The sequence below is a fragment of the Sceloporus occidentalis genome, unplaced genomic scaffold, assembly GCF_023333645.1.
Source record: "Sceloporus occidentalis isolate IW3139 unplaced genomic scaffold, rSceOcc1.0.p SCAF_22, whole genome shotgun sequence".
Lineage (NCBI taxonomy): Eukaryota > Metazoa > Chordata > Lepidosauria > Squamata > Phrynosomatidae > Sceloporus > Sceloporus occidentalis.
Window position 1 is genome coordinate 8588234 of NW_028317002.1, and position 276767 is coordinate 8865000.

At 40.3% G+C, this 276767-nt stretch overlaps 5 protein-coding genes across 5 annotated transcripts; 3 read left to right on the plus strand and 2 right to left on the minus strand.

The window, feature by feature from the left end:
* Nucleotides 1-6282: 6282 nt before the first annotated feature.
* On the plus strand, nucleotides 6283-9821 carry LOC149300963 (SKA complex subunit 2-like). Its single transcript, XM_089484495.1, has 4 exons — nucleotides 6283-6312; nucleotides 7746-7835; nucleotides 8768-8944; nucleotides 9738-9821. The coding sequence occupies exons 1-4, from the start codon at nucleotides 6283-6285 to the stop codon at nucleotides 9819-9821; spliced, it is 381 nt and encodes a 126-aa protein (XP_089340621.1).
* A 4092-nt stretch (nucleotides 9822-13913) lies between these two features.
* LOC149300964 (E3 ubiquitin-protein ligase TRIM37-like) lies at nucleotides 13914-62874 on the plus strand. Its single transcript, XM_089484545.1, has 24 exons — nucleotides 13914-13934; nucleotides 17790-17891; nucleotides 18587-18627; nucleotides 18816-18932; nucleotides 21302-21389; nucleotides 23539-23661; nucleotides 24542-24665; nucleotides 25478-25545; nucleotides 32215-32339; nucleotides 33872-33922; nucleotides 36631-36712; nucleotides 37526-37602; nucleotides 43732-43911; nucleotides 44763-44877; nucleotides 46104-46298; nucleotides 46945-47078; nucleotides 50009-50100; nucleotides 51442-51636; nucleotides 55020-55325; nucleotides 58233-58367; nucleotides 58841-59012; nucleotides 59121-59242; nucleotides 60763-60912; nucleotides 62795-62874. Exons 1-24 carry the CDS (start codon nucleotides 13914-13916, stop codon nucleotides 62872-62874), a joined length of 2895 nt encoding a protein of 964 aa, XP_089340671.1.
* Nucleotides 62875-70965: 8091 nt separating this feature from the next.
* LOC149300965 (protein phosphatase 1E-like) lies at nucleotides 70966-162808 on the minus strand. Its single transcript, XM_089484496.1, has 8 exons — nucleotides 162627-162808; nucleotides 100076-100194; nucleotides 85181-85380; nucleotides 79685-79873; nucleotides 73804-73947; nucleotides 73625-73718; nucleotides 71153-71974; nucleotides 70966-70976 (listed from the first exon to the last, which is right to left on the minus strand). Exons 1-8 carry the CDS (start codon nucleotides 162806-162808, stop codon nucleotides 70966-70968), a joined length of 1761 nt encoding a protein of 586 aa, XP_089340622.1.
* Nucleotides 162809-187357: 24549 nt separating this feature from the next.
* LOC149300966 (DNA repair protein RAD51 homolog 3-like) lies at nucleotides 187358-216159 on the minus strand. Its single transcript, XM_089484497.1, has 9 exons — nucleotides 216042-216159; nucleotides 213170-213410; nucleotides 212184-212350; nucleotides 211077-211210; nucleotides 205465-205596; nucleotides 200743-200809; nucleotides 193704-193764; nucleotides 188368-188428; nucleotides 187358-187477 (listed from the first exon to the last, which is right to left on the minus strand). The coding sequence occupies exons 1-9, from the start codon at nucleotides 216157-216159 to the stop codon at nucleotides 187358-187360; spliced, it is 1101 nt and encodes a 366-aa protein (XP_089340623.1).
* An 11426-nt stretch (nucleotides 216160-227585) lies between these two features.
* Nucleotides 227586-253144, plus strand: LOC149300967 (inactive serine/threonine-protein kinase TEX14-like). The gene is made up of 12 exons (XM_089484498.1): nucleotides 227586-228081; nucleotides 233922-234036; nucleotides 234228-234393; nucleotides 235987-236123; nucleotides 237088-237169; nucleotides 240428-240558; nucleotides 242918-243031; nucleotides 246177-246300; nucleotides 246915-247093; nucleotides 248402-248553; nucleotides 252026-252216; nucleotides 253049-253144. The coding sequence occupies exons 1-12, from the start codon at nucleotides 227586-227588 to the stop codon at nucleotides 253142-253144; spliced, it is 1983 nt and encodes a 660-aa protein (XP_089340624.1).
* The last annotated feature ends 23623 nt before the right edge of the window (nucleotides 253145-276767 follow it).

A 276767-nucleotide genomic window follows, 5' to 3' on the forward strand; every position in this document is an offset into this window, starting at 1 on the left:
AGGGAGATTTTTAAAGCACATCTTGCAGACGTGCCGGCAGCGGAGGTTGTTTATGCTCGCATCGCTGCTGCCGGTGAACGTCTGCGTCAACAATCTTCCTTGCCGGTACTTCCCACGGCGGAAGTGCCGGCACCGGAAGTTGAAGTGTAATGTGTAGATGTCCCCCGCCAGCCCTGTGGAGTCTGCACCGGTAAGTCTGGTGGGGGGGGGGGGGGGACATCTTGGGGATAGAGTGGCAGTATATCTGGGGGGGGGGGCAGAAACCTTTTTCATTAAAAAAAGCACCTAACTTTTAGGGTGCGGCCTATATGCGGTTGCGGCCTATATCCGAGCCAATACGGTATTTAGCTGCTAAATTCAGGTGCATTGTGGGTCGTGCACAATGCATTTTGAATATGCAAGCAATATATTGCTTACAGGAACGCTGCAGCCCTATTCGTCTTTGGAAGTCGATTCTTCCTGTCCCTCTTTTCTAAAAGCTCAGAAGCTTTGCTGGATACTAGCGGTCTACAACGATGCATATAAACCATGTCCGTCGCTTACATTATCCTTATTACTCTTATCCTTATTACTCTTAACGTCTTGATCTATTGTATAGTTAATACAAAGCACGCCAAGCCATACCTCTACCCCCATGTACAGTGTCACTTATTAGCTGTATATAATGCTTTGGAATGTGCACCTTTATCTACAGCAATAACCATTACATCGTTACACGCCATCGGTTCAGGTACTTGTGCCCGCGGAGATAGAATGTGTGAACATACAATGGGCTGTATTACCAAAACGTGTTATATTTGCGGAAGATACCACCAAAACGGCAAAAATATATTATTTATACTGGATTTATTTTTCCAGCCATGCACGGGGAAACGTTTGTTAACTCGGACTGTCCAGATCTCATGCCCATTGTGTTTTATCTTGCCAAACAGGAAATTACAAAAGTAACGGCGTTCCGATGGTTGGTAGCAGTGCTGTAACAGGGTGGAGTACATGAGATAATGGTGACATTCTGTTGCCTGGGCAACACAAACATTTTATTCATAACATCCCATTAAGACAATAGATGAAAAGCTGGCACATGGCATTTTCTGGATATACATATAGGGGGCGGAATGGAGTACAATGTTTCTGAAATGTAAAGCTGTACCAACATGTTATAGTACATATATATGTGTATGCATACATGTGTGTGTGATATAAATATATATATATAATATAATTCAAAGTAAAAGATGGTTTTTACATAGCGCCAACAGATGCTGCCGCGCAGTATGTGGATGTTGTGCTGGTTACCATTGAGATGCTCAGCATTTATGTGACTGCAAACTCACTGATGGATAAATCCACGATACAGAAGAGTGGGGGTTGGGAGGCTGCTGCCAGTTCTTGAAATGTAAGTCAAACCGAGGCACTGCATGTTAGATTTTTTTGGACCTTTTCATACAGGCTAATAGTAAAGACAACGCATAGAATACGAGCCCGCCCCCCTATAGATTATACGGAAGAAGGGGCGCTTGCTTTATGGCCGTATGGATGACCAGCATAAGGAAAGAGACTCGCACTCACCGTCTGTCAGATGGATCCCACAGCAAGCAGCCGAGGCACTGAATGGAATCACAACCAAATTCAAAATCACACCGCGACGGGTTCCGCCAATCAGAGAGCTGTGTGGACTATCCCGCCCCTTCACGCCATAGCGCTCAATGATTGAGTCAGTGACATCTTAGCACCGCCTCTTGCAACTCCCCCGTATGGGTTGTTGCCTCTTCATCTTCCAATCATCGTGGTTCTTTTTCTATATTGTTTTGCTGGGTCTAAAAAGAAGGGTTAAATTCGCGGAACTCTCTCGACCAATAGAGTGTTGCGCGAGTACGTATTTCCTCCAATGAAACTGTGCGATTCGGTGATGGACCAATCATAATTGGGGTTTTATAGAACGGTTTACATTGAGGTTCGTCCTATGGGCGCTGCGGCCATAATGGCGACTGGCCAATTAATGCTCGACCCAGAGTGACAGCTAGCCAATCGGAGGCGCTAGTTATTTGCACCTTATTTAGTCTTTCTAGAGGCAGAACTCCTCCTCCACCCCCTCCCCCGCTCGTATTCTCGGGTCCGCCTGAGGAATGTAAACTATTCAACATGGAGACAGCGGTCAATAAGCTGGAGGCTTTGGTAAGACGGCGGTGTATAGAGCTCCCGCGTATAAATCACGGAGCTCGCCATCTCCACGGGAGGACGCAGCGTCTGCCATCGCCGGCGGGTGGGCGGTAGAGGTTTGCAGGGAGCGCCGAGCTCCAGTCACCTGCTCTAGCGTGCATAGTAGTCCTAATGATGCCGTGTAGTCTTGTGACACGGAGCGGTTGATGGTGACTGTCAGTGCCGTTGGGGTGGGAGTGGGTGAGCCGTTGCACTCCTCATTGCGTGGTGACTTGCAAAAAGCTATGGCGGGTATACTGTATGTAATGGGGTGCCGGGCTGGCAAATGGCGGTTGGGAGCCCCCGAATGAAGCCCAGCGTACGTTGTACCAAGCCAAGGGCTCCCCGCCATCCTCATCTCAAACCTGCCATAGCCAACCGCTTAACTGCTCTTACCTTCCCTCAACACCCACACTGTGTGCCCGTCTCCCTGCTCCACCACCTCTGCCTATACCCCTCCTTTACCGTGCAACTTCCCATTCCCTTCATGCTTTCTCATTAGAATAGAAAGTATTATCTTTTATTTATATAGCGCCAAGTTATGCAGTGCTTCTTACAGTCCATATGTTCATGGGGTCTGACAAAACTAGACAGAGTGACAGAGTAAGACAAACCGATAGATCAGGTAAAGATGGCCCTAGGGACCCCATAAGAAGGTCTTACATGAGTGTGAAAATCACTAGTTGTATTTAGTCTTACCCGGGTTAGATTCTATCTCTTTGCTCCGGATCTACACTGGATTATTAGAACACTCAAGTCACTTATCTATTATTTTTGACATTCCCACTTTCATTGTTGCCCCCGACCCGATTTAGCCATGTTTATTTTTGGTAGGATTTCAAGTCATAGTTCATTGTGTGCTAGGGGACAACACCTGACAAAATGGTCTTCAAGATGGACAGCGCTAACCTGGCATTGTGCACAGCTCAGTCAAGGTGTCTTACTGGCTCTCGCTGATTTAAATAGGCTTTATACAGGGCCGCTTGGGTTAACCCTTCATAATGTAAAGTGAAGTTGGTGATGTAAAACTCCCATCTTCTTGCCAACTCCATCTTTAGTGAATAAACCCTGCTGCAGTTAGCGGATATACACTGAACCTGTCTCATTGTATAATGTGGTCAGGCCCTTCTCTAGTGTGATTCTCCCTCCCCGTCGCGTTAGCCGTAGAAGTGATAACGCTGGAGTTGTGAGCTACAACGGAAAGAATATCCATCGGCAAGCTGGTACGGGGTAATGCATCATCTGCATTGTAACGGTAGAAGATACAGGGGCTATAGCAACTATATAGTAACCCTGACATTGGGAGATTACTTGCAGTGAAACTTTAATAAAAGGATATAGGAAATACCTTTTCTTCCCCAGCTCCCACACTCCACATATAGCATGCTGGGCACCTCCACATTGCAGAAAACATGCGTGTCCCCATCTGTATGTGTTGGTTCACACGTGTGCGCACGTCGTACCATCCCAGATGGGAATGCATACCTTCGGTCAGATCAGACTGATGTTTTCTGTGATGTGGATATATGCCCAGCATGCTATACGGGGAGTGTGAGTATTCCCTGTATCCTTGCATTAAACTTTTACCCCAGTTATGTTATTAGCGTTTGAGAAATTTAAAGAAACCCTTTTCTTCTTTCTCACTGCAGTTGTCCTTGTATTTTAACTTTAAAACCGTTCTTTACCAGAATTATGTTGAGTTTATCTGTAAAAGTCATAATCAGTGTTTGTTGCTCAATTATATTGCTTGCCATATTCTGTTTTGGTTGTTCATCCCCTTCTTCACTTTATTATTATTATTTATGGCTCATCTCCACGCTTTCTCTCGATGTCATTTGTTGGAACTAATTCCATACGTATTTGAAGTTACCGTTCCACTTATTCTAACGAAACGTAATACTTTCTAACTAAAGCCGTTTTAGGAACATTGTTCCGAGCAATGCAGAATGCCTCTATTCCCTAGGAAATATCTAATTATCACATGACACACAAAGCAGGCACTGATAGGCTGTTGCTGTGGAAACGGAAAAAGCTTCTTAAAAGTCTCTGGATTGTTCCATGTGACTAAGCTTTGGGGGGAAAGGATAAAATGACAGTTCTGCTATGGGTTAAGTGGTACGCGCCTCTCGTACATTCCTTGTGTGTACCTAATATGTATGCTGCTTATCGATGGCTTGTTGGCGTAGATGCGTTTTTTTTATTCTGTGAGTTAACTCGTATGTTTTAATCCACGGGCAGGACTGATTTTCCAATAATAAACACCTGTATCAAGGAGTAGGAAACTTGAATTAGCTTGCTTTGCTTGCCGAGATTGATTAACAGGCATGAAATGAAAGTCGACACTAGGAGTACTTGCTGTCTTTAATCTGCGCATGTGGATCTGTGCAGCATGGATCCACGGTGGGATTTTAAACTATACTCAGGAGCCATAGGTAGTTCAAAAGAATGTATTTTACAATAGGGCTTCATAGAGTAATTGGCCCTGCTTTATTATAGCCATGCTGGTAACCTGTATTTTCTTTTATTGGTTTTGCTTCAGGTAAATCTGATCTTTACAGCCCTGTTTATCTTAATATTAACTGTATACTAAGGTCCTCTTTGACCTTCAACGTTGACCTTGACTGCACAGTTGCTGATGCATCTGGTGGTATATCGTGCATAAGATCTGTGCCACAAAAATCTCACCAAATCGTGTTGGGAGTCACAGAAATGTTAATTCTTTTATTACAAATGCATTGCAGCTCTCGTGTACCTATGAATGATGCCAGGAAGACACATTTCTAATCTCGTTAAAAAATGGAGTTCTACAAAGTATTAAACCTGGATATTGCTCGGCTACGGCTGGTTGAGCGCATTTTTCAGGGATCAAGGGAACATTTGTATGGAATGCCTTTTTCGCAAAGACTGATAGCAAAAAGCAAACTCAGTATAATGTAAAAACAAAACCGAAATTTGAGTGTTTGGTGGTAGTGCTGGGATCAGCCTCAGATTTATGACAGATCTTCTTTGCAACTTGCAATGATAATTTGGATAATAGCAATTCTGTAATGGCTTCCAAAAGTTGGTGCTATAAGTTGTGGTTATCTGTTACCCCCAAAAGGTCTATAGAGTGCCACCTACATTTAAAGATTTCTGTAGCACAGGGGACGCTCCTGAGACTTCTTTGAATAGATGCTATGTAGGGGAGTTAAAGTGCAAGTATCCTCTCAGCTGGTCTATTACTACCATGTATGAATCGGGGGGGGATTGTGATGTCATAAGTGTTCACCCCAAAACCTGTTCCACCTCATTAAAAATAGAGGATTTTTTTATTTATTTTTTTTTGTTAACAAACGATATGTGCTGTGAGCTATTGTCCATGTCAATGCACATGAGTCTTAGAATACCGGTGAGAACTGTATATTTCTCAGAGGCATAGAAAAATCTTCCGAGCATATGTATATTCCGCCTAGAGTTTGCACATGTGTACAACCACATCTATTATTATTACATATTGTTTTACGTAGCGTCGTCCTATTCCGCAGGGGGTAAGGAGGGCCCGGGTCAAATGACCTTCTATCTGTTGGATACGTTTGCTTAGGGGGCTTTTCAGTGACTTTTTTCACCGTTACAGCATGTGATGCACAATTTTCCCTAAACTAGGTTTCTGTGAATAGCTTAATGATACATAGGTTTCCCTGATTAAAGACTGTGCTGTGTATAAAGCTGTCACTTAAAGGGAAATTGTCAGCATTTGTATTTTCGTAGCTGCTTGATCTGTTGTGCAGCCAGTCTTTAGTTTAAATAAAGATTAAATCCAAATGTTCTTGAGAGTGACTGGAGTGTATGGTTTGGGGGCCGGAGGGAGTCCGTTACATTCACAAGAAGTCCCTCTCACTGTGGTGTTCCATTTTCCATGGAATTTACAGGAAATATTTTGTGAATTAAACACTTTATTGCAAAGGTTTTGGGAAGCCTCTTCTTGTGCACTTCAGGTATAACGTTGGACGTCAGACGTCCTTTCTGCTCGGCAGGGAAGGTAATCTCCGATATTTCTAATCGCACTGCCTAGTTTCGGCCTGTAGAAGTCTTGTAGCGCCGAGGATGCAGCCGTACCGGATGTCTCTGCGAGAGGTTACTATTAGGAATACTGCCCCGTAGGAAGACCTTATATTTTGTGGCAATTCACTTTCTGTTGTGCATTATGTATGATTTTGTGTTTTAGTTTACATTTTTGGTAGCAAATATTGTAGAAAGGCTATGTGTGGAAAACATAAGGCTGTTTCTAAATTCATGATTAATCCTCATCATGCAGAGTCCTTTTTATCCTGTGTTGTCTTCTTTCTTTTGGATCTTGTGCAATTTCTCTTCTGCCTCTGCAAGTTCTATTATTATCTTCCTTTCTCTGTTTCCTTTCATTCAGCCTCTGCTCCTCACCCCTTTTTTATATTAAATAACGGTATAAAATTCTCAGTCGCTTGCCGTTTTCTCGCCTTATGCAGGCTTCCTCTTCTCCTCTCTCTCTTCATTGATGCCTGTTACTTGACTAATAGAAGTCACTTTGTTATGAGGAGCAGATGTATCGCACCTGTTTAACTTCGCATCTATTGGGGTATCATAGATCTGGAGCGTGTTCATTTGTCCGATCAATCACCAAATACTATTTGGGATTTATTCACTAAACCACAAGCTTAGCCTTTGACGTAAATGTGGATTTATTGCTCTGAAATGCATTAGACGTTAGAGTTTCTATGGCAGCGATTGATGAATACCTGCTTTTGTGTCATAAGGCAAATGAAGTGCCCATAGCAAAAATAAATTGTGAATGAAGAATTTGACTTGATTTAAAATAAAATTCCAGTACGGATTTTGGCATTAAACAGTATTAGGAATATATATATATATATATATATATATATATATATATATATATATATATATATATATATATATATTTATTTTTTTTAATATACCCAAATATTTATGCTAAATATGTTCATGTGTATAACTTTTGCATCATGAGTGACGCAGACCCATCCAGTGCCCTTTTTATGTTGTACTACTAGTGGCCAGACACAAAAAGCAGTGCAATGTTAAAAGGGCATCGGCTGGTGAAGTGAGCGGCGATATGTACTAAACATCGGCAAACATTTCTGGAATAGAGACTGCATTCTGACCCTTATTGCTTAAACCGTGCCATCGATTTCTGCTAATAAGTGCTCTGACTTTATTGCACTACTGTATTATACAGCTAGCAGTGCAATAGTATTGTCAAAGCATCTGGACGCAGAGGACACATCTTTGCACGCCGGGCAGATACCTGCGTGGGAATGTAATCTCGGCTTTTAGTATCGTAGCAGACGGCTTCGTAACTGCTGGATTCTTGGTGTGAAGAACTACTTCGGGAGTCCTGTGCATTGTAAGCCGCTGACGACCAAATTCTGCCACTGCTAAAGCAATTTTGATTTCTGTTCTTAAACCAGAGTGATATTATGTTGCTTCGTGGCTATAGAATGATTACCCTTTTATACAATGTTGACATTTTCAAATCCTTTTTATAATTCTAGTTTCAAAAAGCAGAGTCTGACTTGGATTACATTGAGCAGAAGCTGGAATTTGAAATCAGAAAGAGTTTTCCTGAAGACGCTTTGGTACAGGTAATCCTGATTTGTCCAGATCGGTATAGTGCAACCCTATGCGAGTTAGTGTCAATTGTAATAAAATATGGTTCAAACACGTACAGAAAAAGAAACTAAAGTCATATGACTAAAATTTGAAGAAAAAATATATAAATAAATATACACCTAGTATAAAAGGGAGAAATATACCAAGAATATATTCAGTATCATGCCCTAATTTGGAAACCACCCTAATTCCTATATCATTTTGAAAGTTTTCAAATTTTTTTTTTTTTTTTACTAAAAAAAGTGAAAATGTATTTTAAACTTGGGTCTCTGCCTCTCTCCAGTTCATGACCATCTGACTGTATTTGTGCATGTTGTTGGCTGCAGACTGGCCACTACCATCATGGGGCTGTTTTTTTGTTCTTATGACGTACCAGGTACATAGTCGGTCCTCCAGGGGCATCTTTTCATGATGTACCTAGTACATCGTTGGTCGTGAAGGGGTTAACACACATTAAAACATACTGGTACAGGAGAATAGGGCCCTGCTCCTGCAAGCTTACACTCTATTGGGCAAGTAACCCTACGCAAGTCATTAAAATGCTTTGTATAATACAAGCAATATGTCAAGTAAGTCATGTCTGACATCACCATGTAAATTCCCGTGTGGAAAACTAAGAAACATGCAAAGCTTTATGCAAGTTTTCCTGCCCTTTGGCTTCAAATAACAAAAACCCACTTAGCACATAATTAACATTGCTTGTTCTCTAGGCAGTGTGAATTATGGGGTATACTATTTGAGATGTTGCCCCTCTACTGTTACCCCCAAATCCATCATTTTATTGCTTTCTATTTTGGAGGACTTGATGGCGTTGACATCTCGCATTCTGTGACATTTTAGCGCATCATTGGATAGTTTAACGTGTTTGAGAAAGGTTGGAATACATAATTCTTTTGCTTTCCAGGAAAATCCTGCCAAACTGCTAGAACAGTTGGGAACAATAAAAGCACAATTCAAAAGCTTATCGTCGCAGCTGGATAAAATTGCCACTGAGCAGCAGAAATCGGTAGAGAGTATTCAGGATACCATCACAAACACAATGCAAATTGTGCAGCACTTACAGCAACAAACCGACTTGCAGGTACAGCTTTGTGTGCATTCGTTTTCACTGCTTCGTGCATTTCCAAGCTTGGTTCTACAAAGCTACAAGTTGACTTTCCCAGCGCAGATTCCATCAAGTGTTAAATCTTCTAAATCTCGATGCATTAAGGGCCATCTTGCAGCCCATGAGTCAAGTTAATGTTTTATGTATAGGACCAAGAGAGCTTGGGAAACTTTGGGTGGTTCAGTGACTTGCTGGTGCCTGAACATGTGAGACACCTCTAAGTTTTGTTCAAGCCTTAAAACTTGTGTTTTAAAGCTAATGAGTACTTGTTTTGCATTCTTACTTAACATATAATGTATGGGTTAAAAGTCTATTTAAAAGTAGCCCAAATCAATGAGAATGGATTCTAGGGATCACATTTTTAGCCTGTGATTTCTAGACCTGTGGTCTAATACCAGGTACCAGTTTGGAAACCACCTGACACTGCTGTGTAATTTTCAGATAAAAAGTGTGAGAATTTTCTTGAAACATTTTTTGTCTGCATTATCTTTGTATGACGCTTAAATTATACAAAAACCCCCCAAATCCTTGCCTTACTGCAACATCCTATACAAAAGGATACATAGCATGGAACTTGCCTTTACACCGAAAAGGGTGATTATTCAAATTCCAATTCAATTGAAACGATGTAGAAGTTTAAATGAGGCCGCTGCAGATTCTATGTGTTATATGAACTAAGAATTTTTAGTGTCCTTGAACAGACACTCCCATTTCTATTCTAGTGGTCCTTTTGCTAAAATGATTTGTTTCTGGCATTGTATATCCCTAGGTTTCTCCATTATCAGAAGAAGAACTTGAAGCACTCAAATCTTTTAAAAACCTGCCGTTGAAGGGAGTGGAGTTTCAATCATAAAGGTAGTGTACAGTGTCAGATAATGTGTGTGTGTGTGTGTGTGTGTGTACATATATTACCATTCAAAAGTTTGGGATCACTTCCCTAGTTTTTGAAAGAAAATGTTATTAAATTATTTAAAGTAACATAAAACAGATCTGAAATACAATGTAGACAAATGCGAACTGACTCCTGGTATTTGTTGAGCCCTGTCATAAGCATATTAAGAGGTCTCCTTGAGTGTGAATCATAGGTACTTCATAACGAATAATGTATTTAATGACAATGTTAATTTCCAAAGTAATTAGAAACATTTTTATTTTACATTACATAATCTGAAATATAAAAAATGCTTTGTATTCCAGTGCTTTGGAACGTCGCAAACTAACCCGAAAGTTTCAAGTATGGTGGATCAGCTCTTGTCTCATCAAGTGGATTATCTGCAGGAAATCTGATTTTTCTTTTTGTTATATTTATATTTTTATAATAATAATGTGTGGTCTTTTCTGGAGATGCTTTTGAAACCTGCAGCAAATATTCTACTCCTACATTTCCTAAATCTAAAACATGTGGGAATTTGACAATAGCCAACCTTGCTTTTCAGAGCTACAATTCCAAAATGTTCTGTGGTCATGTAACTATTGTGGCTACAATTTACTGTATTTAGCTGTGTTAATTCATAAAAGCAGTGGAAAAGATGACTGGTCCGTATGCAAGAATATGTTACATAGTCAACTCAGTACATCAACTAAAACCCTTTCATCTGTTAAAATGGTTAGCGTTGTAATCTTTGTTTTGATCATGGACACACAACCTTAGAGTAATATTTAATACTTTTGCTAACTCAACCACCCACCAACACAGTAATGTTTCATGCGAGCGTTCATCTACTCCTGATCCTGTTGTACTGGTGAAGCACTCCCAGGGCATGGAAACCTTTTTGAGATCGGAACAGTCCACGAATTATTGTTATAAGTAAAATAGTATGCAACATAAATATGGATGCCGCAAATGGTCTTCTGCATCCTATACATCAGCCACACACTGCCTCAAAATGTGGCTTTCATGCGTGAGGCATCTGAAGTCAGAGGCTTTTGAAGTCAGAGCTGTCTAGTACCATACCATGAAGGTTTTTCTCAAGTGTAGAAAAGACTGTATGTACTGCTTGTGCACATGCACAGAACCATAAGCTAAGGACACCCATGCAAAACCTTTAAGTAGTTTTAGTTAGCTCTTCTGCTTCAACTAGTAACTACTAAGCACACCTTACCTTATGTGAATAAATATATTGATTTATAAAGATTCTCCTGTTTGACCTTTTAATGCTGGTCTAATGTATGGAACCAATCAACTGCATACCCCAACTGTCCATAAACCAGAACGGGAAAGTAATAATACATTATATATAATACAGCTGACTAGGTATTTTAACCCCTTAACAACCAATGTTGTGCCTGGCACAGTGTAGCTGTAATTCCTCGATGTAGAGTCATTACGCAACACCACAATCTGCTGAGGGACCCAGTGTGATTCCTCCCCAGAGTGTCCACGTGATGGGTATGTGTGCAAAAAAAAAAATAAAAAAAAAAATACATGGTTTGATGGGGGTAAATGTAATTGTTGAGTTTTAAAGAGGCCCCTAATAGGACATGGGGGCAAGATTAAAAGGTTTGGGGAAAAATAGTTTTGATGTAGCAAAACGCTACTTGTACTTTCCTTATAGCTTGCAAAAGAAACCGAACACTAGGTATTTCTAAGCTCAGAACAAATTGAATCTATTTAGGAGGTTTTGCATTAGCTTTCTTAGATGAGTAAAATATTTTTCAAATAAATGTCAGAAAAGTTTTTTAAAAAAAATGTCACCATGTTCTATTATATAATAGTACATTTAGATAAGATGAATGGTATTTAAAGAAAGTTTCCAAAAAAAAAAAAGCAATATATAACATGTAGGCACACTGAGAGACGAATTACAGCAGCATTGCAAAAAATAATGTTTAAACAGCCTCGTCACAAAGGGTACAAAAAAAATAAAAAGCAGCTTCGTCCTTATGCGGTTAAAGTACAACTACACTGTTTCCTTCGAGGCAGAGTGCATGCATGTGCATGTTTCTTTTAGTATATCAAGCCAGAATATCGATTTTCTGTTTGAAGTGCTTTTAGAGTATAGACAAGGGCTCCAAAAGACTAAGATTGATAACTGGAGAAGGCATCTTGCAGCAGGAACCCCTATGGAATAAGACAGATGAGTCGTATTTTTATGTATCAGATACCTTCACTAGAATATCTAACACCACTGCCCCCAAACAGCATTTGTAGTCAGTCAGGCCTTCCAAGGGGACATACCTAGAAGAAAAACAAGACTGATGGAATACAATGCCTGTAATAGGAAATAACATTTTAAAATGAAACCACAACACATACAACTTTGGCACAAGTACTCCAAGAACAGCATAACATCATAAAGTTGGTAACAATGGGGATTATAAATGGAAGAAAAGATACCAGTACACAGCTATAATTCCAGTTAATCTCACTTTTAAAATGCAGATGTACTTGGTTATTACCGGTACATATTGTGCCTGTGTGTGTATGTATGCGTATATTTATATATACGGTATATATATATATGTGTGTGTGTGCGGGTTGTTGTATGTATGTATAAGTGTTGCAGTGGTGTGTGTACGTAAACGTAAGTGTTTTACGTTCATATACGCCAGCAGATTCCGTTTACAATCAGAGTTGGTAGGATGTGTTTAATTAAAATCAAACCATAATAAACTGGTACAAAAGGAGAAGAGGGCCCTGCTCTTGCGACCTCACAATCTAGTATGATGTAAGACTGACGGTGTATTTTTGTGAAATGCGTGTGCATACAGCTCAGAGGGAAAATTGCTCGGCAATAGACTTTCTTTTCTGTTCCATGGGTATTTACTGTAATAGTTGTCCTTTGGCAGTTCATTAAAAAGCTCTGATTAAACTGAATGTTGCTCTTACAACCTGCAGCTGTACTCGGTTGGTACTCCAGCCTAATATCCATGTGATGCGCACCAGGGAAAGGTCTGGGATCACTTATTTTCCTTCCCGTTATGATTCATGGACAATCTCAGTATACGGTGATTCTATACAACACAGCTTTATTATAACCACTTGCGGTGGCAAAATCCTATCTGTTAGATCTAAAGGTCTAGTGGGTTTTTCCTCTTAATTTCCGCTATGATCTATTGGCCCTTACACTGTATGATCATTCTCCCTTTCTCAGCTTTAATCTCTGTATTTTGCACACAGCATGCAAACTGGTATGACCCCTTATAACTCCAGTCAACATGATTTAACTCCATACCATATCCTGCTCCAACCTAACCCCGTGCGCATTCTCTAGGAGCAGGGATCCGGAGTAGTACTCCACCTGACTATTGACCCCAAAACCTGATGATATCATACAGGGCAGCCATTGCGTCATCGCGTTCTGGCCGCAACATAAGACAGCTTTGCGACGATGCAAAGCAATCACTGCCTGTATACAGGGATTCGGCCTGCAGCTCTTTGTTCTACTTTACGCTGGTGCAAATGATTGATTGATCGGGTCGCAAATCACTAACACAGCCTCTACACTGTACCGTAAACTGGACTGACGCCTATTGTGCTCTCCCTTATTTATAATTGCATTTAAGTGGGCGGGGCTACCTCGTCGGCGCACTGCTTGCGGAATAGGGGGTGGCGAGGCGCCCTTACGTCACAGGTCCCGCCCACTGTGGTTTGTTGGGTCTTAGCGTCGCTCGTCTCTGAGTAACTAGAGCCCGGTCAAAGATGGCGGCTGGAGGTTCACTGTTATAAACGGCTGTGGCTCCTCGGCTCCCCCCTTTCCCTTCTCCCGAGCCTACCCTTTACGTTATAAGAGCAACCGTTACTGACAGTTAGCCTACCGTGTACCCCGCTATCCCCGTGTCCCTCACCCTCTGCACCGGCTGCTGTATGTCTGCAGCTGAAAGGGGGCGTTTTACTGATCATTTTCTCACCTGTCTGTGCAGCACCGTCAAGTATCTGTCCTATTTCAGGTCCTGGAAGAAATCCCTGCATTACTGCAACGTTAAGGACTGCAAGCTGGAGGAGATGGATGAGCAAAGCGTGGAGGTGAGCCGGCCGTCTGACAGGTGTCTGCCGTACCACCGGTAACGTGTAACATGGCTGTGCCATGACATTGTGTCACCCTGGCACGTCACATGTCCGTTGGCAGATATGTGACATGTTACCGGATGGCCACGTTTTCAGATTAAATTTAGGTTTTAATTATTTGCCTAGTCTGCAGCTTTCTAACATTTTACCATAGTCCATTCCGAGCATGTGTAATTGTATAAAAAAAATCCAAAAAATTTATTAGTAAATTTGGGAGGAGCTCCATATATCATGCCAAGAAGGCATCACCTTCAAATAAATTGGGGCATCTTAGCGTTTTCGGATAGAGGCCCACGTATCATTGTGAGGCATCCATTGGGGAGATAGTTGCCTGTAAACGAGCGATAGATGTGGTGTATCTTTAGGGGATGGGGGAAAGTACAAAAACCGTTGTCGAGGGACACTTTTATAATGCCGAGTAGCGTTTTTCCTTCGTCAAATGGTTTCATGGCAACCAAGTATACTTTCTGCTGTATTTCTATGCGTTTTTATGGTAAGTGACTCCTGGAGGACAAAGAAGAATGCGTTGCGTACCCTAATGACATGCTACACAATAAATGTTGGCAACCACTGAAGAAATCCGAGTGCCTTTGTACTTAATACATTCATAATTCTATGTTTCACGTATATTTATCGGTCAAATTGCTTTAGTGTACCATGTTGTTCTGCAGATATAGGTTCCCTCTCTGTGTTTTTATGATGTCCGCCTGGGACATATATATATTTTTTTGGTAGAGGAGGTAAGATGGCTCACCTATTGGCATGCCACCCTGCGACATGTCATACCATTCCCACCAAACACTGCCTCTGAACTAACTCCAGTATCTTAAAGTATGACCCATGAAGACTTCTTAAGGTCATGGTTCTGCACACAAGATTGAAGAATGTACCATTTTTTTTTTCTTTAAAGATCTCCATGACCTCTACTTAGGACCAAAAGTTTTCATCACATTGGATCTGCTATATTGCATTCAGATCAGACTATTGCTATATATTTAGTCCTTCACTCTTGAAGTTTACATATTAAAACTAAAAATATTTTTACTCCGTGATAGATTATATACTTTCCCTACTCCCATTGTGAGGACACAGATGTCATAAAATGAAAGCACATTCACAAAGGTTTTCCAAAGTTGTTGGCATTTTAAGAGCCCATGTTTCTTTGAGTCTAGTTGTGAAGTGAACCATATGTGTTTCATTAGCGAGTTAAAGTTGCCCACTTCTTAGGCTTGCTAATCTTTTTGTTCAGGAGACATCTCAGTGTGCTATGTGGTCCATGTAAAGGTCCATATGGTACAGGAGGAGTCACGTTCTTAACAACCCAACTTGTAGCTGGCCTCGTCAGAGTGGAAATGCTCCCTTTGAGTACTTTGGAGGGAAGTTGAATAGCATTAATGTAATAAATGTAGATCAACGCACTTTGTCCAAATCCCCAATTTAGGAAGAGCCAGTGAAAGGCTTATGTTGATGGCCCTTCTGATTAAGAGCTAGGGCCAATTCTCTCTAGGTCCAAAGAAACCAATGCCGGTTTAATTTGTTAGCTACGGGGTGAGTCTAGCATAGCAACCTTTTATAGTGTGAAAGTTTTATTTACAGTTTATTGTTACAAAAACAAAACCTGTCACTAGAGAACTGACACCCTTTGTCACGGAGTGTGCTTTGTGTGTGTACCACCCGATACAGTGTTTACTGTGTTACTATCGCCAAGGGCACTGCAACTAGCTAAATATTCTTCTTGGAAGGTACTTCAAAATAAACAAATCGATTCTTACGAATTAGAGATCTTATGTGGGTAATCATATTTTGGGAACTTGATTAAAGGTGCTTTTTAGTACAATAGTTCACTGCTTCCTTTGCTTTTTCAGTTGTCATCGGATGAGAAGCATATCTTGGCACATTTCTAAGATGCAAAATCTTCTTTGTGTGCTCTGTAAACTGCAGGGATCATGTGCCATTTATTCCAAACTGATATTGTAGCTCCAACGTCTTCCCCTTACGCTTTACTCAACCTTAGAGTTAGGATGCTCTTTCTCTGACCTAGATATGTAGCATTTTGTTTTTTCAATTTTTCCATCCAACCTCCTTTTAGCTTCCTCCTCGGTGGGATTTTTTTTTCTTTCTTGCCCAAAACAAAAGATCCATGTCTGGTGAGAGGTTACAATGGCTGAGTATAGGGTTTAGGTTTTATCCACTGATGTGTTCCTCCAGGAGCGAGTCCACTGCAGTTTTATTGCTTGTATTAAACTAATGTATTACTGAAATCAAACAGCCACCCCAGCTGCTAAATCTGTTTTATGCTTAGTTTCTAAGCATTCTGCCTTTGGTGTCATGCTGCTAGTAGTAGTATTTTTCCTCCTGGCAGGCTTCAGTGATCAGGCTGGTATCGTTTGGCACATGTCATTTCTCTGAACGTTCCTTGCTGTGCAGGGATACTCTGCCTTTCATGTATTGCCAGGCAGACCTTCAAAGCATTGCATTAGTGTCCTCACACTCCAATGTCCAATGAAACGTACCGGTATATTCTATAACATTACGTTCTAACGTACAGTTTACAGGAGTATGGTTTTTAAAGTATTGAATTATCTTTGGTTTGTAGGCTTCATGTGAACCAAACATCTATAGGTAAATCACCTCTGCCTTTTTGTAGTAGTATTCTTCTTCTTGTGGTATTATAAAACTGCTTACATCACATGTGGGCCAAGTACAAAACCCTCTAAAAAGAAAACATTTTCTCTTTTTTTTTTTTTTTTTCTTCGTCAAAGTACTGACGGGTATTTTGGCACAACAGCCAAAGCTGAAAAATGTGTTAAAAAGTATAAATCAAAAAATTGATGAAATAGTGTTAAAGGGACAGTATGCGTCCAAGATATCCTCCCAAAAGTAATGAATGTTAAAGCAATGTGCATTGGTTAACAAATAAAGTTGCAGCTGCCCTCTTTGTGTACCAATTTCTCGGCCCTGATTGGCTACTTCAAGTTGCCAATCCATATTGGGAAAGCACTCCCAGTGAAGTCTGAGCAGACCCCTTGCCGTAACACTCACCAAGCCCGCTCTGGGGTTGACTTGTATTGGTATGTATGTCATGTGCCAGTACATGTGCTCCACCGAATACATCTTCTGCGTATAAGATAGCTAGGATTACATACATTTTGCAAGGGGGACGCTACAGAAACTTAAACGAACTTCACAGCTGCCATATCCGGAGTGTCGATTTTAATAGGATATCCAACGAGCTCTGCTGTAAACACACTTTTAGCATAAGTTTGGTCTTCCCATTCTTGAAATACTTGTACGTTTTGTACAAGATAGGTCATTGCAGCTTTCATGATGGCAGGCACAAGTGCAAAAATGTTTTTACATATAATATTTTCCTCGGATGCTTCACATGGCAGTGGCACCCCCTCCACAGTCTGCATCCTGAATGCATTAAAAGGTGCAGCGTGTCTTAAAAACCGCATGCATCTTTTAATGCAGTCTATGGAAGCTGTGCTGAGCCGGCACACCTAACCATATCGCAAGTAGGTCAGTTTGGGAGATCAAAGATCTCCCCTGTAACCAGGGGGCTTGATCGCCAAAGAGGACCACTCCCCGGTTTTGTATCAGTGGCACTCCCGCCCAGTGTCTTGGTACGTCACTGCTCTTGGGTATCATATGCAGTAGAGGGAATGGGAAAGAGAGCAAATGAGAATCCCTCCCAGAGCTGTCATATGCGTTAAGAGTTCATGTGATGGCTGGTGTTTGAATTAAGTCCTTGGCTTAAGTATCTGCCATGCTCCACTTAACAAAATATTGCAATATGTCTTCTTTACACAGAGCATAGCGGAGGTCTTCAGATGTTTCATATGCATGGAGAAGTTGCGAGACGCCCGTCTCTGCCCACATTGTTCTAAACTCTGCTGCTTCAGTTGTATAAGAGTAAGTGGCTTAAACTTGACTGTCGAATTCTGTAAATGTGACTAAACACATGCACTTAATATACATAAGGGGCATGCACAAAGACAGCACAATTGAATGTATACACAGCATGCCACACATTTAGTCTTGTGACTTGGAATAAGTATTACTTCACACTTTCTCCCCTCCCACATCCGTGTTTTGTGGAGTCTAATCTGTGTGATCCTGTTTATAGTTAAATTTGTGTTAGGTTTTCATATAAACCTATGCGAACTTACACAACATCTATACATCTGTGCTGTTATGGCAGAACATAATTATTTTTAAACTAAGGCATATAATTGGAATCATTGTCTTATTCATATAACACCAACAATTTTTCCAATGCATCTAACGGTGTATTTTTGAAGGGTATGACAAAACTAGACTTGACGGATCACTGCGATACATTGGGGGAAAAGATGGACCTGCTCACAAGCTATAGATAAAAAGCAGAGCTGTGTTGAGTTTCCTCTTTGAACAGTACTTAAGGTCTTTGGTCTTTATATCCGAAAACCTAAACATAATTAAATGAATTAGGTCCTCATTTTTGAAAAATGGACAAAGATGCAGCTTTAATTAAAAATATTCAGTTTAGTTTCGGTCTATGCAAAATAACACTTGGCTAACCTAGACTGTATGCCAACCGTTTTAACATTCTTTCTTTTTTTTTGTAGAGATGGCTAACAGAACAAAGAGCTCAGTGCCCTCATTGCCGGTAAGACTCTTGGTCCAATATTTGCACCCTTTTGCCACCTGTAGTAGATCACACGTATGAGGGTTATTTTATGCCGTTCTGGCGCCATATTGAATTTTCTTGTGTGGGTATGTTATGTGGTGATCTATAAGATGTTGGGGCACAAACTGTCCAAAACTTTGAAAAGTAATAATTGTCTTGCCTTGCAGAGCCCCCCTACAGCTACGGGAGCTGGTTAATTGCCGATGGGCAGAGGAGGTTACTCAACAGCTTGACACGCTACAGCTGTGCAGTCTGAACAAGCATGAAGAAAATGAGAAGGACAAGTATGTTATTCAGTTCTCCCTACTTCTAAGGTCTTCTAGTCCTCTCTACTTTTAGTCTACCTTTTTTTTTTCCCCCTTTCTTTCTTAAATTACCGCATGGGTGCAGGTAGCAGGAGATGTGTTTTGGCTGAACACATCTCCTGCAAGTTATGAAGCAAGGGTCAGGTAAAGAGGGACATTCTGTAGACTTCCTTCGTGCAATTGCACGTGCGAACAAATTAACATTTAAAGGGACCTCTCAGCTATCATATGCAGTAAAGCAAGTTTGATAACTTGCCTGCTCCTTTTAAATTTAAAATATGTGATATGTCACACTAGACTCCTATGCAGTTTGGTTGGCTAATACAGAAAGAGTAAAGAAGCATGATACAACTTCATATACAGCCGATACACCTCCAATATAGACTGGAGACTTAGCTGATGGCTAAGTACTTGGAATGCCATGGAGGTTAAGTGAGGGGGTGGGAGTGGTAGACAAATTTATAGTGCTGTATTCTGTTATGATTTACCGTATTTGTTCAATTATAAGACAATTTTTTTTTTCTTCAGAGCAAATTCTCTGAAAAATACCCCTAGTCTTATATTCAAGGCCAACTTATAATCAGACCTCGAATATAGGTCCGACTACAAGACTAACATCCAGATCCCCTGCAGCGCTGCAGGGGACCTGGATCCTCCTCTCTGGTAACCTCTGCTGCTTCCGGCACTTCCTCTGGGGGGCTTCTATGACTGAGCCCTGGCGTGACTTGACCTTCCGGTGCTCCATCATAGAAGCGGCAGCGGAGATTGCCTGCACGATACTCAGACAACCTCCGCTGCCGCGGGCACTTCCACCGGGGCTTCTATGACTGAGCACCGGAAGGTCACGCCACGCCAGTGCTCCGTCATAGAAGCCCGGGCGGAACTAACAGGCAGCAGAGGTTGTCTACGCGCATTGCACAGAAGTCCACCGGCTGCCCCCACTAGACACCAGGGAGTCTGAAGTATGAGGAACGAGTCTTGGGAAGCCCCCCAGAATAATGGGGGATAAAAGGCATATCATGGAGGCAGAGTGGCATATAGGGGTGTATAAGGCATATCTGGGGGGCAGAGTAGCATATAGGGTTATATAAGACATATCTGGGGGGCAGAGTAGCAAGCCGTGGGGCAGATGTGCATAATGGGGGGGCAGCTTGGCAAATAAAAGGAAATAAAAACAAATCATTTTTCTTAATCATAGTTTTTATTAAATATGAAAAATGTTTTACTAGTAAATATTTCACATGTAAACTATTTTTCTTATCAGGCTTTCTCGTTTTTCCTAAAATAATACCGTATTTGCTCGATTAGAAGACGAGTTTTTTTCAGAGCAAATGCTCTGGAAAAATACCCCTCGTCTTATAATCAGACCTCAAATAGGTCTGACTATGATCCAGATCCCCCTCAGCACTGCAGGGGACCTGGATCCTTCTGTCTCCCCCCTCCCCCCCCAAATTACCGGTGCTTCTGAGTCCCTGGTGTGTAGCCGGGGCAGCGTGTAGAGCTTTATGCGATTCGCGTAGGCAACTTCCGCTGCAGCGCGCAGACCTTACCCGGCTGTCAATGATTAGAGTTCCCCCTCACCGGGGAATTATCTCTGACAGCCGGGGAAGGTCTGCCCGATGGACGCAGACAACCCCCGCTGCTAACCGCACCTCCTTCCGGCTGCAGCGGAAGTTGCCTACGCGAATCGCGTAGACGTCTACACGCTGCCCGGACAACACACCAGGAGTCAGAAGCACCGGTAAGTTGTTTTTTTTTTTTTGGTTTGTTTGGTTTTTTTTGGGGGGGGTGTTGAATGGGGGGCATAAGGCATTTCTGTAGGCAGAGTACTCTATGATATGCCTTTAAACCCCCTTAATGCCACTCTGCCTCCAGAAAGGCCTTTTAACCCTCTATACTCCAGAGTGGCATATAGAGGGTTAAAAGGCATATGGGGCACAGTAGCATATAGGGGGTTTAAGGCATTTATGGGGCAGGGTGACGAGCCTGGGGGCAGATGTGCATAACTGGGGGGGCAGGTTGGAAAATAAAAGGAATTAAAAGCAAAATATTTTTCTCAATCATAGCTTTTATTAAAAAAATTGTTCACATAGTTTACATGAATTAACATTTACTGGTAACTTTTTTCCCTATAGGGTCGTCTTATATTCAGGCTTTTTCTTTTTTTGTCCTAAATGAATATTCAGATTTTGGGGGGTCGTCTTATAATCGAGCAAATATGGTATTCCAATTCTGGGGGTCGTCTTATAATCGGGCAAATATGGGTATTTAAGTTGAAATCTTAGATTCAAAACCCTTTTGCAACCTTGTGTGTCATTCAGACAATACATTACATTTTATTTCCTCAGATGTGAAAATCACCATGAAAAACTCAGTGTTTTTTGTTGGACATGTAAGATTTGTATCTGTCATCAGTGTGCTCTTTGGGGAGGAATGGTAAGTAGACACAACTCACCACAGTGAGGCATTGTTTGAGCCAGAATTGTCTTTGATGTTGATGGTGCTGTACCATCCGAAGCATAGGCTTTGGCCTCTAAATACAACATTGAACCTGTGTGAACTTGTTTTTATTATTTACTTATATCATGCATGGTATATGGTAGTTAAATTCTCTGAAGAGGTAGTTTATATCCAAGCAAATGATCCAATCCATAACTAGGATCTGGGAGATTGCAGAATATCTGATTGTAATTTGTATACCTCTTGGTATGTAATAATAAGTTCCTTTTCCATCGCTTACTGTTAAAATTAAGAATACCTTTATCTTCTGCTGTAATGTGTGTTTTTGTATCGAAAAATAATTATGAATAACCTAACCTAGAAATGATAATGTATATTCAGTACGCATACTTAAAGGAGCGCTCTAGCCTGATTCTGACATCCGCTTGGGCTAGTACCCCTCAGTGTCTAAAGTCTGCCTGGGAAAGGCTACACATAACTAAGGCTAGCAATGCATTTGTAAATCACACTGGGACAAACGGGAACACCCGTGCAACTTTAATCTAAGTTTTGGAACTCTTCTGCATCAAGTAACCAAAAAAAAATAAACCCTAGGTAATTTCCAGATGTCACATTACAAAAACAGTTGGAATCCCCTTTAAATGCATATTAGAGTCAATTTTGCATGGAGGTAAATTTATTTTTCTGCATGCTGTACAATTCAGACATTCTTGGTGGTCTGTTTAATCCCATGAATATCCCTATCAAGTTAGAAAATTAGATCCCCCTCCCCTGAGATGCCTCTGCTGAAAGCAGGTAGCATCGTTAGCGTATCTATAGGACGGGCAGCAGTGAGGCTGCCCCGGGCCCTCAAAGCATGGGGCACCAGAGCCGGATTGGTCTACCTGAATACTGAGACTTCACGGTAGATCGTCTCTGTGACGGGCCTCAGGTATACCAGTTGGGTACACCCGTCAGTTCTTTGTTGCTTCCTCCCGGAACCGCAAGGGTTAACGGCTCCCAGCGTCAGGCAATACTGCGAGGAAAGGGATCAGGAGCTGGCTTGGTGTCCTTGATACAATGGCACCGTAGCCCACCAAGACCTAGCCGAATACGGTGCTGTAATTGTCCTGAAAAAGACAATGAGTGATGCAGCGAGCCCCTGAAGCATTAGACGAGACTAATGTCCAGGGAAGTAACAAACGGTTTATTGGGAAGATACATGGGTTTATATACAGTTCAACAGGGGAAAAAGGCCATGAATCACATCCACATATCCCCGCCCTGCCCAGACAGTCCAGCACCATACTCGGGCCGCCAACCCCTGCAATGTCCGCATACCCTTGCGCCGACGTTCTCGGGGGTGAACCCGAAGGAGGTGTAGTGATCCCGGAGTACCGATGGATAGCACGGGGTCCGGAGGGTATCCTGTCCAAAAAGCGACGCGATCGGCCATGGGCAGCAGTTCAAAGTTTCTGGTGTGGTCGATGGTGTCCGGGATACAAAGAGTTAAAGTCCGTTAAACAGGACATGTGAAACATGGACAGGGGCGGCACGTGAGGGAGAGAGGCACAAACACAATCACACACGTATAATGAATATAATATATGAATGATATCACAACCAATGATTATTACAATGGCACTTAACCCAGGGTTGTGACAGTCTGCCCTTGGACAGGTCTTCTTGGCGATGTTTGGGCCGTGAGGGGTGGGCTGCTCCCAGGCACCATGAACGCTGCTCTGGGTGGGGGTCGCCCACTGCTCCGTGAGCGGGAGATCACAAGCTCCCTCTAACCGACCCAACGTTAAGGGAACGAGTGGTCTGTCACCAGTCCTATCCCGGTGATCTGCGACAATAGCGGAGCGTAGTGATGAGGGAACACCGAAGAAGAGGTGACAGACCTCATGTTCTGCGACAAGATGGAAGACAGAAATTTAATTTGTGTGTTTGTGTCTGGATAGCCAGATATTCTTAAATTTACATGTATATTAAAAGTAAAGAAATGCCTGATGTTTCCGTTAGTGATGTGTGTTTTACATGTTGGATTGTTTTATTTTTGTAGTCTCAAGGTACTTTTCTATTCAGTTTTCTTTGTTTTTTGCAAAGCATAATGCGATTTAGTTTGTATCTATTTTTATTTTAGCACGGGGGACACACTTTCAAACCTCTGGCTGAAATTTACGAGCAGCATGTTACAAAAGTAAATGAAGAAGTGGCAAAACTGAGGCGAAGACTAATGGAACTCATAAGTCTTGTCCAAGAAGTGGTAAGGCACTATCCGAAACTTTGGTAAATGCACCAACCAATGTAATACAAGATATATGATCCATATACTTTACCATTTTTTACTTTTAACCTGCATAATGTTGGCTAAGAGTTGTAAGGATTTTGTACAGCGCTACAGAATTTGATGACGCTATATAAAACAATAAATAATAATTTTCCTACCTTAACAAAGAATTAATATAACTTGATTGCTAGATCTGCCTGATTTTTTGTTTCCTGAATTCCTGCAGTTATGAGTGTATGCATGTAATATATTTGTTTCTTTATGTTTAATACTAGCAGAGTGTGTGTATATATATGTTTCAATACTGCATGTATTAAACATACAGAAACAAATACGTTCATGGTCATGTGACATGGGGTAAATGTGGTTGATTGTTTATGCCAATCACTCAACGTAATGTGGAATCCATGAATTTATTTTGCTGCGTGTGCTATCTAATGGCGATAGTGAGGAAACTCTGCCACAGCCTCCCTTTTTGGTATCGGTATTGGAAACAATATTTAACGATTACTGTGTTCGTTAGTGGCCTATGTTAGTGTTTGACTTACTACAGTTCTATTTTGGACAGCTTGTAATGTCTCCCGACAAGTGCTTTGACACTTTGAAACCAAATAGAAGCCATGAGCATTTTAATCCTTAGCCTTTCCATAAATATATCTGACAACTTGACGTAATCAAACTTTGTAAGATATATCGCGGTTGTGTTACGAGGCTCCTTATAAATAGTTTTTACACTATTAGAATTGTATGCTTTATTTTCAGAGCAAGTGTTTTACTTGAGAATGGTAACTCATTACAAGATGTTGTAGAAATCTGGTAAGAATGAGTAAATTTAAACACAAACTGTGCTCTCTAGGAAAGGAACGTTGAAGCTGTCCGTGGTGCAAAGGATGAACGCGTCCGGGAGATTCGCAATGCGGTGGAGATGATGATTGCGCGACTTGACACACAGCTCAAAAACAAGCTTATCACTCTCATGGGTACGCAGGGTCTTTCCTTCATATCATTGTGTTGCAAACGTTCTTCTAAAATTGCCATTGACCATGTACAAAAAAAAATGCAAGTTATAATCTAATCGTCTAAAACCGTGAAAACATCCAACATTGGGCATCAGTGCTTAGATGTATTATATTTTGCAACTCGTGACATCTAGTGGCTAAACACCAAGTTACATTTTCATTATATTGTGATTAAACACAAGTTTACTGATATAGATTTATTTACTTATTTTGTTACATTGATCTAACTATTGTCAGGATTTTATAATACAAAATAGCAAGGAACTCGGCGAACATTAATTATTATAGCTTCAAAGGGAGGACCAACTACATATTGAAGTCTGGTTGGTGTAATGGTCTGGTGTCCCAATACCGTTTTGTCTATAAAACGTATGTATAATGCCAGTCGGTGTGTGTGTTGTTGGATAGTGTGTGGTGGTGTTGTGTATGTCAGCATATAGTGTGTGTGATTGTAACTAACATACACTTACACACGCTAACAATGAATATATAGCAGTTAGTAACTAATGTAGATTTGATCAGTGTATTAAATGGATTGATGTTCGCTAATTTTATTAAATGGATACACATTTAGCATCTGTTTATCACGTCATTTTTGAAAGCTCTAATATCTTTACAATGAGACATTTCTTAATTATGACATAGATGCGTGTATATACCGGTATTTATATGCTAAGGGGACATTTGGTGGAGCATCACCTTAGAATGGAGAGGGGAAATATGACAGAAACTTTAACTATATGAAAATAAAGTTTTTGTTTTGTTTTTTTCAGGCCAGAAAACATCACTTACTCAAGAAACTGAGTTGCTGGAGTCACTGCTGCAAGAAGTTGAACATCAGGTAAGAGCATGGTCCTTCTGTTTAGTCACTAAGTAAACCATTTTAGTGCTGCAAGTTCAGTATGCAACTAAAACTGTATTTGTGATTAAAGTTTAAATTTCACCCTTCTCTATGTAAATGGTAGGGAAAAACAGAACAGAAAAAAAATCTCTAGATTCCCAGAACTAATACTTCTCTTAGCTTTTCTTTTAAATCAAAGATTTTATTATTGTGTGTTTGTTATAACATAACAAGGGAGAAAAAAAAGGGGGGGGACAGGGAAGAACAGAAAGAAAAAAGGGGGGGGGCAGCGAGCAGTCACAGAAACACAATGAGTCCCTGACGCAGCAGGGGAAGCACAAGGTCATGTCAGCAAACAGTAAAACAGCCCCATATCACTGCAGAGGCGCCCATCCAACACCCAGGGCCATCAGGCCGGTACGATTGGAGTAGAGGGGTTCAACACATATTGTGACCAGTAAAACCACGTCCGCCTATGCCTTTCACCCAACCGGTCAGAACTGGCCACCAACTCCTCCAAAGCCCAAATGCTTTCAACCCTCAACACCCAATCCCTAAACGATGGAGGGGAAACAGAACCCCAATGTAAGGGAATCAAGGCCTTGGCCGCATCCAGCAAATGTCTGACCACCGACTTCTTATACACAGAAACAGGAAGGGAGGGAGTGATGAAGCAGATAACAGGCAGGCTCAAAAGGGGGCGGGGAATAAGTGAAATTTGGGAGAACGCTCTGGATAGCCCTCCAAAAAGGGACAACAAGGGGACAGTCCCACCAAATATGAAGGACCGACGCACCACACCGCCAACAAACATCTGAAAGATCAGGAAACATGGCGCGCAGGCGCGAGGGGGTCCGGTACCACCTCGTGAGCAACTTTTATAGGATAATTCCTGAGATCTAGTGCTTAGGGAATAACCATGTGTCAATGTGAAAATTTTTTCCCATTGCGCTCTAGTAAGCGAAACATCAAGTTCTGATTCCCACCTCCCCACATAAGTCGGCAAGGTAGGTACCCCCGCATTCAGAAGCAGACTATACAGCAGAGAGATCCCATGAGAGGGCAAAGCATCCTTCAAATATAACGCCTCAAAAGGGGTGGGATCCCTGTCGAGATTGTGCTTTTGCGGGATGGATATCCACGAAGTTGCAAATATTGCAGAGCATGAAGCGCAGTCGGGACAGCACCCCGCAGAAGGTCGGACAAGGGCCGGATCGTACGACAGTGCATATAAGACCACAGCGTTGGGTCCTCGTCCAGAGCTGACAACAAGAAAGGCCCACCGGACAGGCCAGGGGGAAAATCAGGATTGTGGCGCAATGGAGTCAGAGGCGAAGGATATGGTAAGATCCCGAACTTACGGGAAGCAGAATGGAGAACCCGCAGGGACGCCAAAATAAAAGGATTCCCTCCCGCCTGCCTCAGAGCCACAGATGGCTCAATCCAGGGGAGCGCTCTCAGAGGCACCAACACAGAGTCAGCCTCCAGGGACACCCACAGCTTGTGGGCCGGACCAAAACTCCACTCCAGGGTACGTAATAAATGGCAGGCAGAGTAGTAACGGTGCAAACTGGGAAGACCCAGGCCCCCTGCTCCCTTAGGTCTCTGCAGTAGTGTCAACGCGAGCCTCGGAGACCTCCCAGCCCAGATAAAGGAAAGGAACATAGATCATAGCGAGGAGAAGAATGCACTAGGTAAAGTTATCGGCAACGCCTGGAGGAAGTACAGCACCCTGGGGAGTATGTTAATTTTAAGAGCGTTAACCCTACCCATCCAGGAGATGAACAGGGAACCCCACGAGTGAAGGTCCTTCCGAATCGAGTCGAGGAGGGGAGGGAGCCTATACAGGAGGGAAACATCATCCGTCAACCAAATACCTAAATGTTTCATCTTATGTAAACACCAGCGGAACGGGAAGGAGGGGGCCAACGAATCCACCTCCACCCTAGGAAGGGACACATTCAAAATCTCAGACTTCGAGAGATTGAGTTTCAAGTTAGAAAGACTGCCATAACTATGAAACTCGTCGAGTAACACAGGGAGGGATACACGGGGATTCGTAAGCACGAATAACATATCGTCTGCAAAGGCAATGGTTTTATGATGGCCACCACAAACACCTGTTATATCCAGATTAACCCGGATGGCTTCCAGAAAGGGCTCCAAGGAAAGGACAAAGAGCATGGGAGACGGGGGACAACCCTGCCTGGTACCATTGGAAATGGGAAAGGCGGCCGATAGCGCACCATTAATGCGGATCCTGGCCGACGGGGAAGCATACAAAGCAGACACCCATCCCAGCATATGCGGGCCGAGCCCCAACGCAGCCAGGAGTTCCAGCATAAACGTCCAATCAAGCCGATCAAACGCCTCTTCAGTGGAGAGCAAGATAGCCTTAGTACCGGAGCGCTTAATCAGATGGATCAGGTTGACCGCCCGAAGGGTCCCGTCTCTACACTCCCTACCAGGCACAAACCCCGACTGGTCAGGATGCACCAAGCCCGGGAGACACCTCCCAAGCGCAAAGCCAGAATCTTAGAGAAAAGTTTGAGATCGACGTTCAACAGGGAGATAGGCCTATAGTTGCCACATACCTCAGCATCTCTACCCTCCTTAGGAATAACAGAGATCGTAGCCGCCAATGCGTGAGGGTGAAAGCTTGCGCCCTCCAGGATAGAGTTAAACACCTTAATCAACTGAGGCCCGAGAATCCTGAGGAAAGCCCTATAGTAACCCAGAGAGAAACCGTCTGGTCCCGGACACTTCCCAGGCTTAGTGAGCTTAAGTGCAATAGTCAATTCCTCCAGAGAAATCGGAGCCTCCAGTTGTGCAGAGTCAGCTGGGGACAAATGGCGTGACAAGTACCGCGATAGGTACCGGCGAATAACTAACCTACGATTCTCAACCTCTCCAGGATTGTCATGCGTGGGAGATCGATTATAGAGGGAGGAGTAAAAAGCCACAAACTCATTAGCTGACCGTGAGCGTATTTTGGGTATGTAGGACATCTGACGTTGGCGACGGAGGGCACGGGCCAGGTATTTCCCTGGCTTATCCCCGTGTTCGTAAAACAGGGCTTTAAGTTTACCATAGTGCCGCTGAGCCTGACTGTGAAGGATAGAGGCTAGATCCGCCCTAAGTTCAAGAAGGCGCCCAAAGTCCCCATCCTGCAGAGTATCTTTATGAACCTTTTCAAGATCTGCCATCTGCCTATAAAGATCACTAAGCTTCTGCGTATAAGCCTTCTTTCTTTCCGCACCCAACTGAACGAATCTACCACGAACCACACATTTATGCGCCTCCCAAATCGTAGGGAGAGGCACATCAGGAGTCACATTAGTGAGAAAGTAGTCGCTAAGAGTCGTAGACACCGAGTCCAAAGCGTCCACATTGGACAGCAGGGACTCGTTCAACCTCCACGAAGTCTGAGTGGGTCGTGTCAATGGGGACGCAAGGGTCAATGTCAAAGGGGCGTGGTCAGACCACGTTATCGAGCCATACCTGGCCGCCTTCAAAAGAGACAGGTGATAAAGGGCAAGAAAAAGGCAATCTATACGCGAATACCGTTTATGCGGGACAGAGTAAAAACTATAATCCCTACCCGTCGGGTAAAGGGCCCTCCAGCAGTCTACCAATTGGTCAGCTGTGAACAATGCATGAATACGCTTCAAAACCGAAGGGGGTGTCCGGGAGGCACCCGTGGACGAGTCCATTCTCGGGTGGAGAGCGACATTAAGGTCACCCCCGAAGAGCAATAAACCATCTTGAAAACTATGCAGCACCCTCAACGTCTTAGAGAGCCACACATGTTGTTTGAAATTAGGGACATATACATTAGCAAACGTATAGATTTGACCAGCGACGCTCCCCTTAACAAAAAGAAAGCGCCCCTCCAGATCAGCCAAATGAACCACATCCGTAAACGGAAAGTGTCGAGAAAACAGGATCGCTACCCCTTTAGATTTAGATTGGGAGGAATTGCTCAAGAACGTAACAGGGTAGTCCCGAGAAGTGAGACTAGGGTGGGAGGAGTCCCGAAAGTGAGTTTCCTGGATAAATGCCACGGAGATCCGCTGGCGCTTCAAATCACGTAACAGGGCCGATCGTTTCTCCGGCAAATTAAGCCCTTTAGTATTAATCGACAACACCGTAAGATCGGCAGGCTGATAAGCCGTCTTGCTAAAAGTAGTAAGTGACACGAACTAATACCCCAACCACCAGATTGGAGGCTAGCCCCCTGAGGAAAGAAGAGAGAGAGAGGAAAAAAAAAGGGGGGGGGAGAAAGACAAGGGCAAAGAAAGAGAAGAAACAAACAAACAAATGAACAGGGAGGGGGGAGAAAGTCCAGAGGAAAAAACCCCCACCCTCCCAAAAGAAAAATACCAAGGGCGTCAGCCGGAAAGGAACACACCGCAGAGCCCAAGAACAGGACTGCGGCGATCCACCAGCCCTTCGCGACGCCTACGGTAAGGAGCGGAGTCCCAGCCGGAAAAACAAGAATGGAACAGAAGAACCAAAACTAAATGGGACCAACCGTCTGACCCCGGTACAGAAGTAACCCATCATGGCAATAACCTATATCCCTCCCACCACCCACACGTGACCCCCCCCCCCCGAGAACAACTGTCTGGTGAACAACCCCGGATACAGGGCTAAGAGGAGGCATCGCACCCAGAGAAAGGAGCCGAATGCTCCACGACCGCCCACACGACAGCCCTCGCCACCGTACAATGTCAAAGCATGCCTCCAAGTGCGGAGCAAGCAGAGCAAAATAAGCATGAAAGAAAACCCTCCCCCCCAACAAAAGTGCCGAAACCCACCCCCACCCAGACACGGCTAACTGAGCCCAGCGGAACCTAACCCCCACCACCAGCAGTACAAAGCTCAGAGCCTCAGCGAGCTCAACTACAAGAGCAAAACCTCAACAATAGTGGAGGGGGCTAAACGGTCAGCAAGTACTATACAGGCTACAGGGACAGGAATCACACAAGTCCCACATCCCACTGGAAAAAAAAAAACCCAACGAACAGGAAATAACAGCCATAGAGCAACCAGTCCCGGCACCGTGGTAGTCAATGGGTGAGTCAAGTAGCCCCGGGCACAGAGCCACCAGACGGGGGGGGAACGATGCCCGCAGAGAGGAATCCAATGCATGGCCCGGAGGCCAAATGCTCGAGGGCCGGAGCCACCACCGCAGGTTCCAAGGTCTCCAGAGAGCGCAACGGAAAGGCGCTCACTCCTCCGGGGCCGCCGCCTCTGGGATCCTTGCCGTCATCCTCCCTCGATGCAAGGCACGACCAGCCACCAGTTCCTCACCACGAGAAGGTCTCGGGCCCCCACGGACAGCCCCACGATCCACCTGAAGATCAGGCAGGCTCCAATCGGGAAGCTGAATAGCAGGTAAGTTTAAGCCATGGAGGAATGCAGGCAACTCCCGATGATTGCGGAGCGTAAAAAATCGAGCCCCTAAACCTCGCATTCAGGCTAAAAGGATAGCCCCAGAAGTATGGAACGTCCCGACGCGCCTTTCAGCCGTGAGAGCCCGCAGCACCCTCCGGGTGTAAAGTGTGATGTCAGACAGGTCCTGATATAGAGTGACATCTGCGCCGTTGTAGGACCAGGAACCCACCTCCCGTGCGCGACGCATGATCTGCTCCTTCAGCTGGAAGCTGGTGACACAGCAAATGATATCTCTCGGCGTGGAAGCCGGGGGACCCAGAGGCCGCAGAGCACGGTGAGCGCGGTCCAGGGACAACACAGCTTCGTCGCCCCAAGAGGCTAATGAAGAAGTGTGCCACAAGACCCCCAACATCCTCAGGGTCACGAGAGTCAGACTCAGGAAGGCCACGGAGACGGATATTGTGCCGGCGACCCCTATTGTCGAGGTCCTCCAGACGCCTTCGATATTCAGCCAGGTAATAGGCATGATGGACAGAAGAAGCTTCCAGTTCCGCGGTCCTCTGGCCTTGCTGAGTGGAGTCTGCTTCTCTGGCTGTGAGCCGACGATCGACCCGATCCAGGTCTGCCTGAAGGCCAGCAACTGCGTCGGCAACGGTTTGCTTGAGCTCTGAGAGCAGGGTACTGAAATCCTCCCGCCAGGGAGCGGAAGAGAAGAGCCGCCGGACCTCTGCAGAGCAGGTAGGTGCACTCGGGCCTCCCGCCACAGCTTCCTCCATTCTGTCACCAGAATCGCGGGAACTCGAGGGCGAAGCGGCCTCGTGGTCCTCTGGCGCCCGAGAGGCCAACACCGCTGGGGTGCGAAAAAACTCCCGGAGGGATGGCGCTGACGAGCTGGTGCCCTCCCCAGGTAGCGACTGGGTCGAGGACTGTCTCTTGTTTCTCACCATGGTTGCTAATTATGGCGTGAAAGCGCTAATACAACCGGGGGACCGACGGAGCCCAAGCTTCAAGCAGCCATGTTCTCCAACGGCCGGACACGCCCCCTCTCTTAGCTTTTCAGCATGACATGCAATAATAAAAATGCTCTCTGTATATACCGGTAATTTGGAGGTCTTTATAGACAGGTTCAACAAATTATATGTGATATTTAGGAACACATCACTTTTTATTTTGTTCCATCATGGGATCTATATGTCGGCCCTGAGAAGTGCCAGCAGACTTTGGTTCTTTGGTTAAGGGATAATTCTTTTTTCTTGTCTCTGTTCACAGCTTCGATCCTGCACAAAGAGTGAACTGATCTCAAAAAGCCCTGAGATTCTAATGATGTTCCAGCAGGTTCACAGAAAACCTATGGCATCCTTTGTAACCACCCCAGTGCCACCAGATTTCACAAGGTAACACATAGTTGTGTGTGCTATTCTTCACTGGCACGTAATGCTTTTAAATTAAAATGTATGTATGAAACTTGATTAGAAGACCTGTCGCCTACTCAATGGGTGTTTCTATAATCAATTATAGGGCTGCAACTAACTATTATTTTAATAATCGATTAGTTGGCAGATTATTTTTTCGATTAATCGGATAAAAAAATGCAATTTTTTTTCAATTTAAAATAATGTAATAAAAAACGTACAATTTACACTTTCATCTCTTTATTGCAATGGCCTCTCTCTATTCACCTTCTTATTTTACTGACATAATAAAAGCTACAAGAACCCAAACACTGTTTCTCAAACTAGGTTTTAATGCAAAGTTATTAGTAAATATTAATTCATATGTTAACTATTTTTCATATTTAATAAAAACTGAGAAGAAAGCCTTGTTTACATTTTATTTTTATTTACCAAACTGCCCCCGGTTATGCATATCTGACCCCCAGCTTGCCACTCTGCCCCCATGTATGCCTTATACCTCTTATATGCCAGATTCCACTGTGCCCCCTGATATGCCACTGTGCCCCTGATATGCCTTATACTCCTGATATGCCAGTGATATGCAACTGAGCCCCCTGATATACCTTTTACCCCCAGATGTTTTATGCCCCCCCGATATGCCTTATACCCCCTATAAGCCACTGACCCCCTAACTCACCCATAGACCACTCTGGCTCCTCCCCCTCCCATAGACCACTCTGGCTCCTCCCCCTCCCATACATCACTTTGCCTCCTCCCCCTCCCATACACCGCTCTGCCTCCTCCCCCCTGCCATACACCGCTCTGCTTCTCTACCCGGCTCCGTTACTGACAGGCACTTTCACTGCAGCTTCATAGAAGCCTCAGCGTAAGTGAAGGTGAGTGCCGGTGGGGGTCTGCACGATGCGCACAGCCAGCCTCCGTTACTGCCCTTCACTTACGCTGAGGCTGCAGTGAAAGTGCCTGTCGGTAACGAGTCGGGAGAGAGGCAGAGTGATGTATGGGAGGGGGGAGGAGTCAGAGGGGTGTATGGGAGGGGGGGGGAGAGACGGAAGTGAGAGACCGGCCGACAGTGAGGGGAATCCAGGTCCCCTGCAGCGTTGCGGGGAATCTGGATTCTAGTGTTTTATATTCCGATCTCTGAGGTCGGATTATATAAGGAGAGGAGTTTTTCAGATCATTTGCTCTGGAAAAAAAACCTCTCTTTATAATCGCTAAAAATCGATTCAATTAATCGATAATGAAAATCGTTGACAACGATTATCGATTAGTTGTTTCAGCCCTAATCAATTATACCATGTAATAGCTTCTACAGATTTAATATAAAAAGAATTGCGATCTCAAACGTGAGGACAAATGGTTCAGGATTTCCAGAAGACCATTTGCACAGTGAGGTATACGTAACATCGTCATAGCTTCTGAAGAGCCCAGCACACAGGATTTTATGGATATCTCGTTATTCTTTACTCCAAGTGGAAATTAAACCCAATTCTTGATGTCTGTTTTTTCCTCAGCGAATTAGTCCCTTCCTATGACTCGGCAACCTTTGTCCTGGAAAACTTCAGGTAAGCCTGGAAGAAATATCCTGGTTTCCTACTGTCAATGAAAATATAATATTGAGTGACATTTTTTCCAGTGTCCATGTTTGGTCGGTCGTTTTTGCAAATTCTTATTGATGCTCATTAGTTATCTATTGGACCTTTTGTAAATTTCAGTAGCAGAATACAGTATAGGGCTATAGTAGCAATTCTAAAAATGGTGACATTAGTGCCAAAACTCCACATTGTGTCTTTCGACCGCAGCTATGCACAGTCACACATAATGGTTAACTGGAAGTCAGCAGCCACGATCCGGTCCTTTCATTGATGGACTTTTTTTATTTTTTTTCCCCTCCATCTGCCACTGGTTATTGTCATGTAAAATAAGCAGACATTTTGGCTTTGCCTATCCCCATTGGAATGATATTGTTGCCAAGAGGCAGAGATCCCCCATCATTGTGCATTTAAGGTCACAAATCCCTTTGATTTGCTGTCTTGACCACCTTCATATCATGTCCTTCTCCTTCTGGGGATGCTGGCCTTGGTTTTCCCGAGGACAGCGCTCAAGAAGTATATCAATAAGACTTAAGTGCACCATCCTGACTCATGCCATCAAATGTTTCAGGGATCAAAGTATGATGGAGAAGGAGGTACTTCTCCCTTCATTCATGCTTCATTCATATTTAAATTATAAAAATGTAAAAAAAAAAAAGCCAAATAAAAACTGACGTATATACATACAAGAATAATTTCCACAGGGTTATATGCTTTCATTAGTTTTTTTGCTACTCTTTAACATTGTGTGTTGACCAACTCAGGAATTTGCCATAGGCAGGCTTAAAGGATTAAATGTAGTAAAATATTATTTTAATAAAAATAATGTACAAAAAAATTGCAGCTACCTAAACATTTGGAGTCAGTCCCTTCATTTGGTTGGTTGCTATGGTTACTACACCACCTACCACTTTGCATCCAGACTGACATTTTCTTGTAACCCCTAATGCTTTCTCCACCTTTTTGTTTTTCTGTACATACATCATTTCTGAATGTGTCTCGAGCCTAGGGGCTTTACGTTGGCCGATGCGTTATTGTCCTGATAAAAGATGACATTGTAATTGCAGAGATTTTTCAGTTTCACAGAGGAAACTGCAGTTTGATTGCACGAAGACTCATTTGTCTTCTGATAAAAGTACATTTTGTTCTGGGAACTGGTCTATAATAACTCAGTTCTTCCGCCTTGGACACTTTCCCCAGCACCTGTCATTTATGCCCCCAAATTAAACAGAGCTGATCTATATACTTTCCTAGACATAGCAGTAATGAATGGGTTGGCAGTAGTAATGGTGTGACAGTGGTAGTATTGCTATGTGGGCCTGAGAAGTTAGATGTAATTTAAGTCAACTCAATTCCCCCCATCATTTTAGATAGCAAAGCGTTTAATGCCCATTTAAAATTTTCACAAAATCAGCACAGCCAGTGGGGTACGGATTATCCTCCTTTCTGTCCAGGTAGCTGAATTTAAAGTTCTTATCGCCACTCTTTATTTTTGCAGTACGATGGTGTGACTAACCTGCAGTTTAAATGGCATTTTGGGGCCTCTTTGCTAAAGGAGTGTTGCAGTTTCAGCTCTGATCTCCCTATGCTTTATGCAGGGTTGTGCCTGGCATGTTTCTCCTGCAAAAGGGATGAGCTAGCCCTGCATAAAGCATAGTTGAGGTGAATTTAAAGACGATTTATTGATTTATCTATGCATTACCCAAGATAATACAAGTTGCAGGAGAAGCTCACTGGGTTTGACCTTCGTCGTGCTATTAGGGAGTTGAAATAAATTGTCCAAGTACCGCTTTAGTGAGTTTTGATGTCCCAGTGACACCCAGTTATTGGGACATTAATGATCAGTGATTTATTCACCTTGGATGCTGCCCTAGGAATAATCCAGAGCAGCACCGCCTGCTGCTCCCTCTGCGCCAGCTGTGGCTACCTCTGGGAGACCAGAATAACTAAAACGGATTCACGAAATAAGAGAAGCGTTTCTGCACCTCTTTCTCCGACGCTCTGTCTTCATCATTCTGGTCTCTGGGAGTACTTCCGCGGTAGGGCGGAGACACAGGGACTGCTTCTAAGGAGTGGTTGACAGAGAAGGTAGGGAGACATTGAAAGAGAGGGAATTGCTAGGAGACTTGTGATCTTTGTGTGGCACCCTCCCAATGTGTAGCAGGCAGGGTGAGTCGCCCCAACCTAAGTACGCCGCTGATGTCACTGCATGCAATGAAATGTTCTTGTGAATAAAGGTATAACTCTTGATGTCAGATCCTACAAACAGTATTCCCTATTTAAGATTCAGCCTTTTGTTTTTGTGCTTATGTATTTACAGCGGTTCTATATTGAATAGATGATTGGGTTGTTTAGCATTGATCGTCGAGGAGCAGATGCTGCCTGAACCATCCGTCTCATCTGTTTTAGTCAATAATTAAAGGGCACTCCCTCTTTAACAATGAGTGCTTTGTAAGCACATTCATATGTATTCATTAAACCTGCAGAAACAATATTAATTACCTTGTGCACAAATTGCACCTCCGCGTCCTGATGTTTGTCTTTTCTCTGGATCATAAAAATGTTCTTTTGGAGATAGTTTTGAGCTATAAAGTGAATCGGTCATATGTTCTTAGTTTTAATTTGTTTATTCATTTTTTGACGTGTTCACAATTTTTTTTTTTTAATTTCTTTTTTCTCAGCACTCTACGCCAGCGAGCTGACCCTGTTTACAGCGCACCTCTGCAAGTATCTGGGCTGTGCTGGAGACTAAAAGTATATCCAGTAAGTCGTCGTCTGCTTGATTTTATAATTATTTAAAGTCCATTACATTGTAATTGTCAGTCAGACTTTAAACGTTGCTGGCAAATTGAGAGCCAGACAAACTCCTGCCAACCAGGAAAAAATGAAGCTGCCTCGGTGTAACTTAGGGGGTTTGTGTCATCTCGGTTACTGAAATTTGTGTACTCCTAGAAAGCAAAGAGATTCAGTTACGACCAATTTTTTGTTTCTTCTGACTTCTCATAAATCACAATACAAATAAAACACGCTTTGTACACGCCTTGGGATTACAGGTTGGTTGAATGTTGATCTAGTATAAATGTAAATCTCTGAATTATACATTCATTGTGCAGGGCTGGCACACATTTCTCGCTTTAGTGAATAAACCCATTGATATGCTGCAGAATGATCTGTTACGAGGGAAGTGTGCAGTGCGTTCGAATAATTACATGTAAAGATCTGCATACTAAAGCACAAAACCAAAATGGTGTTAGGAGTCATGAACATTGTGATGGAGGCGATTTTAGATCTGTGTATTGGTAAAGAATATGTTCTTAAAGGTGTTAGTGTAGCGGTGCTGCTGTGCACTAAAGAATGCATCAGTTTACTCGGTTACATTCATGAAGTGGTGCAAATGAACAAGTCAAATGGGAAACAAAGACTAATTATATGCCGGGAAATAGGGACCAAGTTTTAAAAAAAAAAAGCTGGAGTTGGGCAGCTTATGGTTTTCACAGCTCTCTTTATTCACACTTCGGAAATTACTGATGTTTTAAACACGCATGCCTTTTTTTAAAAATTATCTTATTTTTAAAGGATGGAAATGGCGTGGTCAGAGGCTACTACTTGTCTGTTTTTCTCGAACTTTCTGCTGGACTACCAGAAACTTCAAAGTATGTATACGTAATAAGCAATTATTATTATCCTTTATTTATATAGCGCCAACAGTTTACGCAGCGCTTAATACAATACATAAATTCAAGGGATATGACAAGACAAGAATTGACAGACTAAGACAAACCGATACATTTGGTGGAGAGAGCCCTGCTCGCAAGCTTACAATCTAGAGGGAAATGGGGTGACAAACATAAGGCATAGAGAAAGGGTGAGAGGTATTGTGGGGGTTGTATCGATGACAAGGAAGTTCTAGCAGCTAAGATGGTATGCTTCTCTGAAGAAGTGGGTTTTTAGATGTTTCTTGAAAGTTGAGAGGGAGGGAGAATGCTGAAGGTTCCTTGGGAGTAGATTCCAGAGATATGGGGCAGCTCGAGTGAAATCTTGTAGACGGGAAAAGGAAGAGGTGATGAGTGAGGAGGAGAGCCTTAGCCCATGGGAGGAACGTAGGGATCGAGTAGGAGAGTATTTGCTAATGAGGTCAGAAATGTACGGAGGAGCAGTATTATGGATGGCCTTATATGTCAGTACCAGGATCTTAAACTTCATTCTAAAGGTAATTGGGAGCCAGTGGAGGGTTTCCCAGAGGGGTGAAGCAGAAGAGGAGCCTAGCAGCGGCATTTAGGATAGACTGTAGAGGAGAGAGTCGAGACAGTGGAGTGCCAACCAGAAGAGTGTTGCAGTAGTCAAGACGGGAAATAAGGGAATGAACCAGGGTTTTTGTGGATTCTTGGGTGAGGAATGGGCGGATACGAGAGATGTTTTTTAGGTGCAAGCGGCAGGATTTGGCGAGGGACTGAATGTGAGGGATGCAGGAGAGGTTTGAGTCAAGGATGACCCCAAGGCATCGGGCCTGGTTAGTAGGAGAGATAGTCGTGTTGTTTAATGGTGATAGAGAATTCAGGTAGTGGAGTGGAGATGGAGGGAGGGAAGATAATGAGTTCAGTTTTAGAAAGATTAAGTTTCAGGTAGTGTTGTGACATCCATGAAGAAATAGCAGACAAGCAATTGGTAATACGGAACAGGAGAGATGGAGAGAGATCAGGAGAAGACAGGTAGATTTGGGTATCATCTGCATATAGGTGATACTGGAGGCCAAATGAGTTGATGAGTTTCCCAAGAGATGAAGTATAAAGAGAGAACAGCAGAGGGCCAAGGACTGAACCTTGGGGGACACCAACCGAAAGTGGAAGGGGTGATGATGTCTTGACAGAGAAGTTGACAGAGAAGGCACGGTTAGACAGATATGAGGAGATCCAGGAGAGAGCTGTATCTCGAATGCCTATAGAAGCAAGTGAGTCTAGAAGAAGGTGGTGATCAACAGCATCGAAAGCAGCAGAGAGATCCAGTAGTATTAGAATAGAGAAGTGACCTTTTGCTTTGGCAGAGAGCAAGTCATTGGAGACTTTTGTTAGAGCTGTTTCAGTAGAGTGAAGGGGTTTGAAACCAGACTGTAGAGCAGGGGTGGGCAATTAATTTTCCCATGGGGCCACATGAGAAATTGGAATGGTTTTAGAGGGCCAGACCTCTACAAACTACAAACTCCGAAGCCTTGTCCATTTTGTTAACTTATGTGCTGTTTAATAAAGTTATTCAAGCCTACGTCATTGGTAGAGGTGCTTGAATAAGTAAGGCCTGAATAACTATTAGCACAGCACAGAAGTGAACAAAATGAACAAGGCTTCGGAGTGCATACCGTATTTTTCGCTCTATAAGACGCACCTGCTGATAAGACGCACCTAGATTTTAGAGGAGAAAAAAAAGGAAAAAATATTTTGAGCTAAAAAATGGGCTAAAATATTTATTACAATAACTGAATAAGCTATGAACACAGTAAGACACACGCAGTAAGACACACACAGACACAGTAAGACACACACAGACACAGTGAGACACACACAGACACAGTAAGACACACACAGACACAGTGAGACACACACAGACACAGTGAGACACACACAGACACAGTGAGACACACACAGACACAGTAAGACACACACAGACACAGTGAGACACACACAGACACAGTAAGACACACACAGACAGTGAGACACAGACACAGTAAGACACACACAGACACAGTGAGACACACACAGACACAGTGAGACACACACAGACACAGTGAGACACACACAGACACAGTGAGACACACACAGACACAGTGAGACACACACAGACACAGTAAGACACACACAGACAGTGAGACACAGACACAGTAAGACACACACAGACACAGTGAGACACACACAGACACAGTGAGACACACACAGACACAGTGAGACACACACAGACACAGTGAGACACACACAGACACAGTGAGACACACACAGACACAGTGAGACACACACAGACACAGTGAGACACACACAGACACAGTGAGACACACACAGACACAGTGAGACACAGTAAGACACACACAGACACAGTAAGACACACACAGACACAGTAAGACACACACAGACACAGTGAGACACACACAGACACAGTAAGATACACACACACACAGTAAGACACACACACACAAACACAGTAAGACACACACACACAGTAAGACCTCCCTCCCTAACCCCCCTTCTCAGTATCTCCCCTCTAACTCCCTAACCCCCCCTTCTCACGTCATATGCCGGCGCCCAGCGTAAAGCGCCGGCACCCGAGACAAACGCTTCCAACACAGGAGTTTAAGGTAAGTGACCGGGGCGGGGGGGGACACCGGACTCATTGGTGAGTCACCAGGACACTCTTTGCGGGCCGGTCTGAGCTATTTAGCGGGCCGGATGTGGCCCGCGGGCCGTGCTTTGCCCAGGTCTGCTGTAGAGGGTCGAGGAGAGGAAGTTAATGAGGCGATTGTACACAATCTGTTCAAGCAGCTTAGAGGTAAAAGGAAGCAGAGAGATAGGGCGGTAGTTAGTCAAACAGACGGGATCTGGGTAAGTGATGGACCAAGGGATGGATATAGAGACTTTGTGAGGTGTGAAGGGATGGGGTCGAGGGGACAGGTTGTTGGGTGAGAGGAAGAAAGAAGAGTGGCTATCTCTTTGGTTGTAGGGGAAAAGGCAGTTAGTATAGTAGGAGTGGTGTTGAGTGGTTTAGGAGGGAGTTGTAAGGAAGAGAGGTCTTTTCTAATAGTCTCGATCTTCTCTTTGAAGTGGGTAGCAAGATCTTGGGCAGTGAGAGAGGTTTGTGGTGTGGGTGTGGAGGGACAGAGAAGGGAGTTGAAAGTAGAAAAAAGGCGTCGTGGGTTGGAAGAAAGAGAGGATATGAGAATGGAGAAGTAGAGCTGTTTGGTGAGAGAGAGGGCAGAGTTGTAGGTGTGGAGCATGAATTTATAGTGATTAAAGTCTTCGCTGGATTTGGATTTTCTGAAGTAACGCTCAGCCGTGCGGCAGCACTTCTGAAGAAACCGTGTGGTTTTGGTATGCCATGGTTGGCGTTTAAATTGTCGGGTGTAACTTGTAGTAATTGGAGCTATGGTGTCGAGGGATGAAGCAAGTGTGTTATAAAAAGAGGCTGCTGTGTCTGGGCAGGAAAGGGTTAACATGGAAGGTAAGAGAGGTTCAAGTGAGGCTGACAGTTGGGTAATGGTATTGTCTGGTAATGGCCTACAAGTATGAGGTGAGCGCTGTAAGTTTGTCTTGTTAGGGGTTAGCACTGGAGAAAAGGATAGAAGGTGGTGGTCAGACAGAGGGAACGGGTAGATGGAGAAGTCTGAAAGGGAGCATGATCTGGAGAAAACCAGATCAAGTGAGTGTCCGTCGGTGTGCGTAGGGGAATTAGTCCATTGAGAGAGACCAGAGGAGGATGTCAGGGAGAGGAGTTTGGAGCTAGCAGAGTTGTTGGATATATCTAAAGGAATGTTAGTCACCCAGAATAAGACAGGGGATATTAGGAGAGAGGAAGAAAGGGAGCCAGGCAGAAAGGTGGTCAAAGAACTGCGAGGTAGGACCTGGAGGGCGATATATGACAGCAATTTGAAGAGAGAGTGGAGAGAAAAGACGGATTGTGTGAGCTTCAAAGGAACAGAATGAGAGGGAGGGAGGGAGGGCTTGGTATATTCTGGAAGGTGCAGTGAGGTGAGAGAAGGATGCCTACACCACCACCCTTTCTGCCATCACGCCTAGGAGTGTGGCTGAAGTGTAGTCCTCCGAAGGAGAGTGCAGCAGAAGCAGTAGTGTCATGGGAGGGGGATCCAGGTTTCAGTAAGAGCTAGGAGGTTAAAAGCATGGGATAGAAAAAGGTCATGTATACAAGCAAGTTTGTTGCATACCGAGTGGGCATTCCATAGGGCACAGTTAAAGACGGGAGGTAGCTTAAGGTCGGAGATGATAGGAATAAGATTGGTTAGGTTGCGCATGTTGATTGTTTGCTGGTTTAGAGTGATAGGAATAGGGAAGACTATGTGGGGGACAGGAGTAGTAGAGCAAGTATAGGTAGGTTTCACATATAAAGGTTTAGTGTAGAGGTACTGGGATAGCTTTGACAGCAGAGAGATGGGGAGGGATAGGATCTGGAATGCTTTAATGGGGAGTAGTGGGTAGTAAAGGGATCTACAGTTTGGTGCCCTCTACTGGCGTGTTCCAATAGAGCTGGTACTTAACTGCCTATATATTAGAACACCACTGGGGCGGGTGGGAGAGGGGCAGGGAGGGCTGGCGAAAAACCCCAGTTGATTGTGGGGAACATGAAGGTGGGTATTGCAGGTTGTGAGGGCTGTAATAGAGAGTGTTAAATAGTGTTAAAGTGGATGGAGGCAGTAAGAGGGCAGATATAGGAGATAAGGGGTTAGTGGAGCAGAAAGATAGAAAGTAAAATATAACACACTTAAGTAGTGACAGGCATGACATAAATTTTACCAAATAAAAACAAATAAAACAATCAGTGGAAAAATGCTGCAACTCCCAGTAAGGGCATTCCTAGGCCATAAAGCATAGATAGACAGAAAAAAAGTTGATTGACAATTCAGGAACAGAAACAGGAAAATGATAATAACAATACAGAAAACAATAACAGATAATAAAGGAGATCTCTTGGTCCACTCTGTATACCTTGTAGCAAAGTATGCAGGTTTGCTTGGGCTTCAGTTGATTGTGGGGAACATGAAGGTGGGTATTGCAGGTTGTGAGGGCTTGTAGCAAAGTATGCAGGTTTGCTTGGGCTTCAGTTCTGGCGTTAAATGAGATTTTCTTAAGTGTAAAAACTTCCATCGTATCTTTTTGAATAATTGGGATGGCTTCTACATCGGTCTGCTCTACCAGACATACCAAAGAGTACAATACACAGGAGACAATAGCTTGTGGAAGTATCATTTTAAAACAAAAATATTAAATAACACCCACAGGCAGAGAAAATGTTGCTACTCTTTTGCCCAGCTGGCAATGACCTGAAAAAGTAATGACCCTGAAAACCTGGTTCTACCATCTTCAAAATCCTTTAAGTAGGGATTGGTGCATAGCAACATATGACAACCAATGTTCCATCTAATTTTTCTTAATTGGCGTGCGCAGAAAATTTCTCTTGTGCAAAAATTTTCACAGAGCAAAAATTTTGTGCGCACAATATACGTGCCGCATAAAGTTTCACAAAATTTTTTTTTTCTTTTTTGGGGAAAAACTGTTGTGCGCACAATTTTTGGACGTGTGCTCTCTAAAAAAGCTATGTGCGCGCGCACAAGCGCACATCTTAGAGGGAACACTGATGGCAACCCATTACCATGGCAACAGCAGTTTAAAAAACAAATATGGCAGCATGCTGACAGCAGATCTGTTGAATAGCAAACATATTGCCAGCATGCAGGAATAATTTAATGTTTGTAACATCACAGGGTTCCCACTCCACACCGGTCAGCGCCCATAGACAAATAGAACAAATGTAATGTGTGTAGTCAACACACTCATCAAATCAATTTACTGAGGGCCGTCGGGGCTTAGAAGAGGATGATTTACCATTTATATGGATAAGGTGGCAAAATGTCCCCCCTTCCACCATGAGCCCAACAAAATCCTGCACCTGTTGCACATCCATGTCCATGGAAGGGATGGCCCTGCTTTAGTGTACTGTGTAAATGTAATTGTATTGTGCTGTTTCTGTGTTATATTGTCTGTTTTGCAGTCAAGCATTTCTTCTCGTTGCAGGTATGAGTACAGAGTTGAAATGGTCTACCAGTCTTCTAATGATCCTGCAAAGAATATAATCCGAGAGTTTGCATCTGATTTTGAAGTTGGCGAATGCTGGGGTTATAACCGCTTTTTTCGGCTTGACCTGCTTGCCAACGAAGGCTACTTAAATCGCTCAAATGACACGGTCATTTTAAGGTATCCATATAAGGCTATACCTGGTATGTTTTGCGCATACTATTGTTTAATGTCGTGTAAATGGCCATTAAAGCCACACAGCAAGTTTACAAACCTACAATAGCATTCCATTGAAGATATATGAAAACTTGCTTCTGATTGTGCTTTTGTGAGAGCTGGAAAGTATGTATCTTGACTTTTAAATCTTAGGTCACACTTGGTCTCCCTCAGGCTGCATTTAATGCACGCGAACTACCTAACGCCAAATTGTGTGTGTTGAGTCCTGTTAAACTCAAAATGTGCACGTATGATCCCCTTAATGTCCACTGACGGGTCAGGCAGGTCACGAAAAACGGTCACTTAAAGACCTATGACGTGCCTGACACGTCATTTTATTAAACAAGCATAGAAAGTGATCTACGATCACTTTCTTCGCTTAACTGTGTTGCTGTAATGTCTCTATGAGCACCGCAGCCTGGTTCTTAAGGGGTTAACTACGTGTTGAGACATTACATTTAATCATAAAGATAGATAAAGGCTCCAGGCACTCAAGGGTTCCAGCATCAGGCAGATTTATTCAAGGAAGAAAAAGACAACGTTTCAACCTCACAGTGAGGTCTTTTTCAAGTTGACGACGTTTAATCATGACATATCAAATATTCATAATCTAAGGCATTTTTAAACACGCCTAGGAAAGGTTTAGACATTCTGCAATACTAATAATAGTAATTCTGTTAAGTAAAATTTTGCTTTATTTGGGGTGTTTGCCACTTACAGAAATTGAAAACGCATTTTCAAAGCTTGTTTTTATGTGATTAAACATTTTAATTGTATGATTGAACTTAAGTGTATTATCTGTCTTTTACATATAGGTTTCAGGTCCGCTCTCCAACATTCTTCCAGAAATGTAGAGATCAGCAGTGGTACATCTCTCAACTTGAAGCTACTCAGACAACTTATCTACAACAGATAAACAATTTGAAAGAAGTAAGAAGCTCATTATGGCTATTACACTGTTTGAGCAAATGCAAGCCTGTAGACAAGCTTAGGATAGGAGATTAGCCTCTCACAAGAGTGGTTCTCAAGTGTGAAGCATCAAGGTTTTACAATCCAATAAGAATTTATAAGTGTGAAATTTATTGGCATTCCACAAAGCATCAAGTACAAGTGACAAAAGTCGGAATCCCATGGCTGCCTATCCTTTGCTCATTGTGTATTAAAAGACCAAAGACTTTTGTGATGATAAATGTATATGAAGACTAATATATATATATATATATATATATATATATATATATATATATATATATAATTTTATATTTTTATTTTTTACTGTTTCACCTGCTCTACTGAACACTTGTAAGTAAATGCAGGATTAGAGGCATTGCTAGTAGTGTGGAATACCCAACCCTTCCGAGGAGTAATTTATTTAATCAAGTCATGTTTTGCCTGTTTCATTATTTAGGCCAGGACCATTTAAATGTGATGTCTCAAAAGCAGACACTGTTCGAAACGGAAGAATCTTGAAAGTTTTTGTGTAGTGTGATTAAATCTTCAGAGCAAGGAAAATCTGCCAAGGTTGATTTGCTTAACATGACACTCCAGCCATCATATGTAGTTTAATGGGTTTGGCGTTCAAATGTATGTATTTGCCCCCTTCCCCAATATCCCAGACGAGTTGCTGTGCAGGAGATATGTTCAGCTGAATGTGACACTTACAACCTATAACATACTAGAGAGTGCAATTAATGTTTGTTTTTCTGAGTGGAACAGCTCCTTTAACCGTCATCGGGGTGCAGGGCATAGTAGAGCATGTAGATGTAAACTCTCATTCCAGCTGAGGTCCTGAAATGTTACATCATTTTCTGTGTTGGCACAATAAAAGCTATCAATTCTTGACTTACAACTTCTTGAAACGGAACAATTTTTGGTGAAATAATGCCTCACGCATAAAAACAGAACAATTGCTCAATGTCTGACTTCATTGCTAACACGTCCTCTTGAGATTTATTGCTCTTGCTCAAACTGAATTTTTCAAGATGGAATAGTGGTTAAAATGTTCGCACCACTGAATATGTAAAGAATTGTGTAAACCGTTACCCCTTAAGAAGGCTCCTTTACATTTAAGGAAACAAGTAATCTCGGCATTTTTGCTATGTCTATGTTTAACCACAATTTTTTTTTTTTTTTTTTTTTTTTTTAATGATGGGCAGAGGCTTGCTATTGAACTGTCGAGGAACCAGAAGCCACATGGTATGTCTCCACCAGACACACATCTTAGTCCCCAGAATGATGAAAGTCCTGAATCCCGGCCCAAGAAGCCAGATATTAATCTGGAGAACATCCCTTTACCCGCTCCCAGAGAGGCAGAGGAAGAGGAGGATAAAACCCTCCATGATGTGTTTACTGTAAGTCGTTCAGCTCTGTTTTCTAATGGCCTAACATTGTCCGTCCATACCAGCTTTTATCTTTTATATTTTTTTTTCTGCTGATTGTTTTTGGTCCATTCATTTTCAGACACGGAATATCATTTCCTGCTCTATCAGTTCACTCTCTTTCGATGTTTCCCTACCTTCTCTGCCGACAGTTTCCGTGTCCACGTCTCCTCCTTTTCTGCAGGTCTGCATCTTCTTGCCTCTTCTTATTCTACCTTCTTTGTTCATCCGCTTCTCCCTGGTACTTTAGCAAAAGGGTGGAGCCTCTGCTTTACATCCTCTCCCCAAGTTGGAGGAATGAGATAGAGAAGCATTCCTGCACCTTTCCTCTAATCGGTCTGCAATATATGACCTCTTGGCGTACTTCTGTAGAGGCACGGCACTCACCACATGAACAGCCTCTCTCCTGATCCTCAAATTGGTGGAGACAGGGGCACAGAAGCAGTCAGCGGAGAAGTTAGGGAAGACGTTGTGTGAGAGCAATGAAATTTAAATTTGGAGCTCTCTACTTTGTCCCTCCTTGTTTTTGAACTTTCTTATGAATTAATGAAATGGGCACATTCCGGTTAACTTCCAATACAAAAGCATGTGTTTCCCTTTTGGTTTATCAAAATATCAGGATCTTTCTGATGGAGATCTGGATGTGGACCTTGCTGGAGATGATGACGGAAACAATCTAGAAGGCAGCTGTTCCTCTGCCAGCTCTACAGCCACTAGTAATACAGAAGAAAATGATATAGATGAAGAAACCATGTAAGTGTTGACCAGTGTCCTCTCCTTGGATGACAGAATAAATTGGTGACGTGTTTTCTGTTTGTTCAGCTTTCTCATTCTCTATGGTTGGCGTAATCATGATATTATCTGATTTCTGGGAGCAGAACTTAACTAATTTTTTGATCTGCTTCATTTATATTCATCAATGTGTGTTTTTGGCGTTAGTTAGCTAATGAGCTGTTATCGGTTATGAGGTTTTTTTTAATTATTATTTCTTACCAGTTTCGTATGCCAAACAGCACTGCTCTGGCAGTCGGCTAAATGGAAAGGCTTAAAATGTAACTTTACCGTTGTGCACTCATAAGCACACGCACACACTTTGTGTGCATTCAGCACCTCTCACCTTGTAAACTGAAGCCCATTGATGTCAATGGATATTGAACGTGTGACTTGAAAGGTTGCCAACGGAGCACTTGTTGCATGCTGAGATTTGACTTCAGTGTAATATGCTAACTGTCCATTGCAACATTTCATGTTGTGGTTGGGATAGGCAGGTTCTTAAGGAAAGCCAGACTAGTTCCATTTCCTCGTACCTGCGCTCGTACCTGCGCTCGTACCTGCGCTCGTACCTGCGCTCGTACCTGCGCTCGTACCTGCGCTCGTACCTGCGCTCGTACCTGCGCTCGTACCTGCGCTCGTACCTGCGCTCGTACCTGCGCTCGTACCTGCGCTCGTACCTGCGCTCGTACCTGCGCTCACTGTAACATACCCAAACACACACAAGCAACTCCCTTATCCTGTCTTCAGCTTGTCTTCCATGCAGCTTGCGCACACGCGGTGTGATCTTAAAATTAGGAGCATAAAGAGGTAGCTACGGCACTCTACTTACATCTTTACCCCCACTCATTGAGCATGCGGCCATCTTTGTCAAATCTGCCCTTGCTTCAACTAGTCATACCACTGTTGAACACTGATGTCAAAAGGGCACGAGGAAGACACTGCAGTAGCAAACCAGTTACTCAAGACTCAACTTTATTACCATAATCGGGATCTGTTTATATGATTGATCCTTGAAAGATGTAGGGCTGCAACTAACGATTTTTTTAATAATCGATTAGTTGGCCGATAATTTTTTCGATTAATCGGATAAATTTTTTTTTAAAATGTAATAAAAAACGTACAATTTACACTTTCATCTCTTTATCACAATGGCCTCTCTCTATTCACCTTCTTATTTTACTGACATAATAATAAAAGCTACAAGAACCCAAACACAGTGTTTCTCAAACTAGGTTTTAATACAAAGTTATTAGTAAATATTAATTCATATGTTAACTATTTTTCATATTTAATAAAAACTATGAGAAAAAAGCCTTGTTTAAATATTTTTTATTTACCAAACTGCCCCCAGTTATGCACATCTGACCCCCAGCTTGCCACTCTGCCCCCATATATGCCTTATACCTCTTATATGCCAGTGATATGCAACTGAGCCCCCTGATATGTTTTATGCCCCCCTGATATGTCTTATACCCCCTATATGCCACTGAGCCCCCTGATATGCCTTTTACCCCCAGATATGTTTTATGCCCCCTGATATTCCTAATATCGATATGCCTTATACCCCCTATATGCCCTGAAATTCATAATACCCCCCATACACCACTATAACTCACCCATACACCACTCTGTCTCCTCCCCCTCCCATACACCACTCAGGCTCCTCCCCCTCCCATACATCACTTTGGCCCCTCCCCCTCCCATACTCCACTCTGCCTCCTCCCCCCTCCCATACACCACTCTGCCTCCCCCCCCTCCCATATACCACTTTGCCCCCTCCCATACTCCACTCTGGCTCCTCCCCCTCCCATACACCACTTTGCCTCCTCCCCCCTCCCATACTCCACTCTGCCTCCTGTCAGCCACGGAGGTTCAGAAGACACCAGGGAGCCGGGTGGAGAGGCAGAGTGCCGTATGGGAGGGGGAGGAGCCAGAGTGGTGTATGGGAGGGTGGCTCCCATACACCCCTCTGACTCCTCCCCCCTCCCATACACCGCTCTGCCTCTCTACCCGGCTCCGTTACTGACAGGAACCTTCACTGCAGCTTCACAGAAGCCTCAGCGTAAGTGAAGGCGAGTAACGGAGGCTCTCTGTGCGCATCGTTTAGGATGATCCTCTGTCAGCCGGTGGGGGTCTAAACGATGCGCACAGAGAGCCTCCGTTACTCACCTTCACTTACGCTGAGGCTTCTATGAAGTCAGTAACGGAGTCGGGAGAGAGGCAGAGTGATGTATGGGAGGGGGGAGGAGTCAGAGGGGTGTATGGGAGGGGGAGAGAGACGGAAGTGAGAGACCGGCCGACAGTGAGGGGAATCCAGGTCCCCTGCAGCGTTGCGGGGGATCTGGATTCTAGTGTTATAATCCGATCTCTGTTTGAGGTCGGATTATAATTTTTATAATCGATAAAAATCGATTCGATTAATCGATAATGAAAATCGTTGACAACGATTTTCCTTATCGATTATTATCTATTTTATCGATTAGTTGTTTCAGCCCTAGAAAGATGAAAACCTCCCATCAATTGCGTGTGTGTTTTATAATCAAGATTTTACAGTTCATGTTGAGTGCTAACCCCTTCTTCCCTTAACTTTTAATGTAAGCAGGATGCAATTTAATGGGCAAATTTAGTCGGGTATACTGTCAAGTTCATTGTAGAATATTGATTTCATAATTCAGTTAAATTAGACACAGCCCTTTCCAGTGGTGTCTGGCCTTGGGACATTTGGCCCAAAGTACCCACAAGCAAAACCCCGTATTTCCTGTGCCGAGCTAATGACTAAACTTAGTAAATGGGGAGCTACATTTTGCTTTGAGTAATTGCTGAAAAAATGTATTGCTGTATCTGCAATGGGCTCGGGGGGAAAAAGGTTTTGTTCGTCTGGTGGTAATGTGCTTCCCATGTGTGATCAGGTCAGGTGAAAACGATGTTGAGTATGGCAGCAATATGGATTTAGAAGAAGGGGAATTAATGGAAGATGCAGCTGCCACCACTGGAGCTTCAGGTAGGACTAATGACAAATAAATGTAACATTTGAGGCTTGTAACAATAGGGAGTCCCATCTTCCAACGCATGTTACAGACTGTTCGTGTTTTTAGTGGCTCCAGCAGGTGCCTTTTCAACACCCAAGAGTACCGTACCGATCAATTGGATGCCAGCAGAGCTGGTGCTTCTGTACACTGCGTCACACAGAGATCTGTGTTTCTTATATTGTGTAGTTAGTGAACTATAAATAGGACCCTAGGACGTGCCTGCTTCTTTTCCAAGTATTGTTTGCCAAACAAAAGCCTGAATCAATAGGCAGCCATTTCTTGGCTTCTTTTCTGCTTTATATACGGTTTCATTTTTTTTTTCCTTTTAACATGCTCCGTTTTCGTTTGCATGGACTCTTTAAGATTTAACATGTACGTTTATCAAACTTGACTTTAACAACCAACTGGAACATTTTTAACCCCTTAAGGACAATGCCTAAACCCATTGAAAACAATGCATTTTGAGCCCGTACATGTACGGGCTTTGTCATTAAGGGTATAACACTTTGACATACAAAGCAAACCCGTTTGAGTAATGAAACCTTTACCTAACTTGAGAACTTGCTTTCTGTCTAAGCTATCTTACATCAGTCTGTTCCCGAGTTTTTATCTAGAGAAATGGATTTTACTTTGCCCATTGGTAATTTTTTTTCACATTAAGTTTTGCTTTTATATATTATTGAGTTTGGGTTTTCCTAAACAGTGGCATCTCTGTATTTGATTATTCAGACTTCTAGCTTGAACTTTAGTCCTACTACTTTTGTGAATATCTTGATGTGTTTGTAGTGTGGGACATCTAACATCTAATATTATACAGACAATCAATTTCTCTGATAGAACCCCATGGTCCCTAGAATGCCATAACTCAAACAGTGAGAAGTAAAACTGTCTAACCATTGTTCATGAATTTGTATGTCATCGTTGACATCTTGTTGAGACTCGAACTCAAACAATTTCCTTAATCCCATTTTCCCGATCCGTTGAGTGCCTTTACGCTATCATAATTTTTATTGGGTTTTTTTTGTTGTCTTTATTTGAGTTGTTCCTCTTGATTATTTGTTGTTTATCTGGCCCATGGGCCTTTTACATTCCTCTGGCATTTTTGACTTTAGAGTGTATATAAGCATCAACGTAAGTGTCTTCACGCTGTTGGTGATTCTCTATTGATGAAACGTATTACCTCCAATGTGAAATAATTTTTTTTACCTGTTACCCACAATTAATTTTGTTCCCTCTTTCTGTTTCACGAATGCAAATCCTTCCAGTTATTGGCTAGGTTGATGGGTCAATTTTTTTTTTCCCCCCATTTTCAGCTAGTAGCCACAGTTATAGCAGTGGAAGGAGCTCAAGACGCTCAGGAAGCAACATCAAAACCTCCAGCAGTAGCAGTCTTTTGGGACTGGATCCTCTACTTCTCATTCACTTACTTGACCTGAAAGACAAAAACAGCGTAGAAAATCTGTGGAGCCTACAGCCCAGGCCACCTACATCAATCCTGCAGTCTTCAGGTACCTTACAGTATATTTGGAGCTTTTAAACAGAATCAAGAGCAAAAAGCAATTCTTCTGCAAAGCCTTAAATAAGGTTCTATCTCCACGAACACAATGGAATGGTGTCACTAATGACTTCATTGGTGTTTGTGGTCACACAACCACATTTTAGGCTTTGCACCATAATTGCTTTATATAAAACCAAAGGCAGAAAATCAAACACTCTGAAGTCAGAAAATGGACTGCTGGTATGTTACGTACCATGATTTCTCTTTTATGGTCTTACTCGGGTTTTGTCAGCTTGCCGGGACTCAGACATGGAAATTAACCTGACCTTTGCCATTTTAATCTTTCTCTCCTTATTGCAGTGCGGTGTTAGATGGTATTCAAAACCTAAAAGTATAGAAATCTGAAAAAGGGATAGAGGTCTATTAAAATAGATTGAACCTATAACCGTTTAGTGTAATTATCTTTGCCGCAGTGTCAGTAGCACAAGTATAAAAATCTGAAAAAGGGATAGACGTTTATCGAAATAGATTTGACCTATGACCATTTAGTGGAATTATCTTTGCCACTTTGTAACTAGCATTATTAAAATTTTAATAAGACTATTTCTGAAGCACTTGGAAATAATGAATCTGTTCAATAGAGGACAATGTGGTTAGAACAATTTGTGTGTTCCTGACAAAGATGCATTGAATTGAAACAGAATAAATCTGTTATAAGTACAAAACATACTCCAAAAAAGTCTATTAAACAGTCTCCCCTCCTCCTCTGAATGCCGACTAATCCCAAACCTTGTTTCTTTTTGTGACAGCTGTCTGTCACGGAATGACCCATCTGTCACTACGGGTATATCCTACCATAGTGCCAGCCGTGTCAAAGGTGAAAGTATCCGTCCAACGCTTTTCTGGAAGCATTAAGGTGATAGTACAGTACTGCTGAATAGAATGTCTTAGCACGATCTATTCAACTGTTTAATTCTCAAAAGCTGCTGTCATTTTTGGAAGTTCATACTAAAGAAGTGAAAATGTTTAATATACCGCTGTATAGTGGTACCCTTTAAGGACACCCTTTAAGGACTGCAGCGTTGGCACAGAGAGAGCTTGGCGCTCTGCAGCAGACGTGCAAAGACATGCAAGTCTGCGGCACAGTGGCAGGACTGGAGGTCACCACACGGCCCCCAACTTTACCAAGCAACATCCCCGCCTGTGCCATCCTTGTCCCGGAGTGGTGTCTGTGCGTGTGTCTCTCTCTCTGTGCGGTGTGCAGACTGATTCAACATGCAAGAAGTGGATGTGATGTCACTTCCTGCCCACTGAATCAATCACACACTATATGCTGTAAGAGTGTGAGAGCATCCAATCAGATCACGAATCGTTTTGGGTCGGTTCTCTCATAGTGAGCCTTTCACTCACAAAGGACAACTAATGTGTCACAAAGCAGGTTTTTTTAAACACAAAATAGGAATTATGTTCCCCAAAATAAAAAGGTGAAAGTCCTTATACTGTGGTATAGTTAAGTAAGAATAAATTAGACGGTCTAAATCAGAAATGATTTGACTGGTGTTGGTGACACAGGGAGTAATTTCAATTTCGAAGGTCTTTGACAGGTGTAATTTCTTTGTTTGAATTGGTTTCAGTGAATGCAATGCTGGTTGGGACCACTTGAGGTACGGTAAGCGGACCAAAGACAAGGTCCACTTCTGTAGACCATCTACTAGAGTGCCTTCTGCTGCTAAGTCCACTTCTTGCAGTTGTCGGCTGTGGCGATGAGAATTCCACATCGTTTGATTTTGTAGCTGGGGTAGCGAACGGATAATCCACCCTAACACAATATCTAATGTCTAATACAAGATAGAATGAGCTGAGGAACGGCAATCTACCAAACCTAGTAATTGTTTTACTGCCTCAAGGTCAGCTGTTGGCTAGATTGTAGACACAATGACTGTATTTTAGAATAAATCATGCATGCACTGCTTAAGTACAAGGTCATGCCGTTTATTGTATCACTTGTCAGAAATAATAAAGTCTAATGGTTGTTTTATGTCTTTCAATCCTGATTGCTGCTATACACAATGTGATATTCCCATAACCTCTCCGCTCTCATTTTAGAAGTCTGCAATGCCTGTAGTTTCACATAAGACAGGGCTTGACAAATTTGTTATAAATCTAGGAGCCAGCTAAAAAAGTTAGGAGCCAGGACTTTTTTTTGCCCAGCACTTAGTCTCGCACTTTGCCCCCAGCACCCGCACTTTGCCCCCAGTCTCGAGTTATTGATTGTTAACACCAATCACAGTCCTGCCCAGACAAACCCAGGTTTCAGCATGTACTGGCTGACTTGGCATGATAGGAGTACATGCTGAAACCTGGCTTGCTGCCCCCCCCCTTGTGTATTGATGCTGCACATCACTTAGAGCCCCATGTGCCATGCCCCTCCCCCCACTTACACAACCATGCTATCACACACACACTCATTCATACACCCTCCTTCACCCCCTTACCTGCACTGCAGATCTCTCACACGCAGACTTCCATAGGGGCCCTGCTGCTTCTATCTCTGTCTCTCTGCACGAACTTCTCTTGTCCCGCCCACTGGGAGGAGGAACAGAGCAGTCATGTGCTGCTTCCTGTGGCCACTCCAGCACAAGAGACGCTCCTTGCATATTAAGAGTAACGCACAGCTAAGCAGTGTGGCCCCCGCGGGGATTATTTTCGGCCGTTTTTGTTTTTTTTTATTTCGGCATTTTGCCGAATATGTGTTTCGGCCACCGGTTTGGCTCACAAACACCTAGGCGCCAGGACAAAATTATCAGTCGGCATGGCGACCTGGCGCCTGGGATTTGTCGAGCCCTGACATAAGAGATTGGATTTTCTTTTGGTTCCGATGAGAATTTTCTTTAAAAGCCTCTATAGCTTGTGTGTGTGTTGGGGGGGATATAATGTATAGTGTGTGTATGGATGTGTGTGTGTATATATATATATATATATATATATATATATATGTATAGATATATATATCTATTAATTAGTGCTGTGCAGTGTTTTAGACGTGTGGAAAAAATGCTGTAACGTAAGAATCACATGGCAGCAACTCAATGCATTTAGGCATGTGGACGTAGTCGAGACAACTTGCTGAAGCTCAAACCGAGCATCAGAATGGGGAAGAAAGGGGATTTAAGTGACCTTGAACTTGGCATGGTTGTTGGTGCCAGACTTGCTGGTCTGAGTATTTTGGAAACTGCTGATCTAATGGGATTTTCACGCACAACCATCTCTAGGGTTTACAGAGAATGGTCTGAAAAAGAGAGAGTATCCAGTGAGCGGCAGTTGTGTGTGTGTGTGTGTATATTCCTTGTTCACACCATTTGGTTTTGGCTTTTTCACTCTTTCTTTATTTAGCCTCGTGTTCCCGTAAAGAAAGAGACCAACGAAGACAGCAGACCTCTTGGCGAGTTTCCCCAGACCTAAAGATGCTTAAGCGCTATAAGTGTCAAGTGTTAGAAGTTCGCAGCAAGCTGTCTGCTGTCAAAAGCCAGTTGTGTGAAGTCCGAAGCAGTGGCACCGGGGTCAGTGAAGGCCAAAGCGGTGGCTCCGTGGATGCTGACCTCATGACTGCGGGAAGCGCAGATGGATGTAGCAAGTTGCAGGAGCTGGGCATGGAGCTGCTCAGGAAGTCTTCTATTGCAAGCTGCTATGTTCGAAATTGTAAGTATCTGTCCACTTATGAGGCGGAAACCTAACTACAATGAAAGATTTGAAGTATAATGCTTGATGTGTATGCTTTGAAATATTTTGTATTACTTTGATGCGTTTTAGTCTTCGCTGTAATCATGTGTGTTTTATGATCCTAAGCTGTATTTCACAATGCACACTGGTTTTGCCGTTTAAAGGTCTTTAAATCCCACAACACATAGTGCCGCAGCGTTAATTCAGCTGAATACTATAGTGAAGTGCCATAGATTGCAGCTGTGATATAGGTCAACAATGCACTCAACTATACTTTCATTTGTGCCTGCACAGAAATGCAGCATTTGTGTGAGACCAGTCTGGTCTTTTAATGCTGAGTAAACTTGTTTGCCATCTCTTACTCTTGGAGGACAGGGTAGTTTGCTTTATTGATCCCTGAATGACAAATTAGACAAGCACCCATATCTCTTCTAAGATATTTCTGTCCAATTGTTATAAATTGATTCATTCTCTACCCTTTTACCAGCATACCTGAGAACTTGCCCGTTCAGGCTACCTGCTGCACTCTTTGTGGCTGGCATAAAGAGATGTGGCTAGCAGCTCATAAGGTGGGGCAAGTGACCTGAAGGCCGTAGGATCATTTATTCCAGCTGGTAGGATAGTAATATTACTCCAGGTTTGCCATTTTTGTTTATCGCTTTAGGATGAGAATTTCCTTCAAGCGGAGGTCTTGCCTTTCCTGCCACCCCTTCTGGTTCCTAAGTCTTACTAGGCTAGGTTAATCTTGCTCCTGGTTTTATTGGTTTATTTGTTCCAATGTACGTAAGTCATTCGGACTGCTTTAAACATAGGATGTAGTGGTATAAATTGCAAATTGTATTTAGTTTTCTATGTATACCCTCCATGGTACACTGTTGAAAAACAGGGGCTTCTCTGTACCCTGTAAAAAGCGCAGATAGGTAGGGGTTAAACGTTTGTGCAAGCTTGTGTATTTAATGCCTAATCATCAGTTGTCAGCATATTCTGTCTGCGTTGTTTCAACATTTACCTTAAATACAGAATGTATGCTTTTTTTTTTTTCTACAACAGTTTAATAAATGGTAGGTCAGCTAATCGTGTTTATCTTTTAACATGTATACTCTATTAAATATTCCCAATGGAATATTCAGGGAAAAGGCTTTCATAGGCTCTAAGTGTTGCATGCTTATGATCTGGGGCGGTGGCTGCCTAATTAAATATCTTGCGTTTCAGCTAAAATAGGGTTTTTATGCCTGCGGATATTTAGACCATGTTATTGCCAGGGTCAGCCGTGGACCACTACCGAGGCATTCATGCCCTAGGTGCAATTTCACTTTCTAGGCATCGTTAGTATCCTTTATTATGATTTCCCCAATGCTTCTTTCAGTACATACATTCAAAGGGTATGGCAAAACTAGAAGAGGGCCCTGCTCACAACTTTACAATCTAGAGGATTTGTGTTGCACCCTTCGTCGCAACAGACTGCTGCAGAACTGAGTAAACCTAAATATTTGCAGACATGTTATATTTTGTATATGTAAATGTTTGGTTCACTGGTGCTTGTTTTCTGCCAACTGCTTCAGTGTCCCTGTCTCCATATCAAGACTTGCGTATTTGGGTTAATACAAATTATAGTTTCCCGCTCTCCCTTTCTGTAGCTCTGTCCTCTTACCTCTTCTTGTTACTCCGTTAACCAGGCCTCTCAGAGCCCTTCTGCAAAAGGGGTAGCCTGGTTAACGGAGCAAATACCGGGGAGAAGCAAAAAAAGAAGCAGAAATGGAGACGGGGACACTAAAGCATTTGGGAGAAAAGGTAGCGAGAAATTGTGTGACAAACTTTATTTCCAAATGTGGAAAAAGCCCTCCGAATTTAAACCGAACCAAAAGGACAGGGAACTAAATGAGTTGCCCGAAAATGGACTCAAATTTTGTCCGAGACAAGGATATTTTGTCTCTTGTGAGTGCATGCCTAGATGAAGGCTTAGGCTGAGGGCTTTCAGTATATCTGCTCTTCCCATTAAAGAAAAACTACACATTTCACGTCTAATGACGGCAATGAGAGAGAACGTCCAAAACTTTGCTTCTCTTTCTATCCCCAGGAAAAAAATTACGCTCTAACAGAGGTAGGATTTTAGCCTCGGCTGTGGTGTTTTTTTCCCTCCATTTCTCTAAACCGCATGAGGCAATTGTGTGCTTCCGTCCAGGAAAGGCATAACTCTTCAAAGTTCAGATGATAAAGCTCCCGAGGCTTCTATGGCCTCAATTATTGGATTATGTAATGGAATGGCAATGGTTTATCTGGCTGTTTGTGGACGCTACCAGTCCCGCCAAGCGCATTTCACAAAAGGCTCACAGCTGGACGTGTTCATAAAGCAGCTGCGTGGCCGGATATATGCACCTTTACTACGTACTAAATATAAGCTTGACGTTCTGAAATCGAGAGATGCACCCGTTGGTCAGGAGCTTCTTCAGCTGGTCCTAACCAAATGCTTTGCTACCGTTTATTTGCCCTCCTCATTGAATATTGTCGGTTGCGATGCATCCCATCATGGCTGGCAACAAAAGCCAAAGACGTACATTTGTTTTTCTTTAGGCAATGCAGCCGTTGGTGTTTCCCTCCCGAATGCATTTTTGATGTATAATAGACTTCTGAGCATCATATTTTGTGTAGTATCTTTTCTTATTTATAGGGAAAGCAAAAGACTAGTAGGTAGGCGCTCCTCAGTTTGATGGCTATTGCCCCCCCGTAAAAACATAAGAGCGACTACCATTTGTAGACTGCCATATTTCCTTAAAGAAAATGTCAGATCCTCTGGATAAAGAGATTATTAATCACCGTGTACTTGTCCTGTCTTTTATTCTCCCTTACCTCTGTTGGTTTTTGTTAATGTGAGTAATGTCTCTGCAGCTACTGGAAAGAGAAGTAACTCGCCCAAGCACTCTCGCTCGGGTGACAGGGCAGGAAGTCTGTCTCTCAGGAGGGCTGTGGACTGTAATGATGGGAGTCATCGTGCCAAAGGAGAATGTCAGACTGCGTCAGAAGGTACCGTTACATCTCAGTAGATTATTTAAAAGAAGCTTCATTAAAGTACTAACCTTAATGTTTAACGCCTCTCTGGCACACAGAGATTGTTTTGGTTTTTTCAGTACATTTTAAGTCAAGGACATCTCAAAATATACTGTGTGGTGTATGTATGTATATATATATGTATGTATGTGTGTGTGTATATATATATATATATATATATATATATATATATATATATATATATATATGTATGCAGTATTGTCCATATTGTGAATTACCTCTTCTGTGGCTTTGCTTGACTTTTTTTTATTATTATTTATTTGTATGCTTTAGTTTGTGTTTCTGGTACACAGCTGTGTTTTATCTTCAGGGAAAAACCACTTTAGATAACCCATATATTGCCAAAAAGCAAAATGCCATATGCAGGTATTGAAAAACTGCTAATTTTCTTTTCCGTTACTCTTGGATATTCTATGTCTGTTTTAAAGGTTGTAGTGGTGGCTCAAAGAATAGCAGTAGGCATGGATCACCAAGATCTCTTACTGGTGGCAGCCCAGAAATACCATGTAGCTCAAAGACAGATGACAGACAGTCTGACCTACTGAGCTCTAAAATACAAGCAATGTGTATGGAGAAGTCCAGGAGAGTCGACAACTTGGGGTATGTGGTTTGTTGGCTGGTTTTTTGGTGACGGATGAGAGAATATTGTGTGGGCTATGAAAAAATGTGCTGGGTTTTCCACCTATGTTCAGGCATGTTTTCTCCTAGGTCAAATTCAAAAAGCTGGAATGGGAATGATATGGCACAGCTGGGAAGCCTGGACAGTGATCCTGAAGCTGGAGAGATTAACCCAATTTTATCTGATGGGGCTTCGTCCTATCCTGATGAAGGTAGTCTTATAAGGGCCTTAATAAAGATTTAAGCTTATTTACCTTATAATATTTACTTTAAATTAAAATCAAATAACTTTGATCTGATAAAACGCTGGCAGAATTTTAGGTTATACACCCACATGTTAATGAGAACATTTAACCTATACAAGCTTTACTATTTTGTGAATGCAAAATCATTGAATCGTTCAAATGAAGGCAATAAACTATATTACTGTGTTTGGATATGACCATTCATTTTCTTTTTAATGTGGGCAGCTGCCATTTGGAATTCTGATGCAGGTCTCAACAGACTGTAAACACTACACCTTATTGTTTCTTTTTCTCCACTCATTAAAGAGAGTTGGATTCATTTTCTGTGTTGAACAGGACACGGAAGTTACTGAGGCTTCTTTGTACACCAATAAACGTATATAAACTCTTGGTGCCTTGACACACATGTTCTAGTCGAGTCTTACTGCTTGAATAAGTATTCTATACTGCACTTCACAGCCAGGAGGAGGAAAAAGTGTTTAAATCTCCCTTTATCAGTGGGTTCAAAGTGCGGTGTCATAGCACACAGCATGTTCCACCTGTACAACCGCACCCCGGTTGGACAGTGTCAGAAGTCTTACCTTTTTATATACGTGGCATAAGATTTTTGGTTTAAGAGGCTAGTGTATACCCCCTCTTCAGTGAGCCATTTGCCAATAAGGCTAGGCTGTTATTGATTTGCATGTAGTTAAATACACTGGGTTCGAAGCAAAATGTTTTATTATTGTGACTGCAGCGTTGCGTTATGTAAAATGTTTGTCATATTGAATTACAATGGTAACTGAAGTCCTTCTTGCCATCCCTGTGTTTAATGTTCAGCTACTGCAGTCGTTATTCAGACCCAGGGCTTTGATTACATTATCCAAGTGATATGGCTCCATATTAAAGCAGCAAATTTACAGGCAAAACTCGCTAAATCCTGTCCGTAGCTGACTATAGGCAACCTATACACTGCACTGTGAAATGGGAAGAATTTGCTTCCTGCAGGGGAAATCATTTATAATGATGCATAATAATAAAGTAATAGACTGAGATGCACAAGGGGCCGCATCGTGCATCTTCCGGCATACTCAGGTGGCCCTTTCCCAACTATTGTTTCCGAGCATTGTTCATTTCGAGTCTTGGTTTTTGTAAGTGATACTGAAGTGTTTGTCTTGCTAAATCTGTGCTCCTCCACCCATGTGCTCATTTAAATTTCAGTGACTGTAGTGCGAGCAGAGCTTATATTACGGTGCCAGCATCCATCCCCAAATGCAGTGTGAAATAGTGTGTAGGCGTTGGCATTTACAGGTCTTTCGGTGACACAGTAGAAGAGACATTTTCACGCTTAGTCATTGGTGCGTGATGTGATGCTGATCACTGGATTAACCGTTTCATTCCTGAAGTGAATCTATAGCCTCTAATGAAGTCTGCTATAGTTGTGCTAGTACTACTGATGTATGTTGTTGTTTTATGTTCTAATGACTCCTGGTTTTGCATTGTGACAGCTGCTGTGTGTTCAAAGCACGTCCTTCACATTTTGCCGGGAATGAGCAGTGATAGTGACATTGAGTGTGACACTGAGAATGAAGAGCAGGAGGAAAACATCACGTGTGCTGGCTTTAATGACACTTACACGGCACAGCCTCCAGGTGAAGGTATGACGCTCCTCCAAAGTCTGATCTCATAATAGTGTCAATCAGACCTTTGTAGTACTACGTCCTATCGCCTTACAGTACTGTCTGCGGTTTCTTGCTTCACGCACGGCTGAATTTTGCAGTACGTATGATTAAATCCTTTTTTTATATGCTTTAATGAGCTTTACATGCATTCCATTTCTTTTGCTGTCTTTTGAATAGGACAGGATAATATCCACTGTGCCAGATGTGTTTTGGGCTGCCTCAATGTTGTCACTTGCCTGGCCTTATTTCTTTGCTGGTACAATGTATAATACCGAGCTGCCATTCCTAAGTCCATATATAACTAGAAGGATTCAAAGAAACATACACTTCATGCCTTCATTACAATGCACTCATGTCACCCATATTTAAGATCCGAAAGCATTACCCAAATGTTTTGAGGTCTACTACACTTAGCCACCCCAAGTGCACCCATCCACCTAACACTATGCTTTAAATAGAATGAATATTCCAATCAGGATAAGTGTCTATCGATGAAATTAACTTCTAGCACAAAGCAAACTACTGATATCAGTGGCTTTGGTAGATATCAGTCATTGGAGTTTAACCTTTTGGAACCCACCGCTCAAATATTTAAATTCTTCAAAAGGATTGCTTACAACTTTGCCAGCCCTCTCGTTATATTCAAACCCTGCCATGTTGTAATATTTGAAGGTAAGATAAAGTTTCACATTTGGCCAATATGTATAGTGAAATACGTTTCTGAAACGATTGTGCAAATCAGGACAACACATTGACTATAATTTTAATATTTGCGGCTAGCCATTCGTTGCTGTGGTGTCTGAGTTTGAAGTCCGGTTCCAGTGGTATTGACGGAGACATGCACTATATGGACAAAAGTATTGGAACACGCATCTTTAATTATTGAATTCAGGTGTTTCAATCAGACCCGTTGTCACAGGTGTATAAAATCAAGCACCTTGCCGAGCAGTCTGCATTTACCAACATTTGTGAAACTAATGGGTCATTCTGAAGAGCTCAGTGAAAGGAAAGACCATGTAAAGTCGCAGAGCCGGGTCACCAAGTGCTGAGGGGCATGGTGCGTAAAAAATCGCCAACACTTTGCCAATTCCATAGCTGAAGCGTTCCAAACTTCCATTGGCATTAATATCCACACAAAAACTGTGGGACGGGAGCCTCATGGAATGGGGTTCTGTGGCCCAGCAGATGAGTGCAAGTGTCGGATTGAGTGGTATAAGGCACTGGACTGTGGCGCAGTGGAAACGTGTTCTGTGGAGTGACGGATCGCGATTCTCTGTTTGGCAATCTGAAGGGCGAGTCTGGGTTTGGCGGATGCCAGAAGAACATTATCTGCCTGACTGCATTGTGCTAACTGTGACGTTTGGTGGAGGAGGGATAATGGTATGAGGCTGGTTTTCAGGGGTTGGGCTGGGCCCATAAAGACATGGTTGGATGAGTTTGGTGTTGAAGAACTTGACTGGCCGCCCTGACCTCAATCCCATCAAACACCTTTTGGATGAACCGGAACGGAGACTGCGAGCCAGGCCTTCTCTTCCAACATCAGCGCGTGACCTCACAAATGCTCGACTGGATGAATGGGCGCAAAGTCCCACAGAAACGCTCCAAAATCTTGTGGAAAGCCCAGAAGAGTGGAAGCTGTTATAGCTTCGAAGGGGGGGACCAACTTAATATCTATGTGTTTAGATTGCAATGTTATAAAAGTCCCTGTTGGTGTGATGGCCAGGTATCCTAATACTTTTGTCCATATAGTGTATATAGAACTCAAGATGTACAAAAGGTGATACTTTTATAAAAGACACACTATCAGGTTGTGTCAAAGGAATTGTTCTGTTTTCCTTACTGAAATTTTCATTGACAGATCAAAGCCTTACATTTCCAGATGACAGTATAAGCTCGGAAGACCTTCGCTATGCAGCTGGAGATGACACTGGAAGGTAATTTTAGTGCTAGAACATAATGCTCCTGTTTACTCAGTGACCAAAGTTAAAGAAATAACAAATGTTTTGATGCCGCTGCTGTAAGCATCTGGTTATACGGTGTCTGTACAAAATGTAGCCATCATTCAGCGGTTTTGAATAAACCATGGAAACCCTCCAAAGAGTTTAAACAATGGTACTACTATCTGGGGAAAATGACATTGGCAGCTTGTCTTCTTGGTTCTTCTGTATGTTGTAAACATAATTTAAAGCCTAAAATAACAGCCGTGGTGCAATGACTGACACAAGTTCACAATGATTCCACATTTTTCAACACCTTTTTTTCTTTTTGTATTTGCTGCAGGTAATTTTACAAAGAATGGCGACTTCTCCTTGGTCATTCTGAAGACGGGGAAGCAGAAACACTACACTACATAGAAAGTGCCCCTTTCTAGATGCACATTAAGTGTAACTCATTTATTCCATCTGCATGGCTATCGCATTGTATGGTAGAGAGATGTTACCATTTTTATTGTAGCTGTGAGAAGCAACAGAGTATAATGGCAATGTACACGGCTCATACAGAGAGAAATAACACCGATGCCTTTACTGCACACGACAAAACTAGCTAGGTGCGAGACTACCGGAAATAAATGTACACACAATGGGGGCAAGAACCATACTGCCAGTATTAAGTGTAATAGTGTTCTAGTAACTTTTTAGTTTAGGCCATGATTTCACTAAAGCCTTAATTCCGTGCTGATCAAATGTAAGGCAATTTTGTTAATAATAATATTTTCAGCTAGTCCGCATCCTGTATCATGCAAACTAGGTGCCTTCACCTGTGCGCAAATAATGAAATAGTATTTTTTCCAAACATACTGCTGTATCTTGTTGAGGTGAGCTCTTGAAAATTAGATTTATAAATTGATAGTCCTCATGGAAGAACAGAGGTTGGTGATTTTTACTTCTCATCTCATAGCAGCGATGAAGGAAAATGCCAGACTACTCAAACGTTTTAAAAGGAAGCAGAATAGTAAAACACTGGAATCTTTTGGTTTTAATAAACTGCCCCTTCATGTTTTATTTCCCATCAAGCCAAGCTTACATTGTCTTGCTACTTTTTACTAAGGAACATTATCTGTTGTACTTAAACAACCAATACATTCAACTGCCCTACTTTTTCTGTAGGGTACTAGAAGGCTAATTTTAGCCAACACTAAGCATTTGCCCATTATGCTTTGAGATGGCAGCAACATGACTTGGTATGTACTGATAACACACCATTTTCTTTTATATAGTTATATAGTGAAAACAAACATATTTTCCCACTTAAAGCAAGGTGCTGGTTTGTTTTAATTCAGCTCTACTAACTAGTTATGTGCTTGCAATAGAACAAGTGGAGCTAGGGTATGAAACCATATATCGTCTGATGTTTCTGATCTGCAGCTTTAGGACTTGTTTTGTTTAAGGGATCTGCATATTTTGTTCCCATGGTTCCATCTTCACATCTTGTAGGCCCCCTTCAATTAAATTTGGCCAAGTTTTCTGGCCATACCATTTAAGCTGCTGTGTAGGGTTGCATTGGTACATGATTGCTGTAGATCAAAACCCTTCTTTCTGTTTGGTCATTCTCACGTTCTCTAGCGTCTTCATTTTATATGTATAATTTATAGTTTGTTTTGTATGTTCATTGTTAGTTTATGTTGCACTTTTTATTGTTAATAAAATTTAACATGGAAACAATTATTTTTTTGTCTTCCACATTTGTTTTACAGACACTGACAGAACTACGCAACTTATATCTAGATATCGATGAACGCGAGCAGGCATAAACAGGGTCATACCATGATAAACAGACTTAACAGATTCAGCCCTAATTACTTTGGACCAGCATATAATGTATGGTATACAGTGCAGTGGGAAAGTGGTTTTTCTCCTTCCCAATTTCTTCTGTTTGTCTAATATTAATTGTGACAAATATTTCAAAAGGTAACCTAAGTAAACAGAAAATGCATTTTTTAAATTATGATTTTATGTATAGAAGGGTAAAAGATATCCAACCCTACCTGGCCATATGTGAAAAAGTTATTGCCCTCTTAGTTACTAAATATGATTTGGGGGATAATGGGGGTTCAATTTGAATCTAAACATCAATTAAATAGAATCGGCCTTGCAAAGTGAAGTCCAGGAGGCCACATAAGACTAACATGTAAAGAACTGCAGGCCTCAGTTGTGGAATCGTGAACATGGACTTTAATGCATAAATGGCATCCATGGGAGATTTGCAAGGCAAAACCCACTGCTTACCAAAAACACAAAGGCTTATCTCACATTTTGATTACCCCAAGACTTTTTGTATAATACTCCTGTGGACGTGTGAGTCAAAAGTGGAACTTCTTGGAAGACCTGGGTCCTGCTATATCTAGCATAAAGGTAACACAGCAGTCCACAATGAGAACATCATACCAACAGTCAAACACGGTGGTGATAGTGTGATGGTCAGGGGCTGCTTTGTCGCCAAGGCCATGTAAGTGAAACTGATAAAATATAAAGAAATAATCAACATGAGCTGCACGTTGTTACGCTACAGTGTTCCATGTAATAATTATCCATTGAATAATAGAACAAATAATAGTTCCTAACATCTGCTACAAACTTTGGTGTCATTTGGAGAACCTTTTTCATAACGTTGTCCAATGCATTCTACCGTGAGTTATCTAGTATTTCGGACTAGTTATATATATATATATATATATATATATATATATATATATTATAAAAAAAAAAGGCAAGAGAAAATACTTGTTACACGTTTTTCTTTATTACTATACTGGTCAAATCCCAACAATGTGTTATCCGATAGAACAGTTTGCATTTTATTTAAATACAGAGGAGAAGCCTTCTCTTTTTATACAAGACTACTTCCCCATCTGACATGATGTGCATAGTCTTGTTTATAAAAAGCCTCGGTAAAGATGCTTTGAACCCAATCACGTCTTTAAAATAAAGAGATATGTAATGACAAGAAAAATACTTGAAGCACCCCATAGTCAAACAATTGAAAATACCTGTGAATAGTGAAAACACGATACTGTAATATGAACAAGGCTTTGTATACGCCTAAATTTAATACAGAATGAAGTGTATATTTTGTATTCTTGTCAAACGTAGTAGTGCTAGCAGAAAATTGCATGTACAGAGCAGAAGCTTTGTGGGAAAAGCACGATAAAAAATAAATATTAGGAGTTAATTCATTTTTCCTCTATATATTTGCTGTTTGTGCTTATTTCGGATATGCAATGCAAACAAAGACTGGTTGAATTCATATTAAAATTAAAACATTACCCACTTAAATTAATATCATTACAGTGCAACTAACTCTATTTCTGTTGTAGTTAATGTAACTTTTTACATGAAAATGTAGAGAAAACCTAGGAAAATAGCATTTTAGAAGTGTAAAGACTGATGTTAGTCATTAGTGCCACAAAAATTTCTTACTGGCAGTTCCAAGGTGGAGAAAAAAAATAGAATATGTACATGAATGTGCGCCATTTGTAAAACCAGGACATTTAATTGATGTCCTCCTTGGAAGAGAAGAATTAAGCCTGTTACTAATTTTAGAATATTGAACTTGGGTTATTAGGATGTTAAAATGTTTAGGTGCTTTGTGGCTTGATGTGTGTATTTGCAGTGACACGGGATGGCACTTCTAGGCAAACAGCAAAGTATTTACATATGTATAATGGTCTCCAACAAGCATCAAGTGCAAAACACTGGTGGGGGCGCAGCTCTGTTACATGGATGAGCCACCACCTTAGAAACAAACATGTTAAGGTGTATACAAGCAAACCAACAGGGCACTTTGAAACTCACAGTGAATAGCTGACTAGCGAGTTCTTAAAACAGTGTTAGGTTGATGGCTTGAGTTCTCGCAAAACCAACACCATACTATTATATCCATATGTATCAACAGCTGAATACATTAGCAGTAAAAGGGATACTCCAGTTGTAACGTATATTATAATATATAGGTGTGCATGTGTATATATACTGTGTGTATATATATATTATAATATACATTTTAGGATTTTTACACTTTTTTTTTGTTTTAATATTTTTTGCACACATTACCAGCACTATCAGGAACACACTACATTTACAAAACATAGATGCGAAGTCATAAACCTCAGCTCTAACAATTAATAAATAGTGTTATATAGATTATGTTAATATCAGTCTAATATTTTTCTTCTGTTTACATTATCACCAAGTTATACTGTCATAAGTTACAAGATACAGCGATGTTAAATACCAGTAGTTATAGGGGTGTTTATTGCTTACATGGGCAAGCAGCAGATACGAGCACAGCTTTCTAATCACCAGAGGATGGAGAGGGAGAGAGGACACTGTATTTCACAAGCACTGCTAGAATGTGGACTCCAGAACTGTATATAATACATATACACACATATATATATATATATATATATATCAGACAGGTGAATCCACTACTTGTAAGTATGATCATATAGAGGAAGGTATTGGGAATATATGCATTATATATACTGACACTTTATTTTTAAGACATGAGACATAATACGATTGTTTCGCAGTGCCACTGCTGAGAAATACTCTCGTTAACTTGAAGTCTTTTGTTTGCTTTTCTGGCACTGAAGTTGTGTGTTGGTCAATGTAAGATTCGGCCTAATACCACGTGACATTGGCTTCCAGAATTGTCAAAATTAAATCAGGACATACTTTACACATAAGGATCAGGACGTCTATTGGCAATGCATTGTCAAACTTGCATTTAACTTACCTTCTTATACCTCACGTCACATCTGCAGTCATACTGTGCAGGGAACACATCACAAACAACACAAGGTCTGTCCTTTCAATTTTTGGGGACTTCGTAACCCAGCCTTATTGCTTTGCGTTTACCTTGAAAAGCCACTTCATATACGGCAACGAGGAAAAAACCCACTTTTGCTCTGAATTAAATGGTTGGCTTATGAAAATGTGCATAATTTTCATAATGGGGGGGGGTGGGAATATGTTGATATTTTTTACAATACTGTCCTGAAAGTCCCGGCGGTGGCCTGCTGGCTGAGTGAAACACTTTTGGCTCCTGCGCCTCTCCCTTTGGTCCCCTGAGCCATGATAGTAAGCTGCTCAGTTCATTAACGGGCCTGGTTTCATCATTTTAGGAAAATAAATATATCTCGTTTCTTGGTCACCAATATTATCTCTGGGGTTTTTTGCCCTCCGCTCACACATTATTTTTGCTAATGGCTCATCGCAAGCAAAGAGCTTGAGAAGCGATAGCTGAATTTATCAACGCAACTCATTTACTTTCTGGTCTGGTGGCTCATTCGTAATGGCTGGGATAGTGCTTTTGTGAAAGGATTGTGAAAATCTGTAAGCGCAATCACTTTGGTATTATTGTCAGCATTGCTGCTAAAGCGTGAGTAATCAATGTTTTCCAAACCAAAGCTAAATGCGGCCATTATTCCGGAAGGTTGCTTTAGTGGTACTGAGTACCTCAATGTTGCATGAGTAAATCTTACTATTTATTTTGGGTCTCATCAGAGTGTGGAATGTGGTTATACTCCCCGTAAATGAGTTTTGTGGAAGTCAAAGGGTTTATTAACTAAATGCTGTTTTAACTCACCAATGTTCCTGTTCTGTTATGAGCCAACCCTAGCAATTGCCACCTTGAACTGAACAATAATTAATAGTTCAATCAGTGAAGTGGCTTTCAAGAAATCTCATGATTTCACCAAACATATACAAGGCTGACCAAGCGCTTCTTACAGCAGGATCATTGAATTGGAACTCCAACATTAGTGAATACACCCCAAAATGTTTCTGTTACGTGTGGCAAGGATATGGATATGTCCGTGTACAGAACAGTGATAACCATGTCAATTTTGTTTTTTTTTCTCATCAATCAATGTAAGCAATATTTTGATAGCATGGCCAACATCTTCATAATGGCGTGGAACTTAATTTCACACTTTTGCACGTGATTAAAGAGTGCGTGTTTGCAAATACGTTAAGATTTACATTACATGAGTGGGGGAACAAATGGATACACCCCACACACCCCATCTGGAGAAATGGGCATGGTCCTGGGGGCCGGAAATCTCATACCTAAATGAGGATAATCTGCATTTGCTTGATTAACAGGGAAATCATGTGCCTCACACTTTTTAATTCCTAAATAGCATACAAAGTAAATTTTAATGAGAAATATGTGCATTGGATATTAATCACCATGTCTAAGCGCTCAAGGACAGAGACTGGGATTTTAGTTTGTCAAGGTGATCATAAGATTTCACTTTTATTTTATATCCGTTTACCATTGATCGCTATATATTACACTAAAATGGTCACAGGAATTTATGAATCAGATCGTAAAGTTACAGGACATTAAAGTGATGCCAATTAGTGCAAGGTGCACACTCAGAGCATCTTGATTAGTTTTTGTTCTACATGATGAACTCCTATTTAACAAAAATATAATTTTTGTAATTAAAATTTGCCTATGATAACATGAGTCCCAGCATTTGTTACCTTTTTAATTTTATTGGAAAACTTTAGTTTGCAGTTTCAAGAAAACCTGTGATTCTCTTCTGTTAATCATATCCAATTGTAATTTGGTTAATTCAACTCTTTCCCTCTAAAAAAAACTTTAAAAAAAATCCAGTCCAATTTTATTTTTTCCCGTTTTCATTAATTTTTTTTTTATTATTATTTGGGAGGCATTTTTAACCTTATACTGCTTTTTTTTCCCCTAAAACTTTGATAAGAATAATACTTGGCTTACCCACTAACACTGTTTTGTTTTGCAGAATTGAGCACTATAGGATATATTGGCACCTTACAAATAAAAAAGATACCAATTGGCCTTATTAAATCAGCACCTTCATTACACAATATGGCCAGGTAAAATTCAAATGCTTTCTTGGGAGAGATGGCAGAATAAACATGATGCATTAAATTAAGGCAGTTATTGTCTGAAGTACAACAAGTCCACATGGATATGATCATTCGGTGCTGAAAACTGAATATAATTCAAATGATAAGAGCCTAACAACCCACTGCAAGGTACTTACTGCCACATATGTGTGCTTAATGGGGTTAAAATGTAGGGGGTCATCAGGATTCATGGAGTGCATGATGTCATTTAATTGTATGGGTTCTTAATGTAATTCTGTATATTGTGTTTTTTTAAAGAGGGGCAGACACTATCACAGTGAGATCTGCATTTTATGGCAACTTGATGAAAATCTGTTAATAAGGATCTACTGAAAATGCACGGTGATGTGACTACTGATTTGACACTGTCATACCTGAGTTTCCATGCACCGCAGAAGTTAACTCGTCAGCAGTTTTCATTCTATTCTAACAGTGCCTTATTGCCATAATAAAGTGTGACATCGAACACTATAAAAATAACTGGTATTAATATATAGATATATAATCTTATTTCTAAAGTACACTATAAAATTGTACCTGCAGTGGACACTTGGGCAGAAAAATGCAGTAGGTCCCTTTTAACTTTTGTTTAAACCTCACTTCAGGGATATGAATAAAAACGTGTGTGTGTATATATATATATATATATATATATATATATATATATATATATATATATATGGGAAGGAGGGGCAGCTGTCGCTTTCACTTTCATGCCACTGATATGGAATAAGTGGTCTCTAGGGTGTTAATGAACTTACTACTATCAGCAGTGCAAAAAGTGCCACATTTTTGATGCTGACCACAGTGTGCAGTAAATATGAAGACTGCAGATTTTGGTCAAGTAGGATTAACTGCATTTATAAGAAACGTTATTTAATAATCTCTGGCTCCAAGGATATTTAATGTTTCTGTGATTTGTTTGTGCCACATTGAATGTCATCCTTGGCCTATTTTGACAAGATTTGTCAACTGGCAAGTGGCTAGTGGTATGTCAAGCTGACACTTGTCAAATTTCCTACAGAGATGTCAGTTTATAAGTAGACAGAGTACCATACTGTGCACTACTTGGGGTGTGATCAATACACTAAGATAGCAAAATATGCCATTAGAGTCTATCTAACCTAATTCACTGGAACACTACAAGTAAAGAATACACAAGGGAGGTTAAGGTTTCTTTTACATATTATAGCATCTATGTAGATCTACCACTGCTATGCAGTTGCTCTCTCTTAACAATGCTCTATTCATCAAACTACCTTTATGACTAGTTTTCCTAGAAATTAGAGAGCTATGAAGTGATACCCTATGTTTACCAATGCTTTGCCCTGGCACTGATAAAGTAGACAGTGCTTTGTGAGAAGGCTTTATCAAAGAAAGAAACTTTGGTTTGACCTTAGTCCCTCCTGTCCTCTTCCTGAACCGTACAGGAGATGCATGTGAGGGATCATTCTCTACAACTTTCAAACATTCATCCTTTAGCTCCTGAGAAGGACAGAGTGAACTTTCTCGATAAGCTGAAGGACTTCCTGCAGACTCTTTCTTCATATTGGCTCTTTTTGGTGAGATGTTGCTTGACACTTGGGAGCATGGCATGCATTTGGCACTACGTGGTTTGCTGCCTTCCCCTTGTAGGTCTACATAGCCTTGTTTTTCTATAATCTGTATATAAGGGCCAAGGTTCAAGCTAGTTCTATCTGTGAAGGACTCTTGTCCATCATAACCTCCTAAGTCAGCAGGCGCTGAGCACTGGTGAAGTGGCCATGATCCTTTGCCATCTCCCTGGTTTTCTTTGTCATCTCCATTGCCTTCTTGACTACCATCGAAAGAGTTTTCTGCTTGGTTGTTATCCTGCTCAGTGTTGGTAGATGGGTTTAAGTCCCTGAGAAACACAACAATGACTGTGATGTTGTCACTGGAACCTGCATCACGAGCAGAAGCCACAAGCTTGTGGGCAACCATACTGCTGTCCCCATTGTTCTCTTTTAGATGGTCAGACACCACTTTCACTGCCTCATCAGGGTTTACTGTGTCGTAAAAGCCATCACATGCCAGAATGAGGTAATCTTCAGAGCCATCAAGGACAACAGAGGCAGAGTCTGCATCTCCGCAGATATATGGCTTGTGCTCAGCATCCCCTGTTCACCGCAGGAAATAAAATATGGAGGTTATTAATCAAAGTTGCAGTACTTATTTTGCTGTCAACAGATAATTTATTCTTGAGAATACTGTTAATGAGGTACTTTTTATAAGGAAACAGAAAAGGTCAGTTACCGTTTTGTGGAATCGGCGATGTAGTATGTACTGACACTGCTATAGTTTTCTTGCAGAGGTGGTGCAGTAATTAGTGATAAGAACATAAGACTACATGTGGTGGTAATGGCCTTAGTTACATAGTTTTTGGACTCAAGTAGTACATTTGGCCTGTATAGTACTATATAAACAAATTTCCTTGAATCCTTTGACACTTTTATTGTCCAGACCAATTGAATCCCTTAATAGCCATGAGCACAAGCTCATGGCTCGATATGCCTTGGCAAAAGCATGGCTACAGATAGCGTCTGACAAAAGTTTATGGATTATATGGCCATAGATAAGCTGGCCACCAGAACCCAGAAACCTACTAGGGTCCTAGCTTCCTCTAAGTGCCCTCTCCTTTCTCATTTTATATATTTAGCGTTAATCTCATTTTGCTAGATTGATTGAAGTGCGCTATTTAGAAGTGTATGTTAAACATTTAGCATAGTCCAGCTATTAACCTCAGTCCCCGCCATGTGTTATGTTGGAGGAATTGAAGCACAGACTACTGCAAAGGAGGAGAAGTGAGTCATAGAAACACAGAATTTGATAAGAACCATTTGGTCCATCTAGTCTGCCCATTTTTCTTGCTGTAAACATTCATTCCATAGTCTTGTCTTAGATTCAAATGCATGTTTGAATCCCATCACTGTATTAGCCCCTGCAACTTCTAATGGGAGGATGTTCCATTTATCTGCCACCTTTTGTCTAAAGTAAAATATTACATCCTAACTTCTCACATTCTAGTTTTAGATTATGACCCCTTGTTCAAGTATTTCTCCTCCTTTGAAATAAACCTTCCTCCCTTAAAGCATTTAAATGTTTCTATCACACCCCCTCTCTCTTTTTTTCTCCAAACTATACATATTGAGTTTGCTTATTGTTATTGAGTAGCCTTTTTGAACTCTCTCCAATATGTCAATATCCTTCTGGACATGGGTCTCCAGAACTGTACCTAAGACTCTGTTGAGGTCAGACCAGAGATCTGTAACGTGTGAGAATCACCTTCCTCTTTAAGCTACTACTTTCTAAATGACTCTGTGCTAAATTTGTTCTTGAACAACATTTTCTGATAAAATATTTAACTTTATTGTTATCTGTTTTCCATTTCCAAGTACAACCTCTCTCACAGACAGAAGAGACTATTATATCTCAATAAAGTGGAGTCTGGTATGTTTTGATCTGCGCTGTAATATATCAGAAGAATCAATTTGCAAATAGCAAATAGGTGGTGCAAGGATCACCTCTTGTCATTATACATAAAGATTTGCATTATTAGGAATTTGGTGTCAGACTAGCTTTACTGATTAGTACATTTGAGTTCCTTGTTTTAATTGCATCTTAGGTGAGATAGCTCGGGAATTTTCTGTGTAAGCTGTCTTTTTTGAGGTACTTCACAAGCTGTTTGTATGTCGGAGATCTTCAAGCACTTAATTAAAATGAATAACACAAGAAAACCAGGATAGGAAGAGAATTAAACTGCTCCTTACCGATAGCTCTGGAGACAGACAGGCTACCATTAACTCTCCATGCTCCAAACCAGACCACACAGCCCCCCAAGGCCTCAATACGATGCTTCTCATCCTAGACACACAAGAGAAAAATATATTGGAGCCAATGTCTGTAGCCCAGGACACGTTTAGCAGTATGACTAAATGTAATCACTCACCTCTCTGTCTGGTTTATGGGGCTTCATAAGTTCTACAGGTTGTCCCCGCCGTACCAACATCACTTGGGAGTCTCCCAGCCAAGCCACATACAGCATGCCACCACGGAGAAATGCCACCACTCCAGTAGTTCCACACCGAAGGTTCTGTAGAAAACAAAAAACACAACATTTTTTCCCCCAGTTCCCTTGCTTCAATACATTGTGAAGAGTGGACCCCAGTGAGCTCCTCCAGCAAGAAGGGCTTTGTTGGCCTTCTATAACAGCTGGTTAAACTAGTGAGTACATAGATTAATGGGCGTCTTTCCACCCATTGATCTATGAATTCTGTAGGTCTAGCTTACTCTTTTTGTTCAACAGAAACATGCTGGGGTTGACTTTCATTATGTGTGCAATGCAATTAGGTCAGTAAGTTAAAACTATAACTGTGCTGCAAACTCATGCTTTAGTGACCAGACCACAACAGTTTGTAGTCTACATATATGAAAAAAATGCATCAAAAATTCTCACACAAGCATTAAAAAAACTTAGATTTGTGCTCCGGATTCACATACATTTACATGTTTCCACATGGTGCTAACAAAGCACACTATACACGGTTAGAAATCATTTCTGGTACTAAAGATACCTAACGTATGCATTGTCAATAAATAGTGATTAGTACCGGAATCCCACTTGCTAGCAATAAAGATATCTAATCGCTAATAAATGGCGATTGTTGCCTGCAAGTGGGACTGTTTAAGAGAAGAAGATTGTATTACACAATATCAGAAGAAGACATCTGTAATTTAAATCAGTACGTCAGTTTTTCATGTTGCAGTTACAGGGTGAACAAAGCAAGGATTGTAATCAGACATGGTTAATGCTGATACATACTAATGTAAAACAGGTCAGTACTTTACTTTAAATACTATTATTTTTGTATTCTGTGTCTGTTTACACTACATTCATTACCATATACTTGTTTATTTTTGTCCCCCTTGTTACATATTTATTCTTCCATTATTTTTCAGATAGCATCAAAAGCTCATTGTGTATGTAGGGCAGGATATATCATCACAGAAAGCAGACAACTGCCTAAAGGCAAACCATCTGCCATGGAGAAGAGTTATAATGGAATCATTTTTAATCTAATTACTAAATTGTTGGACATTATTTTTGGGGTGAATTTTATTTGCATAATAAAATGGCCATGGTGGTATTTGTCCTGAATGATAAATCTATTGATTGTAGAACAATCAACATTCCGAAAGGGATATTTCATTACTGCTTTTAGCAGAATAGTCCTGCCTATTTTGTTGTTATTTTTAATGAAAATATTTCCAATCCATAGTGTTTTCTAATAAAAACAAATTTGGATTATGAAAAAGGAAGACTTAAACAGAAAGCATATTTGGGGTTATATTAAAAAAAAAATTCAGTTGCAGTAATCTTATCGGCACATTGTGGAGAGGTGAGAGGTATGTGGCACAGGTGGCAGGAGGTATTTATGTGGGCATAATAGTTTAAGTGTGTGAGCGAGCATGTATGTGTAAGTGGTGTGAGATCGCATGAGCGATGTGAGAGAGCATGGGTAATTTGTGTAAGTGTGTTTGCATGTGTGCCAAAGTGTTTGCATGTGTGCCAAAGTGTTTGAGAGGGGAAGAGGCAAAGAACCACAGGCAAGTTGTTTGAGGGCAATGATGGCACAGATAACCTGATAGAACAGGTAGGGTGTTTGGGAGTTAGAATGGCACTGATAAGCTCCTTGGTGGCAAAAGTGGCATTGTGTTGCTTGGTGAAGTTGGGGGCCCCAGGGCCCTGTGGTTTCTAGTTATGCCCCTAAGAACAATAGTAATACAATAAAACATGGTCTCCAATCTTTCGTTAGATAAGAGTTACTTAATGAAACACTTCAAAATTAGCAACTTCATACATTGTACATTGTAGGCATCTTCTTATTTCTTGAAGTTTAATTGTATTTCTCTCCGATGGTTATTTACATAGACTCACTCCTCATCCTGACATATCTTATGCTGCTCTATCTGAGAAGGAGATGCTGGAACAAAGTGAGCTCCACAGCGGCATTACAAGCTACTGTACCTGTTGGAGACCTCTGTCCTAAAGTAGCAATACAATTTTATGAACTCTGAGAGCATAATCTGCATTTCAGTGATGTCGAGAAGAACCAACATGGCATCTGCAAGAAAGTCAGACACTATGAGTCAAGGGAATCTGGCTTGGTTACATGCCATGAGAAAGCCATAAATTGGGTTATGCTTTATGTACAGGAACATCTTACAAATGATTCTTCAAATAGCTCCTCATCTTCTGAATAGCACTCAATCCATACAAGATTTCCTGGCATCATCAAAACATGTTCCTCTCAATTTTATTTGATTCTCTGTATCATTCTTTATATAGTCAGATTATGTTGCTTCCCTTTTATATATCTCAAGGAACGCAGCAACGTTCAGTTTGCCCTTTACACAAATAACCATTTAGAGATTTATTGATTACGTAAATAGTACCAACTCTAAATTACACAATCTCTAGCCAGGTCAGTCTCATGTGTAAAGGAGATGTTCTAGGCTGATATTTCTCACTGAGTAGTGGACACTATCCTTCCCTGAGCAATTCATCTGGATGCAGTCTGCAGAGAACATGGTACATCATGTCTGTGCGGTGACAGCTTGTTTCTGATTTCTTATTTTTGCAATGTCACCTTGAGCTTTGTGTCACCATGATAGATTGTAGCTCGTCACATGTACATCTGCTTCAGTCTGACTGAAGACAAATCACGCACAGAATTTCCCCACCATCTTACCAGGTATATTGCTTCATAAAGACAAAGTACTTTTCCTAAGCAGGAAATGATTAAGTCATTTAACTTTGTGTGAGCAAATATAATGTGTTCAGTGACTGCATGATAAATGCGGTGCATTTTCATTCGTATTCACTATTACTTGACTCGTCTTTCGTTAATGCAAACCATGGCTTTGTCAAGGGCAAACAAAGACCATATCTAGCGTTTACATTGAGTTAATCTACTTCATCCACATTCCCAATCCTTTTACCTCAGTTTGCATCCAAGGACCTTCATTACTGCAGGTGTTTTTGCTCCTTTGCCTATTACTGTCCTAGTAAATCTAAACCTAATAAAGGACAATTAGTGAATGTTATTCACCTGATTATCACATTGCTTTTCTTATGTCAGCCTCTATCATTATTGTCAACCAAATTAAATCTTTAAAAAGCTGTGGGACAGTGAATACTACTTAAGGGATTGAAGCGGACATCCTGTTTTACATACAACAGACTCTTCCTTTCACAATATGTACTGTGTCTGCATTTGTTTCCGAAATATTCTGAAGATACAGCAGGCATGCTTAAATATATATATATATAGCGTATTCTGGCTTACTAGGGCGGCAGGTCCGGGAGCCCTTCTGAAGCTTAATAGGGAGGCTGAGCGTGCCACCTCTAGAGGACGCATTTCACTGGGTAGAGGATACTATACAGACTCTCCTAACTAGGTACAGTCCTCCAAAGTGTAAACAGTGGATGGGGAAATCAAAGATCTACTTGTAACTGCTCCATTAAGCAGCGGCACACTGAGGAGCTGGATATTCATAGACATTATGTAGTCATCTACTCAATCTACCATGACTGGTATCCTCGCATGGTACACGAACCTCATCTGGCTTTCATTATAATCAATTTATTTACATAGGACACTTACAAAAAGAAGGGAGGTCCTGCTCAGGTGAGCTTACATTTAATATCACTTGTTGGGAAGAAGGCACAGCAGGAAGATATAACAGATGACAGATCTATGGTGCTCTGTAGGACTGCTGACAGTACCTCAATGTAAACCAGGCAAACTCTTACATGAGTAAAGAATGATTTCTGGGAAGGTTTTGAACTAGGAATGAGGGTTCTAACTTTTTGGTTGCAAATGTTTTAAATTCCACGAAATTGAACATTACATTTAAATGTCCAGAGAACATGATTTTATTAGGGATCTGCTTAGCTGAACTATTATTACTTATAGCTGATCTGTCACTTTTCCCAATGTCGTTCTTCAGTATCCCAAATAAAAACATGAAATAGCACTTACAGATTAAAATAATTCTCTTCTAATCAGAGCGCTCTTCTAATCAAAACCCTCCTAATCAGTCCTACTCTGTACTTCTTCATGTGTGGGAAAGTTAAGCAGTTCATTTAATTGCAGATAGTAGGTGAGTTAAGGTAAACCCTCCAAAAAATCTTTGCCAGATGTTAGCCAAGCACCAAAGGGAAAAGGAATCTTGGCATTTGTCATCCAAAAAAATGAAAAGGATGGTTTTGTAATAATGACAGAAAAAAATAATAATTATGCAATAATTAATCACTCTTGACATCTGAGATCTAATTAACTGTTCACAGGGAGAAAGAAAGGACAACCAAGGGCTCTTTAAAGAAAATGATGAATGAAAGAATTAGGACCCGTCTGAATTCCTGCTCTTTTTCTAATTGTGCACTCAAAATTGAGACACACTATTAATATCCGCACTCTTTTATTCATCACGAGAACTGAAAATGTGATGCCAAGATGTCAACTAAAATAAAGCGACGGCTGGCAATTCTAAATAAGGCTATGAGAGCTCTGAAAGCTTAACAATTTGTTGATGTCAATGGCAAGGTGGATATTGAATGGGTCTGAGCTGTGGGTTAATGTGAATAATAATATGTACATCCTGTAAAATGCAATAAGTAACTCTGATGAAAAATAGTAGAAAGTTAACAGTGATACCACATCACTCGCCATGCGCATGGGGTCTGAACAGACCCCTACCAGCAGCGTTCCCTGAGTCATGGCTGGAGTTGACTGGAGGTGAGTATATCATGTGCAGGAAAACTTTGCGGGTCTTATACCCAACAGTATAGCCAGGACATCCCCTGCCACAGTAGGCTAAATTAAAAAGGAATATCTTGAGTTAAGTTTCTGATTCTCTGTAATGCAGACTAGGCAAGTGCTTCCGGTGCTGTTATTCAAGGGCTCAAAACAAAAAGGAGTATCCTTACCAACCCCCATTACAGATTAATTTTTCAAGCATATCTCACATTTTTTTAATCTTATATTTCACATAATTTCACAATGTCTCCCACAGTGGGAGAAACCACCAGTTTTAGTGCCTAGGTGCACATGATTTTTTAACTGTAGGTCATATGTATACTTTTTCTGTAGTTCATATAGCTTCCAGGGTTAAAAACTACTTCCATCACTACTCTAGTTATATACCAATGGAAGCTGAGCTTATAACTCTAGTTATAAGCCGATGGCTGCTAATATGGCTAACTTGGAGCTCATGGATGATCTTGCCAATGCCAGAATAAAAGGAATCCGAGTAGAATCTGACTTATACAACAAACATGATGTTTAATATAGCAGAAGGCATGTTGCTGCTGCTGTAAATTTGAGGACAGAAACACAGTCGACAGTGTCACTGAGTAAGGTAATATGTAACACATCGGAAACCCCTCTTCAATAACACAACTTGTCTTTCTCTATGGGGCAGACTAGGAGGTAGACCAAATTACCATTAGGTATTAAACACAAAATTACAAGTAGTGAATGAAAGGTGAGTCCAAAATATTTTTTTTTTTAAACAAATACCAATGTTGATATATAAAATGTGTGCTTTGTATTATTCTCACAATTACTTTTGGACTACAATACTATATTAAACAAAAAGATTGATGAATGGTTTAAATGGCAAGCCTAATTTGGAAAGGGTACCAAAAAGTAACAGCATTTAAATTGTACTTTGTCAAGTAAATTTAAATTATGGATACCGTAGAGCTGTAGAGTTGCATAAGACACTTATGTTTACGAGCTCGTATGTCCAAACATAGAACTGACCTCCCTAGCGGCCTTCTTAACAAAGCCCTCATCTGTGGTGCGGAAAGCTCTGCACAGTGCCTCTGCAGGATCCTGTGGGAATATCTCTTGCTTCACCAAGTTCACATGAAGATGTATAGCAGCATACACCGCAGCATCTACTCCTCCATGCCCGTCAAACACAGCAAAGTAAGCTTGCTCTTCCTGATCCTGTGGATACAAAGAATACATTAAGTACAGGTGTTGTAGATTGTGGAACTGACCATTTGGCACACCACTATGTTCATGATGTATGGGTACTCTGGAAATGCTGTGTCCCCACTCCCTGCCAAGTTTGCAAGAAACACTAAAGTAGCTCTATGGGGAAAGGGGTTTTACCACCATAGCAACTAATGGAATGGGCCTATAAGTATTAATGATTTTTTTGGTTGATATGGTGATAACACCACTTTTCAACTGTAACAGATATATACACTCACTGGCCACTTTCTTAGGTAGACCTGTTCAACTGCCACAAATAGCTAATCACCCAATCACATGGCAGCAACTCAATGTATTTAGGCATATAGATGTGGTCAAGTCAACTTGCTGAAGTTCAAATCGAGCATCAGAATGGGAAAGAAATGAGATTTAAGTGACTTTGAACGTGGCATGGTTGTTTGTGCCAGACTGGCTGGTCTGAGTATTTCAGAAACTGCTGATCTACTGGGCAGACTGGTTTGAGATGACAGAAAGGCAACTGTAACTCAAATAACCACTCGTTACAACCAAGGTATGCAGAATACCATTTCTGAATGCAAAACACGTCGAACCTTGAAGCAGAAGGGCTACAGCAGCAGAAGGCCACGCCGGGTGCCATACCTGTCAGCTAAGAACAGGAAACTGAGGCTACAATTCGCACAGGCTCACCAAAATTGTATGATGGAAGACTGCAAGAACGTTGCCTGGTCTGATGAGTCTCGATTCCAGCTGCAACATTCAGATTGCAGGGTCAGACTTTGGCATAAACAACATGAAGGCAATAGATCCATCCATGGTGTACTGGTGTGGGGGACATTTTCTTGACATACTTTTGGCCCCCGAGCAGGGCTTGAATGCGACAGCTGACCATGTCCATCGCTTTATGACCACAGTGTACCCATTTTCTGATGGCTACTTCCAGCAGGATAATGCACAATGCCACAAAGCTCACATCACTTCAAACTGGTTCCTTGAACATGACACTGTACTCCAATGGCCTCCACAGGTGATCTCAATCCAATAGAGCACCCTTGGGATGTGGTAGAACGGGAGATTTGCATCATGGATGTGCTGAGGTTAAATCTGCAGCAACTGCGTGATGCCATCATGTCTATATGGACCAAAATCTCTGATGAACATTTTAAGCACCTTGAAAGTATGCCACAAAGAATGAAGGCAGTTCTGAAAGAAAAAGGGTGTCCAACCCGGTAATAGCAGGGTGTATCAGTGAGTGTATATTTATCCTTATGTTCCATAATCTCCCCTTTACAACATACATAACATACCATGGAAGAAAAGGGTAGCACCTGCAGATTGTTTAGGAACATTTAAGTAATGTTTTTCTCCATAGTGGTATCTTTTGTTATTCTATATTTTGAAAACATGGTGAAGGTTATTATTATTTCTGAGATCTATCAATTGTCTTCCAAAACTGTCTGCATTTAATGTGCTGATTATATCTCGTTTGAAACGTGCATGATGGGTGCATGACTCTGAAAAAATGTAAATCATTGAAATGAGTAAATGCAAAACCTGTAAAATGTAATGCAAAGCAAATAAAATCTAATATAAAAGCAGCCAACCAAGCAATATCGCATTAATGTATGTATTAAAGACTCAAAGAGCAAGTGCTTTGGTGCTTAATATTATTTATTCTGGCCCTGGGAATACAACAGCGAAAGTGGACGTATAAAAAACAATGTATGCTCTAATTGTATTTAATCCCAAGTGGCGGGGAGTCAAGTTGTTTTCACATTCATGCCTACCCACATTAAATTTGGCATTTTAATCTAGTGTACTCCAGGAATAATAAAGTCATAAATGTTACCTTTTAAGGGCATGTTTTGAAATATAAAAAAATCCCAATAAATTTCATCCAAGACAGTAAACAAATAAGATTTAATTTTTTTTATTCTAGTAAAACATACTGACTAATACCAGTATTTAAGAAGGGAATGAGTACTCAAGATAAGGTGGTATTTTATGTGTACATACCTTTACTGGTTGTTGTTGCTAATCTAGCTCAACAAATATAAACCTTTTCTGCGTGTCAGCTTCCTGAATGATAAAGAGCTAGAGGTATTTTTGTGCTTTTTATATCTGACAAAATACTGCAGAAATGCTTTTCCTGTCCCAGTAAGGCAATATGTAACTGTGTGACCCCTCTCTATGGTTTTTTATGTCGGAACTCAGCTCAACCTTCCATGGTCCAGCTATTCACAAGACAGGAAGCAGTAACGCAAGAAGGGTTTTAATCTGCTCACCCGTAGAAGTAAAGAAAAGTAAGATAAGGTATGTGAACATAAAATAGCATGGCCATTTGTATTCATTTAAAAAAAATATATCCTTTTTACTCATATAATCATGACCTTTTGTTAGTCAATGACTTATTTTTATTAATATTTATTGTTTTATATAGTGCCATCAAATTCTGTAGCGCTTTACAATGGGTGGACAGGACAACAGGTGAGGAGGGCCCTGCTCAAAAGAGTTTACAGTCTAGAGGGATTTAGGGTATATTACACAATAGGTAAAAGTGCCGTTGTTAGGGATGGAGCAGCCACACTAGTAAATGTATTGCAGGAGAGGGACTAGGAAAGGTGAGCTAAAGGAATATGGGAGGGCATAAATGTGCAGTGTTGTAAGCATCCTTAAAGAAGTGGGTCTTGAGGGATTTTTTGAAGGAATAAAGCCACGGAGAAAGACGGATAGGCCAGGGGAGAGCTTTCCAGAGGATAGGGGCAGCCCTTGAGAAATCTTGTAGGTGCGCATGAGAGCTAGGAATCAGAGGAGAAGATAGAAGGAGATCATTGGATGATCAGAGAGACCGGTTAGGAGTGTATTTAGAGATGAGTGAGGAGATCTGAAAGTAAGAGTCCGGATTTTGAAATGAATCCTGAAGCGCACAGGCATCCAGTGAAGAGACTGACAGAGGGGAGAGGTGTTAGTGAAGCGAACAAGAGGAAGATAAGTCTGACAACAGCATTCATGGTGGATTATAGAGGGGTGAGACAGTTAAGAGGGAGACCAGCTAAGACAGAGTTACAATAATCAAAATAATCAAGGCAGGAGATAATAAGGGCTTGGACGAGAGCCTTAGTGGGGGGGTGAATGAAAGGTCAGAGTCAAGGGTGACACCAAGACAGCGGGCATGAAGAGACGGCAAGATGATAGCACCATTAACATTGAGCGAAACTGATTGGGGAATCTCAGCGTTGGAGAGAGAGAAGATGAGAAGTTCGGTTTTGGAGAGATTGAGTTTCAGGAAACGTTTAGACATCCAGGTAGAGATGGAAGCGGGACAGTTAGTTACACGATCTAAGACAGAAGGAGAGAGATCAGGAGAGGGTATATAGATCAGGGTGTCATCAGCATTCAGGTGGTATTGAAAGCCAAAGGATGTGATTAGTTTGCCAAGTGAGCAAGTGTAGAGAGAGAGAACAGAAGGGGTCCTAGAACTGAGCCTTGGGGTACCCCCACTGAGAGGGGAAGGGGAAGAGTTACCGGAGACAGAGACGCTGAAGGTACGATCAGAGAGGTAGTAAGTGAACCAGGAGAGAGCAGTGTCACTGAGACCAAGAGCATGAAGAGTTTGAACGAGAAGAGGGTGGTGCACAGAGTCAAAAGCAGCAGAAAGGTCCAGTAAGATTAGCATGGAGTAGTGGCCCTTGGACTTGGCAGTTAGTAGGTCATTTGTAACTTTAGTAAGGGCGGTCTCAGTAGAGTGTCGAGGGTGAAAACCAGATTGAAGAGGGTGAAGTAGCGAGTTGGAATCAAGAAACTTAGCTAATTTTGTATAAACAGTTCTTTCAAGAAGATCAGTCGGGTCAAGGGAGGGCTTTTTCAAGATTGGAGCAATGGTAGCATGCTTGAAGGAGGATGGGACAGATCCACTACTGAGGGAGAGGTTGAAGATGTGAGCTAGAGTAGGGACAAGAGTAGTATCAACACACCTCACATCCAGACACACAATTAACTTACATACCCATCACCCTTGTATGCATTCTAACACAATTGTTACTAATGGCCATTATCACATTATCACCCAGTGGATCTGTGACATCATAGGCTAACCAGAAATGATTTCTCATGGAAGGTAAAATAAATCTTGAATATGTTCATCATGCTCCCTAAAAAAAAGTGCGTATTGTTACTTTAAAACCACTTGATTCAAACAATGATGCCAGACTTATCATTTAATTTAAGGCCCTGATGACAGAACATAAATAAAAACCTGACAGTCCGTGAATTATCTAAACCATTTCATGACCACATTAAACATCCCGCGGGACAGTCCCAATTTGTGCATACTGTCCCACTGTTAAGATGAGCTTCCCCTTTTGTGGGCACTGGGGATCATTACTGTTAGGGGAAATCCTTTGATGGAGGTCTCTGCTGTTGTCATACAACACAAGCACGGAGCTGTGCTGTTGGTGCAAAGCACAAGTAAAGGGAAAGCAGTATTGAGTGGGCTACTTTTACTATGTTATTTATGCACAGACACCTTAGCAGAGTTGTCATTTTATTTATTTCCTGTGAATGTTTAATCACACATAAAAATACAGACACTTGATGAGCATCTTCAGTTCTGCATCAGCAACCTATCACTATACCTGGGAAATTGTTGGCTCCGGCTCCTGGAGCCTACCCTTGCAGGAATGGGCTATGACTGCCCACGGATGTCAGTGGGCGGTCCCACTGCGGTCAGTGAGTGTTCCTTCCTGCTGACATCACGGGAAACACCCACACTTAGGGAAAGGGTGGGGAAAAAGGACGGGGAGCAGGTGTGTCAAGACTCCGCTCCCACAACCCGGTAGGATTTGGGGGTTGTCCTGGAAAACCTGAGAAGGGGCTTTTCTCCCAGAGTTCTTCGGGTCACAGCCAGAGAGTTCCTAAGTATGCCTGTCAGTCTCTGTTTCTGTGTCCCATGCCAGTTATGTGGCCCTGACAAGTATTATGAATTAAGGATATTTCTTTTACATCATTTTAGAATTACATCTGAGAAGAATTTAACAGCATAAGGGATTTTGTTTGTAATGCTGCATTTTGTTACAAAAAGTGTTACATTCAGCACAGTATATGGAACAGCACATTAAATGCATTTCTCAAGTCCCCATCCCACAAAAAAAGACATATAGTCTGTATATCACTACATTGTTGTACTTGCTGTCCATTCTCTAACCACATAATGTGTACATTCCTGGAGACTGTCCTAGTAGGACAGCTTTTTCCTTACAAAAGTAAGTCTCAGTATAACTTAACACTATTTGCAGTCACCTCCAGATTGAAGAGGATGTTGAAGTCCGGGATACAGACATGCTTGTCCTCCATCTTACGACGCATGTTCTTGATGGCGTGGATAGAGGTTTCAAAATACAGGTGTGGCTTGCGCCGCATGGGAAAGTCCTTCACCCAGCTACAGCAGATCTCATGTAATTTGCTGAATACTGCATGTGCTAATTTCACTGTATCAATCTCTACAAAGAAAATAGAAAGTAAAAAACAGATATTGGCATGACAATGAAATGTTTTTTTGAAGTCACTATACCCATCCTTAAATAAATAGCAATAATAAGTTAAAGATAATAATCATGGTGCAATTACATCTCTTGTCCTTGGGAAATTCCATTGGCATGAAAAGTTTTGGTATATATATCCAGATATTGGATTGATATTGTTGCACTGTTTCCAGAGAACATAATGTAGTAGAACATGATGTTGTCTCATTCATTTTACAACCTCTAAGGTCTGCTTGTCAGAGGTAATGATTATTAGTGAAATTAACTCTCTATAGAGACCATCTAAAAGGCCCAAAATCTAAGAAATGGGAAACAATACGAATAATCCTATAACAGCCCAAGCTGGAAGTTGTAGAAGTCTCCTTATACTAAATTATATGTAAATTATTTTATCAAACTGCACAATAAATTATTTACATTAATTGGATTCCGTGTATGGAACCATATCAGCCATTTATCTCCAGATGTCCCAAAAGTATTGAGACATCCCTCCTAATTATTACGTTTAGGTGTTTCAGCCACACCATTGCTAAAGTGTATAAAATCAAGCACATAGGCAGCCATCTCCTTGGACAAACATGGCAGTGTCATAGGATGCCACCTTTGCCACAAGCCAGTTTGTGAAATTTCTGCACTGGTAGATCTGCTGCAGTCCGCTGCAAGTGCTATTATTGTGAAGTGGAAATGTCTAGTAGTAGCACCAGCTCATTCATAAAGCAGTAGACCACACACTCAGAGCAAGACTGCCAAGTGCCGAAGAGCATAAAAATGATCTGTCCTCTGTAGCATCACTCACTACAAAGATCCAAACTGCCTCTGAAAGCAACATCAGTGCAAGCATTGTATGTCAGAAATTAGTTTTTATGGCTGAGTAGCTGCACAGAAGCCAAAGATCACTATGAGCAATACCTAGCATTGTCTGGTGTAAAGCACATCGCCACTGCACTCTGGAGCAACGGAAATGTGTCCCCTGGAGTGATCAATTAAATTTCACCATCTGGAAGTCTGATGGATAATTCAGGGTTTGGTGGATGCCAGGAGAACACTACCTAATGGAATACATAGTGCCTACTGAAAACTTTGGTGGACGAAAGGGGATTTGGCCTGGGGCTGTTTTTCAGAGTTTAGGCTAGCTCCCTTAGTTACAGTAAGGGGTAATGTTAATGCTACAACATTCAAAGACATTTTGGACAATGCTATGCTTCCAACTTTGGGGGGATAGTTTGGGGAAGGCCCTTTTCTATTACAGTCTGTGCCCCAGTGCACTCAGCAAGGTCCATAAAGACATGGTTGCACAGAGCCCTGACCTCAACCCCATTAAAAACTTTGGGATGAACTGGAACGAAGATTTCCACAGAAACACTCCAAATTTGTGTGGAAAGCCTTCCCAAAAGAGTGGAAACTGTTATAGCTGCAAAGAAGGGAACTACTTCATATTAATGTCTATGTATTTAGAGTGCAATGTCATAAGAGCCCCCTCTTTCCATATGCTGGTCAGCACTATGAGAAAATTTTGTCTCATAAGACAGTGCCAGATCAGTGACTGAAAACATTAAATGTGTCAACATGATGGCATTTTCCACACAAATGAACTGAAAATAACAGAGGAGAGTTATGGAGAATAACTAGGAGAATTTGGCCCATCTGGTTTGTCCATTATTGTTGGAATAAAGACTCAAAGCTTAATTGGTCCTTGGTCTTTTTTCTTACATTAAGGAAAATCACCTTCTAATAATAGTAATAAAGTGAAAACGAATAAATCCATGATAAAATATCTTATATATAATTGTAAAAAATAACATTGAGAATAATATGAAATATCACAGTATTAGGTATTCTGTAGGTTCCTTGTATTATTTCTCACTTAATGGCTATCCAGCCAAGAAATCAATGCACTTATATATTGGTCTGTCCAGCATGAGGTATGTAATTAATCAATGAACACATACTAGGATGCATAACACTGTTTAGTTCATTAAAACCATGATAAGTGTTGATAGCAGTAGCCACCAGGATATCTAGAGTAAGAAGTCCACGATGACTGGTCCTTCTATGTACCTTTTATGGGTTTTATATACATTCTCTTTTTGTAAAATAGTTTTTAGACAGAAATCAATTATGCACACAGAATATGTTCTCTGCCACGTGGAATTTCCCCCTGGCCTAAAATGTTGCCACTTGCCAACCCTTCACCAGATAAAGCATGTATGTGCCATTGGTACATAATGAATTCTTTAATTAATTAATTAATTAACTAAAATCTTTAATTAATTAATTGTCTTAAAAATATTTTTAAGGGATAGTGAAGAAGAGACTGGCATTTAGAGATTGCTGACATTTTTACTTCGTGTATTGTCTGTCTCTTTCTGAACTTCAGTAATCATATTCCAACTCTCAGTACCTTTGTCAATAAGTCAAACTCTAGAGACACCCTACTTTGCCCTTAAAGTAAAATACCCCTTTACTTAGCTGAGCTACTTCATTGTGCAATAATGAGAAGCATGGCTATATTTGCCTTCCCTGCCAATCCACGTGTCTGGTGTTGCTGCCAGCTGTCCTGTGTTCTGTTCTGTGAGCTTAGAATAAGGTCTGTGGGATAAATAACACTAGTACTCATGTGTATCTTTTTCCATTTAAATAGAACCTTTAAAAAAGAAGTATACAGCAGAGTCTGTGCATGATCAAATCCCCAGACCAAGGTCATGCTTATTTACTGCTGAGTTTTTCACAACTTTCAGAGTGGGCTGTAATGCATTAAAGATTTTTCATTTGTAGAATCCTGTACATAGGGGTTGAAAGTCTAATGTCAACCCATTCTCTGCCTGTAACAAATATTTACAGTATACTGCAGAAAGCAGTAGTGACATCATAAACCAAATACACATGAGATGAACACAGGATGTTAACAGACAGAAAAGTAGCAAATTGTGAACAGAAAACCAAATTTCCCTATCCATGGTACTGAACAAAATATACATTCTAATGATTTCCTTTATTTTCTAATTACCATGAAGACTGTGTGATAGACATAACTAAAAAAATAGTGTGCTTCAGGTAAAAAAACTCCCTGGAGGCCCAGTGCAAGCTTCCATGTTCCATGTTTCATAGAGAGTCATTAGTCTATTTGCAAAAGACTAGTTTAAATAAGAGCAAGTCACACTGAAGAGCTTGCAGTTCCCTACATGATAGCATCAAAAGTTACTGTAAGTGTGCGATTACACAGAGAAAATCTCCATATGCATATCAGACTGTCAAGGGGAGCAAGGGTAGTTCAGACAAAATGTGAAACGTTTTCTATACACGAGAGAACCAACAACTCCAAATGTATGTCTCATCATCTAGGCATACCAATTCCAAGCCCAAATGCTCAGTTGGCCACTAGGTCCTGGCCTATTTTTCAACTGCAGAGGCCGCATCTGCTGGTGTGCGTTATATGCCAAGTTACGTTTTTGTTCTAGTCTGGTTATATAAGCTGGACAGTGCTTTACATCATAACTGCAACATGGGTCAAGTAGATGCACTTTAGAATGACAACCTAATTTATTTTATATAATCTGCATTGTACGTTTCAATAAACGTGTTTAATCCATGCTCACAACATGTTTGGTTAAATGAGCTACCACTTTTGGGTCCAACAAGGGAGTGTATCAAGATAACCCTTGTACCTTAAAAGTGGAAACCAACTACTGCCCACCACTTTGCTATAACAGTGACTGCATATTCATGTGCTACCACCTCTCCAAAGCATCCAATAAACTGATTCAGTTTAAAGGGTTCTAATAGAAACTACTAGACATTTCGTAAAAAGGTTACTCTAAGTGACTCTGTCAAATGATGACAAAGGATGGCAGAACAGGTTGAGGACACCCAGGAAGCCTTCTTCTGGATCTTCTTCAACGAGGTAGTTATGCATACCTCTTTATTAGTTAATAATAAAGTTAACCCTTAATTCGGTTGACCACTTGATTTAGTCAATAGACCCAAATGAATGATTATGATTCTGTAAGGCATGATAAATTAGGTTCAATATGGCAGCCAAAAGGAGAGCTGTATAGGCTACAGGACAACACAGGGGCTTTTATACTTTATGAGTGAACATACAGTTGTAAGAGGATGTAATGGACTTTCATGGGGCTTTTCCAGCTGTTAACAAACTTGTGCTTGGCTGCATTTTCCCCACAAATATTAGCAAAGAAATAAGATTTACATCTCAGAATCCCCTTTTTCTTGTTCTATAAAATTTTATTTTAGAACTAACTAACTTTGGTGTTTTCGTTATGAATTTTAAAGTCCCTCTCTTTGTTGATAACAGGCTGTAGATGAAGAATTTGAATACAAATAAAAAGCACTCTCTAAGCTGTAGCTGGAACCCGCTCAGGAATCTGTCTAATCTTAGTTTATTTTTTTATTTAAATTAATATCCAAAGGAACAATGAAGCCTATTCTTTGTGAGATATATCATTACATCTATGAGAGCAGGAACATTGGATAAATTATGGGGACAGATCCTCCACTCAGCCCGCAGTATCAGTAGTATAGGACCGATAGAAATGTTCTGTAATTTATGCAATCAACTGTGACAGCATTGCTAAACAAGATAAACCCTATAACCTTATATACAGGGGAGGCCTTAATACGTGGCAAAAGCCACACTATAAAAATACTTGCATTGCTGGAATAGTAAGGGCCTATTTTAAGCCTCTTCTACATGTAGGTTACCTAGAACCAACCTCATACCTCATGGCTGAAAAACCTCTAATGGACAACATATTACAGATAATAAACAACCTCCAATCTGTGATCTTACAGATGCAAGGTGCAGACACTAGACGGTGGGTGAGGGAAGGTGTCAAAGCTGCTCTCCTGCCCTAGTATGGGTTGGGAGTATATGTACAGACCTTGGCACTGACACCAAGCACAAGCAAACAAACTGATAAAATAAATGTATTTAGTGACTGTTCAATAGTCAGTACCTGGAAAATGTATATTATTGACAATGTATAAAATGCTCTACAATTGTCTGGTCACCATAGCTGTTCCACACACATACCAATCACAATGATCAGTTTGATTACATTGAACATTGGTTAATACTTGGTTCATACTATATGTAACTTAATTTCCCATATGTTATGGTAACCAGCAGTAACACATAAAATTAACATTACAACCTTCTGCATCTAGGAGTTGAACCCAAGGTACTATGCAGCTGCTAGTCAAAATACAAAAGCATACACAGAATCAGATGCTATGGGATCAGGGCAGACACGTGGAATTTGTGTGATATAATTAGTTTCAGGTCACTACTCAAGGAGTAATCCAAAGGTTATTGATTAAGAGTTTTGCGGCTATTAATAGTACTCTGTGTGGGTATAGTCTATTTTGTGTGTTGCATCACTGGAAGTGTGTGATGTCATGCTGGTATGTGTTTCGACTGAATGGCAAAATGTTTTAATGATATTTAAAATGACATGATCTCTAAACGTCTGTGTTTTCAGCCTATTAATGATGCTGTTTGAGAGCCCATCCGGCATTTACTGGCATCCCTTAGACTGTGATTTCTCAGTAGCATATAATATTGAGTGGTTTAATCAGCGGCTGGTTTAATCCTTTTATGCAAGGCATCTGCTCCCAGGTTGCCTTCCAACCCCTGCACTCAGACACATCAGGATAAAAACTCTGGGATTAACAGAATTATTGTGCTTCCCTGTTAACCACTTTGGGGGTGATTAATTGCTGCCTGACAATGTCTTGTATGTACAGGTTATTACTAGAGGGTACTAGGTTATCAGTCTAGACTACAAGGAGTAAAACAACTGAAAAGTAAAGTTGGTCTTGGCTAAAAGAGAGAATAACATTGTTTCCTTACATTAGTGCTAAACAACATTATTTCCCAGTGGATTTCTTAGTTGGAGATTGCAAGTAATACTCGTGCTATTGAATTTTAGCAGAATACCACATTTAAATCGTTTTTGCCCATCAACCAGATCCCCAAACTTGGACTTCTGTGGGGATATCCTAAAATCGCGTTGTATAAGCATATAATTACTGCTAGGAGGGTGATAATCATTAGACTTGTGCATTCGTCTTCGGGCGAACATGAAAACGAACACGAAGAGTGCGTTTTCGTTTTCGTTCCGAAGACATGAAGAAGAGAAGGCAGTGCCGGCAAAACGTAGGCGAAGACGAAGACTCACACACGAAGAATCTTCGCCTTCGTCTACTATTCTCCCCGGTCCCTTCCCCATCTAACTTACCTTATCTTCACAGCATCGCGGGAGTTGACTGAAGTGGAAATCCGCAGGTTCGCCGTCAGGGGTTACAGGGCAGTGTGAGTGAGCCTATTGGTTACCTGCAGGGTCTTCCTCTGGCATCAACCAATTGGTTGATGCCAGAGGAAGACCCTGCAGGTGACCAATAGGGCTCACTCGCACGGCCTTTTTAACTCTTGATTTCCGCTCCCGTTAACCCCTGCGATGCTGCGTTGGATAACGGGAGCAGAAATCCGTAGGGTAAAGGGCTGTCCAAGCGACCAATAGGCTCACTCGCACGGCCCCTTACCACTAGTTGCTAGGCAGAAAAAAAAAATAAAGCAACCTGGGACCCTGCTGCAACAGTTAAAAGTCTGTGCCAGCGACCAACAAAGTCACCGGTACGGACATTTAACTGACACAGCAGGGACACCAGTGGTCTCCCCGCTGTGTCAGTTAAATGTCAGTGCCAGCGACCAACAAAGTCGCCGGTACGGACATTTAACTTAGCATAAATAACTTACTATAACTGAAATCCAGTTATTATGCTACTTAATGTAAAACCAACAGAGGGCAGCATTCTGTCCGAACATATATTAGCCATATGTGTTCGGACAGAATGCTGCCCTCTGTTGGTTTTACATTAAGTAGCATAATAAATAACTGGATTTCAAGCATATGGAACAATGCTACTTAATGTAAAACCAACAGAGGGCAGCATTCTGTCCGACCATATATTAGCCATATGTGGCAGTGTGCTCATTTGCATTTATTCAAATAAAATATATTCCCATGATCCTTTCGTGTAATGATTTAATACAAAAAAACCCCAAAATAAATAGAAAAAAAGAGTTTGCAAGTTCGACAGAATTAATGTCTGCGAGTGCGGACATTTAACTGTTGCAGCGGGGAGACCAGCGGATCATGGGGACTATATTTTATTTAAATAATTAATAAATGAAAATGAACACACTGCCACATATGGCTAATATATCTTCGGACAGAATGCTGCCCTCTGTTGGTTTTACACTGAGTAGCATAATATTCTGCCCGAGAATATATTAGCTATATATATGGTAGTGAGCTCATTGGTCCCCAGCAGGAGGCCCCCTGCTGGTGACCAATAGAGTTGCTGATACGCACATTTAAACTACTCGCCAGAGCTGCTGTGGTACGCGTTAACCCCGTATTAACTAGACTTGGGCACCAGGGGGCTCTTCGTGTTCGTCTTCGTACTCGTCTTCGGGGGGGAAAAAAACCTTCGTATTCCGCGAATATTCGCCCGTTCCTGTCTTCTCTTCGGGCGAATATTCGCGGACATTCTTCGTGCTCGTTTAATCTTCGTTTCCTTCCCGGTTGCCTTGCAGGGGTTAATACGGGGTTAACAACACATCGGAGCAGCAGCAGCTGCCGTGAAGGAACGTGTGTGCAACTCTATTGGTCGTTTCGGCAGGGGGCTGGTCTGGCATCAACTAGTGAATTGCAGAACGCACTTCATTCGTTGATGGCAGGCCAGCCCCCTGCCAAAACGACCAATAGAGTTGCACACACGTACTGAGGTGTACTGTACACAAAATGACCTAGAGACAAATGCTCCAAGGAACTTGGCCTCCGTTTATCATACACAATCACACATCCATAGATGTTTAATAAAAGAATAGGGATTATTTTACATTTTTAAATTGATTTTGGACCACTTGTAATACATGCCTAACATTTGCTACCTATTTACAATGGCATACTTTGCAACAACCCAACTTTTACTGGACAGGACTGGAAAAAAGCAGGACTGTCCACCAAAATCTTGGGTGTGTTGGCAGGTATGCGGATGAAAAAATGTTGGACAAGAACTAAAAAATAGCTTAGGGTTAATGTACGGTTATGTTTAAGATTAGTAGCAGTGCTGCTCCACTCAGCTGTGTTGTGCTGCTTGTGGAACTGCTGCTGATGCTGCTGCTAGGAGTAGCAGACCACATCATCTCTTCCTCCTCCTGCACCTCTCCCTCCTCGGACAGCATTCCCATTTTACGCTGCCAGTCACGCACCTTGTTGACCAATTGCTCCCGGTAGCTACTGAGAACATTAAATTTCAAAGCTAGCTTTCCCTTAATTCTTGGATCGCAAAGGCACGCTAGCATCATTTCGGGACTCTCTTCCATTCGTTTGCGAAGGTGTACTTTTAGCAGATCCTTCAGCTTCCTGACTATGGCTGCTATGTCAGGATGTAGAGTGCCACCTTGAACAGCCTCACGGTTTCCAAGGAACACATCCATCTTGCTGCCTAGATGGGAGAACACTGGGATTACCTGGGCCAGACTGGCAGTGTTTGAGCTTAAATTTTCTGTGGCATCCCTGAATGGTTTAAGGACTGCCACTAGCTGGGCGATCACTGTCCAATCCTCCCTATTCAATGGAGAGGTAATCCCAATATTGTGCTCTGAGGCAAGATTATGGATTGCCCTCTGCTGCTCCAAAATCCTCTCGAGCATGTCTAACGTGGAGTTCCACCGTGTACTGACATCCTGACGTAGGCAGTGTACGGGAAGACCTGACCTCTCTTGCTCTTCCCTCAAAAGTTGGCTAGCCTTAACACTATGGTGAAAGTGCCCAGCGATCTTTCTGCAGCGGGACAGAACTACTGCTGCCACATTAGTTCCTTCTGACATTGCTGCCTTCACTACAAGATGGATGATGTGGGCTGCACAGCGCACACCAACAATATGACCATCTCGCAGCGCTTTCACCATATTGGCACCTCCGTCAGTTACCACAAAACCAACTTCAACATTGGTGCCCGCCTCTGCTCCCACCCAAAGGCTAAACATTTTCCTCATCGCATGCAGAATGTTTTGGGAAGTGTGCTTTTCATCCATCACTTCTGCATGGAGAAGGAAAGATCGGTAGCCTGCTGCAGCACCTTCCTTAGACACACCGGGCTGCCACCAGTGTGCTGTCAAAGAAAGAAAGGCATGCTGGCCGCTAGGTGCACTCCACAAATCTGTAGTGAAATGAACAGACTGACCAGCAGCCTTGGAAAGCTCCTCTTTCACTGCTGCAACACAGGACCGATACAATGAGGGGACAATGTTCCTGCTGAAAGTGGAACGTGACGGAACTGTATATTGTGGAGCCACAGCCGCCATCAATTGTTTGAAAGGCTCCCCTTCGATCATAGAGAAGGATGCCCCTCCAACAGCAATGAACTGACCAATCAGTCGCGTTACTTTATTGGCCTGCTGTTTGGGAATTGACCTTTTGGATTGGAATGCCACAAATTGTTCCAGGGTGGGCTGGACATGCAGTGCTCCAACCTGCCTTGGTCTCTGGCTGCCAGCACTAGTTGCTGCTGCTGCTGCTGCTGCTATTGGCTCAGAAGAAGAAGCTGTTGGGGTTTTTCCACGGCCACCAGCTATGCTGCCTGCACTAAGTTTTCCCTCTGCATCTTTCCCCAATAGCACAGCGTTGTGTTGAGTGCTGAGGTGATGCTTCATGCTAGCACTGGTAAAATGGCCAGACACTTTCCCTCTGCTTATTAGCTTCCCACAATGTTTGCACTTTCCATAGCGCCCTTCTTCAACATTTTCAAAGTGCTCCCAAATTGGGGCGCGCATAGCCTTGGAGTGTGCCTTGGGTGCTGCTCCTACTGCTCGGGGTGGATGAACAGAGGCAGAACTAGTGGTGGTGGGACTGGTGGTAACAGTACTGGCCATAGTGGGACTGCTAATTGCTTTAGATTTGCTAGGTTTTGCTGCTGCTGCTGGTGGTGGTGGTGGTGGTGATGATCGTAGCGGAGAAGGTGCAGGCTCAGGGGAAAATTGTGCACTAGTCATTTGGACACTGCTCCCTGAGGAATCTGATTCCTGACCACTCATCTCCTCTACTTCCTCTGGCTCATAGTCTAGCTCTTCATTAGCCAGATCGAATGGAATTCCTGCTAGGCTGGAGCTAAGACTGATATCGTCGTGAGACTCGTGACTAGTAGTAGTGCGAGCAGGAAGAATAGACTCTGCACTTGGCCTCTCAGTCTCAGGCTCCTCTGCTACCTCGCTAGGTGGAGTCCCACTATGTGTAGCCCTCTCTCTAACTGTCTTTACAAAAATTTTGTAAGGACTTGGTGGCTTGCTAGAGGTACTAGGAGGACATGGCGTGGCGGTACCAGTGGGAACAGTAGGCGCAGCACTAGTGGTGGTAGAGGCGGTAGAGGTGGGGGTGGTGGTGGTTTTCCCTACAAAGGAATGAGATCGCTTTGGTTTGGGACCCCTCTGAGTCTTGCTGCTAATTTGGCTCTGCTTGGTACCTTGCATGCTGCTGGTGGATGGGGAAGATGCTGCTTGGGGCAAAAGGCACTTCTTTTTAGTCACTGGGCTGGTACTACTTGTGCTACCCTTTAACTTTGAACGTGCTTCTGGTGCTTTAGGCTTTCCGTAAAAAACCATAGAGCTTGTGGGCCTAGCCGCACTACTACTGCCTGCTTTTGGTGCCTTTCCTTTACTTGATGATCCTTCAAGCAATGCTTCCCCAAATGATAAGCGAGAGCTTGGCCTACTTGGCCGACTAGACTGACGCAAAGGCAGCATCTTAGAACTGGTGGTGGTGCTGGTGGTGGTGGTGGTAGATGGAGCTTGTCCCTCCTTAGTCCCAAAAGGAGGATCCATTTCAAATTTTGTGTTGTGTGTGTAGTGTAGTGTAGTGTAGTGTTTAAAAAACTATAAAAAAAATAAAAAAAAATAAAAATAAAAAAAAAGGAAAAACGAATTAAAGACAAAAAATTAGAGGAAGTTCTCTTCAGCGCTACTGCTTAAAAAGTAAAACTATGCACTACTGCACTGTGCTGTGTGCAATCTGCCAAAGTGCTAAAGTTATTTAAATTATTAACTCAAGATTAACTATTTAATAACTAGCAGTATTTTATTTTTAATTTGAATTTACACGGGCCTAAGAGCTTAGCCTACTACTATGCTAGCCTAAAGCTATATTTCCTTACTATAAGTCTACCTCTAGGCAGACGCTCTCAAACCCACTAAGCTAAAGTGAGGTTAAATCAGATTCAGTATATGATTTATTAATTAATATTAAGTTATATAATATTAATAGATTAGAAATAATTTACTTATATATTATGTATTATAGATAGAAGAATATAGATTATGAATTAGAATTTAGAATTAGAATTACTTATATTATAGATTATGAATTAGAATTTATATTGTTATATATTATTTATAATATATTATAGATTAAGATTAAAGAAGATTAGAATTATTTTAGTACTACAGCTAGTAGCTTGAAGCTTTGCTTAGTACAGCTCGTCACAGTCAATTTTTCTTGAAAAGAATTAGAAATAAAATAAAATGTCACAGCAAAACAGTTAGCTTCACTGCTGGCTGCACTCACTAGCCCAACAAGTTCACTTCACTGATGGACTGAGGTGAGCAAAACACTAAGGGTACTTTTAATAAAATTGAAATAAAATGTAAAATAAATTAGAAAATCTTTGCAAAACAGTTAACGTCACTGCTTGCTGATCAAAAAAAAACACAGCACTTATGCGGCTGCACTCACTAGCCCAACAAGTTCACTTCACTGATGGACTGAGGTGAGCAAAACAAATGAAATAAAATGAAAGATTAATTAAGAAAAATTGACTTGGTCTCTTGCTGTTGCTAAAACAAAGCACAAACTATAGAGCTGCAGCACCAGTACTAATAAGATTAGCTGAACTATACGCTAGTAGTAATTATTTAATATTATTACTTTTATTTATAGCTAATTTAATTAACTATTAAGACAAGAAAGAATTATAGAATTATTGATATTACTGATTTTAGATTAGACACTAGTAGATGTCTTGAATGTCTACAGTACACTCTACACTAGTATACTATTACTAACTATAACTGACAAATATATATATAATTTTATAATGAATTCAATTATTAATTATATTAATTAATATTACTGATTTTAAATTAGACACTAGTAGATGAATGTCTACAGTACACTCTACACTAGTATACTATAGAATATATATATATATATGACTGACAAATATATATATATATAATAATGAACTATTAAATTATAGATTCTATTAAATTATTATTTATAAATTCTATTTAATTTATTTAAGCAGGACAGGCAATAGGCACTAGTGCCAGCCCAGGGCAAGGGCACCCCAGTGCCACTGAGGCACTGGGTGCACTGTCAACTCAACAGCACTTACACTACAGTTGATGACAAATTAAATAAAAAAAATTAAATTAATCAAATTATTATTATTAATTATATTAAGTAGCACTGAAGTGAGGATGAAGTACACTGTGAGAAATGGCAGGCTAAGGCTTACCAGTCTCACACAGAACAGAACAATCTCTCTCTGTAACGCTCGGATGCAGCACAGCAGTGTTGCCAAAGCAGTCACAGCGAAAAATGAATGGATCTCTCAGGCAAGCTCTGGTCTTATAAAGGCGCCTTCAGAATTCAAAAAACAGCAGCACAGGCATTGGACGAGACCCTTAGCGTGACGTCACAAGAGTGAGCTGATTGGACAGACGAGATCAGCTCACTCCTGTTTGAAATTTTGGTGGCTGCGCGGCAAAAACGAAGACGATCACGAAGAATCTTCGATTCTTCGTGGTTGTGAGTCTTCGTCTTCTCCTACGTTTTGCCGGCACTGTATTCTCTTCGGCGTGTCTTCGGAACGAACAAAAAAACGGCCTCTTCGTGCTCGTTTTCATGTTCGCCCGAAGACGAATGCGCAAGTCTAGTATTAACCCCTTAACCGGAAAAAACGAAGAAAAAACGAATAGTCGCCTGAAGAGAAGACAGGAACGGGCGAATATACGCGGAATACGAAGATTTTTTTTTTTACGAAGACGAAGAGCCCCCTGGTGCCCAAGTCTAATAATCATTAGTAGAGTGAATAATTGGTTCCAAAAGTAAATACGGTACAAAAACAAGAAAAGTGCTCAAGGAAGCTTTAAATTACTTATTAGGCAAACATTTTCAGCGCTTATTCTTCCAAATCCAAGTAAGGTCCCCAGGCTCCCACCATCTCACACAAGGGAGAAAGAACAGAACTGATGGGGAGATACTAATAAAAAACACAATATACAACCTGAAGAAACTCCCAAAGCAGACTCACAGACCAATCCCCTCCATGAAACAAGAGGTCGAAAGGGATAAGCTGTTGTCCAAGTTGTAAAGTGAGCTCTAACTCTCTGTCATCCAGCTTAACCACCAAAAACTTGGCTGCTGCTTTGACACCCAAGTGTCCGCTCAAAGAGAGATGGGAAAGGAAAAAATGGAAGCCACAACCTCCAGAGCAAAAAAAACCCACCTTGTTGATAGAATCCATTTTTGTAAGCGCTTACCAAAATATAGATAGTTTCCATTAAGAACAAATACATTTTAATACATAATACAAAGGTACAATAATAAAATGTATATAACATAAAAACATTGAATGTGCAATTAAGCATACAGAGTGCTTTCAATTTGACAAACTGTTCACCGATAAGGCTTCATCAGAGGTAAGCACACAAATCATTTCTACAAATAAAGAAGGAAAGGGAATATTAAGAAGACTATTTATAAAAAATATAAATAGTGTTCTTAGTATAAACACCTGTACATAAACTTGAAATAAAAATACTTAGAAACATGACATTGCCAAGTGGACAATGCCTGTCGTTGATTTTAGGCATGCTATGATATTACATGCTTGTAGTGCTTGTGTACTGGAAATGAACGGACATAGGTTAGGGTACATCCATTTATACATTTTACCGGCAATATTTTATAAACAGACCCTTGTGGATTAATTTGAATACTATATGTGCAGATTTAGATGTTCTATACAACAGGACATAGGTTGAATGCCAGGAACATGTATCACTAATAAATCTGACATGCATTAGGATACAGCGTAAACACACAAGGTGTGAATAACTTTGGGTAAGTTAATATAAGAAGGAAGCATTCTACTTACTGATGTAACAACAATGGAGAAACACTTGTGTTTAAGGTTGGAAAAAACTGATGGTGAGACCTCTTTTAAAGAGGTCAATGTGGTGATAAAACCTCACTACAAAGAATCATTACTGGCAGAGCCCTGTTTTTTACCCTGAATGGTGAGGAGCACACATTCAGACTCGTTTGTGGGCTGCTGTAGAAGTCTATTCTTTATTTTGAGTTCCTCTGTTCTTTGTTTTTAACCTGCCCCAGCATGTTCCTCTGTGTTTTGGGTTTATTTTCCTACCTGCTACACGCATATGAGTGTTTTCACAGATAAACATATCCTAGGGTGCAGCAGAGAAGACTCATCAATTACATACCTATGGTTCTATGCTTAAAAGACCTCTAAATGCTAAGACCTTTGCTTTCTTATGATGAAGACTTACGTATGATGCCTTCTGTTCCATCCACATGCTTTGGTAAGTAGTACACGGATAAGTCACTTTGCAATATCTCATCTGCAGTTGCCCTTGCCAGTCCAGCAGCCAAGAACGACAGGCAATTACTAATGGAAGAAGACAGAAGAAGAAGTTAGTCACATTGTCCTAAGCAAGATGCCTATACCTAGAGGGAAAAGAGTTCCCCAGTTATATGCCATTATAAATTATACTACTGGTTTGTAGGTTGCTTGTTATTTAAACATTATCATGTAAATCTAATTGTGAAGGAAATATCCTGCCAATGAGATCACTCTCCGTTGTTGGTCTATTTGTTAGAGGTGACAAAGCTAGATTGTTCACAATGTTTATGAGTCAAGCTGCTTTAATAACATAAAGCCTTTAATGAGTTTCTAACACCTCATTTGTTTGCTGGTACTTAAGTCATCTTAGGGAAAGGTTTCACAAAACCACTAAATACACCAAGTAAGGTTCTATTGAAAACTAATATGGAAAAAATCTTTGAACCTAAGCTATATTTTAAGAAATATATGTATGCATGCTGATTGGAACATTTTTTCACATTGCTTAAAAGGAATATTCAGCTCTTGTCGAAAAATCACAGGGAAGGAATGTACTATGGTGAAGGCTCAATAGATTCCACTAATGTGCCATAAATTCTAGCATTATTATATTTTTAGGAGACTCATATATACAGTAAGAAAGAACTATAGTGGAATTGTGGGCAAAAAAGCCTTTTTTTACGCTATTCAACATATAATGATCTATACAATCTATGTATAGATGTGCACAGATGTCCCCAAGAAACTCTTTAGTAGTCCAATAACAATTAGTTGTGCCATAACTCACACCCTTGTGTAGAATTAATGGATTAGGTACTGGTGAATATACCTATATACTGTATGTTAATGTATTTTGTAACTGTACAGAATATTACTGTGAAAACAAGTAAAGAATTGTAATTATTTGTTTAATGGCTTAATATATATATAACATTATGACATTATGATCACTGACAGGTGAAGTAAATAACATTGATAATCTTGTTTTCATGACCCCTGTTAGTGAGTGGGATATATTAGGCAACAAGTGAACATTTCATCCTCAAAATTGATGTGTTAGAAGCAGGGAAAATGGGCAAGTGTAAGGATCTGAGTGACTTTGACAAGGGACAAATTGTGATGGCTAGATCAGAGCATCTCCAAAACTGGGGGTTCCCTGTCCGCAGTGGTCAGTACCTATCAAAAGTGGTGGCAGGAAGAAAAAGCAGTAAACTGGCAACAGGGTCATGGTGACCAAGGCTCATTAATGCATGTAGGGGGAGAAGGCTGGCACGTGTGGTCAAATCCAACAGAATAGCTACTGTAACTCAAATTGCTGAAAAAGTTAATGCTGTGCATCGCAGTTTGCGGCGTATGGGGCTGTGTAGCTGGAGAACCCATGGCACCAGGATGAATCCATGGAGGCCCAGCCTGGAAACCTACAGAACCTAAAGGATCTGCTGCTAATGTCTTGGTGCCAGATAACACAGCACAACTTTAGAGGTCTAGTGGAGTTCATACGTCGATGGGGGCTGTTTTGCAGTCAAAAAAGGAACTACACAATATTAGGCAGGTGGTCATAATGGTATGGCTGATTGGTATATATATATATATATATATATATATATATATATATACATATATATATATATATACACAAATATTATACATGCAATGTGCCAATCTACATGAATTTGTGCATTTTCTAAAACATTATTATCTGACATCTTAATGCCATAGTAGCCATGCAAGTTTAATTTGCCTGATGAAGGCTTTTTATTTATAATTAGCCACTGTCAATATGTACTAGTCAAATAAAAGCACCTTAATTTAGCTAAATCCTGTCCTCAGGGCCAACTAGTGCAACTGTATAATTCCCCCTGAGAAATCAATACACACCTTTGAAAGCTTGCACTTTCATTTCTCAAGCATTTGGTAACAGCTCGACAAGGTATTTCTCCTAATGTAATTGCTTACTTAGGTTTTCTCCAGGGAGCATTATGTAATTGTGTAGTGTCGAAGATAAAAATAAAACATGGCAACTAAAGCCCATAGTCAGTAGTTTGCATAATTGTGCTAATGTGCATTTCATATGCAAACAAGACTTTATGGCTATAGACAAGTAAAGGTCAGATTGGAGGCGTACCATTGTATAAAAGATTACTGTACTTAGGGCATAACTTTCTGAATTCTGCTATCCCTGTGCCTTTGCAGCTTTGGTAAACTGGTGAGGTTTAAACAAATCTCTGTTGCTCATACCTACTTCACTAAACCCCATTAAAATAATAAATAAATAAACTCCTTAAAAACCATCTAAACGGTGGACATTTACTGCCATCTGTGGTGGACAATTTAATGATGTTCTATGGACCTCACAAACCTCACCACGGACACTGGTGTCCTTGTACGGACACTTTGCCTATCCCTGATCTAAAAATGAGGGCAAATGATTGTGGCCACCTACTGTCTTGTCCTACTACTCTTTCCTGTTGATGTTTCCTGGATGTACTATATGCTGGTAGTGCATTATAATAATTCTGAAAATGCTTTAGATGACATTGCTGACATTATAGAGCAGAACCACCTGTCTCATGGACGGTAGGTCTGTACGTATTTCAGATTACACCGCCAAAACAAGCCAGTGGCGCTCCTGCAAACGTGCTTGTAATAAAAAATTATGTTAATCATTACCAACAGCATGCTCTTTTGTGAAAGACAAAGCCTGGGAATTCCCCTTCACTTTTATCCATTGACTTGATTGTTAAGAGTGAGAAAGCAAGAAGAACTCTTATCCAGCCTCTTTAGTCTTTTATTAGCACCTGGAGATTCAGCGTAGGGAAATTAATTCAAACTCAGCCACTAGAGGTTTCAGTATCATAGCACATCCCCTCTTTAGGGAGCACCCACACAAAATTATGCAAGTAGTATATGTAAATCACAGATATGACCCCAATATCTGAAGTGCTGACGATAGCTGAATGATGATAAAACCAGATTCAAGTTCCAAAAATTAGCATTACAGCAAACATTACAAATGTTAAAAACATAGAACAAGAATACACATGTGGCACTATAAATAGAAGCACAGTTAAGCATGGTTGTCTTGTTGTAGTGTCAGTGGTGTCCTTGTTTCATTATTTCTGTCTCATTACTTCAACATCCCAGCTTCTCTTCTTTTAATCTCCTGTTATCTGACTCAACTGGGTCTATTCACTAAAGAGACTATTGACGGGAGAGTTGTGGCTTTCCTCACTTTACTGTACTTTATGAAGAGCCAACACTGGTTAGCTTCTCCTGCAGGATGAGTTTGGCTGGCCTTGTATAATGTATAGTTAAATCAGTGAGAGTTCTCCAAAGTTTCCAAATGTTTGCCAAACATATTTTATAATCACATGTGCTGTTTTCGCAAAAAAGAAATCCTCAGATTGTCACTACCACAGCAGAAGCCCATTAAGGCAAACATTATGATTACTTTTATAGTTTTTACATTGTTTGTTTATTATGATGTCTCATTGCTCATGTTTTTTAGAATATGTTTTGCTTCTGCACCTAATAATATGATAAAGCTATATTCGGAAACATACTTACAATTTTGTTTGCCACAGTTCATATGTTGGCATGTCAGCAAGCTTTATTTCACATTCAATTATATGTGATATGCAGTACAGTATAAATGGTGGCTACAAATTATTTCTACACGTACAGTGAGATTGGGAAGGTAAGCGTATATTAAGTAGGAATTTAACTAAAGCCTTCATTTTATGTAAGGAACTCTCAGATTAGATGTGTGGAATGGTTACTATCAGTTCCCATACAATAATATTGTAGTTAGAATTAATATTCTGTACTTGCTCAAACTACACCAGATGTCTTGTAGGAATACAAGATCGGGTACCTCAGCAATCATTTAGATAATATGACTGAGTTGATGAGTTCCCATTTGCACACAATAATAATGGCAATTAGTTTATAACAAGTCACTTGGGGATATATTTCAGGTAGCCCATACATGGTTTCACTAATGCTGAACACATTATAAAAGGAGATAGAAGGTGGTTATTAAGAGACTAAAAATACTAACAGAAAAATACAGCATAACTTAACAGTTGGGATTGCCAACCCTGCCATGAGTAGGTGGTCGAATCGTGTTAAAAAAAGCAAGCAATAGTAAATTCTGTAATCTGGATGCATGATGCCACAGCACAAAATAAAAATAAGCATCTATTATCCCTATAATTAGAAACATTTCTGCCATAAAGGCAGGATGCATCTTAAACCCTTGGCATCATGCCTCCACTCTTCCCCCTAGCCTTGCATTTTCCCTGCCATACCCAAACCTACACACTGTCACTAAAGACCTCATTACAGAAACCAAGGGGTTCGCAAGTGCAAATCCTTTCTGATTGTACTGGCAGAGTGGGTGTAATGCCTTTTCTATCACATATACAGCTGCATTTTGAACCGTCTGGGAGTATACCATTATGACAAAGAAAGTCAAAAGAATATAGTAAAAATCAGAGGATTATGACCAAGCCAGAGCGACAGAGGTTACCGTATTATGTGCATCCGTACACCCTCATTTCCATGATGTTGTTTGATGTAGTTTGGATCTCTATATACAATATGTAATGTTGTGTTTCGTGCACAGTGACAAGGGATGGAGATTGTTTGCTCAATGTCAGGATTTTATTCAGAGTAATATGTATGTTGTATGTCTCCAGTCAATAGGGGAAGTATTATTATATATTTTTTTAACTTATTGGTAGTGGATGATGCACTGGAAGTCACTATTACACTGATCTAAGCACTTTATGGTTTGAACTGGTACGCTTGTCACTTAACCCTATACACATTTACTGTCTCCAGTCAAGGACACCTCCTGCCTATTGTCGACTCACCCGCCATAAGCTCCAGCCACATCTGTAAAAGAGGAATACTCTAAAAAAAATGTTTTAAAGAATTAACTACAATTATAGTTTATTCCCTGCCTCTTCTTAATGGTGTAAGGCAGGGCCCTACCTATATAGGCATATAAGGTTTGCAAAACACTTTAAATATATATATATATATATATGACACTTAACTCTCATACGGAATAAAGAACATATGAGAGCTGTAGTGTTCCTGTAACAAGTGTTCTGTTTTTTAGTGCTGATATTTTTTGTTAGAGACTTTGTAAAGGCAAATATGGATGTGGAAAAACAAAAATCTAATACAATAGGTAACTACGCGTGCCTTTATTCTATTCAAATTTATAATCCGGCATGAATACTTCTCTCAGGATAATGCTAGCTGTATGACTCATTTTTAACAATGCTTGGAAGACATTTGGAGCAGAAGGCGAATCTCCCATTAAGCCCTCTTGAGACTGAGAAATGATAATTGGGTAATTATTTGGGGCCAGTACACGGTTGAAGGTTTTATTTTAAACTTCTCTTCCAATCAAAAAAAAATAGCTCCCTTTTGCAAAAGATTACAATTATTCAGCCTTACCAAATGCCTGTTAAAATATTTTTCTCTCTGGTGCAAATATGTTAAATGCCTACGTTCCCCTAGTTTTACATGGGAGAAGTCTGCTCATATTGTATATTGTAATAATAATAACTATATGCAAAACAATTTGGTGTGTAATAACCTAGACAAATATTACTAATTAATTGCTATTTCTGCCATTTCTCGATGTTGGACAATTTGGAAAATTCAATTACAAAATTGAATTCTATTACAAGATCTCCGTGTATTTTCTGTCAGTAAAATAAGATTAAACAATGACACTATACCAAAAAACACAATAATTACAAATTCCCCATCCCTGTGGTAACACGTAGCGATGTATTCAAGTTGGACAGGCATTTATTTTAAGAAATATATGTATCAGCAAAAGGGGTGGCCGAAGCAAACAAGGAAAAGCTTTTCATCAGAAACCCAATCTGGGCCAAGTCCTTTAGTGAAAAGACTTCTCAGTGGAGGAAATAATGTTGAGAAAGTTGTGGCAATTTTAATGGAGTCTTTTATACTCTTTGGAAGTGATGAGCTCTGCTAAGAACAACTTTGTCATCGTAATGGTAAAGAAAACATGATTTCCTATGTGTTATCCAGCTCCTCACTGTTCTGACCAGAGGCCTTTAAGAAAATGTCTTACTGGGAACAGGGTGATAGGGTTAAAATATATGGCTAGCGTTTCCTGCAAGGTACATTAAGATTCAAAGGGCAGGAAAAATCACTTGAAGTAAAGGCCTTCCTTGAGTGCTACATGGGTACATGTGATGCTTGTACCACCGATTCGGGTATTTATTTGGTAAAGATTAGCTTTATTGGCTAACAGACATATTATGCCATACATGGAAATGTACCATATATATTTTAAAGCTCAGCACACTTAATAAATATATGTAACTGTGCTTGCAGATTGCATTAGAAACCTAAGTTATGTCTATACAAGGGAAGCAGTGATGTTGGAAAGCTGTTCTCACAGGAGCTGATTGGCTCTGACAGATTTTGTAATAGTGAGGAAAGGAGAATAGAGTAACTGCTATGTAACTCATCCCAACTTTCCTTTTTTCAACAAATCCCAGTTCCCCAAAGTAAGAGCCCAGATAGTGTCCCGAGAAACATGCTTTAGAACTGTAGGGAAAAAAATCAGTAAAGAAGATGGAGTAGATGTGTAATCTTCTTCAAACATTTCCATGGTAGGCTTCCTTAAAGTTATGTTACAAGCTATTGGTAAAACATAATAGAGATTGTTCCTAAGAAATAAAACAATTGTAGCACAACATGTAGTTCTGCATAAGTGCTATGAATTAACGTTTGGCAAGGTAACACATTCATCTTTTTTGCACAGCCCTCTGTTTGGAAGCACAGGGCATGTCGCCCTTAATACAACCATGTATTTTCTCATCTGCAGCTTCACTATCTGTCCTCTTCTAGCGAAAACGATTAAAAGTCATTTTGTTTTCCTTTTTTGCAGAAGCAGACTGTAAATCTCCTAGGTCTGAACTGACTGGCTTATCAGGAAAGGTCATGGTACACAAAACATCTTTTGTTTTTCACTTGTTTTGCAAGCCTACAAAGGAAGAAAAATGTTTCTTAACAGAGCGACCCACACATAAAACATCACATTGTATTAGCTAGTGTGGATTTGCATGGATGAGCAGGGTTTTCTTTTTATCATTCCGCATGTAGCCACTGAGGCGCAAGATAGCCTCAAAGTTTACACTGATTACTTAAAAGGAAAAACTATCCACAGAGAGCGAACGCTTCCACCTAGCATCACCTTTTGTACTCCTACCTTCTGCTTTTTACCTACACAAAACTGTTTATTTCCTGGTTTTTATGCACTGACACTGAGAAAACATTCTGAACTCCTGGAAAAAAGGGAAAGAGTGGGTTGGGAATTGGGTTTACAAAGACAGACTGACCTCCTTAAAGAAAAGACTCTTGGGAAGTATGAGGAGGAGGATCAGATACATCTGTTTTATATGATGGAGCCACAGAGAGTTAGCACAGATAATGAAAAGCATCTCTGGCCAAAGAAAAGATTAGAGATGGTATAATAGTTCATAACTAGTCAAGAGGTCTCTTGTTTCCAGTAGAACAGAAGGTTGCTGGTGAGCTAACCATCAGTGAGGTCATTAACATCACTATAAACAATGATGGAGGACCAAGCCATTGAGCTTCTCTTGAATGATAAATGGTGATCGCCACTAATCACTTCCTGCCAAATATGAAAAGGAATGATAAGGAACAATGAAACATATGACCAAACCTAATAGTAGCATGCATGAAGATTATACCGGTAATTAAAATAATTGATAAACTTTGAAAAATGCTTTTGTGAAAATCATCCAGACTACAGGGGGTGATGGCACTGGGGTTTAGGGGCTTGAGCACAAGCATAGTTTCATAGACGTGGAATGCCTTGATCTCATACAGAAGAAATGTGGCAACCAGTTCAAAAGACAACTATACTTTTGGTCCTGTCAGATTTGTTTTATAGATTCCTTATAGCACAATTATGGAAGACCGGATTTATATGGTGGAATATGCAGTGAAAATTGATTTTATTTGATCCATTTAAAATAGGTCAGAAGGTAGAGCTATTCTGCTATTGTATATAGCTATTTGTAGGCCATTCTCCCTGGATTTTGATGTCAGAACCATCTGTTTTAAGTATATAACTAAGGTATACATAAATGAAATACAGCGCTCATAAAAGAAGGGAGGGAGAAAGGAAAGGGAAGGGGGGAGACGAGTTACAAACCAAATACTCAAGGTGGTCTCCCTTAAAAACACCCAGAATTGAAGAATTGGTTCACAGCTCACCTACTTTAATTTTTGTATTCTATGTTTTAAGAACATACCTGTACATCAAAATATTTTTTTTCCTCTGTGTCACTCTGCAAATACATTTGCCCCTTTCCACACCCCTAGCTAAATGCTGTGCAGGGGATGTATTCGGAACACATCTCCCTGCACGTGATACGCTCACCTGCAGTCGGACCATCGGCAAGAAGATGTACCAGCAGCTGTAAAAACCAAATGATGCACAGGTACCTCCTAAGGATAGTCTTGTCACAACTTTGGTGGATGTACCTGCATGTCTATAGGGTAGTTAAGAGGTTGACCTACTCACAGTGGATTTTAATATGCATCCTTCTTTGTCAGAGACATTATACTGTTCCCTTAATGGGATACATGTGGGCTGGAAGGATAGTTGGGCTAGGAAGTGACAGCTGAGAATAAGTTAGAAGCACAATAGGCAAGATCTAAGCAGTTGTATTTGGCAGAAAGCACCTTCAGAACCATCAGAACAGGATGCTGGGCTGTGGATAATATCAAGTGATGGCTGGCAAGGGGAAAGTAGATATATGTATAGAGTGATTATACTTCAGAAAACTTTGTTTCTCATATGTATTACACTGCATATACAGCTACTTGAATTAGATGGGTAGTACATGTCTTTGAAGACTAAAATGCTTTGGTCCAAAAAAGCTATCCAGGGTTCAAGGTAAATGCCAGCGTTGTTCATGAAAACAAAATCTGGCTCCAACAAGGTTCTCAAATGTAAAACGCCACATTTTGCAATGAACTTGATGGTCCTAGGTCTTTTTTCAACCTTATGAACTATGTAACTATGTAACTACATCTCACTATACATCTACATTCAAATAAATGAAACAATAATAAGAAAAGTATGAAATGATTGCAGTTCTGACTAATACCTTGCTCCATCTTTCTTTTCTATAGCTTTAAACAATGTACGTATTAGTCACCATTCTCCAGAGTCATATCTGGGACTAAAAACAATTACTCTTACGACATACATTTCTGATGCCTGGTTTGTAGAATAATGCCAGTGACTACGATTGCGGTGATTCCCTAAGAACACAAATGACATGCCTTCTGTTGGAATAAGAATCCATGCTGCATAATATTTAGTATATATTGTCTGACATAGTGTGTGAACAATTGTTATGTATATATGACATGCATTCATTTCACAATTCTACAAAAACCTGTGGGCGATGTATTGCACGTATTAAATCGTATGTAATAGTGATAGTAGTACTGAGTGTCTCTTTATTTTTTTCACATGTACTCTGTGCAGGAATGCAGTGAAAGGGTTAGCCTTCATCCTCAGAACTAGAACACTGAAACTGAATTTGTAAGCAATTTGAGTCTCTCAGACCCGCAGCAGCGTTTATCTTGCCTGCAGTGTGTTGCTATATTTAGCCAGTGTGCGTACATAAACGTTATATAGATTGATAGTGAATGAACTGCACATTTCCTATCATACCACCGTGAAGGCTCTGCATGCTGCAGCATTTGTAAAGGTTTTTTGGTATATTTGCTTTTGAAGTTTTGCAGCAGATCGATGCAGTCAAGTTATAGAATAATGCTACACCCATACCATATCTTGATAAGAAACAAATGCATTTAAGGTGATAACCGTATGTAATTCAGGTTACTGTACCAATCCTAGACAAGAGATGAGCTGTAGATTTATTTGCATATCAGGCCATATCACATTATCATAGGGTGGGGAACAAATCAAGAAATGTAACCTCATGCCTTAATGTTTTATATTCAAGGTCAATTTACAAATACGCTTATTGTCTTGCCTCTTTTCCAACTACATATTTAGTTGGGAATGAATTATAAAAAACCTATTCCAGTCTCTCATGAGAGAGCTGCCTGAGAAAGGTGAAAAGTAGGGAGAAATGGGAGAGATAAATAGAAACAGGAGGAGAGATAAAGAGAAACAGGAGGAGGGATAAAGAGAAAGAATAGACATGAGATAAAAAAAAGGGGAGAGGTAGGGAGAAAGGGCAGATATCCAGAGAGGGGTGCAATAAAGTGAAATAGGAGGAGAGGTAGAGGTGACATAAAGAAAAAGAGGGGAGATAATGAGAGGGGTAAAGCCAAGTGGCCACATTAATGAAGTTAGAAAATTAAACTTTTGTCATATTTAACTCATTCCAGCAAAATATCAAAGTTCAGTTACAATACACTTGATTGACTGTGGCTAATCCAATGTATTTAATTGGATATGTAGCTCCAATTGACTAGAATGTGAGTTCCACTGAAGAAGACAGATATTGCGGTATGCTCTCTTCTTTCAGTAGAAACAGCTTTGGGAGGAGTTACACGAGGCAGAATAACTCCAATAAAGAATGCCAAACCAAACAGAATAGAACTGGTGTTCATTTATACCTTATGCCTCACTGCCTTAGTAAACATTAGTTACAGACTAACCATGAGAAATAATGATACAGTCTTTTGATGCACTGGAATCATTGTGTTATAGGAAATAATTCCCAAGATTCTAGATTTAAAGAAATTTACATTTTTTAAACAGAATCACAGCACAGAATTCAGAAAACTGGCAGAATGTTTGTTCACATCCATTGAAAATGTCCATCACTTTAGTCAGATTCCTCTATATTGTATTAATGCACGTTTCCCTGACTGGAAGTCTCTTCTATATCAAAATGTATATGCATGTTGAGCTAAAAGCCTATACTCATTTCTTGATAATCTTTCACAATTTAGCTGTTGTAGATAGTTTGGGCAGCAGCTTTTATTTTTTCTTCCAGAGCTTATATGGAGCACCGGAAGGTCATGTCATGCTGGTGCTCCATCATAGAAGCCCTAGCGGAAGTGGAGGACAGTGGCGAAGGATGTCTGCGTGCATCGCACAGATGCCTGCCGGCTGTGAGAGGAGGATCCGGGTCCCTGCTCACTAACACACTCCATCTCACCCCACTTACACATCCATTCTCACATACACAATTACACATCAATGCTCACACACACTTACACACTGGACGAGCAGCCTCGGTTTCACAGCCGGATCACGTGACAACAACACTAACTCCCCATGCTGCTTCAAAATAGATTAGAAAGGGTCTTTCTAAACAATTTTGAATCGTACAAGGAGACAGGAACAAGGGGGTCACCCTGTGCCCCCTAGAGGCACAGGCCCTGTCGCAGTTACGACTGCTGCGACCCTTCTAGTTATGCCACTGGACCATAATCTTAGATTTAGGATAGCTTTATGCCTATCCCATGCATGATGATAGGCTATATTAGTTTCTACCACTTCTGATGGGAGGCAGTTTCATTTACCTAACACCCTCTTGGTAAAGTAAAACAACATCTATTTGTATATCCTCTATTTGTATGTAACAAAATCAGAAACAAATTACACCATTTCAGTTCATATCACCTTTTCCTGGAACCTCATGCAATGTAACTGTTAGGGAAAGCATAATTGATGTAGCGTGCTGATTATGATGTGTTGTTTTGGGCATGATTATGTTTTACCCCATTTTTAAAAGGCAATCATATGAATTGCTTCCTTTGACTTAATGTTACTGATGCACACTTTTCACAGTGTTAGGGTATGACTTTATTAGCACCCTGTTGCTTTATCACTGTGGCAACACACCATACCTGTGATTTTGCCAAATGAAGCATTTAATCACTACAAAGAAACTATAATTTATCTAAACTGGGTTGCTTGCTTCATTCAAATACGAATTTCTTTAAGCCTGCCATTTCTTTGCCATTTTTAGATCCTTTTTCCAATAATAATAATAATAACAATAATAATGCATTGGTGCAAAGTGCACATAGATATATTCATCTTCCTGTATAGGTATACTTTCTGTATATAAAGAGACAGACTACCTGCATTAATACAGATAGACCACAAATTTGGTTTGGATCTAGTTGCTAGCCGAATAATTTAGGATCATGGTATTATTTTCCCCCTGGTCTGCAGTTAAAGGATGTTTATTGGGGAAATACAACACAAAAACACACATTTCTTTAGTGGTACTGCAGTTAACCCCTTCATGATAGGGTTAATTTACACAATACAGACTCAAGCTTGTTTAACCCTTATTCTTACACTTACATACACTAACACCATACAGTAACTGACATACACATAGTAACATAGTAACATAGTTCATAAGGTTGAAAAAAGACCAAAGTCCATCAAGTTCAACCTATATACATATTGTGTCCCTACTGTGTTGATCCAGAGGAAGGCAAAAAAACCCTTATGAAGCAGATGCCAATTGCCCCATACCAGGGGGAAAATTCCTTCCCGACTCCAAATATGGCAATCAGAATAAATCCCTGGATCAACGTTCTGTCCCTATTAATCTAATATCCATAACTTGTAATATTATTGCTTTCAAGAAACACGTCCAGGCTCCTTTTGAACTCTTTTATTGAGTTTACCATTACCACTTCCTCTGGCAGAGAGTTCCATAATCTCACCGCTCTTACTGTAAAGAACCCCCGTCTATGCTGGTGTAGAAACCTTCTTTCCTCCAACCGTAGAGGATGTCCCCTTGTTACAGATACAGTCCTGGGTATAAATAGGTCCTGGGAGTGATCTCTGTACTGTCCCCTTATATATTTATACATAGTTATTAAATCCCCCCTAAGCCGTCTTTTTTCCAAACTAAATAACCCTAATTCTGATAATCTTTCTGGGTACTGTAGTCCTCCCATTCCCCTTATTACTCTGGTTGCCCGTCTTTGAACCCTCTCCAGCTCCACTATATCTTTCTTGTACACTGGTGCCCAGTACTGTACACAGTATTCCATGTGTGGTCTGACTAGTGACTTGTACAGTGGTAGAATTATTTCCTTGTTGTGGGCATCTATGCCCCTTTTGATGCACCCCATGATTTTATTTGCTAATGTCTTATTGTAAGCTCGTTTGAGCAGGGTCCTCCTCACCTGTTGTCTCTGTATGTCAAATCGTGATGTTATATACTACTTGTTGTGTCCTGTCCACCCATTGTACAGTGTTACGGAATTTGATGGCGCTATATAAAATAATAATAATAATAATAATGCTTACAAACACCTTACAGTAACACACATGCACCACCAATTCTACTCTCATGCACACACATGCTAATACCATACACTAACACACATACCATATGCTGACATACACACTCATGGCGTGTACACCTGACTTTGATACAGGGTTACCACATTTTTCCCAAGCCATTTCCTGGACACTCATACAGAGGTTGAACCTAGGGGTGTGGCTAGGGTGTGGTCTGGGTATGACCATGGGGGTGGTTTTACCAAACCAAATGTTTTGTTTAGTTGAGAAAAAGGAGAGAAGACAGAACAAAAAGAGAGAGAAAAGGACAGAGGAAAGAATAGAGAAAGGTGAGACAAAAGAGGAATGAGAAAAGGGGATGAGAGAAAAGGGAAGCTAGAAGGGTGAAAGGAGTGAAAAAGAAGGAGAAACAGTAATAAAAGAGATCAGATGAAAATGATATAGAAGGGAGAAAAGAATGAAGATAAGATGGACAGGAAGTAAGAGAACAGCAAATGGAGGGAAGATATGAGCAAAAGGGGAGGTAACAGGAGAAGTGGAGAAGAGCAGAGAGAGCTACAGAGTCTGCACAGACAGAACTGTTGATTTTTTAGTCTGCAAACATGCCCAGCAAATCATCCACAATCATCCACAAACACCCTAATCACTATCCCTCCATTCATATGTCTTCACATGCAGATTTCACTTGTCCCAAGACAACCCACTCCACTGCAGAATATGGACGGACAAGGTCACAAGCATGCTGCCTCTAGGGGTGCCATGTTGGCTAGGTTAGGTACCAGGGCTGCCATCAGGGGAGTACAGTAAGCACAGCTGTATGGGACCCAGACTCCTTTCCACTTCCCTGCCTTGTGCGATAGGCTGTGACAAGACTGTTTAGGTTCACACTAAAGTAAAATCTATAGGTTAAAATGCGTTTATAGAAGCATTATACAGATGTCAGTGTGTGCATACATTTTAAAAATACACTGATAAATAGGATATATTTTCTACTTAACATCTAGTATTATTTTTTCTTTATTACTATATTATTTAAGTACTTATTTTATGTTTTATAGAAAAACATATGGTACACAAATGCACTTTAGACTGAAATGGTTCTAACTCAGCAAGCTACCAATAACTAAACAGCATGTATTTTCCATTTATAGTTTTTGCTTTTTTTTAAACCTAGCATCTGTCTCGACTCATGCCGATGTAACCACAGCAACAGAAACAGGATCGCTGGCCTGTGCCAGGGACGGTTGCAACCCATGTTCCCTCTATTTTTTAGTAGTTGGAGTGCGCAGAAATCTTATGTTGTGCAATTTGTTTCTTTTAACAAAGGTATGTGCACACTGAATGTTTGTGCTGATGTAAATATGAAATTTTGTTTCAAGATAATTTTGGCACAACCTCTCTCTCGTGGCATCACCCACAGAGTCCCTTTGCCCCCTCTTTAACTGTGCTGCAACTTTTCCTCCCCTATGTAGTTCAGGCATAAACACAAGGAAACATAGCATTACAGATATAGATCACCCGAATAAGACATACAAACCTTGTATTTTGCAGGTATAGAGTAAATAAATAACACATGGAAACAAAGCATAGCACCCAGATTTCACCCACAGGATTTGCCCTAGCACCCAGATCATACACAATCTCAGGGCTTGCCCAGATTTCATCTACGGAAGTTACCCAGTTACCTCTTAATCTCTCTTGTTTCTCTTTATCTCTTCCTTTTCGCCTTACCTCTCTTTCTATCTCACCCCTTCTCTTTGATCCCCATTCTTATGGTCGCTCCTCTTCTTTCTCTTTCTCTCACCCTTTTCTTTATTTCACCCTTTCCCTTTAACTCTTTCTCTTTACCTTACTCCCCTAAGTGTATTCTTCTCTATCTCTTTATATCTCCTCATCTTTTCTCTTTATGTGTCCTTCTCTTTCTTTCTCTAATTTCTCCCTACATCTCCCCATTTTATCCCTCTCCCTGTTATTTGATCACCCAATTTTCATTACATCTTCTCTTTTTTCCTTATCTGATCTCATAACTTTCTCTCTACTTCTCCCTTTCTCTTTATCTCATCTCTCTTACTAATACATGTATTTAGGATTTTAGTAGGGCTGCAACTAACGATTATTTTAATAATCGATTAGTTGGCCGATTATTTTTTCGATTAATCGATTAATCGGATAAAAAAAAACAATATGCAAATTTTTTGTTTATTTAAAATTTAATGAACTGAATGTTAAAAAACAACTTAAAATTGACATTAACATTTTTATTTTGTTATGATGTAATAAAAAAACAATATGTTCAAAGTACAAAAACCCAAACACAATATTTATGAAACAAAATAACCCCAAACATTCTGAAAAGAGGTGGACTATTACTGTTCAAGAAACTTTGCCCCAGCCCTGGCACTTTGCACCCAGCACTTTGCACCCAGCACTTTGCACCCAGCACTTTGCACCCAGCCCTGGCACTTTGCACCCAGCACTTTGCCCCACCCCTGGCACTTTGCACTCAGCACTTTGCCCCAGCCCTGGCACTTTGCACCCAGAACTTTGCACCCAGCCCTGGCACTTTGCACCCAGCACTTTGCACCCGGCACTTTGCACCCAGCACTCAGCACTTTGCCCCAGCCCTGGCACTGTGCACCCAGCACTTTGCACCCAGCCCTGGCACTTTGCACCCAGAACTTTGCACCCTGGCACTTTGCACCCAGCCCTGGCACTTTGCACCCAGCCCTGGCACTTTGCACCCAGCACTTTGCACTGTGCCCCTGCACCCAGTCTCCAACTCTGCCCTGCACCCAGCCCTGCCCCCACATTCTGCCCTGCCCCCACACTCACACCCTGCACCCACTCTGCCCTGCACTCACACTCACACCCTGCACCCACTCTGCCCTGCACCCAGTCTCCAACTCTGCCCTGCACTCAGTCTCCAACTCTGCCCTGCACCCCCACCCCCACTCTGCCCTGCACCCAGTCTCCTGCCCTGCCCCCACACTCACACCCTGCCCTGCATCCCCACCCCCACTCTGCCCTGCACTCAGTCTCCTACCCTGGCCTGCCCCCCCACCCCCACTCTGCCCTGCATCCCCTGAAACCCCACCCCCACCCCCGCGAATCGCTCTGTGCGAATGGAGCCACTCGCACAGAGCGAACCGCTCTGTGTGAATGGAGCCACTCGCACAGAGCGAATCGCTCTGTGCGAAGGGAGCCACTCGCACAGAGCGAAGCGCTCTGTGCGAACGGAGCCACTCGCACAGAGCGAACCGCTCTGTGCGAACGGAGCCACACGCAACTAAAAGAAGGCGGAGAGTGCAGCGGAAGCGGGGAACGCTCGCGGAGGTAAGTAAAAGGAGCCGAGTGCTCCAACAACGAATCGATCACTCGATTAATCGATAACGGAAATCGTCGACAACGATTTCCGTTATCGATTATTATCGATTTTATCGATTCGTTGTTTCAGCCCTAGATTTTAGCAATGCATTGTAGAAGAAACAAAAACACAACTGGCCATGAGAAATCTCTCACTCTGTGTTATTCCTATTGGTCAGGACATAAAATGTTTTTAAAATGATTGTTTAAGCTGCAGTGTCAGGAACATATTGATGAAAATACTTCAGTGGCCATACCTGGGAACTTTTCAGGGTAGGCTATCCAGAGTGCCCCCTCTTTACCGAACAGTTTACCAAAAAAGAAAAATGACCCAAGGAAGCAGCGCTTCATCTGAAGCATCCTAGCCGAATCCGAGGAGTTCCCAGGAATTTCAATAGTCATATTTATAGTCATTCTAAATATATCACTTTACTCTTAGAACTGCTTCGGTTTTACAGTGATAAACAGAGCTATAAAAATATGTATTTGTGTTTTCTCTTCAATTCTCTTAAAGTTCCAATTTAGCTCTAATTATGAGTAACAGCATGGGTAACAAAATCAGAAAAAAATGCTGTTAAATTAAAAGCTTCAAGGCAGAAACAGGTTCAGCTTGGGGAGGAAAAAGACAAGACTATGTGTTACTTAAGATCAGTAGCGTACCTAGCGGGGGGCGGGGGGGGGGTCCGCACCGGGTGCCGCTCATCAGGGGGGTGCCAACTTGCTGGCACCCGGCACCCCTCCAGAGACGGACAGTAATGTCCGCCGCTGGAGGAGCAGGCTCGCAAGGGAGCGGTATCGGAGGTCTTTAACAGACCTCCGGCTCCCTTGAGTGATTTTAAGCCGGGTTCAACCCTTGCGATCCGCACGGCAACAGCTGCTGTGCGCCGGGATTTGTTGCCAGATCCCGGCGCACAACACTGAAGCCGCGCCCACTGAACCGGAAGAAGACAGAAGAACTGAAGAAGAGGAGCGAAGAGGAGGAAAAGAAGCTATAAGGAGAAAAGAGGAAAGGCAGGAAAGCATTCAGTGAGTGAGAGTGGATTGGTATATGTGTGGATTGGTATGTGTGGATTAGTATGTGTGGATTGGTATGTGTGGATTGGTATGTGTGGATTAGTATATGTGTGGATTGGTATGTGTGGATTAGTATGTGTGGATTGGTATGTGTGGATTGGTATGTGTGGATTAGTATATGTGTGGATTGGTATATGTGTTGATTGGTATATGTGTGGATTAGTATGTGTGGATTGGTATATGTGTGGATTGGTGTATGTGTGGATTGGTATGTGTGGATTGGTATATGTGTGGATTGGTATGTGTGGATTGGTATGTGTGTGGATTGGTATATATGTGGATTGGTATGTGTGGATTGGTGTATGTGTGGATTGGTATGTGTGTGGATTGGTATATGTGTGGATTGGTATGTGTGTGGATTGGTATGTGTGTGGATTGGTATGTGTGTGGATTGGTATGTGTGGATTAGTATATATGTGGATTGGTGTGTGTGTGGATTGGTGTGTGTGGATTGGTATGTGTGTGGATTGGTATGTGTGTGGATTGGTATATGTGTGAGAGTGATGGGTGTTATGCTGTACCATTTCCAATGTATTTTTCATTATATAATTATGCTCTAGTACATCATAACTCCCATCACTCTATACTGTTCCATACAGTGGCAGAGCTGGGAGACAGAGTCCTTGCACCCCCACCGCAGGACTCCTGAAAGGTAAGTGAACTTCAAAGGGGGAGAGGGTAGATAGTTAGGAGGGGGTAGATAGGGAGAAGGGAGTGAGACAGGGGGATAGGGGGTAGATAGGGAGAAGAGAGTGAGAAGGGGTAGGTAGGACAAAAGGGAGTGAGAAGGGGTAGATAGGGCAATCATACTCCTATCATGCCAAGTCTGCGAGTACATCCTGGAATCTGGGTATGCCTGGGCATGATAGAAATGTGATTGCTGTTAACAGTCATATATATATATATATATATATATATATATATATATATATATATATATATTGTTATTTAATTGTTTTGTCCTATTTTGGTGTGTTACTTACTTTAAATAAAAGTGTTAGATTTTTTTTTTATGATGTGGGGGGGGTCATATTCGGTTTCGGCCAGGTAAATGCTGCATTTTCGGTTTCAGTCCAGAATTCGTTTCGGTGCATCCCTACTACTAATGAAGTGGTAGGCCTACACCACATCAATGTTTGGCTTAGTATATAGTGATAGGAGTTATGCTGCACTATTGTCAATGTCTGGCTCAATGTATAGTGATAGGGATTACACTGTACCACCGTCAATGTGTGCCTCAGTATATAGTGATAGGTGTTATGTTGTACCACCGTTATTGTCTGCCTCAGTATATAGTGGTAGGTGTTATGCTGTACAACCGTCAATGTCTGCCTCAGTATATAGTGATAGCTGTTATACTGTACCACCGTCAATTTCTGCCTCAGTATATAGTGATAAGTGTTATGCTGTACCACCGTCAATGTCTGCCTCAGTATATAATGATAACAGTAAGTGTTATGCTGTACCACCTTCAGTGTCTGCGCCGGTATATAACGGTAGAAGCTATGCAGTTTTAAAGTGTGTGTGTGGGGGGGGGTGCCACATACAGGATCCGCCCCAGGTGCCAAATACTCTAGGTACGCCCCTGCTTAAGATAGTAACACTATCTAACCTGCCAATTATTCAGGATTCCTCTAGCGTATATACAATAGAATTTAGGTGTTAATTTAAATGTAGAACTCTTTCTGACGCTTTTGTTGCTTCACATTTTTAAATTTTTAAATATCACATGATGTCTAATTGTTGAGACATCATGCAAAGGGCCATCTGTGAAGATGTTGAGTCAGTACTACAAATACACAGCATTTTCAGCTGTGGAAACGCTGTTAGAGCTTGTAAAGAATAGAGTTGGAAGCATTCAGGTCGACAGAAATGTTTCCGTGTCCCCGTTTGTCCATGCACATCAGCAATATCCGTGTGTTTGCATTTTTGGACACATTTCTAAGGCAACATCTAACTTTGATTGACCCCTTCTGTGGATGGCAATGGGTAAGAATCTTTAAGCAAAAAACAATAAATTGAAGATACATGTATAAATATTCTCATTACTGGAGGTCATCCAGTGGTTTGCAAGCATCAGAAGCAGAGAAAGGCTGTAAACATCAGTTCTGGGGCAAGTTCAGTTAATAGTCGAAAACATCTCTGGAATACAATCTCACCGAATACACAGTCCAGTCCACACAAGATCCTCCTGTGGTAGAGATGCTACTTTACATAGCATTTGCATGATGACCTCTGTGGTTTATATGGATTTCTAGTAAAACGAAAAGGACATCTTTCCTGCTACTGTCTCAAATTTGTCAAGCTCAGTTCAAGTCTATATGCCTGATGTCTATGAACTGTATCATAATTTAAGATTTCCATAATGATTCCCATTATGCTCAGGCGTTTCTTTAAAGGATAAAGCAAGCACATGCTCACACAATGTCATGTTAGACACATTTTGCATTGAAAACGAGTTAAGTAGAAGAAGGGTAAAAAAAAACACCAAAGTATGTCAAAAATAGCTGACAGAGTCTGGATTAAGTGCTTCTTAGATTCTTCCGCATTTGGGGGCCTGATCATGCCAAGCAAGTTTTTAAATCCACCCCCAGATCGTGTGCACATGGCAGACGATGATTATCCTATGCCTTACTGTTAACTGAAAACAATCATGATAGCAAATACTAATATGATCTACTAAGGACAGGCTTAGAATAAGCTTGCATTTGCATTTGAATAGCCCGGCTTCTTCAATGTCAACAACACACTAGTAATTAGTAGAGAACATGGTATAGGAATTTTTTGTTTGTTCAATGATAACATTATTATGTAATGTACCCATAAACATGATGGATATTTTTTCAGGATGGAAAGCACTTTCTTTACACATTGTATTCATGAACTTGACCCATTATTTACCGTATTTGCTCGATTATAAGACAAGATTTTTTCAGAGCAAATGCCTCAAATAGGTCTGACTATGAGACTAAGATCCAGATCCCCCGCAGCGCTGCACAATATATAGTGGCTAAAGGCTTTATGTATTTCATATGTCTTCAAATTACCCATTTTTTCAATGATCTATAAAGGGGTTTACAATATATATATAGCACTGGAACATTTCTGGTAAACAGAATGATGTATTTAGGACCAGTTTACAAATATATTTTCCACCATCCAAATTTGCATTAGTTGAATCCATAGCAACCAATTTTGATTTTAGATTTTGCATGATGTAAAACGATCATTTTTAAATCTTGGGCTTGGATACAGAAACTTCCACATGGTTTCCATTTAAAAATTGTACATTTGCTGAAAACAAAGTGAAGCAGCAAGAGAAATGCTGGGGTTAATCTCTTGAAGCCGATGCTAAAATTTGTTTAAATATAAATGGAATGGAAAACGCCCAACATCACATTACGTGGAGATTCTCTGGAATTGTGGTTGCCATGACAACACAAGGGAACCCTTTCTCACCACGGACATGAGCTGCTATTTTTAAATGCAACAGCTGGATCTGTCTGAACCTCTCTAGTCCTCCTCTTTGGATATATATACATATACATATATATATATATATATATATATATATATATATATATTCTTCCTGAGGAGCTGCCTTAATACATATCTGAAGTAACGGGAAGGATTACTAGAGACAGGCCTACGTCAAACCCCCGTTTAGGAAACACACAAATAGAAGGTTGTCAAAGGAACTCGTTAACATATTTAGCTACAGAGAATCTTGAGGTGGCTTTCCCTGCAGCTTCAAAAGGAGAAATGGTGACATCAAGGTTCAAAATGTGGGGTGAAATACAGTATTGTCTAATTATACGCTATGTTTAACACAATGACAGTAGCAAATCACAGCATCAACCAGTTATGGGCAACGAAGGATAAAATTGTTATGGATTTCAAAATGTCACATACTATATCATTACATTAAATTAAAACGCAACTAGAAGAGCGGTTACCTGTCTTAAACTATATACAAATTAAATAGTTTCCTTGGAATGTGTTTTAATCACCCTAAAAGATTCTGCACGGTAACATAAAGAACAGTCTCCTATACCTTATTTTCTGTACAAATCGCTTTAGATCTAGCAGTTACTCAAATATCTACCTGTGAAATAAATATATACAATATTTGTTCAATGGAAGAGCAATTGGTTAGAAATTACGTATTTCTGTTGAAGATAGTTGCATTAGTCCAGTACTGTGATTTGTGGTAATATCATTTTGTTGTTAGTCCAATAAAAACGGCAGTACTCATTTGTTTTGCTCATTTCTGGATATTATTAGGAAGTTACCACAGGGAAAGAATGCATTGTACTATGTTTAAGGGACCATTTAGTGCCGCATGCAGGCCCATCAATGAAGAATGAATATTAAAGTGCTCTTTAAGTAATTTAATATGCATCCAGGCAAAGTGTTCAATGGCACCAGTGTCCATGGCAAGGTTTGTGAAGGTCCATCGTTAAAGTGTCTACCAGTGTCCACCATGAGCAATGTTGGTGTCTACCCCTGTCTAAATAGCTGCATCTTGGCGTGTGCCATTCAGTTACATAAAAATTGGCCCTTTTTGTGTGAGAGAGGATGTGTCCTTTTTCAGGAGAAACAGTACCTCTTTTGGACCCAAATCCCACTGTCCCACAATGTCCCTCTTATCTTGAAGCTCTGAAGGGTATGTTGCACAGTGTTCTAAAGCCCTAAACATAATAATAATGTGTATAGAAACCACAATTGGTTTGTAAATCACACTGAGTAAATAAAATTAGAAACACCATATAAACAGCCATCAATAGGTCACAATGGAACATAAAAAATCTTGATAACCTCTACCATCTAACTATAACTTCTAAAACAAAAATCTCCTACCTTGGCCATTTGAAATGTTGGAAGCTATGAAGTCCAGTAATTTCAAGTCCCTGGAATCTCATTCAAAGGGAACTGAACCATGAAGCAATTGGGTGCTTAAAAATATATATATACTTTTTCTGAATGAGCATTAAAGATAAATGTTACTATATTTGAGTAAGTGTGAAAACGCAATAAAATAATGGATAATAAATGGCACGGGAAAAGAAGGTCATTGCAGGGTCCAATATTTGGAGAGACAGAACGAGGTGTAAGCCATAATGTAATCCTAGCAGAACATTCCCACTGCTGAACATCAGTAATGATAACAATCATTAACATTCATTGTAAAGCCAACAAAACAGCCTACTATCAGATGCTACAGAGAAACCCAGAGTGAATCCCCTGGCATTCTGATAGAGCCATGCTCGGTGACATACACACTTTTACATTGCTTCAGACAGGTGCTTAGTGCTCAGTTATTGCTGATGGATGAGGGGCCTGCAGCTCAAGGAGCAGTTTCTACTGCTGCCTTCCATCTCTGTATATTTCTGGCTTTTATTTTATTTTGCACTTGGCAAACACTTGTCGCTTTCTAGGAAGCCCTTTAACTTGACACTCTCCTAATACCTACACTGTCTTAATCATCTTCTCTGGTATACCGCACAGTTATCTGTTAACACGGAGTGGAAACATCATTGTCTGGGGCAAGCCATTTGAGGTGGGGAATAGGTACAGCTTTTTATGTTTCTTTAGTGGACTACCTCCTCCTTTCTCAGGACATGGGTAGAGGGAGGAGGAGATGCAGAGGATGGGATAGGTGGCACCCCAGAGATATTTCTTAAGCAATTTAACCTCTCACCCATAGATAGCCCCCTCCCTCCCAAGGCATTGATACATACACATAAAACCGTCCATCCTACCAGGAAAAGCATGAGGCACTTGATGGGGTCCAAGTCTTCCATAATCTTTTGTTAACTAAAACTTTCTAAAGTTACACATGAAAACAACCCATATCTCAGTGGCCATACTATTGGTTTTGTAAGTGTTATCATGTGAGAGGATGCAACATTAGTCAACTCAAAGAGTTGTATTGAATACATATATAGTCACTGTGTAACAATGTATGTGGAGCGGTGTGTTCAGGCAAGGTGTTGACGAATAATTCCAATAACTCCTTAACCTTCCGTCTACTCCCTTACATTTTATTAAAGTCAAGTTACTGTATACCAAAGGCACCTATAAGATTAATATTATTTGTTCCTAGTGGTATAGACTTTATCAAATACATTCATATTGAATAAACTGCTCTTTATTTTTACTGTACCCCATGCACCAACAAAATATGCAAAGTGGTTAAAGATACATGGCTATACAGCCTAGATATAAAGTAAGCATATCTGAGAATAATACAATCGTAAAGATGTCATAAGACATAACAAGATGGCGATTATATTGGTGGCCAAAAGGGACAGTAATGGGATTAAAGTGGTATGGGCACGAAAGCGGAAATTGCACCATTATCAATAATAAAGGTAAGGAAGCCAAGGGAGGTGTGAAACTCATTTTCTCAGCATAAAGGAATGCAGTAGATCACAATATCTAGGGAATGCTTTGATATTGCTACCTTTAGATAATAAAATAATCAGAGACATCACCAGAAAATCCATATCTGCGAAAGAAAAATACCTTTCAAGCTAGAGAGCATTTGATTTATCATTACTCTAAGAGAGGCTTAGCAACACATGCTGCGAAAAAAATGAATGGGAAAAAACTCAAGGAAGAAAATCTCTACGTGCTGTCCCCTTATTATCTATTTTACATTCCTAATATTTCAGAAAATAATAATGAGAAAGATGGATTGCTAGGCATAAGAAAGGTAGCTTAAAAAGCACTAGAGAACCCTGGGTAATAATACTTGTGATGCTACCCTGCCATGATGCAGATGGAGGGGGATTGTAAGAAGCTTAGAATGCTCACAGAAGCCTTTTCATATTCAAAGACCGTAAACCTGGACAAAGAACAACAGTTAAAAGCCTTGATAATTAACATAGAAAAATAAAAAGTGACATACATTTCGTTATTAAAATGAAAGTGAAGCTGAATTTCTAGTGTGGCTGGAGTCAATATCTAGAGTTGGCCCTTCATAATTCATACTGAAGTTGGTGAAGTTCCCTGGTGGCCCCATTCTCATTCATACAGACCAATGAAGGGCTAGTAGCACCAAGTGGCACAGCTACCAGCAAACTGGTGAATAGTAGCCGGAAGTGGGAATACTAGTTGCCACCACCACCACAGGCCGGACGTTTTTCCGTACACTAAAGGATACGATCTGGCTCGCAAGCAGCAATAAGGTACATGGAATGTACATTGGATGCTGACCCCCCAGGCATTTGCTTTGTTTGCCCAATGGCCAGTAAGATTGTTCAACTTATCAACAACCCCATATAAACCTGTTTGTTAGTCTAATAGGAAATCTGATCCTGTTTTTACTGACAGAACAGGTTTACATAGAGAGTATAAAAAATGTAACATATGAAACACTATCGAGAACCAAGGAAATGCGCCAAAAAACAACGATTATAATTGAGGCCTTTATAAAAATAATCTCAATAACAAAGCTCTATTTCTACCAATGTACCACAGTTATGTTTTATACTTAGACCTAAATGTGTTTGAATTGTACATACAGGTTCTCACAAAAGTGAGTACACCCCTCACATTTTTGTAAATATTTTATTATAACTTTTCATGTGATAACACTGAAGAAATGACACTCTGCTACAATGTAAAGTAGTAAGTATACAGCCTGTATAACAGTGTAAATTTGGTTTTCCCATCAAAATAACTCAACACACAGCCATTAATGTCTAACACCTTGGCAACAAAAGTAAGTACACTCCTAAGTGGAAATGTCCAAATTGGGCCCAAAGTGTCAATATTTTGCATGGCCACCATTATTTTCTAGCACTGCCTGAACCCTCTTGGGCATGGAATTCACCACAGTTCCACAGGTTGCCACTGGAGTCCTCTTCCACTCCTCCATGACGACATCACAGAGCTGGTGGACGTTAGAGACCTTGCGCTACCCCACCTTCCGTTTGAGGATGCCTCACAGATGCTCAATAGGTTTTAGGTCTGGAGACATGCTTGGCCAGTCCATCACCTTTACCCTCAGTTTCTTTAGCAAGGCAGTGGTCGTCTTGGAGGTGTGTTTGGGGTCGTTATTATGTTGGAATACTGCCCTGTGGCCCAGTCTCCAAAGGGAGGGGATCATGCTCTGCTTCACGGTTTCCTCAATGAGCTGTAGCTCCCCAGTGCCGGCAGCACTCATGCAGGCCCAGACCATGACACTCCCACCACCATTCTTTACTGTAGGCAAGACACACTTGTCTTTGTACTCCTCATCTGGTTGCTGCCACACACGGTTGACACCATCTGAACCAAATAAGTTTATCTTGGTCTCATCCGACAACAGGACATGGTTCCAGTAATCATGTCCTTAGTCTGCTTGTCTTCAGGAAACTGCTTGCAGGCTTTCTTGTGCATCATCTTTTGAAGAGGCTTCCTTCTGGGACTGAGCACTGACCCCTTCAACCTCTGCAGCAATGCTAGCAGCACTCACACGTGCACACGCACTCAACTCCTTTGGTCGACCATGGCGAGGCCTGTTCTGAGTGGAACCTGTCCTGTGAAACTGCAGTATGGCCTTGCCCAACGTGCTGCAGCTCAGTTTCAGGGTCTTGGCAATCTTCTTACAGCCTAGGCCATCTTTCAGTAGAGCAACAATTCTTTTTTCAGATCCTCAGAGAGTTCTTTGCCATGAGGTACCATATTGAACTTCCAGTGACCAATATGAGAGCGATAACACCAAATTTAACACACCTGCTCCCCATTCACACCTGAGACCTTGTAACACTGGCTAATTGGGCCCAATTTTGGACATTTCCACTTATGGGTGTACTCACTTTTGTTGCCAAGGTGTTAGACATTTATGGCTGTGTGTTGAGTTATTTTGAGGGGACAGCAAATTTACACTGTTATACAGGCTGTCATTTCTTCAGTGTTGTCACATGAAAAGATATAATAAATATTTACAAAAATGAGAGGGGTGTACTCACTTTTGTGAGATACTGTATTTGTGTGACATTACAGGTGGCAGCAGACCTAGTGCAAAATGGATCCCTTTCAAAGGTGGCAGCAATGCTGCCAATCATGCAAAAAATACCTCTGAGCTCCATTTGATGTTGCAGATTACGAATCTAACACATATTCTTTCCAGCTGGTAAAGGTCTTTGTGGAACGGTTAATATTGCTGGATTTGTCTTTTCCAGAGGAATGTTTCATATGAACACTTTGCTGTATAGGAAATATGCCTTCTAGATTAGTTTGTATACATAATGATTATTGACTTTGAATAGTGCAAATCCAGCATCTACCAAAGTCTCTGCCTTTTGCATACCAAAATATGTTCTCATGTGCCAGCTCACATCAAGTGTGCCTGGCATGCAAAGAACCTACTTAAGTATTTATATGCCCGGAAACTATATTTAGCTGCATTAGTGGTGTTTATTAGCATGGCCAGTACACAGTAGCATTGCGACTATAAACAGTAATAATGCTTTAACTTGTCAAGTACATGAGCAGAGTGACAATTAAGGTCACAGAGAATGAAAATGCTGGATCTGAAGGGAAGAGGCAAGTAGGACTTTTTCCCTTGTTCTAAAAGTGAATGCAGAAACCAAATATGACATCATATCTGTGGCTTTCATTGGCTCTGTTGCTAAACAACCTGAGGAAATGGGGGGCAGAGTTCTCCCTGATCTCATACTGGATAACCAGAAAAGGCACAGGTGTATACAATCTTGTATGGCCTTTTATCAACGTGCCGATAAGTTCGTATGGTTGCGAAAGGGTTAAAGTTTGTGTTGATTTTATGTGACATTCACAGGAAAGAATAACATGACAGATCTACTAAGATGTACAAACCAAACAAGTTTTAAAAGTATTAAATTGAAGACAGAAATTACATTTTATCACTGACTAGGTACAAAGTATAAGCATCCACAATGCACAGTTGATAATAAGTTCTCTTTGTAATTTCATACTAGACTTCTAAACTTGGAAGCGGCATTCAAGGCCTGTCCAAGGGAAAGAGACCTCATATTGGTGGCATTGGAGGCAATGCTACCTATGCTTATCTTCTGCCAAAAGGATAAGCCTAGTGAAGAATGTACCTCTGATGCTATGTAAAAAGTTTCTTTTACAAAGTTTGAAAGTTGGTCTTACCACCATAGTAACCAACAAAATAGACCAAGTAGCAGGAATCAGGGTCTGTTGGAAAATTACTGTTACTTTTAGCTCCCACACATTCTCATGCGCACAATACAAAAAAGGGTAAACAATTCATGGAAACAGGAGGGGTTAGGTGAGGCCACCACCACGACCCTTCCAATCTAGCACACAAAAGAAAATAACATTAGTCCTATTTTTTCCAATCAATAATATTTCCAAATGATGTTTGCACACTTGCAAAATTACTTTTACCTTCAACGTTTGAGTAAGAGTACAAAGTCACCATTTAAATCCATAAAATGTTTTAATATGGCTTTTTTATTCTTTTGCATTGATATTAATTTCCTTCCTCTATCATCTGAATGTGCTGTGCTTAATATGTTAGGCATGTAAATAAAAGATAGAATTTTTAAGTGGAAGAGATTGATGGATGCCTCCAGGCTATAGTGGATTACATCTCCTGTAAGGCATAAAAACTATACCCTTAATGTAAAAACTAAGCCAACTCTATTAAAACAACAAACTGACCTTCTGAGTCAGTGTTGCTTGTATAAAATATGCATGTCAGTCCCTTTCTCTCCCATATTACGTGCATTAACCATAAATTAATGATGTTGGATTCAATGGTAAGGGTCACAATTTTGTGTTTTATTACAGGCAGGTTCTCCTCTATTACCTTTGTCAAGCCAAGGGGAGGTAGGAATGTAGATGTAAATCTGCTGTCTGCATTAGGGCACATTGACTAAAAATGGTCCCATCCGATAGTCTTGGGGGCATAGAAACATAGAATTCGTCGGCGGATAAGAACGATCTAGTCTGCCCATTTTTCATGACATAGAGACTAAGACCTTAATCAGTCCTCCAGATTCAACGGGCCCATGCCCAAGATTACATAGCAGGCTCTGAAGTAAAAAAACTGCTCAGTGGGTCAGGGCAGTATAAATCAATGGGGAGGAATTCTCGCCAAATATCATTAATAAAAATTAAGATTGTGTTTTTTAGTTGCTGTTGTCAATTAAATATTCATATTCAGTAATCATGTGCACATGGATTTAATATTATATAGACAACACAAGAAAAAAAAAGCAGCATTATACTGCTGCCAGGACTGTCTTAATGCCAGAAGAAGATTAAAGTGAATGTATGTCAGGATGCTTGCTTAATTAATCCCATTAAAAGGGGAAGTCCCCTGTTTATCTTAATGAAGGTTATTTTTACCCAGTAAGTAACCCAGGCTTAGCAGTGCAAGCTGTTTTATTACTCAGCTAATGCCACAAGGTGCCCCACAACAAAATATTAAATTAGCATGTGTTCCTCTTGGCAAAAGAAGTATGCCATCTTCTCATAGGTACGTAGGGGATGAAGAATCTTTAAGAACACTTATGACAAAATACTGGAATAGATAGAGCCAGGACCAGGACACATCATCCATGTTCAGGAAGTTCGAGGCCAGCTGTGAAATCCTCGAGTCATGATCTCAAGGTTTAAATTATCCCATCACAACTTGGTCCTGAAACTTAGACTAAAATGGATGCAAACTATGATCAATAGAAAATATTCTGGTATTATTAAAATGCTTTGATTTACTATCTATATACTAATGTTTGTCCTTCTATTGCTTCTACCTCTATCAATATGCTGGTAGATAAAATACCTATATATGATTTACATAGAGACACAACACAATATGTATTCCTGTATATATATATATATATACTTATATATATATATATATATATATATATACATATATGCATATATATATATATATATGTATATATATATATATATATATATATATATACACCAATAACTATAAATACCTGCACCAACGCACTCATGTTCGTATATGCAGACAGACTTTGATTAAAAATGGTGTGACTGTAAAACTGGTTTCTATGGTAACACGAGGCTTAACCTTGAGAGCTGTCATCAGCCAATATGTACGTGCTCCTTTAATACCGCTACACTCTAAAGTCCTCAGACTCATTAGAAATGCAAAAAGTATATACCTATAACTTCTCCAATACATTTCAAATTTTAACTCTCGTCAGCATGTCAACCTGACAAATGACAAGTTATTCATTTAACATGCGGTAGGGATCTGTGGAGTATTTCTCCAATACTAATATTTCAGGTCAAGACATGACACAAACTACATATTTGGAAAGACACGAATAAATGTATCCTCTCTATACCTCAAGAGTAAAAGTTGGCCACTGTTATCCCGAAAATAGGAATAACAATTAGCATGCTACCAAAGTGCATAGTAATGATACTCATGGATAAATATTCATCAAGTAGTATAAGAGAGATATTCCATCAAATCACCATAGCTAGTTCTACTTGTTAAGCATATTAACCAACCCGAGTTGTGCTCCAATACACAATCAAGAAGATGAGCTCAATACAATGTATTTTCCTGTATTCTGGCAGATGTGTAAAACGTCCCTTCTCTGCCTCGAAAAACAACCACATGTTTTATCAATGAACAAAACACGTTTTCTGCTTCCCTTTTGAAAAGCGCACGCCTAACATAGAAACACATACCGTATTTCCCCATGTATAAGACGCACCTTTTTTCAAAAAATGTGGGGTCTAAAAGCTAGGTGGGTCTCATACAGGGGTTGTAGATTGCAGTTACTACTTCCCAGCCCCTCCCTGCAGTCACACTGACAATTTGCCCCACCCCTTTCTGATTAACAGCCCCTCCCTGCAGTCACAGTCCCTGCAGATAAGACCCATTTAGCCCATCTAGTTTGCCTACTTCAGACATTTTTATCCACTAATTTTATATATATTTTTTTATAAAAGTTAAAGAATAATGTCAGAAGCCAAATATATTTTTCATTTACCATTGGGTTTTATCAGTGTATCTAATGATATACACTACCGTTTTCTGCAGCTATCCAGTCTAAAGCTGGTTAGCTATACACAGATGAGAACAGATGCTAAACGAGTGATTTTCTGTCGCTGTTTGTGGCTCAGTCACTGAATAATTTCCAGTCGCTCAGAGAAAGCAGCTTATAACTTCTAAAGTACAAGCTGCTTTCTTACATTTCTTGGTGCACTGTCAAACTCAAATAAAAGTATTTATATTTTAGATTACATTTCTAGACGTACATTTCTTTTACAATTATAAAGTTACTTTCAGACAACTCTTGTATGTATTCTGCTTATGTCTGCTTATGTATTACCTCGTACTGTCACCCAGTAATAATTTTATTTAGTTTATTGTTAATACATAAATTGTTTTTTTTGAGGTGCAGGTCTTCTTAAGTTTCCAAATCAGCACACTTCTACCAGGACTCATAGAATACGTTATTCTAAAAAAAACAAAAAAAAAAAGGTCCAAAAGAGAATTCTGTATATTAGCTTGGCTCTGGTCCTGATGATTGCCACAAATGGCCTAGTATCGATGATTGCATTAAAAGGATAGTCTAATGTCCCCAACACACCAGTAGAGGAAAATGCATAAGAAAGTCATCTGTGGGGGGGCGTGGCCGACCAGCGAACAAGATGGACGCATAAGTCCTGAGCTCCCGCGCATCACGCTCGTTAATAGGCTTCGGTTTTTCGCTAAACCCCCCGAGATGGGCAAACACTCTAAGCTAAATACCCCGAAGCCATCGGGGTCCAAGGACAGGACCACTCTTACCTCCGTGCGCTCCTTCTTCACCGCGCCGTCCGACCAGGACTCCCGCGATTCCTCGCAACGGCCGCCATCTTCTCCCGCGAGTCCGGCAAGTGAACCAGCCGACGAGGATTGCGCTTCCTCGCAGACACCTCACACTCACCGGGCAGATCGCCTATGGCACGACAAGAAAGTCATCTGTGTGCAGCTCTCCTCCCCTGTGGTCCGACTTGGTCCTTGGTCCGTCTTGAAGCAGCCAATGAGTGTCAGGAAAGCGTTCCTATTTAAATCTGAAACAGACCCCTGCCCACGGCATTTGCTGAGCCAGCACTGGAGCGGGCTAGAAAGGAGTAAATGCCCCAATGACATTTAACTGGGAGGTGGGGAAAGGAGAAAAGGTAAAGGGGCCACGCAATTATTGTATGCATTAAAGTGCATTTGATACCTGGAGTGCACCTTTAAGCTTCTGTTTCTTAGTTAGCTTTCAATAATTATTTTATCTTAAAACTATTTAAAATTAAATTATTAGCCATCTGTGCTGATGGTTTAGTTTGAAATCTAACCTAAACCAGGCATAGCCCCCCACACATTTGTGGAACACAAGTTTCGGTAAATATTTTGTTTTGTAATTATTTTAGTATGATGGGGGTTAAAGATCTTAACACAATACAATGCACTGAGTTGTTTTTGGTTTTTTTTCTTAAACATGACTAAGGTTGAATACAGCTTAAAACAAGAAATAACAAAATGGATTTATTTTTCATGTTTCTCATTCACATGTAAATACAAAGTCACAAAAAGCACCCACGCTAAAAGGCAATTATAGCGGTAACAAAATCAAACATCAAATTAATTTAGAATGCCCACAGTGAATACACTATGTCATCAGTGCGCAGGAAGTACTACCAGCTTGTGAAATACCATGGGACGTGCCAATAAAGTAATTTAGTTACTTGGCTAGCCATGTAAAATGTACTGGTGTGTCAAAATCCACAATTACTACGTAAAGAATACAGGACATATTTATACTGGAAAAACTAGCAATATTCTAAAAAAAAAGACTTGATTTTTTTATTTTTGCAAGTACTTCAGGGGCCCGCACCCTAAGGTCCTTTGTTCAGTAGACACAAACTACTCAGCCTATTGATTCATGGGCACACGGGGTTTGGACACTATTTAATTTTAATAATACAAAGTTAATATTTTACTATTATTATTATTATTTATAATAATTTTATTATTTTAAATAATTATCATCTACCACATTTAGAAATTACCACATTACCTTCCAAGAGGCAGAAGCAAAAAACACTATGTCATCAGTGCGCAGGAAGTACTACCAGCTTGTGAAATACCATGGGACGTGCCAATAAAGTAATTTAGTTACTTGGCTAGCCATGTAAAATGTACTGGTGTGTCAAAATCCACAATTACTACGTAAAGAATACAGGACATATTGATACTGGAAAAACTAGCAATATTCTAAAAAAAAAAGACTTGATTTTTTTATTTTTGCAAGTACTTCAGGGGCCCGCACCCTAAGGTCCTTTGTTCAGTAGACACAAACTACTCAGCCTATTGATTCATGGGCACACGGGGTTTGGACACTATTTAATTTTAATAATACAAAGTTAATATTTTATTATTATTATTATTATTTAAAATAATTTTATTATTTTAAATAATTATCATCTACCACATTTAGAAATTACCACATTACCTTCCAAGAGGCAGAAGCAAAAAACATGCACCGTTGGTGAGCCTTGAGGACTCAGTTGAAAGTCCCAGCTCCAGCACGTTTAGAGAAAATACCTGTCATTTCATTTTCTCATCTAAAAATTTGTGATAAATTTTTTTCTAGAAGGATCCTAGGGTTGTCCATTTTGGTAGAACCGTCAAGTATGTGATTGATTTGGCTAGTAGAGTTGTGCTTGTGCATTACAATTTTACCAAAATCTACCAATTTCGGAAATTCATACAAATCTCCAAAAACGAGGAGGGACACCCAACGGAATAAACAAAAACCATGCAAAAAGTTCTGAATATTCATTAGAATTTTGTTGGTTCTTTCACACGCTCTCTCAAAAAGGGCAGATCCAGCAGGCACACTCTCTCGCCCCAACTGGCGGAATGGGGGTCAGGCTGTTGCCGTGGCTCCGACCCTTTTGTGGAAATCCACAGAGAGGCCAGAATATTGCAGATATATTTGTGGAGAAAGAGAGTTGCAAAAACACTTCTCTTTCTCAGCAAAGCTTGATTATTTTGGTCTCCTGGTGAACTTCTGCAAAATTGAACTTCCCTCAATTACAATGAGAGTGTGAGAGAGCGTGAGGGAGAGTTTGAGAGAATGTAAATGTGGGTGACTGACAACGAATTTGATTTCTAAATGTAAAATGCCTTCCGATTTTCGTCGGAACTGAAAGGGCAGGAAACTAAATTAGTTGAAAACGAATGGACCAAAAACAAAATCAACTCATCCAAATAACCTTGTGACACCTGTAAACCAGAATCATGTGCATTAATGGTGTTTAAGCACCAGCTCTGTGTCCAAATAGTTCTCATGTCTGGTTGCATTATATGTGGTTGTCTTGATTACGATTTGGTTTTCCAAAGGTACCTGCTTTTCTCTGTAATAGAACAATGGCCCTAATTATTTAACCTATTTGATGTGCATTTGTGGATCTCTACTTGTCTGCGGCATGTGATCGATAAACAAATATTTTCCATGGTTAGTGCTTCTGCAGACTGGTTTACTCTATACTTTACTTTAAAGTTTGACAGTACACACCAGACTTCTGTTAAATATGGATGTCTCAGGTATGCTGAAAACATTGCACAAGGTAAAAGGCTACTGGTCAGGACGAATCAACAACTTCTCCTGAAAGTAAACATCATATATCTTTCCCTTTACATGGGGATGGGTCTTCAGAATTGGAAGCATTCTAAGTACATGTGAACACCTGTGAAGGGGTTTATTTGTTAGGGATAATATGTAGTTAATTAATGGGTTCAACTCATTACCTTACAAGGGACAAACATTTTTTGAGACCTTGGAGGAGGTGGGTTGCTGTAGCTTCTCTCAAATGTAAGTCTTTTTTTAAGAATGTAAATTCTTAACATGTGTGCCTTGATTACCATCTTAGTATAATTTAATATAATGGTTTGACCCCATTAGCCATCTTCCATCCCTTTATATTCACTCCCTTCAAATAGGAACAAGAGACCTTTCTAGAGCCATAAGCAGAAAGGCAAATGATGGTGAAGAGAAAGCAGAAACTTTGTGTAGCTCCAACATCAATGATCTGCTCACAGTGTGGTATACAGAGGTCACCTACTGGGTGTCTAAATATTGACCATTGCGGTGACTGCAGAGTCAGCCCTAGACTGGTGGAGGGCATTTATAGTGCATTGTTGTTTAACTTTATGACACCTTTTACCTAAATGCACTATAAATGCCCTCCACCATTTAAGTAATCCCAAACAGGGTCAACTTTGTAGGTGGTTGTGGTCAGAGGTTGAGAGGGGCTGTACATGATAAGAGGCAGGGTCAGAGTCAAGGAGGCAGAGGCAGGAGGGTGCCATACTGGAAGAGCCATCTCATGGCAATAACAAAGACATCCACAATTTTACAGCTCTCTTGCCCCAACAGGGGAGATTGGAGGATGTCCACAACTAATCCCCACAGCCCAAAAAAAGCATAGTAGTGGGACAGATCGGCAAAACAGTGTCATAAAATTAAGATTGTTTCATGGAAAACAAGATATGCACTACTGAAATGTTTGAGTTTTTTCTCTCCTGCAGCTCCTTTAGTAAATAAGGCAACACATTTGGAATTTCACCTGTCTTTCTTCACTTGAAATACCAGCTATAACATCATTAGTTCTAGGGTATGGTATATGTCAGATTCTGCACAATGGCTATGCCTACCAACTCTGCTAAACTTCCTCTAAGCCCGTGTGTTATTATTTCTTTGTTTTAGTACTCAGCAAGCCTTATCTTCCTCGTCAAACCAATGTCCAAGTCATAAATCACAATTTAAAAAAACATGCCATGCCCACATAGTCTCCCTGGAACGGTAGCAGCAACTAGATGCAATTAAATGAGAGTGTGCTGGGAGATTTCAGGTCTCTTCAAGGGTGAGAATGTGACCTTGCAGAATAAGTTATTTTACTACGGAATGGAGCAATAATGTGTATTTTGAAAATTTGTTGGTTACTTCACAGAAGAACATTTCTGTCGTTTCAACTTGATAGAAATGCATGTGGTATTTTTAGTGCAAATTTCACTTGTGCGTTCAGATTAAAATTTTAATGAAATTTGCCGGTTTCATTATATTGTACGAATGTCCAGAAGTGAGGAGGAATCTCAACAAAAGAAACAAAAATAAAGCAGAGAGCTCCAAATTTTCGTTTGCATTTCATTGTTTTTTCACACTCATTCTCTTTCACACTCTCACTCTTACTCTCTCTCACGCTCCCTTACTCTCTTACACTCCCTCACACTCTCTCAATGTGCCCTACCTTCAATGCCAATCACTTCTGTGTCCCTGTCTCCTTTTCGGAGGCTCTGCTTCTTCTCTTGCCTCTTCTTGTTCTTCTGTCTTCTTCTTCCTGGTATCAGCTCCGTTAACCAGGCCTCACAAAGTGTCAACCTGTATTCTGTAGGCTAATTACTTTTCTATACTCTATAAAGCTATCTTTTAAAAAATGCTTACTGCCAGGGCTGTTATTGAATATGCATCTACCCCACATGATAATGAGAATTCCTATCTAGTTCTTAAATAAACTAAACCATATGCTCTGTAGGGCTTTTCTGAAATGTGTAATATGTAACTACCACTCATATCACTGAGGACTATTACCTAGACTTAAAAATATCATGCCTGCAATATGTATAGATTAATGCCTTAGTCATGTAGCCCTTTCATCAACACTCAATTCCAGGGCTCTGCCCGGTGGCAGAACATCACCTGAAACAAAAGTGCTCCCTTTTTGGCCATTTGAAATGTTGAAAGGTGTCCAAAAAAACCCAAAAAATACCCACACTCACTTTTCATACATTCATAAAACACAGCACTGTGTAATTTGGCAGTAAGGCCTCCATGATCTAATGTTGCCTTGCATGGACATTAGTCTTTAAACACTCTTAACCTACTAAACTATCCAAAATATATTTTAAAAGACCACAGTTACTTTTTCTACTATGTATTCTTGTGTCCATACCCATGAAGGATGTTATTTTTCTCTTGGTTACCTTGGATACTACTAAATGAATCCTAACACTACGTAATGCAGAACCTTATGTCCTGAAGCACGCAAATCATGGCTGCATCATTGATTTATTTCAAAATGTATAAAATGCATAGCAGGCATTTTTGGCAGGCTAGTTAATACATACTTTCAGAAAAATATTAACCATACTTAAGAATTTTGTAAAGGTGGCAAGCCTAAGTCCGTTCTCTGCTCTCGCATTAAAAGAACAGAAGTCATCAACAACTTTTTACTGTTTACTAAAGTATATATATATATATATATATATATATACATATATATATATATATATGTATATACAAAAACTATGTATCAATAAACTATTATTGATATCGTTTTTTCCAGGACAAGTTAAGCTATAAACTCCTACTTCAATGCAAGCTGTGCATCACATCAATTAAAGTGGTTTTATGCTGTTCTTCTTAGGTGCATAATGTCCTCTTTTCCATTTATATAAAGTTGATTTATATCTGTATTATTTCCACCAGGGATTTCATATCAAAAAAGATTTGCAGATCTCTTCACTAAAACCTGATCATTTTACTTAATGTAATCCTTAGAAGATTCTTTTCACAATTCCCAACACAGATGGTCTACCATGTAAGAAGTTTACGATACACTTTGGGAATATCTGGCTTTTTTTAAGCCATGCTTAGTATTGGAAAGCTCTGGATTTTGAAGCAGACGTATGCAGCCCGTTTTGCCATCCATATTACCTTTAACCGGCATATAAAAGTTTGACAGCCAGTGACAGAGCACTTGACAGGAGATAAAGTAATGACATTCACCAATAACAGGTCTATCAGTGGGTTACCGCCACATATATGTCTAGGTCGTCCTCTACTTAACAACCAGACATATCACTTGAGAGCTGGCATTTAACCAAAAGCTCTGTATCTCTGTCAACCAAGGTTAAGATGAAAGTCAAGTTCTCAAGCTGGCAGCAGAGACAAAAAATAAATCAAGACATAATAAGCTTTGTAACAAGACAAAGTAAAATATTTGCTGATGCAAAGATTGTTTAACTATGTTGCGCAATTTGCAGAAGCAGAAAGGTATAGCTTATAAATTTGAACCATATAACACAGGGATTCAAAACACTATATTTGTAAAAATGAAAATGAAAAATACTTTGCAGCGAATAGACAAATATATCGTGAAACCCAGCACCAAGGCATGTGCACCAGCAGGAACAATGACCAGTGTGCAATTTCCCAAAACACACTTGTGAAACAAATAGCCAAATACAAAATATCAAAGTGCGTTTAGTGCTTAAAGTGGAATAATCTGATTGTATTTTGAATGGTAATCTTCCTCAATGAATTTATAACGAATGGAATGCAAAAAAAGAAAATCATATCATAGTATACTGTACACTGTGTTAATATAATATATATATATATATATATAAATATGTCTATATTTTGTGTATATATATCGTTGCACTCACAGATCCTTTATGGAGGGCCAGTCTAACCTGCAGCAGGCCAAGTGAGGAGGCTGAAATTTAGCAGGATCACAAAAAAAGATGTTAAGTGCCCCCCAGGGAAAATGTGATGCTGCTCGCACAGTGTGTGCCTTCACACAGTTGCGAATGAGGTAACAAGATGAGGGAAGTATTTATCTATTGTATGTATGTATTTATGTGTGTGTGAGTATTTGTGGTTATGTATAAGTGTGTATGTTGGAATGAATGTATGTGCCAGTGTATGTGTGTTAGAATGAATGTGCATGTGCAAGTGTATTTGTGTTAGCACGTATATGTATGTGCAAGTATGTGTTAGCATGAATGTGTATGTGTATGCATGAGAGGGAGTGTGTGGATGTGTACGTGTGTGTTTTAGCATGTATGTGTGAGTATGTGTGTATTAGTATGAATGTGTAAGTAAGTGAGAGGGTGTGTGTGTTAGTATCAAAGGATGTGAGTTTTAGCATGAATGTGTAAGTATGTGTGAGAGGGAGTGTGTGTTTGTGTGTGTTACAGTATGTTCATGTGTTAGCATGAGTGTGTATGTTAGCGTGAGTATGTGTAAATATGTGTGCCTGTATGTTACCCCCAGGCCAGATGGCACCAGCTTTCCCCTGGCAATACAGTAGTATTGCTGCCATAAGCTTCCATCAAATTAATATTCTAAGAACCCAATATCTCAATCATATAAATCCTAAATTGCTAGGAATCCAATATGCACAAATTAACTGTGTATTGAAACACAGGACCTCCCCTTTCATCATGTGCATTACATTCATTATCAACAAACCATATGATAAAAATTGGAAGATGCAACGTCAACTAATATATGCAGGTAAAACACATAGAAAATATGCAGAATTAACCGAGAAATCACACGCCAATAATCACTCCCATGCTATTTTAATAAATCGCATCTACTTCAGGGGATCTCTGATGCTAACGGTACAAGAAAACGTAGTCATTATCAATTGCTGTCAAACCTGCTTCTCCATCTCATTCTTTACTATGAATTGATTATTATCCCCGGGCTTTGAAGGAATAATCAATATAAACTAGCCTGTCATTTTGCCATCTGTCAGAACTTCACTTGCATCTATTTATATTTTGTCTTTACACCAACAGTATATGGGCCAACATATAAAAAAAGGGTAGTCATGCCACTTTGCATATCTGCTTTGCTTTTCTTGGAAACTCAAATGATTCTAACAAAAAAATGACATAACAGAACGTGGGAGTGTGTTGTCTAATAATAACAAACCCATTATTAAAGCAGATCATTTTTTTAAGTTCTACATACAGTGATAGACACTAGACTTGTGCATTCTAAGTTGTACGAATTGCAATTTTACTGAAATCTGCCAGTTTTGGCAGTTTGTACAAAGGTGGAGGAACCCCAAACAAAAATGCAAACAGCTAAAAATTTTCTTTCACTCTCACTCATTCATTCACACTCTCTCATCCTTTTGTTCACTCTCTTGTAATGTCTCGGGGAAAGGGGCGGGGCCTATGGGCACACCCTCTCTCTCTAATCGGGAAGAGGATCCGGGCCGGATGGCCGGCAGACCAACATTCAAAACAGCCGCTGAATGGCTCCGAGCGGGATTTAAAGCCTCCTCCGGCTGCCGCCGCCTAATAAATTTAAAGGGGCCGGCGTGCACGCACCACGTTGCCCAATGGTCATGCCCCAGGGAGTCAGAAGCAGTGGTAACATGGGGGGGGTTATATGGGGGGCATAAGGCTTTTCTGGAGGCAGAGTTCCCCATGATATTCCTTTTAACCCCATTCATGCCACTCTGCCTCCAGAAATGCCTTTTAACCCCCTATATGCCACTCTGCCTCTAGAAATGTCTATTAACCCCCGTATATGCCACTCTGCCTCCAGAAATGTCATGCCTCAGGGGGTTAAAAGGCAAACTGTGGCTTTACTTATCAATCAAATATCTGCCCATTAAAGGTCATTGATTTTCTCTGATAAATGTTTGCTTTCTGCTAACACATTATCGACGTAAATATTGTAATATTGTAAACGTAATAGCTGAACAGGATATTTAGGTCAATTCATGGCATGTACGCGGCGTGAGGGCTGTCAAATTTTGGCCTGAGGCAAGTAAAGCCAAATGCCCCCCAACTGTTGCCCTTCCCTGCTACACTCACAAACTCACTCGCACAGACTCACACTTACACATAGCCAAATGGAATTTAAAAAATAGGATCTGTTTAAAAAAAATTAAATATAACAGAAACATTTATTGCGCTTTAGGTGTATTGAGCCCATTTCTATTATATATTGTGAGCGGGGGATTGCAGCTATTTTGATTAAGGGAGCAGAGCACACATCCACATTTCCACTATTTCAAAAATGGTTTGCACACATACCAACCAAGTGACCGCTGTCAATAGATTTGCATAGGGCTGTTGACCTTGCTCTGTAGTACTTCCGTTTTTTACAATTGTCTTCTACATCCTGAAGAATTCGATGCTCAGTTTATTAGGACAGTAAAATTCAGGTTCCCCATTGGGACAGTAACCATTAGGATGTATGCAGCAGATGGTAATACTGATATGAACATATAAATTTGGTCTCAACGTTCAAGAAGAAAGATATAGAGTTAATTTCAGACACAATAATTGTTCATTCTAATGAGTAATTTTCTTTTCTCCGAGCTCAACAAATCATCACAAAACCCACTAGGGACATGCCACAATGGCTGCTGATTTGCTTCAGCAAGGCATCCATCTGCCTCAATTCATCTCTAGCGTGCTTTGCTCATAACACCATATCCAGCATAATTTTCTATTCCTTGCATTGTGGGCTTAATATTCTTTTGGTGAAAATAATTTTTGTATCACAGATTGGCTGGGTGGGAACAACATATACTCTCAAGATATCAACAGCCAGGGGTCCCCATCAAAGGAGCCAACAGTGAAATGTAAACTTCCCATTGTTTTGTTCTTTAATTTCCTTTCTTGAAGCATATTACTATTATTATTTTCTATCTATTCATACATACCGTTTCTTGTTGCTATTAAAACAGCACTGAATATGGACCTGCTCCATCTAACAAAATGGTACAGATCAATGCTGAACTGCAGATTGTTTTTCTACTAAGGTTTACTACTTTATTCCCCCAATCATCCTTGCGTAAGCAGCCCTTCGTGGAGAGAAGTACAGCACTAAATTAAACAGGACTACCATGGAGCGGTAGTACATTTGCCCTTTACAATCCAACATAACCATACATATGAACTTCCCAGGGGAGGTTACTCAGAGCTCTCCCTGTTTTGGGGGACTGGCTTCATTAGGGGTGAGTTGGGCATTACATGGGGCATGGTTAGTTGGTTGTATGGGCAGGGCTAACCCTAATCTTGAGGGGGCTAAAAACCACTCCCCCTGCCTAGAGAAAGAGGGTCAAAGACTTCCCAGTTATAAACACAGAGATAATGGTTCTTTTTGAAATGTATTTCCCTGGTCCTAAAATAAACTTAGCCACCACCAACACATTTGCACCTTCTGTCCCTACTTGTACACTTATCCCTAAAAAAAAGGTAAATATGGCGAAGGAGCAAAAGATACCATTGAAAATACAATGCTGACACATTGTGGAACATTTTCACAAGGCTACGAGCCACATAGCATCTACGATGAAAAATAGCTGTCCAGTAACTGGATTAAATGAACTCTCCTTGAAGAAGGAAATATCCAAAGGGTGTTTTTCAACAAGCAATAAATCACTGCTAAACTAACTCCCAAAATAAATGACGCTTACGAATGTGAAGTTTTGACCTTAAAAAACATTTTCTTGTTGAACTTGGAAATTGTAAATGTTTATTATTTACAGGTCTCTATCTGAAGTCAAGAAGGCTGGTTCAACTCTCCCCAGACATTTTCATGTCTGTGTCAGACCAGTAATGTTTCTCTGTGGTGGACATGGCCTATCAGTATCACTGTAGGGTATATCAGAGGACGTTAAAGATGTATACATACTAAGTTATGAATTAATAGGAGAACTACTGTTATTCGGGCATCACTTAAGCTGCACGTCTGTTGACGTTAGTACCAAGCCTGGGAAATGAGGAATATGAAGAATGCACCAAGTACAGTTGTGAATGTCCTGGCAACACTTGGTTGAACTGAAGCCTGGGCTCCTGAGCCCAACAATACCCTTGGCTACAGTCAGGGAAGGGCTGGCAGCCTAAGGCCTGGGGGGCAAGTCTAGTCAAGTGGCCCGTTGCGCCACCGAATCAGCCCACTATACATGCCCATCTTTTCCTGATTTTCTAACGCATATAGATGTAATGTGATGGGACTGGGAGAAAAAAATGATGTTTAATACATTAAAAAACAGCTAATCTTTGTAACAAAATAAAATTTAAATATGGAAAAATTGGACCCAAGGCATTTCCTTGGGCCCCTGCCTGTATTTATCCCCAGAGTCCCTTTGTCCCTCATTCACTAAGCCACACCTTTGTTTTACTTAGACCAAATAAACAACACATGTAAACAGCACGTGCATGTATAGATCAACTGAATAAGAAATACAAACTCTGTATTTGCAGGTACACATAAATAATGTATGCAAGCATAGCATAGCAGAATAACACACAAACCCAGCTTTGCAGGTACAGATCAACTGGAAATCACATAACAACTAAGCATTAAAGGTATAGATAAAACCCCCTAAATTACAGGCATAGATCACAGGATGCACACCCCCAAAGCCAGCCCTGGTGTCCACACTGCCCACATAGAACCCGACCAGCACCAAGATAACATTAACAAATTACAGTCCAGAGTGAGCCAACTTTGTCCCCAAACAGCCCAGGGTGAGCCAATTTTGTCCCCAAACAGCCTGCCCTGACACCAGTACAAGCTCTGCAACACCGACACCCAAACACACACACCAGGACAGGCTCTGCCACACCGACACCCAAACACACACACCAGGACAGGCTCTGCCACACCGACACCCAGACACACACACCAGGACAGGCTCTGCCACACTGACACCCAAACACACACACCATGACAGGCCCTGCCACACAGACAGCCAAACACACAGACACCAGGACAGGCTCTGCCACATCAACATCCAAACACACACCAGGACAGGCTCTGCCACACCGACACCCAAACACACACACACACACACACACACACACACACACACACACACACACACGGACAGGCTCTGCCACACAGACAGCTAAACACACAGACACCAGGACAGGCTCTGCCACACCGATATCCAAACACACACACACACACACCGGGACAGGCTCTGCGACACTGACACCCACATCCAAAATGCTTTCCACAATGGTTTGTTTTTCCCCCTTGTGTATTGATGCCCAGCCAGCCCCCCCCTTTGATTTTAATATATTTCCCCCCACACCCTTGTGTATTGCCCCATGTGGATTTGTGCCCCCAGCCAGACCCCTTTGTACATTATGCCCCTTGTGTATTGCCCCATGTGGCTTTGTGCCCACAGCCAGCCCCCTTTGTACATTATGCCCCAACACCCTTGTGTATTGATTTATGTGATGTCCCCAGCCAGCCCTCTCCCTTGTGTATTTATTTATGTGGTGCCCCAACCACCCTGTTGTGTACTTAGCCACCCCCATTTTGCATTTAATTGTTGTCCCAATGCAGCCCCCCCTTTGAATATGGCTCCCCTTCCGCCTATTACCCCAACAATTTTTTTGTATTTTTTTAATACTTACGTTTTTGCTGCCATCCTTCACTGCTGCTGTGCTCCAACGTGCTCTTCTAGCTGTCACGAGGAGCTGTTCCGTGTGACTCCGCCCCCTTGAGCGGCCCATTACATTGACGATGTGACGTGCCACTCAAGGGGGCGGAGTCACACAGGACACTGGGCGGCACTGTGCAGGCACGCTGGCCGCTTAATGATTTTAAAGCGGCCAGCGTGTCTTACGGCCGCTTAATGATTAACCATTGCAGCCAATGTGGCTGTGACTCTTAAAGCGGCCGTAAGACACGCTGGCCGCTTTAAGAGTCACAGCCACATCGGCTGCAATGGCATTTCGGCCTACCGCGGATGCTGCGGGCGTTAAAGACGGCCCTGGTGTGGCCGAATCGGCCGCTTAAATGGGCAGCCGCGCGGCCATTTAATGTAGATTCAGGGCGGCCTGGGGGGCAATTGCCCCCCTGCCCCCCGGCCCAGCCCGCCCCTGGCTACAGTAAATGTACCAAATGCATGTGGAATAGAACAAATTAAATATATAGTGAGAAAGAAGGGAGGGGCTATTATCAAAAAAAGAATACACCAAGAGTTTCCCTCTTGTATCTTTAACATACATTCAGCGTCATTTATGTTTAACACAGTAGTGATTATTAACTAAATGGAGAATTGACATGAGAGTTTGCAGTAAGTAGTACTGCAACCCCAGTGAGCTTCTCATAGAAGATTTAATGCTGCTTTGAAAGGGTGGTTACACCAAATATTGATTTTATTTAGATTTTTCTTCTGCTCACTCTCTTTGAATTTTGTTAAATAATAAATATAAACTATTACTACATCTATTTTTGAAAGCATTCTTACTTTACAGCATCTTTTCACCCCTGTCACGTACCAACCCAAACCTCAACCAGTTAGCCAGTTACCAAACTGATGAGTCCCATTAAGCACAGGACAGTTGTCCAAGAGTGTGATCTGGCTTCTGCACCTCTGTCCCAGGCTTTGTTTAAAGGCTGTGCAGCACAGCAGACTTGAGTTCTAAGTGATCCAAATATAAAGTGGATTTAAAAGCGAATGTTGTTAAACTGATTTGCATACACATACCCAGAATCCCTTGCACTACATGATTCCTATGGGAAAAACAAGTCTTCGGGCTTGCCTGGTGGATATAAGTTAGTGTCACTGTCTAGCAATGTCTCCATTATATACATCACACAACTGTGCATCATTGTAGCGGTTAATATCTCGGCTTCGGAAAGATTTATTATTTTCTTCCGCCATGATATCTAAACCCAATTCCCCCATCATTGTTATTCATGCCATGACCATCTTTCTTTCAAGATCTAAAGGAAGTTGGTCTTTACAGTGACTGGTCTTGTTATGTTATGCAGGAAGCATCTTGAAGATAGACTTGAAAATAGAAGGCTGTTTTCTCTCTTGTCTGTAATTCAGAACAGTAAAGCTCACCCCAGAGACTTCCATCTGGCATACCTGAATCTGCATTGAGACATAATACTAATACAATAGTATTAAACATGGCTGTTTTTAATTTAATACGTCAACACGTACTAAAGAAATCATTGGCATGATAATGCAAGTGATGCTCTCACACAAATGTCCGTTGGTTTCAAAGGAATAGATATGCACGAGAGATGTGTATGAATTTATATCCACAGGAGATTTATGGATAACATGAGAATTTCCACCTTCAAGCTTTTCGAATTTATTTTGAGTATATTAAATCCATCCACAAAGCTCGGCATTGGTAAAAGATAAATTTCAGCTTTAAATGAAATTGCTATGTCACTGTTTTTCAAGATTCATTGAAAATGTTCTATCTCATGGGAATGTTTTGACACTAAACATAGTCAGTATAAAATTCTTGGAGTTAATCTGAGGATGATGATACATTGCACTGACTCATAATATAATAATATTTAAAGTAAAAATAGGCTTTTTCAAGACTTTCCGTATACATAGTAATGTGTAATTTTATTTATTTTTTTAAATCGTAGGAGTAACTAGACCCTTTCTTATAGCCAATGCCTTAATACATTTGGTAAATAGCATCAATTTATTTTGCTAGGAGTTATAACCATCCACAGCTGATTGATGTTTCATCAAATGCGGCAGACAGCAGTTACACTCCCTCGCTATAGTCCGCTGTCTTATTATTAGTATTTATACAGCATCAACAATTACTGCAGCACTTTATTTATTGCATGGGGTATGGCATATTTAAATTAGCAAACCAGTACATATGGTGAAGTTGGCTCTGCCTGATGCTTATAAATGTTGACATATTAGCATAATTAAATGGCAATATTAAAAAGACCTACTAAGTGGAAGTTCCTGCTCTTTTCTTTTTTCTAATGTTACAAAGGCTGCCTTAACTAATCAACAATAAGCTATTTAAAAATGGGATAGCCACAATCTGATGTGTTTTTACAGAACAGTCCTGATTTTTGGGTACAGTCCTGTGTACCTGTGGCCCATTGTTTTTGAGGGAAGCAGGGATAATGGACTGGTTGGAGAGATCCTCTGATCTCCTCTGATCAGCCCAGGGAGTTGTTAGATCAATTTTGGTCTGCGCTGTTCCACTGCAAACCCACAAGGGGAACACTGCAAGGGTGTAGATGGATAAGCATATAAATCCTAAAATTACGGAACAAGAAGTTAAAGAGACACTACAGCCATCATATGTACTTTAATGGTTATTATAGCTGAGAAGTCCCTTTTTTACATGTTATCCCCCTTGCAAATGCAAAAAAGAACCCCTATGCATTTGCCCCTTTGCCCACATCCTCAGCTGTTTAGCTATTTGGTTAATAATATACTTAGCGCCACTCAGTTCTAGTTCTGACCTGACAAACACTCTGGGAGCTGGTCGCCAGAAGGCGCTCCCATTGATTTGGTGGGATTACTCTCCTGCCACTAATTGCCTGTTGCAGCCATGAAGGTGAAAAGCAGCACCATATATCATTTGGGTCTCTCAAGATCAATTTTAGGATTAACTACACTGTCTCCTATTAACCAAAGAAAAAGTTCTTAAATGGAATATTTTTTGGCTAATATTGTCTACTGCCTTGTAACATCAGTTAGTACGCTAGACCAAGTACTACCTCCAAGTAGGCAAAGCCTTAGCTGGGCTGTTTTTGTTCAGTCTTCCTATGGGTCTGGGTTAGAAGCTTTTCGGTAGGATGCGTGTAGATACATAATACAATCAAGTCACACGGATTAATGACAATTTCAGGATTTGAAAAAACGTACTGTACTGTACTGGAAGTTATTTTATTTGCTGGGGTTAAGGGGCAACTGTAACCAAAGCAGCTTCTAGTAAATTTAAGCTAATTATTTAAAACTAATGTCTTAGTCTAGAAGAGCCCTCATTGTCAAATCAAAGGATTTATCAGATTCGACTCGTTTGCTCTTTCTTTCTACCCCTAGCTAATTGTATCGCAGGAGATGCTCTTGGGTGAACAGTATCATGCATGTGCACATACTCACCTACCTATTCTAGGGCTCAATAAGCAGCTTTAGTATATAATAGATACCCAGGCCCTAAATACAGTTTCTGCAGTGGCCGGTTACCTAAAAATATAGTTTATTACTGTTTTACCAGAAAATTCTAGCCACAGAGTCTGAGACAAACATGATGTCATCAACTTACTGAAGAAGCATACTTTGTTTGGGGCGAGTAGCAAAATTACTGATCCAAGACTGACTGCTAAACAACAAACATTTTCTCCTAGCTTCTAAATCCAGATTTGAGCCTTGCCAACAGCTATCTGGAACAAAAACCAAGTCTGTCTTTAATGATAATGGAGTCCTGGGCAAGCCGGCCCGCAGCTCACACTGATGCATGGTGGTGCCAAAACCCATGGAGGTCCCTATGCACGCTGTCAGACAAGTAGAAGTGAGCAGAACATCTTGGCTCCTCACACGTAATGTTATCTGTTGGTGCACAGGACAAGATTATTGAGGGGACCCACGTGGTCATCTCCTGCGGGCTCCTAAGCAGAATCTACTCCTGACTCTTTTGCCCCGCATTAAAGATGATCCTGAAGCCAGCAGACTAGTCTGCTAAGCAGTAGCAAAGGTCAACCATTAATCAACAGACGTAAGTAGCCTTTTTCTTAACCATTTATTCTATGATATTAAAATGACTGCCGCCATTTTGAATTGAAATTCCTTACAGTAATGATTTGCAAATATGTTTCTTGGGCTTGATATTCAAGTAATTGGTGTTTAAAAAGTTTTACCGCAGTGCTTTGATCAAGAAAGCAAAAAAAAAATTACATTAGCTGAGGTTGGCACAAAGACTGCCATTGTAAGGCATGGTTACAAGTGACAGACACGTTCTTTGTCATGTGCATCTGAAAGCTCTCTGTGTTTCCAACAGGTGTTCATCCCTTTATCTCAGGAACAACATGTATCGCAAAACATGACAGAAAAGAGGGGTCCTGAATGCAAGATTCTAACAGACTCTATCGTGGCCTACTGCTTGAAAAGCACATTTTCAGTTAGTAGCAAAGCTAGGGTCTGAAAGCGATACCACATTTAGGTCTCCACCAGTCTAAGAGGACCACACAAAACATGTGGCAGCATTAATACGCAGATTCCTCACATCACTATAATGTACATTTATCTTAAACAAACTTGTAATTATAAGTACCCGGTTCCTTAGTTTACATGTAATTATGCATTTCATTACTTGTATTAGACATTTCCCTTCTGAATAACTACACCTTGGGCACTTAAAAGCCTAGAGTCACCATTATACCAGTAAAACTTAAATTATATACAAATCACTATTTTTTCCCAGGTTTATTAAACCAATTTAATTTTAAAAGTTGTGGTTTAAGGGGAAAACACCAACTGAAAAAAAATATTGCTTTCCCTACTATCTGTTGAGGTTCAATTACTTTTTAATAAATATGTGTCAACCTTATAAAATGTCTTGTGCATTCACAGGGATGTAATTTTCACGGGGCAAGTGGGGCAGCTGGCCCAGGCACCATAAGTTAAGGGCCACACTTCACACAACCTGCACCTCTTTGTCCAAGCTTCTCCTTCCTGAAATGGATGATATTAACGTGAGGCGTGACTTTGCAGGTCTCCAAGATCTCTAGATAAGGCTCTGTGGGTGATTATGCACAAGACATATTGCTTCTCAATTGGTATTAAGAGAGGGCAAATGCTGATTTGCTTTACTGACCTCTGAAAGAAGTCTGAGCATTAGTGTCCCTTATGTTATATACAAGTACATATGCCCCCTGTCATTTCTTATTGGTTTAATGAAATTAATATTAAACTGTTCACCATAATGATGTATGGGGCACTGCGATACACCTGTTGCCAATAGTGCTTTCCCGTTAATAAACAAACTAGTCAAGTGGCCACTTTGTGAGATTACAAAGCTTTCCGTGGGCTGCCTGAGTTCATTCACGCTCACAGCTCCCACAGCTATATTGCACCAAAAAAATTTGGATCTTGTTTTTTTTCAAACAGTCCGTCGATTTTATCTTGGCAGAAAAAACGACACCGTGTAGGAGCAGGCACCTGTGCACCAGCTGGTTCATTAATTAGACCTTGAAGGGAGCTTTAGCGACACAAACTGTGCTTCTGAAATTTGTGGAAAATAGGCAAATGCTTCATCGGCTTGGCCCTCTTAGACATTTAAAGCAATAATGAGACTTCCAACAGAACAACTCAATAGTAAATGGCAGCAGACATTGTTTTACTTATCACTGGCATTGCAAGGATAGAATCTCAACAATGCAGTCTTGGGTAAAATCATACAAAATGAATGCACTTATTAAACTATTATTTTTTGGTTGCCTAAGAGCTGATATGTAATGACTCTATTGTTGAATTTGCTTATTATGTTAAAGATTAATCACTTTATGCTGAAACATGCTTTTCAGAGCATTTACCACTGGTGTCCACCACATGAGAGGCATATTGTAATGTGAGACTACTTAAATGGCCCTTCAGTTTTAGGTAGTTCAACAAACATATTGGCTTCTGGCTCCTTCAGCAGCCAATATTTATTCAGTGGTATTTTAAGATTAATTACCAGAGTTAATTGTATTCTTAAAGTCATTTCAGCTGATTTGCAAAGTTAATTTAAAACCAATATCAGAGCAGCAAATAATCTACCATACTAATCAATTTACCTTAACACGGGTGACAAAAAATATTATTTTATTATTTTACAGTACAGCTTTGGACAAGCATGTCTTGAATTGACCCAAACATCTGGAATAGACAATTTGACAAGAGTAGGGGAGACTGAGCCAGAGTTCTCTTTAGTGTTTTCATCCCCATGAGCATTTTTACAGACACTCTCAAGGGCCTTTCTTATATGGCGATCAAGTCAGGCCTGGCTTGGCTTGTGCCACTCCACCAGCTGGCTTGCCCACTTCTATTATATATTCTGGCTATGACAGAATGCAATCCTGAGCATATACCTTTGGCGGAACCTAAGGCATGTGCATTTGTGATAGGTGGTGAAGCAATAATATAGCTAATAATCCTTCATGCAAACGCTTGAGTAAGTCTGTGTTTTCAATTCCCTAAACCATAAAAATGCTTTCTATATACACATCTAATGTGTTTCAAATAACTTTCCATGTGTAGATGATAGTTTGGCTTTAACAGTGCTAATCTCTAATTCTACAACCTAGAGGATCTCCATGATTTTCTTTAACCTTATTTGTTTAATAATTTAAGTACTGAATCAATGTTGCATGCATTGACTTTTTCAATATAGTGTTTATTTCTTGGTAGTGACCCACATACATTCTTTTATAGTAAGGCATTCTGCTCTTCTGTCCCTGCCACAAACAGGGAGAGTTGTCAGGAAAGCTTGCAGGAAAGTTGTGGTTTCAACTCATTCACTTAAATATGAGCTTGAACTTCTGCTGCAACTTGGCTGGCACTGTATAGTGCCTACTGAAATAAGTGGAATTTCTTATCTCCTCACTCATTTGATTATGAGTTACGTAATGCCAGCAAAGACCGTTAATAGCAATGTATTATTAAGTAACGAGAGATTGTGAGGGAGCAACATTCCTTGTGCTGCTTTCACCACATCAAAAAAGAGACACAGTGTAAATCGGAGGAAACAGATATGGGCTGCTGAAAAGCAAAGGGCAAGAAAGGGATGAAGAAAGCTTGGTGAGAAAAAGAACAAAATCAATAGATGAAGGAGAATGGGCTAAAATAGCTGGGGATAAAGGAAGGGGTAAATTGGTTGGCTTCTGGCTTGTCTCTCAGGTTCGTTATCTGCCTGGTATGTCACTTTGTGTATTCGGTCTCCCTATCTTTGTGTTTCATCATGGGTTCTCTGGTCTGTCCATGCTATTGTATCGGTTATATTAATGAAATATTTTTGTTCAGTTTATGCTGTAGGGTTCATGTCTTGTGTTTTCATATAGCTCTCTTTCTGGCCATTAGATTCAACAAAGCTATTGCTAAAAGACCATTAATGGCAGGTTCAAAATGCTACCCTTGTAGTTTTGGTGTGTACTGCTGTTTATCATGTCCCACTCCATGTTTTTGTGTCTTTGTCTTACTTTTGATTTGGAAGTGTGAATAAAAATATAAATGATTAATGACTTAGAGGTTGAAAAATCTCCAGATGGGGAGGAGTAAATAGCTTTGGGTAAAAAAGAGAAGGCCACATGTTATGTTGTGCAAATTATCATGGAATTATCTATGATACCTGGGAACTTTCTAGGAGGCCACTTGGGAAGTCCCAAATCACCTTGAAAGTAAATGAGCTGGTGGGACCCCATAACTGGGCATGGACTACCACTGCTCCCTAACCCAGTGATTAAACTGACTCCAGGTGAAATGTGTTCCATTGCATGTCTGTGATCATTCATGTAACCCTAATAATGTGATATGTTAAATATATGTATGACAATTTATCTGGTGACAGATCCACATTCATATTTTTTACTTATTATAAGCAATGTGATATGTATGACAGAACAGTTTAGTAGAGTTACCTCTGTTGCTGAAATGTCAGACCTGCAGAAGCAGTGATTGCAAAGCAACATAATCGGCAGTATAGCAGGTAGCCATGGAGATGTTCTAATTATTTACTTATCCCTCATATTGGTCGTTCTCAGTGTGCACAGTAATTCTAGCCTCACTAAGACCTTTCTCATCACTCTCTGTATTCTTATTGGATGGTCCCTTCATTAGTAGCCAAAGTTTGTCGTTGTACCAATCCAATGTACGGAGCTCATATTCTGTTCATAGACTTTGTGCTGGCGACTGATGTCGAGCGCTGGGATATGAACAGAGCTCGCACTCCTGGCACGGGAATCAGGAAAACAGAAAAAAAGAGGGAGAAAGGTAAGAGATGAGAAGATAGGGAATGGATGATAGTGAGAAAGAGAGATGAGGAGAAGGGGGAGATAATGATATGAGAAATAAGAGAGCTAAGGAGAAAGAAGAGAGAGAAAGAAAAGGGGAAGAGATCATGAGTAAGGGGAGAGAGTGTGAAGCTAAAAAGTGTTTGTGTGTTGTGGCTGCAAGGGTAAGTGTAATCCAGGATGTTTGTCTGTAAGGGCAAGCCTGAATGCCTATGTATGTGTGCCTGTTATTGTGTGTGTAAGTATGTCATTGCACATGTGTATTAGTATGTTAATTTGTTAAAGTATGTTTATGTGTGCACTACTAGGTGTAAGTATGTTAGTGTGTAGGTATGTCATTGTTACTGTGTGTAAGTATGTTACTATGTATATAGGTTGAACTTGGGGGCCCCCACCATAAGTCTCGCAGTGGGGGTATTTTTTTTCCACCACAGGGAAACTCCTTTAAGTGGAAGAACAACTGATTTGCAAATTTGGTTTGCACATACTAAATGCTTTCATCAAAAAGAACTGGCCTTTAAAACTTGGATCTGGAAGTTTGTCACTCCCTCATAATTGTTCAAAATGCATAAGGAGCCCATATACATATATTGGGGTTCATTATATTTTATTACTCTCTACACTCTAATACAGAAAATTATGTGTCGTTATTTGCTACTCACTGATTATGAAAAGCCATCCGCAGTCCCTATAATGTTCATCAGTCTAAATAAGGTGCTATAGTTATGGATAATTTATTTAAGTATTGTTGGGTACAGATCTTCACCATGGTTGGTCTGACACAGTCCTCTGTTCTGTGGTTCAGTCAGAGACATCTACAATTTTAAGTGTCAGTTTCCAGCCATCTGCCAGTTGATGTCTGAGTCAGTCATTCCTGTTGATCTTGTTCCAGACTCCTTTTGTCTACCAATTTTGGACCTTCTAGCCAGATGGCGCCCAGGAGCAGAACTAAGATTTTAGTAGACTGCAGAAAGTGGGAAGTACACCTGTGCCAAACAGGGATTGGAGACTTAATGTGCCACTACACAAAGAATGTGTGTATAGCATTTGTGTATGGTGTCAGCATGAGTGTATATGTCAGCATGTGGTGTAAGGGTGGAGTCTACAGTTAGTGTCTCCTGGGAGGGGATATGGAGAGTGTGTGTATAACTGTAAGTGAATGGCGTTAGAGTAAGTGTGTTAGAGTGAGTGAGTGAGTGTTGGAGTAACTGAGGCCACAACCTATGGGAGGGGAGCATAGTTCACTGCCCCCCTTCCAGATGCATAGGACATTCCAGAGACGCCTGGGCTTATCCATGATACAAGTGGCACCATTTTAATAGAGAAGCCACAAGCACGAAATTGAATTTATAAATAATTGGCCAAATGTATATGGGGCTCAGGAAATTATTCTAATGCTTTTATATTTACATGCAAAATTGTAAAAAATGCTCCTCAGAAAAGGAATTTCAGATACCTTTCCCCACGGTATACATATAAGGTAGGTTTCAAATACATATAAATTGCTTACTTTAGAGAGTAAACTTGATCACATTGCTTTATTTAGCATATAGAACTGTGAAATTCAGGATTTTGGCAAAGTGATAAATTTGCTTTAAGCACACCTAAAAAACCATGTCCTTTTACAACCTCTACGGTATTAGTAGGTGGTAACTTCACTAATGATATGCTAATATTTGTTGGATTACAACATCAGTAACAATAAAAATATACCAGAAAGATGTAAGTAACTCTAAAAAATGTTTCTACTAGAAGTTAATATAATTATTAACTATAACTTAGTTAAGTTTAATCAGGCAACATACCTTGCTATAACTTGAATCGATAAAATTTATATACTTGTGTTAGCCAAACAGAAAATGGAGTCTCTAGTTGAAGCGAATACCTTTTATTGAGCCAAGTTACATGTTGGGGCCCTAGAGGCTCCCCATAGTCTTCATAAGATATTTTCCTGTGTCATACCATAAAGATTCCAAATTCGAGTGATCAGTTATAGTGAAGCAGAAGTATGATGGAAGACAAAGAAGAATCTTTTATGATAAACACATCTGTGATGTCAGCCATAAATCTTGAAATATATTGTGACAAAAGCTATACATACAGGTTGATACACCAGGACTGTAAACTTGCACCTCAACATAAATATTGTTAGCATGACATTTTCGTCCATTTGATGGCATGTCCCATCTGAAGCCACCATCTTTTTAAAAGTACGGTTCCCTGGTGGCTTGGTGTCCTTGCTACAAGAAGTTTGGCCACAATAATGCACCATTCCACCAGATTCACAGCTTCCTTTAGCTAATGTTAAAGTACTTGGGAAGAGGGTTGCAATGAAGGTCAGAACTAAAAAGGCCTTGAGCAGTGTGAACCGTATTAAAGTGGATCTATCACATTTCCCGAAGCTTACATTTTACAGTTATCAACACTAAATAAACCAACGTGGTTACAGAATAAAAATAAGATATATACATTACCACTCAAACATTTAGGGTCACTTAGAAATGTTCTTGTTTTTGAAACAAAAGCAAATTCTGTCCATTAAAATAACATCAAATGTATCATAATTACAGTGTAGATATTGTAGTGTGTAGGAGAGACTGAGTCAAGGAGCAGCTACAGCCAGCGCTGCAGCCCACCAGGTATGAACCTTTCCCTATGGACAACTTGTTATTTTGCTTGGTGCCAGACCTTAGGCCTGTAGTGGGATAGTGAGGTATCCTATAGTGAGGGGCAGTTATGGTTGATGGGGTCTTAAGGCTTAATTTAGGGGCAGTTATGGTTAATGAGGTCTTTAGGGTTAATTTAGGGGCAGTTATGGTCAGTGGGGTGTTTAGGGTTAAATTAGGGGCAGTTATGGTTAATGGGGTCTTTAGGGTTAATGGATGGGAGTGATGAGGATGATGAGTATGAATTTTATGATGAATAAAACTTAAGTTCAATAACTATGTAATACATTTTATTTCAAATTTCGGGCCCCAAAATTATGGTGCGTCTTATACATGGGAGCGTCTTATACATGGGGAAATACGGTAGTTTATGTATTAAAAATACCATACCATTAGTTTGTGACTGTGAAAGTTCCCCAACGTATACGACAGAATCATTGTGATGCATCTCTTCTCATCCACTCTGGTCCGACCTGCCCCTTTTTTACATCAGCAGAGCTGTCATGGGAACTCTACAGGGGAGCCCTCTGCTGTGCTGTACAGTTGAAGTGATATAATAGGGGTTCAACTGTGCCTATCAAAATCCCTTGGGTCACAAAAAAGAGGATCTCTAGACAATGTGCAGTGTAAAAAGTAAAAGGAAAAGTACTGCTGCATAATGTGTGCATCAGTGGTATGAGGAGGTATTAGACTAAACAGAGAAGTGAGAAGTAAGAAAAAAGTTAGAGAGAGAGAGAGAGAGAGTGAAAGGGACAGAAAGAGAAAGAAAGGAGGAAAGATAGAGTCAAAGAAAGGATGGGAGAAAAATATGAGAGAAGAAAGGCAGAAAAAAGGGAATGAAAAGAGAAACAGGAAGGAAGATGAATGAAGAGTAAAGAGAGGGATAGAGAGAGGAGAGACAGAAAGAAGAAGATAGAGAAAAAAAGGGGTAAGGAAAAGATAGAAGAAAAAGAAAGTGAAAGAAGAAAGGCAGAGATTAAAGAAAAAAAGGTAAAGCGATAAGAAAGAAGCAATGGAGAGAAAGGAAGAAAGAAAAAGGGAGAGAGAGACCAAGAAAGAAAAAAAAAAAGAGAAAACAAAACTGCTAATAAAAACGCTGTAAACTACATTTTAAAATGTAACCCTTTCAACACTGGTGCAAATATAAGCCCTTAACTCCCCAGGATATACTATTATGTACTAATCGGCCCATGGTGCTAAGGTTTTGGCTCCCCTTGAGAGATTTCCTCACAGTACAAGCAAAACCAAGTTATCTAACGACAGCTTGAAGTTTCCTTTGTCAGCAGGAGCCAGCATCGCTGACAGATAAAGTGTTATGGCGCAAGGTACGTCTATTCTCTGCCAGCGGTGTCAGCGCTGACACATTGAAAAATGTTAAAGAGTCCCCAGGGGGTCTACACAGACCCTGCTTGAATTTCTAAATACTCTCTCTTCTGGTCGATTAGATATAGCACAATAAGCAATGCAGGACCCATTGATGTCAACAAAAAAGCCATAAAAGTAATACAAACTAGCCAAGTATGTAAGGGAGCATGTCGGCCCTTTGAAACCTAAAACCATACACATGTGGGGCATTACTGCACTTAGGGTATGTTTTTCAGCAATGGCATGTATCCTGTGGGAGGAAAATGTAACACAGCAAACATTTTGTGGGTTTTTTTCATTTTTTCTCTAATAACTTAAATTTTCCTATATAATGCACTATATATATAATCTCATATATATAATCAATGGTATCCAATGTAAGCCTTATGTGTCCCTGACATTGTAATACAATGTAATGTAATTTGTGTGTTATCTAAACTTGAAAAGGGGAAATCATGATTGAACAAATATATAGCAAAAATGCCAAAAATGGCTTCAGTCACTAGGGTGTGAAGAGGTTAATATTTTGCACTAATACCAGAGCCACCGCTAGCTCTTTTGCCACCTAGGGCAGGGTTGGAGGTCCCAATTGATGCTGACATCACGTGTCACAGCTTCTGGAATCAGAAGGCTGCACAGGGGCATTGTTGAATTTATGGCCCTGGCTAATACTCTGCACTTACTATTGATTTCTATGCAATTTTATATAGATTCCACCACTGTACAACTGTTGATAAGACAACAGATAAATCAGGAATCATGCATTTTCAACCACTGTAGGTTGAACAATGAAGAAGAATCTGGACAATTACGAACAGAGTCCTCGATTTGTTTCAACAAAAGCCAAGATTATCATTTACATTATAAAACGTGTATATATAACCCATATCTAATAGCGTATATATATATATATATATATATATATATATATATACGTGTTTGTTTAAAAAAAAACACAAAACAAGCATGCTACCGAAAACTGCATTCAGCCTATATTCACAGCAAACACATGATATCCTTTCAATTGTTAAAGATGTTTTAACCCATTTAGTATACTACAAAGAATTGGCATTACATTTCATTTTGCCTTAAAGCGTTAGCATAGGGATGAGCAACATATTGTCCTCTGATTACTGCTGAACTGCCAATCACATCAGGATCAGTCAGCCAGCTTGGCAGCTGCATTTCTGCAAAATCTGGAGGTCCACCTGCTGAATCAGACATCAGATTTAAAAAGCCAACACGCTCAAAACAAAGCAAAGGAATGAGCCTCAGAACACACATGGACACTCCAGGGGATTCTCGGGAGCACATGCATGAATGCACTGGCAGAGCCTCAGTACATGCAAGGAATGTTCAAAGCCAGCACGCATGAACTCACAAGGCGGGTCTTGGAACACATATCTATACACAGTGAGAACGCACGGACACAAATGAATTAATATGGAATAACAATGAATTGCAGCTTCTCTGCTAATTCCAGTGAAGTAAATGAACCTTTCTAAACCCCCAGAGTTTCTGCATCTTCGTAAGACATAATTACATAAAAAATGTTTTGAATCATTTATTAAAAGGACCTAGAATGACATGATCATTAACACCTTGCTATAATTATTAAGGTACTTCCACATCTTTGGAAATACAGAACATTATACATAACTGCTTGGAAAAAGGCATACTTAATTTTATATAAGGGAATAGTTAATATGGCTTTTTAACATGTAAATATATATATATATATATATATATATATACAAAAAATACAAGTTTATATATATATATATATATATATATTTAAAAGGTATATACAAAACAGAGAAAAGCATTTCCATTGAGAACCAATGGATCAATGGCTGCAGAATCCAGGGGCAAAGTAATGCAAGCAATTGTACTGACATGTATTAGGAAGAGTATCCCACCACACAGCACTATGGAATCTGCTGGCACTATATAAAAAATGTAATGTAATGACTGTCCAATGGGAGCTGGCAACCACTTGGTAATTCTACCAGATCAAGCTTTCATCAATATTCCCAGACATTGAGAAGACAAAAAAAATGTTAGAAAGAAAAGTATATAGGTTGGATTTATACTTCCATTTACATTTGGGACGCTATATGCATTTCCAACATGCCATAAAATATAAATGATTTTCAGAATAATATTATACAGAGCTAAACAGGAGTTGTGCTAGGATTTAAGGTCACCTCACTGATTGAGTTATGCATGATGCAGGGCCCGCTCAGCCCTTCTTGTAACAGATATTTGCCACAGGAAGTCCTTCAAAATGTATAACTGAGTCAATGAGTTGAAACTTTCCTCCTTTGGTGAATAAACCCAACAAAACACTAAGAAACAAAAGACAAAAGAACATGAAATTTAGTAACATAGGGATACATTTCTGCATGAGTCATAGCCATATATTTATGGGAATCAGTGAAGCAACTTGCATTACACAGGGCCAGGCAAACCCCTTATTGCATTTAGAGACACCAACTCTCCTTCAAACTCACTTGAAGACTCTGACTTTAGTGGACTTTAAAGCCCTATGCCTCAGAGCCAGTGTACTCGCTGCCTCAAAGTTAGCATTTGAAAGAGTAGCGCCTCCTTTCATATGGACTGCCTCCAGATGACTTCATAGATTAAAATCTATTAATCTGTTCAGGGGGAGGGACCATGAAAACGGGCCATCTCATTACCCTCTTGACATTAAAAAGGATCAAGTATCAATACAGGCAATATTTTCCTGGTATGTACCTTTCAGCATACCAAAGCATGTTGGACAATGCTATGCTTCCAACTGCTTGGGGAAGGCCCTTTTCTATTCCAGCATGACTGTGCCCCAGTGCACAAAACATTCCATAACTGGAATGGAGATTGTGAGCCATGTCTTCTTATCCAACATCAGTGCAGACCTCACAAATACCTCATAAATACTGACCTCACAAATACTGACCTCACAAATACTCTACTGGATGAATGGGCACAAATTCCCACAGAAACACTCCAAAATCTTGTGGAAAGCCTTCCCAGAAGAGTGGAAGCTGTTATAGTTCCAAAGAGGGGACCAACTACATATTAATGTCTGTGTACTTAGAACCTGATGTCATAAATGTCCCTGTTGGTGTAATGGTCAGGTGTCCCAATAATTCTGCCCATATAATGTATATATAGACACACACATTTGTGAGATCCGAATCAATACTGTTTCATTTTCAGTACAACAAATGCATTGAATGTCTTTGGACCAAGAAATAAACAAAAACAGTAATTGCTTAGTTGTAGATACTTGACTTACGGGTATGTGTTTCACTTTACAATGATGTAGAGTAACAGCTTCTACACTTGCAGATCATTAGATAACATAAAATTCCTTGGATCCTGCATATCTTCACAGTCTGCTTTTTGCATAACACGCTGACAACACTTATTTCGGCGAGAGAAAAAGCCAAGAGAATGTCCTTATTTATATGCAGCCAGCAAGTGCAAGGAAAAGAAAAACAATGAACAATATGCTTGCCTATTATCCATGCCTTTCAGAATTGCTATATTCAGTTCCCAGAAAAGCAACATAGCATTATCTTTTTGATAAGCAGTCATCCAGCTATAAGGGATTTTCTACACATACGCATATATGTACCAGATGTTTAGCAAAATGTTTCGTTTTAGGCAACTCTTCCCAGCCTGATTTCCTCTGGATAAATACAATATATTACAGATATCGTAACAAATTCCTTTAGTAAATTGGTTTCAGATTTTTCCAGTTACTTACTTTTAAAATAATAACAGTATCAACCCTTCTGAGCTTACAAATATGCCTTCACTTACCAAAAACCACAATGCCTTAATACCTGCCCTCATAATGTTAAACACTGCTTGATTATATATGTGTCTATACATGTATATATATATATAAAATATTTATATATATCATATATATATGTCAAATATAATATATATTTATATATATGTATATGTTAAACTGACTCATCATTTAAAGATGGTAAAGGCTAGGCTCTATAATTTCTAGCATATAAACAAGGTATGGAAAGAAATGTATGATCCATGTTTTTGGCACTGAAGTGGTTACATGGCACACCACCCAGAAAAAATCAAATTAATGAATCTAAGATGAATTGGGATAGCAATGGCACTGGATATAGCTATTTAATTGCTTAAACATCACAACAAGAGATTAGCTGGATTGCATTTTGGGAGCATGGCAGCTTTATGACTCCTAAATAAAGACAGAAGCATTTATATCTCATGTGTAATCTGAAAGCTGTCCCGGGCATCATAAAATCATCAAGGAAATGGAACAGACTGTCCTGAGTTTTAATATAACATGTATTATAGAACAGAGCTTCGAAACCCCCATCCCACATTTTTGTCATCTCCTCCTTTAGACACAGGTAGTAGATCACTAAGTGTATATATGCGCTATTTAAAGAGCAACTTGAGGACCAAAGCAGGGGAACTGTACTATGTAAGGTCACCAGGCAGCCCCTATATTATTCTACATTATATTCACAATATTATATATGCCTTCAACATGTATCCCTGATTAAGGGAGTAAAATCTATTTATGCTAAAATATGATTAGACAGAATGCCAATAGCCCCTAATGTAGCCTTTTTTCAACCCTTGGCTTGCTAGTCTACAGATTAAAAACTGTGAAATAATGTATGTAATAAAACATAAAGGCACAAAATCATCATTCAAAAATATTTTTTCCCGCGGGTCAATTAAATTATCGCTTCAAAAATAAGAAAAAAAAAGGAAGCAAAAAAATGAGAACAGGTCATATGATGAGGTTCCTTACTGGAAGAATTTTGATAAAATAAATAAATTAATTAAAATGTACTATTGACCAAGTACTCGACCTTTAATAATTCCATTAGATACTGTTGCAATTAATTTGGCATATGATAAAATGTAAACATAACCATTTTTGTCCCCAAACACAAATTTATTATATATCAATCATTACTTCTAGATGAGCTCCATGACCTTGTATTCTTTGCGTTCTAGGTCATACAAGAGCATGTATGATGAGTCACTTCCAGCAAAGACTTGCAATGACAGCACACCTACAGAATCATTAGATATGGCATGTATACATTACATCATAAGGTAATAAGTCTGAAACACATGTAGTTCTAACTTTAGCTTTTATATGGATGAATCCAATCAATAGATAGATGTAAACGATTCGCAATGTGTGGTTTCACTAGCCAAGAGCACTAAAACTTGCTTTCTCTCCTTTAAGTTCTAAAGTAGCTGTTTCTAGTATGTGGCACTGCCCCAAAACAGTTAAAGTATTTGTATGTAATAGGCAAAAAGTATTTAAGTTTTAATAAGTGTTCTAATTTAGTAGCTGTCTATGCAATTTAAGGGGCTCGCATTTCTAGCTCTTTTATACCCCTATTAGTACATATTTTGGTATGATGACATGATGAGGTCATAGCGATTCTCACTGGTTGTTCATTCTGACATATGCTTCTGTCCAGAATAACAATACTTTAGGGCACTGTCTTAATATGAAATGTTTGTTAGAAAACCTGTGCAAATAACCCGCTGCCCTAATAAGGAGTGGACGGCATTGTTTATAACCAACAGGTATGGCAGCTCCCTGTATGTCACATAGTCCATTGTATGTAGAGAGGCAGTTTGGTTACTGTGTCTCTGTTGATCTCCCCACCCAGGGCTGCATCTATTGGCATGTCGGGCACAATGTGATAGGTGGCTGTGATTCTTTCTGATGGCTAAGGGAACAATACACGTTTCGTGGCTCCTTCTCCTGCAATGTCCTTATGTTCCAGAGGCACAGTCCACCCTGCCCTTAGCTGCTGTCACTACATTCCACGTCCGGGGATCATGAATAATACACGCAAAGCCCACGGACGTCCTCGGGGAGAGCTCTTTATTATCTATTTATAGCATTTAATTCTCCAAAGCAGTCATGTGCTACCATTACCCTAAACCCAGGAAACATACACACACACACTGATCTGTCTCAGAGGGGAGAGGGACACACATTGCAATGAACCACTTAACTATTTGCAGAGTTGCTGTAGGCACAGGTCCAGGCATTCTCCTTCCACCTCATCTGGAGTGATGTGATCTGCCATGGGTCGGAATGGGATCGGGTCCTCCTCCCCGAATGGTCCCCTAAACTCCCCCAGGAAAAGCTCCAGGAACCTGCGGCAGTTCTTCTCGTCGCTGGATATGCCGGACATCGCTTCTCATTCCTGGGCAAAGAAATAGAGAATGGGGAAGGTCTTCGAGCAGCACAGGCTCCGGCAACAGCAGCAGCACTGACACCGGCAGAGGCTGCGAGCACCAGAGATACTGGAGAGCTCCAGGAGGCGGGATCCACGGCGGGGGCGTGGCCACACATCAGTCTGGGGCGGGGATTGAGCGCTCCTACTGACGCTTATTCTTAGCGCACACCTCCTCACCACCCTGTTTCCATAGCGACCCAGACTAATGAGTTAGACGTTGTCGGTATAGAATAGCAAATTTATATCTGTATATGTTATCGCTCTGTGTTTTTGTGTTAGAGACTGACGTACGTAAGTTATTATATATTCTGTATGATTTTATATATAATATATATAATATATATATATATATATAATTATATACATATACAGGGGGGGGATTGGAACCTTCTGGCCTAGGGGAGTAAAGCCCATCTGCGTCTTGCACACACAAAAAAGCATATTTATACACATTTACACCAAGATAAAGATACAGTTACTCAACACACACTCCCTCATTCATGCACACAAACACTTGTACATATTTTTCATGCTAATACGCAAAGACATACACATTTAAGCACACATACACAAATATTTACACATAGACACATACATGCGTCCACCATCATCCCCTTCCCTCACTCACAGTTTTGTTTCTGGCACTCGCCATGTTTCATGTTACGTGACCTTTCTGCGTCCCTGTCCCCCTGACCGCTCAAATGGTAGTGACAGATGTGAGGTCAGTGCTGGTTCCAATTATGGCCCAATGTAATGTATTGTAAGAGAGACAGGTGTGTCAAATTAGTTCTCATCCACCAGCTTAACTTTTCTTGAAGGGAGATGTCTACTTGCTGAAAATATCAGACCCAGATAACAGAAATACAGATGACACGATGTGTTTTGTCAGAAGAAAACCCTTGTTATAGGAAAGTCAGAAAAAAGAGAACTGACTAAACTTTGCATGAGTTGCCGACTGGTCGAAATGAATCCACTATACCGTTTACATGAAGAACTGATCAGTAGATATAGTAAAAGATGGTGGTGATGAGCGCAAACTCTTAGCTACACAAGAATGACCATTCTTACCATTAAGCAAACTGCCTTTGGCGTACAATGCTGTTGAATCATCTCCACTGTCCTTTTTTGAGGTTGTGTGAGCCCTCCTACCATATTCTACTAACATTTACTAAAATATGCCTTCTCGTTTGCTTGCGTGCTTTTGTTAACGTCCCTATGTGGTTTGCAGCTTTCTTCATATAGATCTTGTAATGACAGTATTTATTCAACAGCCACCATGTTAATGTCTTGCTTTCTCTAGCTATAAATGAGAGCCATTTTGCTATTCAAAATTTTACAGAATAATGCAATGAAACCAAATCTGAGTGAACGGTGGATACTGGTGATTCCTACTTTAGCTGGAGTCATTTTTCCATAATGACCCATATACTTAATTCTGTTTAGGGGTTCTGGCATTATGGATCAACATAATAGGAAAGTCTTGAAAGAAAGTTTCTCATCGGTCATAAAGTATCCTCAACATTAGTTTTCAACTATCTGTATATCTTGTGAATATATGATGAGAACTTTCAAAAAGTTCAGTTATTAGATTGAAATATATTTAATATGTATTTTGCACGCACAGTTCTATTGAATTTTTTCAATATTTTTCAATTTGAACAATATTCATGGGGGAGTAGCAGCATTTAAAAAATATGACAACTTCTGATATTGTAAAACAATATATTACAATATGAAATGTTATATATGTTGCGATAGACCCGCTAGTTCTTTATGGGTCTATGTTTTCAATTTTAAAGTTATGGTTTGCGGGAATTGTTTTTCTTGACATGCTTTAAACCCAGGAGAATGGTTGTCTATGACCTCCAAAGAGGTAGTAATGGAAATATATATATATATAAGGTAAAACAGGTTAATAAAGAAATAATCACAGGAAGAGAAGAATAAATCCAATAGCCAGATTATTGCTAAAATGTAGGCGTCTCTAGTACACACATTATGTAACAAAAATATCCAAGGGTCATCAAAATGTTTTTAAGTGAATTAAATACCGTATTTGCTCGATTATAAGATTATAATACCCCTCAGTCAGGGAAGGTCTGCGTGATGGACGCAGACAACCCCCGCTGCTAGCTACGCCTCCTTCCGGCTGCAGCGTAAGTGCGTGGGATCTTCACGCTGCCCCGGCTACATGACAGGGAAGTCAGAAGCACCGGTAAGTTTGGGGGGGGGGGGCGGGGGAGTGTTAAATGGGGGGCATAAGGCATTTCTAGAGGCAGAGTGCTCTGTGAAATGCCTTTTTAACCCTCTATATGCCACTCTGCCTCCTGAATGCCTTAAACCTCCCTATATGCCACTCTTCCCCATAATATGCCTTTTAACCCTCTAAATGCCAGAGTGGCATATAGGGGTATAAGGCATTTCTGGAGGCAGAGTGGCACATAGGGGGTCAAAAGGCATATCATGGGGCACAGTGGCATATAGGGTTAAAAGGGATATCATGGGGCACAGTGGCATTTAGAGGGTTAAAAGGCATATCATGGGGCACAGTGGCATATAGGGGGTATAAGGCATTTCTGGGGCAGATGTGCATAACTGGGGGGCAGGTTGGAAAATAGAAGGAAATAAAACCAAAATATTTTTCTCAATCATAGCTTTTATTAAAAAAAAAATATATATTATATATATATATTATATTCAGGCTTTTTCTTTCTTTCCTAAATTAATATTCAGATTTGGGGGGTCGTCTTATAATCAGGGTCGTCTTATAATCGAGCAAATACGGTATTTGCTTTCTGCCCAAGCCAGGTCCTATATATTAAATGCCAAAACACATGTAAAATATGACACACCTACTTTTTGTGCATTGGTTTTGGAAAACCAAGCATGGATACACAGAAGAGCAGCCTAGTTCCAAAACTATGTGCTTAATGTTTAATACATGTTGGAACCCATTAGGTATGGACACCAATGCATTTTACTGTATGTAAACAGGTGCACAAATTCTTTAATCATTGGAGTAAGAAACTAAGATTTCTGTCTCATTAAATTACTTCCCTGACTATCAGTATAGGAGGAAACATCACACACAAGTTCAGTAGCACACCCATTGAAATCAGTGGTAGTAGCAGCAGCCCACTTATGTCAAGAAAAAAATAGTGTTGAGTTAGTATACATGCCATTTGCTGCCGCTACTCACACTGACTATAACGGGAGTGCTAGTTCCCAGCCTATTTAAAAAGTGTACTGACGGATTCTTCTTGCTTTCAGTAGTGGTAGTAGGGTTATAGTTAAATCAGATAAATGTGTAATTTTCTAAGTCCACTAACTAAAGAAATACCTCAGAGTTTAAGAAGGGGGTATGTATGTGAGCATAAATGTCTATGTATAAGTGTATGTGAGCATGAATGTCTGTATAAGTGTGTATTAGCATGGATGTTTAACTTTGTGTTATCATAGATGTGTAAGTGATATGAGATGGAAGGTGTTAGTATGAGTATGTGCATGTGTATGTGCGTTAGCATGTGTAAATTTGTAAAAGTGTGTTTACATATGCGTGCCAGAGTGTATGTTGGAAGGCGGGCAAGAGGCAAAGAAGGCACAGACAAGCTGTTTGGGGACAAAGATGGTACAAGATGTTTGGGGCAAAGATGGCACTCACAAGCTGTTTGGGGGCAAAAATGGCATTGTAGGATATGTTGCTTGGTGAAGTTGAGGGGCCCTGGGGCAATTTTCGCACCAGGGCCTGTGGTTTCCAGTTATGCCCCTGAGTGGAACATCACATTTAATTAGATGCATTATTTAAAAACTATTGGCAGAAAAACATACATTTACAGATCAAATTGCCCACACATCTATATTATGTGTTGTACGTATCACACACAAGACTCAAAAAATATAAAGTAAAATCCTGTATTGCCTATTTTTATTACATTATTTTTGTCACTTTTAATGGCTATATCATTTATAATATCTATCAGTGATTTTAGCATTTCCTCTGTCATTAATATATTAAAATTAATACATTTTTCATATAGCACTACACGAAAGCATATGGCACATGCTGGGCTCTGGCGTTTCAGGCCCAGCTGGATGAATGCTAAATACAGCATATGCTATTTAGTGATTGTTCTTGTGTTTTTATGCAGAGCAAACAGCATAAACTGGAACTTATAAAAACACTCATTGTTGCCATTTAATATATGACATCTTACATTATGTATATAGTAATTAATCTATTAATGCAGTTAGTGCTATGGTAAGTGGGTAGCTGATGTGTCTGTGCCTAGACACCAGTGACCCTGACAAGACTTTTGGAATCCTTGGTGCCCATTGGGTATTTACTGTAATGTCTGTTGCTGACTACAATACCAGAGAACCTTCCAGTGTTGTCTACCTGTAGTTCTGTCTCTTCAGGGTTTTTTTTTTAGGCAAAGTGCTGAGTCTTTGCAAATGTTGTCTGTACCCACATATTTACAAAAAGAAAAGTGTAGCAATATTGAGGGTGCTTTGGGCCACTACGCACTTGCAATTCCACGTTTATCCACCTTGAGTGAGAAGGACTTAAGGCGACCCACTTGCCTTAACACCTGCTAAAAAAACACTGTATGTCCTGAGCTGTATTGTTCTGCCCCTTCCTCTCTCTACGATTCACGCCAGTTTGTTGCAACTAATCACTTGAATATTACAAAAGAATATTAAGATACTTTTTTAAGAAAATAAGACCATCTTTTCACATTTATTCACTAACAAACAAGTTGTCTGTCAAGTAGAAGGGTGACTTAACTCAAAACCACTCAATTAAGCCAACTCCACTATTAGTCTTCAAGTTGCTGTTGAGTCAAATAATTGCAACCAAGTTCAGCTTGTCTAAAGTTATGTTGCACAAGATAGCTGCCTGGTTGTGCATGAAGTTTGTCAATTGAGTTGGTGGTTAGTGCATCTGCATTTCTGAATTAGTGATGATCACTGCTATTGCATGTATTGAGTTATTTACCACCAGTCAGCTCCAACAGTATCTTGCTGATTGCTGTGGGTAGGGAGTCTATTGAGACCCCTGTGTAAATGCATCAAACGTGCTCACAATTACTTCAGTGTGTCGTTTTTCCTGCTACTGATTGGTTGCTTCCAGAATCATCGGACTTGGAGAAGGGACGCTGCAGCTTCTCCCTAAGGTAAAAAAAATGTGTATTAAAGTACTCATTCACCTTTAGCAGTAAACTGTCCCAATAAGAGCTAACACAAACTGGTATTGTCGGAATGTATTTCTCATTTTGCTCATGCTTGAGGTTTCCATGTCATCCGACACATTCTAAACAACATCCCTGCCACCAAGTAGAGAGTTTGGCAGAGCAACAATAAAAAAATAATGTTCAGAACAGAATGATTTATCTCCTAACATTCATCAGCGATGTATTACAATGCTGAATACAGCACGTACTTCCAAGATACTGTCAGGGAAGTAACCAAATCAGATGTAGATATTTTCTTTAAAAAAGATATGCAAACAGCCTTTTCTTCATCTACACTATCTATCCTTTGCAGCCACCAAATGCCTTGGACCCTATAATACTTAAGAGAATGATCATTTCCATAAGAGCCTCTCATCCATGAATTCCTTTTTAAAAATAAAATCACATAAGACAATAAATCAGCTACCAGTAATAAATTATAGTATTTATGCAATTATATTGTTTAAATTATATTTCAATGCACTTTTCCTGGTTTGGATCTTGTGTCAATGAAATTCGCTCTTGCCACTTAAGTATTAAAATTAGACCTTGGAAAGTGCATCTGTCACCTGAAACAAATTGCACCAATTAAAATAGGAAAAGAAAAAAAGGTAAAAATTAGCTCCAATCTTGGTTTTACAAAGGGAACCTTTCTTTCTACATCGGTGCATAAGATTTAAAATAACAGATGGGATTGGATGGGGTGGCTGCATGGAAGGAAATAGTGGAAATATTTATTTAAAGGTTCAAGTTTTTTTTTTAAATGTCAGTCAAGTTGCCCAGACAAACTCTTCAGAGCATTAGACAAGCTTCATGAACAACCAAACAGCTATCAAGGACAACTTGATCCTAGTTGGCTCAGTTGCGTGATTTTGAGATGTCTGCCCTCTATAACTTGACAGAGAATTTGTACCATAGTGAACAGATGTAATCATCCATGCTATCACTGTGAAATGATGCTCATTATACAGGGCCGCCATCAGGGGGTCTGCCTGGTACTGGCTTACCAGACCTAGCCCCCTCTCAAGAGCAGAGAGGTTGGGCCAAGCTGCAGAACTGCTGCTTCCCTCTTTTGCCATGCCAGTGCGTCCCTGAAGCTAAGCAGGTGGGCCCAACCTCTCTGCTCTTGAGAGAGCAGGGGGGCTAGGTCTGGTAAGCCAGTACCAGGCAGACCCCCTGATGGCGGCCCTGTATAATGAGCATCATTTCACAGTGATAGCATGGATGATTACATCTGTTCACTATGGTACAAATTCTCTGTCAAGTTATAGAGGGCAGACATCTCAAAATCACGCAACTGAGCCAACTAGTGTGTGCTGTACTGTGGTGTTAGAGTCAGTGTGTGTGTGTGCGCTGTACTGGGGTGTTAGAGTCAGTGTGTGTGTGTGTGTGCTGTACTGTGGTGTTAGAGTCAGTGTGTGTGCACATGTTGGTATATGTGGTGTAAAAGGAATAGCACACCCAGGTGCCACTCACCCTAGGCTTGCCCTAGCTCTCATAAGGTTTGCTCATGGGAGAATCATAAGGAAGGGTGATGGCTGAAACAGGGGCAGATCAATGGAATGGACATGGTGCAGGCTGATGCTCCACAGTACAGATCTGAAAGGTAGGACATCACCATACTTGTGGTGGTGTATATATGAAGTGGCATTGCCAAGATCCCAAAAATTGTAATCAAGTCCATTTAAAGGTGATAGGCAGCAAATAAAATCCTGAATTAAATGAGTATCAAAGATAGCCAGTTTATAATGAAGATATGAAGAATGGAAGGTACACATTACACTAAACAGTAAATACTAGATTTATGCATTCGGATTTCAAAAAATTGCAAAAAACTATGTATTTTCGTCCGAAGTTTGCAGGCTCTTTCACTTCTTCTTGTTCTTCATCTTCTTGTTCTTCTTTCTTCTCTTTTTTTTCTCTCTATTTTTTCTTCGTACGCATCTTCATGGACATGACCTCCTGAGGAAAACTTCCATCAAAACGGTGGAGCTTCCAGTGACGTCCTCAACCCCGATTGGAGGGTCAGGGTAGGGGACATTACAGGAAGCTCCATCATTTTGCCCTAAGATAACCCTGTGTAAACTTTGGCCAAAATGTCAGAACTTCCTCTCCCCTTGATTGGAGGATCGGGGAGAAAACGTCAACGGCAGCTCTACCATTTTGGCCTAAGATAACCTCATGTGATCTTCTGCCGAAATGGTGGAGCTTCTGGTGACGTTCATTCCCCAGATTGGGTGAAGAGAGAAAAATAGCATATAAAAGAGAGGAGGAAGGTGAAGAAGAAGTTGCAGAACAATAGGATGTGAGACATGAAAGCAGACATACGAGATGCGGAAAGGGGGGTTGGGAAAAAAAGTAAGGACACATTTATAGAGCATGAGAGAAAGAGTAAATGAAAATGAGATAGTGAGAGAATGAGTCAGAGTAAATGTGAGTGTCGGACAACAAATTTTGTTTCTGAAATTAAAATGGGCCCTGACTTTCGTATAAAATGAATGGGCAGGAAACAGAATTTGTAGTCTGAAAATGAATGGGTCAAAAATGAACTGAAAGATTTGTCTGAATTGTTTTTGGCTTGTTTGCACGTCTAGTAAATACATCACAATAAAAACAGAAGGGATGGGGACACAGACCATTTATCTATGCAGACAGACATACATATAACTGAATGTATAAAAAGAGGATTATGTAGATATCAGATGTTGTCATGTATAATTATGTGGCATGGTTTTGGCTTTGAACACTTCTCCCTGTCAGAAATATACATGACTCATCCATTACTAAATCATGGCCCAACAGAATTAGAAATCAGTAAAGTCAGCAGGTGCTCTGATGCTTTTTGTCAGTGACCTTCAATATATTTATTTCGCATTCCTTTTGGGAGGAATTCTATGCAAATGGCTTATTTGCTTCTAAATATTGGTTTCCAATGCAGAAAGAGCTGCATTTTACCCTGCAGATTCTAACTGCCCTAATGGGCTGTCAAGTGGGTGGTCTTTTATATGGCAGCAGGAGAATCTGTAGAGTGACTTCTACATTCACTAGCACAATGTATCAATCTTTTTTCTCTGTTCAAAATACACCTGCCACCTGTGAAAAAATGTCTACACTCACAGACTTTTGTCACTGTGACAGTGTTACAAATGCACAATGGGCTGTCAAGAGTGACAACCCATTACAACAAGCAGCAGATAACTGGATTTTTTTTTAAAACAATAGTGTAGAGTAGTAAATGTCTAGTGTGTGTATGATAATGTACTCAATACTGCATAATACTGCATGGTATCTAAAAAATTAGAAAAGTACACCAATGGCATAGTATCCACTTATGTCAGCAGGACTGATGTGTCGATGTGTTATGACACATGTACATAGTCCTCCAACGGGCATATAACTTGTGTATCTCCATTGCCAATGGATACTTGTGGCAAGAAAGTATTTACAACTGTAAATGAGACATAATGGTTTAACGGGACCATAATTGGGAAAATGAAAGTATATGGTGGAAAAAATGTGTTCAAATGGTAGAATATATTGACATAGATATGCTTGCATTAACACAAAGTGATGGTGTATCTTATGTGTGTCTAAATAAATGTAAAAAAAAAATATAACTGAAAAATATAAATACTTGTATACAGTATGAATCAATACATACATGTATATAAATAATTATATACATTTGTAATGTAGTAATATAATAATATAGTAATTCATGTTTATTAAAAATTATTTAAACCAGATGGTCTCTTGTGTGTCTAGTATATATGGATCTCTTATTGTGAATTAAATAAAGTGTTATTTATGGATTAATTTGTGTAAATACAGTATGTATAATTAAATATATGTTGTCTGGACTAATGAATATGTGATTCAGATGTATAGATATCATTTGTAAATAGGAATTAATTATATATAGTGTATATATACCATACATCTTCCAATACTGAAAATATTAATAATTAAAAAAATCTTATACAAAGAAACAACTGATCCCAATAGGTATAAATAAGGTATTAACAAAATACACAAATAAATATGGGTCATTCCTTGAAGGTCAATGTGATGTTAAATCAAATATAAAAAATATAACAAAGGTTCTTCTACATTCAAAGGTATTTATTATAAGGTAACAACACAGCAAACACATTTATCTCATATACACACGCATAGTCAAACCCCACAGGACAACAACCCCCTTTTATCTCTCTCTCTATACATATAACAATTCCCTTCAACACAATTTGATCTCACTCACTGTTAAGCCTCCAGATCCGATAATAGCTCACTGCTGGGAGCTGACTCTTATTACATCCACCATGGAGGAAAAGGAAAAGAACTGAAGGAGTTCATGTGTGGCATTATATTATATACCCTTCATTTGACATCACATCCTGTTTCATCACTTCCTTTAGTGAACTGTGGGAGGGAAGGATTCTAAGAACGCCTACCTTAACCTATTTCCTGTGTTTATGGGGACAAGACAAGTTACCACAGTCAATATATTAAATTTGGGTTTAAAGAAGTTTTCGGTTAAAAAATCCACTCTGTTTCTTAGATAAAATTTCAGCAATATTACCTTCCCGCCAAGATGAGTTTATCCCTATGGAAAGGAAATTTGTGGAATAAAAAAGTGGACGTGAATTACAGTGTAATGGTACACTGTGTTTAACACCTTTGTTTTTTTATGCTATGTTCCAATATTCTTTCTTTCAGTTCCTTTTTTAATTGTGTAGAACACATCTTGGAATTACCACAAATATGAAATCTCTTAAATCGAGTATTTAAAAAAAAAATTAGACGATTTATCTTTTTTGAAAGGTAACACACTTGGAACTAGGATTTGTTCTAATGATTCAGTTCTTTTGAAAACAATTTGGGATTTATCTGGTAGAATATCTTCCAAGAAGTCATCTCTCGCAAAGACAGAACAGTGTTTACCTATAATTTTATTGATCTCAAAGGCCCTAGTATAATACTTCGCTAAGAAAGTAAGATTTAAGTCCCTTTTGCTATATCTAGGACATCTTTCTACCAAAGACACTTCCCTATTTATCTGATTTACCTGATCTAGGCTTTCCTGTAATATTGCAGTTGTATATTTATTTTACATATATCTTTCTCTGAATTAGCAGCATTACCAGCACAATTACAAGCTGCAGTTGCATCCTTTTATGCTGTCCATCGTCTGTGCTTGATAAAATATTTGAGACAGACATGACAATAGAGGTGGGCATAATTCAATACAGTTTTGCCTACTAAACCTGTATAGATGCACACAAGGACCAAACTACAAAAGGGGAGTATGTGTTTCGGGTGGCTCAGGTGCAGTTTGGATTCCTATGCTTTTAATGAGTTAGCCCAAACCATAGTGTTGAACAGTTGCATTATTTGTGTACGAGACTACTTTTATGTTTAGTTTTTTCTTAACTGATTTTGTGAGTACGGTTTTCTGGTGACAATTTTTTTTTTTGTGTATTAATTACTATACTACTATAAGCATTGCTTAGCAACAACAAAGAACTTAGTGTGCTAAATATAATTCTAGTACACAAATCTAAATGAGAAAAAAATGATGTTGGACCTCAAATCTAGGAAAATAAAGCAATGGTTTTACCTGTGAACTCAAAAACCTTAATGGATTTTTTTCATCTCTCTAGCATATTTTTACATTGCTTTTTTCAACTCTGTCCTCTTTCATCACATATTCTATTTTATTGTGCATAACAGTTCTGATCTGAGAAAAAAATCTAATAGTTTTCATTCATTCCCTGTAATATTTCCATGTAGTGGTGCAACTACAAAGTCGGAATGTGAAGAATATTTAAGACTCATTTGATAGTATAAAGAGGAGAGAATACAAAACACATTTTCCCTGTTAATAGTTAAAGTGTGAATTAAAACATGTTACCATTCACAAAGTGTTATAGAAATGAGAATAAGTGGTAGTATCACATGGAGGAAAACTGTGTAACTGGTGTCTGTTACTACAAAGACTCTGAATGACACAGTTGTTATGTGTGACCCTCACAGACACGATTGGAAAGAGACTTGGTTCACAGACCCTTTTGGAAAGAGCTGAATCACAGAAGGTGGACAACTTACCCTAGAGGCATCCACAGGCAATTGGTTCCATGATTTAGTCAGGGCCAGCCCTAGGCAGGTGCAAGGGGTACACCTGGACCTGGGAAGGAACCATCTTTGCAACACTCAAACAGCCTCCTTTAATAATTGCAGCACTGTTATGTTTATGGAGTTACGATAGAGAGTTAAGTGGGGCCATATGCAGATAATCTCTTGTTGGCTTGGGTTGCCTGTGGAGGAGGCGACCTCTTTTTGAGATGCTTTTCCATTGTCTTTGGACAATGGACAGCGGTGGCCTTGGTGAGGTTTCAGTAGTTCAACAGTAGTGGCAATATAAGTCAGACCGTATAAAACCGTATAAGAAAACCTATGATACATTTCTCCAGCCTAAAACACCAAGACGAGAAGAGGCCTTCTTCCCCCTCAGAGCTGGTACACTCACTGGCCACTTTATTAGCTACACAAATAGCTAATCAGCCAATCACATGGCAGCAATTCAATGCATTTAGGCATGTAGACATCGTCAAGACAACTTGCTGAAGTTCAAACCGAGCATTAGAAAGGGGAAGAAAGGGGATTTAAGTGACTTTGAACGTAGCATGGTTGTTGGTGCCAGACGGGCTGGTCTAAGTATTTCAGAAACTGTTGATCTACTGGGATTTTCACCCACAACCATCTCTTGGGTTTACAGAGAATGGTCCACAAAAGAGAAATATCCAGTGAGCGGCAGTTGCATGGACGAAAATGCCTTGTTGATGTCAGAGGTCAGAGGAGAATGGGCAGGCTGGTTAGAGATGACAGAAAGGCAACAGTAAGTCAAATAACCACTCGTTACAAGCAAGGTATGCAGAATACAATCTCTGAACGCACAACATGTCGAATCTTGAAGCAGATGAGCTACAGCAGCAGAAGACCACACCGGGTCCCACTCCTTTCAGCTAAGAACAGGAAACTGAGGCTACAATTCGCACAGGCTCACCAAAATTGGACAATGGAAGACTGGAAGAACATTGCCTATTCTGATGAGTCTCGATTCCAGCTGCAACATTCAGATGGCAGGGTCAGACTTTGGCGTGAACAACATGAAAGCATGGATCCATCCTGCCTTGTATCAACTGTTCAGGCTGCTGGTGGTGGTGTAATGGTGTGGGAGGCATTTTCTTGGCACACTTCGGGCCCCTTAGTACCAATTGAGCATTGTTTAAACGTGACACCCTACCCGAGTAGTGTTGCTGACCATGTCCATCCCTTTATGACCACAGTGTGCCAATCTTCTGATGGCTACTTGCAACATGTCACAAAACTCACATCATCTCAAACTGGTTCCTTGAACATGACAATGTGTTCACTGTACTCCAATGGCCTCCACAGCCTCCACCAGACCTCAATCCAATAGAGCACCCTTGGGATGTGGTGGAACGGGAGATTCACATCATGGATGAGCAGCCGGCAAATATGCAGCAACTGCATGATGTCATCATGTCCATTTGGACCAAAATCTCTGAGGAATGTTTTCAGCACTTTGTAGAAAGTATGCCATGAAGAATGAAGGCAGTTCTGAAGGCAAAAGGGGTCCAAACGGGTACTAGCAAGGTGTACCTAATAAAGTGGCCAGTGAGTGTATATTACTTAAAACCCCATGTGACATGGGATAGGAATATGCATTTTGTGAGCTGTGAGGATATATTTATGTTAGCTATGCTTTAGAATGCCAATTTGTATTCTTACACGTCACGTCCAATACAAACAAAATTATTTAACAAAAACCCTAAATGCTGGTGCTAGCCCGAAATCTAGGCTGAGATTCATTACCCTGTTGTTATCATTGTTAGCCACAGTACAACTTATGCCTCAAAAATTTCACCATTTGATTTTTTAAGTAATAACATAACAATAAAGTATATTTTGAATGCATTAAACATGACTGAATTGTTTTTGACCAAAAAGAGAAGGCTGCAATATGCAAACTTGGTATTGTCCTCATTTTACTGTTGATAAGCAATCTTTCCTAGCAGTGTGTAAATCTTTACACACAAAATTGGATTTTGCATATGCTAACAGACTGCCATTTGCAATTTCACGCACATCTCTGCTTCAGAATAAATCACAAGCTTTGCATAGCATACTTATCAACAAGCACAGCTCCAGAGGATTAAAAAAATTATTTCATACAGATGCCACTCTGTCATTTAATCTATTAATAAAGTGCAAAAAATATCTCATTAAAGTTGATTAAATCCTATTGCAACAGCTGCTGCTAATGGGCATTTTCATACCAATTTTTAGACTGGTCCAAACAGGGGCATACCTAGAGTATTTGGCACCCGGGCGGATCCTGTAAGTGGCACCCCCCCCCCAAATGTAAAGACATCTACAAAATTATGTTAAGAATATTTATTGCACCAATTTGTAAACTGTATTTCAACTGTAAACAACAAGAAATCTGAAAAGATAAATTAATAACTTATAAGTAAAATAAATACGTTTAAATAACATTTACTGAACATATAATAGTGCTTTCTTTAATAACCCTCCAAAAAAAACAGCGTCCACATTGCCCACATAGAACCTGACCAGCTCCCAAATTACACACACATAGGACGTGCCATCTTTGCCCCCAAACAGCCCAGCATGAGTCAGCATTGTTCCCAAACAGCTGAGTGTACGCCATCTTTGTCCCATGAACACGCTACCTGTGCCATCTTTGTCCCATGAACACACTACCTGTGCCATCTTTGTCCCACAAACACCCTACTTATACCATCTTTGCCTTTTTGACAAATCAACTATACACCTATGATTAACACAAACACTTTTACAGTCACTCACTAATTCACTTTCATTCACACAATTCATTCACACAATCATTTATTCTTTCACACAAATTATTTACACATATTAATTGATCCAATCCACACATACCAATCCACAGATTCCACACATACCAATCCACAGATTCCACACATACCAATCCACACATACCACGCATACCAATCCACACATACCAATCCACAGATTCCACACATACCAATCCACAGATTCCACACATACCAATCCACATTTACCAATCCACAGATTCCACACATACCAATCCACAGATTCCACGCATACCAATCCACACATACCAATCCACAGATTCCACACATACCAATCCACAGATTCCACACATACCAATCCACACTTCCCAATCCACATTTACCAATCCACAGATTCCACACATACCAATCCACAGATTCCACACATACCAATCCACTCTCACTGTCACTCTCACTGAATGATTTCCTACCTTTCCTCTTTTCTTCTTACAGCAGTAAGCTCCTTTTCTTCCTCTTCGCTCCTCTTCTTCTGTCTTCTTTGCTCCTCTTCTTCTGTCTTCTTCCGGGTCAGAGGGCACTGTGGGCGCGGCTTCAGTGTTGTGCGCCAGGATCTGACAACAAACCCCGGCGCACAGCAGCAGTTGCCGCGTGGATCGCGAGGGAGCGGTATCGGAGGTCTTCAACAGACCTCCGGCTCCCTTGAGTGATTTTAAGCCGGTTCAAGGGAACCGGCTTAAAATCACTCAAGGGAGCCGGAGGTCTGTTAAAGACCTCCGATACCGCTCCCTTGCGAGCCTTCTCCTCCAGCGGCGGACATTACTGTTCGTCTCTGGAGGGGTGCCGGCAAGTTGGCACCCCCCTGATCAGCGGCACCCGGTGCGGACCGCCCCCCCTCCCCCCGCTAGGTACGCTACTGGGTCCAAATGTATTCTGTATATATATATATACCGTATTGGCTCGGATATAGGCCGCCCCCGTATATAGGCCGCACCCTAAAAGTTTGGTGCTTTTTTAAAGAAAAAGTTTTTTTCTTTAAAAAAGCACCAAAAAAACATGCTGCCACTCTGTCTCCCCCCCCCGAGATATGCTGCCACTGTCCTCCCTCCCCGAGATATGCTACCACTGTCCTCCTCCCCCCCGGGATATGCTGCCACTGTCCCCCCCCCGAGATATGCTACCACTGTCCTCCCCCCGAGCTATGCTGCCACTGTCCTCCTCCCCCCCCGGAATATGCTGCCACTGTCCTCCTCTGCCCCCCCCCCCCCCGACTTACCGGAGCAGACTCCCGGGTGTCTTGCGGGGCCGGCGGGGGACATCTACGCAATACGCGTATACAACTTCCGGTGCCGGCACTCAGCGGATGTGCCGGCACCGGAAGTTGTATACGCGTATTGCGTAGATGTCCCCCGCCGGCCCCGCAAGACACTCGGGAGTCTGCTCCGGTAAGCCGGGGGGGGGCAGAGGTAAAACGCATCGTGCGGACGGTCCTCACGATGGGCTCAGACAACCTCCCGTGCCGTCACCCCCCCGTGGGAAGTGCTGGCAGGGGAGGCTGTCTGAGCGTATCGGGGAGTAGGATGCAGGTCCCCTGCACCGCTGCGGGGGATCTGTATCCTAACCCCGCTGCCTGCCCCCGGCGCCCGGGACATGCGGGCGCTAGACCCCGAATATAGGCCGCACCCCCACTTTAAAGACTTAAAGTGGGGGGAAAAAGTGCGGCCTATATTCGAGCCAATACGGTATATATTTACATGATAGCTGTAGTCGATAATGAACAAGACAGAAAACATATATGATTTTGAGACACATTCCAAAGAAAGTTATAATGGGATCCCATTGAGCACACCTAGGCGGTCCACGAAGCATCAGTGACATACGTATGTTCACTTATGTATTAATGTCTTCAGAAAGTGAGTCCAAGTATTGGTCTTAAGTTAGCCAATACTGGTGTCAACATGAAATATTTCCAAATGTAGTAAATGAATGACACCGTTCATATGAAGAACAGTTATTGTAATGTTAATTAGAATGATAGACAACATCAAGTATTTTTACTTTAATTGCTTACAATGCCAGTTTACAATGCTGGCACAATAAAATACAAATATGCAATAACGTGTGCGGAATTCAATGTAAAAAAGTGACCAAGCTTTGACTTATAATTTTGTTTCAAGTTCTTTGAACACATGGTAGATGCATTGTATTGCGTTCGGTCCTGATGCATGTAAACATTACAACCCTGACATCTATTCAACTCAGTTATTCAAGTGAAAGTAGTAGAATAGAATTACAAGTTTGTAGGAGGATTTTTTCCTTGATCTATATATATTGAGCTAAAAGTCAGAGCTTGGAATACAGTGTAAATATGACACAAGCCATGCGTAAATGTAAGTAACACATACATGTTTTTATGTCCTAGCACAGGGGTGTCCACGTTTTTTCTACAGTGGGCCACTTCATCAGAAATGTATGTGTGCGTGGGCCACACTCATTTTTCACTGAGAGAAAATATGGCCTTTTGGCTTTATAATGCATATTAATACAGCGGTAATGAAAAAAGCAGCGGACAAACAGTTTTTTGATCAACTTTTATATGTCATTCTATCAATACTAAATTACTTAAACAGTAAAAGTCAGTCCACCAACCATTTAAAACAAGTTTAGCCAAATATATGGCTGGAGCACACTCTGGGTACAAGCTGGATTTAAGATGGCTGACGCACACTGGAGGCAGGGCCGGATTTAGAGCATCATGGGTCTGGTGCTGAGGATTTTGGTAGCCATTTTATGGAAATAAATAAAACAGACAGAATCTTAACTCCTCAGCATCCATGTGTACTGCATAAAGATGACATCAGAGCTTGGCAGATAATATAGGATAGAATCTTATGTGATGGAATTGGGAGTAATCAGCACACTTAAAAGAAAGTCATAATACACGGGACGCCTGAAGCCACAATTTACTGCTACTAATCCTTTGTAATAAAATATGCAGAATGAAATAGAGTAAATAACACAAAACCTTTACTTTTCCTCTCACTGATTTCTGGGCCAAGAAAATTTTGTCCTCTGAAGTGACTACAAATTCAGGAGGGCGTTTTACCTCTGGATAAGTAAAAATTAAATAGTTCAATTTATTCCTACAGTAAGTAAAGTGCCAGGAAACAGTTAACCAAATACACACCAGGGCAGGCTCTGCCACATCGACATGCAAACACACACATACCAGGACAGGCTCTGCCACACACACACACACCAGGACAGGCTCTGCCACACCGACACCCAAACACACACACCAGGACAGGCTCTGCCACGCTGACACCTAAACACACACAACAGGACAAGCTCTGCCACACCAACACCCAAACCAGGACAGGCTCTGCAACACCGACATCCGACATCCGCATCAGGATGGGTTAAGCTACATAAAGCATAAAAAATACTTTCCAAACTGTTTTTTTTGTATTGATGCTCCAGCCAGGCCCCCTTTAGTATTAATGTACTCCCGCCCACACCCTTGTGTATTGCCCCATGTGTATTTGTGCCCCCAGCCAGCTCCCTTTGTGAATTCCCCCCCCACACCCTTGTGTATTGATTTTTATGTAATGCCCCCAGCCAGCCTCCTTCCCTTGTGTATTGATGCCCCCACCCCCTTTTGTACTGGTTAATGTAATGCCCCCCCCATACCCATGTGTATTGTGAAAAGTCACCCACCCCCCTTTTTTTGTACAGATTTATGTGATGCCCCAACCACCCTGTTGTGTGCTTATAACCCTCAGCCGCCCCCTTTTTGTATTATTTAATTGTTGCCTTAAGGCAGCCCCCCTTTAAATATGGGTCCCCTTCCATTTGTCACCCTAAGTATTTTTTTTGTGATGGTCACAACAAGGATCATCTCAATGAGCTTCTGACCAAAAGCTACCAGACTTACTGCTATTGCCAGAATACGTTAATTTTGTATAAATGATATCTAATTTAAGAAGCAACTTTCTTTGTGCTTCACGTAATAAAGTAATTCATCAGTACTGAATGAATGTGTGGACATTGAAATAATACATTTGAAAGTTGCTACAAAAAAAGAACACAGAGATTGATGGGGTCAGGTGGTTATTGTCTATACAGAAGTGGGATGTTAAAAGTAATTTTCTTTGGTTATCTATAATTTGTTAGTGGTACAGGGGAGGTTTTACTCAACCACTTCAGTATGATGATTGATGAAATTATATTTGTATAGAGCAAAAGTGACAGTTCCCCTTTAGACAAATTGTGATTACATTAACCATATTCATCCATTTAATTATATAAACACATTTCCACAGGTTTTACAATTTTTTCCCAACGGACAAAAATTTAAATTAGGTTTACATCATGACAAACCAACCAAAGCCATATTCATCCTTTTAATTATTCCTGTCTTGGGCTAACACCACCAAGTTTCACCTAGCTAAGAGTTTCAGTAATATACATAATATATTTTTTTCAAGAACTTTGAACATCTGTGATTTGTGATAACATTACAAAAAAACAGACTGGTCTACACCAATGTTCCCTCTAATTTTTCTTAGGTGGTGTGCGCAGAAAATTTCTCTTGTGCAAAAATTTTCCCAGAGCCAAAATTTGGTGCGCACAATATGCTTCTGCAAACGTTACATTTAAATTGTTATTCTATATTTTTGGTACAGCTCGCTCATGGTTAATAACACTACATTATAGTGTGATAATGTAGTATTAGTTACACAACAGTATTACTTACTGTAATGTTTTTTAAAGGTGAAATTCTCACTGCATAAGTAAATTATGAGCGAATCACGAGCGGAGGCTCCAGGCCGCATAAAGGATAAAAAAAAAAATGGGAAAAACTGTTGTGCGCAGGGGCGTACCTAGAGTATTTCGCACCTGGGGCGGATCCTGTACGTGGGACCCACACACATTTTAAAACTGCATAGCTTCTATCGTTAGGCAAACATTGACAGGGGTACAGCATAACTGTTATCATTATTTACTAAGGCAGACATTGACGGTGGCACAACATAACACCTATCACTATATACTGAGGCAGACATTGACGGTGTTACAGCATAACTGCTATCATTATATACTGAGGCAAACATTGACGGTGGTACAGCATAACTGCTATCATTATATACTGAGGCAAACACTGACAGTGGTACAGCAGAACATCTATCACTATATAGAGAGGCACACATTGACCGTGGTACAAGCCAGACATTGACAATAATGCAGCATAACCCCAATAACTATATACTAAGCCAAACATTGATGTGGTGTAGGCCTACCACTTTAGTGTCTGGCCTAGTATCTATATATATACAATTAACAGAAATCACACTGGTTGCTTGGGCATGATAGGAGTGGGATTGCTGTTAGCAATCATATATATATATATATATATATATATATATATATATAAATTAATATTGTTATCAAATTTTTCTGTCCAATTTTGGTGTGTTACTTACTTTTAATAAAGGTGTGGTTAACACACCAAAATTGAATAAAAAAATATATAATTGCTACCAGCAATCTCACTCCTATCATGCCCAGGCAGCCAGTACATGCTGGAACCTGAGCATGATAGGAATATGATTACAGCCTCCCTATGCCATGCTATCCCCCCCACACACACTTACACATCCATGCTATCACACACACACACACTACAGCATAACACCCATCACTCTCACACACTTACTAATTCACTCTCACAGAATGTTTTCCTACCTTTTCTTTGTCTCTGTCACCTCCTCTTCCTTCTTCCTCTTCTATGTTCTCTCCTTCCGGTGCAGTAAAGACGGTGGGCGTCAGAGCTGGCCTTAGGCATTGTGGCGCCCTGTGCGGACTACTCCTCTGGCGCCTCCCCCCTCACTACCCCCCTCTCTGCCCCTTCAAACTAACCCCCTCTCTGCCCCTTCAAACTAACCCCCCTCAAACTACCCTTCCCCTCTGCCCCTTCAAACTACCCCCCCCTGCCCCTTCAAACTACACCCCCCTATGCCCCTTCAAACTACACCCCCCCTGCCCCTTCAAACTACACCCCCCCCTCTGCCCCTTCAAACTACACCCCCCCTCTGCCCCTTCAAACTACACCCCCCCCCACTTACCTTGTTGCCGGAGTCACGGAGAGTAACCGGCGTCACGGCGGCCCTGCCCGGGACTTAGATTAAAGCATTGTTTTTTTATTGTTTTCTTTTAAACTTTATTTAACATGGATGATGTTAAATAAAGTTTTAAAAAAAAACCAAACAAAAAACCCCCCGATGTTTTAAGTCCCGGGTGGTCGCACACCCCTAAGGCCGGCCCTGGTGGGCGTGGCTTCAGTGCTGTGCGCCGGGATCTGACATCAAATCCCGACGCACGGCATCAGTTGCCGCGCGCATCGCAAGGGAGCAGGATCGGAGGTCTGTATTAACAGACCTCCTGCTCCCTTGATTGGTTTTAAGCCGGTTGGAGGGAGATCCTTGATCTCCCCAACCGAGCTTGCTCCACTAGCGGCGGACATAACTGTCCGTCTCTGGAGGGGTGCTGTGCACACAACCGGTAGCGGACCGCCCCCCCTTCGGTACGCTACTGGTTGTGCGCACAATTTTTGTTCGTGTGTGCTCCCTCTGAAAGCTATGTGCGCGCGCACAAGTGCACAGCTTAGAGGGAACACTGGTCTACACTGTACATTATACGCAAATAAATTGAAGACCTTGGCAAATAATTCTTTAGCAGCCAAATATTAAGCTTGCAAAGCTATTTGTAGGAAATCTGCTAAAATCAGCACATACACTGAATCTACCTACTAAGCTACACCTACCATTGATAATGTATTGAAAATGCAATGTTGGCAGCTGATCGTTACTCATGCATGCCTACCCGGCCATATGTTGCGTACTATAACCTACATAGGCTTTGTGTGCGATCTACATGCATGATCAATTACATACCTACAATACATGTATTAAGGTTGGATCTTTTCATAAAATACTTTTGTTTCTGGAACATTACAAAGAAATACTGGTACCAGGTATCCTTTTTAAGCTACTTCTTGTGTTATGCTCTGATATTGTTCTCTTTTTACTGGAAAACCTAATATATCCTGTTGTATTGCCTAATTTAATAGTGCCAAACTTTGGCTCATATACAACAATCCCCTATAAAGAACTAGAAAGTACTATTTTGTTTAATATATCTGTTTTTGTTACACTTCACTAAAGAAACTGTGTTTTTCTATCTCTAAATACTTGCCAACCAGACCACAGCATCTGATTATAGCCATTAAAAGCCTAGATAACAAACTTTATCCTAAATGTTACATACATACCTAACTCATTTGTCTAACACTTTCTATCCAATATAAGTCTTCTCCTCCAATAAAACTGTATTTTTACAACTGAGTGATTTGCATTTTGTATTTAAATATCTCTCTAGTACTAAGAAGTTAACACTTTAATATATAATATAATTTATAATATATAAAGATAACAAAGCCTATTTATAACATTATTTTCCAATTGTTCAACATATAGAATATATCTTCTGAATTATATGATGTCAAAAATATTCTATATTGCTTTGTAAATGCTTTGCTTTTTAAGAGGCAGTTCATAAGTGATGTACCAGAGAACCTTAAGTTACTTTGAATTCTGCCATCAGGGGGAAAACAAATCCTTCTTGACTCCAAAAGGCAATCGGATTTCTCCTTGGATCAAGAAGCTCTAAAATATTAATTATATTTTTAGCCCTGTATGTCATGCCTTTCTAAAAAAAATATCCAGACCCCTTTTTGAAGGCATCTAATGTATTGGATAACACCACCTCCCTTGGCAGTGAATTCCTTACCTTTGTTGTCCTTACTGTAAAGAATCCCTTCCTTTGTTGTCTATGAAACCTCCGCTCTTCCAGTCTCAGAGGGTGATGTTCTTTGTGCATTTCTGTTAATGAACAGGTCACCAAAGGGCTCTCTATAGTGGCTCTGCATAAATTTATATGTTATCATATCCCCTCTAAGACACCGTTTGTCTAGTGTATATAATTTTAACTAACATCATCCAATCCCCTTATTCATTTTGTAGCCCTCTTTTATATTTTTTCTAATTCCATAATGTCCTTTTCAAGGTCCGGTGCCCATAATTGTACTGCATATTCAAGGTGAGGTCTTACCATTGACCTGTAAAGAGGCAATATGATTTCCTCCTCGCGTGAATACCTTGTTTTATGCATGTCAAAACCTTGGCCCTTGCAGCTGCTTGCTGGCATTGCGCACTGTTGCCAAGTCTGTTGTCTAACATTGTTCCTAAGTCCTTCTCATTGGTAGTTTCCCCAGGGATATTCCATTCATAGTAAAGGTTGCATTGTTGTTATTTTTACCATAATGCATAACTTTGCATTTATCTATGCTGAACCTCATCTGCCACTTGCCCGCCCAGTCCCCAACTCTGTCTAAATCCTCCAGCAAAGAAGAAACATCAAGATTAGTCTGAATTACCCGGCCTAATTTTGTGTCATCAGCAAAAACTGTGACATGGCTCTTAATGCTGCTTGGGAGATCATTTGGAGGACCCAAGACAGACCTATGAGGCACTCCACTTAATACCCGTGTATAGTCTGAGAAACATCCATTCACAACAATTCTCTGCATTCTATCTTTTAGCCAGACCTGGCACTTTATACTTCTGCGAGAGGAGTGATGTGTCCGCACTATCTTTTCTGTGGGGGTGGGTGAGTATTCATGCTTAATGTGGTAGAATTGTTATATATTAAGGTATTTGTCTTCTGTTCGGGTTCTCTTGATAAAAATCCACAGGTAAGGGCTGAAATGTTAAGTTTTACTATGCAACCAAATATGCACCATTAACGTTATCTTGAAACTGAAAGAAGCACCCAGGTAATTAACCTTTGAGGTTGTGTATATGGTCCCTGTTGTGTTGTTTCCAGAGCGTAAAAAATAACACTTTTCAGCAGATAATCTTACAGCATGTATGGGACCTCTTATTCCCAAATAGCCTTTTTTTATGTCTTTTGAAATATATGTAGCTTGTTTTATAACTGGTGTGTGATACAGAAAAGGAAATAAAACCAAAAAAAGGGATTTTTCTCAACCACAGTTTATTAAATATGGAAAAATAGTTTACATGTGAATTAATGTATACTAGTAAAACTTTTACTTATAGGGTAGTCTTAAATTCAGGCTTTCCTTTTTTTCCTAAATTAATATTCAAATTTTGGGGCGTCGTCTTATAATTAAGTAAATATGGTAAATGAAACCCTTTGGAAATGCCTGTTTTTTTTTTTTTGTTTGCTGTTCATAACACGTGATCTGACCTACATCCAAGTCACAAGTATAGACAAACACAATGTGCTTAAGCTATTACCACACAATGATAATCTTTCATGTCTTTATCACACACACCCATTAAACATTCACAGTGCTGATAAAAAAAAAATTAATGAGGTGAACCATTGGATTTAATAACTGGTCAAACCTCCTTTGGCAACAATAGCCTCAAACAAGCACTTCTGGTAGCTACAGATCAGACCTGATCAGAAGGTATTCAGGAGGAATCTTAGGCCATTCTTTCTCACAGAACTGCTTAATCTAAGCCAGGGGTTTACAGCATCACAATAAATAAATACACACATATAAACGCACACACACTACCGTCCCAATGTTTGGGGGTCAAATAGGAATGTCCTTGTTTTTGAAAGAACGGCACATTTTGGGACGGCTGATTTGGGATGGCACATTGTGTTCACAAATCCAAGTCAAAGCTTAAAAAGCTGATTAATCGTTAGAATACCCTTCTGCAATTATGTTGGCACACCAGATGAAGCCTGCAAGAGGGGAAATACATTGTGGGACAGCATTAACAACATTCTATCCCAAGTTGTAGAACTATGTGCTCTATACAGAGACAGCTTGAAGGAGTAAGGAGCATGGATCTGAGTGATCGGTTATTTAAAATTGTAGGGTATTTTATGCACTTTTTGTAATGTAATATGTAATAAATCCAGTTTAATTAAATGCTTCTACGTAGTTCTATTCGAGAATCAAGACTGGAGGAATGGGACATCTCATTTTTGACACAGAAACCTGAGAGGTCAAATTGAAAGCAGTATAGTTAGTGAGCGGTATACAGCTCATAAAAGAGTGAGTGCAATACATCTATCATCTATATATGGTTTTTTTTCTGATACAGACAATACTACAATATGCACTTAATTAGTTTCTAATATTCACATATAGGTAAAAAAGCAATGCTACATTTTTAAAATATGGTTTACGTTTTTTATTTGACAGTGGGAAATATAAAAGTAAATTTAGCATTTATTTACATGTTTTGTATTTCTGTTTTTCAAATCGACCTTTACTGTAGTAAATCATTATCATCTTCATCATCAACTCGTGGACGTTTCCGAGGGTTTCCTTCACATTTTAGTGCGTTTAATTCATGTTCAGCAGAGTCAATATCACGAAAACCTTGATGCTGTGAACGATACAACATTGTTTTCAATTAGAAAAAAACATCTGCAGTGCTGGGCACATTTGACGTGATGAATGATGGTTAGTGGTCCTTCAGGACTGAGAAATCATATATAAACGAGTTGTCACCTGCATGCTTTGTACTTTTGGAAACCTATGGTTCAACTCTTTAAGTGTCGCATGTCTGAACAAAATGTTCAATATAGTTATAATATTTAGTTAATGGCAACTGTAAAAACAGCTTAAACTTTTTTTTATAGATGCCTATTTTCAAAGTGCCATGCATTACACCATATATTTGTAGAAATAATAAGAAAGCTTTACCCATTTTGTGTAACAAAATAATACAATTATTTTTTTTCAAAAACCCTGAGATCATTTGGTAAATGTATCCAGTATATACAACTGCACATACATATTGATTACAATATAGCTTATGTATTCCACATGTCCAAGGGCAGGCACACATTAAGTGGGATTAATGCCAAAATTATACCAAAAAAATCAAATCAACAAATAGACAACAATTTTGCACAATCTGTGTATGGTCTTTTGGGGACCATAATGCTCATGCCTCTCATAATCATTCTTGCTGAGGGTCATGGCAGTTGTAGTCCACACAAGCTATCCACCTGTGTGTTTTTATTTACTTGGGGGAAGGGGCTTAAACAGGTATTTGTGGGGGCTAGTGTTACTATTTGTTGTTATAGAGGGCCATTATCTTTTTTCAGTGCTGTACAATGTGACCTCACAGTATCTTATCCATGTACCTTGCTTGTGGAAAAACATTCTCCAAGTGAGTTGCTTTGTGAGGATTCTTGCATCATACAACATTCCAACACAGCAGGAAAAAAAATGAATAGGAAACAATGACCCCATTATGAGACCACTTACTGTGATTGTGTATGGCACTGTAGCCATCTTCTGACTTGGGGATTTATACAAGGTTGCAAGCCTTAAAACAAAAGTTTCGGTTAGCTTCAATATTAACCAGACATTGCAGTTTACATATCAGATTCTAAAACTACCATTCTACTTTACCAAATACTTATGCACAAAACAATGAGCTTACCATCCATTGACATTTAGTTAACCGCTTGACACCCTTATGGACGCACTAGGTCTTGCAAAAAGTGAACACAATAGCCACTATGATGTCATTTTGCTCTCGACAGACACCCTGATTTCCAATTTTATCAAGAAACTTCCATAAACAGTGAGATCACCGTAGCCAAGGCCAAACAGAAGAAGGGAAATTTTCTTCCAGGAGGCCATCGACAAGGTTTTGTCAGTGCAGACCCTCTTTTATGCTAATAAATATTGTGTTGCATGTACGAATATAGTTTCAAACGAAAGCTCTAATTGTAAATTGTGTTGGTAAACTAAACATGAAAAAAGGGAACCATGGCTGAACATATGGTAAAAATGAAAAATATCTCCAGTGTTTATGGTAGAACATAACTTAGCAATTTAACCGAACATTAAAAAAACAAAACAATTACCACCAAGGAACATGTGCGATTTGCCTTTGTATCCTTTATGCATTAATCAAACACATTCTGCATTATGTGTTCAACCTTGAAACTCTCAGATGAAATAGAATACTTGCATTGTACAACAAATTAAATTAACAGCTGACTACTGAACTACTCAAACAGAATATTATGTTAAATTAGGAAACTTTTAATGATTTTTTTTTTTGTGTGAAAAACTTAAGAATTGCATTAAAAACTCAGTGGAGCTTACTCTGCATTACTAAAGCTTTGGGGGGCTTTTATGGAATTCTGCTTATATTGCATAAGAAGCATATTTATTTTTAGACTAATTACATGCTTTTTTTCTGATTGATATTATTAAGACCAAGGAAGAATCTTATGGCTGAGGCAAAAGGGACTGAAGCAGACTGTCTGGGTTGGGTTAGTGGTATAAAAATGTATAAACAAGAAATAAGTTGGTCACTGTTTTTTGCCACAAAAAAGTTCTGCATGTAGACTACAAGAGAGAAACTGTATTTTTAAGTACTGTATTTGCTCGATTATAAGACAAGGTTTTTTCCAGAGCAAATGATCTGAAAAATACCCCTCAACTTATAATCGGGGTCATCTTATAATCAGATTTCAAATAGGTCTGACTATGAGACTAAGATCCAGATCCCCTGCAGTGATGTAGGGGACCTGGATCCTCCTGTGCTATGCCCCCCCTCAACATACCGGTGCTTCTGAGTCCCCGGTGCTTAGTCCGGGCAGCGTGTAGAGCTCTACGCGATTCGCGTAGACAACTTCCGCTGCAGCTGAATCGCGTAGAGCTCTACACGCTGCCCGGACTAAGCACCGGGAGACTCAGAAGCACCGGTAAGTTTGGAGGAGGGAGGGTTAAATGGGGGGCATAGGCATTTCTGGAGGCAGAGTGCTCCGTGAAATGCCTTTTAACCCCCTTAATGCCACTCTGCCTCCAGAAATGCCTTTTAACCCTCTATACGCCACTCTGCCTCCTGAAATGCCCTATACCTCCCTATATGCCACTCTGCTCCATAATATGCCTTTTAACCCCCTAAATGCCAGAGTGGCATATAGGGGTATAAGGCATTTCTGGAGGCAGAGTGGCACATAGGGGGTCAAAAGGCATATCATGGGGCACAGTGGCATATAGGAGGGTTAAAAGGTGTATCATGGGGCACAGTGGCATTTAGAGGGTTAAAAGGCATATCATGGGGCACAGTGGCATATATGGGGTATAAGGCATTTCTGGGGCAGAGTGGCAAGCCTGGGGGCAGATGTGCATAACGGGGGGGGCAGGTTGAAAAAAAAAAAGGAAATAAAAACAAAATATTTTTCTCAATCATAGCTTTTATTAACAAACAATTGTTCACATAGTTTACATGAATTAACATTTACTGGTAAAACTTTTTTCCTATAGGGTCGTCTTATATTCAGGCTTTTTTCATAAATTAATATTCAGATTTTGGGGGGTCGTCTTATAATCAGGGTCGTCTTATAATCGAGCAAATACGGTAACTACACGGGCTAATAATATTGGTAGCAAAAAAACAGCATTTAAAGTACAAATCTGACTGCTGGCACTGGGGATCTGTAATGGAGATGTGGTAACCACATTAACAGTTATTTGCCCTCAGCTTGGATGGTTGCTGGTTCTGCAGGACTGTTGTCAGTGGCGTAACTGCAGGGGTCTACAGGGGTCACGAACGCTTCTTCCTGTGCCGCACCACCCCAGATGGAAAGGGCCCTTTCTATACTATTTTGAACCGGCATGGGGATACAGGAGCGTATTGGGGTCCCGTGATCCCTCGGTGAAACTGAGGCTGCCCTCACAGTAAGCAGCCAGAGAGGAAGCTGCAGGAGCAGCAAGAGGTAAGCAGGGGTGGGATGCATATATGTATGTTTGTATGTATGAGAGCATGGATGTGTACTTGTGTGTTAGCATGGAACTGTACTTGTGTCTGTGTATTGTGTGTGTGAGCATACATGTGTACTTGTGTGTGTAAGCATGCATGTGTACTTCTGTGTGTGAGCATACATGTGTAATTGTGTGTGTGTAAGCATACATGTGTACTTGTGTGTGTATGAGCATACATGTGTACTTTTGTGTGTGTGTAAGCATACATGTGTACTTTTGTGTGTGTGTGAGCATGCATGTGTACGTGTGAGTGTGTGAGCCATGCATGTGTAGGTGTTTGTGAGCATAGTTGTCTAAGTGTGGTGAGGTGGAGTGTGTGTTAGTGAGTATGAGTAAGTGTGCTTACATTTGTTGTATGTTGATAGGAGAAGCAAAGGTCACTGAAGGCACAGACAAGTTGTTTGGGGGCAATGATTGCACAGACTAGCTGTTGAAGTTGTGGGCCCCGGGGCAATTTTCTCACCAGGGCCACATGGTTTCTAGTTACGCTCCTGGCTGTTTTACTTGTTTTATGATTAAGGTAAGCAAAAAGACAGTAAGAATTACTTGTGTACTAGCACCAACTTAAACCGAGGAAGCTGGAAATACAAGCACAACAGCAAACGATTGCTTATAAAATATAGGGAAATAATGAAGGCTAAAATGGCATATTGTACAAAAACTGAACACAAAGACAATTAGGGTTTGTTTTCCCAGTATTTGTCTGGAATTATAAACACATCTATGCAATAGCATGCATTTGAGAAGATATATATATATATATATATATATATATATATATATATATACACATATAGCAAGACTATTTAAGTCTTTTGCACTGATGAAGAGATCACTGGGGTTCCCAAGAAACACTAAGATTGTATAAAGGAAGAGGAATAAAATTATTAACCTTATAGCCTACACATGGACCAAAACATACTAGGTTAATAACATTTTACTTGGCAGAATGGCACACAGTTGTCATGGATGTGCTTATCATTCCAGACACATACCAGGGAAGTAAAATCTAATTGAAATGCTATTAACTGGCTGCATGTGATACCTAAAGCTACTCGTTCCTCAGGATATCACCAAGAAAGTAAAGCGATGAGAGGGTTTGTGTTAAACTGAAAAGTCAATAAACAGTACAGAACATGGACCTAGGATTTGGATTCTTATGCACTTCTAGAATGGTCCCAAAACACAAAATTGTTTGTGAGCCACTGTTCAAAACCATAAGAATAAGCAAATTATTATTTCGCACTAAAATAGTACCATGTAAACAGTATGGACTACACTACTGCTAAAACCAGTAAATACTGTCTTACCTTAGAGAAACATGTTATAACTTGTTTAAATAGACATAGATAAGCTTTTCTTTAGAATACCAAAACCTCAAAAGGTGAAAATCGTGTTAAGAAAGTAAGCAGCATCTGTACATTTAATCTTAGACGGTGGCATTTACGCAGTCTAACACATAATAGAATGTAAAAGCATTTTCACAGCTTTCTTCTTTAGTGGGCACCATGGTAACTCATTACAGATAAATACGCACTAATCCCGAATAAAGTCAGATACTCTGTGCATTTTAAAAATGTCGTTCTGAAAACAGGTATAACCCTTAAACATCAGACTGATGATGCCAATATGACAAATCAAAAAAAAAAAAAAAGGATCACTTACTTGCAAATAGGCCTTAATTATATCATGGTCCAACATTTTATTGGCTACAGTAATATTTAATTCAGAAGCAAATGTTTGGGTGCTAGCAAGGGTAGTTAAAGGAAGTAATACAGTAGATTGAATATATTGCATAAATCCAATGGGATATCATATAAAAGCCTTTAAGGACCAAAAGATAAATGGATGAAAACCAGACATGGCCCAGTGAAGTTCTCCAAACTATGGAATGATGGACCTTAATGCGGGATATGGACTTTTTTATTCTCAGTTTTACAAAAATATCCAGTTACAGATAACATCCACATGAGTAATACAGAGACTTAACGACATATCAAACTTTTGTTTACTTCGGTAGGCTGCTACTTCCATATTCCGCAGAACTAATTACCTTTGGGCAGGACCCTGTGTCTAAGATATAGCACCTTTGGATTTTTTTTAAGGTAGATTTCAGGGATTACTATCAAGTCTATATTCAAAGTCTTAATGAAAGTCATGTGTGGACATTTAAAGATGTCTGCTGGAGGAGGTGGAAGAAGGCTGCCTGTTGGTGCACATAGTTGGTACACTAAGCATTGAAAGTGCTTCAGCTTGTGAAGGGTACTTAAAAGGCAGTTTCTTACATGAAAACTGATCCAAATGGTGCCCTGTTATATGAAACAAGTTGTAATGACAGCAAGGTGAGTTGGGTAGAAGTTAAGCTCAAATACAGTTTAGGTGAATCGGATGCAGTAGGGTAGTCAAGTTAAAAGAAAAAAAATCATGTTACTGATCCTTTGTGAGTTATTTCAGCAAATTCATCTCTGCAAAATAACACTTGTTACAATGCCTCTATGATGTTGTTGCCAACACGTTTTTAGTATTATGATGGGATAGTGATACCGATTTACAAGTTAATGAATGCAGACATAGTTTCAGAAATCATAGGTCACAAAGCACCACTGTTCAATGACATGTTTTAACAAGAAGGGCAATAGAATCATAGACTGCTGTCTACGAATCTTCCGCAATATTATAATAAATCCTGCGTAACACTTAGAAAAGTCACAGTGCAGCTGCAGACCTGAAGAAAATGTCCTTGTGATCTACTACATTAAAAATGAACCAACTGCATAACTTTTAGACATTGAAACAAACAATAAATACAAATGTACCTTTGATTGCTTTCCCAGTTAAGTAGTAAGCGGATACTAGCTGCATGCCCCCAGCTGTCTCCTAAAAGAGGAAAACAATATTGCATTCATTTATTATCGCAGTACAAACATACACAAACCTAATACTACTGTGTCTTTGGATTTGCAGAAATATACACTTAACATAGTAAACCTTGATTATTGGCTGTACTCAAGTTCTGGAAGTGGCAAAATATGGTACTTTACATCTTTAAACTCCTGGAAATCCTATCTGTTCAGAAAAATAAGTCACTTTCTACTTTGCTCAAAAGACTTTACAGACTAAGAGGACTTAATGCATATTCATCCCTTTTCATTTTGTGTAAAGTTAAAGATATGTCAGCTAGTTCTAGACGGTCTGCTAGATAACTTACATACACTTTAAGAATAGTCTTGAATATGTTACCCATTTAGAATTGCCACTGGTTTTGATATTGATTTTCAATTGAATCTATATAATTCCACATCATTTTCAGTCTAAAAAGTCATTGTAACTGTTTTTTTATAATGCAGATTCAGGAGAAAACAAGTATCAGCAGATAAGAACGATTCAGCCCATCTACTCTGCCCATTTGTCCTGAACTAAAGACTCAATCTTTGGTTTACCTTGAATTTAGAATATCTTTATTTCTATTCCAAGCTTTTTTAAACTACTTCAATGTATTAGCCTCTACAACTTCTTATGGGTGGCTGTTCTATTTAGCTACCAACCTCCTATTATTACTATTATATACCGTATATTCCGGCGTATAAGACGGCTGGGCGTATAAGACAACTGGGCGTATCAGACAACTGGGCGTATAAGACGACCCCCAACTTTTCCAGTTAAAATATAGAGTTTGGGATATACTCGCCGTATAAGACTACCCCTCTACCCAGTATACAACAACCAGCCAATCACGGCATACATACACATTTATACACTGCCCTCACCAAATACCCCTGCCTTTACACACACACACACACACACATATATACCGTATTGGCTCGAATATAGGCCGCACTTTTTCCCCCCACTTTAAGTCTTTAAAGTGGGGGTGTGGCCTATATTCGGGGTCTAGCGCCCGACGCCCGGGACATGCAGTTCCGGGCGCCGGGCAGGCAGCAGGGTTAGGATACAGATCCCCCGCAGCGGTGCAGGGGACCCGTATCCTACTCTCTGATACACTCAGACAGCCTCCCCTGCCATCACTTCCCACTTTCCAGCGGAGGTTGTTTACGCGCATCGCCGCAGCCGGTGAATGTCCACACGATGCGTTTTACCTCTGCCCCCAAGACTTACCAGAACAGACTCCCGGGTGTCTTGCGGGGCCGGCGGGGGACATCTACGCAATACGCGTATACAACTTCCGGTGCTGGCACATCCGCTGAGTGCCGGCACCGGAAGTTGTATACATGTATTGCATAGATGTCCCCCGCCGGCCCCGCAAGACACCCGGGAGTCTGCTCTGGTAAATCGGGGGGGGGGGGGGGCAGAGTGGCAGCATATCTCAGGGGGGGGAGTGGCAGCATATCTCGGGGGGGACAGAGTGGCAGCATGTCTATTAAAAAAACGTTTTCTTTTAAAAAGCACCAAACTTTTAGGGTGCGGCCTATATACGGGGGCGGCCTATATCCGAGCCAATACGGTATATATATATACACACACCAGCTTACAAACACACAAATACCTACACTGCTCTTACACACACCTGACCATACACATACACTGACCATCTCACACCAACATATGTACACATACACTGCACTCACACCCCTTTCTCCCCCATCTCTTACCTTTCTCATCTTCTTTCTTCCATCCAGTTGTGGGAGCGTGAGGCCTGTCATTTCAGACCTCTGCTTTACTGCTTCCTCATCACTACGCGCCGGCAATTGATGCCGAGCGCCGGGACATGACGTCATCCCCGCGCTCGGCATCAATAGCCGGCGCGTAGTGATTAGGGAGCAGGGAAGCCGAGGTCTGAAGTGCCAGACCTCGAGCTCCCTAATGCTGGGCTAGTTAGAGGGAGGTCGTGATCTCCCCAACCAGCCCTGCTGATCAGGGCTAGTTGGGGAGATCACGATCTTGCACCTACCTCAGCGCGACCCTGAAGACCGGCCCAGGGGAGGCGGCTTCTCCACTCGCCCCTCCCCTAGAGATTCGTGGCTTCGTGGGGAATCTCCGGCTGAGTAAGTAAGTATACCTGGCGTATAAGACGACCCCCGACTTTTGAGAAGATTTTCTCGGGTTAAAAAGTCGTCTTATACGCCGGAATATACGGTACATCTAAGCTTCTAACCATCTAGATTATGGTCTCTTGTAATTTCATTGCTTCTCTGTTAAAATAAACTTCCCTTCTGTACTTTGTTAAACATCTAAGTGTTTAAAAATTTCTTTCACAGCTCCCCTCTCTCTTTCCTCCAGGCTATACATATTGTGCTCCCTTGGTCTTTCCTCCAAACCATTTACCATTTTAGTTGCCATCCTCTGAACAAAATTAATACTATTTCAAAATATGTTCCACTCACACTCAGTATATATGTAGAAGATAATCTTTATTGTGTTAAGTGCTGACCATTGCAGCCAATCATCCCGTCATCCCAATATGCTGTCCCTGCAATATATCATATAGTAGACGATACATACAAAGATACTTTGTATCCTATTCAGTAGTTGATTGGAGATTCTTCACTGGCCTGCTATTAATGAGATTGCCTCCTCACTGTTCTGCCAGCCAACAAGGCAGTTAAAACAACCAGCTGTCACAGTTTTCGAAAGGTGTCCCTGCAATCTTGAGTGTCTATTAAGGCACCTGGCTCATGAATGCAGCATCATTATGGTAAAATGCTATGTAGGTATCTATACATCACCTGAACTCTCTCCAATATGTCATTAATCTTCTGGATATAGGTTCTCCAGAACTGTACAGAAAACTCTATGCGAGGTCAGACCAGAGATCTGTAAAGTGGGATAACAACCTTTCTCTTTCTGCTACTAATACCTCTAGCTAAACAACCCAGCACCCTGCTTACTTTTTCTCACATTTTAATGCTTTACCTGCTTACCCTCAAGTCCTCAGAAATAATTACTCCCAGATTCTATTGTCACCAACAGAACAGTGTCCCAATGCTATGTTCAGCCTTGGGATTTTTACATCTATTTTATGATTAACACGAAACAGCATCTACCACACTCTAGATAATTCTTCCAATTTACTTTATTTACGTTTTATCGCACATAAAAGGACACCTACCGCTGATGAACTGGTTGGCCATGACCAGATGCAGTTTTAAAGCACTTTTTGAACACTCCTCTACTTGCCTGTAGGTTCTATTACACTACTTGCACTAATCACATCACAAATCACAATCTATAAGGATTTATTAACTCACCCTAAGCTCCTTAAAGGTATACATTAAAAAAGTTGAGCAACATGGCTGAAATCTGTATGGTCCATGATTTATACCTTTACAGAGTTATCCCTGGGTAGAGCATACATAAGATTGTAACTACTTCTAAAAAACATGGACGGTTGAGGAAATCATCCATAAAAAAGCCAGTGGTTGATTTTGGCCCTTTTCTTTGCAATATGGATATTTTAGTTGTCTTACACAGCTTTTGTAAACCTGAACATAATAGAAAAAGGGCACCAGTATTTGCTTTAGTGTTCTGCATGGCATGAACACAACATTGCATACCGGAACACAACATAGCATAAGATACACAACAACTTCCCTTTTGTATTTTGACCCAAATTGACCTAATGTTTTAAGTCTGTTGCTAGGTGATCTGTTAATTGTCTGGAACAAAAATAACAGCATTGTAAATTAAGCCAGTTTCCACTAAGAAACTAAAAGTAGTAGAAACACAAAATGTTCAGTAGAAAAGAAGAACTGCACTTTCAAACAAATGCTACCCTGATTGATGAAAAACTGTAATTAAATGTTACATGATGTAGACAAGGGCCCTGTTTGAAAATAAGAACCACAATTATATTATATTGAATTCAAGAAAATGTAGCTGCATATAAAGGTTTAAGAAAACCCACTAAGGTTTTTGCAAACATGATGTATGCTGATGCTTCAGCTCAGGTTATTAACGTGAAAAAGCATATTGAATTCCCACTTTGACCAAAAAGTGACTTGAGAAAATAAACAGAATTCGAACTGCCCAATATCCTGCATACAGGTCCAGAAATATTCAGATCATTTCCCAGATCTTATAGAACATTTAAATTGTTAGCTCAAGGCAGCCAAAACTAATTTTATAATTAAAGGCTCTCCACTGCGGGCAAATTAAATAGGAGGGAGGGAAGATAAATGACTCCACTCATGATAGCGTCTTGTCCTCACAGTCAATGAAATACCATTTAGTAGTCAAATTTTAAACACACCAAGAACGGGTCATCTTTATTCATATCGCTGCTTGGTTGATGGCCATAACTAAACTCTGTAATTTAAAACTACATTCATTCATGCTAGCCAGACACACACATACTTGTGATTAAAGCAATAAAACAGACTTTAATTTGTATCCGAGGCACTTCCACCAATCACCAAAAAGACAGCTATGTGTGGGTGAAATGTGCCTTTGGGGCTGTTTGTTCCCTTGAGTAAATGGTGATTCACAGCACAGCCCTAATGAGTAAGATCAGTGGGACATGGTCATAGACATTGTTTATGCTCCATAATAAACTTTGTCGTCGGCTACAACCTGAAGTATATTAGCGAAACCATGAAAATCCTTATTTTAGGTTAAAAAAACTGAAGTCTTTTAAGTTTATCGTGTCCTTTGCTGATTTATACATAATGTCCTCATCTTAAGCCAATGTATAGTTTTGTCTTAAATGAAAAGAAAAAGGCCATACGTCATTATTTATTTTATTAAAGCATGATGATGAATCAACGTACCCCTATGCTCCAAGCGCCAACACGCGGTACTCACATGTGGGAACAAGAAAAATAAACTTCTTCTATTAAAATAATAATACTAAGTATCTATTTGAAAGATGCATTTTTAATTAATAAAACATGCACAAGATGGTACCTGGACACAACGAGATTGCAAAAGATTTCTGTGTTGTTGGTGTGAGAACTTATTTTGATATATGAGTTTCTTTTTTTAAATGTTTCATTGCCTCGATAAATCATTTTAATTTGTCAGTAGCAGTTAAAGACTGATGAGAGTTGGAGTGTGAGACAGTTAGTTACAGTTAGCAGAGACTGAGACTGATGTTCAATCACTGCTTATCTACTATACTGAAAGTCAATTCAATAGTTCAGTGCCGGAAACTTACTGGGGTGAATTGGAGAAGCTGTAGTTTACTGTATATTAGTATTGGTATACAGGGACTGAAGCAGACATTCCCCCCCCCCATTTATTTTAGGGCTGTTTTTTCTCACTTTAAACATTAACTGAGGCAAAACCTCTAGTCTTTGGTCAACACACAACAATAATTCACTAAAAATATCGGTGAAAAAATTAGGCATTTGACTGCTTGCACAGTGTGTTTTAGTTGTTGAAATACTGTTCCTCAATTGGGTTGAGCTGTACATTTACGCTACCAGAAAAAAGGACGAAGAGGGATAGTCAACCCTTGTAAAAGTGGGTCTCATTGCTGCAGCTCAGTCTCCTTCCTTACTCTGAATACTTAATTCTTACTTTTTTTTTTTAATATTGGGGGGTTCAGTCATGTAGCTGCGTGTGTCTGTCTGTATGTGGGTGCCTGGCCTATACCCTCCCCTGCCCCAGCGCCTCAATGCCCTACCTTACTATAGAGGATCAATATGTCTGTCTGCATGTACCAGTGCCACTCCCAGTGCCCTACTACTACTGCTGCTTCCATATCACCTCCCTTACTCTAATGGATCAATTAATCAAAATGGTCTGATTTTTGGAGAAACTGAGTTCCATAGAATGCTGCTGGATATACACTCATTGGCCACTTTATTAGGTACACCTGTTCAATTGCATGTTAACACAAATAACTTGGCAGCAACTCAATGCATTTAGGTATGTAGATGTGGTCAAGGCAATTTGCTGAAGTTCAAACTGAGCATCAATATAGGGAAGAAAGGGGAATTAAATGACTTTGAATATGGCATGATTGTTGGTGCCAGACTGGGTGGTCTGATTATTTTCACGCACAACCATCTCTAGGGTTTACAGAGAATGGTCTGAAAAAGAGAAAATATCCAGTGAGCGGCAGTTGTGTGGACAAATATGCCTTGTGGATGTCAGAGGAGAATGAGCAGACTGGTTTGAGATGACAGAAGTAACTCGTTACAACCAAGGTATGCAGAATACCATCTATGAACGCACAACACGTCAAACCTTGAGCAGATGGGCTACATCAGCAGAAGATTCACATCATGGATGTGTAGCCGACAAAACTGCAGCAACTGCATGATGCCATCATGTCCATATGGACCAAAATCTCTGAGGAATGTTTCCAGCACCCTGTAGAAAGTATGCCATGAAGAATGAAGGCAGTTCTGAAGGCAAAAGGGGGTCCATCCCTGTACTAGCAAGGCGTACCTAATAACAGTTAGTGTATGTATCATTGGTGCAGTGCTGCTGGTGGTCCTGCAGTGCAAAATGAAGTCTAGATCTCTCCCTGAACATTGAGATAGTGCTGCTTTAGGTGAAAGGTCCAGAAGGTGTCAGGGACCTCCCCCTTTTGAAATGTCCCTGAATGTCATTTCAGAATTTTGTCCGAACAGTAGGAAAACAAAATTTGTCGCCCAAAAATGAATGTGGCAAAAACAAAAGGAAAATTCTGATTGAATCGATTTTGCTTTCCATACACAAGTCTAATGCATTGCCAGAGTAGAAATAAGTTTTCTTTTGCACTCAATTTGTGTTGGTAGCATTACCAAGCTGCATATGTATTCTAATTATAGTCACAGTACAATAATACATATACATTTGCCTACATTATGTATGACAAATGCAGTATGCAAATTTCATTTCAGGAAATTATGAAACTTTAGATGAACAAACTGTTTAGATGGAAATGTGAACATTTCCCCTAGAGCATACCTAAAGCAGGCACCAACAGGGTTTCACTGGGTCCAATCCTGGTAGTCATCTGGTTTGTTAGGATTACCTAACAAAAAAAGTTGAGAAAAAGTAAGCTTACTTGACATTGAAGGGGTTAAAAACATTAGTCATTCAATTGATGTTTTTAACTCTAGATATCGACTTTCAAATGCATGAGGATGGTTCTGCAGAATATCCAACTGTAACAATCCGACGAGAGATGGGTCCCGTTTGCAGAATGGTGAGCTATCAGGACGGGTAGTCGTGGGACGAATAGCGGAACAACAGCAGGAAAGTTCCAATAGTATAAACAGGTCATTGTCCGAGGTCGATGCAGGCAGCAAACATGCAAAAGTCCAAAAAGCAATCCGAAGTCAATCCAGGCGACAATCAGAGAGAGTAGTCAGGAACAAAGCAGGAGTCAGGAAACCAGTAAATCAGAATATAACACACTGAGTGATAACGTACGTACCACACAAGGGCTCAGATTAGAGTGAGTAGGGGGTTTAAATTTGGTGCCAAACAGCTGAAGCAAATAATTAGTCAATCCCCTAGAGTGAGGTACACAATTGCCGAGTATGGGATTCCCAGCCGCCATGATGGTGTGCATGTCCGGCGCACTCAATGCACCGAGGACAGGAGAAGAACTTCCACATGACCCCCGCCGCAGACCCTCAGCAGGAGAGATCGACGCCACGACGGCCGAGGACAGCGAAGAGGGTGATCCCCGACGGAGAGCAGCGCGGGAGGACCCGACGGCAGGCACCATCGAGGATGCCCCCACCGGAGGGAGCGGGACGCGCGACGGACGCACGGCAGCAGCGGAGCCCCCAGGACAGATCTTCCAGCGAAAGGTGACACCACCTCGTATGCACTTGACCCTTTGACCACCCCCCGGCTACTAAGCGTGCCTTAGATGTGTTCCTGCTAGAATAATAATGACCAATAAACAAAGCTTTTTTATTATTATTATTCTAGCAGCAACCCGAGAAACTGAATATGCATGCTTTTTAGGTTGTGCGCTGCCCTATTTTGTATTTTTTTTTTGTGCCGTGCATATTTGTGGGTTCTGACCAAACCTTAGGGTTGAGCAAGCCCTTCAGCCCACACAGGCACCTTGTTAATGGTGTCCAGAGAAGGCTTCAAATTGCTCGAGAGTGTCTTTTGGGTTAAAAGGCAAAGCTCCTTGGTAAGCACTATAGCCATGAAAAATTAAATAGGACTCGCCAAACCTGGGGTACTTTGACGTAGTAGCTGGCTAAGCAATATACAGCCATATAGTGAGAAGTAGTCTGCAGTATTTATGCCTAAAAAAGGTGTTTTTTGAATAGAATTTGCTGGGTAAGCATGAAGTTTTTGACTGATCTCCCTCTACTTTGCAGTGGAGCCTCTTGTAGATTATGGCTATATATGGCTGACAAGCAGGAGCGGGCTGGAAAAGCCCATGCTAAACGTTCAATACTGTAGTGACCCAAAAGATTGGCGAATGATGTAAAAGGCAGTAATGCTTTATGGACACAATTGGGTCATGTGCAATACACAAAAAGCACATAAAAGACGTCACTATATGAAACTGCAAGTCAAATACAGAGAAAAATGTTTATGTCACATCCACCCCAAGGCTTACTGGGGAGTATTATGTATAAAACCCTAGATCAATCTTATAATACAATTATTCAGGGATCTCATCTGGGTTTCAAACACAGTAGGTAAACGATGTCTCCAGTGACTTCTCCCGCATAGACATGCTCCTAATATAAGGGAAACCTGGCACCAGAAGGACCAGCCCTGCGGTTGTTTATTATTATATATTGATTTATATAGCGTTGTCATATTTCACACTGATATACAATGTCAATGTGGGCAAATTACTGTATAAAGCTCCTAAAGCTGAAATCATATCCGGGTATATTTTTCACACGACTGCTTGTAAACCCATGTATGAAAATATTTTGTTTGGGATTTAATTTTTTTTTCATACTCCCACGATGCTATTTCAACAGTAACATTTTGAAATGCCTTCTTGCGGATTGTGTCGATGAAAGTGGTGATTTACTTTTGTTCTAATAGCATGTAAAATGTTGAGGCACAAGGGGTGCATGACTCTGTTCAGTAAACAGCATTATAAGAATGCAATTTTGCATTATTTCTCAGAGCCTCAGCTAAATCAGCTCAGACCTCAGCACTATTCATTTGAAAATATGCCAAGTTATTGGAACAATAAATACATTATACAAATAAAACTGAAGCGGAGAGGCTAGGAGTAATGGAATAAAGCAGGCATCTACTAAATCTGAAATGCCCAATCAGGCAAGGCAACTCACATGCTGTTTCTCTAGCTAAAATGTATTTGAACTGGAGCAATGACAGAAACTATGCATACGCATGGCTCTTTTTATATCTTCCACATTAGCCAGCTAATCAAGCAGATCATGCTGTTAACTCCTCTAGCACTGCAGACATAACACAGCTTGCTGAGAAAACAGAGCTGTATTGCTGTACTGCAGTTACTCAACTAAATGGAATAGCTCCCCGATTGAGTTCTGTAAGGGCAGTAGGGCTGCAACAACTAATCGAAAAAATTTATAATAATCGATAATGAAAATCTTTGCCAACAAATTTCATTACCGATTAGTTGAATCGATTTTATCGATTATAAGATGAGGGTTTTTTCAGAGCCAATGCTCCTGAAAAATACCCCTCATTTTATAATCCGACCTCAAATAGAACGCTGCAGGGGACCAGATCCTCCTCTCTGACAGCCGGTGGGGGTGTCTGTGCGATGAAGTTCGGATGCGATTCTTCGGTTCATTCAATGTCTCTCACAGCAGTTACTACTTCCCAGTCCCTCCCTGCAGTCACTCTGATGATTGGCCCCGCCCCTTTCTTCTTCCCAGTCCCTCCCTGCAGTGACACTGACGATTGGCCCTGCCCCTTTCCTTACAGCGTCCACACTGCTCAGCAACTCATCTAACAGTAAGTATAAAATTTATATTTGGGCTGCTGAAAGTTAGGGGAGGTGGGGGTTAATTTAAGGGCAGTTTTGGTTAATGGGGTCATTAGGGTTAATTTAGGGACAGTTTTGGTTAATGGGGTGTATAGGGTTAATTTAGGGGCAGTTATGGTTGATGGGGTCTTTAGGACTGAGAGTTAATTTAATTAATTTAATAAGATTAACCTAAGGTGCAGTTAGAGGTAAAGGGGTGAAAACTAAGGGGAATCTAACTCCTGGGGTCAGTGAAGATTAATATTGTATTTATTTATAAGAATATTGTGTCAGTGTGCTGTGAAGGAGTCTGTGAATCTATGAGGGCAGTATGGCATATCTGGGGGGTATAAGGCATATCTGGGGGTATAAGGCCTATAGGGTATATAAGGCATATGTGGGGAGGGCAGAGTGGCATATGTGAGAGGCATTTGGCATATCTGGGGGTATGTGGCATACCTGGGAGGCAGTGTGGCAAGCCTGGGCTCAAATGTGCATTTTTATAATTTTTTTTTATTCTGCTCTTAATTTAAATTATTTTAAATAAATGAAACATTTACATTTATTTTTTTTTATCTGATTAATCGAAAAAATATATATGAAAATAATCGTTAGTTGCAGCCCTAAAGGACAGATAGCATGTTTGATAAATATATATGTATAATCGGTAGGTACTGTGAATCTATTGACTGGGAAAATAAATTATGGTGGGAGGTATTGTAGCAAAGGCTGGGATTTGTAACCTATGTGTCTTCACACTCTGTAGAGATGTGTGAATGAACGTAGGGCACCATTCTGCTTGTGGAGGTGTGGAGCAGTACATACCTAGAGAAGGTGAATTTATCGTGGGACATACCTGCACAGGCCAACATGAAGGTTGAAGTTAACCCCCTGTTTTGCCATGTTACAGATGTTAACAATCCCTAACATGTCAAAAGGTCTGTTGTCAACCCTCCATGATACAATGAAGTATTCTTTATGGATAGCATTTGCGTGCAATAGCATTTGTTTTAAACAAGATTTGTTAGATATTCAATAAGTGAGTACAGAGGTGACAAAAAAATCTAAAATCACAAAATAAAAAAAACACAAAAAAAGATAAAAGCCATGGATATAACCAATGGGAAAAAGGAAGCGGGGAACCGTGCAACTAATAAAAGGTGCCTCAGGAAGGTGTTCATCCTTACTGTATATAACGTCGCTGAATGAAAAAGAATGAAGCAGCACATTTGCTTCAGTACCATACATGGGTACGAGTGACAATTTAATGGTCCAGTGTTTCAGTACAGAATGCAAACAGGTGTGATGAAACCAGACAGCATTGTCTCATTCAGTATGGGGAAAATAAATGTGGTAGGCAAGAGTCCAGTCACTGCCTAAGAGCATACAGAAACATGCAGGGCTTATGCTTAGATGACAAGTAAATTTGCTTTATTTAATTCTGAATAAATACGATCACACTCTTTAAGATAAATACTATCACACTCCTTAAGAGATGGACTATTTCCACTTATGGAAGCCTTTTATTATACCTTATCTGTCATGTTACTTAAAGCAATTTACAATTAATGCATTTACTACATATGAGAATGAATGCCAGGGGATGCTCACTTGAACAACATGTCAGCCTTTACCAATTTCGACTGAATTCAGCCATATGTCAGTTGTTCAGTTTATGGCATTTCACATTTATGTGAAGCTACCAGTTTCAGGTTCTATATGAGCACTTTACTTACTGCCAGTTTGTGATGTTTAGCCATGCTGACCATATGCTGAGCCAGAGTATTGAGTAGCCGTGTTCGCAAGGAAAGATCATCAAAATCATGACGGAATGGGAAGGCAATGCTGTCAATGACAATCAGCTTGACCTGAGGAGAAAAGCCAGAGATTCAGAAGAAAAAAAAAAAAACACAAACAGCATCAACTGGCAACATGCAAAAAGTGAGGACATCACTTACAGCTACAATACAGATATGACATTAGAGACAATCTTAAAGGTTAAATGCGGTCTTACGTTTAACAAGGCACTCAACCTGCTACGAGAGCCTTGTATCTATTTGATTTCATCCTATTCTCCTGAAAGGCCATACCACTTACTTACCACTAGTTCTTCAATTAGATACCTAATATTAAACTGCATTTAAACATCCGACTCTTTGGCTTTAAAGCAAGTTATGGCTCTTATGGCCCTATCAAATATACTTCCCTTCTGTACTTTTTGTCATAGTCTTTGTATTCTCACTGAGCTCTGCAGAGTAGCCACACAGAAATATACAAGACTACTGTTTCCCTTTTCAATTCATCAGTACGTTAGGTGGTATAGCATGCAGGTGGGATCTATGGGTTTCCTCTTGTTTCAATGATAAATCTTACAGCTTGTATTGGAATGAGTGCTTGCAATACAGTATCTGTGGGCATTTACGCAAATTCAGATATCCGGTAGTGATGCAGGATAGAAGTCAAGAAGCAACTGCTGGGAGAGTAAACATTCTCCCTGGATTCTGGAAAGCTACAAACACTGATCTCGGGGGTGAAGCGCAGACATTTAGTTACCCTCTGATGGGGAAGACAGGGTGCACAGCACTATACAAATAGTGATTATAGATGAACATTACTTTGTCTAGTCAATTGCTCTATCCATACAAATGGGAGTTTTTGATTGTTTTCCTGTTTATATTAGGGTGTTGCAATACATTATTCTATACATTAACCAGGTGTCCAGCTGCCCTCACTTAAAAATGTCTTACGTGTAAAGCATCCATTCTTTAATTACAATGTACTTAAATGACACATCATTTATTTGTAGGCCTGCATGTACATTGCAGAACTCCTTTGAGTGCCAGAGGTCTCACCAACCCCCCCTCCCCTCCTAGGAGGCAGGGACATTTTCAATAATTTACTATACTCTATTTACAATATACTATTTTGGGGGGGCAGAAGTTCAGCTTTTCATTGGTAGCTGACCTGAGTTACGTTTTGCATTGTGTGAGAAGATATGAAGTCTTAAGTACTACTAAACTACTATTAAATACTACTTTCATACTATATTATTTTATAAAACAAATTTTCCAGATTGTATATAAGGGAAATAACACAAGCACAAGTTTACCTCCTTTTTATTGACCCTGCGAGTCACAAACAACTTTGTAATTTTTTTACTTTTGGATATATTTCTGGATATATGATTATGTATTTCTCAAATGTTATCTGAAGAAAAAAACTTATTACATATGACTCTCCAAAGCCTCCTTAATAACACAATACCAAGACCCCACAGCAATCACGTAACTTCCATGAACAAAGGAATTGCTCTAGGTCTAGGCATATCTATTGATACTACATCCTGGCCTACCAGGAACATGATATAATATACAAAATCATATTTTGTCATGTCTCCTGAACACATATATATACCACTTACGTGGTAGCATTACATGAAAGATCAGTTAGGGGGCAATTTTATTATGGTGTCTCAAAACTAGCACTCAAATAATTAAACAACTTAGTGATTTTATCTAGGGGTTAGGTTGGAGTTAGGGGATAGAGTAAGGGAAAGTGTTAGGTATGGTTAGACGCTAGGGTTATGTTACAGTTACTATATAGTGTTAGTGGTAGAAATGATGAGATCAGGTCACTGGCTGTTGATCAGATCACTGGCTGTTGATCAGATCACTTGAAAGTAACAGGTATAGGTCACTGACTAAATATATTTTTTTTTGGGGGGGGGTTTCCCCACCATGGATGAACTCACCTTATTTATGACAGCTGTCAATGATGGGAGGGGTTATCAAGGGGCAATCATAATGATCAGATCACACCTATCGTTTAGGAGTGATTTGATTAGAATCAGCAAGCTCCTGGCTGGCTCTGCTGCACTTTGAACTGCTGCAGAGCTAACGGACAGCAACTGCCTTGGAAGCACTTTTAACTTCGCTGCTGTTTATCTATATCAGTACTCATGCGTTAACATAGGAGCACAGCATTGATTTTCACTGCAATGCTGCAATTGCAAACAGGAGGGCTGAGATGGAGAAAAGTGCAGCTATGTATGCCCTACGTAGCTGGGTCACTTTGTCTGCTCTGTAGGACATATGTAGATGGCACTCTAGGGGTTAACAGCCTATGTATTTGTACAATTCCCTATATATATATACTTATTACTTCTTAACCTTCTTAAACCCCCAAATGTTTCTAAGGAAAATTACACGTTATACAGCATTTTGTTCAAATTTATTATTGAGACTTCAACTGGTGCTTTAATTTTGGATAAACACATTTAAAATGCATTTAAATCATCTCATCCATGAGGTCACTTTGTTTTTGATCAGTGCCTAGAAGAGAATTATTTATAATGCATACGAGCTGAGAATCTTGTAATTATACCCTAAGTGCATGGTGATAAAGGAGGGAAATTATACAACAGTAACAGACACCAACAGGGCAGCTGACAGAAACTAATGTTATAGCTAACTTAAGAAGAAAGTACAGCGATATTTTATGCTCACATAGGGTTTATATAAATTACATAGCATGGAATTGCAAATTGCATCTTGATTACACCACATATGTAATTTTCATGAAATTTAACCATCAGGCCTGGTTTAGCCCATGCTCCAGTGGAAGACTATGTCATTTGGCGGGCCAGTGGCAATAAAGTGCCTACCTACTCATCACCAGTCTGGCCCTGGCAAATGTTTAGCCAATTATCTGACTGCCCTTGCTGGCACAGGTGATGGTTTTCACTTAGTGGATTAAACTAGTATGAGTTTTAGAGAGATTTTTGATTGCCTTCATCTGGATCAACCTAATTACTGTCTTCCTAAAATGGTTTCATTTGATGATATTTTTGTCTGACACAATGGTGGAAATGATGATAACCAAAGCAAATTATTTTCGGAATAACTGCCAACCAACAGGGGCAGTGCTTCATTTATGCACAGACTATGAACTGTATGCTATTTGGGAATATATTAGTTCAATGGCATGTTTCTGAACACAGCCATATTTTACTTTGTGGCAGAGCAGAAAAACAACGTATACTTATACAAAAAAAAAAAACAGAGAAAAATTCTAAACACAAATAATAGCGTATGGTTGAAATTTATGGCAGACAGTCTCCCTTGGAGACAGAATTCAGGACTGAACTGGCACCCATCTGGCAAAACGCCATACTGTTTAACAGACTATTCTGCTGTCACGCTAAAAGGAACATGGCTAAGCAGCTGTTCAGAGGTTTTTAAAGAGAAAACCTCTGCAGGGTAATGGGAGATGAGATGAAATAATTGAATGAACAAAAATAAAAGCATTACATGACTTGCTTTAAACATGTAGTCTCAGTTATAAAACAATGTTTCTCTGATTATAATATGGCTGTGTGTTATTTTAGGATTTAGCATTATTAATTTACTTAGGTCATATAAACCAGATACCAGATTCACCGTCACTTTAAAATAGACCAAAAAAAACACAAATCGGGATGCTGCTTTATAAAGTCATTAGTCTTTGGCGCCCCCTGCTGGCAGTAACATTATGTCAACATTACAAGAAAAAAACAAAAAACACTACCCTCTACTCTAATCTTTAAAACAGACAAACATTCTCATCATATAACTCAAAAAGCTATTGCACCGCATGACTGTTTGAATGATTGTTGATGAAACTTTTTATTGTACAGCACAAGTATCTATTCCCCACCACCGCTCTTACTTTCACCTATCCTCTTCCATAACCCCTCTATGATGTAGCAGGGGAGGCAATCTTGGTTTTCTTGCAAAACTTTCAGAAATCAAAATTATAATAAAAAATAAGTACAAAAAAATAAAGGAGGTTAAACCTCATATGTATCGTGACACGATACACCTGGATCAGCCTCATCTAGGACTGAGGCTATTGTACAGTTGTTTTGTACAGCAGTAATGTCATGGCAAGAAGAGGTACAAATGTTGAGTAGTACAAGTCAGTAAGCTGTTGTTGATTAAGGTCACAGGGGTTTGTGTAGATTTATTAATAGCTCCTATTATGTACGAGCTATGAAAAGGTTGTAGGATAAAAATGGTGGTCAGGCAGAGCGAAGGGAATCTTGTAGGGCTGTGTCGGGAAGTTGGTAACGGGGGAGACAACAGTCTACATATAGCAGAGGTAGTTGGATTGTTGATGGGTATATTATAGCAACCCATGATTTGTGTGGGGACGGTAAAAGAAGAGAAAGTGGGAGATTATAATGTAGGATGCAATACCAGGGGGCTGGTAACCACCATAGAGGTCAGAAGAATGAATATGAATAATATGAGTGTATTCCATTTTTTTTTAAACATCAGTGTATATTCATTATTGGAATTGCAAAAAAAATACACCAGATTCTATTGTCTGGAAGCTCTAATTTTGTTATGTGATGGATTACAAGGAAAAATACTTTTCTCTCCTTTCTTTAAATAAAAAACCCAAACATCTGTCTACCAGTTTGCAAGTAGTTTGTGTTGCCTAGCTACCAGCTTGTTCACAAGTTGGATAATTTAGCAACGTCTTCATTGTGTCGGGATCTGACATAAATACATCATGTGGTAATGGCAGGCAGTTGACGTGTCCATGGTTATGCCATTAAATGGTGATCATCCAGTTTTGTATAATTCTGCATCCTCTTTCAAATCATGCATCCATTTAACAGCAAGGCAAACCAAGAAAACTTTTTGGAACAAAAAGCACCATTAAAAAAGCAGGGTGTTATGAATTTAGGTGGAAACAGAAATAGTTTAGACTTTATCAGGTTAAGTTTTAATTGTCGCGGAGACATCCATGAAGAGACAGCTGTAAGGTGAGTGGGAGCCCACTTTCCCATGTTCTAAGAGTATTCTTCCCTGGATGCTAACTTTATTGTTGAGTCATGTTACAAGGAAACATAGCGTTTGGTGGCAGATAAGGGCGATTTGGCCAATCCAGTCAGCCCATTTACCTGCTGTGTAACCGCAAACACTGATTGGTTCTTGGTCCTGTTATTATGTCCAGGGTGACTCAATGCCTGTCCCATGTGTGCTTAAATTCTCTCAACCATGTCTGCTAGATAGGGTACCAATGTTACCAAGAAATACAAAGCAAGGCACCGCATAGGGTTTCTCACAAAATCTAGTCTTTATATATGTTTCAGATAATAATCTTTTTTTTTTTGCTACACAAAATCTGTTTATCAACTGTAGATGATGAGTCTATTAATGAGAATACCCTGTTTTCTATGGATCGACAGGCCGTTTTCCATGTACTTGAAGGAGCATCTGACAGATGTGCACCCAATTCATTTTGTTCGCCCGGTATACGGATTACGTCAAACAGCAAATATTGCCACACTGTGTCTTACCTTTGAATGCTGTGCTAGGAAGTGAGGGAGAAAGTGCATTTGAGCAAGAAGCTCTATGTAGTCATGGCAATGAAAGAAATAAATATGTGACATTATATTGTTGAGCGTGAAGGTCTGCATAGCTTTTATGTAGTCTGAAAAAGAAACATTTCCACAAAATGTCAATTTCTGAGGTGAAAAGAAAAACTTCTATTTTAGTTAAATTGATTTTGTTTAAAAAAAAAATCTGCACAAGGGTACAATTATGATATAAAGAGGAAACATGTATGATAACTAGATGGAACTTTACCAATTGAAGACTTACCATTTGACTCTTACTTTAAATGAATATTTTTTTCTAAATAACCCAAGGCCCATGTTTTATCTATTCCGTTTAAAATGAATAGATAATTGGATAAAAATGAAAAATAATATTTTCATTGTTGGGAAGTCATGTGCCTCTCCAGTCATACATCATGCATCATACAATTAAGCAATGGTTTCAAAGTATGTGAAGGCCTTTCTACATGGATGTCAGATGTGTACAATATAGTTAGAATATAATACAGATCATTATGTTATATGAAGTGGTAATAAGAGTTTGTGTAAACGTGTCTTTATGTGAGGTCTGTATATAATAAATAAATAATAATAACAAACGTCTGTAAGAGGTTTCATTCACTTAATCATAACTTAATCGTATAAATAATTCTACCATATGTCATGGTTAGCTATGTACAAACTTCACATTAAATACATTGTAGGTTTGCGGCAGAACACAAGAAAAGCTCATTTTTACACAAAACTCTGTATTGCACCTGTCATGGAATAAAAACTTTCTGAAGAAAAAAAAGATTCAGCCACCATAGGAATTGAAATTATAGCTGCGTAGTACAGTTAGAGGCACAGTGTTTTCCATTGCAAAAAATACTTTATACAAAACTTAGTATTGTACCACAGCAGCATAGGCTGGGATATGGGCTGTAAAGTGTGCAGAACATCTAATGGAAACATCTTTGTAAGGCTTAATTGTCGGGGAATATGCCATAATAAAATCTAGAATTCAGTAACCGTATACTTTATACAAGATCAACTGTGTCTATACCCATTAAATATTAAAACACATACCTTCATGTCGATGGGCTTGTGTAATAAGGTTACAGTGGTGAACACATGCATTAGCAATATCCACCAGTCTTTCCACCAAGAAAGTGCTCTCTGTATCAATATAAATAGTTTCACCATCCACACCTCCAAAGCACTCTGGGATCTGCACATCTACGGCTAGCTGCATGCTATAGAGACAAAGAGAAAAAAAAAGTTAAATATATAACATATGTTAATCTTCAATAGTCAATCATTTTAGTGTAGGCTCTGTTGTTCAGACACACAGGTGAATTGTACAGCATTTTTAAAAATGAGAACCCCACCTCACTCAGAAAGCACACTCTTCATCAACCTCAAACCCATAGACACCATGAATTTATACAAGAAATAAAAGAATGGTGCAACTCTTGTGAAAAGTATTGCAGAAATTAACACAAAGAGCAAGTCAAAGTAAAATGTCCTTACTGCAAAAAAAAAAAGTAAAGGTTATGCACAAATGCTCCATATTTAGTATAACAACACTATTTAGCTAATTGAAACTAGTTAAATGTACCTACAGGATTTTTACGCACAAGATGTAGGAGCTGATGAAAGATTCATATGCTTGAAGACAAAAACCCACTGGCCTACTATGTGGTATGATCAGTTATGGTGGGCAGTGAAGGCAGATAAAGCATAGTGGAACTTTCTGCATTCTCTTTACTGATCACCACTTTCGGAAGTTAAAAAGAGAACAAAAACAGGTACGGAAGGGAAATGAAAGAAATAATACAGGTGACTACTTGCCTTTTTCTGGAGTATGGGGAGGCAGCAATGTGCACAGATATATGCTACTAAATCAATAAGGTACAGGTTACAACAATCAATAACTTTGAAGGTTGTATGCATGTCATATGACTGTTAACATAATTGGAAAGAAACTTTCAAGCAATAAGAGAACCTCAGCCACTTATTGAAAAAGATGATTATAGTAAATACATATATATAATAAACTATATTTTGTTTACCATAATTGCGTCTTTCCTACCCCAGGAGGACCACATATCTCTGTGATCTTGTTCAGGTGAATGCCTCCTCCCAAAATTTCATCAAGGGCTGAACAGAATGTTATGATAAATCCTTGAGCTTGTTCTTGTGCAAGCAACTCCAAGCCTGTCGTCTTGTGAATTTTCTTTGATGTTCCACGGAAATATTCTCCCCTTACCATCTGCAAAGTTTCCAAGGCTTCTTCCTCAGATATACCTGCTTCTGAAAGACATACAAACAACAGATCTGTTCACAACACAATATATTTTACTACTAGGCACACCATTAGGCAATAGACATTGTTATGAATAAACTAATAAAAAATGTTCCAAAATCAGTTCTCACCATAGTTGTATTATTATTTCCATTTTTTTTTTATTACTTCCTGCATTACAAAAGGATTTATGTAATTTTATCAATTTGTGAAATGGCTTGTTTACCAACCAGAATATTGCAAGTTCCTACAGCCCAGAATTCTGAACTCAATCTGTACCAGTCCTTTATTTTAGCCTACTCTTTTTAAGTAGCAAACGTATGAGAGATCATACCTGCAATATGATATTCATTAAAATCTGGGATACCTAGGTCCTCCTTTGAGTTTTTTTGTGAAACTCTTTAGACCAATCTTAGGTGTTTTCCCAGACAAAATACATTTTGTGACTATTGTATTATTTTGAGTCAAACTGTAGGTACCTTGATGGAAATCATGCGAAAAATATAATTCCTCTTGGGCAAGATATTTGCCCTAATGGTATTAATCCTGCCTAGCCAAGACATATCCAGTGTAGGCCAGTCATTCATGACTTTATTTGTATATTTTAAGAGAGGTAGACAATTAGCTTTGGCATAGTTCTGGCAGGAGCACTATATAAAGCCATTGCGGCTTCATAAACCAGACTATTCAAGTCACAGGCCTTTCAAGTATTTCCCAGGAAGTCCCATCTGACCCTATCATAGGCCTTCTCCACATCCAGTCACAGGGTCATAAGAATTGGAACACCAGCCTGATTGCTCGGATCCAACACTTCTCTAATGTTTGTTGATACTCTGCCTGGCACTATGCAGAAACTCTGGGATAATTGGTTTCAGCCTGCTAATATACTGCTGTAGATGTTAACACTACCATTGAGGAGAGAATTAGGACGATAGTTTGTAGATTGTATAAAGTCTGATAATAATTAACAGCAGCTCCGATTTTTTCAGGAGTAAGGCATAACTCATCTTTTTTACTTTTTTATTAATGTTTATACCTTATCGGAAGAAGTTTATGTAACTTTACCTCCTCTTGTGTTTTGGCCCAACAAAAGACTCCATTTTATCTTGGGCCAATATGACCATATTTTGTCTTGTTGACATAGTTGTCAGATTACAGTATTTCCCATAATAGATGTTTCCTTTGATTGCAATTATACTAAGATGTAACTTTATTTAATGGTTTGTCATGCCATGAAGTAGTTTTAAAACAAGTTTGTGAGCCTGAGTCTAAATTTTTATTATTAATAAAAAATAATTTTCCCATACTCTGTTGGGGGAAAGTATGTCACTGGAAGCTCCGCCATTGTTGCAGAGGTTCAGGCAAAGTGGAAATCTTGAGGAGCTGTATATAAATCCATAGAGTTGTCCTTAAAAGCATCTAAAGTTTAAGAATAACCAGTCAACCCAATCAATTTCTGCAGTAAAACAAGTTTTTAAAATCATATTTCAATAAAAAATAATCTGATTAAATTGAGAAAAACATTTTGTCATTTCTATACATAAAAAAAAGAAAATCACTTTTTTTAATCTTTTACAAACCATTTTAGGAGGGAAAATTCTGCTTATAATGCAGGGTAACAATTGCAAGAGTAGCTCTACTAATGCTTAGATTTGTATGTTTGTCTCAAATTTTAAATACAAGTTGGAATATGTGATCAGGGATAATCACCAATTGGATTTCTAATTTACAAAATTGGTAATAAGCGTAGGGACTTTATATACAGTTATAAACCACAATAATTGATATTACAGTGCCATCCAGTGGTTTCTAGGAAGACTGGGAATATCTAAAAAAAAAAAAATAGCTGAGAACTATTGTATGTAGACAGAAATTATTTAACACAAAGTAGAGAAAAATTTAATAAAAACCATATATTATCACCGAAAATAATTGAAGTGAAGGTAGATTTAACATTAACATAAATAACATTTTGATGGCACTATTTCCTATTATTTATGGCTTGGGAGTTGCTGTAATAAATTACCACTCTCTTCCATTTTTTATTGCTGTTTCAAATAAATTCTAAATGAAAACCACGTTGTGTATTTCTATCCATGAGGTATCCTCTCAATACCACAACAGAACATATAGATGATGAGCTACATTTTCATTTTTTTTATTTGTAATATTTGTCTTGTGGTCTAAGGTCCTTTGCGAGCCTAAACATGCCAAACCTTTCTTCAATGCACTGCCCATTGAACATGAATATTTAGGATTTTTTTTGGTGCTCATGTATTCACAATAAATTTGGATGCATTGAAACTAGAAATAAAAATTTCAACAATTATTGTCACTGATCTCATTTGTATTTTATTAGCTTTATTTAATAAGTCATCACATGTAGATCAACCAATACTGTCCACTATAATCCACTATAATTAAAAACTAGAAGTGCTTAAAGCCACAGAATTTTAAACAATAATAATTAATAAGTGTAGACATAGGTGTAGAAAGCTAAACTTGTGGTTTCAGCAGATGCCTAAACTACGTTACTTTTGTGCTGTTTTAATATTTACAGAAGAGGACGGTGCTTGAGGAGAAAACATACGTCCGATAGCAGTAGTTACAAGATACCGCCATTACTTCCCCACTGTTACCTCTGCTGAGTTCTTTAGGTTTGAAATCTAACAGATCTTCTACTGTACGGAAGCCGGAAGAGATCAATTTGGTCCTCACGGTCTGTGCCAGAGGGAAGCTTCCAATATCCCTGTGCATAACGCTTCGTGCACAACAATACAGGACTTATGACAATTCTCTGTGACAATACAAACTCGTCGCCCGCGCATACACTTTACGACGAATAATAGTAAAAATGGGAAAAATCCGAGTTATAAACTATAGAGACACAACTCAACTTTTTGCTTTCGCATTCATTGTGCAGGGTTTCTACTATTGCTGCTCGCAGGACGGAGAAGAGAGAATTGCGGCTTGTAAAAGTTATCGCAAAACATTGCCCCAGGCGACACTTAGAGACAAAACAGATTTCTCTACTGTTTAAAGCTCAGTGAGAGCTTAAGCGGCGTTGATCTTTTTTTTGCCCTCAACAATCATGTCGACTAAAACTGAAGACAGTTTAAGGCGCGCATAGCTGTATTTTATAAAGCATACATACATACATACATACATACATACATACATACAAAAAATGAATAACAAATACAAAAGCGCGCCGCCGTTACTTTGCAACCAAAATTCATTTTTAACAACTTGATATTTCGGTTGCGTGACAGTTATACTTTCGGTGACGTCAGCGCGCACGCGAGGGTTGTTTTTTGAGCGGTTAGCACGGTTCTTTTTAACGGTTGAAAGCGGCTGTGCAGAAGACACCTCAGGGGCTAGACAGCCGTACGCGGAGTAGTATGTAGGTGTGATTGTCCTATTAGGTAGGCGTCTATACGTTCCAATGCCAACACTTTGTTAATAACAATGTTGTTTTTAAATACATAAAACGAAAAGACAGCAAGCGTTTCTCCTTCGATACTGCGTCACAAACATGTCTCTCACTAAATGTTCCTGGTACTGAGTGGTAAATGCATAGCCTTCATTATCTGGGGAGTTGTTAATAATCATTTTATTCCCCATGATGGATTATCTAATTTATTTTGTCATAAATCCCAGATTTATGTTCAGTAACATCCCATGAGTAGTATCCTACGTGCATAGATTCAAAAAACGTTGCATATACACTATATTTTGTGTATATACAGCAAAATTGTTATATATATATATGTATACCGTGTATATATATATATATATATATACACCTTATATTGAACCACAGCATTCTCTGGCATGCTGTAGAGGATTTGGTTTTATATCTATGCCGGTTTAGTTTAGAACAAGGAATGGAGGGATCAAAGATTAAACACATTTTTTTACCCCTAAATGTGGGTGCAAGTTACTTTATGTTTCTATTTGGAGGCAAACGGGTGTTTGGGCACCTATTTTCACAATTATTTTTTTTTTTGGCTGAAGTATTATTCTAAAGATGTTACATTAGGCAGAGAGGGTGGTATACACAGATGAATAACTCATGTGAACTCCCAGACCCAGTACAACATATTTGTCCTCCCTAAAAAGTAAAATGGTACTTTAAATAAGTACATGTGCCTAAATATAATATTGACAGCAAAATCATTGTATACAGCATTGTTTAACCCCTTCAGTACCGGGACGTACCTGGTACTTCCTGGTTAACAGTCACCGGTAGACCGGGACGTACCAGGTACGTCTCCTCCAAAAAACGCCCCCACATCACCACAATCGCTGTGATCGTGGGGGCGCTGCTGCTTAGTGATGTCCGGATCACGAACGAATCGTTCATTTGATCCGGTTCTTTTTAGTGATCCGGATGAATCGGTTCACTAGACTGAACGATTCATTTGTAGCGGTTCAGTCTGTGAATCATGCAGCTGTAACCTGATCCTAGAGCTGTGAGTCATCTGCAGAGCACTCAGACACAGACTCTGGGGTCAGGTTACAGCTCATTAATTCACACAGGAACGATGACTCATAGAGTCAGAGAGTCGTTCAAAGAGTCGAATGATCCGAAGAGTCGAATGATCCGAAGAGTCGAATGATCCGAAGAGTCGAATGATTCGAATCTTACAGGGATCCGGATCTTACAAGGATCCGAATCTTACAGAGATTCAAATCATTCAGAGAATATTACTGATACCATACTTTTCTAAATAAATACATTAATAATGTTCACACTGGCCCCAGGATTTAGATTCCCCTGAGTTTGCCCCCCTTTACCTATAACTGCACCTACAGTTAACTTTATTAAATTAATTAAATTAACCCTCAGTCATCAGCATAAAATTAACCCTTATACCCCATCAACCATAACTGCCCCTGAAATTAACCGTAAAGATCCCATTAACCATAACGGCCCCTGAAATTAACCCTAAAGACCCCATTAACCATAACGGCCCCTGAAATTAACCCTAAATACTCCATTAACCATGACTGCCCCTAAATTAATTGCATGTACTCCAGATAAATTACCTAATAAATTGGTATGGTTGATGGGGTCTTTAGTGTTAATTTGGGGGCAGTTATGCTTAATTGGGTGTTTAGGGATAATTTAGGGGCAGCTATGCTTAATGGGGTCTTTAGTGTTAATTTAGGGGCAGTTATGCTTAATGAGGTGTTTAGGGTTAATTTGGGGGCAGTTATGCTTAATGGGGTCTTTAGTGTTAATTTAGGGGCAGTTATGCTTAATGAGGTGTTTAGGGTTAATTTGGGGGCAGTTATGCTTAATGGGGTCTTTAGTGTTAATTTAGGGGCAGTTATGCTTAATGAGGTGTTTAGGGTTAATTTGGGGGCAGTTATGCTTATTGGGGTCTTTAGTGTTAATTTAGGGGCCTTTATGCTTAATGAGGTGTTTAGGGTTAATTTGGGGGCAGTTATGCTTAATGGGGTGTTTAGGGTGAATTTGGGGGCAGTTATGGTTAATGGGGTGTTAAGGGTTAATTTTAGGGGCAGTCATGGTTGATGGGGTGTTTAGGGTTAATGTAATGGTGAGGGTTAATTTAATTAATTTAATAAAGTTAGCTTAAGGTGCAGTTGCAGGTAAAGGGGAATGTAAATCCTGGGGGCAGTGATTATTAATGTATTATTTATAACAGTATGGTGACATTCTCTGAATGATTAGAATGCCAATGAAGGCAGAGAGTCGTTCAAAGATCCGGATCTTACAATGATCCGAATCTTACAATGATCCGGATCTTACAGTGATCCGGATCACTGTAAGATTCGGATCCCTGTAAGATCCGAATCTTTGAACGACTCTCTGCCTTCATTGACATGACATCACTGGAGGCAGGGGGGAGGATTCATAATGAAAGGGGCGGGGCCAATCGTTAGTGTGCCTGCATGGAGTTACTGGAAAACAGTAACTCCGTGCAGGCACACTGAGTGATCCGAAGATCCGGATCATGAATCGGATCATTTCAGTGAACGAATCGAAATGATCCGATTCACTTTAATGATCCGAACTTCCCATCACTACTGCTGCTGTCTGCCCAGGACTCCTGGGCAGACAGCACAGCCTGTCTAAGCCCGCCCCCAAGCCCACGATCACTCCCACGGAGTGATTTTGTAGGCAGAAACAGCGATTGCAGAAAAATCTGCAATCGCGGTTTCAGCTGCCACAGGCAGCTTCAGGGAAGGGGGGGGGTATTGAATTAATTCCCGTTTTTTAGGGGGTTCTGCTGCTGGTGGTCTGCCTGGAAGTCCAGGCAGACCAGCAACAGCAAAAACGAGCCCCCAGAAGTCCTCTGATCAGTCCTGTAGGACTGATCAGAGAGACTCCTCCCCTACAATCTCCAGTCTATTGGAGATTGTGTCCCAGCTGCCAGAGGCAGCTTCAGGGACAGGGAGACAGGGTTCTTTGGTCTCCACATGAGTGTGGAGACCAGACCACCCCCACCCCCACCCTTCCTCAGTTAACCCCTACCCCCCTCTTCCTCAATTAACCCCTTCAATGCTGCGATTGTGTATGACCCCATCGCAGCATTGCAGGGGTTAATATTAGTCCCCACAAGCTTGTGGGGACTAAATATCAATCAATGCTGTGCTTCAATGGAGCATCAGCATTGAAAGAGTTAAAAAAATAATGTAAAAAAGAATAATAATAATAAAAAAATTAATAAAATAATAATAATAATAATAAAAAAAAATAACAGCACTGACCTGAAAGTCCAGGGTGCTTCCAGGTCAAATGCTGGGCTGATCAGATCGCCCCTGGCCAATAGGAGTGATCGGATCATTATGGCAGCCCACGGATGACCCTGCTCTACAAAGAGAGAGGGGTCATCTAGGGTAATTATGAAAAAACACAAATTATTAATAAAATGAAAAAATCATAATTATTACCTGATCACTTGTCGGTGACATTTTAAGTCGCTGATTATTGATCGGTCTCCCTGATTGATGTCAGCGGCCTAAACCTGTCACTTACAAGTAATCTGATGAAAAAAAATATTTAAAAAAATGTAAATGCACATGTTCCAGTTTTGCCCTCATAGCTTCCTCAAAAAATACATGAACCATGCATGTGAGGCCTTGTTGGAACCGGGGGGTGTTGGTGAACAAAATGTGGTGCTTTCTTCCACTGTTGCACATATGCTGTGCAAGAAATAAATTTTAACATTGAAATGTATTTGTTAAAAACGCAATAAAATAAATTTTCCGTGAACTTTGGCAGACATCAGTGAAGAAAAGGCTAGCTGAAAACTGTCAAAACTACCCTAGTTGAACACCTTGACTTGTCTACTGTTCATAAATATATACTTTTATGGGGTAATTTACAGCAGGGGGCTTCCAAAATGTCCTAAATGGGATATGGGCCCAGGAAACCAATTTCTGAAAATTCCAAATGTGAAAACGAAAATGCGCATGTTCCAGTTTTGCCCTCATAGCTTCCTCAAAAAATGCATGAACCATGCATGTGAGGCCTTGTTGGAACCGGGGGATGTTGGTGAACACAATTTGGTGTTTTGTTCTGCAGTTGCACATATTCTATACAAAATATAATATAAAATCTAAAGCAACATTGCAACATATGCAAAAAAAACCCCAAAAATATAAAAATACCTCAAAATTTGGCAGCAATTGGCGATAAAATCCCTGTTTGAAAAGTGTCAAAATGACCCTAGTTGTACACCTTGACTTATCTACTGTTCATAAACATATAATTTTGGGGGGGTGATCAGTATCTGTGACAACTATTGCAGTTATTAGACTACCATGCCAAATTTGAAAAAAATTACATTTCAAAAACGTGATGCATGCCTTGCAATATTTGCCCTATACTGGTCAAAATAGATAAAAATCCTGGCCATGTTGGGTGGTTTCCAAATCAGGACAAGTTAATGAATATATTTGGGATAATTTTTTCCCATTGGTTTAATGTGTGTACAATTTGTATGTATACAAAACTGTAAAAAAATGCGTTTTTTTTCATTTTTCCCCACTTTTTCCAGTTTTTTTAAAACAAAACAATGTACTACCCAACTTACTATGGTTTCAAATGAAAGCCCTACTTGTGCTGAAAAAAACAATATATGATTTGTGTGGGTGCACCAATTGATAAGAGAGAAATTACAGTTGAAGAAAGACATGGCAAAAACACAAAAACGGCTCCGGTCCTTTAGCGACACGTTAGTATCAAAATCCCGGTCCTGAAGGGGTTAATAGCAGTATTACTTTGTATACACTTAGAAATGTCCTTGATTTTGAAAGAAACACATTCTGTCCATAAACCACTTTAAGGGCAAAGCTTTCTTTTATTTTTTGTCTTGCCCAAGTAGCATATTACTATTTTAAAACCATTTTTTTAAATCTGGCCTCCATGTCCTGTTTCACTCTTTCCATGCACACATTTTACCACCAGCCTTTTTTTTCTTTTTTCACTCACATTAATTAGTTGTGAACTTACAGTTTCTGGTTTGTGTCACTGCCAACAACATCCCTATATGTGTTCAGCAACATCTCCTGAGTACAATGGTTGTTTGAGGTTAAAACGCCAGATTTTGCAAGTGCATATTTTTGGAATTTTTACATCTGGTCAGTCTGTGCCCATGTCCTTTTTTGGGACATTTGAATCTGGCCATTTCCATTTCCCCCATCAAATCATACATTTTTGGAAACTAGACACTGAAGATACACTGCTAACTGCAGGACTTGCATATAAAAATAAACTTTGAAAAAAATATTTTGTTGGAACAGGATGGTTCCCTGATGGTGACATCGCTGGAGAATTATGTTTACATGTTACCACATTTTTATTTATTTTCAATGAGTTTAACTATTTTTCTTCTTTTTTCCCTTGTTTTTTTATTTATTTTACTAATTACATTGTGATTGGTAAGCTTGGCTCTATTGACTTGAATAGTTGAATCCAGTAACCTGCTCTGCATTCTCAGGAGGATCTGGACAGATCTTTATGAATTTCCAATGTACTGCAGGGGATTAATCCTTGGCAGGATTAGTATAAAACTTTTTCAAAGGTACTATCAGATTTTGAATGTTGTTCCAGTCACTGACTGGCTGCTTGAAGGAACAGACCCTTGAAATTAAATAGGAAGAGCACTTTCCTCACGTGTGCACAGGGGTCTGAGCATATGCATTTTCATATGATGGCTGGAGCATATGCATTTCCATCTTTTAAACCCTTGAATCCCCTTAGAACATACAAGTGTGTCCTTAAAAGCTTTGCCAAGACACTGATTGCACGTATTGCGATGAGCAATGCAGAGCTATTTATTAGGCTGTCTTTGCTAATGATTAAAATTAAATATAAATTTTTAAAAAATGTATTGGTAGCCATGACGTCACTGGCATAAACAAATGTATCAGAGGTTCTTAAATTATAGAAAAAAATTGCTATATCCAAACTCCTTGAGCCAGTATTACTAAAAAATATATAATACAGGGTAATGTGTAAAGGATGGATGTAGGGCTGCAACTAACGATTATTTTCATAATCGATTAGTTGGCCGATTATTTTTTCGATTAATCGGATAAAAAAAATGAATGTACATTTTTCATTTATTTAAAATAATTTAATAAACAAATGATGTTAAATACAAACGCAGAATAAAAAAAAAAACCTGATAAAATGCATTTTTTGTCTTTATTTCCCAACCAGCCCCCCCAATTTATGCACATTTGAGCACAGGCTTGCCACGCTGCCTCCCACATATACCACTCCACTCTGCCTCCCACATATACCACTCCACTCTGCCTCCCACATATGCCACTCCACGCTGCCTCCCACATATGCCACTCCACGCTGCCTCCCACATATGCCACTCCACGCTGCCTCCCACATATGCCACTCCACGCTGCCTCCCACATATACCACTCCACGCTGCCTCCCACATATGCCACTCCACGCTGCCTCCCACATATGCCACTCCACGCTGCCTCCCACATATGCCACTCCACGCTGCCTCCCACATATGCCACTCCACGCTGCCTCCCACATATACCACTCCACGCTGCCTCCCACATATACCACTCCACGCTGCCTCCCACATGTGCCACTCCACGCTGCCTCCCACATATACCACTCCACGCTGCCTCCCACATATGCCACGCTGCCTCCCACATATGCCACTCCACGCTGCCTCTCACATATTCCACTGTGCCTGATACGCCTTATACCCCCTGATACACCACTCCATCCTCCCCAGACATGCCACACTGCCTTCCAGACATATGCCTTATACCCCCAGATATGTCTCTCCATCCTCCCCAGATATGCCTTATACCCCCAGATATCTCATAGTCCCCTCAGAGTCACAGACCTGTTCGCATCACACTGACACCATACTTTTATAAATAAGTACTGGGTTAATCTTCACTGCCCCCAGGATTTAGATTCCCCTTAGTTTGCCCCCCTTTACCTCTAACTGCGCCTTAAGTTAACTTTATTAAATTAACCCTCAGTCCTCATCATTAAATTAACACTAAACACCCCATTAACCATAACTACCCCTAAATTAACTCTAAATACCCCATCAAACACAACTACTCTAAATTAACCCTAAACACCCCATTAACCACAGCATCCCCTAAATTAACCCTAAAGACCCCCATCAACCACAACAGCCCCTAAATTAACCCTAAACACCCCATTAACCACAACTGCCTCAAATTAACCATAAACACCCCATTAACCATAGCTGCCCCTAAACACCCCATTAACCATAGCTGCCCCTAAACACCCCATTAACCATAACTGCCCCTAAATTAACCCTAAACACCCCATTAACCATAGCTGCCCCTAAACACCCCATTAACCATAGCTGCCCCTAAACACCCCATTAACCATAACTTCCCCTAAATTAACCCTAAACACCCCATTAACCATAGCTGCCCCTAAACACCCCATTAACCATAGCTGCCCCTAAACACCCCATTAACCATAACTGCCCCTAAATTAACCCTAAACACCCCATTAACCATAGCTGCCCCTAAACACCCCATTAACCATAACTTCCCCTAAATTAACCCTAAACACCCCATTAACCATAACTGCCCCTAAATTAACCCCCACCTCCCCTAACTTTCAGCAGCCCAAATATTAATTTTATACTTACAGTTAGATGAGTGTCACAGCCATGTGGTTCTGGCCTTCTGGGAGAAGGAAGGGGGCGGGGCCAGTTGTCACAGTGATTACAGGGAGGGACTGGTAAGTAGGAGCTGCTGCTGTGAGTCACTGAAACGGTTTATATAATGAGGGGTATTTTTCAGAGCGTTTGCTCTGAAAAAACCCTCATTTTATAATCGATAAAAATCGATTCAACTAATCGATAATGAAATTCGTTGGCAACGATTTTCATTATCAATTATTATCGATTTTATCGATTAGTTGTTGCAGCCCTAGATGGATGTGACCTTGAACATAAAAAATTAGGGATGCGCCAAAATGAAAATTCTGTACTGAAACTGAAAATTCAGGATTCAGTTGGCCGAAACCGAAAATGGCCCCCCCACACCTTAAAAAAAACCACTTTTATTAAAAGTAAGTAACACATCAATAAATAACAGTATTAATATATATAATTGTTAACAGCATTCGCACTCCTATCATGCCCAGGCAACCAGTAAGTGCTGGAACCTGGGCATAGCAGGAGTGTGATTGCTATCTCATTCACAGATACTAATTATTCACAGATACTCACTCATTCCCTCAATCATATATACTCATTCATAATAAAAAAAACATGACCTGGGCCTGAAATGGTTAATATACATACATTTTTGCAGGGAATATATATGGCATTGGTATGTAATTTTAATATTTATGATTTACCACTGCTTTAGGAATATTTCTCAAATAATGGCATTAAATCATGAAAATTGTCAAACAACACAATATTAGATAATTTCCTACACAAAATGTATTCTTCTCAAAAACATTGAGATATTATTTGATCCATCTCTATTTTTTGTGTGTTTAAACATAGTGATGTCTCGTTCCTTGAATCTTTTGGCTCCACTTCCTGTCGAGATTGGTTATATTAAATGCGACAGTGAAGAAAAACAACTTCATGATCAAATAAGACATGGAAACTATATCAAAGTAAAAAAAATTCTTAAAAAAGGTAAGGAATATTATTTTTCAAAGTATATTATGCACTTTTCCCCCCAAAAAATAAATATATTTTGTGACTAAACATTAGTTTACCTGAACTTTCTCATCACAAACAATGTACAATACTGCTTTATATTTAATTTTATTGTTTATATGTAATTTTATGACATACAAATAAAATATATTCACTTTCCAATCCTTTAACACCCCTTAAGGACCAGGCTGTGTTTTACCTTGTGTTTAGATGTAATTTTCTCCTCACTCATTTAGTGAACCCACACAAATTATATATTGTTTTTTTTCAGGACAAGAAGGGCTTTCTTCGGATACCATAGTTTTGATCATACTATCTAATTTCCCATAAAAAAATATAAAATAAGATGAAAACACATTTTCTGACTTTTACCCAAAAAATCTTTTACTCATCCAAAAAAGCTAATGAAAAAAACTACTAAATGGATTCTACTATTTGTCCTGAGTCTAGAAATACCCAATGTTTTTATGTTTTTTTGCTTTTTTCTGCACGTTATGGAGCATTAAGTACCAGTAGCGCTTTGCTATTTCAAAACCATTTTTTTCCATATCTGGTAATTCTTCCCCCCATGTGCCATTTCGGGTATCTTTGAAGCCGGCTAACGCGATTTACCCCATCAAATCATATGTTTTTGAAAACTAGACACCCCAGGGTATTTCAGATGCTAGAATTTTAACTCTTTCCATGCTAGGAGAATTCTACCATCAGACTTTGTCAAACATTGTGGTAGTAATTTATTTTGTGTTTTTTATCACTAAAATTGCGCTTCAGGTATGGATTCACAGCTCTTGGTATACGTCAGTATCAAACAACACCCCAATATGTGTTCAGCAACATCTCCCGAGTACAGTGATACCCCCCATGCGTGGGTTTGTCGGGTTGTTTGGGAGGTAAAACGCCACATTTAGGATGTGTAATTTTTAGGTTTTGGATGGAGTGATTGTTCTGTGTGAAATTGGAGAAACTGGGCTTAAGCTTGTAAGAAATGAAGGGTGCCTTTAAAATGGGACATTACATTTATTGCATAATGTTTTGGGGACGATTTGGGTTTCTATAAGGTGAGATATCTGGTTTTACAATGTAAGGTAACTTGCATAGTAATGCATTACAAAGGGTTTGGAACAAAGGCTCCAACAGAGGTGGGATACCCCACAGGGGCTCAGACAACTGAATCCGATGTATATTAACATAACTGTGTGCATGTTTGCATAGACTACCTGTCTCCTCCGTAATTGGGTCATACAGGAAATCTCTGGAAAGAGGGGTTGGATGAACCACTTTCTGGGAAGTACAAGGAATTCTGGGATGACTAGTTAGAGACAGAGAAAGAGCGCAGTGAACAGAAGTGTCCTGGGTCAGGAGACTCAGAACGAAGCTGCGCAAGATGTCGTTCAGGAGAAGCCTGTGAGCTGAGCAAGGTTTCCCAAGAATTTGTTTAAGTATCCCTTTTGTTTTGGATAATTATCAAATGTTTTGTGTATGTTATATGTTTTATAACCTGTAACAGTGACCTAATTCAATATCAATATACATTTTTCTATACGCTTGTATTTGTGCTTTATTCGTCACACATTCCCTAAAAGAATATCCCTGTAAGAGGGTCATAATTTCTTACAGATTGGCGAGCCAGGTAGGAGCGATTTAGTGTGAGTATATTTATAAGTGCATAATTTCTTACAGATTGGCGAGCCAGGTAGGAGGGATTTAATGTGATTTATGAGTATATATTGTGTATTGAATTGGGATAATGTTCAGGTTTTGCATATACAAATTTCAGTGAATTCTGCTTTGTTAATGATGGAGGGTTTATTGAAAAAAGTTGCTAGGGCCACAAACCCTGATGGTATTATTTAGTATATAGTAGGAACCACAGATCCATGGTTCCAAGCTCAGGAGTATGTGGCCAAGGCAATTTATGAAAATAAATTATCCAAATCAAAGGGGAAAACGGCTCTGAATTTTGCTGCCCGTTGGATAGCGGAGAAGTACAAATCAATGAAAGAGCAAAAAGAACTTTTGGAAGCAAAAGTTCTAGGTTTAAACATTGAACTTGAAAAGTGTAAGATTTTTGCACAGAATGCTGCAGCTTTATGTGTAAGCAGCCAGCAGACTTTGCAGGAAAATGAGGAATTGCGTAGTGCAAATGAGCGGCTTACTCAGAGGCTGAAGGATGCAGAGGGGGAGATTAGGACCCTAGCAGCTTGCAGTAAGAGGGAGGATGATCCTGTGCATTGCACAGCTAATGGTAACAAGTTAAATGTACAGCTACAGAAAATAAATGATGTTGTGGCTGCAGTCAAAGTGTATGGGCAAGGTTTAGATGAGAAGCAAAATAATTCTAATCCTAAAGTCATCCAAAATCACAGCAAAATGATTGCAAAGCCTGTGTCAGTATTAAGCCCTTCGCTTCAGAGACAGTTATATCAAATCAGGCTCCAAAAGAATCAAGGACCCATAGTTAAAAGGGAAGCATTTAAATGTTTTGCTTGTGGTAAAGTAGGACATTTTGCCAAAAATTGCCACTATCACTCTGCCAAAGAACACCATGTTCAGGAAAGACCCATGGTTGATAGCTGGAGGCAGGGAGATAAGAATTGTTTTAATTATACTAGGTGGGGATCTCAGGGAAGAGGTAATGATGTTAGAAAAGACTACATGAAGCCCTGGGTTCCCTATAAGGCCCAGAAAGAAAGAGTAGAAAAAGAGAAAAATGAGCTACAGTGTAAAGTAACGGTGTATATGAAGGAACTGGACATTGTAAAGACAGAAGTGTCCAGAATAAAAGAAATGCTAGGAAACAAAAAGATAGCTAAATCAGAAGAAAACTAGTGTGCAACATATGATGCTAATTTATTTGTTTAAAGTTTTGTTTTTCAGACAAGAAACGATACTAAATGAAAAAGAAAAAAGAAAGGAGACAAACCTGTGAGGAGATCGGGACATTAACATGTGTGATTTCTTGCAGGAAATTCAAAATATTAATAGAGGACCTTAATATCTATTTTTATTTTTCTTAAGCCTCTAAATTCGTTCAGTACAGTCAGGTAAAAATTCAAATTATTTTTGTTTTATTAGTTTAGGACGCCTGCACTGCCAGCTACAGATACCTTAATTTTTGTTTGTTGCTGGATTAAATACATTTAAAATCATAGATTAGGTGAATTGTTGCCAATATGGGGTTTATGTTTTGATCACAGTGGAGAGATGTGATTATGTAACATTATTGTTGGTTTTCAGCAGTATATATTTTTGCTGTTCTAGATTTTTGTGTTGTCTTAATTTTTTGGTTACAAACAAAATATAGCCTCAATCTGATTTTTATTCATATTTCTGAATGGCAACAGACTTTTTATATTTTATTTTAAATAGATTGCATCCTGCCAAGACATTGTGAATGTAATGGTAGCATTCAATCTCCTTTTTGTTCTCCCTCCATCTTCATAGAGATTGTTTAAAATTAACATTCTCAAAGTGGATGCTGAAGATACCACATGGTTACTGTTGTTGTTGGGAAGTCTTAGTATTTTAGTATCTGTTATGTACTGTATGTATGTTTTGTGTATTTTATGTGTTTACAATGTTTTAGATCTGTAAAGCCAGATATTAATGCTGAGACAAGAAGGATAAGAGAACCACTAGTAATTTGGGCAAGATAACAATACACACTTTCTGTGTAGATTATCTTTTAATTTCCAGAAGCCATGGGCTAATTAACAAATTATCAAACACCTTCAAGGGCTGAAGCACAAGCCCACTCCAGTTATACAGGTTTCAGTAAACGTGCGCAAACACCTTCACGAGTATCACCTCTACACGCATTCAATAAACAGAGTTTCTCTCTGGTGTGGTCTCTTCAATACACTGTGTAAGTGAACAGCAAAGGGAATGCTGTTGGTGTGAAAATACACCAGATGTCACGGTGGGCAGAGGTCAGAGGCCTAGAACAAGGCATGCAATTCGAGGGTTAAAGGAAGCTATGGTGGGAGCAGTGTTGGTGGCACAGGTACCTGAGAGTGATGGGAGTGAACGCAAATGGTTGCAGTGATGCCAAGTCTGAGAGGGTAATGGAAGGTTAAAGATATGGCTGAATGAATTCAAACTATTAGTGAAAAATGATAACTGTGAGTGCCTCTGATTTGGCTAAATTATGCCTTACAGTACCCTAAATTTTAAATATCTGTGGTTGTCAGGTCACTCGTGTCTCAGTGAAAACATACAATCTTTCAAACCACACGTGGTATGTACTCATTTATTTATTTGAGAGGGCTCATTTTCTATGTGAGTCATTCGCCCTCTAGGTGGGGACTGTAAGAAATGAAGGGTGCCTTTAAAATGGGACATTACATTTATTGCATAATGTTTTGGGGACGATTTGGGTTTCTATAAGGTGAGATATCTGGTTTTACAATGTAAGGTAACTTGCATAGTAATGCATTACAAAGGGTTTGGAACAAAGGCTCCAACAGAGGTGGGATACCCCACAGGGGGTCAGACAACTGAATCCGATGTATATTAACATAACTGTGTGCATGTTTGCATAGACTACCTGTCTCCTCCGTAATTGGGTCATACAGGAAATCTCTGGAAAGAGGGGTTGGATGAACCACTTTCTGGGAAGTACAAGGAATTCTGGGATGACTAGTTAGGGGCTGCAATAGAAAGAAGAGTCTGAGTAAGATAGAAAGGAGAGTCGGAGAAAGAAGAGACAGAGAAAGAGCGCAGTGAACAGAAGTGTCCTGGGTCAGGAGACTCAGAACGAAGCTGCGCAAGATGTCGTTCGGGAGAAGCCTGTGAGCTGAGCAAGGTTTCCCAAGAATTTGTTTAAGTATCCCTTTTGTTTTGGATAATTATCAAATGTTTTGTGTATGTTATATGTTTTATAACCTGTAACAGTGACCTAATTCAATATCAATATACATTTTTCTATACGCTTGTATTTGTGCTTTATTCGTCACACATTCCCTAAAAGAATATCCCTGTAAGAGGGTCATAATTTCTTACAAGCTGCACCGACGCTCCATCAAAAACCATGAGGAAGAAAAATATTGCACCCCAGTAGGACATCATTTCACACAGAACAATCACTCCATCCAAAACCTAAAAATTAAAGTACTCAAAGGAAATTTCAGAAACTCTCAGGAAAGAAAAACATTTGAGATGAAAATGATAACACATTTTAACACCATAAAAGAGGGACTTAATGTGGATTCTGGTTTCCTTACACACTACCAGAACTTCATATGAACTTCATCTAGTCATCCAATGTCTAATTGCAGTTATTATCTTTGATGTTTTACTGTGGTTATTGGTTTCCCTAAGTTTATTTGTTCTGTCCCTGGGTTATCTCTACCTCTCTGCATTTCTCACCTCCAGACCGATTATTTACGACACCCCACTTGTTTTAAGTTGTAACCTCTATCATGTTGATTAGTATTGCTTCGGACCTGATGAAGGGAGGATAACTCTCGAAAGCTTGTCTTTTAAATATTATGTTAGTCCAATAAAAAAGGTATCAGCGCATGCTCTGCAATACTCTGATTTTTTGACATTGTGTCTACTGGACTAATACGGCTTCACCCTTTTACATTATCTATCTATCTATCTATAGTGTATATGTAGCATTTTATAATTCATACTCAATTTTTCTTAAGAAGCTGGGACATTTTTCACCCAGACAAATGCGTTGAGTGGCATTGAATATTATTTCCGTGGACTCAATAGCAATTCGGAATTCTGAAGTGTGGATTCCTTGGTTTTTAATTGTGCTTCTTGTTCTCATTTTGTGGGCTATAGTGAATCATCTTGGACTGGTCTTTTATACAGGTAATAGTTGTGCAGGGTTAACCCCTTCATGCTTTTTATGGGTTAATGTTTGTACCTTCAGTACCCACGCCAAATTCACTGGCCACTTTATTAGGTAGACCTGTTCAATTGCTTGTTAACACTAATAGCTAATCAGCCATTCACATGGCAGCAGCTCAATGCATTTAGGCATGTAGACGTAGTCAAGACCGAGCATCAGAATGGGGAAGAAAGGGGATTTAAGTAACTTTGAATGTGGCATGGTTGTTGGTGCCAGACGGGCTGGTCTAAGTATTTCAGAAACTGCTGATCTACTGGGATTTTCACTCAGAACCATCTCTAGGGTGTACAGAGAATGTGCCGAAAAAGAGAAAATATCCAGTGAGCGGCAGTTGTGTGGACAAAAATGCCTTGTTGATGTCAGAGGAGATGTCAGAGGAGATGTCTGAGATGACAGAAAGGCAACAGTAACTCAAATAACCACTCGTTACAACCAAGGTATGCAGAATACCATCTCTGAACACACAACAAGTGTTGAAAATGTGGCTACAATTCGCACAGGCTCACCAAAATTGGACAATGGAAGAATGGAAGAACGTTGCCTGGTCTGATAAGTCTCGATTCCAGCTGCGACATTTAGATGGTAGGGTCAGACTTTGGCGTAAACAACATGAAAGCATGGATCCATCCTGCCTTGTATCAACGGTTCAGCATGGCGGTGGTATAAAGGTGTGAGGGAAATTTTCTTGGCATACTTTGGGCCCCTTATTACCAATTGAGCATTGTTTAAATGCGACAGCCTACCTGAGTATTGTTGCTGACCATGTCCATCCCTTTATGACCACAGTGTACCCATCTTCTGATGGCTACTTCCAGCAGTATAATGCACCATGTCACTGCTTTTCCTTCCTTGGACCACTTTTTATTGGTACTGACCACTGCAGACTGGGAACACCACAGTTTTGGAGATGCTCTGACCCAGTCATCCAGCAGTCACAATTTGGCCCTTGTAACCATGGTTCTTAAGGGGGTAAAATAAAAGTCTTATTAAGTGACTAGTGACTTTTTAATTAACATCAATTATTGCACCAAAAGAAACACTTGACTGAACAGTCATAAAATGGAAATGCAAAAGACAGAAAAATAAATTAGTTATACTAATAAAGTAATTATACTAAAAATCCAAATATGGAGAACATTTTCAGTTTGTTTTTGGACAACAAATTCTGTTATATTTTCAGACGAAAATCTAGGAGCTTTTTAAATTCATAAGTTCATTCTCCAACGCCCACTTTCACTCACACTCTCACTCACTCTCTCATACTCTTATTCTCATTCACTCTCTGTCGTGCTCTCTGAATGTCTCCCTACCTTGTCTGCTAACCGCTTCTGTGTCTTGCAGTTCCACCTTTTCTTCTTCTTATCTTGTTGTTTTCTCTTCTGTCTTCCTTCTTTCCTTCTTTCTCTGTCTGCATCTTCGTTGACATGACCTCCCTGTGAACTTCTACAAAAATGGCAGTGCTTCTGGTGACATCCTTCTATCGTGATTTTTGAAGATGTTTACTGGAGGTTATTTTCTGGAAAATAGCAGAGCTTCCAGGCATACTGTCTCCCTCTATCCTTTTATCGGGGGAAAGGATGTCACCAGAAGCAAAGCCGTTTTTGCGCAGATTCACAGAAGGTATAATGTGGCAAAATATCAGAACTTCCTGGCGCATCCTGTCATCCGATCCTCCAATCAGGAGAGAGGATGTCACTGAGAGAGCATGTCTGAAGAGATGCAGGCGAAGAAAGATGAAAAACAGAAGATGAAGAAGATGGTAGAAAAGAAGCAGAGCTGCAAGACGCGGATTGGATGGTAGTGGAATGTAGGGAGAAATTCACAGCGCATGAGAGAGTGGATGAGACAGAGAGAGTGAGAATTGGTAAGCTCACGCAATTTGAACAAAAAATTATTTTTTTGCAATTTTTTGCTTTGTTTTCGTTCATTTTGTGGAGGAAAACAATTCGTAGATTCTTATGAATTGACTAAATATGCAATTGATTCAGTTCTATTTGTTTTGATCAGAATGCACAATGCAAGTTTGTAGTTTGGTTCTTAATATCACAAAGAAACAAATCATCCAAAAGACCCAAAGATTATATTATTAACATCCCATTTGTTGGGGGACTGTTACATTTATTAATATTACTTTTGGTGGGCTGTGACTGTTAAGGCAAATTAGTAACTTCTTTGTTTTTATGAAGGTATAATAGTTATAAATCCTAAGCACCTTAAATTATGCTCACCTTAATTTGCACTGCTTTGCCTCATCTGATTCATAACCCCATCTATCATTTGAAAATTTGTCTTTATTGTTCTGTCTGTATTATTTACTAATAATAGTTACAACAAACATATTTTTGATAACATGTTTTAAAGTACAATCTGTTTCTATGGAGGTATCAATATTTAATTTCTCACTTATAAATGCTGCAATATCTATTATTTTTAATAAAAATATTTTACAATATTATGTTTTTCTGCAGGCATCAATGCTGATTCTGTAAATTGCTTAGGACAGACTCCTTTATATATAGCTGCATTACTTGGGCTTCCAAAGTTAATTGATTTACTTTTGAAGTTTGGTGCTGATCCTAACCAGTAAGTATCATAAAAAGGTTGTCACATTGTTTTATCAATCATGAAATTATGTGTGTGTAATATAAGTGTAAAAGTGGCTATATCATGTGATATTTATATAGATATATATAGATATATGAATTAATTTATTCACAGCTGATGCTACCAAATGATGGCCTATGTCCCAGTTTATGTTATATTTGATGTTGCAGTCGCTGTTTTGACTGGAGCACACCTGTACATGCAGCTGCATATTCCTGTAACCCATGGATTCTGAGCAAGGTTATTGATGCAGGAGGGGATTTGCGGCTTCATGATGTGGAATGCAGAAAACCTTATTCATGGGCAGTCATGGCTGGAAAGGAAAAAAATACTCAGGTAATTTAAAGTATATTTTTTTGGAGTTATTATGTAATATTTTATTGGTTAGGGCTGTGCAAACATGAGCTAAATTTGAGGAAAATCAAACGCTCACAAATCCAAAGAAAAAATAAACACAACGCTGATAACTAATGTAGCTGTTTAATTTTTGCTTTATTTAGTAATGATATATATAAACAAAATGATATCAGGTACTAACAGCATAGAGATAAATACAAAATGAACTGTGGGGAACGCAATGTTAAGGGCTCTGTAAGTAATTGTCAGTGTAATTTTATCCTGGAGATTTCAGATTTCCACTCTGCCCCCCTGATATGCCTTATACTCCCTATACGCCTCTCTGCCCCCAGATATGCCTTATACCCCCCCTATTTGCCACTCTGCCTCCCTAATATGCCTTATACCCCCTATTTACCACTCTGCTCCCCAGATATGCCTTATTCCTCCCTGTATGCCCCCCTGACTTACCAATGCATCCCTAGACTTGTCCCCCGTGCTCCAGACTCCTTGGTGTCAAGTGGGGGCAGTCGGTGAACGTCTGCGCAATACGCGTTGACAACCTCCGCTGCTGCTAGCCGGTACTTCCGCCGGGTCTTCTGTGGTGGAGAACCGGAAGGTCATGTCATGCCGACGCTCCGTCATAGAAGTTCCAGCAGAGGTCCCGGCAGCAGTGGAGGTTGTCTGCGCAACATTTTGAGCAGACAACATGTTGACATTTGAGAAAGTGGACACTGGATACGTCTGAGCCATGGATCGTTTGGAAACTACCCTGGCACTTCTGCTTATTGGAGAGACCCAGGGTGCTTACCAATCTCTCTCTGGTGGATTCAGGTTCAGCCAAAACATTGGTTTTATAAGACCTGGTGCCAACTCAGTCATTGGCATATGAGATCACTTACTGTATTAAATGAATTCATGGGGAAACCGCTGCCCTTATGATTTTAAAGTACAGGGTCAGGAGACCTCCCTGCGAGTGGGTGTTCTATGTAGGGACTGGGTCCATACAGACGACTGTAATGACCCAGAGCACCCAATGATAGTATTCAGGTGATATTGTGCAGTAATGGAGTCGGACAGGGCCTGGTGCAGGGCGACTGTACTCTCCCGGGTGTTGAACATCAGGGTTGTGCGGCCACATACCAGGGCCCTGAAATAGCAGCGGATGTTGTCCAGTAAAAAACAAAAACTTGGTGATATCCTGCAGGCACTCTGGAACAGGCATGAGACATAGCTCTACAGAGAAATGTGCAGGATGGGATTAGGGAAGCTAAGCAGAGTAATAGCAGAGGGTATAGAGAAACCTAAGCATGATTTTAATGAACCATTTATGCTGCAGATTCCTCAGATGTGGGTCTGAGGAGAAGTTCTGTCCCAGCAGTATTAGAGTAAGGGACATCCTATCCTATTCTGAGTTGGAAGCTATTTCCTAGGCAGACATGCTCCAACTTGCATACTTTGCTAATATGAGTTGGACTTTTGTCCATTTTTGGAAACTTTCAAGTTCAGTGAGTAGATCCAAATGTTTTGTAAGGAAAAAATGATAGGGGGAGTGCAACACCGCATGCTTTTCATTTGCCTTGTGTTTTTCAGATGCTTGAATTTATGGACCGGTGTGCCACACAAACACAAGCTCTGATCCAGTGCTTTCCATACACACCATTTACAAAGACCGACTCATCACAAGTCCTCATAGACAATCCTTCTGTCCTTGACCTAATTTCACAGAGGTGCATGATTTTTTCCCATTACCGTATTGGCTCGGATATAGGCCACACCCGAATATAGGCCGCACCTAAAAGTTAGGTGCTTTTTTAAAGAAAAAGTTTTGTAATATATGCTGCCACTCTGCCCTCCCCCGAGATATGCTGCCACTCTGCCCTCCCCCCGAGATATGCTGCCACTCCGTCCCCCCCCCACCCCCGAGATATGCTGCCACTCTCTCCTCCCCCCCTTGAGATATGCTTCCACTTTGCCCCCCCCCACTTACCAGAGCAGACTCCCGGGTGTCTTGCGGGGCCGGCGGGGGACATCTATGTAATACGCGTATACAACTTCTGGTGCTGGCACTCAGCGGACGTGCCGGCACCGGAAGTTGTATACGCCTACTGCGTAGATGTCCCCCGCCGGCCCCGCAAGACACCCGGGACAACCGGCAAGACAACCTCCGCTGCCGGCACGTCTGCACGATGTGCTTTAACAATCTCCCTTGCCGGGACTCCCCCCGTGGGAATTCCCGGCAAGGGAGATTGTTAAAGCACACCCAGCAGACGTGGCGGTAGCGGAGGCTGTTTACGCGCACATCGCCGCAGCCAGTGAACGTCTATGCGATTCCCCGTGGAAAGTGCCGGCAGGGGAGGCTGTCTGAGCATATCGGAGAGTAGGATGCAGGTCCCCTGCACCGCTGCGGGGGATCTGTATCCTAACCCTGCTGCCTGCCCGGCGCCCGGAACTGCATGTCCCTGGCGTCGGACGATTGGAATTGCGCGTTCCTGCGCTAAACCCCAAATATAGACCGCACCCCCACTTTAAAGACTTAAAGTGGGGGAAAAAAAGTACGGCCTATATTCGGGCAAATACGGTATATACAGAGTTATACTAAGTATTTTTGGTATGTAGGTTGCAAAGCTACAAATTATACATGTTTGTATACCCACAGAATAATATTACTTAACTCCTTATTTGCTATTTTAGAAATTCTGATCGATCTCTCTCAAAAATTCTTAAATGTGAAGGAATTTTGTCCAGGAATATGTCCTGCTACGGGTATGGAAAGGTAAGTGATAATTAGAAATAGCTATGGCTAACTACAAAATCAATGAATACCCCAATGCAATCGATTAAAAACTGTGATTTGTTATCCATATATATATCTGCTCAACTTTACATTAACACTGAAAATTGCCTAAACTGTCAATGAAAAAGAATACTGGAACACACTTATTAATCTAATTCTAGTTAGCTGACAATTTTTCAAATTGAACATACACTATTCTATCTGGGGCAGGAAAATGATCCCACTGAAATCAGTGGCAGAGCTTTACATACATGAGCACTGGGGTCGCATTAGTAAACCAGGATATGTGTCCGGCAGAAAATAGCTGAAAAGGGGAAAATGCATGTATTCTTCAGAACCGCTTTAGGCATTTGTTATAGGGACCACATGTAACTATAAAGGAACCTCACAGCTGTCATATGCATTATGGAGCATACAATGGCTGACTTAAACTTGTAATATTAAATAGCTTTTACAGTTTTTAAAATGTGAATATACACTGCTCAAAATAATAAAGGGAACACTTAAACAACACAATGTAACTCAAAGTCAATCTCCCATCTGTGAAATCACACTGTCCACTCAGGAAGCAACACTGATGGACAATCAATTTCACATGCTGTTGTGCAAATGGGACAACAGGTGGAAATTATAGGCAATTAGCAAGACACCCCCAATAAAGGTGGTGACCACAGACCACTTCTCAGTGGCTGATGTCTTGGTCACCTTTGAATGTTGGCGGTGCTTTCCCTCTAGTGGTAGCATGAGACAGAGTCTACAACCCACACAAGTGGCTCAGGTAGTGCAGCTCATCCAGGATGGAACATTAATGCGAGCTGTGGCAAGAAGATTTGCTGTCTCTGTCAGCGTAGTGTCCAGAGCATGCAGGCGCTACCAGGAGACAGGCCAGTACATCAGGAGACGTGGAGGAGGCCGTAGGAGGGCAACAACCCAGCAGCAGGACCGCTACCTCCGCCTTTGTGCAAGGAGGAGCACTGCCAGAGCCCTGCAAAATGACCTCCAGCAGGCCACAAATGTGCATGTGTCCACTCACTCTCAGAAACAGACTCCATGAGGGTGGTATGAGGGCCCGACGTCCACAGGTGGGGGTTGTGCTTACAGCCCAACACCGTGCAGGACGTTTGGCATTTGCCAGAGAACACCAGGATTGGCATATTCGCCACTGGCGCCCTGTGCTCTTCACAGATGAAAGCAGGTTCACACTGAGCACATGTGACAGACGTGACAGAGTCTGGAGACGCCGTGGAGAACGTTCTGCTGCCTGCAACATCCTCCAGCATGACCTGTTTGACGCTGGGTCAGTAATGGTGTGGGGTGGCATTTGGGGGGCCGCGCAGCCCTCCATGTGCTTGCCAGAAGTAGCCTGACTGCCATTAGGTACCGAGATGAGATCCTCAGACTCCTTGTGAGACTATATGCTGGTGCGGTTGGCCCTGGGTTCCTCCTAATGCAAGACAATGCTAGATCTCATGTGGCTGGGGTGTGTCAGCATTTCCTGCAAGAGGAAGGCATTGATGCTATGGACTGGCCCGCCCCTTCCCCAAACCTGAATCCGATTGAGCACATCTGGGACATCATGTTTCGCTCCATCCACCAACGCCACGTTGCACCACAGACTGTCCAGGAGTTGGCGGATGCTTTAGTCCAGGTCTGGGAGGACATCCCTCAGGAGACCATCCGCAACCTCATCAGGAGCATGCCCAGGCGTTATAGGGAGGTCATACGGGCACGTGGAGGCCACACACACTACTGAGCCTCATTGTGACTTGTTTTAAGGACATTACATCAACGTTGGATCAGCCTGTAGTGTGGTTTTCCATTTTGATTTTGAGTGTGACTCCACATCCAGACCTTCATGGGTCGATAAATTTGATTTCCATTGAGAATTTTTGTGTGATTTTCTTGTCAGCACATTCAACTATGTAATGATGGAAGTATGTCATACGACTAGTTCATTCATTCAGATCTAGGATGTGTAATGTTTTTTGAGCAGTGTATGTCTACCTATATCAAGGGCCGGACTGGGAATTAAAAGCAGCCCTGGAAATAGTTGAATACCTGCCCCATATTGCATGGTCCTATTTTAAGGCACACTACACATGTCGGGTTCTGTCCCCAATATTTTCTGTTTGGAATAGCGACAAACTCTGCATTTTAAAGTATATATTGAAAAACAGATTAGTCAAATGAGATGGATACGAAAACACGTATTTCCTAATATCATTGTGGCCTATGACATCATGTAATGAGCTCCGACCAACTGAGAGAGCAACGGTATCATACATATAATGCAAAAAACATCTTAAGTATGAAATTATTCAAATGTATTTAAATAAATTAGAGGAAGCAAATGTATTTAAAACAGATAAATCACGTTCCCAGTATGTAATAAACACTGGAAATAATGTAGTAGCTCTCCTAAAAAAAATTGATCTAAAAATGTAAGATGGAGGCTGAGGGAGGGGGGGATGTATGAGCTGCATGGACTTTCAGAGAAAGGGGATATGTGTATGTATGTATATGTGTGTGTAAGTATATATTTTTTTAGATCGTATGTGAATGTATTTTTAAGTGTGTGTGTTAGAGTAAGCGTGTATGTATGCTTGTGTGTTTATATGTGTAAGTCCATGATGTTATAGTGGCTATGTGTAAGTATTGTGTTGGTTGAGCTATATGTGTATGCACGTGTAAGTGTTTGATGTTAGAGTGGTGTGTGTATGTATATGCAAGTGGATGATATGTGGCTGTGTGTGTAAGTGTTAGTGTAAAGCTGGCCCTGATCATCATCAAACACTCAGCATTCTAATGAATTCCAATACCCAACCACAATCATTATGCCCCAACCACCATATTCACACAACCCCATCAAATTCCTCCCCACCATCATTTCTATCAACTACCATTATCACATATTTCACCATAAACCTCCATCTTCATGCTTCCTAACATAACTTCTCATTGTTCTCTTAACATCATTTCTACACCCATCCTTTATTTTTCAATCCTCTTAATACCCTTCCCTTAGCATACCCCTTCATATTCTTACAATATTCAGCAATAATTCTCATTCATTCATACAGTTTAACAGAGGGACGTAACTAGAAACAACAGGACCCCAGTGCAATAATTATTTCAATAATAATAATAGTTAGTTATTATTTGTATGCAATTTCTGCATAAGTACCACACTCCCAATGTAAAGGAATATTTACAAACTTACAAATGTTCTTTTCTTAGTTATGCGTAACTGGGGGAAACCAGCTTGCAAGCATGGCATACATCCCATTGATTGAGGAGAAAAATATAGTCCAAGGAGATGACAACCTCAGCTTCTCATTCTCTGTGGGACCTTATATGACAATGACAAAGTAACATTTTGTTTCTTATTTATGTGCTTGCACCCCAGGACCTTCCACGCTATGCTCAGGCACAGCTCAGAATACATAGTTGTGTATGCTGCTGTAAATAAAAATGTTTTTAATGGATATAACTGTGGATAAAAGTAATAATTATAGGCATGCCATACAAGAAGGGCTATAAACTCAAGGACAGACTTAATAGCCTGTCCTACAGTGTGTCCTCTCTTGGGAGCATCTCAAGCTTTATCCCTCTTGTGCTATTACAGAGGAAAAATCTCCATTAATCAGTCTGATCCTGCCACAAGGACAGTCCAGAACCAAATTGCGAGGGAACCAACAACCCTAGACATACATTTTGTCCTTCATGGGCCTTATTAGTAAGGTCAGGTTGGTACTCTTATAGGTGCAAGAGAGGTTCATGTCTGGTCTCACCTTTTCACTTGAGTTTCCCACCCATAAGATCCCTAAAAAGGTGAGATGCCACACAAAACAAGTATGAGCTAAACCCACAAAAAATGGAGAATCTCAACATATGAGTCTCATCCCATCATAAGGGCACTCCAGCTGTAATTTTCACACAGATGATAGTGTATAGCAGTATGGCTCCATACATTTTTAATGCCATTGATGTCATGATAACGTAGAGCTCTTACAAAGTCCAGATAAATGCTTTCTACAGTGAATGTGGTGTCATAAATTCCTATCTTTAAATAGTCCTGGATAGACGTGATCTCTCTCCTTTGTATGTTGAGCTCTTCTAGCACTTCAACCACATATTTTAGTCCACAATCTTCGCATGGTGCCTCTTCAAACTGGGTTCTCACTTTGTTCTTTAGCCGTGCATAAGACAGCACTGAAGGATTATCTACCACCATTTAAAGGCTTTTGAGAGCACACAAAGTATTGCCTGAAGTCATATTAATACTGTGTCTAACTTTCTAGGATAAAACTCTTCCCAATAGCAGCAGGAGGCTTTACTCCCTATAGGGTGCAAGGGTGAGAAATTTTTCCCCAGTTGGCCTAGCAGCGAACCACTTCCCACTACAGCCTTCACCAGTGAGGTCTAGTCAGTATCTCTCCAGGCACAAGAGAGTAAGAGATATCCCAAAGGGTGAATTGCAATACAAAACTTGTATGAGTTGAAGTCATACCTCTGAAGGCCACAACTTATATCTAGGGTTGTTGGTCTCTGGTTGCAGAGAAAGTTTGCCTCAAATTTTAGTTCCGGGCCTCCCTTGGAGCAGGATCAGACCAATGTCTATCAATGCAGGGGCACTCAGGATGGATCCTGTATGTGGCACCACCTTCCACAAAAAAATGAATGTTGGCAAGAGTATTTATTTCCCAAATTTGTAAACTAAAAACTCGAAATTTTGAAAAATAAATGATTAACTTATAAAAAAATGAACATGTTTAAATAAATAAAATTTACGGAACAGATATGGTACAGCATAACTCCAATCACTACATACTGAAGCAGACATTGATGGTGGTACATCGTAACCCCCATCACTATACACTAAGCTAGACATTGATGTAGTAGGCCCCTGCCCCTGAAACAACCTGCCTGTACCACCTATGCCCCTGAAGCAGCCTGCCTGTACCACCTCGGCCCCTTTAGCAGCGTGCCTGTGCCACCTCTGCCCCTTTAGCAGCCTGCCTGTGCCAACTCTCCCATTGAATCAGCCTGCCTCTACTACTTCTGCCCCTGAAGCAGCCTGGAGGCGCGCAGATGTCTATACAGCCCGACGGACTGCACCTTACTGCTGTGGCGCCTGTGCACTGTGTGAGGAAACTCTCTTTTCCTGCCGGGGAAGTAGGAAACTGGGCGGGAAAAGATTTTCTCACACAGTGTGAGCCCCACAACGGACCTGCGTTAGGTGGCTGTTGGGCCGCATTGACATCTGCTTGGCTGGCCCGCCTGGCACCCCCTAAAGAGTGGTACCTTGGACAAACCACCTCTTTTATGCACACTACTCAGTTGAGATTTTTCCTCTGTAATTGTGTCAATTCCATACATGGAAGGCTACCCAGAGCTCTTTTTCTTCAGAGAGAGTGGCTTAGCAAGGGGTTAGAGATGCAAGAGGCATAGTAAGCCATACAAGGTGCATTGTAAGCCATACAAGGTGCATAGTAAGCCATACAAGATGCAGAGGTAGCCAAGGCAAGGGGATTGGCAGAGAAATTGAGTGGGGAGTGCTTCCCCTGGAGGGTTCCAGGGTATATTTATTATTATTATGTTAATACTCCAGATTAGGTAACATTAGAGCTGCTGCATCAGTCAAACATAGAATCCAGCTTTGCAGGGGTTATAACAAAGTAAGCATTCCTGTTAAAGTGTAACAGTTTTTCTGTTTACTGTTTACAGTTTATTATGGGGTTATACCAAAGTCACAGTGAAAGAACTTAATATGTCCACTCGTACTGACTGCAGCAAGTCCTGCTTTGCTGATCTTCTCATTACTGAACAAGAGCACATGAGGTAAGGTAACAAAAATGTATTATTTATTTTTATATTTATAGTAATAACTATATGTTAATATGATGAAAGGTCCAAAGCAAATAAGGCAATTGCCTTCAGACCCAGGCAGGCCCATTGTAGCTATAATTTAGGCCCCCTCAATTGCTGTGCTGTCATGTTTTCCAGTCCAATTTCCAGCAAGCCATCAAATAACATTGTAAGCAATGGTTAGGGGGTCATCGGAGTGGGTAGTTTGTGACAGGTACATCTGGGCTAGGCGGGCCTACCAGCGAATATCTGGCCCAGGCTTTGTCCCTTAAAGACGCAGGCATTTTACACAATGGGTTTTCAGCATTTCTGCTATGTCTTTGTTTAACTAATTTCTTTCTCTCTCATTTATTGCACAAACCAGATAACTATGTTTTTTAAAACTAGACAACCCAGGATATTTATATAGGGGCACATGGACATGTTTTATGCATCTGTTTTCACACCAACATCGTCTACATACGTTTTGGGGGTAGGTTATAAAATTTCAGCAAATGTGTTCAAACTAATTCACATGGGGTTGATTTTATCAAGGTTGTTATTTTGATGGCCTTTCTAGCACCTGCAACCTATTTAATTGCCCACCCACCTAATCAGCCACCCACCAAATAATTGTGATAAATAAAATCCCCCACTTCTCCTAGCAATTTACTAATCTTTCTAAACTAACATATACATACTTAACATCCTTTTTTGAACCCATTAAGGACCAGGCTGTTTTTTACGTTTTGTACCCTTTGGGGCCGAGGCTGTTTTAACACTTTTGCGGTGCTGATTGCATTACATTTATTTATAAAGCGCCGGCAGATTCTGCAGCGCTGTTACAGTCAGTAGAACAATTTAGAAACACATAAAATAACAAACTGATAAAATGGAGAAGAGGGCCCTTCTCTTGCGAGCTTACAATCTAGTCGGTGGTTGAGGGGGAAGTTAGACAATAGGAGAGGACTGCTTGGATGGGGATGAATTGATCTGGTTCCAATGATGTGTTGAAGCTGGTGATTGTTCAGATGGCTTGATTATGATGATGGTTGGGAGTAATGGGAAGGAATGTTGCACGCTTCCCTAAACAGGTGGGTTTTCATAGAGGTTTTGAAAGTTGCGTATGAGTCAGAAAGTCGGGGCAAGGGAAGCTGAGCTGAGGCTTCTATGAAGCTGCAGTGAAAGTGCCTATCAGCAACGGAGGTTCACAAAATACCAGGGAGTCGGGAGAGAGGCAGAGGGGTGTATGGGAGGGGGTAGGAGTCAGAGTGGTGTATGGGAGCCACCCTCCCATACACCACTCTGGCTCCTCCCCCTCCCATACGCCACTCTGCCTCTGTACCCGGCTCCCTTGTGTCTTGTGAACCTCCGTTGCTGACTGGCACTTTCACTGCAGCTTCATAGAAGCCTCAGCGTAAGTGAAGGTGAGTAACGGAGACTGTCTGTGCGATGCAGACCCCCACCAGTTTGGCAAATAAAAGAAAATATAAACAAGGCTTTTTTCTCAGTTTTTATTAAATATGAAAAATAGTTAACATATGAATTAATATTTACTAATAACTTTGTATTAAAACCTAGTTTGAGAAACACTGTGTTTGGGTTCTTGTAGCTTTTATTATTATGTCAGTAAAATAAGAAGGTGAATAGCGAGAGGCCATTGCAATAAAGAGATGAAAGTGTAAATTGTACGTTTTTATTACATTATTTTAAATTAAAAAAAATTGCATTTTTTATCCGATTAATCGATTAATCGAAAAAATAATCGGCCAACTAATCGATTATTAAAATAATCGTTAGTTGCAGCCCTAGTTGAATGCTGTGGACGGAAACCAGGTTGTAGAGGGTCAAGTAGAGAGTTTGAAGAGAGAAAGTTTGTTAGTTCATTGTAAGTTAATCGTTCCAGCAGTTTGGAAGCTAGTGGGAGAACTTGAACGGTATTTTGATGGGGATGTGGGATCAAGGGAAGGTTTCTATAGGATGGGGGAGATGATGGCATGTTTGAATGAGGATGGGAATACACCAGAGGAAAAGGAGAGATTAAAGATGTGGGAGGGTAGGAGATGTGAAGGTACAGGGTCGAGGGGACAGGCGGTGAGGTGGGAGCACAACAGGACCTTGGAAACCTCAAAGGGTATAACTGGGCTGAAGCAGGTGAGGATGGATTTAGGTGAGGAGGGAGGTTGAAGAACCATATGATTGACACTATGGGGAGGATATTGTTCCTGATGGTGTCAATTTTGTTTTTGAAAAAAATTGTTCTGACTTTTACCTGAAAAATCTTTTACTCATCCAAAAAAGCTAATGAAAACACCTGCTAAATAGATTCTACTATTTGTCCTGAGTTTAGAAATACCCAATGTTTTTATGTCCTTTTGCTTTTTTCTGCAAGTTATTGGGCAATAAGTACAAGTAGCGTTTTGCTATTTCAAAACCATTTTTTTCCCCAAATCTGGTAATTCTGCCCCCATGTGCCATTTCGGGTATCTTTGAAGCTGGCCAATGCAATTTACCCCATCACACCATATATTTTTGAAAACTAGACACCTCAAGGTATTTCAAATGCTGGTATTTTAACCGTTTCCATGCACTAATTCTACTACCACCCTTTGTCAAACTTTGTGGTAGTAATTTATTTTGCGTTTTTTTATCACAAAAAAATGTGCTTCAGGTAAGGATTTACAGCTCCTGGTTTATGTCACTTTCAAACAAGACACCAATATGTGTTCATCAACATCTCCTGAGTAGAGTGATACCCCCATGCATGGGTTTGTTGGGTTGTTTAGATTTCATGTTATATACTCACCTCCAGTTTTGGCTCAGCAAATGCTGATGACAGAGATCTGTTCAGACCACTATGCATATGCAAGAGAACTCTCCAATTTATTTTAAGGGGATCGCTTTCATGCCACTTATTGGCTGCTTCAAGTATCAAGAGAGCAGCTGTAGTGCTTTTTTTTCTGTTGTATTTTCCATTTTGGAATAATGCATATTAAACTACTCACAGAATACACAGAACTCGCAGAATACACAGAATCACATGATTTATATGGATTACATGACAATACAGTATGTACTGACTGTATATTTAAAAATCTTTTAATTTTTCAACCTTTGTGTTAAATATTTTTTTTTGTAGTAAGCTGCATCATCCACATGTGCTTCAGCTGATTGCAGTTTGTGCCTCACCTGACCTGGAAAGAACGAGTTTAGTGTTTGAGAGAGTCACTTTTGGCTCGTTACATAACATCCTCCACGAAAGAGTAAATATGTCTTACTGTTTCATTTAAGCATTTGAAAACACGTATATAGCAAAATACTTATAATTATTAAATTATGTATTTTAAAGTCCTAATTAAGAAATGTACCCCACAACTCCAAAATGCTATTATGTCATAATATACTGTATTGTCCTAATTATACACCACACTTTCCCCCCTTAATTGAAATCTTTACATTTAGGATGTGGCCTATATAATCAGGGTATAGATATTCTCAAAGTCTCCCCACTTTATCTACCGACTACTTCCATGCCCAGCTCTGCTTTTTTCTTTTGCATCCTTTTGTTCTTCTGTCCTCGTCCGCTTGTTCTGTCCTCGTCCGCTTGTTCTTCTGTCCTTGTTCCGCTTGTTCTGTAAGGCACCCTGGGACACTTCTACATAAGGTTGGTGCTTCTGGGCACACCCTCTCCCCTGATTGGATAAACAAGGGAGAAACTGTCCCTGCCACTCTGCTGCAGACAGATTTGTGGAGAAAAAGAGGTTCAAAAATGGTCCTTCCTTGGGTAGGGAGAGTTAATTTAAAGCGATAATGGGAGATTGTAAATCATGATTTATTTTTTATTTTTTTTAAAAAAAGAGTATTATCTTTTCTCCAGCGTTCAGAATTCCCAATATTACACTTAGAAACCATACTACATTTTCTGCTTCAAGTGATAGAAGGCCTGATATTTCTCCACTGGCGTGGATTTATTCATCGTTCGTTTTCTTCACATGCCGTACAGATTGTAGCTGCAGGCATGGCAAAAATTGGAAATTTTGAGTACATGATTGAAAGGTAAGGGCAAAAATAATATTTTCTTTTGAATAACAATTGGAACCTCCATGTTTTCAAGAAAAGTTTTCTTGTCATTTGCCTAATACAGTGCTCCCCATACTTGCACAACAGTTTGTGAGGAGAAACCCACAGTTTATGTGACTAGCAACCACAAAAATGGACCTGAAGTAGACCCTGGTTTGAAGATACCCAAAACCATGGTTAGCTTTTAGCTATGGTTGCAGTGTATTATTGGGAGGGCTGGACTGGTTATCTGGGATAGCAGAACATTTTCCTTTAGGCTGTCTGTGTGGCGGATTTCTGGCAAGATCTGTTGCTGGCTGCAGTCATGTAATATCAAGCGAGCAAGCATTTCTAGCACAAGCATCATTGTCAGAAATGAAATCCAGGTAGTTTTGCACAGGGATTCTGCATTGGCAATGTAGTGACCTCTCAGGTATATGCGTTAAAGTGCAAATGATGGTTGCTGTGTCCCTTTAAAACTAGAGTGATCAATTTGCCTGTATTCTTTAAACTACTAATGCTTGTGACTTGACTAAAAATGCAGTTCTGCAGTAGCAAACTCACATGAGTTGATCTAAAGTCAAATACAGAAATGTAATTTGCATTTGTGCTCGCAAAACAAAAATATACGGTAATATTGGAATGTTGTGAGGTTTAACATAAATCTATAAAATTAAATGGTTAGAACAATTTATAACTGTAATTCCATTATTCACCAAAAGATGGTGACAAAATCTTCACTGATACAATCCTATTCTGTAGTCATCTTGTTAAGCTATCTTTTACATGATTAAACATCCCTTAATGTATTCTTGTGGTTTGAAGATCTTTAAATTACATGTTTTCATTCTCATAAACACAGAAAAGAACCAAACAGAAAGGACAAACACTTATTTCATAAAAGATTCTGCATTATGTTTTTATGTTGCCTTCTGTTCTAAGGGCTAGACTGGGATACCGGGAGCTATCCTACACATAGCCACCATCCATTTTCACATATAAACATACTGTACAGCCTCCCTCTTACATTTTTAGCTCTACATTTTTTAGGAGAGCTACAAGTTTATTTGCAATGTTTATTACCTACTGTGAAGTAATTTATTTATATACATTTGAAAAAAGATTTTTTTTTCCGTTTATACAAACTATCCTGTGCCCATTACATGATGTAGTGCGCCGCAGTGATACTAGGGACTATGCATTTTCATTTGTGTCTTATTTATGTATATACTGTATGCATAGAGCTTTTTAAAACAGTATTCCTGTTGCTGCTCTACAACACCAACATTTTGTCTTACTTTTCAGCAAAGATGAGAGAATGGGTGATGATAACGCTCACTTTACAGTACCTGCACAACTTTATCGCTGGTCAGCTCCAGAAGTAATTTTGGGGAAAACTGTTACTGTAAAATCTGACATCTATAGCTTCTGTGTTGTCATGCAGGAAGTCCTAACTGGTAACTATGACTTTTTAAATTAAAATATTGCTTGAATTTGTGTGCAATATGGTGCATAATGTTTGTAAACCGTTCTAAAAACATGGTTAACTTGTTCAACAAAATCTGCTTTCTAATTATGTAAAATCACCTTACTTTCTGTTGTGTCACACCAGCATTACAGAAAAACTTGATTGCGTTTATTCTACAACTCTCAAGAAGGGTGACGATTAACCCCTTAAGGGCTAAGGCTGTTTTTTCTATTTGTTCTATAAGGACTGAAGGATTTTTTGCACCTTTTTTTAATCATAATTTCCTGCCTTCTCATTTAGTTTTACCACACAAATTATATATTCTTTTAAAACCATACATAAATATATAAACTATAATTTATTGTAAACAAACAAATCCATAAATAAATGGGAGTTTTTGATAAAATGCTACCGTTGACGCTTAGGAGGCAATTGTTAATGGCCTCCTTAACTCTTTTAAAAAAGACATCTGCCGCCATACAGTGTATGGTGGACTTTGATGCCCCGGGGAGGGGCCAGATATGGCCCCTGATGCTGATATCAGTGTTGCTGAGTGCCGCCATCGAGGTATTGCAGCAACCAGCAACACTGTTAAAGTGAAGAAAGCAATTTAGTGCCATGACGTGGCCCATTTTTGGTCATTTAGGGGTTAAACATTTACAACTTTCTTCCCCCTCTTTTATTCTCCCATCGGGGCTACATCCCATAATGTTCAAATATACACACAGAATACTCATGTTTTGATACATTTCATATCTATATACTATAGTGACAATAGTCGCTGTGGACAGTTTCTTCTTTTATTAATTCTTTATACGTTTGGTGTATTTCTTCTTAACAAGCCCTGAGTGTGCTGTTCACAGTTGCTTGGAAATGTAACTGAAACTGTGTTCATGATTGGGAAGAAACCTCTGCATTGTTCCATCTCTCCTTTTGTTTAGCGTGCCAATTGGCGCAGCTCTGACAACGTCAACTGGCTTGTCCTAAGATCTCATTTATAGCTAAGACAGCAAGGCCGAGGACTGTTGGTCTGCACTGGTATTGATCCTGCTGTCACATTAAGCGCTCTGCAAGCTATTTGACTGTTTGGCGGCAAATTTGGCAGGTCCTATGCTTCTAATCTGGGTGTTGGACAGATCCTGTGGATGCAATCAGGGTGCCAGGGCTGACATGATACTAAAGGGGGGGTCATTAATTCACAAGGGGTGCTGGCTGGGGATAAATATACAATGTGGGGCTAGCTGGGGGCGATACAGTAGGGTGTAGGGGCATGACATCGGCTATGTTTTCCAGGACACATGCAGTATGGGGGATGTATAGACTCATGGAACCAATTACCATATTTGCTCGATTATAAGACGACCCTAATTATAAGACGACCCCCCAAATCTGAATATTAATTTAGGAAAAAAAGAAAAAGCCTGAATTTAAGACGACCCTATAGGAAAAAAGTTTTACCAGTAAATGTTAATTCATCTAAACTATTTTTTTTTGTAATAAAAGCTATGATTGAGAAAAATATTTTGGTTTTATTTCCTTCTATTTTCCAGCCTGTCCCCCAGTTATGCACACCTGCCCCAGAAATGCCTTATACCCCCTATATGCCACTGTGCCCCATGATATGCCTTTTAACCCTCTAAATGCCACTGTGCCCCATGATATGCCTTTTAACCCTATATGCCACTGTGCCCCATGATATGCCTTTTGACCCCCTATGTGCCACTCTGCCTCCAGAAATGCCTTATACCCCTATATGCCACTCTGGCATTTAGAGGGTTAAAAGGCATATTATGGGGAAGAGTGGCATATAGGGAGATTTAAGGCATTCAGGAGGCAGAGTGGCGTATAGAGGGTTAAAAAGGCATTTCTGGAGGCAGAGTGGCATTAAGGGGGTTAAAAGGCATTTCACAGAGCAGGCAGGAAGGAGGTGTGGCTAGCAGCGGGGGTTGTCTGGGTCCATCGCGCAGACCTTCCCCGACTGTCAGAGATCAGAGTGCGGCACCGGTGTGGGGAACTCTGATCTCTGACAGCCGGGGAAGGTCTGCGCGATGGACGCAGACAACCCCCGCTGCTAGCCACACCTCCTTCCTGCTGCAGCAGAAGTTGTCTACGCAAATCGCGTAGACATCTACACGCTGCCCCAGCTACACACCGGGGACTCAGAAGTACCGTTAAGTGGGGCGGGGGGGGGTAGACAGGAGGATCAGTGAGAGGAAATGAAAAGGTTTTTTTTGTTATTTACTTTATTTCAATCTACATATTTTATTAAAAAGGATCAATGGCTTCAGGAATCTCGTGGAATCCCGTTTTTTTTGTTTAGTCTACTGTGTACTCCCAATCCCATCATATTACATCAATATGCGTTAGAAAATCGGGAAAAAATCGGCATGGATGATGGGCTGATTTGGTGGCGCATTGGGCCACTTTACTACACTTGCCCCCCAGGCCTTAGGCTGCCAACCCTCCCCCGTTTGAACTTAATTTTCAATTGTGGTTCTTAAATGCTAAATATCTTGCTGATCCCCTTCAGTAATGAATGAACTTTAAAAAGCAACCCCTGTTGCAACACTTAATGAGTGAGATCTCTTAATTTATTTTTTGTACACTGGGTCTGTTTGTTTGGGATTCTATGACGTTTGGGTATATAGGCCTCTACAAATGATTGTTTTTTGCACAAGAGGCATATCTTATTAATAATATTTATTATAGCATGATAGATTGGATTAATACTATTTGTTTTGTCCAGGAAATGTTATAGTAATTTTTTTAATTTTTGCTTTTTTATACAAAATGAAGATTCCGATTTTGCACCGCTTTCATTCTGAATATTCTTTTGATTTCTAAATAAAAGGAAGAGCACCGCTTAAACAATTTATGTTGTGTACAGTTTACAGTAATTGAATGCACAGCAGAGTTATCCAATATAACATTGTTTCCTAAAAGCACACCCCTTGAAGACACCCCACTTACATTTCTAGATGGCCCATTGCAACCCCAATATCAGGACAGTGCAAAGTGGTTTCACTTTTTTACAGTTGAACCAGTCACATTTCATGCTTTTGGGGTGTAAAATGCACCTTAACACCCCTTAAATAGCCCCTGCAAAGTGCATCACTTAAGGATTTCAAAGACACCCTATGTAGCTTTCTATGTACCTTTTCAGTGATCCCCGCCCACAGCATTCACAGAGCCAGAGCTGACTGGCGGTATGTATGTCATGTGCAATGAGATCTCCCACACAGAAAATGACAGGGCGGTAGGCAGAACCCCCAATGCATTAGTGAACAAGACACAGGGGAAATTTAAAGGGACCTCTCAGCTGTCAAATGCAATGGAGTTCATATGATGACGAGAGTGTCCCTTTAACATTTTTAATTAAATGAAACTTAGTTTCATTGTTTGCCTAGGAATAAAAAAAGTTTAATTGCACTTTAATGCACTAAATAATTTCTTAATTCTAGACACGCTTCCCTGGGATGGACTAGATGGTCCTGCTATTAAAGAAGCCATTGTTTCACACCGTTACTTGGTTGCTGATATAAGGCTTTCCAAACCCTATGATGACATAGTAAGCATTGGAATCCAGTCCAAACCGAAGGGTCGGACAATGAACCTCCAGGATATTCGTTGCTTATTGAAGAATGATTTCAAGGTAATTTTTCCAGCCATTAAAAGTTTGTTCCACCAAGCATATCATTTCTATTAGAAACCACCTTATCAATACCAAATGAGAATAGCTCTTCTACGTTGCGCTTTAGTCATATACTTTCTGTGTTTATTTACAAAGTTTACTGGTTTTCTCTGGGGTTCACAGTCAGAAAATAGCACCAAATACATACAAGCTGCAAAAAGATATACAAAATGTAAAATATTTACAATTTATTGCAAAATTGACAAACATTCAATCAAACAGTCATACAAACCTATATGGTCAATTGTCATCAAGGGTCATCCAAAAGTTATCTTTAAAAAGTTTTGTAAAATATGGTGGAAAATAAAACAAAAACACCTTTTTCTGACTTTTATTTGAAAAATGTTAACTCATCTACAAATGAAAAACTACTAAACTTATTCTAATATTTGCCCTGAGTTTAGAAATACCCACTGCTTTTTATGGCTTTTTGGGCAAGTTATAGGGCAACAAGTAACGTATTGCTATTTCAAACCTTTGTTTCAAATCTGGTTGTCCTGCACCCATGTCCTATTTTGGACATCTTTAAAGCCAGCCAATTCAATTTACCCCATCCATCTATATATTTTTTATACACTAATTCTACCACAGTCTTTATCAAAGTTTGTAGAAAATACTGGTCTGAGGGCCCCTTGCATGTTCTACCATATTTTTTACCCATGTGTACAGTTATTACTATGATTTTTTATAATAGACAGACTGATATGGGTTGTGTACCTGGTACTAGATCTTCCCTACTCTTTAAGTGAACCTGATGTGTATTTTGTAAAAACTACTTACTGTGCACCTTAAGGCCATTTGTGCAGGTCTGTCCTTGCTGTATTCCTTTGAAATCTTACCTACATCCCTTGAAGCAATAGTAAAGAGTGTGCTGATGTACAATGGTTAACAATTAAATAGAAGGCGTGTCACTAAACACTTGCGACTTGCCCAAAATGGTGAATATACAGCAGTGAACTCACTGCCCACTCCTGCACACTCCACTCGCCAACCGCAAACAGTCACTACACTAGCATACTTACCATTGTGAAGCCTCAGCCTGTCCTTAACCCCAGGGACGAGCTTGCGTGCTACTATGCAACGTGACCCAGCCTAACCCTGCCTACTTCTTAACGGCACAAAGTGTCGCCCTTGTCAAGGTGCCGTCTGGGTCCCATGGACCCACCAGGACCAGGGCCGGATTAACGTATGGGTTGATGGAGCTGCAGCTCCAGTCCCCTACCTGAAAATAGGCCCAGTCAGTGTCGGACTGACTGGGCCTATGCGTGGCCAATGTGGGCCGGCAAACATGGGCGTAGGAACCGGGGGAGACAGATCCCCCCCCAGTAAATCATGGGGCGGCAGCCAGGAGGGGACCGATAATGAAGAAATCCCCCCCCCCATGGCCATAGGAACCCCCTACCAATAGAAACCCCGTATGGCACCAAGGAGGAGGAGAGAGAGGGGTGCCGAGCGGTTGTTTTCAGCATGCTGGCGCTTTACGCTGAGCTCCGGAATATGCCGTCATATGCCGTCGCTCAGCAGTGAAGCGGCACACACGTGGCAGAGCAGTGAGACAGAGGTCTCTCGCTCCCACCACAGCACGGTGAATGACCTACAAAGGGAGGTAGGGAGAGGGTAGATAGTGAGAAGGGGGGTAGGGAGAGGGTAAATAGTGTGAGAGGGGGTAAGGACAGGGTAGATAGCGAGAAGGGGGGTAGGGAGAGGGTAGATAGCGAGAAGGGGGTAGGGAGAGGGTAGATAGTGAGAAGGAGGGGTAGGGAGAGGGTAGACAGTGAGAAGGAGGGATAGGGAGAGGGTAGACAGTGAGAAGGGGGGTAGAGAGAGGGTAGATAGTGAGAAGTGGGGGTAGATAGTGTGAGAAGGGGGAGAGGGGGTAGATAGTGTGAGAAAGTAAGAAAGGGGGTAGTAAGAATATTGAAATAAAGAGTGAGAATTAATTAATATGTGGATGAATTGTGTGAATGAGTGAGAAAATGAATTAATGTATGGATGAATTGTGTGAATGAGTGAAAGAATGAATTAATGTGTGGATAAATTGTTTGAATTATTTGTGAGAATGCATTAATGGATATGTGTATCATGGATGTGATTTAGGGAAAGGCAAAGATGGCTGTTTGGGGACAACGTTGGCTCACGCTGGGCTTTTTGGGGACAACGTTGGCTTAAACTGGACTGTTTGGGACAAAGTTGGCTCACTATGGACTGTAATCTGAGTGCTGGTCAGGTTCTATGTGGGGAATGTGGACGCCAGGGCTGGCCTTGGGTGTGCAACCTGTGATCTCTGCCTGTAATTTAGGGGTTTTCTATCTATACCGTTAATGCTGAGTTTTTATGCAAATTCCAGTTGATTTATAGCTGGGTTTGTGTGTTATTCTGTGTGTTGTTATGTTTCCATACGGGTGGCGCATCTTTAGAGGTTCCTACACCCATGCCACCAGACCAACATTCAAAGCTGCCGCTCGGTCGCGTAGTTCATGTTATGCGGGACCTAGGACAACACGGATAATGCACCCACAATGCAGAGACGGTAGCGTAGCACAGCACAACGGGTATAGGAAGTTCCACGGTCGAGGCAGGCAGCACAGGAGCAAAGTCGGTATACAAGCCAAAGTCGGGGCAGGCAGCACAGGATCACGAGACGAGAAACAAGCCAAGGTCGGGGCAGGCAGCACAGAATCGAAGTCAGGAAACAAAGCCAAGGTCAGGTACACGTAGATCAATCAGAATAAAGTAAATCACAATAACCCAGAGATACACACAAGTGACTCTTTGAACGGGCACTGCACTAATGGGACAGGAGGTTTAAATAGGAAGAAGGGCGGGAAAAACTATGGAAACCAATAAGAAACAAATGTGCGAGACGTCATCGCGACCGGCGCACACTAAAACAATAAACAAAACGGCATCTGCGTGTGCTACACCCGCGAGCGCCGCGGGTGTGCCACACCGGCAGATGCAGTATAAGTCGAGCCCCGCGAACGAGTCGCGGCGGCTCGTTCATTACTACGGGTACGTCGTGGGCGTACTACGGGTACGTCGTGGGCGTGACACGGCGGCTCGCATGTTATCATGCGTCCGTCGTGAGCGCGCCACATCGACGCGACTCTCCCTCTGTGCTCGTGCTGCGCGCACAGTACACCGAGAAGACACACTGAGAGGACGGGAGCGCGTCATAGCGCAAGCGCCGCCCACCAGCGGCAGACCGGCGAGGGACCGCGGCGGACACGGTAGGTATCACACAATCCCCCCCCCAGGAGCGCGCACCGAGCGCGAAGGACCAGGACGAAGCGGGAAGCGAGCGTGAAAGCGGGAGACACAGAGAGGGGCATGAACGGAGCGAGCAGGAAGCCAGGACCACTCCTCCGGGCCGTAGCCCTTCCAATCAATCAAGTACTGAAGGGAGCCACGGTGCCAACGAGAATCAAGGACACGATTAACAACGAGAACAGGAGCAGGGCGACGAGCAACAGAAACACGGGGGGCAACACACGGCTTCAGAAGGGAGACATGGAATGTATTGGGGATTCTCATAGACGACGGTAGAGCAAGGGACAGAGCAACCTCGTTCACCCTCTTGAGGATACGAAAGGGACCTATATATCGGGGACCCAGGGACCGGCAGGGCTGACGAAGGGAGATGTGCTTGGTGGATAACCACACATACTCACCGGCTTTATAACGAGGCGGAGGAGCGCGTCTCTTGTCTGCAGCTTTTTTGCCGCGAGCCTGGGCTTTAGCCAATTGTGCACCCAGCTCCCTCCAATGCGCCCGCAGGTTAGAGATCCGTTCCTCTACTGCCGGTAAACCTCCACCACGGGACGAGGAAGGAGGAGGTAGGACGACAGGGTGGTACCCTAAAGCAGCAAAAAAGGGAGAACACTGCAAGGCTGTGTGCAGGGAATTGTTATAGGTCATCTCGGCCAAGGGCAGGAGGGAAGACCAGTTGTCTTGCCTGTCGTTGATGTACATACGCAAATATTGCTTTAGGGTTTGATTAGTGCGCTCCGTTTGCCCGTTGTATTGAGGATGGTAGGCAGACGTGAGGTGCATGCGAATGGGCTTGCCAGTACCGGGAAATAAATTGTGGACCTCTGTCTGATACCACGTGCAGGGGAAGACCATGCAACCGGACCACCTCTCGTATGAAGACGTCTGGCAGTTGTGCTGCTGTGGGAAGTCGGGGTAGAGCAATAAAATGAGCTTGTTTAGAAAACCTGTCCACTACCACGAGTACGGTGGTGTGTCCTCGAGAGACAGGAAGATCAACTATAAAATCCATGGAAATATGAGTCCAGGGTGTCTTTGGCACAGGGAGAGGTAACAACAGGCCGTGAGGACGAGTGTGTGATGTCTTGTGTCGAGAGCACTGGGGACAGGCGGCTATGAACGCGTTGATATCACGAGACAAGGAAGGCCACCAGAACGTTTGTCGTAAAAGGAAGTCCATTTTACGTGTGCCGGGGTGACCAGCGAGTGATGAGTTATGTCCCCAACGCAGGACAGCGGTTCGAAAGCGCTGTGGCACGAATAGACGTCCCGCAGGGGGTCTTTGAGACGCGGTGATGTGTGCCTGTTGCATACGTATCTTAGACATCACGGCAGAGGACAGAAAAGAAAGGATACGTGTTTGTGGAATGATGGGTTCTTCTTGTTGGGAGTCGTGGTGACAGTCGAAGTGTCGAGAGAGGGCATCCGCTTTCTTGTTTTGTGAGCCGGGTCTGTAGGTCATCACGTAGTTGAATCTCGTGAAGAACAGTGCCCATCTCGCTTGTCGTGGATTCATTCGTCGTGCACTTTCTATATATTGTAAGTTTTTGTGGTCAGTCATGACCACGACGGGTTGTTTAGTTCCTTCGAGGAGATGTCGCCACTCATCGAAGGCGAGTTTCACTGCTAGCAGCTCCCTATTCCCAACGTCATAATTGCGTTCGGCAGAGGAAAAGCTCTTCGAGAAGAAGGCGCAAGGAAGGCATTTGGAAGTGGTCGGATTACGTTGAGACAGGACAGCCCCCGCACCGTTCTCTGATGCATCCACTTCCAGAATGTACTGAAGGGCAGGATCCGGGCGTTGCAGTATAGGAGCTGAGATGAACGCTCGTTTGAGCTGGTGGAACGCCTTTATGGCCTCGTTAGACCAGGCCTTGGGATTTGCTCCCTTTTTAGTAAAAGCGCTGATGGGAGCTGCAATACTGGCATAGTTCCGGATGAATCGCCGGTAGTAGTTCGCGAAACCCAGAAACCGCTGAACAGCTTTCACGGTTCGCGGAATCGGCCAGTCCGTGATAGCCGTCAGTTTAGCAGGGTCCATCTCCAATCCCTTGGCAGATGATATACCCCAGGAATGGAAGGCTGCGTTTTTCGAATTCGCATTTCTCGGCTTTAGCATACAAGCCGTTTTCGCGTAGTCTCTGTAGTACGGAGCGGAGATGCGTACGATGGACTTCGCTGTTGGGCGAAAACACGAGGATATCATCGAGGTATACGATTACGTGAGTGAGTAGCATGTCTCGGAACACGTCATTGACAAACGCCTGGAACACTGCTGGCGCATTGCAGAGACCAAAGGGCATAACTCTGTACTCGTAGTGGCCGAATCGTGTATTGAACGCGGTTTTCCATTCGTCGTTCTCCTTTATGCGAATCAGGTTATAGGCTCCCCTCAAGTCCAATTTCGTGAAAATCGTGGCTCCTTTCAACCGATCATAGATTTCCGTGATCAAAGGAAGGGGGTAACGATTTTTTACTGTGATGCGATTAAGACCTCGGTAGTCAATACAAGGTCGAAGCGATCCTTCCTTTTTGGAAACAAAGAAGAAGCCGGCACCAGCAGGTGAAGAGGAGGGCCGTATGAACCCTTTTTCCAGGCTCTCTTTTATGTATTGTTCCAGTGCTTCATTTTCAGGTTCCGATAACGGGTAGGTACACCCTCTTGGCGGCATGGTACCAGGCAACAAGTCAATGGCACAGTCGTAAGGCCTCTGGGGAGGGAGCTTGGGATCTATTGGCTTGATTTCCAGGACAAGGTTTACTCGTCGACAAGGAATGGAGCAAAGACGGTGACATTGGGGACTCCAAGCCAGGATCTCTCCTCTTTGCCAATCGATACGTGGGTTGTGGGTCTGAAGCCAGGTGTAGCCCAATATGAGAGGCGCATGCGGGGACTGGATGATCTCGAACACAATGGTCTCTTTGTGGGTAGCTCCGATGAACATGGCAAGAGGCGAGGTCTCTCGGGTGACTACATCTGGACCCAGCAGATTGCCGTCAACAGTAGTAACGACTGAAGGTGTTTTCTTAGTACACAGAGGCACGCGATGTTGTACTGCCCATTGTTCATCGAGGAACACTCCCGCCGCACCAGAGTCTATGAACGCTTGGGTGACCACTGTGTGGTCGTGCCACCTAAGCGATATGGAGAGCAACATGCGGTTTGGAGGAGTAGAAATAGTCGCGCTTAGGGGTTCTCCTCGACTGCTCCCTAAGCTCTTTCGTTTCCCGGACGTATGGGACAGGAACGCAGGAGGTGGCCTGTTTGTCCACAGTATAAACGAAGGCCGAGGTTCCTCCTTCTGGTCTTTTCAGTGTCCGAGAGATGGCGTATGGTGCCTATCTCCATGGGTTCGTCGGTAGGAGGCCTGGTGACGATCGGTGGTGGCTGGAGCGAGGACTGAGGCGTGTAGAGTTCAAAGCAGCCGTTGTGCGGCTGTAAGACCACCTCCGCCTAACTTCATTAGGTGGCCGTTGGATGCGGCTTTTACAGCTGCACGACAGCTGCTTTCAACTTGAGCTCTTAATCAACCAGGAACCATGTAAGGGCTGACTCTGGCTGTCAGTTAAAAGAGTTCCAACTTGCAAGATTCACCTAACATGTCAAGGGGGATAGGGCAGTATAGTGGCCAAGTATACACTCTTACCCACAGGCTATTGCAAGTAAAAACTAATAAAATTACCATATGGATGCACAAACTATAAGCCATGCCTCCTCCTGACTCCTATCCATTTATCAGTGGGATCAAGAGTTACAGTAAATTATGCCTTTTTTCTTGTCACCTGCTCACTGGGGTAAAAAGTATCAAAGACCCGTTGAAGGGGCACTGACTCCATCCTATGCCTCTCCCCTTCCTTTATCCATGTTATGTGCAACAGAGTGGACAGAAAATATGGGGTACCCCAGGCCCATAATTGATTTCTTCCTCTATCCATGTATAAGCCTATGAACAATAGAACTATTGAACTATTCAAGTGTTATATCTATAACGTTTTAATTACATTTGTACACATTTGTATTGTCATTTATGGTAGCATATTTAAAATACCTAACAATATCTTAATTTCATACTTTCCATTTCAGAATATTGTTGAGTCCAGAAATGATGCCACAGTCAGTGTAAATCTACTACACCAAGGTGCCTATCCAGATCCAAACATTTGCTTACAGCCCTGTAGGATGATAACAAAAAAGCTGTGTAACCAGAAAAGAAAAGAGTCTAATACATCTGGTATATTTTATGTGGTTGTTGTGTGTCATTGGCAGCAAAACTTGCATACTTTGTTTGAAGGTAGTTTAAGTGGCAACTTAATCACTCACTATTCAATGTCAGCACATCACTTTATAAAAATTATTACATTATTAAATGTTATAGTAACTGACCATTTCATCACAATCTTGCACCCTATAGACTGGGTCTTATTTGCCAATTTTCATTTTGGCTACAGAGTCATCAAAAGCTAAAAGATCCAAAGGAAGCAATTTGTATGTTACATACACACAGTTTATGCATTCTATTTGATACTACCTCTTGTGTGAATATTATTTGTCTGCAGTAAAACGACTTATATAGTATTTTTTATGACTTATTCCAAACCAAGTTTCACACAAATAATCAAAAGAGGATTCCTGTAAATATATGAAGTATATTAACCATTTCACAATCAAAGAACACACTATTTTGTCTTATAATACATGGTCTAGATCAGCGGTTCTCAACCTGTGGGTCGCGACCCCTTTGGTGATCGAACAACCCTTTCACAGGGGTCGCCTCAGACCATCGGAAAACATATACCATATTTGCTCGATTATAAGACGAGGTTTTTTCCCAGAGCAAATGCTCTAATGCTTCTAATCGGGGTCGTCTTATAATCAGACCTCAAATAGAGGTCTGACTATGAGACTAAGATCCAGATCCACCGCACCGCTGCAGGGGACCTGGATCCTTCTGTCTCCCCAGTGCCGGTGCCGGTCCCCACACCGGTGCGGGGAACTCTGATCTCTGACAGCCGGGGAAAGTCTGCGCGATGGACGCAGACAACCCCCGCTGCTAGCCACACCTCCTTCCGGCTGCAGCGTAAGTTGTCTACGGATCACGTGGACGTCAACCCGCTGCCCCGGTATACAGCAGGAAATTGGAAGCACCGGTAAGTGTGTGTGGGGTGGGGGGAGTGTTAAACGGGGGGGAGACAGAAGGAAGACTGCTGCCCCGGTGAGTGTGTGTGTGTGTGTGGGGGGGAGTGTTAAATGGGGGCATAGGGCATTTCTGGAGGCAGAGTGCTCTATGAAATGCCTTTTAACCCTCTGAACGCCACTCTGCCTCCTGAAAGGCCTTATACCTCCCTATATGCCACTGCCCTATAATATGCCTTTTAACCCCCTAAATGCCAGAATTGGGATATAGGGGTATAAGGCATTGCTGGAGGCAGAGTGGCACATAGGGGGTTAAAAGGCATATCATGGGGCACAGTGGCATATAGAGGGTTAAAAGGCATATCATGGGCCACAGTGCCATATTGGAGTGGCAAGCCTGGGGGCAGATGTGCGTAACTGGGGGGCAGGTTGGAAAATACAAGGAAATAAAAGCAAAAAAATATGTTTCTCAATCATAGCTTTTATTAAAAAAATGTAATAGTTTACATGAATTAACATTTACTGGTAAAACTTTTTTCCTATAGGGTCGTCTTATATTCAGGCTTTTTCTTTTTTTCCTAAATTAATATTCAGATTTTGGGGGGTCGTCTTATAATCAGGGTCGTCTTATAATCGAGCAAATACGGTATTTCACAATATATAATTACATAATTTTATGGTTGGGGGTCACCATGAGGAACTGTATTAAAGGGTCGCGGCATTATGAAGGTTGAGAACCACTGGTCTAGATGACCATGTATGCAATCTGTGATCAGTAGCAGTGGTCTTCAAAAAAATAAATAAAGCAGAGGTACAATTCACAGCACATATTGTGTAGCGGTGATAAAATTCATGGTGCATATCGTGTAGGAGTGGTACAATTCATAGTGCATAGCATGTAGCAGTGGTATAATTCATAGTGCATACCGTGTAGCAGTGGTACAACTCATAGTGCATACCATTGTAGCAGTGATATAATTCATAGTGCATACCATTGTAGCAGTGATATAATTCATTGAGCATTTCATTAGAGCAGTGATATAATTCATAGTGCACATCAAAAGTAGCTTCCTTGGACATACCACTTTTGTATGTCATCATCTAGTCACATGACCCTTATTTTCCCTTATCATCTCAGCCCCTTTCCAACAGTTATATTTATGTATAAAATTAAGATGTTAAGACCAATGCTTTTGCTCCTTCCTTCTCCACTTTGCCACATCTTATTACCTAATCATTTACATGTCTTTCACAGCACTACAACCAATGTAAGTTGTCTTTAAATAATCTTAGCATTTAAGGCAAGAACATTTTAGGTGTTAATTTTCATGTCAGTGTCTTTAAAAGAAAACTTGTGGTGATGGCAAATAAGATTTCTTTAAGCAATTCATGTGTTGCCAAGCAGTTATAGGATTCATTATTTATTTTTTTGTATCTGTCTTCTGTAATTAACAGATAAGCATACATCATTTGAAGAAGAAATAGCAGGTGTAAACCACAGCCATGCACCTGTCATTGATGGTTATCCAACCACACAAAGTCTGGAAGGTTTGCCAAATGATCCACCACAGAGATTGTTCATGAGTATCAAACCCCCTTGTGGAAGAAAAGTCAGCTTCATCCCGGAATCTCATGCTGGGGCCTTGCGAGGACCTGCTAACCAAGACAAAGCATTAGGATCTGAAATAAAAAATCAACAGGAAAAGAGTAACGAAAAATCCAGACCTTCATTTCTTCACGGAAATAATCTTGATAACCATTCAGCCTCAGAAATCAGTTTTTCAGAGACAGATATAGAATCAACCACAGGAGATGAGGATAGTTCTGTGGAGAATTCGGATGACTGGCATACACAAATTCAGTTCTTAGAGGATAAATTGTCTTCAATGCGGAAATATATCACTTCTTCTATTGTTCACCTGACATTTTCACAAAACACTTTAGAACAGCATAATAAAACTACCAGTGAAAGCAAAACAAAACATATGGATGAGAGGAGATTTGTTGAACCATCCAACCAATGTTATCCTTACGACTCAATGGATGAGGTTGATAATGTGATCAGCTTTCTTAAAAGTAACTCATGTGCTGAATTGTCTGCTGTAGGACCTCCTGATTGCTATAGGCCCCCTGAGAGTGGATCATGCACCATGAGTGATCAAATTCAAGAACAGGTACGCATTAGCAATACTAAAGTGTATCACAAGACTTGTGCAAAAAGATACAAGAAAGGAATACTGCAAAATTGGTTAAAAACATAGTAATACACACAATAAAACTGAGGTGTGATAATATCATTTTACTATCATAGAAGATGAAGTTGGCTTGACTGCAATACATTTTATATACTGTATATATCACTAATCTACCTGAGAAACCTTACCCCAGCATGCTAAGTACATATAGAGAGCATATTTAGGGCACTCGCTGAAAGGCTAATTCCATTTACATGTTCTGTAGTACTTAAAGCCAAAATATGCTATAATTCTTAATGGGTTATTACTAAATGTATAGTTATCAGTAGAATACCATGCAAAACATTTATTTTTTCTGCATTACACTTTATAATATCAATCAATTAACTATTGGGGTTTTTTTTGTTTTGTTTTTTTTCAATTTTCAGCACCATTTCCAATCCAAAGCTGCTGAGATGGGTGGCATAATTCATTTGTCACTTAAATGTGGCTGTTATCACAAAACACACATTTTCTTCTGTAGTTAACAGTGTACTTATAGAAGGCGGTCCTAGGTCTCCCTATAGCTACGTGACTGTATCATTTAATTGGGTTTAAAACTGACTACAGCATTCTGACCCAATCCACCTTATATATATCAAAAGCAAAAAATAACTACCCATGATTTAATATGATTACGGTTGAAATGGCTTGTGTAATTCAAGCAGCGCTAGCAGGATTTTATGGTGAAAAGTCTGCATTCTTGTTTGGGCTATAACTCTCCCAGCTTATAATGAATTGTTCTATACTTCCAGACACAAAGGCAGTGTGCCAAGACAAGTCTGAACTCCTATGCCTCTGAATCTAATTGTGAAGAACGGTAAGTTTTTGATTCATTCCATTATATAATTACTCAATGATGCAATCTTAATCACTTCTAGCACTAAATACCCAGATAGACATATTTGTTCATTATTGAACAAATATTGTACTTCATTACATTATTTTTATTGTTTTCCTATAGCACAATAAGTACCAAAAGACACCATTACTATTATAATTGCAGTTCGTAAATACAGTAATTATAAGTTATAAAGGTTTAGGGACAGCTTCTTCAACTGAACTTTACTGGTGTAGTTATTAATGTTATTTGTTTCAACATTTAGATTTTATGCACGAGAAATCCTCTGTAAACAAAGGCCAACAAATGTAGATCGCAGAGGCAGAGCAGACATTTCTCCAACTTGGTCTTGTAAGTGATTTGTGACAGATATTATACCATGCAGTTTTATTTATCTTGTTCCCTTTTGCACAATCCGTGCTAGTCAATTAAAATGTATAAAATCTGAAATACCACACTAAATAGAACATTGATTTTAAATTCACCTAATCTTCAAAATTATAAAATATTATTTTGTGCTGATGTCACAAAATGCAACTGCATGGAAAAAGGCTTCATAATTAATCCATTTACCAACAAAGTTCTGCCAAGTAATAATTCATAATGTATGACATCATGGTTGTTTAGATGTAAAATGTTAATGACTAGACTAATGCAGATCACTACTGAATTATCACTAAATATTTTCAAATGTTAAATCTATTGAATATCTACCAGCAATATCCCTGGTCAGTTTTTGTGTTGCATTGGAATTTGGTTTCATTTGAGAGTGGCTTCTGTTGTTGCAACTACAGCTAACACCACTGAAACATCTTTACATATTCGTCTTGTGTAGCCTTGTTTTGGAAGCTGAATGGATGGGGCAAATTCATTGTCGTCAATGTCTCAGCTTTAAAATTAGTAGTTTATTCATAAAGAAAATAACAAAAAATAACAGATGGTAATTTACTAGCAAAGTAAAATACTCTGAAGTCAATATGGGCATGACTAAAAATAATCCTGCTCTGAAGTAACAACTGTACAAAATTTCTAAAGCATTTATAAATGATGTGAGTAGACATGGCGATAAGAAGATGCGGCGAAGGCTCTGCCTGTTGCTTTATGCATTTTTTGAGCGTAACATATGGTTGAAAATACTAAACCATTGCTGTTCACTTATTAACCAACAGAAGTTATGTATTGAACTAAGTTATGGAGGACAATAAAAGAACATTTAACGCTTTGAATACCAGCTACGTATCTCCTACTTAGCACCACCAAAAGTCTTCCTTGTCACTTGAATCTTATGCTCAATGAGCTAATGAAGTCGCCTTTCAGACCCCTGAACGATGCCTCTATGAGACTTACTATACAGACAGCCCTTTTGATTGCGATCACGTCTGCAAGAAGAATCCGTGATTTTCTATTTTTTTAGTCACCATTTCCTGAGAATTTTTGAAGAAGTCGTCATCTACCTACTTTCTATCCTCACCCGATTTCCGAAGCTGGAAACGCTCTTCACAGACTTAGGAGATGTCGTCTATGGACTCTTTTTGTGGCTTCCTCAGACAATGGTGATTCTGCTTCAGAAGCTTAGAGCCCAGCTACATAAAAGAACCTCCATACCTCCTTGAAACATGACAAATGTGACAAGATTTTGCAAAGTTCTTCAAGCAGCATTTTTTTAAACCCTCCCTATTTCTCTCTATTATTGCTGCCAGGGAGATGGCAAGGGAAATATAGAATTCTTCTTACTGACAATTCCTTTTCCTTGCTTATCTCCTGGCAGCATTTGTTCCCACTCAATAAACTTCTTGTTTTGAAACTGTTTTCTATGTCTTTTATATTACACATAGGGAGGTACAGGGGAAGGGTAATTTATAGATTTGTTCCTACCCGACCTGAATTCTGAGAATTATTATTGTTGCCAGGGCAGAAGCAAGGACAATGTATTTTTATTAATAGAATTCTAGTGTAGTGGAGCTGTTCTTCTCCTACCACCCCTGGCAGTGGTCTTATTTGTTAAAAAGTGCACGTGAGACTTGTATTAAAGGTAAATGTGTTACATATACCCTGGGGAGAAGAGAAGCGTAATTATTGGACTGTGACTTATTTGCAGCTGTTCAGGCAGCATGACAATTTTTTTTTTAAAAACTGCTGCTTGATAGCATGGAATCCCAATCCACCTTGATAGGATGCGGTGGACCAGGGGTTGTGGGGCCAGAGGTGCAAAAAAAAGGTAAACTAAAAGCCAGAATATTGATGATTGGAGTTGTAGCAAAAAGGGTGCCACATGTGTAAAACTAGAGTTCTACTGAGCTTGTTTCTAGGCATGATTATGGAATTTAACTTCGTAGTTGTTGCAATATTTTGTGCACTGCGACTTATGCAGGCTGCTTTTGAAATCATACATGTATGTTACCACATCTATTGGATACATTTACTAGGGAGTGGTAGCTTTTATGAAAACTGCTAAGTGACTTAACAGAGTTCTTGCATCCTAATGCTCACAAAACAAGTTACAGATTCACTAAAATGCAAGTTGTTTGCAAGGACCTGGAACTTTACATTTCATGCATGCAAGTTAAATGAGAACGTGCATGTCTTCACCTGAAACTCAAAAATAAACCTTACCACAATACACAACTTATAAATAAATAACGGAGTGGAACAATTGCCCCCACTTGCACTTTTTGTTTGAATGTAGCAAAATGTTGTTACACCCAACAATATATAAATACTTACACTTCTGTTTTAAATTCCTGTTGCCCAGTAGAGTTCATTGTGGCCTCAAGGCCTTAAAGAATATACACGAATAAGTAGATTTCTGTGTGTAATAGGATAAGGTAACTTATTACAGTATCATAAGCGTATTATAGGTGCACTGCCTGTGATCGTACTTGTGAGCATAATAATATGTGAAATTATCACATTTTGTATTTATTTCTGTTGCAATACCAGTCCATATTATTCTGTTTGGTGTATAATGTATGACATGTGTTTTTGGGTGCTTGACTTGCTTAACTCCTAGGCATAAATGTACTGGCAAACAATTTATAGATTGAAAGCCATATTGCTGGCAAAAGTATAGGTAAGCCCTTGTCTGATATGTTACTATGGTATTATACTGTATTTAACTAATTTTTTTGCATTATGTTTGACCTGTAGTGGAAGTGATGGACAAGGCTAGAAGAGTGGCCCTGGGTGAGCTATGTGTCTTTCAGCACTACCAGCAACCCTCTTCTAAATGTGAAAATATGGGTGATCCTTTCCTTGATTATAGAGGAAAACAATGTAAGCATATACAGCGTCTTGAAAACAGTAATGCTATCTGCAGTGATGAGAGCACAGATGATGATAGTGAGAATGATACAAGCCGCAAGGGAAAAAACATAGACAGCAAGTTGGAGAAAATATTTCAAAGCTTTGCAGGTATATTTTTCTTCCATATTAGTGCTACTTGAAGAATGCACAAAAAAAAATTCTTCCAGCGTTGGTTTCCATGATGCAATTTCGTTAGTAGTTCAGATGGGTTATGCTTCGGAGCAGTACATGTGTCTGTGACCCTGGGTTTGTAAAGACTTCTGTGGCTACCCCCAGCAGTATATCATCCCTGAGGAGATTATCTCTGTCAGACAGCCAGGATCTGCAACCAGGGAGTGACCACCATTGTTTTAATTTAATATCAAACCCCTCCACCCCATGGTGCATTATTATGTTGTCCCATTCCCCCCCAGTTCCACTACTACAGACATTTACTGGAACTGGTTTTGGCCAGCAATAGATAGTGGAGATTGGGACCCCATTGTATTGTTAATCCCGTTACTGCCCCTGTTATCTCTGGGAGGCAGATTAAGGGGCCGGTTTGTATCCCTATATCTTGTTTTTTGTTAATGTGTGTTTTGCTGGATATATCCAGCCCTGTGTGTGAGAAATAAATCAGTCTTCGTTTGATTTTACCCTACACTGAGTCTCGGCTAGTGACTGGGGAACCGGGGAAAGTGTGTTGTCCCATGCTAAGGGAGCACAAATCAGCGGAGGTAGTCGGTCGGACTAGCCAGCTCCGTGACAGTCTCTAACATAATAGTCATGTAAAAAGAAATATTAACTGACTAATGCTTCAATAGAAACACAGCTGTTCCAATGTTTTGTACTATTCAATGTTCTACCTTTTCACTAAAGCGAAGGGTCAATATTTTCTGCTTGCATTTTTATTGCATACATTACCAAATGAAAATAATTAATATGGCAATAATCATCTTTCATTGTTGGAATCCTATGATATTTACAGTGTGCACTGTTTCAGTATATTGAAAACTTTGAATAAAGCCTGGTGGTAACTGTGTGGGCATTAACTAGAGTTTGAATCGGTTAGAAGAATGTTTAATGTTAAACTGGGTAAAGATGAGACTAGAAATAAGATGACAGTTCTAAATGTACTTGCCCTAGATGATTTGACAGATGTGAGGTTTAGGTTACTGCACTATGTTCTTAGGGAGGCAATACAAAAACTATTATCAGTATTTCTCTAGAGTTTTGAAAATCACTGAAAACATAGGTTAGGTAATTCTGAAGATCATTTTTCATAACATAACATAACATAACCCTTAAAATGTATTTAGAAAGAATTACATAATTTGGCCTGTTTCTCTAATGTTCTTCATAGTGAGAGGGTGCCATTTTTCAGATCATATGGTAAATCAGACAGAAGACTCATTGTCAGCACCTGGAAGATCATTGAGGGTAAGAATACATCAAGGGGATTTGATTCATTAAGGTGTCTAAGTCATAATTGATGTTAATAATGGTTGAAAATGTATTATTTGAGGTGCTTTTTATTTCAAAGAAGGTTTGTTTCTTTCAGCAATTGTTTGTTAACTATTATATGAACCTTGGGAGGGCTAATGCCCAAATATGCCCCATACCTCCCTGTCAGGTAGATGAGGGGTGAAAGTTCCTCCCCCTCACTCCCTATTTCTCCTTCCCGTAGTACCTTTGGTGTCACTTCCTGCACACTGGATCCGTCAGACAGAGTGTCCGGAGAGAGAGTGTGAGAGATCATCTGACTGGATGGCAGGGCTGGCAATGCCAAATGACCCAATCGGCCCCCCTCACTAACATACACACACTGGCAGACATTTTACACATTCTCACACATACACACCAATTCTACAAACATGGATACACTAACTCACACTCAAAAAAAAGTAATGGATTCACATTTTACTTTTACATTCGTGTTTGTTTTATGTCAAATGCATCATATCTTTCTTCTTTATATCCTAATACTCAGTTATCATGAAAGTTTCATCCAAATTAGTTGTGTTTTATTTAAGTGTTTCCAGTACATATTCACATCATGGAACACATAATTTATCTATTCCCCCCTAATTTACTTGGCACCAAATTCTGTGAATAATTAATTGATCAAGCATGTATGTTCCCAGCTGATAGGGAAGGACTGGAATGGCACATTGGGTTGCACCAATGTAAGATTAGAAGAATGATTTTTTGCAGCAGCCCTACTGTATCATTCGTATTCTCTTTTTATGAATATCCGATGCTATTCCAGAGACAAACATGTTTTTACTTGATTAAACACGAGTTAAGTATTAGTTAACTGCTATTTTAATCTGGTGTGCAGGATCCTGACGATGTGTTCGATGAGCTTCAGGACAGTTCGCTGAATAAGTATTTTACTGCTGATCTAGGCCTGTCCCTACGCTCTGATGCCCAGACAGAAATGAATGTAAGAACATTTCGAAACATATATGAAATGATGTATAAGGTTACTTTGCCTGTTGCTAAATATTTGAATAATCATTCCATGGTTTAGTTGTGTTTTCTCTTTGATGTCTCTACTTGTCTGGTAAAAGACAGGTTCTAAGCAGTATTGTCCATTATGTGATGTACCTGGAACACCATGTTTGTATTTCATAGACATTGCAACTGAGTGAGGAAGTAGACGTGACTGGATGCAGTGCCTCTAGTGGAAAAGTTGTACCAGGTAAAAAATATTGTTTCAATACTATCCCTGACGGAACATTATATATTGTCTCTCTCTTTGTAGGGGCAATTGTATACCTGGAATGTAAAACCCCCATTAAAAAAGGACTTAAATGCACAAGGGGGTTGGCATGGCATAAAACAAACAAAATACATTTAGGAGTTTCTTTAATTATTGTACTTAAACTGAGACATAGTTACACAGAAGTAGCCACTGAAAGTTTCCTTTGACGCCATAACAATGCATATTTCTCATTTGGTGACTTATTTTATTAATTTTGTGTTACTGGCATGCAGTAGATGCAGCAGTTAGGACCATGGCTGGCCAATCTGCCTCTGAAGGACTACATGATGTGCAACAATATCAGTTGGGTGACAGTGACGATGAGGAACTTTTTTCTTTGGGACAAGAGCAGTACAGACAGACTGAGCAACACACAAACAGGACATTGTGTATCGTTCCGGAAAGCACAGATGAAGATAGTGACTTGGGAGAAGAATCTTTAGAGAAGGACAAAGACAGAAAATTACAAGGTATGACATAATATTTGTATTTTGTTATTCCCTCTAGTATGTTTACCTAGGCAGATTTAGAAAGCATCAGAAAATTCATTAAAACAATACTGTTGGTAGCATGTTACCATAAAAAAGGTAAGAAATGGGTAGAGATTAGTCAGAAGTGGGCACATCTTTGGGTTTGGAGGGAGGCTGCCGTTAACCCTTGAAATGCAGATGATGGGGGCTAGTTTGTGTATACTTAGATTTAGGGGACAACAATATAAACAGTTTACACTTTACCCCTATATTTTTGTATGTACAGTCACAACCTGACCTTAATCGGCCCCCCATAAAATCATTTTCCTTTATCTTTTTCTATAAATAATTGTTTCATGTGTTAAAGTAATGGGGTGTATGCTTGTCAACGCAATGCATTTATCTCAGGTTTTAACTGCAAAATTCTTTTGTTGAATTATGTAGAAATATGCAGATTATATTTTTTGAGAAATGTCTTACTGACAATTCATTCCAGTCTAATGACTGTATAAAAGTGCGTTGCTGCATTTCATGTCTGCCTTCACGTTTGGAAAGTGCGCCTCTACACAGCTGTGACCTTTTCCAAGTGCACTTGTTGTTGGATCTCTCTGGATTACTGTGAAACTAGAATATCTTGCAATATGCTAAGTCTTTCTGAGGCTAAAGCAGGCATTAATAATTTATCAAGCACAACATCTAATTACATTTTTTTATATAACCATAATTACTAGGAGCCAAAAACGTTGAGAAATTTCTCATTAACTTCCTCATAGCCAACATCATTACCGTCTCCATATAGTTTTTTTGCTTTAAAAAATAGAAGTATCATCATAGCCCATATTTCAGCTATCCAACTCAGTAATATTTTTTTCTGTTTTTTACTGTTGGTTTTACTCATGCCAGATACTAAAATGTTCATAGTAGTAATTAACTACAGCTATATACTGGTTATTGTTTACCATTTAGTCAACATATGGCATCACTTCTCCTCTACTGTGGTCTTTAGGCAGAAGATTCAAGTTCACTAAACAGAAGGATTTAATTCAGACAGATGACCATGAGACTTCAGTGGTATCAGCTGCAAAATCATATAGGGTAAGTATTTGGCAAGATACAGTCCTTAGATAGCCCTTACATGGTATGGAACGTATGCACATACATATAATGTTCTGTTTTTGGCTTTTATGAAACAAAATATTTTTGCCACCGGAATAATAAAAACCTAAATTACCAAATATTGAAAATCTGTTGATTCAAAAGTGGCCCCCTTGAGTCTTAACCTAACCTGCTTTTAATAACACATCTAATGGGTTATTGCCAAGCATAACATATAATTGATTCATATTTTGAACAAAATTGATGTTTGTTTGCTCCATGATGTAAAAAACTGTATACATACATAAGGAAGGGCCCCTCAACATAACTTGTAGGGAAGCCCAGTTATGTCACAGTAGAGACGGCTAGTGTTTGGGAGGGCAAGTGAGCTTAACTCCTGTGTTGCTAACTCAAGCCAGTGGTCTGTTTTTATTAGTTATACCCTGGTTAACGCATTCAGGTGCTGTTTGCTTAGCCTCGTAGTCCTGTTTGCTTTCAAAGTTATTCCACCTTTTAGTCATGCTTGTTTTGTTTTTTTTGCACAGCAAATATCGGTGGCAAACAATGAAATATATAAAGCTAATAATGGCATGCTTTTAATATGTTTTCCCACGCTGAATCTGAAGGCTAATGTCAACCACCAAGGCCAGAATTATTTGAAAACCGAAGAATAGAAATTACCGGCTACATTATATTATCATAGACTTCAATAATATATTTTGGCCGAAGCACCTGAATAGTAATACTGCTACAAGACACCCCAAATATGGTTGGAGGGGAAAAACATGTGTGCACATAACATGGTTTTATATTGAGTCCAAAGTTCAGTCCATGCCTTTGTGGCTTCCATTAGCAAATTGGATTGGCCCAGATTTACTCTGTCCCTGTAATACACTTTGCACACTTTCTTTAGCAGCCACCATCCTTGTTTATAATCTTAAGAAGTTTTTCTAAATAAAAATAAATAGGTCATTGATCATCTCTTTGGTTCTGATTCTTATTTAATGATAAGTTTGATGAAGTATATAAAGCCTATGAATAAATTGCAGAATTTAAGATATTAAGCTCTTGGTCTGTTAGTTCTAGTCTTGTCAGACCCCGTAAATGTATGCATTGTAAGAAGCTCTGCGTACAATGTTGGTCTATATAAAAAAAAGATAATAATAATATTAATGATAATAAGAAGAAAATGAAATGTCATTTTAATTAGGCAAATGGTTAAAAATGAAAACATCTTCTTTTTTTTCATAACAATACCAGAAAGGTACAATGGATGATTTATATAAAGCACCCCCCTCAAATATCGGTCAGTGTAACATACCCACCAACATTTCAGGTGTCCAGAGGAGGGTACCTTTGTTGTGGGTGTGGTCTGAGTTAGAGAGAGGTGGGGCTGTATGCAGGAGGGGCAGGGCCAGAATGGCAGGGAGATCAGAATGGCAAGAGGGGAAAATAAAATGTCTTTCTTCTAAAAACTTTAAAAGCTTTTTCAAAAGTAATTAACAATAAACTCACAAACACTATACTCTCCTGCAGGTGAGTATATGATAGTTGAGAGTGCTTATCCTAGTTAGCTTTAGTGAAGTTGAACTTTTGTCTAACCTGCAAGCACTCACAGTTTATTGAATTGATCTGCCAGTTTCTGGCTATTGTTCTTTCGCCATATTTAGTTTTCATTTATTATATCGCTGTTCTGCACAATGACAGGACCAGAACACTCCATTGGAAGTTTCACATGACAGCGCTGTGGCTAAGTATTTTACTCCTGAACAGGACCTCTCATCTTCCTCAGGGGATCAGAGCTCAGAACTGGAGGTAAGAACATTTTAGAAATACTCAAATTTGTCTTGATTCATTCTATGATACATTGCATAGCATACAGTTTTTAACATTTGTGTATCATATATATAATGTCAAAAAATCCTTGCATTTGACTCCCCTGTCTCATTGCAGAGGTTAACAGTACAAATAAATCATGTGGGACTCCATGTTAAATGAGGAGAATTTTGACAACATTTAAATTCCCTTCATCTGAACTTTTATCAAGACAACTGTGCCAGAAGACTTCCTGTGTGCAATTCAAATTAGTATATAACCAGTACTAATGGTGCTCTTTTCCATTTGCTGCTCCCCAACTTTTTCATTTGATAGAGAGGAACTGAAAGGAGGAGGACCTGGGTATTTGTCCTTTTTCCTTTTATCTTCTCTAGAGCCTTCTACCCCATCACCTGGGGCAGCATATTCCTCTTCTGTAGTACCTATGTCAGGGTCTTCAAAGAGGCCAGCATACCCTGCATCTGAGGAGGGTATCCCCTGCCATCTGGAGCAGAGGAGTAAAAGCATTACAGACACATCCTGGTAGCCATGCCGAACATCCACGACACTTTTGCCTCTGATGATGTGGGGGAAAATCTGGTTCACAGACCAGAATAGACTGCTACATGCAATATCAGACCTGCTACATGAGTGTTTCATGTCCTCAAGCACTGTGACAACTGTCCAAACCCTCGCCATATGCATATTGACTCAAAAAGTTGATTTTATCTGTAATTGAGTTCAGTTTAATGAGCAGATGAAATGGACAGCTGTGTCTACACAGTCTTTTTGAACAGACCCCAAAGAGTTAATTTGTTTGCTTGGTTTTCCCCTAATATGCTGTTGTTATTCTGTCTATTTAAGCATAGTATAAAATCAGATTTCATCCAATCATAAAGCAATGTTATTATGAGTAACATTATTCTATTTATCTTTCGTTAGCCAGTGAATTTAAGTGAAGAGTTTACACAAGTAAATGAAAACGTCTATGGTTGTACTTCCGAAAGCACTGTGCCAGGTACAAGGAAACCGCTAAACAATAAGAATTTTTCTCCAAAATACTGCTGGCTTTTTTCCATTTATATATCCCCTAACATAAACCTAGGTGGTGATGTTTAAGAGTATCAGCAGGAAGTTTTATCCTATGCCCTGAATAACTGTGAATGGTTATTCTGGATCATAATTCTTGGCTTTTGTCATATTCTGTTCATTTTAGTGAAATTATAGTAATTCAGCCCGAATAATGTATGTTGATGCTGTATACCAAAATGAGCAATTGTCATTCCAATGCACCTGCTGGTGTGTTAGTAGTTTATCTGTTATAAAATTCCTACTATATGTAAAACCTGACCAGACTGTCCTCATGTACCTGCATCTTTTCTCATACAATATTTTCTGTTATTGGGATAACTTCTGAAAACATACAGGATAAGCCGTGGCTTATGCTTTTATAAAAAAAAGATATCTGTGTACACCATGTGAGATCTTGAGATAAACTAGATGGCTATATTTTATTATTTCTATTTGGGTTTTTTCCATCACTCCTGAATTTGAAATAAAAAGTTAAAAAAAAAAAAAAAAAAGCACACTTTGTGGGTTCCCAACTTATTTGATTCCTGACAGTTCAACATCAAATGAAATCTAGGTATTCATGTATTCATGCAAGCTCTTAGCAGGCTCCTGTGCAACTGAGCATATGGTTATGGTTTCTGACTTTGAAGACATATTGAGTAGGGCTGTTGAAATAACAGTTGGAATACTGTATATATTCTTATATTGCAGCACTAACAGACTTAGAAGTTATGTTTATATTGGTCATAAACCAAACAACTTTGCTTTTAATTATTTGTTATGATATTGTACCTGAACAATGTTTTTTTTGCTTGGGTAATGTAGGAAATAGTAGTTTATTAACCCCTTCAATCCCCTATAGACGTACCGGGACGTCTAGCCTTTCGTGCAGCGTCAGGAACACATCCCTGCCGCTGCACGGGAGAACAGGCTGTCGTTTGACAGCCTGGACCCCCCCCTGGCAGCAGAAGCCAGCGTTGCTGGCTTTCTGCAGCCCGATCCCCTGTAACAACTTGGTGTGTCATTAGCCTTGGGGGACTGAACCACATCCGGGTCAGTGACATTACTGCCGGATGTGCGACACTGGGGGAGAGAGAGAGAGAGAGATAGAGACAGAGAGAGTTCGTTTTGCAGAGCTGCAGTGCTTAGTGCAAAACCACATTATATATTGGGGATAGTGTAGTGTTTTAGAAATTGGCCAGGTAGGTACAATGGCGCAACATGTCTTCAGCGCTGAGGAGGCTCATGACTGCCTCACTCAGTCTGATGACGATGCCACTCTGACCGCGTCAGACGCCGAGGCCACTCTGACCGCGTCAGACGCCGAGGCCACTCTGACTGCATCAGATATTGATCCAATATCTGAGGAATCCTGCTGTGCGTCAGATAATGACGAGTCAGAGGAAGACGATGATGGCCAGGGTCCATCTGCCAAAGCCAGGCGTGGAGAGCCTGACTCTAAATATAATTGGGTGCCCCCAAATATGATAGACCCAGTAATCCCTGCTTTTACTGCGACTCCTGGCATCAGATGTGACATCGATGCTAGCGAGCCAAAGTCATTTTTCCATTTAATGTTTGCCCCCGAGTTTTTTGAGCTGCTAGCAGCTCAAACAAACCTCTATGCAGCCCAGTGTCAGGCAGCTGACCAAGGAGACAGAAGCCAGACCTGGTACCCCACTGACTCCCATGAAATTAAAAGATTTTGGGCCCTGACCCTTATGATGGGCATTGTGAAAAAGCCCACGATACGCTCCTATTGGAGCACAGATCCCGTAATATCCACCCCTGCTTTTTCCCAAATAATGCCCCGGAACAGGTACTTTGGGCTCCTAAGATTTTTACATTTTACCGACAATTCCCAATGCCCCCCTAGAGAGCACCCCCAATTTGACCGTTTATATAAATTGAGGCCCATTATTAATTATTTTTCACGTAAATTCCCTGAAATTTATACCCCCGACAAAAATGTGGCTGTAGACGAGTCCCTGGTCCTATTCAAGGGTAGACTGAACTTCAAACAGTATATCCCGTCCAAGCGAGCGAGGTACGGTGTAAAGTTATATAAACTTTGCGAGAGTGGGACGGGATATACTGTTTCCTTCAGAATCTACGAAGGGAAGGACAGTCACCTTGATCCCCCTGGCTGCCCACAATCTGTGGGTACTAGTGGGAAGATAGTGTGGGACCTGCTGTCCCCCTATTTGAATAAGGGCTACCACCTCTGGGTGGATAACTTTTACACCAGCCCAGACCTGTTTCATTTTTTATTTTTACAGCAGACCCCGGCATGTGGCACTGTTAGGCCAACCCGCAAGGGTTATCCTAAAAAACTCACCTACCCAAGGCAGAGGCGCGGCACTACCAGTGCTCTGCGCAGTCAGGAGCTGTTGGCCCTCAGGTACACTGACAGGAAGGATGTGTATATCCTCTCCACTATACACAACGAGAAGGTGGTGCCTGTCAGTGTACGTGGGGAAGGTGATGCTCAGAGGCTCACGCCTCAGTGCATCACCGATTACAACAAGAACAT

Coding starts and splice junctions, on each gene's coding strand:
- LOC149300963 (XM_089484495.1), top strand. CDS start 6,283: ATGCAGCCGTACCGGATGTCTCTGCGAGAG. Junction 6,313..7,745: donor ACCGGATGTCTCTGCGAGAG/GTTACTATTAGG, acceptor TTATAATTCTAG/TTTCAAAAAGCAGAGTCTGA. Junction 7,836..8,767: donor CTGAAGACGCTTTGGTACAG/GTAATCCTGATT, acceptor TTTGCTTTCCAG/GAAAATCCTGCCAAACTGCT.
- LOC149300964 (XM_089484545.1), top strand. CDS start 13,914: ATGGATGAGCAAAGCGTGGAG. Junction 13,935..17,789: donor TGGATGAGCAAAGCGTGGAG/GTGAGCCGGCCG, acceptor TTCTTTACACAG/AGCATAGCGGAGGTCTTCAG. Junction 44,878..46,103: donor AGATAAACAATTTGAAAGAA/GTAAGAAGCTCA, acceptor AATGATGGGCAG/AGGCTTGCTATTGAACTGTC.
- LOC149300965 (XM_089484496.1), bottom strand. CDS start 162,808: ATGTCCGGCATATCCAGCGACGAGAAGAACTGCCGCAGGTTCCTGGAG. Junction 73,948..79,684: donor TTAAGAAGGCCGCTAGGGAG/GTCAGTTCTATG, acceptor TGTTTTCTACAG/AACCTTCGGTGTGGAACTAC. Junction 73,719..73,803: donor CCCATAAACCAGACAGAGAG/GTGAGTGATTAC, acceptor TTGTGTGTCTAG/GATGAGAAGCATCGTATTGA.
- LOC149300966 (XM_089484497.1), bottom strand. CDS start 216,159: ATGCACAGGGATATTGGAAGCTTCCCTCTGGCACAGACCGTGAGGACC. Junction 213,411..216,041: donor ACCTAAAGAACTCAGCAGAG/GTAACAGTGGGG, acceptor TATGTCTTTCAG/AAGCAGGTATATCTGAGGAA. Junction 187,478..188,367: donor CAGTGCCATACACAATCACA/GTAAGTGGTCTC, acceptor TATCGTTCACAG/CATCAAGGTTTTCGTGATAT.
- LOC149300967 (XM_089484498.1), top strand. CDS start 227,586: ATGAAAGAGCAAAAAGAACTTTTGGAAGCAAAAGTTCTAGGTTTAAAC. Junction 243,032..246,176: donor ACTGAACAAGAGCACATGAG/GTAAGGTAACAA, acceptor TTTTTTTTGTAG/TAAGCTGCATCATCCACATG. Junction 246,301..246,914: donor ATAACATCCTCCACGAAAGA/GTAAATATGTCT, acceptor TCTTTTCTCCAG/CGTTCAGAATTCCCAATATT.